The sequence below is a fragment of the Squalius cephalus genome, assembly GCF_949319135.1.
Source record: "Squalius cephalus genome assembly, chromosome: 7".
Lineage (NCBI taxonomy): Eukaryota > Metazoa > Chordata > Actinopteri > Cypriniformes > Leuciscidae > Squalius > Squalius cephalus.
Window position 1 is genome coordinate 29,091,165 of NC_137128.1, and position 217,970 is coordinate 29,309,134.

General features: G+C 36.8%; 4 protein-coding genes across 8 annotated transcripts; 2 read left to right on the top strand and 2 right to left on the bottom strand.

Moving 5' to 3' along the window:
• Positions 1-23,753: 23,753 nt before the first annotated feature.
• cahz (carbonic anhydrase) lies at positions 23,754-29,973 on the bottom strand. The gene is made up of 7 exons (XM_079877788.1): positions 29,282-29,973; positions 28,411-28,608; positions 26,767-26,885; positions 26,419-26,511; positions 26,269-26,331; positions 26,006-26,161; positions 23,754-24,575 (listed from the first exon to the last, which is right to left on the bottom strand). Exons 1-7 carry the CDS (start codon positions 29,313-29,315, stop codon positions 24,456-24,458), a joined length of 783 nt encoding a protein of 260 aa, XP_079733914.1. The 5' UTR covers positions 29,316-29,973; the 3' UTR covers positions 23,754-24,455.
• A 6,032-nt stretch (positions 29,974-36,005) lies between these two features.
• dlgap1a (discs, large homolog-associated protein 1a) lies at positions 36,006-163,720 on the top strand. 5 transcript variants are annotated; one of them, XR_013821842.1, is made up of 13 exons: positions 36,006-36,158; positions 85,170-85,246; positions 113,478-114,542; positions 121,828-122,039; positions 130,448-130,625; positions 131,697-131,934; positions 154,800-155,197; positions 155,330-155,409; positions 159,694-160,112; positions 160,623-160,714; positions 161,991-162,143; positions 162,477-162,617; positions 162,696-162,764. XR_013821842.1 is itself a non-coding variant. In XM_079877049.1 (12 exons), exons 3-12 carry the CDS (start codon positions 113,550-113,552, stop codon positions 162,909-162,911), a joined length of 2,979 nt encoding a protein of 992 aa, XP_079733175.1. In that variant the 5' UTR covers positions 36,006-36,158; positions 85,170-85,246; positions 113,478-113,549; the 3' UTR covers positions 162,912-163,720. The 5 variants fall into 5 exon arrangements, 4 of the variants coding, with proteins under 4 accessions (XP_079733175.1, XP_079733177.1, XP_079733178.1 ...); XM_079877049.1 differs by lacking the exon at positions 162,477-162,617 and having other exon boundaries at positions 162,696-163,720; XM_079877051.1 differs by lacking the exon at positions 162,477-162,617 and having other exon boundaries at positions 113,478-114,473; positions 162,696-163,720.
• A 12,756-nt stretch (positions 163,721-176,476) lies between these two features.
• ptf1a (pancreas associated transcription factor 1a) lies at positions 176,477-177,768 on the top strand. Its single transcript, XM_079877158.1, has 2 exons — positions 176,477-177,153; positions 177,261-177,768. Exons 1-2 carry the CDS (start codon positions 176,559-176,561, stop codon positions 177,461-177,463), a joined length of 798 nt encoding a protein of 265 aa, XP_079733284.1. The 5' UTR covers positions 176,477-176,558; the 3' UTR covers positions 177,464-177,768.
• Positions 177,769-186,005: 8,237 nt separating this feature from the next.
• Positions 186,006-206,190, bottom strand: cUnh10orf67 (chromosome Un C10orf67 homolog). The gene is made up of 16 exons (XM_079877803.1): positions 206,053-206,190; positions 205,800-205,920; positions 205,072-205,215; positions 204,899-204,973; positions 204,674-204,796; positions 202,190-202,328; positions 201,291-201,337; positions 201,118-201,183; positions 196,941-197,003; positions 193,268-193,321; positions 193,111-193,190; positions 192,957-193,022; positions 192,786-192,873; positions 190,339-190,425; positions 190,162-190,261; positions 186,006-186,166 (listed from the first exon to the last, which is right to left on the bottom strand). The coding sequence occupies exons 1-16, from the start codon at positions 206,136-206,138 to the stop codon at positions 186,126-186,128; spliced, it is 1,380 nt and encodes a 459-aa protein (XP_079733929.1). The 5' UTR covers positions 206,139-206,190; the 3' UTR covers positions 186,006-186,125.
• Positions 206,191-217,970: the final 11,780 nt, after the last annotated feature.

Consider the following 217,970-nt stretch of genomic DNA (forward strand, 5'->3'; position numbering starts at 1 on the left):
TTGGAGAAAGAATGTTCAACAGTGGTTTAAGATTCTGCACTATATATGTTTCTTTTTGAGTTCTTTGGAGGAAAAGAAATTCTGAAATGAATGCAATTTACTTATGAAATCTATGAATTCAATTTAATTTCCGATTCTGATTGGTATGATCATTTTATATAAATAATATTTGTTTAAAACTATTTACTTTTGTACAGTGAAAGTATACAAAGCAGATTATTTAAATTTTGTACACAGTTATTTCATTTTGTATTACACATAATGCTTAGAATGTACTAAGAAATTTATGCATTGTATTTATGAATTTCAGTCTATTAATTCAATTTAAAATTTTAATTCTAATTCTTGCTATGCTGAATGTATAAATTGTAATAAAATATTTTCTATTAGAAAAACTAATTTAGAATCTCATTTAGAAATTTTGAATGCAAGTTTTTTTTTTGTTTTTTTTTTTGGGGGGGGGGGGGACTATTTTTGGTTCCCCAAAGTACCTTTCAGTGAACTGTTCTTAAAATCACCTATTTTTCTTCCTATAAAATCATTTGCACTGTAACAAACCTTTTGTAGAATGGAAAGCTTCCATGAATGTTAAAGGTTTTTCACGGAACCAATAATGTTAAAAACCTTCATGTTAAAGAGTTGAATGTTCTCAGACCTTTGGACCCCGCTGTACTGTATGTAATACATGTATGCATGCGATGATAAAGAGCATACAACTGGTTCACCAGTTTATATAATAGCAAACCCTGTATTTACAGTTTTTCCTCAATCAATTTGACACATTTCTCCAAACTCAGTTATAGTAAAAATACTATCAGAACAGTTAACACAGTGATCTGAACACTTTGCAATTGTCCTAAACTCTTTTATTTGTTTTCCAAAAATCACAAACATTTGTGTACCTTTTAGAAAAACAGAGCACAGTGGGCAATATGCATTTAATTAGGTGAAAATAGGAAGTATATTCCTATTTGTATTGGCTGTCAGCTGGTGGCGCTATGACTATCGCTAAATTTTGGCATATATATGTCTTCAGGTAAGGACTTTTTTCAAACGTGTAGTTTGGGGCAGATTGAACATAATATGCTTGAGTTACAACAACTTCCTGTTTCATGGCATTAATAACATGCTTTAGCACTCAGCTAAGTGTTGCTAGCACGTTTTAGCATGTTTCTAACATGTTTAGCACTCAATTGCGTATTTTAGTATGTTGCTAGTGCATTACAGTGTTAAAACACTTCCTGTTGCCATTAGGTGGCACTATTACTATAACTGAATATTGGCATGTAGACGTGTTCATCTGATGAAATACATTATATTGCTGTAAATTACATCAAAGAATAATATGCTAACAGTGAACACTAAGAGAGGTTCTGGAGATTGCTATGTATAACATACGACCTCCACAAGATGGTGGTGTTGGACACGATTATGATGTAAATATATTCATGGGAGACAACATGGGATCAGAAAAGTGAGCTCTTTATTGTGATATTGGCAGTAAAACTTATTCATTCAGGACTAAAGCTGAAAAAAAAAAACTAAACTGAATGAAAGAATAATTCTGTATTTCAATTTTAACTGTCTTTCTCATGCCTCTTAAAGACATTACAGTACATGTTAATTGTACACTTATCAATACTGAACTGACCATTTCTGTTATCATACTTTTAGTTTATAGTGGAATTATGATATTTTGTTATTCATTATAAAGGCTTTGTTAGCCAGACAGACATAGATAATTAATGTGTGTCCTTTCAAGACTTCAAAAGCAAGTTGATAAAAGCATTAAGCCAATGATTTCCAATGGCACACAATGAGTCATTTTTGTTTTATCGTTGTCACTAAGAGCAGTAGAACAGCAGCTGTAATTCGGTAATGCATGCAGATAAATGAAAGAATAATTTTAAATATTTATTGCAAAACATTTTTTCTTTAGTATAATAGTTTAACCACTGGATGCCTGTTGGTACTTCATGTGGTGATAGCATCATGTATTGAGTCATAACTTGATGTCTGTTACCAGAGACTTTTGTCTTGTGAAATTGTATCTTACAAGTTAATCTTTTTGTGTCCAGCGCCTGACCCGTCCCATTTTACACAAATATTATAACTGCAAACAAGATATATTTATCAAGCTCTGTGTCTATGACCTTACTTCTTAGTGACCTTCTTTGAATATGCTGCAAATAAACTATTGCACGGTGCACGCTTTCTTTCTTTGAACACACTATTCAAGCCAACTGATTTGTATTCAGGCAGTGCTGTAAGATGCATAGTTGCCAAGTATAAGGACAGCCTCTTTTACACAAGCCTAAGGCTAACTAGTGTTTTTTTTTCTTCTTCTTCTTCTTTTTTTCTGATTTGTACTGTATTGCCTCACTGATGTTTTTCAAAGAAGTTTACTCCACTCAGCAAAGTTCTAGATTGTTTAAGAGCAGTTCCAAAAGTTTCTGACAGGCTGTTATTCTTCCAACAAATAAGTAACTGTTTGAGCTCATGAGGAACGTATCCTCTTCCCGGAAAAGTTTTGCATACATTATATGCAACTTCTGCTTGGGAGCTGGGATAGAGTAGCCTTCAAAGGTTACTTTCTAATAATCTTTTTATATTTAAACACTTCTGTTGAAAAGTTTGGGGTCAGTATGTTTTAGTTGTTGTTTCTGAAAGACATTACTGTAATAAATATTCAGCAAAGATCCATCCAGTTAATTAAAAATGACAAAAAAAATATATTTATGATGTCACAAATTAAGATTTTTATTTTCAATAATCTTAATTTATTTAAAATAATTTGGTTTTATTAAACCATCTATTCTTACTGACTTTCTACTCTTCTGGAAAAAAAAAACGCATCACGGTTTCTACAAAAATATTAAGCAGCACAATGTTGATAATAATAGGAAATGTTTTGCAGCAAATCAGCATATTAATAATGATTTCTGAAGCATCAGGTGACACTGAAAACTGGAGCAATGATGCTAAAAAAATCAGCTTTGCCATCACAGGAATATTATTAAAAGTTTGAAATGCATTAAAATATAAATAGATTTAAAATGTAATAATATTTCACAATATGACTGTTTCTATTTATGATTAAAAAAAAAAAATATATATATATATATATATATATATATATATATATAATGCAAGCTTGGTGAGCATAATAGACTTCTTGGTTTTTGTTAGCCTATAGTTTTTGGTTTGTTAAGTCTTGATTTTGCCTCATATTTGGTGACATAAGTGGACAGTGAAAGACATTCAGGCCAACTTCATTCAACAACGGTGTGGGTGCCTGGCAAATGATAGTTGCACAACAGACTCGCCTCAGTAGACTGCAAGAAAGGCCAGTGTCAAACAAAGAGGGGGCAGAGAGAGACGAGAGATTGAGGATTGGGGGATGGGTAATGCAGAAGTCACAGACACCAAAGAGAATGACCTTGTGGTCTTCATGTAGACTGCATTAAAAAATACTGCTCCTCATACCCACAAACACTAAGACGACGGAACAACAATTTAGTTACCTAAACTTCAGCTTTTGCATGATCCACTGTATAATTTAGACCAACATTTTCTTGATAAATAGTTTATTCTGACCATATATTTGCCAACATGATGTTATGATGAGATTTAATCTTGAAGTAATGGACTTTCTCTTTTTCTCTCTCAACTTTTGCATTTCCTAGTTCCAGCTTTTTTCTTTTTTTTTTCCTTAATCAGTTATGACCAACTCCCAAGTGTATCACTCCATGCCCTTCTCTCTGTAGATAGTGGATGGGCTTTGAAGGAAACTATCTCTTTTGTATCTCTAAAACACATCTCGCTAAATTGGGGAGGCTCCTCTCTAAAGAGGATGTTACATAATTGCAGTGAACATTTTAGCTAATTTCCTTTGGATGGGTGCTTTTTGATATTTAGTTAAAAAAAGGGATGTTTTATGATGTAGGTGGAACTTGTCCTGAATGTGCTGAAAAAACACAACAACATTATGTTGATTGTTCAAACTACTGTCAAAAAGTGCAGACTGATTCCATATCTGATGTGATGTTTCCTGTGTATCTTTGTGGAACCAAGTTAAATAGTGCAGTCCTCCAATGCAAAATAAGGTCACTGACAGGTTGTTTGAACAATGTTACAGTCAGTGTGTCTATCAGAGCATCTTATTCTAACAGATTATTCCCTAAAGAAAAGGCATGTAAAACGCATAATTGTTTCCAGTACTGACTATTAAGGAATTGTAACTTAAGGCCCGACACTACAAAAACAGTGTTTTTTCATGCATCTGTCAATTTTGAGATTTTGGGATTTTTTGGCTTTTCATAAAGTGTTTTTCCAGACAGAAAACATCCAAAATACACTTTTAACTGTAACTCTTAGAGCACTTTATCTATTTGAGTCTGTAGATTTCAATTACAGTCTCTCAAAATTAGTTTTTCCTCCTAAATTGAGCCAGAAATATCCACTTCCGTAGCAATTACATTCACCAAACTTTACAGTTTTATTCTGATCTATATTCTGAAGGTTTTTACAGAGGGCTTTGTTCATACAGTATATAATTTTCCTGATTTTATACAACATCTTATTCCTAGAAATGGTGAATTCTTTTTTTTTGGGGGGGGGGGGGGGGCTGTTATTTTCTGATTTGTGGAGTGATAAACAGAGGTATCCAAAATCCCCTTCTGTAAAAACTTTTGACTCTAATATATTAAAAAATGAAACAAGAATTTTGAACCTGACTTCATCCAATGTTCAGATTTTTGTTCTAGAAATGTATGCAAATGAATGCATATTTAATAAGATAGCGCCTCATTTGCATATTTAAACATAACATTTCAGAAATCTTGTAATATACAATTTTTTGGAATTATTAATGTAATCAATCAACCTGGTGAAGTATGGTGATATTTATGTATATTTTTACCATTCACATGTCTCGCCTTAATATGCTTTATGCTCTTTCGTGATGTTTTTTCCCGCCTAAGTGCTGCATAATTATATTGTATGTACAAATTACTAATATTTTGTGACATTTATATTTATAGCTATATATTTGTACATAATATGACACCTGATATATAACTTTAAATTCTTACTGATCTCAGTTGTGATCCTGTCACTTTCTAAAAATAAGTTTTTTTGTGTGTGTGTATTTTCTTCAGTATTTTTTTTTTTTTTTACAAGTTTTTTGACAGTTTCCTTTAACCAGTCTGTTTTTTTTTTTTTTTTTTTTTACCTCAGATATCTTAATGTATCCATTGTTTGCAGCAAACATGAAAAGAGATAAGTGATATAATCACAGACATGTAATGTGACTGAGATAAAACAATGCAGCTGAAGCCTATAAATCCCTAAGAAGACCCTCCTTCTTCTTCCATGCAAAATCTCTTTTCAGGCCTTAAAGAAAGTTGTATATTATTTGGTGGTCCAAATCAGTTAACAAAGTCTCTATACAAATGGAGAGTGAAAATGATCTTCAGTATTGAATAGAATCACTGTTCAGGCTCGGCTCTGCTGGTCAAATGAAACCTTGAGAACAGGTGTTTCCAAAAGTTGCAACCAGAGTAAGAAAGTTACTTGAAAATGGTAAGACCATTAAGTGCATTTGTGAGGTATAAGTATCGTAGAGAAAACCATAGAGAATGCACTGTAAGCTATTAAAATGTGTTTAAATGTAAATGCTCAAAAGCTACTTACAAACCAAAACATGGGGTTTATTTCAACTATGTACAGTATAGCAGGGGTCTTTAACAGGGGGTCTGCAATCTCAAATTACTTTCTGAAGTATACGTTAAACAAAAATACAATATTTAGTTAACTTCAACCAAGGCTAAAGCTAAGAAGTAAAAGTTCAGCAAAATGTCCATCCCACATTAAATTGTGTTGGGAAATTTAAATGTACAAGTATATGTACTTTTAACGGGTACTAAGAAGAGAGAACCTATTACTCCTTTGTTAATCAAACTGCATTGGTTACCCATACGATACAGAATTCATTACAAAGTGTTGTTGTATGTTTTTAAGACTCTGCATGGCCTTGCACTAGAGTATGTTACTGGTTTAATCAATCTTTCTCAATCAAGTATTTCTGTGCTCAAATGATCAATTGCTCCTTATGGTTCTGTGACCTTGTTTAAAATGTAAAGGTGATCGGGCATTCTCTGTTGCTGCTCCTAGGCTCTGGAATGACCTTCCTCTGTCTGTTAAATCTTCTCCTACTTTGGGTGTATTTGCTTTAGCATTTGAAAATGATTTGTAAGCAGTGTACAGTATGTCATATGTTTGCATTGTTTTTGTTTTTATTTGATCTTTTTCTGTAAAGCACTTTGGTTCAACTTGTGGTGTTGAAAGTGCTCTATAAATAAAGTTGAGTATATGACACTGTTCATCAGTAATGAACATTTTAAAAGCAACAAACAATATATATGTAAATACATACATGGTGTACTACAGTATACACAATTTAATTAGTAACTCTATCTCTATCCACCAAGAGATTCCTGGCCTGAAAAAGGTTGATGATGCCTACTGGGATTTTAATGAGTTCCTCATTTGCCTTAAAACTCTATGGAGTTTGAAAATGGTCTTTCTTATTTATATAATGATTAAAAGTGATTTGTATTTCAGTATAACACAGAGAAATGCTGGTTCAGCATTTGTGCCCTGAATATTTAATGACATGTTCAGGTGAGTAATGATAAAAACGAGTTTGCTTGGCCAACTAAAAATATTCTCTTCGGGTTTAATTTGGGCATAATTATGTTTGTCTAAGCAGAGCTGTCTCTCAAAGAAATGTCATCTTTGACTTAATTCATAGTTATTGCTTACAGCAACTTAGTGTCCTGATTTCAGAGTGTGCATGCTGTTCAAAGTGTGTGTGTGTGTGTGTGTGTGTGTGTGTGTGTGTGTGTGTGTGTGTGTGTGTGTGTGTGTGTGTGTGTGTGTGTGTGTGTGTGTGTGTGTGTGTGTGTGTGTGTGTGTGTGTGTGTCCAGTGTCCTCTGTTGTTGAAAGTCCCCGTGGCAGATATCCACTTGGATGTGCATTTGTTGCTAGGATACAGCAAACCCCTGTAGTTCACCCCAAGCCTTCATGTAAATATGTACAGGACTTTGAATTACAGTGTGGGGCACTTAAATTCCCCAAATTACATTAAAAAAGATATGTATTACAGAATGAGTCACTTGAGTTAAACATAGTCTGTTGATGTCAGTGTGGAGGAAACTGACGGCTAAAACCCACCTTTAAAAAAATGTTACTGACATATCCTATACCTATCCTCTTAATGTAAGTCTGTGAAGGATCTGAGAAGAATCAACTATGCCTTGCTGTCTGAAATTGCGTCAAGGATCAGCCAAATTTCCACGTGCATCATTAAAACTGATTTCGGACAGACTTCTGAGGCAGCATAACGTTTTAATTATCTACAACAAAATAGAGCGAGCTTTGGAGAAAAGTAAGTGAATATTTAATGACTACAATAGTAATTTTTCACTAGAAATGACATCATAAGTGGAAAACGTTGATCAAAAATGTACATTTACACACAAACTGACTACCAGCCGCAACCTTCAGACGCCATCTTTATTTTTCTAGCTCAACTGTCACAGAATGGAAAGCACAGGATTGTGGGATATCAAAAGCAGCGAAGGATACATGTATCTAAAGAGACAGGAAGTGAAACTAACATTGGATTCGGACGTGCATTGATGCCTTCCGACCTTGGAATGCATCCTCCGAAGGCAGCATTCATCAGTTCTCAGACGTAGCCAATGTCCTACAGTACCTGCCTGTCAACAAATAGGCTGTTTCTCAACATATGTTCTTCAGCGATCTTTCATTGCGTCCTTGCGTTCTCGTACTATGTCATCGTCAACCGTTGAAGTTCACCCTTACACCCTGATTCACTATTCCCATTACTCCAGTAATATAGTCCACATGAAGGAGTTGATGTAAACAAGTAAGGGAATTCTGACTCTGAGTGCACCGGAAGGGCTACCGTTTTTGCATAGTTTGTGCTTGGTGTTTAATAATCATTTGAAAGTTAGTACTTATTTATTATGTCTATGGTTGAGCGTACATCGGTTGTTCACTTGTTATTGCAGTACATTGTGGGATTGAATGCGTGCACTCAATAACGTCCACTATGGTTTCGTACACCATTACAAATGGCTGTCCCCTCAAATAGTGCCCTACTTGAGAGACTTGAGAGAATCGAACCGTTAAAAATCCCAGAAGACGCTGCTGGCGGTCGACGTACGGAAGCCTGTAAGCTTAAAACTTCTCGTTCTCACTTAACCCTCTGGTGCTCTTCATGTGTCTATTTTTTTTTTTTTTTTTCAATGAAATGAATGTACGTTTTTGTTCGAAAAAAATTTTATTTAATATTTTGTATTTTTAGTGGATTTTATGGTTCTAAATTATATTTAGTCTGTATTTATAATCCATTTATTTACTTTTTGAGCACAGACCTGAAAATTTAATTTCCAACTTAAACTGTCGTAAATCTTGAATGCTTTAGAGAACAGACTTAAGTTTGATCTCTTTTCAAAGACGACACTTGGCAGATTATTGCTGAAGTGAAAAAAGTTTTAAAAAGTGAACTTAAAAAAAGTTCAATTTATGTTTACGTTTACAAAAATTTACGTTTGTTATGAAAAATGTGCAAAAATACAATTTTCAATTTTTATTCAAAAAAATGTTGCTATCAAAATCACGTTTTACTCTAGAACTGCAAGAAAATCAAAGCCATAAATCTAAACAAGATGTGTTCCAAATTTGAGCTTGATATCTCAAAAAAAAATTTGCTTTCAGTAAGATTTTGTTTGGCTGCAGTACCAATAGTTTCCACTTGATGAAATTCGTCTCCCATTCATTTCCAATGTGGTCAAGTGTACAAGTGTGACTATTTTTTTCTGGACCATTTAACCTGTTCGAATCATGTCCATGATTTTTTTTTTTTGTTCACATATCAAGTGCCAAAACCTTTACCAAGTTTCGTACCATTCCAATGAAGAAAGAAATGAAAAAAAAAAAAACACACTAACATTTTCCGGTCAAAAATGACCGAATAGCACAAAAGATACGATTAAGGGCGTTTTCACACCAATAGGTCGTTTTGTTCCGACTTCCGAAACAGGGACTAATTTGTTACAATGTTGCAGTTTCTTCTTGGTGCAGTTTGCTTTCACAAGGCAACCTTACAAAGAGTAGCCTACCAAAATGTGTTCATGCAAGTCACATGCGAGTAGCCTACTGTCCTCTTATTGGTCAGAGGTTCCTCTGCGTCATCCATCAAGATAATTGACAAGTTCGCTCCATGAGCTTATTGTGGCTTTATAACTGTCGAGACACACGCAAACACTATACGAATGCATTGCCGCTGTTAAATTATATAAATGATATGCGTATTAATAATAGGCCTACTACTGCAGCAAATTAAAATGTGTGTTCTCTCTGGATCTCCCAGTGGAGAGGTAACAGTGTCAAGACCAAGCGTGCCGCACAAGCCCTGAAAAGTGAAGCCAAAACGTCTTGATTGCCCCCAGGTGACTGGTCCTAGTATAGGTCATAAGCCCCGCCTCCCCGTGTTATTCAACAGGACGTAACTAAACAATTAAATTACACTTCAAATATCTTTTTTCCAAAGGTGGTTTCTTTCATTTCTTTCGTTTTTATCACACTGATGTAAGTTCAAGTGTCTGTTTCTAAAATAAGTTGTTTTTTAGTTAGTTACGTGATGCGGTGGAGTAACGTCATGATTGACAGCTGTGATTGACAGGTTCTCTGAGTGAAGTAGTCACTGAAGCGCCAACGGACATTTTTTTCGGGATCTTCGGAGGACTGAGGAGATTGTATTTACTTTATTTTAACAAGCCTCTTGTCGTACTGCAATCAATTTTTAAAAAAGTGTCCAGAATGCACTCTCCCTGAGTGCATTCAGCGAGAGTGAGGGCGGAGCGTTGATTTCGCGGCTTTACTTCCTGCTCACTAACTGCGCAGGTCTGGTCCCGAGATCACTACTGCGCAGACTCAAGTTCCAAGATGTCAGCGCCATATCGGGACACTGGTGGCTTCAGTTCTCATCAATGGAAGAGAGCGAAGGGGCGTCGTCCATCTTTTTTTACAGTCTATGGTCAAGACACACGCAAACACTATACGGATGTTATAATGCAGCTAGAGCAGGAATCAAGACTTCATTGGGACAGCATTCTCGCACAGAAGAAGCGCAATTAGGCTACACAACATTTTAAGATGATGTGCTTTTTTGGTTTTCCACTGTGATAACTGATGTGAATTATAATAGGCTACCATTTGGTCCGTTGGTCCGTTGGGTCGGATTGCTTTCACACCTCAAACGAACCGCCCCAGAGACTGATACCCCTTTTCCACCAAGGCAGTTTGAGTGCTGGTTCAGAGCCAGAGCCTAGTTTCAAATCAGTTCTTTGATCTGATTACAGTTTCAAATCAGATGTACAGTGACGTAAGATCTGGCTCTGTGGCGGCCCTCTAGTCCAGGGATGGGCAACTTCGGTCCTGGGGGGCCACTGTCCTACAGAGTTTAGCTTCAACCCTAATCAAACACACCTGAACAAGCTAATCAAGGTCTTCAGGATTACTAGAAAATTACAGGCTGGTGATTTTTTCAGGGTTGGAGCTAAACTCTGTAGGACAGTGGCCCTCCAGGACCGAAGTTGCCCATCCCTGCTCTAGCCTGTGGAAAGGCAAACTGGTTCCGGCTCGTCAGTCGAACCAACTCCGAACTGAATAGCTCTGAACTAGCACCCGGTTCATGCTGGTGGAAAAGAGGTATCATGAGTGTGTTTGCAATCGGACCGAGACAATCTCGGAGCGATTGTGTTGGTGCGGATCCGAGCGTGATTGCTGTGCTGATGCCTAAACGAATCGAACCAGGGGAGAAAATGCACCAGGTTTCGAAACAAACGTTCAGGTGTGAAGCACCCTATTCCCGCTGGAAGCTCGAAATGCGTGACAGCAAGTGAAAGTAAATTTGTCCTCTGTTTTGCTTAATTTTAATAAAGTGATAAAGACCTTAAGAAAGCGTCAGTATTTTTTATTGGCATATTAAAAAGAATCTTAAAAGCATATGTAATTGGATAGCCTACTCGTTTTCATAAATACACACGATAAAATCAGAAAGATATAAACTGAAAACAATGTCTATAATAATATGAAAAAAATGTTTAATAGGTTGTGGCATTTGTGATGTTGTATTTATTGTGCTTTGGTCGTTAATCTCTATTTGCTTAGATGGTCAAGCAGCAAGATCGCAGCACATCTCAATTCTTACAAAGTGTTCTGTGTACTCGCGTCCATCCGAGTTCGTAGATTCGAAGATTCGAAATGAATCTGCAGCAGTCGTACAGGTCAGTGCTCTTTACGTTGTTTATGCTCATAATTATTGTAATGTTATGTAATTTGGGAGATGCGATAGTTTAACGCCGTCTCTCGTGACGCCCATTTGTTCCCTGCTGTATGTGTTCATGTGCTCTGAATGGAGGGTGGGATCTTGCTTTTCAAAGCTGATTGCTATTGCTAGCCTGTCCTAAACTTTAACATCTGTTCTCAAACTATGCTCCACTCGCCACACCATGATGGTAAAAAAATAAAATAAAATACAATAACAACATAGCAGACACTCTTTTAGATTAGCAAATTATTCATATTTTCAAAAAACTTTTTTACTTCAAATCAAAGTTTGTAGTGTTGTGATTCACCTAATAGATTATTTGCTTGGTTCGTGTATTATAACTCTTTAACAAAGACTATTTTAAAATCCCTATGGGAAAAAAAATAATAAAAAAATATATATACTTCCGGATGCACCACCGCTAAAGAAGGCTTCGGGCACTGTTGCACTCTATTAGACTTGGAGCTCTTTATAGTCTAAACATGACATGACTGGCCTGCTTGAGTCTTGTCTCCACTGTACAAAACTGTAGTACTCTCCATCATGCAGGCCCGTTACATAAATTGTACTGTAGTTGTGGGGGCAGGGGTAGAGGCACTACACTGACAAGTGGTGGTGATATCCAGGTCACATTCAGACCAGTGGGAATGCTCAGGTTACCTATTATCAAAGGCATCACATGAGAATAAAGCTGTAGACAGTGTTTCTCTGCAATGATAACTTCTTTAAATGCAGCATGTGAAAAATTAATAAGGCCCTAAATCATTCACGTCGGCTTGATAAGTATTGTCAGCGTGTATTGTAACATCTAAACTGCATCATGGGATGCTGTGATTTGTTATTCTCAAGCCATGTGGCAAAAGCTGGAAAAATTATATTCTACCCCAAACTAAAATAAACATAATCTGTTTTGACAGACATGAAAGATAAGCACATGGGTTAAAGATGTTGTGGCAATCAAAAATACTGTGTTGACAGATTAAACAATGACCCCATTATGTCAGACCCTCGGCATTATATCCCACTGTATTTCCAGCTCATGATAAATGATGAACAGGCAGTTGCCATGGCGACCATCTTCAGTCAAGCAGTTTGAGAGCATTAGTAAGATATAGAAATGAAAAGGGGGGAAGGGTGAGGGATGGGGCAGAAAGAGAGGTTTGCTGAGTCTGAAGGACCTCTGTTCAATGTGTGGGTGCTGAAGCTGCAGTATTTCACATAGCCACATCTGACCCAGAGTAGCCTGGGGAACGTGACTAATGAAACACAAACTATCAATCTGTCTTTATTCCGCTGATGAAGGAACACGCATGTATGCTCGTTTTAATTGGGAATCCTTCTGCGGTACTCCTGTTGAGTCTGTAGAGGTGCAGTTGTGAAAGAGGGACTGACCTCTCCAAGCAAGTTTGCCAGACCAAATTCAGCTTTTTCACAATGACATCCACAGGTTAATTTGACTGTCTATTCTATTCTATTCTATTCTATTCTATTCTATTCTATTCTATTCTATTCTATTCTATTCTATTCTATTCTATTCTGTGTTATTGATAATTCTTTATTAAACACTTATTAATAAATAGGCCTATGGCAAAAAGATTGATGAGATTATTAGCACTTCTCTTAAAAAGGAATTTTTTTTTTTTTTGGCACTCTGCAATCGAAGTATTTTTTAAAGGAAAACAATTAGGGGTGTTTTCTGACCGCAGGAGGATCAATAGAACATTTGAGATCAAATCAATGTAAACAAATGCACACTTTAGAATATGTGAACACAAACTGGTCATTGTTTTGTATTTTAATAGACAGAACAATATTGTACAATTCAATTTTTGTATTCGCTTTGGTACTATTTTCAAGTAAGGTGTACATTTTCAAAACTCTTAGTACAAAACTCCAAACTGATCAAAATTGTAACACAACTAGACATTCTTTAAAAATCTGATGCTTATTTTCAGTCTACATAATCATTGTTTCAAAACACAAGATCATTGTGATATGTAATGAGAACATTTGGTTTAATCACCGAAACACAATAGTATATGTTCTTCTTTCAATTTTGTACTTTTAACAATCAGTTAATTCAATAGCAAACAATGCAAAATAAATGTTTTAAATCCACCTTGTTGCTGAATTAATTACAGTAATACAGGCTATATGCCACATTAGAAAATACACTTACATTACCTAACTTATGTAATTGAATCCATATTATTTGTAATATGTGACCCTGGACCACAAAACCAGTCACATGGGCCAATTTTTTTATACATCATCTGAAAGCTGAATAAATAAGCTTTCCATCAGTGTATGGTTTGTTAGGATATGACAATATTTGGCCGAGATACAACTATTTGAAAATCTGAGGGTGCAAAAAAATCGAAACATTGAGAAAATCGCCTTTAAAGTTGTCCATTTATGTTCGCGATTGAGCTACATTCACTCACAAAAATAAATGTTTTATATATTTACAGTAGGAAATTTACAAAATATCCTCATGGAACATGATCTTTACTTTTTTGCCATAAAAGACAAATCAATAATTTTGACCCATGCAATGTATTGTTGGCAATTGCCACAAATATACCCGTGTGACTTGTGACTGGTTTTGTGATCCAGGGTCACATATCTATCCAGTGTGTTATCAAAAGGTGCATGATGAAGTTATGACACAGCTATGTGATTTAGTGCTAGAACAGAATATGCTGCCAATACAGTAAATGTTCTCACTGTACCATATGTCGACCTTTACAGATGAAGGATAAGTTACAGTAATGTAGCAGTATCTACCATGGTAATCTGGTTTCCAATTTACCAAATTTACCAATTGCTTGTGAAAATTGTGACAAAGTAAAAAAAATAAAAATAAAAATGAAAAGAGACACTTTTTTTTAACCATTTTGAAGTGTGAGTGCATGTGTGTTTTGAGTGGGTGTGTGAATGCATTAGTTTCTGTTTGCCTTCACCCGGATCTGGGACTGTGCCTTTTGTGTTGTGGGAATAGCTTGTGTTTTAAAGCTACTGGTTGTTGCCTGGCACCATTAAAGTGTAAGACAAGGCTTTGCCACAGCTGTGTTCATTGTACCTGCAAAATTGCTATTATGATCAAAGGCATGAATGCAACATGAGAAGCCGGAGTCTCAACGGACAGAAGCTTTGCACAGCAAACATAGCTCACACAAACACAAATCCTATCTGTACAGATCCACAAATTGGGCACACTTTTCACACTTTATTTATCATTGTTTCCCACTCAGTTTTAATAACTCTTCATTTAATTGCCACACAAAATATATAAGTATGTGTCAAGGATAAAGCGGTTCAAATTACGTTCTCCATGGTGTGCATGTGTTCTGCTGTTCTCCTGTCATGCTGTTTTCTGTTTGTTTAAACCAGACAGATTTCCTGCTAATTATTTACAGTCAGTTATATTCATTTGTGATGTTTATGATTAAATTAAGGCTACTTTCAGTCTTGCACTGCTAATAATCATCCCTGATGAGGCCACATAACTAACAATTCAACACATTAACACTGACTAACTATATGTGAACAGGCGGTAATTCATGCAGTAATGCAGTTATGTTTAGTTCTGAGGGTATGGGATCTGAAATATGGATATCCTGGTTTTACAATAGAACTTAATATACACCACTATTCAAAAGTTTTGCGGTCGGCAAGATTTTTTAAAATGTTTTTCAAAAAAATGCTCACCGAGGCTATATTTGTTTTATTAAAATGACAGTAATATTGTGAAATACTATTCCAATTTACAATAACTATTTTATATTTTAATTTATTTTATGTCATTTATTCCTGTGATGGCAAAAATGACTTTTCAGCAGACATAACACCAGTTTTCAGTGTCACATGATCCTTAAGAAATCATTCTAAACTACTTATATTTATTATCAATATTGAAAACACTGCTGCTTAATATATTTTGAGGAAACTATGATGATACATTTTCTTTGAATAAAAAGTGCAAAAGGAATAGCATGTATTTGAAATAGAAATATTTTTATAACATTATACGTCATTGCTGTCACTTTTGATCAACTGAATGCAATTGAATGCATAATATGATAATATCTGAAGGATGAAAACATTAATGTGATGCCTCCCTTATGAGACTTCCGAGTATATGTATCTATTAGGGGTGTAACGATACCCTCATGTCACGATTCGATACTTATCACGATATTGATCTCACAATGCGATATTGTTGCAATACTCCAAGACCTATGGTAAAAGGTTAACAAAGAATTTACCATTGATTAAAATGCTGAATTTGGTTTTACATTGTGGATGTAAATGAATAGGCTTGGACTTAATGCAGGTAACCCAATGTACAAGACAATGGTGACACCAGCATAAAAATATTGATGATTCTGAAGCTGAGAATACAGAATTATTCATTTTTAGATGAATATGATTGCACTCTGTCACTGGCTAGATAAAATAATGTAATTATATGTAACATTATATAGTAGTTTAATGTAGTACTGCATCTGACACTAAAACTGTAAACGTGAATTTTTTTTTCTCACACAGAAATGTTAATTTTGGTTGAATTATACACAATACATATTGTCACTATCCACAATTGATGCATTTTTGTATTGCGATATATTGTGACACGATATATTGTTACACCCCTAATATATATTACTTGCTCTTATTGTTCAGTTTATTATTCATTTGTGTGATTGATCAAACATTTTGAAAACCAGAAAGAAGAGGCTTACATCAGAAAGGTCAAAAGCCAAAAATGTCCAGGTGCTGGAGTCTGATTAGAGCGGAGAGTAAACCGCACCCTCTCCCACGTCCCACCCACTCAGTGTGCCAGTTCACGGCCCCTGAGCAGAGACCTTCCACACACTGCATGGACAGAGCATGGGATGACTTTAACAAAGTTCATCTAAATGCCTGAAGTGAGAGTAACATGAAAGTAATGTCAGTGTTTTTAATAAAACAAGATTTATCACAGAATTAAAATTTTCGTAATCTTCAGTTATTTACAGGGGAAATAACTATGTGCTGAAACATTAGCTTCTCTGAAATGATTATGAAAGACACAGGTGGAAAACCATGTGGAGGAGAGCAGGGATCATTGTAATGCTCAATAAATGTAACATCTGTAATAAAGTATGTACCATATAACGTACAAAGTATGTGCACACAAAATTCAGTTCTCTACCTTTTCTCAAAATAACAGACCGTTACAGTAACAGTCAACATGTATTTAACATCTAGGCCTATAAGTAAAAATGTTTTCAGGTTTAATATTTCATCGTTATTAATGGCGCCTGCTCTCTCCCTGCTGTAATACAAAGGAAGCTACGGGCTCAATTGGGAATGACTTCCACATTAGTGGCAGAACCCCTGGAGAGAGAGAGAGAGCAGAATCACTTATGCTATCATGATAAAAAGATCTAGTGTTCTTTCTAATTGCTGCAGCAACACATCACTTTCTCCACATGCATTATGGAGAAACTAATGCCTTCTCTGCATGTGTAAGGTCCTCCACTGAAAGCTCTTCATCTCCAAACTGAGTTTTGATTTCAGTTTTGAGTGCTTTCTTGATGAAGAATTGAATGCGCTTCATTTTGTTTATTGTTCGATATAGTGGATCTACGTCGAATACTGGAATCTCTCTGGAGGGGCGTAAAGTGTGTTTTCGCTGCAAAACCAAAAGTTCAGCAATGTCATTTTGCCTTTGCACCACATTTGAAAGATTCATTTTTTTAAGTCCCACTTTGCTATTTCAACTAGCAGATGGATTTTGATTAGTCGTTTCAGGCTTTTCAGATGTTGCTGTCACACTTTCTGCTCTATATATAGATACTCAGCTCTATATTTCTTCACACCCTGACGAAACTTACCAATTCACAAAATGAACGGAATGCATAGCTGATATAAAAAACTGGATGACTAGTAATTTCCTACTCTGAAAAAACAGAGATTCTAATTATTGGACAAAAAACTTCCTCACGTAATAGCCTAGAATACTGTCTAACACTTGATGGCTGCTCTGTCAAGTCTTTGTCGTCGGTTAGGAACCTGGGTGTGCTCTTTGATACCAATCTTTCATTTGAAAGTCACGTGTCTAGTATCTTTTAAACCACATTTTTCCATCTTAAAAATATATCTAAATTACGCCATATGCTCTCAATGTCAAATGCGGAACAATTAGTTCATGAGTTCATGACCTCAAGGCTAGATTATTGTAATGCTCTACTGGGTGGTTGCCCTGCACGCTTAATAAACAACCTACAGCTGGTTCAAAACGCAGCAGCTCGAGTTCTTACCAGAACCAGGAAGTATGACCATATTAGCCCAGTTCTGTCAACACTGCATTGGCTCCCTATTAAACATAGTATAAATGTTAAAATATTGCTGATTACTTACTAAGCACTAAATGGTTTAGCTCCGCAGTACTTGTGCGAGCTCTTAATGCATTATAGTCCTTCAAGTCTATTGCGATCTCAAAATTGCGGCCAGTTGATAATACCTAGAATATCAAAATCGACTGCTGGCGGTAGATCTTTAGATTCGGTAGATTTAGCTCCAAAACTTTGGAACAGTCTTCCTAACATTGTTCGGGAAGCAGACACACTCTGTCAGCTCAAATCTAGACTAAAAACACATATCTTTGGCCTAGTATACACATAACACATTATAGACTTCTATAATTCAATGTTAGGCTACATAGATTAGGTCATCCGGAACCGGGAACAATTCCCATAAATCCTGATGTACCTGTTACATCATAAGAAGGATGGCGTCTACGTTAATATTAGTCTCTCTGTTTATCCCGAGGTTTACCGCGGTCCGCCGTATCCAGGCCGTATCCAGATCTGATGAAGGACCTGCGCCTGGACAAGACGACAACGCAGTCCTGAAGTGTCAACTAGGCTCTCCCCTGTGAAGGCCTCCTTTCCTTTACCTCTGTACAGATAAAACGTTGTTGTTTTATCTGTACAGAGTCACCACAGGGCTACGCGGACGCGATAAATAATTCTGTATTATACATTTTTAAGGCCAGACAAGTAGTTTATTAAGGGTTGATTTGTAAAAAAGGACTACACGCCTGCGCACATATATTAAAACGCGCATACCTATGGACTGAACATGTAATGCGCATGTGCATGTGTCTGTGTTTGTGCAGAGATAACTGATAATTGTTTGCACCTTGGAACCTATTTCCTGGAGTACGTTCTCGAGCCACCAGGCACTGTTTTGTGCGGATGGGCGGCCGGAGTCGTGTTAGCGGCCCCTAAGTTAATAACTAATGATCTTCGCAACGGAAGTGAATCAATCAGTCAAAACTTTAGCAGGACAATAACTTTATCCTAGAGCTGCTGTAAAGTCAAAACAATCTCTGTTAGGCTACTGTAATTTCCTATTATCACTGTAAAGCTGCTTTGAAACAATTCATATGGTTAAAAGCACTATATAAATGAAGGTGACTTGACTTTACTTTCTTAGTGCAATTTGATGGGGTTTTGAAATTTGAAGCATTCTTTGCAATGGAGTTTTTAGGATAGATCCAAGTTGAACAAATTCAAAAGGTGGTGATGGTCCTGGTGGTGTTTGAGCTGTGTCATCGATGTCTGCTTAGAATTTTCAGCACCATACTTTTCAAGATACCCATTCATCTCTTCCTTAGGTAAGGTCCTTAGGTCATAAGATTGCTGGGAAATGATAGATCGAACTTGTACTGTATACTTGGGCTTGCAGTTATTTCAAAGTCCTCTAAAGACCTTTAATTTAGCATTGTTTGCAGCTAGGTCACTTTCCCAGTTTACTGTTTCCAGTCTCATGTTCAAAGCAGCCTTTTCCATTTCAAGAGCATGTTTTTGTTTTAATGCAGCTTTGTGTGCAAGAAGAGCTGCTTTATCAGCAGCTACTTTTATTTTCATTGAGGACACAGATGATAATAAATATGAGCTGTGATAACTAGGCCTAAAGATTTATGTGACCTTTTGGACACATTTGAAGCACTATCGTTTGGCTTAATAAGTTTTTTGAATCCTTTTGAACATTTTTCCACATCTCCAATTCACTCAAAGTTCTCACTTCATTCATCCGACGTGCACACACCAAGCTTTCTATTACGCATATAACTGAGGGATGCAATGCTTTGTTCAACATTTTCATTTAGGGACATTTCACCAGCCATGCTTGACACAAACACAAGTAAACACAAGTATCCAGTATCCACAATATGCACATGGTTGTTTGACTAAACAGTGCCTTCCTTTCATTTGTAGCCACTTCCATGAGTGAAAGTATATGACACAAATCCAAACCTATTTGTGTAATTTTGTATTCATTGTGACAAAAAATGTGAATACTTGAAGACAAAACTGAGATTTAAAAGCTAGTTGCCATGCATGTCCAAAAAAAAAAAAAAAAACTGCCCATCACTACATCACATCCTGTTTAAGATGGCTGCCTGCAGGAAATGCCAAAATGGATGCAATTCCTCTCATTTCCTCTCCCACAGGGGGAGAACAGAAATATAGTGACATATATTGAAACAAGCAATAGACTATTAATGAAGACATTTATGTAACAATATTAGTAACTTTATGGCTTCTACATGCATTAGCTGCCTATAGCTGATGTCTTTGTAATGCTTTGAATGCTGCATTATAGTCAATAATGATGTATCCTATTCCTCTGGAACCCTGCTATCACGGTGGCCATTGAATCTTCAGAATATCCTGTACATGCCTCCAAAATATAGACAGCAATTGGTATAATACAGATCTTTTGTAGATTATCTGGCTGGTGTTGCATAAGAGTAAAGTTACAGTGACCCACCCTGCTAATCACACTGTTGAGTACTCTTATCTTCTGTCTAACAGCCATGACTATGGGTTTCCTAACCTTGCAGCACAATGATTACATACACACTGCTGTTCCAAAGTTTAGGTCAGTAAGATCTGTTTTTTTTTTTATATATATACTTTTATCAAGCACACATTAAATTGATTAAAAGTCACAAAAAGGTCACAATAAAAAAAAAAAATGCTGTTCTTTTGAATTTAATCTAAGATCTCTGAAAAAAATCTATTACTGTTTTACACAAAAATATTAAGCAGCACAACTGTTTTCAAATTTGATAATGAGAAATGTTTCATGAGCACTAATTCAGCATATTAGAATGATTTCTGAAGGATTGCCATGTAACAGAGGGACACACAACTGGTATGCAGGTAACGGATGTTTATTAAACAGAGAAAGCAGATGGCAGGCAAGATGGCAGACTTAACAGAGTTCTTGGTATTGCAGGTACACAATGATTTGATGAGAAGATGGCATACTGAAGGCAGGTAAACACAGATGATGAGGCGTCAGGTAAATCCATGCACATGTGCCCAGTCCAGAACAAGAGCCTGTGCAGATGCATGTAGCGGTTGCATCAAATTGTGCAAGAGATTCAAGAACACATCATGTAGACGGCACATAAAGGTCTTATACGCATCAAAACACGGTGAGCGATTCATGAAGCAGATACACATTACAACTGATAATATTGGGAGAACAAATAGGTTTTGAGTTGAGATTTGAATTCATCGATAGAGGTAGTTAAGTGTCAGTGGGAATGAGTTACAGCTTTAAACTTCCACTTGAATCTGCATGTTGCAACAGATAGGCCTAATTAAGCAATCCTTGTTAGATCATTTTGTTACTTTTGAGCATATAAAGCTGCATGGTCCTGTGAATTCTGCTGCTTGAGGAGAGCATTTTCTTCCCCTGTATGTCAACACAGTCGTATACTGATCAGCACCTCAGGTACAAAAAATGACTCACAAGTTTCATACTGGCCAAATCAACGTCAGTGATTCTGAACAAATTCCTCAAACCTTATGTTATGACTTTTTTCTACAATGCTTAAGCTGTTACTGCATGTGCATGGGAAGAAAAATGAACCTTTTCTGCTAGTCATTTTCAGGTGGTTTGCTGGTGGAGTTCTCAAATGGTGCTTCAAAAGCCAGGGGAAAAAGAAACTGATCTGTCCTCTGAAATCCACTCTTCAATGGTTTTATTGTTTGGATAAAGAGGCTTTATTCTGGACCACTTATCCATAGTTCTACTAATGGTGCTGTCCATTTCTGCAGAACTATTAAGATAATTAAAAAAAGAGGATCTCACTAATTCAGTCTGTCCCTTTTACTGTTAGTTTGTGTTCTTTCTTTCTTTCTTTCTTTCTTTCTTTCTTTCTTTCTTTCTTTCTTTCTTTCTTTCTTTCTTTCTTTCTTTCTTTCTTTCTTTGTACAGTTTACAGATTTACAATCTGCTTGTTTTTTTGTTTTGTTTTTTGCATGCTGTAGTAATTTTTTATTTTTTATTTTGTTTTATATCTTATTTTAATCTATTTTATCTTGCCTTTTTATGTTTTATTTTATCTTATTGTCATGTCATGCTTTGGGATTTTCATTGGTGTAATGGAAAAAGCAACACAATAACAGGTCTTCTTTAGGGACTGTACTGTACCACTGTGGCACAGGCATTATTTGTGGTGTCATGATGAAGTAATTGTAACACGCTGTGATAAGAGTAACAGCCTTGAACATATCAAGCATTTCACTTTTTGCTTTGCTATATGTCTAATGATGTGCTAGGTGCTAGTATGCAGTTGTGTATGGATTGCTGGATTGTATGTCTTTGAAAAAAATCATTCATCTGTCACCAGCTTAATTTATATGGCATAAAGCAGCTTTAAAATACTTAAGCATGTGGTTGTTACACATATATGATCTGGACTCAAAAGAAAGAGCCTTTATATTTGCTTTTTGTTTCCTTTCTGCTTTTTTTGGTCTTCCCTGCCATTTCATCTCCTGCTTTTCAAACTCCTCTTCCCTTCCTCTATTTGCTCTCTCTATCCTCTGATTTCAATCCTGTGCTTCACCTTATCCTCTGTCTTTATTACTGAAAATCCCAGTGTTTTGCTGTGCTCTCATCTCTAACTCATGCTTAGTGTGTTCATCTACTTTTCATTTTGTTACTGCACTCCTGTTTGTTTTCAAGCCAGGATGTTTTCATGAGAGCAGCCATTGGACAAACTGTACTAAGCTGTAGATGAAAAGCAATTATTAATAAGAAGTAATTTATCACTCAAGTTCATAAGAAGATCTTGTGTTGAGGGTTACTCTGCAAGGCAACTGCAGTGGATTTTACCACCAAATGTTGTCTGCTTTGTACCACTAGATGATGCCAACCCAGATTCAAGACCACCATAAGCATGTGTACCCAGCAAAGCATGAGTTGCGTAAGTAAGGCTGGATACTGACAAAGAGCATTAGCCATGTGTTAATGAGACACTGACTGGCATCCAAAACTGCGCTCATTTGTGGTGATTTGCCAGCTTCCAAGATAAAGGCCTCTCTCAGCCTCTATGACAGTATCTCTGGGTAATGATCTCATTATTTCTCCATCATAACAGAGCACAGAACTGACATGGACCGGAGAGTGCTTGACAGATATTGATCTTGAATGTTCTCATATTACATATTTCCTCTTTTATTGCTGAAATGGTTCGTGAGAATTACTTCAAACCACAGAAGCAGAAATGAACATGAAGAGGTTAATTCTATTTCTGTATTTTAAGCAAAGCAGGTTTTGTTGGTTAAAACTAAAAAGTTTGGTGGTCTGCAGTAAGGCTTCTTTGTTCAGCATCTTCTCTGAATCTGTTACTATTGGGCTTTTGTTGTATGTTGATTTATAAGTATGCTATTGTTCATTGTTTTGTTTTTTTTATGTTTGTTCATACTTGAATGCTAATACTGTGAAATGTATTAGTATAATTACCACACGATTTTTTTTATGTTTTTTTAATATTTTTTAAAGTCCCTTTTTCTCACCAATAATTTAAAATTACTATATTTTCAAATGTAATTTAATCCTCTGATCACAAAGTCTTTCCTCTAGTCTTCAGTGTCACATGATCCCTCAGAAATCATTCATATGCTGATTTGGTGCTCAAGAAACATTTCCTATTATTCTAAATATTGAAAACAGTTGTGCTGCTTAATATATTTTGTGAAGACTGTGTTTTCTTTCTTTCTTTGATGAATAAACAATTCAAAATAAACAATAGTATATGAATTAATAAGTAACATTAAACTATTTAAATGCTGTAAAAATGTATCCATTGTTAAAATATGATACCTAATTTGATTAACTAATGTCAATTGAGTTTGATCTTATTGTATTATATTGTGTTATCAAATCCTCAGTTCTGTATTAAAGCTGATTTCAACATCTGTTTGTATTACTAACATAATTCATTATGCAATGGACAAAAAACAATCACATGAAGTGTACAGTAGTTTAAAATATATTTATTTATTGCTGATAAAATTTCTAATACAATTGTTTGCAAAACTGCTCAATTAACTTTTAATTTTAAGACATTTTTATTATACTACCTACTGCAGAACATCATGTTACATCATTCTTAGAAACAATCTTTAAAAGCAAATCCCTTGGAATTCCTCTTAGTAAATTACTTTAACAACAACAAATTGCATTTAGTGAGTGCTTTTCTGTAGGTAGTTCAGTTTCAACACATCTGGTCATTCACACATTAAACTGAACTATTCACACATTGCCATAAACCCGAACAGAACCATAATGTCTTTCCTATTGAATAACATGGAGTATAGAGCAATGCCGGCAAAGCTAGAAAAAGCGCAAAGTGAAGCAATCAAACCTTAACTGGGATTTAAATTTTTCCCATTTGTCCAGCTTAACATCGGCAGGGAAATGCAGGTAACTAACCACTGTCTAAGCACTTTAAATATTATTCCTCATGATAAGTCATAATAACAAACAGACAGTTTAAGAAGATTAGATCCAGCTTTCTTGTTATCAACACTGCAATGTAAGCAGGGGCCTGGATTGAGAACAAATACTGTGATGTTTCAGTAGCAATTTCACTGGGAATGTTATTGTGAACCAGTCAAAAGCACCATGATCAGAAGGCAAGTGGGAGGGTTGTGGCTTCGATGCTGCAATTTACTTGAAGGACGCACGGACTTTACGTCCCTTGAGAGGTTGAGGGGGTCTGAAGTTGTCAACCATGTTGCAAGGTGACTCTCCTTCCGGTGTGAACAGCAGGCTACGGAATTTAGCCATCTAAAGAACAGAGAGAGAGAGAGAGACCGAGAGAGAGAGAGAGAGAGAGACAGACAGAGAGATACAGTTAGATTGTTTTCTCTTGGATTTTGGTGTTTAGTGTGTTGTTGGCAGTCTTGCAGAGCCTTATTACACCCTATATTTACTATATTTAGCTCCATGCTCATTCACTCATTCAGAGCACTTGTGCAGCCGTTAGTCTATTCTGACTAACCACCGGAGACTAAAATAACCACTGCAGGCTAAAAGCACTGCCTACACCAGGGACAGTAATGAATAGGGCCCTTTTTTTTTTTAAACATTGTCACTGTCGATATGGTCCTGCTGCTGATGCAGAATTTTCAAGACAAGCTTTAAAACTTCTTAATCCTTGTTATACACCACATTTAGCTAAGAAACATTTTGGGAAAAGGAGCATAAAGGCATCGGAAGACGATTAACACACGGCATGTGGTCTGTGATGGTTGAGCAATCTTTTAGTTGTTCGAGCCTAAATGTTATGTAGTAATGTCACCTTAAGGAAGAACAAGTATACACTAATGTTTGGGGTTGGTAAGAATTTTTTATGTTTTTGAAAGAAGTCTTATGCTCACCAAGGCAACGTTTATTTTTTGCATCATTACTCCAGTCTTCAGTGTCACATGATCCTTCAGAAATTATATGCTGATTTGGTACTGAGGTACAAAAAAATCTTACTGACCCCAAACATTTGAATTGTAGTGTATATTTTGAATATATTTAGTTATTCCAAACAAAGTCATTTTTTTTCTTTTTTTCGGCACAGTGTCCAGAATTTGTGTTTTGGTGTATGTAGAATACTTATTTTTCTTTTTTAATTATAATTACACTTCCTCGTCTTGCTATACTGAGTAATATTCATTTGGCGTGATATTCATTTATGTGATATAAAAAGCTTCAGACAGTAACAGGTCAAAGTAAAGATAAGAAATAAAACATATAATAACAATATTTAGACTGCAATGAAGTCCTAATTCCTCTCCAGTACTGAATGTAAGGGTGTAGGCTTCTATCTTAAAGGCACAAGCCTGACTTAAATGTGATATTGGCTGTCAGGCAAGCAATATATTTAAGATAAAGTAATCTTGTAGAAGCAGGAACCTACTGTATGGAGCACTGACCCTCCCAGTTTTAAAGTAGGAGTGAAGTTAAAAGTTGAGACCTTATTTGTGCTATTATACTATGTAAGCAGACAGTATTTGTTTAAGTATTTATTAACTTTTTTTCAACTCAACCAAGTAGCAAAACTTTATTAAACATGTTCCCCTTCCAAATTAACTAAACTTGTGTGGACAAAATTATGATGACTCAAAATATCATAAGGTACTAAAGATAAGGACTAGAAGTAGATGTCCCTGTCTGTAATCGTAAGTGTACAAATAAGAGTGTGAAAGCATAGATGCATAAAGTACCTGAGCAGGACTAACACTAATTGGATCTTTCAGAACAATCCATGTGACACTCTCCAGCAAAGGGGGTGTGGTCAGAGACCCTTCATAAGTCCAGAAATCCAGAGATGAGGGCAGCAAGGTTTTAGGGTCAAAGTTGGCAAATGTAGTCTGTCTGCCCTGGAGAAGAAACAGACATATTGTAAAAGAATAAAAACATCTCAGGACAAGTAAGAGGAGTAAATATACTAATTCATAAAACTAAAAATGACTGCTACTGTTGATACCTTTGATTTGATGTCATCCAGGGCATCTAGAACTTTCTGAAGTCTTGGATTGGCAGCACCAATCTGGTAAACAGAACCACACAATATATCCATCATTTTATATCATTTAACCACTGCAATGCTTGAAATGATTTTGGCTAAAATTCTGACCTTGAGAAAAACTCCAACCACAGCAAGGCCATCAGGCTTACTGGCAGCTTCTCCAAAGTTTGGGTACTTGGTGTTCCAGTGAACGAGATGAAGCTTTAGAAAGGAGGAGACGTGTTATGAAACATCGAAAAAAAAATGACTGAATTAGCTTAAAATCCTGGCTTATTTAAAAGAGGGGATTTACAAATTCATGAGAGAACATCAAGAATATTCACGAGCAGTGAGCTATAATTAGTTTTAAGAGAGACCTTCAAGAATTAGAATGGTCTGTACCACAACACAGAGGAATGAGGGTTGCTTTGGTTGTGATGTATGGTACTGGGAGCAGGAGTATGAAAGCCTCATTACCTCACAGGGGAACTTGGTTCCAGCAATAGTGTGCTCTGAGCCCTTGTCATCACTGCTTCCCCAATGGAAATGGAACTGTTTCAACCTGTAAACCCCTATCACGGGGCCTCCAGCCAGAGCTACATAAAACAATTATTCCAATCATTCAGTTGTTTCTTTAACAACACTATAGAAATCATTAGTCAGAATTTTTTTTGAAAAACTGTATTTCAGATTCAATCTCTTAAGCATTAAATGTAAGATGCATATAGAAATGTTAACAGATATCAATAAGCACATCTTATTTACATGTTACGGCTGATAACAAATAATAAATGTCCGATATAAATTTTTTTTTTTTTTTTTTCAATTGTCGATCAGTGAATTTAGGCATTACAGCTTTATAATGTACATTATGAAAATTGGATATTCATTTTGAGATTCATCATTAGCATTCAGAAATACCGGCCGATAATAAAAAAAAAATATTCTATTTAATATAAAATAATAATAAATAAAAACAAATAAGGAATTTAAATCAGATCATATTGTATATTATGCATCCTTAATGACTGTGACATGTAATCCTTTACTTCCTACTTGGTAGACTGACAGGTTGCCTGTTGGGCAATGTTAATGTGAATGGACTACTTTGGATATTATTTGGGGTGTTCAATATTCAAAAAAAATTAAAAAGAGATGCTCTAACAACAAAAGGTTTGCTATTTAAGAGGAGGTTCAACCAAAAATCAAAAATTCATGCAGTTCAATATTCACCACCTAATATATCAGCAAGCATTTTGTATGCAAGTGTGTTTGTATGCAAATGTGTCTGTAGCACTCTTTAAAAAAAAAAAATTTCCAAGCATATGTGTGCTGTGAGTCCCCTCTTGAAATGGTCATTAAAATTCAGCACATGTTGCTCTCATTGAGCGACCATGGCATATGTGGCTCTATTCTTTCATTCTCTCATAATAGAATGCATTAGCACTTGAGTACACAGAGCTCTAAGTCCCTGCACAAGCAGAGGAAGGTACACATCCACACATCCACATTCGCTGCTCATATAGCAGTTTTACATCATTTGAAGATTTCATGTTCAGGTAGATAAATTGGAGTAAACTGAAAGGAATTTCAATGAGGCAAAGCTCTAGTGTACAAGGACACAATAATAGAAATTCATGAGTCCATAAGTTAACGCAATCCTTACAGTCCGAAATGGAGAGGACTTGAGCACTATAAGTCACCCTGGAGTTGTTAACAAATTAAGTTAGTGATGAATGGATAGAAATAGGGAAGGAGAAGGTGTGGAAGAGGACTTTCACAGTAGCTGAATATTGAGATGTTTAGTATTGCATAAATGATCCAGCTCCTTTCATTTTAGTATTTGATATGCAAAGAAAGTCTTGCAGTATTTTTTATTTTTATTTTTTTTTTGCAGATTTGTTACACTTGTTATGGATTCAAGGACAAAAGATGACTATTTTAAGAAGGAAAAGTGTAGCCAAAATATTGCCCTGACAAAATCCCCAGAATGTTGATAAATATGAAAGTGTGACTATGCCAAGGTAAAATGCAACTAAGTAAACAAAATGAATACATTCTCAGCTGTAATAATTGTTTTAAGAAGTTGAAAATAAGCACAAAAAGCAGTAATAGACTAACTTGAGCTGTTGTCGTCATCAGTGAAATCCACTTGGAATGAATGGCCATTGTTGAGGATGCCCTTAGCGGTGGCGGGGTCATACTTCAATTTGAGACCCTTCAGAGAATGGTCATGTTGTGCTTGGGTGGGTACGATATCAATGGGAGACTGCCTGGGTCCATTTGCAATTGGAAAGCCTTCTGCCCAGCTGTCTGGCCCTAAAATGACAGAGCAAGAGAAAAAGATGAAAAGCCGAGCATGAAGATAAAAAAAGTAGTGCCTATGCACAACAAAAATGTGTTTACATTCCTTGCAAGATTCAAGGTCAGTAAATGTACACTGTAAGAAGTGATACGTGCAGCTGTTACCTTGAGGAGCCTTTTCTAGCTGATTTGACATTAAGAAATTATTTTCGTCTGTGTAACCTAAATTAGGTTGTTTTAGATTGTATCCAGGTTGTTTCAGTCACATTACTGTCTTTTTTCTTTCTTTTTTTTGAAGCTAGTTCATTTAGATTTAAGGTTATCAGGAAAAGAAAAGAAATGTACATGCCACAATTCATCTCATTTTGCTTATTTAGTGTGTGTGTGTGTGTGTGTGTGTGGGTGTGGTGTCATCTGTGGTTTTCTGTGTTTAATAATAATTGAAAAATTTACTCATAGAGATACCTAATGAATCAAAACGTCAAGATAATTATTCTTTGGTCACTTTTTAAAGCTGTTTAGATCGCACCAGTGTAGTAGATGAATGTAAAAAAAAAAAAGACTTCTTGACTAAAGGACTGCTAAATTCTAGGCTATTTGAAATTAATATAATTTAGCAACAATGACATCAATTTAATCCTGATTAATTACTAAAGATTAATAAATTAATTTGGTATCTTGATCTTACCGTCATTTGGTCCATAACCCCATGCGTGAGACATGATTACTTGTGTTCCACTCTTCTACTTGTAAGCCCCGAATTCTAAAGACCAGCAACTGTTCATCCAAACTATGTCAGCCTTTATATAGAGTTCCTCTGTTGGTACTGGTACCTTTATCAACTCAGGGGGCTTGGCCACATGGTCTCCGGGTAGCACAGGAGGAGTCAGTCAGAAGACACTTAAACAAATCAAAAGATTGCACCTCCCGTCCCTTTAATTCGCACGTTGAGCATCGATTCCAAATGGGTCTCCGGGATGCTCGATAGCAAGGAAACAAACGGGATGCGGACATTCCACGCGACTGGTCCCCTCTGTTTTCCTGGCGTTTAAGTTGCATTTGCTCTTCGATGCCTCGAATAGCAAACCTCTTCATTTGTCTCTTTCTTTGACGATTCAGAAACACATCCGTTATCCGGGCAGCGATACATGTTATCTTGACCTTCTTCGTCCTTGTGCGATGCTGTGTGTAGTTACGCAGACTGTAGCAGGATGAACAAGTGGAGGTGCGTTGATGAACTCTGGATCTCAGTAGCTTAATGACTGATTCTGTAGCCGATGTGACTGTTTAAAACGTTATTATGATTCACAAGAAAACCGAAGCAGCCGTTTAATCACCTACAGTACATCGTTTTGGTACCCGTTCAGTGAAGGTCCCGGCGCTCATTTAAAGGAGCCACTGCGCACACAACGATTAGTGGGGTGATGATTATAGGCTACTGAAGCTATGAGGTCTAAATATATGCTCGTTGCTTAAAATGTGTGTACATAATGCCTACATTATTTTCAAGGAGTATATTATTAAGTAGCTTACATAGATACTTTGTCTTACTTAACACTTTTTGATTAGAAAAAACGTAGTCTAGCCTATAAATTATATTGTAGATAATTATATAAAACATATTATTATTTTTTATGTCATTTATGTGTGTTCAATGGGCCTATGTTAAATAACGTGTTTAATAGCAATTTGTAATTGTGAAACGAATGAGCGTTCGTTTGACCTCTTTGCATTATTCAGTTGCTGTCATCTGGTGGCTGAAGTGGAAAATACCAATCGAAGGCTCCGTCTCAGATCATTTCATTTAGGCTACTGACTTTATTTATCAAAATGTGTTTACTTTATTTTAATTCTGTACATAATTAAACGATTTTGAACTGTTTTAGGACAAGGGTATTTTTCATAAATGTCAGGGCGAGGCAAGTTGTCACTGATTTTAATGTTACAAAGTTATGTATTTTATTACCAAATGTGTATGGACAAAACAATGGTTCAGTGTATTTGTACACTATCTTTACTCATGTTTAACTGTTCATATTTAGTTGAAATTATATATATATATATATATATATGGGCAGATTACTGTTTCACCACATAATCATGTAACAAAATGCACTGCTGGGCATGTTGTAACACGATTAGGCATAGGGATAGCCTATTTTAAGAGCTTTGTTTTTGACGTTGTCAAGACTATTCCAACACAAACCTGTAATTATAAATGTTCACTGGAGTAAAAGTGTAAAAAACTAGCCCTGATCTCCCCATACATAGGATGCCTTATGTGCAACTGATCATTTAAACCACTAGGTGTCAGAGCAGAATCATTTTTCACACAGACTGTTCCACTCGTGTTTATTGTAACTGCTCAATTTATGAGGTGTATAATGTAAATTCTCAATATAAAACTCAAAACTCTGATACATCCGTTCATAATTAGACTAATGATTGGGAGAGTTCTGATAAATCAAGAACTAAAATCAGTGTGTTTGAAAAATATAAATAAATAATGGTGTATAGGGTTAGAATTGTTGCATTATTCCAAATAAATTAAGATCCACTAATAAATGTAAGAGTTTCACAAAAACTAATAAAATTCACAAATAAATAAAATGAGTTTTGCAAATAAAATTTGCACATTTACAAATGTGTTTTGTCACAAACTCAACTCTGCCTAGCATTCGTGAATCGCTTCCGTGCATTTGTAGCACACATTTGTGGGTTTTGAAAAATGCAGTGTCAAGATTTTTTTTCATTTTCATTTTGCAAGTAACAACAATTAACATTCATTCCAATAACATAAATCCTACTGACATTTGAAATGAACAATGAGTAGAACAATTGACTTTGTACGAGGGACATAGGCTAGAGTATGGACATTTAAACAGATAATAGGCCTACATCAAATGATTAAATAAATAGAAAAAAAAAGAACTAAAAAGAAAGGGAACAAAATAAATTTGCATTACTTTCGTTTTGACTCAAGCAGGGGGATAGAAAGATCTCATTTAAACATGGTATTTCTGTTCACAGGTGACTTTATAATCTTACATGCAGGGTCAAGATGTGCAGACAAATCCACAAATAAGTGGACTCAACATATAGCTCAATCATCTGTAGCCTATTGGAAATCTGTAGCTCAAACAGGAAATATAGCTTAAAGTGCCCCTATTATGCTACTTTAAAGTTTACTAATTTTGTTTTGGAGGTCTCCTATACAACAGGTTTACAAGAAGGCAACACACCACACATTAACAGATTTTCAACCAGAGTCCCGAGTCCGAATGAACACGGGAAATCTCGCAAAATCTCTCGAGACTTCTGAATAAACACGGCTGACAATAGCCAGGAATAAATTGCTGATAGTGTTTGGAATGCTTTTGGCGGAACGTTGCCACAAATCGACAAGCTGATCCTCCATCTCTGATGTCCATATCCATTTCACTCTGTGCTGTGTGGATGACTGCGGTTGTTATGCTTCAGTCTTCTGTCAGCTCGCTTTCTGATAGGATATTGTTTTGTTCCACCTGACAATCAACAGAGTATGTGCGGTTGTCCTTTTATAATTCAATGTTAGGCTGCATAGATTAGGTCAGCCGGAGCCGGAAACACTTCCCATAAATCCTGATGTACCAACGCTATCTCACGACCAATTCGTACGAATTCGAACGAGTGATAAAAAGTTGGCTAATTCGTACGAATTCGTACGACCCCACTCATACGAATTTGTACGATTTGTCTAAACCCACGTGATGGTTTAGGGGCGGGGTCAGGGGTAGGTCATTCGTATGAATTCATACGAGTTGGGCAATTCGTACAATATGTGATTTAGCAAAAATCGTACTAATTCATACGAGTGAGGTCGTATGAATTCGTACGAATTAGCCACCTCGTAGAATTCGTACGAATTGCCGTGAGATCAGGCTGGATGTACTTGTTACATCATAAGAAGAATGGCGTCTACGTTAATATTAGTCTCGTTTATCCCGAGGTTTACCGCAGTCCGCCGGATCTGTATCCAGATCTGATGAAGGAACTGCGCCTGGACGCGACGACAGCGCAGTCCTGAAATGTCAACTAGGCTCTTCCCTGTGAAGGCCTCCCACCCCTCCCTTTACCTCTCTACAGATAAAGCGTTGTCGGGAAAATTCCGGTTCGTGTGGCTACGTGGAAGCGATAAAAATTCTCTATTATAGCCTACATTTTAAGGCCAGACAAGTAGTAGCCTATGTTGAGGGTTGATTTGTAGGGAAGGACTACACACCTGCGCACATATTCAAGCGCGCATTCTCACAGGTTCGCGTTTTTGAAGTTTGCGCAGAAAGAACTTAAAGTCCGCCTGAACCGGAAGTTGCAAACGACTTTTCTCCAGTGAAAAGGAATATTGAACAGAGGGCAGGGTTTTACTTAGCGCTCCTCCTCTCCATCTCTCACTCATAGCAGACTAACGGTTTGAGGGGAGTGGTTTAGCGTTTCCCAACCCAAGCCGTCAAACCTACATCATCAGCCATTCCAGACCGGAAGTAACTTTTCAGACTTTGATTAAAGATTACGACGGCAAACAATTTTTTTCTGTGTATTAACTTGCACGGATTAATTTTTCACCACAAGACTAGTAATATGCGCTAACAAAGTAAATAGGGTAAATTTTTATTTCAGTTGGACTTTAAGAGTTTTCTGTTAGAACGGTGTCATGTTAGCGGTCCCTAAGTTAATAACTAATGATCGTTGCGACGGAAATGAATCAATCAAACTAACTTTAGCTGGACAATAACTTTATTCTAGAACTGCTATAAAGCCAAAACACTTTACTTTAATTTCCTATTATCAATGTGAAGCTGCTTTGGAACAATCTACATTGTTAAAAGCGCTATATAAATGAAGATGACTTGACTTGACTTGAAAAAATTCATGTGTTTTTAAGAGTGGGTATACTATAGATTTACGTAAATTATAAAATGGAGCAACAATAACTGTTTTTTAAACAAATAATAATAATGTGTGATGCATAATACTATATTCTCAGTCTATAGGATCAAATGATTAATCAATGTGATGGTTGATCATTCTTTCTTTAAGTGGCCCTCAGATGAATGAAGGCCTTGTCATTTGTAACAAAAATATTAAAAGTTTGTGGACATTATAGATTACATCATTACTAGCATGTTAAAGAGTATGTGATATGAGGCAGAGTTTTACCTTCCATGCGAAAAAGGAGAAAGCTCATCAAGCCGCTTGAATGCTACAATATAAATCAGCAATGAAAAGGAAGAAAATAAGCTCCTTTCATGTCATGGATGTAAATTTGCCTCCGCAGGATCAAATGCATGCTGAGTCTAACTAAGAAAAAGAATGTCAGCAGCAAAAGGAGCTTATGAAACCTCTCATTTGGTTCTATTCACTTCCTTGATTGGATGCGAGTGACATGGGCTCTGTGAAAGGGCCAGATCATTTTGACCTTCTACAGACAGGCTGTGCAGCAGGGTTCCCCCCCACCCCCATTTCACAGGCAGAGATTAACCCATCTCAGATACTTTAAGAGGGAACAATGTGATCTAATTGGACAGCTCCTTATAATGAATGCTATTTTGATGCCAAGTATGACATGTCTTGCAGAGATTTTGTATCTTTAGGAAGACAATGTTGGCCTTATTTTTAGTTCATTTCAAACTTTTATGCTTTTAATTAATGCTAGGCTATAACTGAATCATCCACATTTCATTCTTTAGGAATGTTGTTTTGCATTCTGCAAAAGAAAATGTTAATTCAAACTTTAAAACATCTGGGGTCGGTTGCATAAACTTAGCCCCTTATGTTAAGACTTTGGTTGTTTCTCAAATGGAAAGCTGCATCCTACTGAGACTGTCCTTCCTAGTTCAGTCATTCTGAGGCTTGTAGGCTAGTGTCGTCTTTAGCATTAAACACTAGAATGAGATGGTCTAGTAAGTGGGCATGACTACGTCACATATGTCCCCACCCGGTCACGACACGAAAATGCTATTAAAGCTTAATTTTGGAAAAATACTTTGTATAACAAATCTTTATATTAACTGTCTTTTTATTAATGCACGAATGACAGCCGTCTGCGGTCTCCCAGTGGCTTACATTATTGTCAGTTTAGTGTTAGTGATTAATTTACAGCAAAACAAAAGATAACATCTATGCTTTCATGTCCGAAAACATTATTTTTGTCTTACTTTTAATAATAAAGACAAGCTCAGTACCGACTCATTTTCCCTCTGTTTATTTTCATGAATTAGAATGTGTGCAAAGGATTGTGGGTGATTTAAGGCCGCGAAGGATACATCCGATGCATCCTTCAAAACAGACCGAATGAAGGACGCGAAGCGAAGGCTGCCTTTCCAAGGATCCTTCAAATTGAGATTCAGCGATTTTCAGCGACGTTTGATAATGTGGCAGCCGAGATATGCAGCCTTCCGTTTAAGAAACACCCTGTGGACCAACTAGCAGTTAACCAAGGGGTAATCAGTCTCACTTTTGCTATTCAAATTAGACCGATCTACCTTTTTATGTAACTGACTTTAAAAAGTTAGGATGACTTTTTTTTAGCCTATTTAGATGACTAACTTTTAAGACTAGTCAAAGCAGTTTATGCAACTGGTCTGCATGTAGCATAATTGATGGCAATAATACATCTATTTTGAGATACAAAAAAAAAGAAAGAAAAAAAAGATAAACTAAAATACTAAACAAGATAAATGCTAAAATTATCATCTTGCTTCTTGGAATTAAAGTAAGGCGCTGTGACAACGTAATACAATGATGGTTTGTGATGGAGCGTATCCGGCTGGCAAAATCTAAAACCTGGCATGGATCACCAATTCACAAAAGTACCAGAACAAAGCAAGAGTGTATGTTGATGGGTTTATGAGCCAATATGTCTGGGTTTTAACCGCATTGTGCACAGATTAAAATCCAAATGTTATTCTCCAGGCTGGTCTATTTAGGATTTATTAGGCTATTAATCTAACTATGGCGTTTTCATGATGAATAAAACAATAAAAAGCGGGTAGGCTATGATGATGATCGTCATCATCATCATATAGGCGAATACAAATTAGCCTATATAAATTTAAACGTACACATACCTGCAAATTATTTGCTATACATGTCTGTAATTTTTTTAAGCTATTTGTACAGTAGGCTATATTCATTGATGACAGTTTTTTTTTTTTTTTTTTTTTACTTATACAATCTCTCAAATGTTACTTCACACCTTATACAACATATTACATTTCAGATGTTAAGAAAGTAACATCATTTAAAACAATCTCATTCATGATTCAACATGGACTTCCGATCTCTTGGATTTCTCGTAACAGTCGTAAAAGTCCACTGGCCATATTCCACGACGCATTTTGTCGGCGCCCCGGCATCACCGAACAGCACACGTACCTCCGCTGCAGCTACACGGCTCGCTGTCTGTCAGGTGCGGATCAGACCGACTCCAGTCTCAGACCGACCACCTCTCCGTACACTGTCTGAAACGTTTAAGGATTTACTTCACCGCTCTGTGTTTATGAATTGTTACTGATAAAGAGCCTAAGGTAAGGTTTTGTTATTTTGATATGCGGTTTGTGGATTGTTCACAAGATTATTTTCTTGTTGCAAATGGCATTAATTGCATTGACTGAAACACGCCGCGTGTTTTCTGCTGGTCTCCGTGTATTTATCACGCCAGTGAGGTGCCTCTTTACAGACGCTGGAAATTGTGTCTTTTTTGTTGCAACGTTGATGTTTCAAATAGCTATACACTTAATTTTTACCGCCTCTGATGTGCTACAGTCTCTTTTAGTGTAGCCTAACAAAGACCGGTGGCACAGGTAGCTTCATGTATCAACACACAGCACGCGCTAAGAATCAAATTCAGAAACATAAGTCTGTTTTGATCAAGCTAATTTATTTATTGATTTCTTTCTTTCTTTCTATTTTGGCTTAACTTTTATTATGATAACCATGCCTTAGAGCTTCAGTTTGAAGTATATAAGGTTTGAGATATTCATTTATTTATTTTTTTATTTTATTTTTTTACATAGGCTAACAAGGACGAAACAAATAATTCTGAAGGGAAAGTTTGTACAAAAAATGAAATATCTCTCATCGTTTACTCACAACCATGTAGTTTCAAATCTTTATGACTTACTTTCTTCCGTATAACATAAAATATGATATTTTGAGAAATGAATCAGTGTTTTTGTCCATACAATGGAAGTCAGTGGTAGCCAAAACTGTTTGGTTACCAACATTCTCTATACCATCTTCTGCTGAAGAAAAAAAAATCATTCAGGTTTTTGAGGGAGAATAAATGACAATTTCATTTTTGGTTGAATTATCTTTTTACATTTCTGCCTTTTTTTTTCTCTTGGTTTGACTGTCTCTTAAGGTGACGATACACAGGGCAACTTTTTGAGTAATGTTGCTGGGCAAACTTGATGAGCGATTGTTGCTTGGGCACTTTCCCATTGAAAATGGGCAATACATTTCAATCTGGATAATTTAGATCGGTCATGGGCCCTGTGTCTCATCTGGTTGCCCGTTGACGGCAACATTCCCAGCAGCATTGCTTAAAAAGTTGCCCTGTGTATCATCACCTTTATCGGTGATATTTGAAGCATCTGAGGATTCTTCTATTGACCAGTTTAATATTGTTAAACTGAAGATGCCAGGGAGAAAGGAGTAGATAAAAAAATTGAAGAAAACAAAAACAACAACCACCAGTCTCCTAACCATAAACAACATGCTCTGCTTTCACTATTCTAAATAAATCATGTAATAATAAATCAACGAATCATTGTTTTTAAATCTGGCAGATTCATGTGTGAGGAAGGGAGCTTAAATCTCCTCATCATGTCAGTTTGGATCAATAGGTTGTTTATTGAACCACAAAGAAGTCTATACTTGTCAACATCTTACTGTCTGACATAAATGTAATTTAGTTTTGATGTCATGCTTAGGGGAGGACAGAAAGCTGTATCCTGAAAGATATATCCTGAAAGTTTGAGAGAGAGAGAGAGAGAGAGAGAGAGAGACAAACTGCGGAGGTGGGTGCATATGAGATTTATTAGATCTGAGTCAGTCCAGTGTCAAGTGCCCTGGAACAGTGTGATTATATATTTCACCAGCTTTTCTATTAAGCTTGAAGTAGCGTCTGGTTTTCTTTTATTTAAAATGTACCTAGATTTACAGACATATTTAAAATAATACATTTTCCATTCAAAATAGCAATGTGGTCATGAAATTTCAACGTGATCTCACAAGAATACGTACGTAAAGTTTGGTTCTACCACACGTAGCCTACATTTACTTACGTTTTCATACACACTGAAATGTACAATATTGATGTATTGATAGCACTAAAATGTACAATACGTATTGACAGCTCTAATACGTAAATGATTTACGTATGAACTTTACCGACGTACGGTACATATTCCTATTTATGAATATTAAAATCATGGAATTAATGTTTCGATTCTTTTGTATTCAATTGTCATATCAATGACATGATTTCAATTGCATTTATTAAATGCAGTTTACTCATCTACTTAATATGAAATAACTTTTCACTCTGTTCGTGACTTCTGCTGCAAACTCGTTTTTGAGGATTATTACATGATGTTAAACAAGACTACACTTTAAAACCTTTAAATGAATAACATATCTGTAATCATTTAACAATTTTGTAGTATTTAGTTTGTTTGCCGTGAGACACAAAAGGCGTTTTCTCCTATACAGCGACTGACAGTAGAACCTTAAAATACACCAAAACACATTCATAAAAGACATACATTTTATTCGCTCGCTGTAATCCAGATCAGATTCTGCTCTGTAGGCTACAAAACTATTATATACTGCCATGAGAGGACTTGCGACTGCAACACATTTGAACGATTTTTGGTACCACTTTTGACATTCTCACAATAAATAAATGATTGTGATTACACTTGTCTCTGTTATGTTTTTCTTCATCATAGTTTTAAGAAATGATTATGGGTATGGGTCTGTTTAATTCTATATTGTTACTAAAATTGTTGTTTTCCTACACATCTCTGTCCAATACGTTTTATTCTTTTTATGTTCTGTATAAAATGGGTATGATTTGGTTTGGGAGTAGGCTTGAGGGATCTTACATGTATCTATAAAATGGTAAAAGGGAAATTATACAGATATCTTTATGATATAAAGATTTGTAAATATATAACGTTTTATAGCTGTAAAAACGTAATAATGCTACGTTTAAATGTTGCCGATACGTCCATATTGTACGTTTCAGAATCAATCCAAACACATTTTGTGTCTTTGAAAGCTACGTGTTAATACCTACGGATTAACAATGAGACCAGGCTGAAATTTTGCAGTTTACGTGATTATAGATTCCCACCTGGGTGTCTCTGTCACATAGTGATGCTCAGTTCGCCATCCCCGTAGGAAGAGTTGCGTTTGCCGAGCTGTATCACTGCCCAGTCTAGCATCAGTGGGCATGCATGATTATGGCTTTGTTTGGTAATAGTAATGAAATAATCTAATTAGGAAGTGTTCCGTTAAGCTCAATTAAAGGCAATGATCACTTTAAAATAATACGCTTGAAGGGCACCTTGAATCTCTGCCTCACTGTTAAGGCCGTGTTCATTTTAGTAGCCATCAAGTGGTGCAAACAAAATCCATTCTGTGCAGTAAAGTCAAAGACAGTGGTACAGAATGATGTGCGAGATGGAGCAGGACAAGAAGGCCAGCGTGTGAGGAGATGATCATTGTAACTGAATTTGACTTGATTTGATCAGCCGTTTTACGCGAGCCAGTTGAGCTGACACACTTTTGTGCGCTGTTATTTCACATGGTTTAGAAACCCCACTTGTTCTCCCTTCGCAGAATTCGATATCCACTGCTATTCTAAATGCCCTGTGATCTCTGATTGTTATAAATTGTTAATGTTTTAATCTTGTAATGCAGTTCACTTAGGCTTGAAATATTGACTTTTTTATTATTTGAGTGGCTCTATAATGTGCATGTTTAAAAGAAACAATATTTTAAATGATCCCCTGTTAATAGACTTTAATCAAGAGCTACTTTTTTGATGGGGATAAAAATGTATCCCTACCAGCTTGAGAAGATTTATGATCGGATTAATGTCAAATTATTGTAAAATATAAGCTTGTATTTCTTCAAAGGACTGTTCCTCATGATTCAACCGAGGACAGTTTGAGTCCTCTTCACTTCCATTTAGCACACTGCCTTAAAGGGGTGGTTCAGGATTTTCGACATCGGATCTCATTTTCAAGTGAGCCTGGTTGTTATTCATCAGTGGAGACAGTTTTCAAAAAAAATTCATCCAGTCCTTACTTTTGGATAGTTCACCTATGCTAGGCTAGCGCGAGTCAACGGTGCACGTTAGCCTGCCATTAAAAACAGTGTTACCCACTCCACAGTACACCAAAAGCAAATAAATTATAACGCCAGACTATCGATGTAAATGTCTATTGAGAGAATAATGTTAGAAATCAAAGTACTCTTGTATCTCAATTATCTGCAGCAGGTAATACACTTGCGTGATTGTTATGTGGACCGGCTCTCTCGGTTTCCTAGGTAACCAAATATAACTCCGCCGCTGCTGTAGACTGCTTATAAATACAGGGAACAAATTATAACTAATGCAATGTGATGAAAGGGTAGTTTGATTTCTAACATTATTCTCTCAACAGACATTTACATCGATAGTCTGGCGTTATAACTGATTTGCTTTTGGTGTACTGTGGAGTGGGTAAAACTGTTCTTAATGGCAGGCTAACGTGCACCGTTGACTCGCGCTAGCCTAGCATAGGCGAACTATCCAAAAGTAAGGACTGGATGAATTTTTTTGAAAACTGTCTCCACTGATGAATAACAACCAGGCTCACTTGAAAATGAGGTCCGATGTCGAAAATCCTGAACCATCCCTTTAAATAATGCTAATAACACTGGATGTTGTGGAGGAAGGGTGTAAGTATAGGGTGCAGAATTAGCTGCAAGACTGTGGGAGTTTGCATCTTAATGAGGATAGCTGTGTGATTTTCCGAGGTTTGCGGCCCTCTGCACTCTGAAACAGGTGGTATTTATGCTGCGGAGGTGGAAGGATGATTCACTGAAAAATGTTGTGCCTTGTATAGCACTGCTGTTACGTCACTCAAAAAAATGACGTGAATCACTAAAACTCAGTAGACGCACACTGTAAAATGGGGATATGGAAATAGGATGCACTCATATTAAGTTATGGTTGTCTACTAAAATATGGATGATGATTCAATTTTGTTCTACTTTGTCTAAATGAAATCAATCATTTTAAATGCATTTATGTACAGTATGAAAAACCCATATTTATTTTGAGATTTGCTTTTAACAGTAGTAATAAATTGTAGTGTTAGTGCAAATTAGATCATTAAAGTGTAAACATATGGAAAATAGAAAATGAAATATTTGGTTTCAGCTAATATGCAGTACCGTTCAAAAGTTTGATTGGTAAGATATTTTTTTTTATGGTTTATGAAAGATGTCTCTTAATTATTTGATCAAAAATGCAGTAAAACATTAAAATTGTAAAATATTTGTACAATTTTAATTAGTTTCTTTTCTTTTTCAATATATTGTATAATGTAATTTATTCATGTGATGGCAAAGCTGCATTTTCAGCATTATTCCTCCAGTCTTCAGTGTCACATTATCCTTTAGAAATCATTCTAATATGATGATTTGGCGATCAAGAAATAATTTTTTTATTATTATCAATGTTGAAAACGGTTGTGCTGCTTAATATTTTTGTGGAAACTGTGATGCATTTGTTAAAGGATTCTTTGATGAATACAACGATGTGAAAGGCTTTACAGTCACTTTTGATCAATTGCATGCATTCATGCATCCAAATTAATTTATTTAAAAATAATCATGCTTATTTTTTGAACTATAGTGTATCCAATATTGTTGATACTGATCAATATAAATATCTAATATTGGCCAATATTATATACCTATTGTACTGATATATTGTGTACCCCTAATGTGCAGTTTTTACCCAAGGAGTTAAGCTATTTCTTAATTTTGTGCCACAACAGTTGAAAAATAGTAGGTTCATATACAGTATACTTCAGTAAACCGAAAATGACTTGATAAAATTGATGCTGTTGACATAATAGAGTATTTGTCCCAAATCCCCAACAATGAGTTTCACCAACTCCTCTGCACATTCTCACAGTCTAGCACATAAGCCTCCTCTCATTTTCTCAGTGCTGTATTGTTGAACACATACATACACTTGCCATAGGTCTGCCCCCCTGAGTACTGTACTTTCTCTGGGCCTCCAGTCCCAATTCACTAGTAGGTTAATGTAGGGCAGTTGTACCATAGCAGGAGACAAAACAACAAACACTCAGTGTTGTGGATGGGGAAATGAATGGAAAGGTGCTAGCTTGTTTTACTCTGATAGCTTTGCAGCTGTCTTTCACACTCCCCTCAGGCTGGATATTGACTTGGATAATGTGCCCCTTTAAGTGCCCCTAATATGCATTTTCAGATATGACCTTTCATACAGTGTAATAATGTAGCTGTTTGTGAATGTATAAGGTCTGCAAAGTTTTAAAGATTAAAGTGCATGATAAATAAAGTTGTCTCCCAAAAGAAAGAATAGATGCTGAACTGCCGAAACGAGTCGTCAGTGATTCCAGTCCCACTTCATACCATTCATACATAACAATGTAACAAATTTGCATAATGCCCATTGCCCACCTACAGTGAGGAAAATAAGTATTTGAACACCCTGCTATTTTGCAAGTTCTCCCACTTGGAAATCATGGAGGGGTCTGAAATTGTCATCGTAGGTGCATGTCCACTGTGAGAGACATAATCTAAAAAAAAAAAAATCCAGAAATCACAATATATGATTTTTTAACTATTTATTTGTATGATACAGCTGCAAATAAGTATTTGAACACCTGTCTATCAGCTAGAATTCTGACCCTCAAAGACCTGTTAGTCTGCCTTTAAAATGTCCACCTCCACTCCATTTATTATCCTAAATTAGATGCACCTGTTTGAGGTCGTTAGCTGCATAAAGACACCTGTCCACCCCATACAATCAGTAAGAATCCAACTACTAACATGGCCAAGACCAAAGAGCTGTCCAAAGACACTAGAGAAAAAATTGTACACCTCCACAAGGCTGGAAAGGGCTACGGGAAAATTGCCAAGCAGCTTGGTGAAAAAAGGTCCACTATTGGAGCAATCATTAGAAAATGGAAGAAGCTAAACATGACTGTCAATCTCCCTCGGACTGGGGCTCCATGCAAGATCTCACCTCGTGGGGTCTCAATGATCCTAAGAAAGGTGAGAAATCAGCCCAGAACTACACGGGAGGAGCTGGTCAATGACCTGAAAAGAGCTGGGACCACCATTTCCAAGGTTACTGTTGGTAATACACTAAGACGTCATGGTTTGAAATCATGCATGCCACGGAAGGTTCCCCTGCTTAAACCAGCACATGTCAAGGCCCGTCTTAAGTTTGCCAATGACCATTTGGATGATCCAGAGGAGTCATGGGAGAAAGTCATGTGGTCAGATGAGACCAAAATAGAATGGTCATAATTCCACTAAACGTGTTTGGAGGAAGAAGAATGATAAGTACCATCCCAAGAACACCATCCCTACTGTGAAGCATGGGGGTGGTAGCATCATGCTTTGGGGGTGTTTTTCTGCACATGGGACAGGGCGACTGCACTGTATTAAGGAGAGGATGACCGGGGCCATGTATTGCGGGATTTTGGGGAACAACCTCCTTCCCTCTGTTAGAGCATTGAAGATGGGTCGAGGCTGGGTCTTCCAACATGACAATGACCTGAAGCACACAGCCAGGATAACCAAGGAGTGGCTCTGTAAGAAGCATATCAAGGTTCTGGCGTGGCCTAGCCAGTCTCCAGACCTAAACCCAATAGAGAATCTTTGGAGGGAGCTCAAACTCCGTGTTTCTCAGCGACAGCCCAGAAACCTGACTGATCTAGAGAAGATCTGTGTGGAGGAGTGGGCCAAAATCCCTCCTGCAGTGTGTGCAAACCTGGTGAAAAACTACAGGAAATGTTTGACCTCTGTAATTGCAAACAAAGGCTACTGTACCAAATATTAACATTGATTTTCTCAGGTGTTCAAATACTTATTTGCAGCTATATCATACAAATAAATAGTTTAAAAATCATACATTGTGATTTCTGTATTTTTATTTTTTAGATTATGTCTCTCACAGTGGACATGCACCTACGATGACAATTTCAGACCCCTCCATGATTTCTAAGTGGGAGAACTTGCAAAATAGCAGGGTGTTCAAATACTTATTTTCCTCACTGTATATTCTTCATTGGCTGCACGCGAACAACGTCTACTTTGACCCACCCTCAAAAACTGTAGTTGGTTTGTGTTGTACACATGTCGAGTAGATGCTGTTTTCTGCGCTGCAAAAGCAAATTCTCTTTGTAAACACTTCCATAGATGTGTAGAATCAGTGGTTAAAATTACCACAGCGATACAACAGCAGTATAACCTTTTGACGATTGCTTCTCAAATCTCTGTGAGGTCTAAATGGGAATTACAAAACGCTTATCCATTAGAGATGGGATAGTACCCACTTTATTTGGACCAAATTGCTCCTCAGAATCACAGCCGTAAGTATGATTAATTATTGATGGATATATTTTCTCCCGGGTGTTTGAAATTCATAGTTTTGTGTGTTATATTGTGTAGGTCTCCGACTAACCGGCTAACTCACGTTATTATACTGTCGTACTGAAATAGTTTTGTTAATCAGCTGTGGGCCACTATTACCTAAAATTGTGTGCATTAATGCCGATTGTCTGTTGTTCTTACTACTTTGAGTAGGATTTATTTTACACACTTTAATGTTACATCAGTTATTCACGTTAGTGCTCGGCTAACATATGCACCGTTTTTGATACTGTTAATGATACAGTTCTCACGTGTGCACCACAGTCCGCAATAAATTAGAAAAATACACATCAGTTTGTTGATGGACATACACTTTTTACTGCTTATGTAGAGGAATTACTGTTACAACATCTCATAATGACAAACTGAGTAAAAACTTATCCCTGAGAAACGTCCTGCTCAAGTCCTCCTTGTGATGGTCGTTCGGGTGGAATAACTAGTTCTTCCAAGGTTTCATTATTGGACTCGCGCTTGAATTGATATGGTAAATTCGATGCCATCATTACTGTCTTTACAGTGTGTACAATCGCTGAGGATTTATGAAGCTTCTGGAGCGGATATGGTGATGGACATTTCATTTCCAACACGCATTGGTTTCCTAGTTAAAAATTGGACATGAACGCCCTCTCAAGTCGTATTTACCACTGGGAAGTTCGGAGATTAATTTGAATACCCAAGTTCCCAAGAGATGGGCGGGCCAACAACTTTAAACATGGTGGTGGGGAAAATGATTGCTGACGTGACTGGTATACTTTTTTTCACAATCGCTACATCACTGTGTCTTGTTGGTAAAGTAGTACATTTACATGTATGAATACTCATTTGAAGCATATTGTATGTGTTATACACAGCGAAAATAGCCTGTATTGGACTGAAATTCCAGAGTCATCAGCAAGCTGACTATAGATAGCTTGGTGAATGTTAGTATGGTTGTCAGTGAATGGGAAGCGAAATATCGTTTTGGCTTTATAAGATTTTCCCCAATTTATAGGCAAGAATAAACCTGGTGTCCTGCATGGTTCCTTCTTTCCGACATCAAAGCCCTTGAATGCGATTAGCTCGTAATTATGACTTCAGAAGTGGGAAGTAGGAAATTTCTGATAGCACGTGAGGGCAGCATGAATCTTCAGACGTTTTAGAGTCTTTGAAAAACACATTGCATGATGTGCAATGTTATGTGCGATGTATATTATGTGAAAATGATGTGTTTTTGTGTTTTGACTTTGATGTATGTAAACTTCTTGTAGGAGATCAAAAAAATTATATTTAGGAACCTTTAAAATAGTATAATGGGCCACATTAAAAGGGTCGATACAAAAATAATATATACTGTATATACATATATTGGCTGTTTATTTGCACTTATAAAGCACATAATAACAATGCCTTATTCTGCATGACCATATTTTAGAATCTAGATCCCTTAACCCTACCTCATACATAAACATAACCACTAAACTACCTTATTTATTTACTATCAATAAGCATTTAAGTATATAGAACACTTGATCTATTTATGTATATACCTGCATTGGAAATGACCATGTACAAAATCAAAAGGTGATTCACTTTATTTTGATCGCTACCGTTAGACATAAGTGTTTATATCCGAACTATAGACTGTTTGTGAAGCAGTTTCACAGGACAACTGCTCTCTCTGGGCCAGTGGCAGCGTGAACGCAGATTTGAATGTTCCGCTGTGATCGTACTTGTCAAAGGTTTAATAGACATAGCCAAGTTCATTTGAGATCACAATCTTTTAATGATTAATCGTGCAGCTCTAATACACACCAATCTTTCTGTTAATTTTGTGTATTATTTAAGCTGTAAAGCTGTTAAATTATCTCTCTTTTTTTTCAGTAGTTTTAGGGTTTATTGGCCCTATGTTCTTCCATTGTAAATTGCTCATTGTAATCCAGCTTTTTTAAATAGGATAAATGGAAATTAATCTTTGTGAGAAACCAACATTATGCCACAAATGCTGTAGATATAGCTTAACTTGTACTGAACCCAGAATATTCCTTTAGCTAAACTATTATCAGACAAGAAAATCCATCACAGTCATTTGTGACAGGTCAGCCACAATTCAACAGCCGTTTCTGCAACTGGTTCCCTGCCTTTTCTGCAACTGGTTTTCTGCCTGTTGCAGGTTTCCTCCATCACTGCAGACTAGACTGGCATTTGGCCTGCCAGCATAATCATGATGGGGAAAGACACAAGGGCAAGGGCAGGTTAGCATCAACCAAATAGTCTAAGCCTATTACTGTGGTGTTTCAGTAGACAATACAATCCAGAGAATTGTCTATTCTGTGGACTGGAGTGAACTCCTCCTGTTTAATGGATTTGTTACTTTTCAGATCAAGATGCACTGCTAGAAACTGCTAGCATCACCCCCTGTGGAGTTATTCCTGTCAGCGGCGCACATCAAATAACATGGTTCAACTGGAAACATTCTGCTTTACTTTTTAATGTAGAAGTAGGGCTGCACGATATATAATTTTAGCATCGATATCGCGATGTGCGCATCCACAATATTCACATTGCAGGATGTGCAATGTCAAGTATAAGGATAGTAGTTGATCCGTACAGACCAGGATTAATTGCAAAGTTTAACCATCATAGAGTGAAAGTTTACCATTTGCACGCATTTTAGATCCTGCCAGTTTAAACATTCAAGCACTTTTAAACCATTTGAGTACACAAAGATGCGAAATAGAACTTAATTCGGACCTCGCGTGCTGTTATGTGGACAGAGCAGCACAGACAGCATGCGATCACCAAATTCCGTTCTCTTTTCTATGTGTGCGGACACAAAAGCAAAAAACTATGTCAAAATGCCTGTCTCGGTTAGTATCCTCGTAAACACATGTCAGGCCACTCAACCGGAGGTAGCGTTAATCTTTCACTGTCCATCCATTGAGTGAGCGTGTTCGGGTCGGCCAATCTGGTTCCGTCCGTTAAAATGAACTTTTGCAAATAACAATCACGGTCTTGGGCAGTGAGTGACCTTACAGATTAAGATAAAATTGGATTTTCTCCAGTCCTTGTTAAAAAAACAAGCTAATAAAACTTTCTAACTAACGTTAGTGTAGCGGCCAGAGGAATCGTTCTGCCTCCACCTAAGCTCCACCCACAAAAAAAATGTCACCATGTTTACTAACTGAAAAGGGGTCTATTGAAATAAAGGTTGACTTGACTTGAATTTGTTTACTATTTTCACCCCTCTACAAGATCACCCCAATCAATCTAGAATGATACATTTTCTCCAAATAGAGCTATTCAAGTCATCTGGTGAATTTTTTTTATTTTTAGCGCAATTTTCCACCGGACAAAATTGCGCTTGTTAACTCATGATTTCTGTTCTGTCTGTGCGCACCAATCTTGCACTTCTATCTACTCCTCAACCAGACCACCTAGAGACTTCGGGTTTTCGGCATTATGTTAAGGAAGGTCTAATCTCGGGAACGCACAAAAAAAATCCAGGAAAAGATTTACTATCTCTTAGTGTTGTGATCCCATGAGGTGAGAAAATTGCGCTAAAACACTCACCGAGTTTTTATTACTTGTTTTATCGCAATAGCCTATATCACAGAAAAACTAAATATCGAAATGTCAGTTTTTTTCCTCAATTTCATGCAGCCCTATATATGTAGGAGAGAATAATGTTCTCTACGTGGGCAAAAACTGGACCATAAAGACCTTATGTGTGTATTACGGTATTCATCTATATGCACTTTGAATGAGAGCATATGTAAATGTATTCAGATGACTCAGACAAGCCTTATACTTGCATTATATATTTTTATCCCATCTATTCACAGAGATCTAAACGTAGACACCTGTCAGCCTCTAAGAATGTAGTGTTACTGTTTCCAGTGCTCAGCTCTTGTTCCCGACATGCAGTTGCTAATACACTCTAAAAACTGCTGGGTTAAAAAATAACCCAACCTTAACCACACCGCTGGGTCACTATTGGACAGAACACGCGCTGGGTTGGTTTGACCCAAGTGCTGGGTTTTACCATTTAACCCATATTTCTGGGTCATTCATTTGACTCAACCAGTGGGTGAAATTAACCCTCTTGCTGGGTTAAGTCTTACTCATGTGCTGGGTTATCTCTTGTCTCATTGCCTTAATAAAATTAGTAACAAATATTTGTTATATTACGAATGTAAAAAAATTATTATCTCTGTAATACAATAAACCAGAGAGGCCACAGTACAGGTATATGTGATTTCAATCTCATTTAATTTTTTAAAATTTTTATACATTTCTTTAATACTTTTCGTTATTGAATACAAATGTTAATCAATGTCAAAGGTCTGACATGTCCCCCTCATTTAATCCCTGAGGCACAGAATGTGCAGCAATTCACCAGTCATCTCATTTTGTAAATATTCAACCATGTTGGTCCTCACAAGTCAAGTAGAGTCATCTTTAATTATATAGCACTTTTTACAATACAGATTATATCAAAGCAGCTTCACAGTAATACTGTAACATGAAAATAATACAACAAAGTTTGTTTCTAGATGAAAAATTGCGTCATTGTCCACCTTAAGGCAAATCAATAATATTGTTGAATATTAAATGTCCCCAACTAAGCAAGCCAAAAGCCAAGGCAACAGTGGCAAGGAACCAAAACTCCATCAGGAGACAGAATGGAGAAAAAAACCTTGAGAGAAACCAGGCTCAGTCGTTCAGTTCTCTTCTGGCCATCGAGCGAACAGTGTATGATTATGATTCAGGCAGCATTACAGGTCAGAGGTCAGATTGAATAAGAAAATTCAGAATATTTATCCAGTTCCATCTGGTTGGAAGTCGGAGTCATCACACCGGTATGGAGACGAGTTTGTTGAGGATCAGTCGTGTCGATGAGGCCTTCACAGGGCTGATGAGGCTGGCCCTTCAGGGATGCGTCATGGATGGGTCCAGGCGCAGGTCCACCTTCTGATCTGGATATGGCCTGGATCCGGCTGACTTCAGTAAACTTTAGAATGAACAGAAAGACAAAAATTAGCATAGATGCCATTCTTCTTATTAAATAATGAGTACATCAGGTGTTATAGGAAAGTGTCCCCGGTTCCGGCTGACCTATGCAGCCTAATAATCATTTAACTGATTTGAATAATAGAAATGTATAATGTTCTATATGAATGCCAGGTAAAAGATATGCGTTTTAGTTTAGATTTAAACTGACAGAGTGTGTCTGCTTCCCGGACAATCACTTAGAGTGTTGCAATAAAACTGACATGCAAGTTAAGTTTTTTTTGTGGAAGTATCAATTTATTATTGAATATGCAATTAAAATATTGCAAACATTAAATGACCAAATGTGAAAAACAAACAAAATGTGTATTCAGTATTTGCAAACTGAATTATAGTAATAGTAATAAAAGAGTAATTTGGACAAATATTATCAACATTAAGGCATTCAAATAAAACATTACTTTATTAAAAGTAAAATATTACTGTAATGTTGATAGTGTCTAACGTTAAAACTCACAAACCCACAAAGCTGCACAAGTTACACACAATAAAATACTTCGGGTAGGCTATCATGTAAGTTTGCATTTTTTAAGTTTTAAATATTGACGATCATTCGTTCAACTAAACGGGTATAATTTTCTTCTCAAAACTGACGCCTGTCCATTTATTTCTCCTTTCCTCAGTCGCTGTAACGTTATATAAAGATTGCAAGTCATATCCTACATAATAAAAACTAGGCTATATCAAGCTCTTGAAAGCCTTTTTTGGCAGAACGATGCAGAAACGATGGACATTACAGAAAACACACGCAGACTGTGCTGGAACTTACCTCAGTCACTTCTTCTGACGAGTATTTCTAAAACTACGCCAGCAGACTTTTCACTCACAACTCACTAGCTAGCCTACATTAGAGACTCATTTCCCGCTGATTTTACGTGCGAGCCCTGTGAGGAAAGTGCGCGTATGGATTTCATACAAAACGCTTATCTCACTTTTAAATACGCAACGTTCACAATGAATAGGCCTACGATAATTACATGATGAATTTAGAATTTAAACTGCATATTTCAAAAAGGCTGCTGATATAGCTGGTTTAATTTCAACTAAGGATTTAACGTGGCATTTTGTCAAAAAATTCTAACTGGCTAGCTGTGGCTATTTAATGTTTCACAGAAATAAATAGTTACCACTCACACTTCCATATCAACGACTGTATGTTGAACAGTGAAATTAGCTTGCTGCTACCACCACAACTTATTAAAAATATAGGTAAACATTCATATTAACTTACCATAAAACACTGCCTGCTCCGAGTGGCGTGCTCCTCGAGTCAGAAGTGAAGAATCCAGAAAGTTCCACAAAGAATGAAAAAAGTAACCAGTTGCTGGGTCAAAATAACCCAACCAGCGGTTTATTTGTGAATGACCCCCTTACAACTCATTTGACCCAGCATGATCAACCCAATAATGTGTTTACAGTACCCCAAACAGCCCAACTTTTTGACCCAGCACAATCAACCCAACAATTTGTTTACAGAAACAACCCAGCATTTTTTTGAGTGTAGTAGCATTTAGCAAAAGACCAATCATAGAGCTTTGTACACCTGTACTTTCTGCCTTTGAAATGTGGTCCAATCACTAGATGCTTGCTTGATAGTTGCAGTGAGGACTTACAGGTTGAATGAAACAATCTAAGCTAAATGTGTTATAACCACATAACTCATTGTAGAGTGGCACAGCAGTGTGTTGCCTAGAAACAGCTTATCATACAATGTTTCACTGACATGTTTCCAGAATAGGCCATATGTATTCATTGCTAATCTTTTTTTTTTTTTTTTTTTTAAACAGACATAGACTCATTATTTTGGTCTCAATTGCTAATGAAGGTGCTAGCACAGAACTATAGCTGCTTTAATGAGCTCTCCCAAGGAGGACTATGACAGAAGCTTGAAATACTCGGTGGTCTTAAAATCAATGAGCTATTTTAAGGTTGCATGGTAAGTCATGAATAATGTATGTAATAAGTCACGAAGAAAGGTATGAAGTGCAGAATTGGGACACTATAAGTTAAAGTTCGTCGTTTCTGCTTTACCAAATGACGAATATGCTTAAAATGTGAATATTGCTTGAGTAGTGACTGTATCAAAATGGTTTCCCTTCTATTGGTTGGACATGTCAAGTCAAGTCACCTTTAGTGCTTTATACAATACAGATTGATTTCATAATGTGATTTCCCCTTCGTTCATTCAACTAACACGTTCAAAAATGATCTCATTCACTGTCTGTTTAGGCTTGTTAAGTGCAAATCCAGAGAGCCTCTGTACAAATCACCATAATGAACACAGTCTAGTTATCATTAATAACTTATTTAAGCAATAAGCCCCACGAAGCCGTGTTTTATAGTGGATTTAGAACAGCTAAGGGGCGTTGTTAGGCACGACGTGGAGCAGAGTTTTTTTTTGTCTAAAACCCCCTTAGACAAAGAATCACAAACGGCAGTTGCGTAGTAATACTTATGTAATGCGGTCACAGGTGTATGTTTGTTGAGTAATTTACAACGGCTTTGAACGCAGCTCAACCAATCAGAATCAAGGACTGGAACTATCCATTTTATAATTAACATTTAATACACATGCACAATGTGTCAAACAAGAAGGGCATTCCCTTATGGAACAAAAGTGAATATAGCGGTTCTTGTGTTTGCTTGCATTCCTAATGCCTGTTAGTAGTACTGTAACTGTTATTGTCAAAAAATATAACATTTACAATTAATTGTTTAAAATAAGATATAACATTAATTTACAAAATAGTGGGTGAATTTTCATTTCATACTACCTTTTAGCTAGGATAAGTGAAAGTATTTTAACATTAAAATATGCATTTCTGCTTTAAGACATTGAACAGTTCCTTTTCTTCTGCATTATTGTCTGTTCTTCCTAATAAATTGTGTGGAAATTTTTGAATTTGGGAGAAACTTAAAAATCTATTATATCTCCCAACATAGTTTTAATAATCTCTACAACGCTCTACAAGTTATTTTATTAAAACCAATCATCCTTTTATGTGTTGATAATGAATCTAATTTGGATGCCTTATGCAGACATTGCTTTAGGTCATACATATTTTTTCTGGTGAAGCATTTTTTTTCAGCATTCCATTCTCCTGGACTGAGTAGAGTAGTAGAGTGTTATGCCACTCCACTTTGCCTTAGCTCTCAGCTAAGACCATTAAAATATCATAAAAGTGATACAAATGACTTGTGCACAATATTCCAAGCTTTAAGATAGCTTCAGAATTTCACCTTTGGTTAAAATAGTCTTGAATGCTGACATGGCACTAAATAAAACTAAATCTGAATCACATTTTGGTTGAAATGGAAGGCCTAGATTAGATTGATAATGACAGAATTTACTTTGGGGTGAACTATTCCTTTAAAAATCATACTTTTCAGATTTTTATGTATTTTTTTTTTTTTTTAAGAGGTATGGTATCGGCCTTTCTCAGTTGTGTCTCAGATGTTATTTTATTCCGTTCAGACCATTTGTTTCTTCAAGTTCATAGAATTTGCCAGGCTTTAATAAAAAGTCCTGTTGCAGTCTGTGACTTGTTCCTCAATGATAACCTTTTAAGCCTTTACATTTTCTTTTTTTTTTTTTTTTTTTTTCAGTTTTTTTGGTGACTGTTCAATGAACAATGTTCAACTCATGCTGCTAAATATAATGCAGAATACAGCTTAACCACAGCATACTGTTTTTGTTTCTTTTTTGTTTTCGTGGTCAGGATTAGGGCTGGGCAAATAATATCGATTTCTCGATTTTAATCGATTCTCATTTTTACGAAACGATATCGATACTTAAATCCCAAGAATCGATTAGTCATCCTGTTTTCAGTTGATGAATGAATGGAACATTGTTGCGCGCATCCAATCCAATAAATCGCAATCATCTTTGTGCTTTGTTATTATTGATATGAAACAAAGTCTCAGATTTCAAATTACGTCCATTTTCTCACGAAATTCAAAAACATTACCGTTTTGGCGCTGTGGCGTGAGATCGCTCTGGCGCAGCTCAGCTCAAGAGAAGCAGCAGCGCGGAGCGCACATGATCTTCTCTTCCGCCTTAATAATACCAGTTACAGCGCGAAATAAACTTGAATGAGCATCTGAAAATGTGTTAAAAGATGGAGTACAACTTATCGAAGTCCGTATCATGTCACATCGCTCAATCACTGTTTCAACCGTGGAAAGACATTACGTTATACGTTATAAACAATGTCATGTAACGTCACATTTACCTCAGAAAAACCATATATCCAGTGACCATAAACTCGTTAGTCAGCTAGAAAAAATTACTCTAGAGAGGAGCATTTTGTTAAATATATGCACCATATTACATATTCATTATGTTTAATGTTTAATGTTCTTCAATATTTAATGCATGTTTGAATAAATCTGGAAAGTTTTTTATGACAGCCACCATTTAAATTTTTATATAATTTCATATAACTTTATTATTATAAAAATAAATAAAAGTGTATTTTAAGTGTTTGTATACAAATCAGTTAATTTTTACCTTCAATATTATAGTAGGCTAATGAAGCCTAGCCTATAGGCTACAACTGACTCTGTTACAATAATAGTTAAGAGATTTGTTTTCCTTGAGAAAATTTGCAAAGTATTGTACCTGATATCCAAAATAAACGATATTGAACCGAATCGAACAGTAATCGAAATCGAGTCGAATTGCAAGCTTGTGAATCGAATTGTGAAATTTGTGTCAATACCCAGTCCTGGTCAGGATTAAATAGCAGGTCAAGACCATTTGAGAATTGAATTTGTGGATTGATCAGATCCGAGGCAGAGTGGGACACCATTGAGTCCGTGATGAGGCCATGTAGGCACAATGGCAGAGGCTGTAATACCGTTCACTATCAGATTGGGGATATCTGAAGCGGTGTAAATGTGTAGGATTACTATCAGCCTCAGTGGAACTGAGGGACTCTTTTATTTGCAACACTTGTCTGCTGAGATGAAGCAGGCAGGTGGCCTGAGGGAAGGGAGAACCAGGGGCTGAAGAAAATAAATTATAGACCGTTACAAAATATCCTGCTGAGTTTTTCACATTTCTTCCTCACATCTTCCTTCCACTGTCTGTCATTGCTTTGCTTTACACTAGCATGAAGAACTAGTAATTGTATTAGTTTGTTCATTTCTAGAAGGTGTTTTACAACCTGAATGACATCTGATTTGGCGCTCTTTCAAAAGTCCAAGATCGACTGAGGTAGACTGTTTGAAGTGTGTAATAATGTCGAATTAACATTTTGTAGCACACCTACGCCCTCATTTATGCATTTTTCTTTTTAAAATGCAGTTGGGAGAAAAGTTGAGAGCTCTTTGTCCATAATCACTGGAGAAAGGTTGACAGTTTTAATGAGTCACAAGTCCCATTTACAGTCAGCACATACACATGCTATGTTTAGCCATATAGACGGACGAATTGAGTTATTTTCTCTAGAGCTCTAAAACTGTTTATTCATCAGCTCTTTGCACTTCACAACTACTAAAACTTAGTAAAACTTAGAGTATTTGATTCATCTTTTTTATTCAGTTTTGTCAGATAATATCCAGCAGAGTTAGATGATTGGATATCTGATAGGTTTCAATTATTCATTTCATTAGATTTACAGGATCTAAGGACTGTGTTGGGAGGATGTAACAATTAAAAGTAAATCGTTCAGGTAATCAGAAACAGGCCATGCGGCTACGAGACAGTGTTACCCTAGATGTTTTTTTGTTTTTTTTTAGGGTATCTTTTTTGTGACCTAGTGCTTACAGTTAAACAGATAATAATCTAAAAATTTATATAAATGAAAATTTACTGTAAATTATAATATTGTTATGCCTAAATTCACTTCTAGCGCTTGTACTGTAGCATTTAAAATGATTGATTTTAGTTTATAGGGTTTTTTTTTTTAAATTTATTTAGACAGTATAGACTAGAATTTTTTTATTGAATTCATTGAATTTTAATATCAACCATTAAATATTTGGACTTAACATTTAAAATAATTATTTGCTTATCGTTATCTGCCGGAATAATGTAATGTAATATTGGTCCCCTAGTAAACAAGTGATTACCTGGATTTTTTACTCCTGTAAGCAAACAATATACCTTTATATGGGTATTTGTTGCTATTCTACCAAATTTTCCTGTAAGTTTTGGAATAACATTTGATAAGCCTTATTTGACAGTGAAAGCAATGATGTACATGTAGTTGTCACTTGAAAGGTTTCTGAGGTTGTGTATAGACAAGTTAGTGTATCTTTGCCAGCAAAACGTGCTTCTTGACCAGAAAGTGACACTTCCAGCAGAAGAGAGGTGGAGATTTTGGTTATCTTAGCAGATGGCCACAGCAGGGAAAGGGGCTCAATGAGGGGCTCTTACTTTGACAAGACTATTACAGCAGCAGTGTGTCTGAATTTAATCATTTTTGCCATTAATAGTGTTTCCTAAGACTCTCAAAAGGTACACATTCTTGGTATGCCATAGACAATTATTTTTTTATTTTTTTATTTTTTTTTTAGTTTTGACCATTTAGTATTGAGCCTCTCAAATTGTGGGACATTATAGATACCACCAGATATGACTTGTTTATAATGAAATACTATACAGAAAAAAAAGAAAAAAAAAAATATTTGACAACTCCAAAATTAACCCGAAAACGCATACTTGAGTCTGGTCTTCATCGACCATGGACGTCATTCACCACCTTCCCCCTTATTCAATCGCTAACGACCCGAATATGTAATAATGATTGGCAAAACATTTCAGCGGTGCACATAACTGGTGCGCAGGTGTGCATACGTGGTAAAAAAATAAATGATACACACCAGAAAACGTGGAGGGAAGCGCTTTTGAGTACAAATATTTTTGGGGACAGGGACACGTTTACTTACTAGAGTAGGATTTTACTCCATCTCTGGTAAGATGGCAATCATGATGATACATGTTAATTAATTATTAATTAATTATTAGGGGTGCAAGTGCAACGGATCACGGTTGATCTGTGATCCGTACAGACCAGGCCCTACGGTTCGGCACGCATGTGATTCGCGGATTATCTAATGGTTATTAAGTTTAACCATCATAGAGTGAAAGTTTATCATTCGGACGTGTTTTGTCTTGCCAATTTACACATTCAGACGATTTTAAACACAAAGGAAGAGGCGAAAATCACACACTGTTATCTGTGCGCACAGATTCAAACTCCTGAAGTTTCAGACAGCGCTCAAACACCGAATTGATTCATCTTTCGTGTTTACTTGCACTTGAATGGACACATACACACACAAGTATGTCAAAATACCCATCTCTGCAAGTATTCTCTCGGTTATATCATTATATAGTAGGGATGTCAATTTTCACAAATTCCCATGATCGATCGTCGTTTAAGTTAACGATCAATTAATCGATTAATCGTTAGCCTTAATACTGCGATATGTGTCAACTGCAGTGGCATATGGCCAACAGCATGACAGGGTCTGCAAATGCTAATGTTCCTCACCAAATCAATTAGAATGGTTTTAAATGTAAATAAATGGCTAGTAGGATTGTAAAATGTTTCGATGTGATTGATAATTAAATTAATTATTTAATAATCAAATATAACTACTAATACAACGCGTCACCAACGCCGCCTCATATGCGCTAGAATGTGTGACTGTTGTGGATGCGCTCTTCCTGGAATAACTGCACGCGCTGAATGAATCTGCTACCGTTAAACTGGAGCACTTTGCTAGCACGTTATTTATCTAAAAGAAACGCATCCTATATGAGATTAATCAGATAGATTTAAAATAAACATAATATTACAAATTATATCTGCACAAAATGACGCAAATTCATGCACAAGTGAACTTGAACTAAGTTACGTGCCATTCATTCAGAACTACTCATGTTGTGGACGCGCTCTTCCTGGAGCAACGCGACATGGCAACTAAACCCAAATAATTCACAATGTTTTATTACAATATTGTTCTCTTTATAATGTTATGTAATATTACAGTTCCAATCATTATTAGTCGTGCACTGCCGTTTGAGCTGCGCGCGCTGAAGCTGACGCTTTACTACAGAATTCTTAACCAAATGCATCCAATATGAGATAAATCAGATATAGATAGGCATACACAAAATAAACAGTATTACAACTTACATTTGAACAAAACAAAAGGCTGCGAATGCACACGCAAACTTACATGATGATGAAGGTGTAAAATGGTCGCAAACATAACTCCGGCGCGCTCGCTTTACATGTTTCGCGGTTGAGCAGCGCGCCGCGCACGCGCATGAAGACCTGCTTAATCGATGATCGATAAGTTCTATCGATTAAATGTATTATCGACAATTAATCGATCGTCGATTAATCGTTGACATCCAAGTGAACAGTTGAGAAAGTAACCAGATGTGTGACAGTATATTAGGTTTGTGCATTTGGTCTTAAAGTGACTGCAGCCTAATATCCCTGCTGTTGTCTGTGTCATTAATGTTAATAAAATAAAATAAAATCATCATCATCTACCATATTCTAGAGAAAAGAAGATTGTTAGGAGAGCAGTCAGGAGGAAAGTGATGACGACAGCTTGTAGGATAAGTGTGCCGTGTAAAGTGTGAGTACCAAGCAGCATCTTGGTACTCCCACTTTCTTCAAGCAAGTTCTTCACAAAATGTACTGGTGTAGGTTAGAGGACAATGTTCGCTGTGTGTTATGGTTAAGTATTGCTTCTGTCCCCCTTATAACTCAGATATATTGCTCCACCTACTAAAGGCTTGCTTAGGGCTGAGGTTTAAATAGTTAATCATTTTAATTGTTCAGCCTGACAGCCATAAGATTAAATGTAGATTAAAGAGGAATTCCCCTGCAATGCATAGTAGTATAGTATGTTGCACCTGCTTCAGTGCGACATGTAAACAGATGCAAGTATCAGCATGTTTGTTTATTTTTTCTTTGTTTAAATTTGAATCTGGCCTATGTCATTCAAATCAGCTTAGTTGGTTGACTAGCACATACATATTGGTGTCATGTCTGTAACTGGGAAGAGGGCAATTTTTATTTTAAAGTGCTTGTATGCCTTTCAAAATGTTTGTTTTATGGTTTTGAGTTAATGAATTTCTGCTTCATCAGTCTAACTGTATAGAGTTAATGGGACTTGTGTGATAATGAATGGCCACTGCTTTAATCTGTGTTACATTGGTCCCCTTTGTAAGATCTCTCCATGCAATTGCCAAAAACAGCATTTCGTTATGGATATGTACTTCCACATAAAAGAAAATGGGCCTTGCCTTTATTCATTATCATCAAGCTTAATGATTCATTTCAATGTTAAAGACCCCATAATATGAGGTGTGTAGAGATGTCATCTTTAATGTTTGATTATGGCCATCACTCCTGACATGTCTCCACACCAGAATTGATGTGTCAGCTGTTTTTGGTGACAATTATATAATTTTGTGATTTTGAGTTTGGTGAAAGATGTGCATTTTTGGATGCATATCTGCTTGTAGTGGTTTAAGGCACTAATACAATGGCATAAATCAAATTATGTTACATATAGCATCAACTTTATTGTTAGATGTGGTGAATATTTAACCATAGAGAAGGATTAATAGGTTTTCATTATTAAATGGGAAAATTAAGACGCTACAAGGGATTTTTTTGTACCAATCTCAAAATGCAGCTCTGTCTCTATAGCACTCCTACTATCATTAATTTAAAAAAACAACAACAAAAAAAAACAGATGTTGCCATGGTGCCGTATCTATTGGCTTAATCTTGGGATACCAGCTGTGCTTCCCTATCATTATAAATCTCACTCTGTCATTTGAGTGATGAGGGAGACGCAGATTCTCTTATGAACCACAGCGAAATCTCTCATGAAATTATTACCCAGATTCTGTGTGTTCTGAGGCGTGCAGAAAAGCCAGCTTTTGTTCCGCAAGGGCATTCAGAGGGCTGTGCGCCCTCTCGGCAGAGGTTTCTGGCATCCTGAGGGTGGAGAATAATGGAAATAATAAAGACCCCTTTCTTCATTTTAAATGTCAACAGAGTAATTGACTACACGTCCTGACTGCCCATTTCTCCTAGTCCTTGACTCATACCGTAAATGCATGAGTGCTGTTATTGAAATTCGAGATATTCTTTATGTTACACTGAACATGGTAGGCTTCATAAGAAATCAATTGGGCTGCTCTTTCAGTGAAAGTAGAGAGTAGACTTCAAAAAGACCACAAGTAGGGTTGCAAAGGGGCGGAAAATTTCCGTAAAGTTTCCGGTAAATTTCCATGGGAAGTTAAGCTGGGGAATTTTGGAAATATTCCCCAAAAAATATGTAATAAAATGTCTCCAAACATCGGATGTGCACGTGTCATTTTTCTGTAAAATAAGACGAGCTTGTAAGAATACTAATGCAATGCAAGAGCTTGTAAGAATACTAATGCAATGGCATGAACAGATATATAAATAGTAAGGCTAGCTAAACAACTGAAATGATCTTCAAAACATATTGCAGGAGGCAGAGAAAAACAGCCACATGAGGTAGCTAGCATCTGCCTTATGTGGTAAATAAAGTTATGCTAGCTTATTTAGCATCTAACTTATCAGCTTGCTATCTACTAGATGAATACATTTGTATGTGATATTTGCAATTTAAACATTTAATAAATAAATAATATCATATATCAATATGTTTAGTCCACAGGCTCAAATGTGTGCCTTCAATAGTCTTGTGCTTTGGGCTTCTGTACATGTGATGGAGGCATGCACAGTGCCAGTAGGGAGTGTGGTCTCAATAGCCATGCAGTAAGCAGTGTGCTATGTGCATGTGATTGAGGAATGGCATGGATATTCAAGTGTATTTGAATGGCATCTGTTTGTTTTAGTCAAGATTATGCTAAAATATACTTTCCTCAACTATATTTAAGTTCCCTATGAAGAGCCAACCCTCAACTTTGAAAATTCCCAGTTTATTCCCGTTTACTCCCATAAATTCCTGTTAATTCCCTTAAATTCCCATTAATTCCCATGGAAAGTTTCCATCTTTGAAAATTCCCAGAATTTTGCAACCCTAACCACAAGCAGTACTATGTGATACACTGGTTTACAGTGCTTTTGCATTGTTCTCCTCACAGAAAACAAAAATGTGTGACATTCTGAAAAAATTTGTGTTAATATCCAGTTTTGTCAGATATCACTGTTGTGTTGTGGCCTTAGTTAAGTGTGTTTTTAGGGCCCTATCTTACACCCGGCGCAATGCAGCGCCAAGTGATACGCAAGTGTTTTTTGCTAGTTTCAGTCCGACGCAGTTATCATTTTCATGTCCTGCGCCACGTTGTTTAAATAGCAAATGCATTTGTGCCTATTTGTGCACCCATGGGCGTGCTGGTCTGAAAACGAGGTGTGTTCTGGCGCATTGTTGGCGCGTTGCTATTTTGAGGCAACAGAAATAGACTGCTGACCAACTGAAACCTGGTCTAAAGTCAATGGCGCAATATTTTTTTTGTTATTTAATGAGCGCGTTAGTAATTTGCGCCTATAGGCGGGTCCACAATGCGCCTACACTCTGCTTATTAAACGCACATGGACGCACAGCAACACACAAACATGCCAAATATTTAAAATAAAAGGATTACAATATAAAAGATTATTATTGTGTACATAAAGATATGGTGGAATCCGGCCTGTCCCGTAGATGGTCTGCTTGCACACTTTTACCTCGCTCACGAGCAGTTCCGTTTGCGCTCTGGAGACGCAGAATCACTATCAATTTCCGTCATGTAAATAACGAATCTGCCATGGCACGAGCAACTGGCATTTAAAGGGAATGGGAGATGAGACTCTGATTGGTTTAATGCACGTAAATCCCAAAACACACCCAGTACTCATTATGCGAATAGGAACAACCCTTTTAGACCATGCGCCTGGTGCGCCGACCATTTTTCCCGTCGTTAAACTAGCAAAAGTGGAACCCCTTTTAAAATGCTCATATGGTTCCAAGACATTTTTACTTAATTTGTCTATGTGAGTTAGTGACAGTGATAGACCAAAATGACAATGTCTGGATCCTCACCTCCACATTGTGGGAAAAATATGATTGGTTGAAGAATGGCGGCTGCACAGTGGGTCGTGGCAGGCCACTTGGGCAGATCCAGTAGGCTTAAATGTGCACACGCAGATCAAGAGTGGCTGGGGTGGCACAAAAGACAGTGGGAGATGCAGAGAAATGCGATGATGCAAGCGGAATAATCTAGCACTAACTGGGCCACTGCAGACAGAAGCATGGTGGGGTGGGGGAGTCCTCGCATTGGGGACAAGATGTTGTCACACTAGCTCGAAGGAAGAGAGTGGGGGAAAAAAAAGGGAAAATGAGAAGGGGGTGGGAGGAATGGAAGATGCTGTACTCCTACACATGTGCTGAAACTCTACAAACATGCAGTTATTTATTGCATTCAAACAAGATGGACCCTGACTGTCTCTTTGGTGTGTTTTATTCCTCATATTTTGTTCCTTCTGCTGGGTGAGATATGAAGTGTTAAAATGCCATCAGACAGTTCTGTGGATTTTAGGTGGCATCAAAGCCTAGACATTATGAGCAGGCTTATCTTTCTCTGTAAGACCCGTGTTGGCACTTGGACACACTTTAACTAGACACACTACCTAGACACACTTAAACTAGACTTTGATTTGATTAGGTCTCCTCTTTTGGCTAATGAGTAGTGTCTAATTTAATTATATTTCATTACAAATCACACCATCATTCAAAAGTTTGGGTACAGATTTGTTTGTTTTTTCATAATAGAAAAATGTATAATTTTATTCAGCTAGGATACATTAATCAAAGGTGACAGTTACAGACATAATGTTACAAAATAATATTTCTTTTTTTTAAATAAATGCTATTCTTTTGCACTATCTATACATCAAAGAATACAGAAAATTGTGAAAATCACTGTTTCCACAACAATATAAAGCAGCACAACTGTTTTCAACATTGATAAAAAAAAATATGTTTCTTGAGTACAAAATCATTATATTAGAATGATTTCTGAAGCATCATGTGACACTGAAGGCTGGATTAATTGTGCTAAAAATTCAGGTTTGTCATAAAGTGAAATATATAAAATTAGAAAACATGTACACTCACCTAAAGGATTATTAGGAACACCATACTAATACTGTGTTTGACTCTGTGTTTGATAAACACAGTAATACTGTGTTTACTGTGTTGGATCCATGTTCTCATTCTGTTTACGCCAAATGCTGACTCTACCATCTGAATGTCTCAACAGAAATCGAGACTCATCAGACCAAGCAACATTTTTCCAGTCTTCAACTGTCCAATTTTGGTGAGCTCGTGCAAATTGTAGCCTCTTTTTCCTATTTGTAGTGGAGATGAGTGGTACCCGGTGGGGTCTTCTGCTGTTGTAGCCCATCCGCCTCAAGGTTGTGCGTGTTGTGGCTTCACAAATGCTTTGCTGCATACCTCGGTTGTAACGAGTGGTTATTTCAGTCAAAGTTGCTCTTCAGTCAGCTTGAATCAGTCGGCCCATTCTCCTCTGACCTCTAGCATCAACAAGGCATTTTCGCCCACAGGACTGCCGCATACTGGATGTTTTTCCCTTTTCACACCATTCTTTGTAAACCCTAGAAATGGTTGTGCGTGAAAATCCCAGTAACTGAGCAGATTGTAAAATACTCAGACCGGCCTGTCTGGCACCAACAACCATGCCACGCTCAAAATTGCTTAAATCACCTTTCTTTCCCATTCTGACATTCAGTTTGGAGTTCAGGAGATTGTCTTGACCAGGACCACACCCCTAAATGCATTGAAGCAACTGCCATGTGATTGGTTGATTAGATAATTGCATTAATGAGAAATTGAACAGGTGTTCCTAATAGTCCTTTAGGTGAGTGTATATTATCAGTATAAAATTTTAAATGTAAATAAAACAAAAAATTTATAGCATTTTGGCCGACACTGATAAATCGATTATGTCTTGGCTGATAACCAATATGGACAATATTAAAATTCTATACTTAAAAACTAAAATCAGCCAGTATTGTATCATTATTGGCCATTATTGTATTGTTATTGGCCGATTGTATTGTTACCAATGTTGGCTGTTGATCATTAACATACTTTACTCATATATGATGTGCCCATATTAAATTTGATTTTAAATTCCAGAGTTTTATTAATGTGAACCTTTGGGCCCCACTTGATACTTCTTTGCTTTGGATCAAAGATTGTCTTTTGCTGAAACATCTGGCATCTTGATCAGTGTTGTTCTGAATGCAATTTATTCACAGACAGAAATTTTCTTATCAACCATTTAGGATTTCCCAGAACTAATCAGCGTCGTTCCTGGTTCCCACTGTTATTTTGTAGCTCATGACGGCAGGAATCCAGACTAGTAGACTAGAGGAATGAGAGGCATATCAAGCAGGAGATCCCTCAAGTCTCTAATCACAGCACACTCAGGCCTACCGAGGAATGCTGGGTAATTCTATTACCAGTACAGCTGCTGTGCAAACCTTTACATTAACTTTAATGTTTTTCCTTTTTATAGATGGTGGATTTGAACAGTCATGCTATTATTGTAAATGTTAAAGTACTTTTTAATGTTGTGGCTGGTTTAGACAAAGATTAGACCGACTTAATCCCTGTTAAAGGTTAAATAGTACAGCATTTGTTAGATTAAGATCGGCTCCACAAGCTGTTGTTGAAAGAATATCTTGCTGGACAAAGATTTAGATATATTAGAATGGACCAAGCACACATGTCATATTCCTGCATCTTTTATTCATAATCTAGGTCACATTGGGATTAAATACAAGTCTATTCAGGGGTCATCTCTCCCAAGAAGTTTGAAACAATCATTTTCAAGCAATCATGTGAGATTTTTGTTTATCTCTCTATCTCAGAACCACATATGGGCAGAACCCATCGTTTTTTTTAATAATGATCAACTTTAAATCTCAAAGCAGGTGCTTTTTATTGAACTAATATGCACATTAATTGTCTTCAATACGAATAGACACACTTTTACTGACTTGTTTTCCTCTTAGCAAGTGAAGCATATAGCTAACATTTAGATGTGGACCCCATGCGAGCATGTAAGGGTTTTCAGCAGAAGTCACATGACTGTGCAGTGGAATATTAAAGACTGGGTGACATTTGTGGGCTGTGAGCTAAAAGGTCAGACTGAATGCAACTCTTTCCCTCAGTGCTGTGAAATAGTGTGCTTGGAGAGTGGCTGAAAGGATTGGGCCCTGGTGGCCAAAATTCTGTTTTAAACACTTAACTTTGAAATACATCTGCATTTAAATACAAAAAAAACCTGTTTGTATTGAAAGGTGTTTACATGAAGGCTTTTAAATCGGAGCGATCAGTCACATTGAACGGATTATTTGGGTGAATGTAAATATAATAAGTAATAAGCAAAAAAAGTAATGTCTAAGTTACTTTTTTGAAATGGGTATATTGAGGTGTTTGATTGATTGATCTCATCTTTGACAGTACGATCAGGCTACAGTAATAGAGGTTGCCCTTTCATACTGGAGCTCAGGGGACACAACTTTGTCTCAAATATTTTTTGTTCAAATACAGTAAGAGAATAGAGCTGAGATGTGAAATCAGATGTGAGACCTATAGAGTCAGTTTCTCAGGAGAACAGTGTTAAGCAAAAATCTCCCTTTGCGCTTAATTTATCACATCGCTGTCTATGAGAAACACATAATCTCATTTGATTTCATAAATGAAAAAGTAATATTGTGAAATTTTAGTATCAAATAACCGTTTTCTATTTTAATAATGTAATTTATTTCTGTGATGTCAAAGCTGAATTTTCAGCATCATTACTCCAGTCTTCAGTGTCACATGATCCTTCAGAAATCATTCTAATATGCTGATTTGCTGCTCAATAAACATTTCTTATTATCAATGTTGAAAGCAGTTGCTTCATATTTTTGTGGAAACTGATTAAAAAAAAAGGATTCTTTGAATATACAGTTTATTTGAAATAGAATTAATTTGAAATAGAGATGTTACTTTTGTTACATTATAAAAGCCTTGTCAATTTTGATCAATTTAATTTGTCCTTGCTGAATAAAAGTAGTCTAAATACCCCTAAACTTTGAACTGTAGTATGCTGACATTCCCTACTACAATTAAATAAGGCTATTTCAGTTTGGTTCTTGACTGATTGGACAGATCATCCAGGTCTTGACATTTGTGATGGCTGAATTAGACTGGATTTTGTAGAAGTGCAGAATTTTTACTAATCATTTACTCAGCAATTCTTGGTTCATGAGATTTTTCAACACAAATATTGAGACTTTTTTAAGTGTGAATAAGGACTCTGCATCCCCGGGGGTAATTTTGGGAATCACTTGCTTAAGAGGCCTAATTATTGTCTACTCCTCTGGAAGAAAAACGCACAAAAAAAAAAAAAAAGTCTACTATATTCTCTAAGGAATAGGAATAGTCTTTATCTAAAGATGATTCTGTGCTTTAAAGAATACACACATTCAAGCAATGAGAGAGTATGATATTCTTACAAGCAGCTGAGAGGCCAAATGCACCCACTTCAGAATCAAACATACTGTAATGAGAATGTGGATAAATTGGAAAATGGCTCACCTGACAAATGCACAAGGAATATTCAGTACAGTTCTACAGCTTCCATTTGTATCGTTCAAGATCCCAAACATACTGTATTTTAAAAGTTATAGCAAGAACAAGCCACAACAAAAATTAATCTCTTTAATTGGCCATTGGAACTGTGTTGATGCTTTGAACATTCTTTAGAGGCATAGATACACTCATATTTAGATTTTTTTTGGAAAGGGAACGCACCACGAATGAGCTGAAATCCCAGCACAGGCCTTATAGAAGGGCTGCAGTTCCCCGATTTCTGTTTCTTTTATTTTGCAGTCCAGATAAGAGCTGGATGGATTTGGCAAGCAGAATATGCTGACTCTCCTGCATGGCATCACTTAGAAGAATCACGAATTGAAGGTGTCCTTCTTGCTGCTGCACCATTTATTTCCCTGATTTATGAGTAGAAAACAACTGCCAATCTGTTATTACTTGCAAGGTTTGGGCAGATATCAATAAAAAGTGCAATTGTATGCAAATTCTATTTACTGCAACCTTACTCTATTCTTAGAGATAAAATAGATGAAGCCGTTTTATCTCATACCTTCATAGAAAAACTGGATAACTTTGTTTGTTTGTCTATTTTTTATTATTTTTTTATTTATAGTTATTTTTAGATTTTATTCTTTTTCCGTTTATTTATTTTAGGGGTTCAAAGGAATCTCAGGGACGGGGGATCTTATTTTTTAATTGTTTTATTTTATTTATTTTTTGTTAGTGTTGTATGGGATAGGTTGTTCCTGTGTATATGGATGTCATAGCTTATCTCATCCATACATGTATTTTAGATATGCTTCTCCACGTGATTGTGAAAATGTAATAATTATAATTTTCAAAAAAATGACAAAAGCTGATATTACATCTGAATGTGGATTTGCTGATTTTTATTGCAACCACAGAGATTACAACTCTGATGTGGCATCGAATTGCTTTGCAAAAAGCAGGAAGGCATTAACAGGGCAACAAAACAAACCCTGTCAGCTTAGCTCAAGCCAAAAACCTCTGTAGCATTTTCAATTAAAAACTTTAAGCACAGCCTTGCAATGATTCCATTAGCACCGGCTCTGGTGTGGAAGTGCAACGAGTGTGGTCTTGCACGGTTGCATCGGTGCTGTTGCATTAAGAATAGTTACATCACAATGAGGCTACGAGGTATGTGAATCATTCAACGGAAACTAGAATGTTTTGCGTGTCTAAAGAAAACTCTACAGCTTCCTGCTGTTTTTGCATTCATCGTTGTCGTAATGACGGAGTGTAATTACTTGAGATAGAACACTAGATTTGCTTTGCTCCAGGCCCCCACACTTGCACACTGGGCTTGTGTGACTCACTCAGGCGTCCAGAGGTAAGGAAGAAGGTCTTGTGGGGTCAGAGGAAAAGCTCGGCAGGCGTGCTGCTGTGGGATTTAAGAGTGACACAGGCTTTGGGTCATTTGCAGCTCTAAATGAATGACTTCTTGTGTGTGTAATGTGTGTGTGGAGAGAGTGTCTTTTACTTAATTATAACGATGTTTGTGTGTATGTCATTATGCTTTTTATGATTATCTTGTGCCGCTGTCCCTTAAAGCTGACGTATAGCTTATCTGGGCCTTAGAGAGACTAGAGGGTTGAACTAGGGTCACAGGGCTTGTGTGGTCACATGATTCCTAATTAGGGAGAATACAAGCCAATCTGTGATTGGCGAAAGACTGAGACTAAAGACAGAAGTATGATTTGTGGTTCATAGTCTTAACTCAAAATTGTGGGACAAATCTGCCATTGTTTGTTTAATATGACAGTTTTATTCAAGCAATCCAGAACAAAAAAGCGTTCATTCACCGTTTATATTTTACATCATTAACAAAGTGTCCTGATGTCTTTAACAAAGCAACACGTCATAATGCTGTCTCTTACTTGTATGTCTTTGTTTTCTCCTAGCAAGTTGTAAGCGAAACAAGTGGGGCTGCACAATTTGCCAAAAAATCATATTGCTATTATTCTGTCATATATTGTGATTTGAACGGCACTATAAGGCTGATATGTTTTTAACTTATTTGGTAGCGATCACATCATTATCTACATTGCCCAGCTGATTGGTTGCTGTTGCATCAGCGGCCAATGAGCAGCGGCTCATCATTCAAACCATTAACGGTGTGTTGCTGTTAGCAGTATTTAGCGCGCCTTCCAGAAACCCTCTACCTTCCCCAGCACCACCTGTATAGATCCAGCCCGTTCTCATCCCAAGGCGTCATATACTGACGCTTTTGACATTTAGTCTACATCGAACGCACATGGCACCCTTTAGCGTCAATATGAGACGCAGATAGATATGGGCCAGAAGGGCGCCTCCTAGCGGTCTAACCCTTACCCTACCCCAGACCTAAACCTACCCATAACCGAACAAAGCTCTGTGCGTGTCATATTGACGCTAAAGGGTGCCATGTGCGTTCGATGTAGACGAAATGTCAAAAGCGTCAGTATATGACGCCCTAGGATGAGAATGCGTTGATGGATCTGCTACAGGGGTTAAATTGTGTATGTTACATGTCTTACATGTACAGAATGTCTTATATGCTCACAGCAATGTCTGTGAATGTATTCGCAGTAGCAAGTCTCGGTACTTGCTCTGCAGCAGCAGCGTAGCAGATCTATTCCGCCAAGACCAAATACATTGCCATAACCATTACCATGCCAATCTCTATTAACATACCAATCTCCCGAGAGTTGTCATGACATAAATCATTTAAATGCCAATTTTATAAATATATTTATTATAATTCAATAATAAGCTGTCTGAAAGGGATGTCCAGGTACTAACTCGAATTGTATCCAAAAAACATAAAACCATAGCTCTATTAAATGCACATCTCGACTCTCCTGTTTCCACAAAGACTGTTCGTCAGGAGCTCCACATAGTCAATAATATTTATGCTGCCAACAGTGCAAATCTTAGGATGTGAACAATGTGAAACGTATTGTTCTCTGAGTCCACCTTCACTGTCTTTCCCACATCCGTGGGAGTTACGTTTTGGAGAAGCACCAAAGAGGCTTAACACCCGGGCTGTTGCTGCCCAGAGTGAAGCACGGAGGTGGATCAGGATCAGTGATGGTTTGGGCTGCAATATCATGGCATTCCCTACTGTACTTGATGTGCGTGTCACTGCCAAGAACTACCAAACCATTCTGGAGGTCCATGTGCACCTAATCGTTCAAGCATTGTACCCTGAGGGGATGCGGTGTATCAGCATGATAATGCAGTCACCAGATCTAAACATTTTTGAGCCACTTTTGGGGTATTTTGTAGGAGCGAGTCAGAAAATGTTTTCCTCCACCAGCTTCACATAGTGACCTGGGGCCTCATGTATCAATCTTGCGTACGCACAAAAACTTTGCGTACGCCAGCTTTCACGCTCACGGTCGGATGTACTAACAGTGAAATTAACGCGAGAATGTGCGTTCCTCCACGCCAATTTCATGTCTGGCGTACGTACATTTCTCATTGTTTTTGTCCGTTGGCGACTCTTACAGGCAATGAAGTGAAGTTGCAAACATTACACAACGAATTGTTCTACAAGTCTATCGCACCACCACCTGTGGGAAGCATTGCTATTAATTTGCAATGTAGAAAATAATTGACATATATTGTCACACGAGCCTTATGGGAATATTCTATCAATTATGCAATTAAGTAAGAACATATAAAAGCATATGCAAATTGATGCAACCCTTAGTCTATGGCAATGGCAGCTTTGGCCTTATTAGAGGACATTGCTAATGGCAGAATCCGAAGAGAACGAGTTTTTAGGGACCACAATGATTTTCTGATTTAAGGTCATTTACAGTGCGACTTTCAGATCCCACCACATTGATGGCATCAGCCAAACTCTCCCACTCATATTTTTTCCTTTTGTTATTAATTCCGGAGGACAAAGTTCCAAATAAAATATTTTTTCTCGTTTCTACCTCCGATAGTAGCACCTCCAATTCACTTTCTGTAAAGTTTAGTTTCTTGCCGCTTGCTTTAGCCATTTTTCTTACTGCTTTCTTTTGCCAAAGTGGACTCATTACCATATTTAAATAGATTTAATTAAGGGAGGAGACTGGGTGGGGCATTGTGCTCATGCTTGTGCGCTCAATTTTACGTTAATTGGGATGTACAAAGAGAATATGCGTGGGATCCTTCGTACGCAGAGATTCATACATCTGTTTTTTTTTTTGTGCGTGCGCACATTTACAGCTTTGTCCGTACGCAATTTTTTAGTATGAATTCAATGCAAGTCTTTGTACATGAGGCCCCTGGACACTGTTCTGTAGAGGATTGGCTCAAAATCCCTCTGGCCACTGTGAAGGAGTGAAGATGAAAGTATCTGTCATTCCCAAGAAGAACTGATGCTGTATTGGCCACAAAAGGAGGCCCTACACCATACTAATAAATTGTTGTGGTATAAAACCAGGTGCTTCAGTTTCATTGTCCAACCCCTGTATATAAAATAGCCAATTACTTTAAAAAATGAATAAATATAGGCATTTTAATACCTCACCCATTGTGGCATATCGTTTGTCCAAAATCTGGCATAACAGCATATTAAGCCAAAAGTATAGTTCGGTTCTACTTTGCTAGTGTATGCACACAAATTAATGCATTGCCTTTCAAAGTATTCTCCATTTGATAGCATGTGCAAACACATGCACGCTAGCAAAATCCTTATCAAGCAATGTCTGTTCGCTTGGTGCCCATATTTGCAACTATTGGCAGCTATTTTGGACATCCAAGGCCACTTTTATTTAGAAGGCGAGACTTATTCCGCCATATTGAGCATTGCACTTTCTCCCATTCTTAGTAATATGACTGTACCGTATTGTTATCTAAAGCATTTGGCAATAGAAAGACTCATCCTTTTCCAGTGTCTGTGCTAAAAGTTCTCCAAAAGTATTGATAAATAAATCTATAGTTGGAGGATCTTTTAATCCCCTCACACAAGCACTCGTCAACATGGTGTCTATTGTTGTTGCTGTCATCAGTAGTTTGTTGTTGCTCTTGTTCTGTCTCCTCTGTATCCTTTCTGACTGTTAAACAACAGCCCAGACAAGTGTATACGCTGTAAATATCAAATATGTTCTGATTGGCTGTACCACGTCATGCCACTTGCTGTGTGAATAGAAAATTCCGTGTCACTGGAATCGTGTTGCATTGAATTGTTTGGACAGAGTATTTGTTTGATTGTTGTGAAGATTCCACTTGGCCTCCTCCTAAAGTAATAAGTCTTATGCAGAGGTTATTCAGGAAGGTGTGTGCTTCTCTTTGTCTCAGTGCGCCAGCAGTGATGATGTGCTTGAAGGCTGGCGTCAGTGAGGTGCCAGTCTGCACGCCTACTTGGTGGCCAGGCAGAGCACAGTGCCGGGGGTGGTGCGCTCGCTTACTCATCTCTAACTGCTGGAAAACCAATCTCATTCAGCCTCTACATATAGATATTTATGTGTCCACAGTCGTACTTACCCGAGCATAGCATCTGTAATGGAATTATCCATGCATAAATGTGATCGTACCATGGTACAGTATGAATGCCATATTTATATATCATGATATTTAAAAGGTAGCCTTAAGGAGTCCAGTTTTGCCTGATTATCATCGCCCTTTCTGGTAAATGTCAAAAAGCATTTTTCTCCATTGATGGCCATTGAAAATGAACAAAGTATTTTATTTTCAAACAACATACACACACACACACACATATATATATATATATATATATATATATATATATATATATATATATATATATATATATATATATATATATATATAATATGTGTATATATATGTATATATATATGTATATATATATGTATATATATATGTATATATATTAGGGCTGTGCTCAGAATATCGATACAACGATACATCGTCATGAACTCCTGACGATGCGCGTATCGATACAGCAGCTGCCGTATCGATACTGTTGTGCTTATGTAGCCAATTCAGGGCTCGAATTTCAGCGCAGGATTGCGGGTATTGCGCATAATTTTAATCAGTCCTGCAGTTTAGCATGTAGATTGTATGAGTAAATTAATCCACACAGACTATAAAATCAGATCAGTCATTTTAAAACTTTCTGCGAGACGCAATTTCACAAAGAGCGTGAAGGCTTGTTTATACTTTCGCCTGGAGTCTCCGCTGCCTGCGCGCGCACCTCCCCAAACGGACGAGGCGTTTATACTCGACGCGCTCACAAACAGCTCGCGAGTAACAAAAGTTATTTTTCGCGGATTATATCACTTTGATGATGTCAAACATTTCGGTCTTGTTGAGTATCCTCTAAACACAGTCGGTTATGTCTTAAGCATAAAACGCATGATGGGACAGTATAATGAAATCAGGATCCGTGCACTAGCTCTTAAAGGGACAGAAGCCATATGTCTGTCATTAATATTGTTGTCAAAACAACAAAAGATAGTTTTAATTTTTTTATTTCATTTAACTCATTGTTTTTTTAATGACAAAAACTAAATAGTTTTTCAGTGATCACAACTGTTATAACACTGGTTATACAATAAACATATAAACTGTTACTCTGAAATTCAAAATTGATCCATATCGTGATACGTATCGTATCGTGGCTTTAGTATCGTGATGCGTATCGTATCGTGACATTGTTGGTGATACACAGCCCTAATATATATATATATATATATATATATATATATATATAATGTGTATATATATATATATATATATGTATGTGTGTGTGTGTGTATGTTGTTTGAAAATAAAATACTTTGTATATATATAATGTGTGTATATATAATGTGTGTGTGTATATATATATATATATATATATATGTATATATATGTATATATATGTATATAATGTACACTACTGTTCTTTTTTAATAAATCATTGCTTTATTTAGCAAGGATGCAAGCTGATCAAAAATGACAGAAGACATTTATAAGTAATTTTCTGTTTCTATTTCAAATAAATGTGGTTCTTTTTAACTTTCTATTCCATCAAAGAATTCACGGTTTCCACAAAAAAAAAATTAAGCAGCACAATCATTTTCAATATTGGTAAAAAATAATAAATGTTTCTTGAGCACCAAATCAGCATATCAGAATGATTTCTGATAGAGATATAAAAATTTTGTCCGATACTGATACCTGGTAATTCTTTATATTTGAAGCCGGTATATTGCCCGATAAATCTAAATCCAAATTTGTATATAATTTTTGAGAGCCTGATTACAAAAACAAAAGTCCTGTCCCACCATTAAAATCCATGTCCCAAGCACACAGTGTGCATCTGAAGTGTCTCAGCTGAAGGAAATAATCCATTATTTATCAGCTTTAATATATCGGCCAAATTTTCTTATTGGGACGATAACGATAACATTAAAAATTAACACACGACCAATATCGATATGGTGGCCGATGTATATTGTGCATCCCTAATTTCTGAAGGTTCATGTGACACTAAAGACTGGAGTAAATGGCTAAATTACATTTTAAAGTTGTAATACTGAATTTTTAATAAAATAAATACAGCTTTGGTTAGACTTCTTTCAAAAGCATGAAAAAATTTTGCATATCACAAATAATTCATTATGCTTTAGTGACAGATTTACCAATGCTGTTTTTGAAGGCCAATGAAATTATTAAATGCATTTAAAAATCAAAAAGCATGCTATTGTCAAGGAACCACATCCAAAAAGGGTACCGTTTTTTTTTTTTTTTTTTTTTTTTTTTTTTTCTCAGCTAGTTTTAATTTCTATCATTTTCCTTGTCAATGCATAAAGACATAACACAAGAGTCTTTTAGGAAGTTGTTCTCATTCTTTAGCTAAATGAGAAATTGCATGATTCTGGTATGTAAATCTCCTCTGAAATGTAAAACTCATATGGCTTTGGCATTATTTTTTGAGCTGAAGTGTAAAGGCGATTGCAAGCTTTGTCTGACGGCTGAATGACACGGCTCTAGCAGTGCAGTGCTCTCATGAGCCGCTGACTACTCTCCATGAGAGGCCTCCATTTTCATCCTCATGCAGTTTTAGCTGAGAGGCCCATTGATCCTGAAATCACTGAGCACTTCCCTCTGAAGAGGTCGTGGGTTGTCTCTCTTTACACCTGTTGTTGGCGCATACAGACCATTTCACCATTAAAGTGATTGAACTTTCATTATTTAAATAAGCATTTTTTTATGTTATCTGTTATAAATAGAGCAAGCACTATGGGTGGAGTTATTTTATCCTATTGATATTAGTATTTTTATTTTCTCCTCTCTTTTAAGCCTCTTGTTTGTTAGACTATCTCTATATCTTCAGCTCTTTCAGTGTCCAACCTTTCTTCTTCTCATCTTCCTCCTGATCTCTTCTTATTGTCTTCTTCTTTTTACAACTCCACATTTTCTCAGTCATTGAACACCTCTCTTTAGTCTTGTTTTTTTCCAGGGTCTTTGGGTTTTCACACACGAGTCATGACCCATTTAATGCACAGAATGCCATGATTGTGTTTAATAAATTGCATTTCCTGTGCTGTGTGCGTTATTACTAACCCATCATATATCAATATGATTCTATTTGACAGCATGTCATGTGCATTTGATAGTGTAGCTACCTTTAGCTTTATGGTAGTAGTTTGAGTTAACAGTTTTGAAAACCAGAACCGTGGATGAAAGCAATCCTATGTTATATACTCTATAATGTGTCATTTATGTGAAATCAAGAAAAATTTACAATCTGTATACATACATTTAAAGAAGTCTCTTTTGCTCACCAATGCTGCATTTAATTGATCGAAAATACAGTAAAACAGTAATATTGTGACATTATATTACAATTGAAAAGTTATTTTATATTGTAATACATTTTCAAATGTAATTTATTACTCTTGTGACAGCTGAATTTTCAGCATCATTACTCCAATTTTCATTGTCACATGATCCTTCAGAAATATTTGTGTGTGTGTACAAACACAGAATATATCGTGTAATGAAATAGCAATGAATATGTAATGAAACGGTGCTAATGAGCAACAAGAAGGCATATGGATCATTTAAACCGCTAAAGATCCAGCCACCTGACAATTTGACTGACTGAACAAGCTCCTTAGCAAATGATTCAGTTTAAATTATTTCTCTCACACACACACACACACACACACACACACACACACACACACACACACACACACACACACACAAACACACAATGCTGAAGTTAGCTATAACCTGCTGAAAGGTGAAGAACAAAGCACATGCAATACTATCAGTGTTCCTCAGTGATGCATTTCAAATTTGGGTTCACACCAGTGTCATCGTGTCAGTGAAAGCATCCTGTTAGTGCTGTTTGTTTCAAAACCCATTTTTTCAGCTCTTTGAACATTATGCATTATGTATGAAATTCCACATTCAAGTACTATAGCCTATATAAGTACCAGTGCTAATATACAAGCATCTGTGTTGCAAAGTAAGTCACTCAGTAAATAGATGATGAGACAGTAGAGGTATTGATGCTTTTCGTCTTTCATCTGTCACATGATCAGGCTGGGTGTCAGATGAACTTGGCAGTGCTTTTGGATATGAGCTGCTTTACTGTAGACGCCTGAAATGAGGTCCAGATAGCGTGGGTGAGGCCCTACTCAAACACTTATTTACTTAATATGCACAATGAGGTGGATATTGTATCTGCTACTGCTAACTGTTTATAAGGACATTTCACCATGAAACTGCTTTGACTTAAGTATTAGCTGCCCTTTTCAGTAGCACTAGAGTTACATTCATACATGTAATGTATTGTACAGTAAGAAACGTTGAATGCTTGAGCTGTCTGACATCTTAAAGTGTGCACATTTTTAATACTGAAAAATTACAACTAAAACTAAATCTTTCTAAACACTGCTTTGTTTGTTTGAGTTTCCAGACCAGCATGGCTCAGCAACATTGTATCAACCATTGTAAGTTTGGAGTGGGGACTATATGTTTGATGTGACTATATGATTGTGTCAAAGTAATGTCCATATATGGCAGTAATATACAGCTGTAAGATAATACAAGTAATGAATCATTTATTCAGATAAGCAGGCACAATGAACAAGTCTGTTTGACTATTTAATACTTAGTTTGGTGACACCAGGAGCATAGTTCAATAGAAACATAGAATCTATTAATTAATTATATACATAATGCGTTCTGAGCTTTTATAAGCACTAAGTTTCCATACTAACTGAACGGACCAATTATCTGCCCAATATGAGTGAAGCCCAGTTGCTTAAAGGGTTAATTCACCCAAAAATAAAAAATGATCTAATAATTTACTCGCCCTCGAGCCATCATAGGTGTATATGACTTTCTTCTTTCAGCCAAACACAATCGAAGTTATATTAAAAAATGTCCTGGCTCTCCCAAGTTTTATAATGGGAGTGAATAGTAAATGAGATTTTGAAGCCCAAACAAGCGCATCCATCCATCATAAAAGTAATCCATACGGCTTCAGGGGGTTAATAAAGGCCTTCTGAAGTGAAGCGATGTGTTTTTGTAAGAAAAATATCCGTATTTATAACTTTATAAACTAGAATCGCTGGCTTCTGGTGACGGCCGCACGTGAGTCGAGTTACGACCGAAGAGGGACCTCTGACCCGACGCGTGACGTATTGAAGAACGCAGAAGTGATGCAAAGCAAAACAAAAACACCAGTCAAGCATTAGAAGTCTAAAATGAGAATTTTTAAAGAGAAATGGCAGAGGAGCTTGAGTTTGTTGCCCAGCCCTATTTGTTGAACCGAGGCGTCTACTCTCACCTAAGCTTATGTTACTCCTACATCCTGCGTCATAAGCCGGATCTCGACTCTCTTGTGAACGCTCGGATGGACGTTACCACTCTTGTTGTTGTAGACTTTAGAATAGATAATGTGTGTAAACATTTTTTTTCAATCATCCACAAATTTGTTAGCCTGTTTTTTGTTTTTTTTGTTTTTTATACAGAAGAAAAAATTACTTTAGTAGTAGTGCCAGGGAGCCACTAATCAATCAATCCAATTTTATTTGACTATAATATTTGACTCCTCTTGATTCCCTGAGCCCTGGTGTCACCTTCAATCCCTCTTCCCAAATACTGACAGCATGTGTTTTTATCAGTAAAATTTCAAACAAATTAGCCTGTGAGAAAAAGCCCCACAGATCTGTACAGATGATGCATGTTGCTAAAGAGTTCTGATGTCTGTAAAGTGAGGCGCGATAACTCTGCGGTTGAGAATCCCTCTCTCTGTCTCTCTCTGACCTGCTGTATACTCCACCCCTTCCGCTCAAAGACTAATGCAATAAAATGACAAATGAATTAACTTTAAAGATCAGCCATCTTGTTCTATCAGGGTGCCGTTGCTAAGCCTCATTCTACTGCCAGTATAGGGTAGTCGTGTTTCAAGCACATCCATAGGTACTGACTGAGGTACTATATGCAACATATAGAAATGATTACATTTTGTTAATTCAATTGTCAACTATAGAAACATTTACTGAATGGAAACATTTATAAATCTTCCAGGCAGCTTTAATCACAACTGGTTTTAAAACAACAGTTGCTATGTTCACAATTCCCCCTCTGAATTTGAAAATGAGTTTGACTGCTGTGTGAAGAACAGCTATCTGAGCTGCTCTAAAAGTGAACATATTGCATTACCATGGGTTAGTCAGTTGCCAGGTAGCCTGAGGCGGTGCCATATATCAGTGAGACTGGCTGCTCGGGCTCCTGGCCTCTCCAGCGCTCAGCGTTCCCACCACGTTCCTGCTTTGATATTACTTCTCACAGCAGCTCACATCATGATAATGGATGTAGACTCATTCATTATCTCCATCAATCACATGCGCTTACACACAGGAGCTGGGTGTAAGAAGAGCCTCTAGTATGAAGCCTGAGAATAGCGGACAATTGAATTAGGCTAATCTCTATATGTGGCCTGTCAAGATAGTAATTATCCTATATTAGTGAGGCATGAACGGCAAAGGTCATCTTAAGTAGATCTACAGCTGGTGAATATTTGTTTTTTTGTGGTTTAGCAATGAAATACTGAGATATTGAAAAAAGTACAATGTGCTTTTTAGTCAAGGACATTATGAGAGGTTCATGCATGTGAGTGCATTCCACACTGTACTGTATGCTAATAGATTCCTCCATAGTAAATAGTTTGTTTGTGCCTGAGGTGCTGGACAGCATAAGTGATCTGTATGCAAAGTAACATCAGCACTTTATTAAGTATGAAAAGACTGTAAACACTCAATGGCAGCAAAGTAAAGTTCAAACACACATTATGCACCAGGTCAAAATATGTGTAATTACTTTGAGAAACGAAACTCTTCCTTTCAGGGGTGTTTCTGCTAAGGAATTTAATCTAATTTAATTTAATTTCACCACTGTAACACCATCATTTCTGGTGAAGTCCCATTTGAAATAAACTTGAAATGTCTTGACACATCTGTGAACATTAATATATGTATGGTGTGGTTTTAAAGCTCCAATATGTAATATTTTTTCACCACAAGAGGGCGCAGTTTCCAACAATAACAAAGGCGAAGCTTGATGACGCTATGAAGGAGGTGACGATGGGAGATTTTTTAATGCGTTTTTAATGCGTTTTCACCATCTAGCGATGTATCTAAATGGAATTAACACTAGAACGGCCATGGGGGTCATTTTGACCGTTTTGAATTTTATATCTGCAATAACTTTGTTGAAAAAATAAATACAATGCTGCTGGTACCTGACTTTTCCTAAAAGTGTCTGTATTTTCATTTAAAATGTTTTTCATATAAATTACACATAAGGCAAAAAAATAAATGAACATATTTACCTATTTCGGCCATAGACGGTCATATTGACCGCACGGAATTTCGCGGTATTATTATAGGCTAAACCAATATACACAACAATAAAATGTGGTTAAAAATACACTAAACATATTCAACAACAAATCATTTAAATGTAATGATATTCAGAACAGAACAATAATGAAAAAAATAACTATAAACAAGCCAAAATGAAATGCGTTATAAGCGAAAGTGAAAGTAAGCGGCGTTATAGGCTCACGTAACTCTCTAATTAGAATCAAAATGTTTCAACATTTGCGATGTATTTGGATTTTAAACTATTTCTTTATTATAGGCTTTGTACTTCACTCACGATCCAATATCGACGGAAAAAATCATCCTCTTCACATGCGCAAAATGGTACGAATTGTAGGTAGGCTATAGCCTACTATAGGCTACAAACAGAGCAGTGGAATTTTTATATGTTAGGTTGACTATTTCATTATTATATTTTATTGTGGCTATAATGAACAGTCTGCAATGTCAAGATGCAATAGGCTACTGGAATATGGTTGGTGTGTGTGTGTGTGTCGGCGGGTGCGGACGCGGACGCGATCGAACTGTGTAAACAAATATGGGCTACTCCGTCATTTTGTTCAGGACATCTACGGATATTATTTATTTATAAATGTATAATTAAACTTGTTTAAATGTACAGTTTGGTGTTGTTTTGTTTTTTAAAGACATAACACAATAAATGCATTAATCTCTCAATTGGGTATTTATCATTAAAGATATAGAGTTTGGAATATAGTGGTCAAAATGACTGCTTGCGGCAGTTCTAGTAGTTATGGAATTCTGGCACTTCTAGTGTTAATGAATCATGATCACGGATGAGGTCATTTATTCGTTTTTGTATTACCTGTATGTCTGATCGTATTATTTTATGTCATCATAATTAATGAACTGCAAGGAACGTGAAATGTTATGCTATATTATTACAGGCATGTGGTGTAATTCATATCTATTAAAATCATCTTTACTGTAACTATTACGTTACTTGTACAATAATAAAAAAAATTATTTGCTTACCTGTCTATCAATACACTCGAGAGAGCAGAGTCTCTGTCAAGTCCAAGATTGTCGCGCAGCTCTCTCCATCTCGAAAATGGCTGGCCGATATTTATCCGAGTTTTATTCCTCCGTTTGTCACACAGTCTGCTTGTAATCGAATATGGACGCTTTCGTTTTGTTGGCACTTCAATACTCGCCAAAGAGTAATCGTGATCCATAACAGCTATAACCATACAGTCTATGGCTATAACGCTATAACCACCACTTCCTCATTTGACCATGTGATATTCCGGTGTGGTGGAATATCACATGGTCCACACCAGAAAAAAAGGATAGTGCGGAAATTGCGTCACTGAGAGGCGACATTTCTTTTCCGGGACGGACAGTTATTTAAAATCGGAATTTCTCTGAAATAAAAAATCTTTGGAGACTTTTGAGATATTCTAAGTACACAACTGGAGGAAATATATCACACTGTGCAAGTTATTTTCGGAAATTTTATTACAAAATTGTTACATATTGGAGCTTTAAGGACTAATGATCAGACTGTTAAGAATAGTAATTAAAAGTAGTTCAACATCAACTACATCAATTATTATTGTAACTGTAGTATGGTCTTTATTATTTTTGAAGCATTTTAAAAATATGAATATGAAAAATAATAAATATGAAGCAAGTTTGTTACTTTGAGCATGAAGTATATTATAGCTTTATTAGTATTGTTTTTATTGTTAGTGTTTTGTTAGTATTAGTAGTATGTTGCTCCATGTCTTAAAGGAACATGGATGATGATGTTGAGCTGCTTTACACACTCACTATGATGTTCAGCCCTCAAATTATCCACTACCAGTACACAGCGATAGGCAATTGGGAGGTTGTTTAAGGACTTAATTTGTGTACAGTATCTATCACTTTAAGAAAAAGTGTTGTCTCTATAATAACTCTGGATCACCAATGGGATCTATAGAGGGTGCAGGGCAGAAAACCTCCATATATTCAGTTCAGCTGGGAAATCAACACAGCGCTTCCCACTCATTGCGTCTCACACTCAGCCGACAGTTTACCCGTTTGTGTTACGAAGTTTCATCAAAGATAACATCTAATGATCAAAGCCAATGATGCTCGTCTGTGTGAATAATGATGCAGAGGAAACAGCTTGTCTTGAGCTGCGTCCGGAGGCTCAGGAAGAGCCCGCTTAATCATACAAACTCTCATTTTATTGTGTCTGTGTGTGTGTGCTCATGACAAATCCACGGCTCTCTATAATGCTCTGACGACTGTTACTGTGGAGGATCTCATAAAGAGTTCAATATGCAAATGTTAGGGTGAAATCATAATATTGATCTGATATCTTCCTGTGGAGCTCATAAAGGCCGTTGGAGTCTCAGTTAAATGACATGACAGAGTGTTGTCCTTGAAGTGCCGTGAATAATGTTTTGTTTTGATGGCTGGATTGATACTAGTGAAAAACAGGTTTCATTCCAGTTCTTGCAAGGGACATTTGTATTGATATTTCTCAAATATTTTGGTTGGAGATTTTGATCTCAACCCAAAGTGTTACTTTTCTGAAATTAATTAAGATAAACAGATTTTGTTTTGTAGGTAGTTTTAGCTTTTGTGCATTTTTTTTTTCTTCCTGAGTGTTATTAAAAAGAAATGTAAAATTCAATTATTTTCTTTATCAGCGTTTTGTCTTGTTGTCCATTAAAATACCTGAACATCCTTAAAAGAAGATACATGTAATTGGAAAGCAAAATAACTTAATATATTAAGATTTTTAAAATAGAACTCTAATAAAATAACTTGAATAAATATAATGAAATTTAGTGAGGTTTATGATTAAATCATTTTGCTAATAGTTCTTGAATCTAATGGAATATATTCCATTACGAATGCCATCCATAAAAATACACACACAACTTTTTATTTTATTTCCTTAAAGGTCCCATATTGTCAAAACTGAAATTTCCTAGCTGTTTTTTCACGATAACAGATAGTCTAGGGGCTATGCAACTACCATACAAGTTTCAAAACAGTCAATCCACAGACAAATGCACACAGCCTGCATAAAGTAGCTGTGCCTTTTCACGAGCCGTTGTGACTTCCGTAAAAATGTGACATCAGAACTAGTCAGTCACCACCCCGAGCACTGCCCACCGTCCCTCCCTCCTTTTTCCCAACCCCAGACAACATGCGTCCATGCCGTTGCTGAGCAACAACAACACGGAAACATGTAGAGAAAACGCCGTTCAGTCAATGGATGTCAGGAAACGACATAATTGCACAGGCTTCCGAAAACAACTAGCACAGTGTTATATATTTTGTTAAATTGAGTACTTGCGTTATCCCAATTGTTACCAACAATGTTTTAATTCCAGAGAAATTCACAATTTTAACCAGTGTAATGGCCCGTGTCATTACGTCGCCTTTCAGTGGCGTACACCCAGAGCGGCGCGAACACACAAAGTGACGTTATAACATAACTTTTAACACACTCAAATGTATATTAGTATGATTGTTTTGACCAAGTAAAACAGCATTGCGTTACCCCACAATTTTAATTAAAGCTACAATCTGTAATTTTTTCGCCGCCAGAGGTCGCATTTTCAAAACAACAACAAAGACAAAGTTTGACGCTATGAAGGAGAGTGGAACTATAGGAGATGTCGTTTTCACCATCCAGAGATATATAGAATTCACGAATCATATAAATTATATATCAGCTAATAAATTAGTTTTTGTATTACCTGTACGTTTCACCACACTTATGTCATCGTAATGAATTAGCTGCCAGGAATGTGAAATGTAATGCTATATTAGCCTGTTACTGATATGTGACCTTTTTTTGTCAAATGATTTGGTGGGTTGATGCTGCGCGGTTTTACACGTTTAAAACAATCGTACTAAAAGTACATTTGAACAAATCCACAGTATTTGCAAGTAATGGCTAAATATTTTTGTGCAACACATAGGCTACTTAATTTCACTGTATATATGTATATACCATATATATATATGTGATGCGATCTGGGAAAACCCACCACATGGTGAAATTTTACCTATTACAGGTTTTGATATCATATGGAAGCTGGTATCAAGCCCTTTCCAAATCTGTTTTTATTTTTATAATAGCTTGTTGGTAGCAAAAGTTATGTTTGTCTGAAGTCGGCCGATCGCTATGATTTTCTGGAACGGAATTTTGAGAAAAACAGGTTTAATTAACTGTCACCGTCGAGACGCTTCTTGTCCATCTCGCGATTGTTATAAAACTGCGTGACATTGTTTAAACAGGATTGGCGCGAAATGCGCACTATACACATTCACTGTACATGTATGTGGTTTATTTTAAAGGTAAACTATCTTTACTATCTCTAGATAAGAGAAAAGATGTTATAGAATAATAATTTAATGGAAAAAAAAATTTGACAAAAAAACTGACATTCAAACTATTTTGGAATTTACTGAAAACAGCCCAGCGCGACATCCGACGGGTTTTCCCAGATCGCATCACATATGCTTACCTGTCTATTAAAACACATGCGAGAGCAGAGTCTCTGTGGACAGATCAAGTCCAAGTTTATTGCAAAGCTCTCTCCTTCCTGAAAACGCTAAGCCGATATTGATCCTTGTTTTATTTCTCAGTTTTCTCAAAGCCTGCTTGTCTTAGTTGATCTATGTTTACGTTTTTTTTGATTTTCTGTACTCGCCAATCTATAATCGTTAACCATGATGACTGAACGACACAACAGCGGTGTGCGAGATATTGTATCATAGATATGCATACATAGATTCCTCATTACCGGCTTATGTATAGCGGCCCATTGAAACGGCCGCTAATGAGGATACTATGTATTGTACCTATGGTTTCTACAAACTGAAACTGAGGATAGTGCGGATATTACGTCATTGATGGGCGACAATGACCAGGGACGAGCCATTATTAAAAACTGGAATTTCTCTGGATTTTCAAATCCTTGGGAACTTTTGGGATAATGTAAGTACACAACTGCATGTATTATCTCACACTGTGAAATTGGTTTTTGAATATTTCATTACAAAAATCTTACATATTGTACCTTTAATCAAATAAAGTGACCTGTATGAGTAGTAATAATGTTTCATTAGAATGAGATAAAATAATGTGAATTTAAGTGATCAAATGGAACTAAAACAAAGTTCAAGTTCAGGGAAGGAGGAGGCAGGAACTGGCAAACGCTTAATTGTAAGTTTAATTGTAATAGACATAAACAACATAACAAAAGAAGCGGCCAACTACGACATGCAAGTATAATAAAAACTGCAACGTAAAATGTCCCAGGCCTGGTCCTCTCTCGCCCTTCAATGCCGTCATTCCTTCTTGTATACTTCCGGAGCACCTCGAGACCGGTGTGTCGTGCAGGTATCTCTCATTAGCATTCGCTCCACCAGCTTCTTTCCGCTCCCACGGCTCTCGGCCCTACCCTGATTCATACCACAGTAACATTAGTAAACTTTAATATATTAGCTCATCCATGAACATGATTTCTGCCTGAGTCCCATCAGATTGCTTTCCGTCGGCTGTGGAGTTGAAGTCGACAACTCCCATGATTCCACGCTCATCCAGCTGCGCCGTTGTTATTGTTTTAAATAAGCGACCTCTAGTGGGGAAACTTACATACTGTTCCTTTGAAATTTGTTACTGTTAAACAGTTATTTTAATCAATTTGCAACCCATATAATATATTTTAAATCTTTAAAAAGGTTTATATGTTTAAAAAAAGTTTTAAAAAATTCTGCTTCCTGCTTTGGTACAGATCCACAAACTGTAATTTCAAATACTGAATTGTTGCGTGATCGACTTGATCTGTTGAACTACACTGCTCTTAGAAATTCTGAGTGGTCTGAAACGTGTTTCATTTAATAGTTCCCAAGTGTAATTCCAAGAAGCAATGTCTACCTCGCTGTAATGCACTTTATATTTGTTCAGTGTTTGTTTACAAGCCTATCTTTTGTCTGCAAGCCTGCAAAGAGTGTGGCGGGAATCAGTCTTCTGCTTATTCTCTCTCACCCCATGTGTTTGAAGTCTCAAAGCTCCACCATCTTAGCCTTCAGCCCTCTCTTTCTGTCTTCATCTTGGATAATAAACAGACACCTACTGAGAACTATAAAGCCTCTCCCATTTTATTCTTCTCTTGCTCAAATTAGGTAGCAGTACGTATATTTTCTGGCTTTGTGAGCGTCCCTGTTGGTGCACTTGTTAAATTTAATAACCTCAGTTCTATTTCTCTTTATCCCTGTCAGGTTGGTGTGGAGTTTTGTAACAAAAGGATTCCTCTGTGCACTGGAATAAATCAGCCAAAAATGAGGAACTGTTGAGCGTGAGTATGATTTCATGTGTTCCCCAAATATTGTGTTGTATTATGAGCTTTGTGGAAATCCGCCTGGTTTGCTAATGCTGTTTGTTTGGTATCATTCAGATTAACCTAATTCTTGACCTGATTGTAATGCATAATAATAATTTAATTAGATGGACATTGTTTAATATGCGACTCTCCGTTGGTTGGTGTGCGATTGAGGATAACATGTAAGGACACAAAGTTGTCCGTGAGAAGTCACAGACAGATGGTGTAGTACACACACCTACGTTCACTTTCACTCATGTCTTTTCAAGGAAAACACAGTCTGTTTAATAGATTAAGACAGGAGGATTAGGCTTTTACCTGTTTTCTGGTGGATATTCTGCTGCTTTTAAATGTTACACAGTTTTAAATGCATAAAATATTTCAAAACATCCTTAAAACAAAATAAATTTACTTGAGAAGCAGAACTGCATAAAATATTGAGTTGACTTGAAAATTGATCTTTAAATAATGAGGTAAGAAAAATAAATAATTCAAGCATAAATCTAATACAATTTAGATTAAAATGTTTAAAATCTAGGCTATTCTCTGTAAACAGATTAATCTTGGGGTCAATGACATTAACTTTTTCCACGCCATTGACAAAATACACAGCGCTTCCCCACCATTGACAGAATTTTTTTTTTTAGCAATCTGTATTTCCACTGTTATACAGTAGAGCCCGCTATTATGCATCTGCTGAAATAGAACCGCATCTCTGGATCCAAAGATTAGTGAAGAAGCAGCAGAAACAAATGATAGAAGCATTGCTTGTGCACATGTCATCAAATATTAAACGGCATATAAATCAAAACTGCCAAAACATTACAGAATGAAATGTCGACCCAGGAAGAGGTATATGGCTGTGCAAACTTTGTGGGTGATGGACTCAATCTGTTTTATCCATCGTTCTGAGTCTGATCCAGTTGTAGCCTTTCACAAAAACACAATTTTCTCAGTTCTTTCTTTTGATATATTGTATGTTCAGATATTCATACAAAAAAATATTCTAGGGCCCATGAAAGTTTTGTGAAAATGATCAAAAATGCTGGTGGTGGCTGGCAACTAAAAAAAAAAAACCTGGCAATGGCAGGGAAAGAGTTGTTCACAATAAAGAACAAGAAAATTCTTTCAAGTTGCTTTTTACATGGTTGTGAAAATACCATTGAATACCATTTTCAAGAAATAATGACACAAGTTTCAGTTGAAATCATCATCAAATGTTAATAAAAGCAATAACATTCTTACACAGTGAGTACATGCGAGTGTACCCATCTCAAGCATTATTTTAAAAGATGATTCAAGTATATTTTTAAGGTAAAAAGTGTTCTGTTTTGGTAACTCAGATAGCACATTAAAAGAAAATATAATAAACAGTGAAAGAGTTTTACTAAACTAATATTTTCATATTTTCATTTTTTGAATCAGGCTTTCCTTAATTATGATATCAGGATTGTTGTATCATTTTTGACTCTATACCGGCCCAAAATATCAAAATCTATTTTAATACAGAAATAAAAACGTGCATGCCATAAAAGAGATATTTAAGTCAATGTATGCAGTATGCACATTATGAATTTGATTTGTATGTGTATTTCTTTCTTTTTTTAATTAACAGAAGTGGGCCTAATGCCATTGACCCTTTCACAGTTTTGCTTCCTTTAAACTACTTGAGATGTTTATGTTTACTGGAAAATAAGACAAAAATACATATTATGAAAATATAGACACTCCAGATGTTCACGAATAGCTTTAGGCTAGCTGCTAAACAGAGTGCTTTCAGTCACATAGCACGTGCCGTTATAATGAGCATGGAGGAACCATGCGCCACCCTTAGGTTTCTCCTGTGAATCAGCAGGGTGCTTGGATTAACTGTCCAGCGCAGGGCTATGATCTGATACTGCAGCTCCAGAGCTCCACACACAGTGTGCAGGTTCGTTGGATGAGAGTCACGGCTGTTAAGTTATCTGGGAGTAGTCCTCTGTAGAGGACTGATCTGACATGCACTGATAAGAGCTTCTGGAGTGCTGCAGCTCGGCTGCTTTCATTAGGACACAACTGTTTGCTACACAGGAACACACCAGTTAAATGGAGGCAGTGACACAGCTTAATTTAATCACACTCATATGCTGCTCGAATGTTCAATCTACAGCTGCCATAATGCAAGCAAAACAATAATTTCCCTGCATAGTGGGACTGCAGTGTCTGAAAGATGTGATTTGATTTGAAGCACTTATTTAGTTTTCAATGTATCTCTTCTAGTGTTTTTGAAGTCCATGGGAAATATATCTTAAAATATGGAAGAGCATATTTACATTTACATTTATGCATTTGGCAAATTGGCAGACGCTTTTATCCAAAGCGACTTGCATTGCATTTCAAGGTACAGATTTACATTGTTATCAGTTCTTACTAGTAGCATATGAATCATTCTTTCATATTCATATTCAATCATTCAAATAGAATCATTATTTCAGAATTTGTATTTTCAGTACAGTTGTAACAGCATGTACCCTGTGCTGCAAAAAGGACATTGGGAACGAGAGTTGTTAAGCTTACAACCATCTATTGTCTAGATAAACCATATATTTTAATAATAGTATAATCCCACACAGCTTTGATCTGTAATAGCGGGAGCACTTTGGAATATAACCGGCATCTCAAAGGATGCATCATTCAGTCCATGACCATGTCTGAGTAAATTGATTTTAAGAGCAGTACTTGATGACTAGTCTAGAATGACGTCCATTGACTGCGAGGTGACAACCATGAACCGAGAACGATGACGTCATTTGGTTTTTCTTTTTGCCTTTTTATTTAATTAATGATTTTAATTTTACTAGCTGTGTTCTTGATCTTTTCCTTTAGGTCACGACATTATGAGTCAAACATCTGGTTTATACAGCTTAAAGGCTAAGAATATTCTGAAACGTGGGTGGGGCATAATAAAGTTGTAGGCTAATGGTTGTTTTGTTTTTCTTCTGGTCACAATAAGGGCTGGATTTTGTTATTTAGTTCTGTAAAGATTAAAGTCACCATGTACAGATCATTTCTTCTGTAGTGTGACGTACATCCAAGTGAAACAGGGATTATCAAAAAAATCGGTTCCATCGGTTTTTAACTGAATTTGAAAGAACAGATGGGATTAAGCAGACTAAATGACTGGAGATGTCTGGAATAAGTCACTAGGATGTTGTTTCACCAGAGAGTTGACATTTTAATTAAAATGACATGGTCTAGAAAAATGTAATGTATTCATAGATGAATCATTCACAATAAAATAAAACATGCATTTAGAAAATAGATGGGAGTAAAAATCTGTGAAGGGATAATTAAATGTAACATCATTTAAACATTTACATTTGATTAAAATCACTGAAAAGTATTGAAAATATTCAAATCAGGAATGTCAGAATCAGAATGTGGAGTTTGTGCATAGAAATGTCTGTTAAAAAAACAAGACATGTTGAAGGGTGCTCACTAGCATCCATGAGTTTGGTGACAGAGCTGCCTAAGGTTGCCGGGCACTTTCTTAAAAATAGGCCATGTTCTGCCGTTCATGTGTGCTGTTGCCCGGCTTTTGTGAGCGAGAGTGAAACGAGCCTTTTTTGGCACCAGCAAACATGTCACAGCAGAAGGTGAAACACGTGGTGGGAGATGCACTTTCTCAGAATGGTGGCTCTGAGTTGCCCGTGGCGAGAGCTCTGCTCATTAAATTTTCAGTTTAATATCTCCATATTTCCCTTTTTTTTTTCTTCTGTACTGCTCCCCATATAAAATTGCTTTATGATCGCATAAGCTGAAAAAGGGAAAAGAAATTCAGGAATTTGTTTGCCAGTTTTTGTTATTGACAACCTGAATCACAAATGAAGGGTAATGAAAGTGAGACACATTTGTGACCCTTTTAAAACGCCAGCAAAGCACTTAGCGGGATATGATGCTCACACTGAGAAGTACCCTAAAACAGATGACGCATGATAGTAGTCTGATCACATTGACAGATGATTCAATCATTATTGATTCCAACTCCTGATGAAGAAAACCACTGCAACCTCAAATATAGAAATAACATTATCATTGCAGTTCATATTTCATAAGCACATGTGTCTCATGCAAATGCACTAGAAGGCGATGAGCATAATGTAAAGGCTGACATTATGAAGTATTTTTAGTGCGTGTAACTCCAGGATATGCTGTTGATACACTGAATGGTTATTATAGATATATTCATGCTTACATTTCACTTCAGGCAGTAGTTATTCAACATGCTCTCAGCACAGAATAGCAAAAAGCTGCCTCCAGGTAGGCAAATTAATTGTTATCCTAAGATACATCGCTTTGGCCTTTTTCAAAGGCAGCAGTTCCAGAATGCATTGTGTTGAGCAATGAAAGATGGTGAATGTAAGAGAAAATACTGAGAATAGTGATTTAAAATAGTTAAAAACTGTTTTACAATGAAGTTGTGTGTGAGTTTGGGTCAGTAAGGTTTTTTTTTTATGTTTAAAAAAAAATTATTCTGCAAGGATAATTTACTATTATCTTTGTTTGAACAAAATGCAGCCTTGTATTTTAAGTATTTTAACTTACTTTAAAGTATTGAATTATTCCTCTGAAATTGGTTGTTTTGAAATCAATTGTCAATTAAGTCCTTCTTCAGGAGCACTACATGTACTGTATGACGCACAGAGTTGCTGCCTAAATAGTGTGTTCCAAATCAGTCACATATGAAGTTCTATTTCAGTTTGGATTCTGTCATAGACAGCAGCTGTCTATGTAGGCAGTAGGTAGCGAGGCAGCTTACTGTGTTTTGTAACAGACCTGATGAATTCCCTTCCTGCCATACTGATTTTTTTTTTGCTTTAGGATGATTCACTCTCATTGTTATTTGTAATTGCGTGTGTGTTCACTTTGTATTAAACATCTTTGATACTCTCTTATTAAGTATATCCTAGTATATCTTAGCATCCCATTTAAGATGTTGTGCCACACGGCACCAGAAATATCCCCTTAATGAAATATGTTTGAGCTCTCAAAAAAAAAAAACAATGAGAATCGGTTTCGCAGCAGAGGCATCCTTTCCCCACCATTACCTCTGACCTACAAACACGTGTGTGAGTCAAGCTAGTACTTACTAGCGTCACTGATTCAACGCTCACATGTTTTCTGAAACTCTATTTGCCAAGCATGCTCACACAGATTTTTGACATGTATCGGCTACAGAGAAAACCTCTAGATAAGACAGATAAAAATAAAACAACATTTACAGAGACGCAGAGACAAGATAAAGGCACGGGGTGTGTTACACAAGATTTCTTTTTTTTTCTTTTTTATGCTGTTGTTTTAAACTTTCTATTCATCAAAGAATCAAAATGTAACAGTTTCCACAAATATATTAAGCAGCAAAACTGTCAACATTGATAAAAATAGGAAATGTTTCTTGAGCACCAAATTAGCATATTAGAATGATTTCTGAAGGATCATGTGACACTGAAAATTGGAGTAATGATGCTGAAAAGTGAATCGGACAGACTCAATGACAGCTGAGTAGAATAGAATTAGCAGATCCTTGAACTTCCTCAGATGAAACCCTTTTTATTTGTCCATTTGTCAGGTAGCTGGTTAATGTGATTACATCCACCTTGTTTTAACGTAAGAGGAGGCGCGGACATTTTTAATTTCCATTGTCAGCCTCTTTCAGTCATTTTTGCTGTACAAAAGCAGCCCGCTATTGATGTTGCACACTGGTATTTCTCACTATATTATTTTTGATTTATTATCGTAATCATAAACACACTGGTTTGTAGCATAAATAGTTTACTGTTCACTTTGAATCACTTTGTCATTCTTTTACAGTGGCTAATGAAACCGAAGTCTCACACATTTACATGAAATAACTTTCTTCTGCATTGAAAATATAAATAATTACTATTATTCCCACCTTAAAAAGGTTGATATGGAAAACTTTACAGCTCAAATAATAAAAAGAGTTGTGCTGAATTATTCATGTAAGTGCTTTAACAAAATATGAGCTTCACATTTCTTGTGAGATTCACATGTCCAGAACACTGGCCTAGTGTAAAATAAAATACTGTGAAAACATAATGAGGTTATTCCCACTTTTCTATCATTCAGAAGAACCTTCAGTTCAGTCTCCACACAAAATAAAGAGCTCTTCCAAGTGATGACGACTAGAATTCCCAGTTCAGAGGTTTCTAACAGACCTCATTGGCATCAGATTTGAAAGCACTGCTGAAAAACACATTCAAGCGACAAATTTGAAGTTACAAAACAAATTAAAACAGCAGTTCCTCCTCAACGAGAAGAGAGCGGAGTCTTGTTGTAAGTGTGAAAGTACAAATTGAAGAGAGTGTTTCACAACACTGTTACTTGTGGATTAAACGGAGGGTGACATCTTAGCACCCTGTGGAGGAAAGTGCTCCAAACATGGGCTGGTAGAGTTCTGAGCTGGCACAGAGCAGGCCACCCTGTATACTGTATATTGGGGGCGCTGGCCAGGGTGCTGAAGTCGAAGCCTTAGTGTGGGAACTGTCCATGGTAGCATTGACTGTCAGAAATGCAACATAACTTTGTGAACCTGTGTCTCTTTACATGATACATTTGTGTAATATGGTTGTTTTCATAGAGGTAGATGTTGCTGCACAAACTCGAGACAGTTTTCAAACATCATTCACAGTTAAATTAAAACAAGAAATTCATGTACATCTCATTCCGTCAGCTCCAATGCTAGATTTCCCACAGGACTTCATAGTCTTACAGTCTGTTTATGCAAATTGCATGAACTTTTATGCTCCCCCAAGTCATCCAACTCAAGGCAGTGAAAATTAACAGATGACATTTGCATCAGGAAAATGTGAAGAGTGTGCCCGTTTGGTATTTGTTTGCTTGTTTCTCTTTTTGTCCCCCTTTCTTTGTGTGCATGTGTGTGTGTATGTGAGAGATAGAGAAGCACATTAATGAAACCGTCATGCCCTGAAGAAAACATTTCATGGGGAATGCAAGTGGCTCATACCAGATGCATGTGCTTCAGAAATGCTGGCAAGTCATTTTCTCAGTTGAAGACACACTCCATCATATAACCTGTGGTCATCAGTATGTACTGTCCTTGAACTCTAAAGGCCTGTTCACACAAAACACAATAGCTATAAAGATAACTATAACGGTAACTATATTAGCGTCCACACCAGCGGACAATATTGTTCTGTTTATTTTAAGCACGTTACTTTAAATGCTTTAAATGCTCAAGCTCATTATAGCAGGATTAATTCTGATTGGCTGTCAATGTTTTTATCTCATGAGCTGGATAAAATCGTTCTGAAAGTGATTCCAGCTACATTGTTTATCTGTGCCGTTATCGTTATTTCTCTGGCGTGGACTCAGCTATTCTTTGATACTGAGAACGATTTTTAGAACTATATCTTTATTGTTATATTTATAGTTATTGTCCTTGGTGTGAATGGGCCTTAAGACTCTGATTATTTGCAACAAGGATAGGATAATGTGGGGCTCGTGCTCCAGGGCCTATACTTTACTTTACTTTACTTTACTTTACTTTACTTTACTTTACTTTACTTTACTTTACTTTACTTTTATTAAATTTTTTCAGGACAGGATCACCAACCAGGCATGTGAAACACGTTTTGTTTTGTTTTGTTTTGTTTTGTTTTTTAAGACGTAGATCCTAGATAAACCTTTGATGGTAAATTTTCTATTTGATAAAAGTTCATTAAAGATGTTTAAATTACAACAGTCACTTACCTCATATACCCTGCATCTGAAAACATCAGAGGACGACAAACGCTTGCATTAGTTTGAGACAATCACTTCAGTAGAGCTCTTGAATAGCTTTAAAGCCACAGTATGGAATTTTTCTCCACTAGGGGTCGCTAACCTCTTTACAATAACAAAGGCGTAGTTTGATGACGCAACACATGCTAAGAATTATGGATGTTGTCGTCAACGTCAAGCCGACCGATCTAATAATGTTTATGGATGACTGAATACATCGATGCTTTTATCATGACTGTGATATGAAGCAGTTCGAGATTGCTAAGAGACAGCTATCAGCTCCAAACGCGACGCGAGCTCCCGCGGATATAAAAGGAATATGGACATTTCATTCTACCGAACTACACGCAAGTGCAGAATTACAACTCATAGGTCAGTTTATTAGACAAATTAAACTTGTGAGGTAACGCAGTGCTGTTTCACTTGGTCTAACATTACACTATCACACTAAACTGCAGTTGAATGTGTTGAAATGTATGTGTTAGTTTGTCTATATGAGACTAGCAGTAAGCTAGATCAACATTAGAATAACATAAAGATCATATTCTAACATTTTATCATTGTTGAACTATATAACATTGATTAGTTTTATGTAAATGTGCTCACCTGTTTAATAAAGTACATGTAGGAGCGGTCGAAGTCTCGGACGTGGAGCTCTCGTTTATATACTGTCTATGGGAGCGCTAGGCATCTCGAAAACACCGCGCTGATATTGATTCTCGTTTTAGTTCTCCTTTTTTATCCAAAGTCTGCTTGCCATGGTCCATAATGTTTGAACGAAACAACAACAGCGTGCAAATAGACATTGCGAACTCCACAGTTGTCTGCGTCTGTCGCTTTGGTTAATCAGAGGGCTCTGCTCATAGCTCTGGTTACCATGGCAGTACGAGCGGAAACCATAGGCGGAAACCAGGGACAACGCGGATATGACGCCATTGACTGCGACAAACCGGAAATAAAGAAACGTCCCGTGTCTAAAAATTAAATTAAAATTTCTCCTGGTTTGAAAGTTGTTGGAAACAGTCGGGATAATGTAAGTACACAACTAAAAAAAATATATAACATAGATATAGTGATTTTTGCTAATTTTAAAGCAAAAAAGTTACATATTGTGCCTTTAATTTAATTCGACCTCATCTTTTATGTCAGGTAAAAATAAAAACAGTGAAAGTTTAAATATCTTGAAATATAAATCATGCATTGTAAATCGGTGACTAATATTGCGAATCAATTTCTTCACTTGCTTTTGGCGCTTGGTGAATGTTGATTTTGGACCATTTACTTGTGGTTGTGTTTATTTTAACATACTTCCACAGTATTGTAATCGCAGGAAAATGTTTCACATCGAGGGCGTCGTGTGGCATCATGGGTGGGTTTGGTGACATTTGTGCTCCAGGGGCCGATTATCCTTTGATCCAGCCCTGTTTGCCATGATTGACAAAAATGTGAAGAGTAATGATCTTACAGTGATCTATGGGGACACGGACACCTGACTGTCAGTGAGAGGCACCACCTGACTGGGACTGATGTTACACCTGTAGTCTGTCAGGAAGAGACTGTCATCCTGACATCTTGTGCTCTTGCAAATCTGTTTAACAACATGGATTGTAGTGTCTATTTCACAAGCCTAGACTCGAATAACTGAATCAGTCTGGTTTACTAGATCATCAGTGTCTACATTGGCTTGTAAAACCTAATGGAGCACCACAATGCACATATTACTCATAGTTGTGAATCAGTTGACCATGTTTTGCATTTAAAGGAAAATGTGGGGTCAATACAAGTTAATCTTAATCCACAGCATTTGTGAAATAATTTTCATTAACACAACAAATTAAAAAAAACATTTTTTTTTAAAGCAAACATTTAAGTAAATGGGGACAATGAATTTTTAAAGGATTTAAAAGCAGAAACGTTAAGCTTATAATGTTATCAAATTACTATACAGTAAAAACAGTAACATATTTCTAATAAACTGATTTGCTGCTCAAAAAAAAATTTCTTACAATTATAAATGTTAAAAATGGTTGTGCTGCTTGATATTTCTGTGTACTTTTTTTCAGGATTCTTTGAATATAGAAAGTTTGAAAAACAGCATATATTTGAAATTAAAGTTTTTGTAACATTATAAATGTCTAACCTTCACTTTTGATTAACTTTGCATCCAAAAGAACAGTGTTTATTTAAAATAAAATAAAATTATAACAATATAAAAACCTTTACTGACACTTTTTTTATCAATTTAATGTGTCCTTGCTGAATAAAATAATTAGTTTCTTTGAAAAAAAAAAAAAAAATTACTGACCCCACACTTTTGAACAGCAGTGTTTTCGCACTCAAACCATGTTGCCATGCATATTGTTTATATCTTTCTTGTGGCTATACTATTGAGAGTATTTTAACATCTAACATAGAGGTCCTATTCACTTCCATTGTAAGTTTCTCAGTGTAACCCAGATTTTTGCTTCTTTGAATAAAAAACAAGGTCAAGTGAACTTAATGTTTGTGGTAATCAAACATTATCCAACAAACACTGCTGATTAAGCTTAACTTTTACTGACGTCTCCTGATGAGCTGAAGCCGTCAGAAGCAAAAACACTTCCAAACTGCCCACCTCTCCCCATCCTGGGGCCAAGCAGCCCTGCATCCTCAAAGCACTGCCTGAACACCAGCTGAAAGGAGCATTGCAACATAGCGGTGAGGAGTGGATAAAGAAACACTCTCTCATTGCATCCTCTTTGCTTGCATGGTTCTCTCTCTTCTCCATGTCTCTTCTTTCTCGCTTTCTCTGAAAGAGAGCTCTTTCTCTGTCGCTCTTTTTCTCTCTCTCAAGCCCACGCCTGGTGCAGACTCGGTTGAATCATGGGATTGAGTGGGTGGGAATGTGCTTCTTTTCTCCCAAAGACACGCAGACACACATACACACTTGCGCACACAAACTCACACTCTGACGTATCCCAGGCGGACTGGAGGATGCAGCCTGCGGCTCAGCTTTCTGACATTTCTCCTCCCTTATCTCTTCTTTTCCCCTGCATTTCCTCGTTTTCATGTGCTGATGCATAATGGATTTCTGCATACTGCCTGATGTGTGACATAATGAGCCAGTGCTTGCTAACCTTTTGATTCCATTAAAATTGTTACAGATGCTTTTCCACCCCCCACTCTGTGATTTCTCGTCTACAGCAGATTTATGTATAAACATTACTCAACATATGGTATCATCAGTCCGGCCACCATATGTAGTTATGAAGAATCTTGATTCTGATTAGCCAATTGTGGTATTCTGTGCTCAGAAATTTGTGTATAATGACACTAAACTGTCGATTTTCCCGTTGTCCCTGGCAACGGATTTCCTGTGCTGTGCTAGTTTCACTCCACATTCTCTTTCTTCCAACATACTAACATTGGAGCTAACATACCTAACATCTTGGAGATGTTGCCGCAGTTCTTCTGGATTTAGTTTGTCTCAGTTTTTTGGTTTCTTCATATAATCACACAGACAGACTCGATGATGGTGAGATCAGATCTCTGTGTGGATAATACCGTTTTTTGACTCCTTGTGCATACAAAAATCTCACTGGATTATTACAATTGATGGCAAAAGGAATGTTTGGGAATGTAAACTGATACACACAACTGGTGAAAATACTAACGTGCGTAAGAATTTTGCACAGTACTGTATGAATTATGAAAATATTGCAACATTTTAAAGGTTCAGTAGGGTGCAAACATCTGAGAACACTAGTGAAATTGCTTCTATTTAGCATTTTTATAGTATAATTTATTCTAATTATAATTTGTTATTAACAACAATTTGAGTGAAACCTTTAATAGAAAAAGTTGCATTCATTTCAGAATGTTGTCTTTGTATTTGGTACACTACCTAAAATATTTTATATTTTTATATTTATATAATATTTTATTTTGTTATATTAAAATAACATTTTTGGATTTTGATCCTAAAACGTTATTATTATTTACAGGTGTAAATTCAACTTTAAGTTCCAGATGTTCAGTGTGCTGTCAAATTTGTGTACCCTTTAGTACATTTTAGATAAACTACAATTTGTAATATATCTATTGCAAAAATACGCTATTGAGATCTGTTTGCATTTAGTGATGGAAAAACTTTATATGAACTTTCTTTTTCTTGAAATTTGTGATTTCTGTTTGTGAGCATCTTTGAACACCTGTTTCTGTTGACACATCTTTTTTCACTCGATAAAACTCAAACTGGAGTTTTCAGTTGATTGACTGCTGAAATTGATTGGCTAGAGAGAGGGGTCTTTGTGCTCTGTAGTTCCCAGGCTGTAATCATGGCTTGATTGAAAGCAAAAATGGAGTAGTGTCGCGTATGCTGGGCCTAAAGAGAATGCTTAAGCCCTGTGGGACTAGCAGCTAATCAGTGGAGGATAAGTGTTGAGAGATAACATCTGCACTAACTTTAAACAACTCCCATGTGGACCTCACTTCAATTTTGTCAGATAAAAGAGCTTATAGTTAATACAATAAAACACAACCAGGCTAAAGTTATATCTTAATGCTTGTTTTATTGATATACACTTTTCATTTGCCTTGTAATATCAATTCAGAGAACAAAAGTGTATACTATATTATATATATGTATATGTATGTGTGTGATTATGGAAAAAGTGCTCCTGTATGGGTTTTTGTCTTATATTTATATCATATGATAGTTTAGCCATATCACACGAGCAAGAGTTCAGTTTTTTTCCCCAATATCTGCACGATCGAAAATGTGGTTTTGATTTTATACTACAGTTCAATAAATAAGAAATTAATAATGTTACATTTTACACACATTATTGGCAATATTTTCTGTTTTTGCTTAATTTCACCAATGTTCCTATTAGTTGATACCAATTAGTTGATAGTTGATTCCAATTAGTTCCAAAAAAGCCACAGCAATACAATTGTGCGTCTCCAAGCAACATCATTATCGGATGAATCGGCGTTTTGTTTTTTAATGAATCGAGTAAGCAATTGATTCAGCTACCTATTCATAAAGACGGCCACTTGCTTCGTTCCTGAATGATTCAGCCATTTTAATGAATTGGTTGAATTAAGTGACTGAATGACTCACCCATTAAGACAGTGACTTAAGTGATTAGGACAGTTTTAGTTTCATATTTAGAGTACAATTTTATTTTCCTCCTGCAAAGCTACAGTACTTTTCATTGCAATTAATGGCAAAAGGAATGTTTGGAAATGTAAACTGATATTTCCAACTGACACACTACAGAAAAATATATAAATAACTGGCTTAAAAAAAAATGTGTGTGTGTGAAAATACTAACATGTCTAAGACTTTTGCACAGTACTATATATGATATGATAGTTTTTGCATTTCTTGCGCTGTTAGTGCGACCAGAGCTAGTGTTTCTTTGAAATATTCATGAGCTGTCATCCTTTTCTAGATGGTTGGCTATACTATTTACTTGCTCAGCACTATTGCAGTCAAGAATGAGGGGAAAGTGGCTAAAGATGTGTTTCAGTGTGAAATGGAAAGAAGAGAAGAAATGACAAGCATGGACACATGAAAACGCTCAGCTTGACTTCCAGTGTTAAACCTCTGTGATGATAAAAGTGAAAACATTTGAATTTAGTTACCAGTTCTTTCAAAAATCTTGAAAAAGAATTCAAAGCTATAAAAATATACTCAATATTGGGGGGACCAAATATACAGTATGGATGGAAGTGTGTTCATCTCTACAAATGCTTCTTTTAACCATTTTAAAATTACACTATGTTAAGATTGTGGTTGTCATGTCATGCTTGGAAAGCACAGTACTTGTACACCACATGTAGTTTTATAAACTAAACTCGAATACGATTTAGCAATTAAGTGAATTAAATATTCCAATGAACAATCTTTACAAGAAAAGTATCAGCCAAGTGATGTAAGTTTAAACATGTGGTTTTAGATTTTGTTAAAGTAAGATAGAGCCAAGCAAGGAACCATTTCAAAAGGCTTTAAACCATGGGTGTCCATTCCAATCCTCCTGCAGGGCCAGTGTCCTGCGGAGTTTAACTCCAACCCCAATTAAATGCACTTGAATCAGCTAATCAAGGTCTTATAGACATACTAGAAACTTCCACGCAGGTGAGCTAAACTATGCAGGACAGTGGCCTTCCAGGACCGAGTTTGGACAACCCTGATTTAAACTGTCACAACCCTGTTATCAATAGCTCAGTGGGAGCATTGATAGTCAGATAAGTCAACAGATCCTTTGTGTTATCTTAATAGAATGCTCCATTCATTTAGTGCAGTTACAGGCAGTACAGTATGTGACCATCAGAGTAGATTCATTTACAATGATTATCCTGGGTGGCTTCACAATTCAAGTGCTTAGAAAACGCTACAATAAAAGACAGAACCCACCTGAGGAATACCATACCATTTGGGTTTTTGTTCTTATTCAGCTGCATAATCTCCCTTATCACTCCACATAGTTGCTTAGAAATCCAATCCAATAGCATTTTAATTATCCTTATTTAAATGCTTGCTCTATCATTAAAAGGTCATTTAGCAGTTTGAAAACCCAGTGGTGTGCCCTTTCCTTTAGTAAATTCACACTGCTTAGGAGAGGTCATCGCTTGCTACACTAAACAAAAGGTGATGTTATGGAGCCGCATTAAACAATAAAAGCCAAATGAACATGTGACTGTAATTTAGAGAACGTAAACATGTTGCAGAAGAGTCTGTCCCTGACACTGCACCATGTCCGTGATTATTATGTTATATCTCATATTACAAATTTATGCGGTTCTTTAAGTTATATCCTGGCAAATTTGGTCAGTAAGTAAACAATTACATAGTGTCACGGCTGTGGCTGTAGTGAAGCGCACTACGGAGTAAGGAACAAAACAGTATTTATTAAATCCTCAACAGAAAAACACAGGAGATTGTAGGAGTAATATAAACACAACCACATAAACACTCAGGGCTAACACTCACAGCCAAGGAGACTAACTTTAGGACTACGAAAAAACAGGAACAGAGAAAAAAAGAGTGAAAATTAAACTAAGGCTCTGTTTAAACCTGTTATTGAAGGGGATCTATTGTGCAAGATTCGCTTTAACATGGTGTTTGAACATAAAAGTCTGTCGGCAGTGTGTATACGCAACCACCCTATAATGATAAAAATAAAAATACACCCACTCTATTTATCCCCATAAATCATAAGCAGTAGGGGTGGGAATCTTAAGGCACCTCACGATCCGATACGATTCTGAGAGTCACGATCCGATTCCAAAACAATTCTTGATCTTTTTTTATTTATTTATTTAATTAATTAATTTGTTTCTTAAAAAAAACTTTATAAATAACTCAAATTTTATGTTAAGATTTTTAAATAAACTAATATAGCTTCAAAACATAAATACAAGTAGCCTATTAAATAAAAAAGAGGAACAACGAAATATTACAAGCAATTAACAGAGTGCTTTCAGTATTTAAGAGTATCTGAATGTTTCTTTCTTTTCAAGAACTGTGAGTGATTGTTCTCTTTACTGTTGTTTATTATGACGACATCATAAACAGTGGGAGTTCTAATAAGCTGCATTTACACCAATGCACAGATCTCTTTTGAAATATAAGATGTGGTTTGTCCTGTCCGTTTAATCCTTAAGACATAACTGACCGTGATTACATTAATTTTGTGTCATAAAAGCATTTTGAGATGCACATTTAACTACATACACGGAGTGTATGCATGCGTGAGCACTCTTGACAAAGTGCGCATGAGTATTTGAAATTGAAAGCAGCCTTCTGTTAATGAGTTTCATATTTTTAATATATAAGCCCACTACATTCCAAACGACATAAATGATGCCTTTGTAGAGCATCTGTAAGAAAAATACTGGCGGGCAAGACCAACTCACTACAAGCGGAACATCAAGCAAAGCATGCGTTTCCTGTGCAGTGAAGCCTGTGAATTCCTTGTAATTCGTTTCAACCTTTCCGAACTTCATGAAAGATAGTTTTATGGAAGGTTTGAGTGGTGTGCAGTGGCAGACTGGCACCAGAAAGAGGCCCTGGCAATTTTAGCAGAGAGGCCACATTTGTCTTCTCAAGTCATCTGCAACCAACAAAGAAACATAACATTACATTCTCATCAGGTCAATGATCGCGAGAAATTCCACTGACTAAAAACATTCAAAATACCTTATAAATAGAGAGATTACATACATTTAGGCTATTTGTCCTTCACAGGAAAAATAGAAATAAAAAGTCATTATTATTATTTAGTTCATAGGGCTATTATTTTTCAGAGATAGGCCGTGGTGTTTGCCAAACATGTTTGCTTTTTTCCTTGTTTTTTTGTGGCCGCCTGCACCTCCGCTTAATTTATTATTATTTTATTCATATTTACATTTACATTTACATTTATGCATTTGGCAGACGCTTTTATCCAAAGCGACTTACATTGCATTCAAGGTACACATTTTTACATTTTGTCAGTTCATATACTTAGTCTGTTGATTTGCGACGGCCTATTGTTGCAGACACTCCGCTTTATTTATTTATTTATTTATTTAGCCTTTTTATATGGTTGTGATGAGCGCCGAGCGAGCCGCTGGCTGTGCTGCCGGTTGCGGGCGGCCAATCCGCCAAAAGGCGGCCGCATCTCCGCTTTATTTATTTATTTAGCCTTTTTATATGGTTGTGCGCCACAAGTTGTGATGAGCGGCGAGCGAGCCGCTGGTGGTGCTGCCGCTTGCAGCCATTGCGCCAATAGGCGGCCGCTTCCTCGCTTTATTTAGCCTATTTATTTGTTTGTGATGCGGCCACAACAAGTGATGAGACCAGGCGGCCGCAGTGGCATTTGCCCACATTGCCCAATGGCCAGTCCGTCACTGGTGGTGTGTGTGTGAGGATATGAAAGCAAGCAGAATACTGAAGTTTCAGCGTCATCGCACATCTGCGGTTAAAAATTAAGCTCAGAATCGATCCAGGATCGTTGGAGAGAGAATGGATGCATCGATTTTTTTTTTCTCCCACCTCTAAGCAGTGTCTCAGAACAAGTCATATGCAGATTCTAGCAGTGTGACATCACATATGCTTAGGCTCTGCCCACGCCTGCTAATGGACTCTGCCCTATTAGCATAGCCCTTACCTGAGTGAGCTGTACACAGTCCGCCATGGTACACATCTCCTCGCCAGAGCATTTAACAGCAGCATTCAAGTAAGAAATGTACTCTTATCTAAGCTACTAAAGTTGTTCAATCAAGAGTAAATATATTAAACTAAGTTTAACAGTAATCGATTGTCGAGTTCACGCGCGTGATCATAGGTAACTAAACCTATGCGCGTGAACTCGACAATCGATTACTGTGGACTTCGACCGAAAACAGGAAGAAAATACAGGCATGTGCGCTGGCTGAATTAACATCACTTTTATTAATATCTTTCACATCTAAACATGACACATCAAGGATGTTAAGAGGCTAAAAGCAGGTTTAAAACGTGCCCCATTGAAGTCAACAGGGTGCAAATTTTAAAAAGAGGATAACAAGGTGTAGGCAACACCGATTTTTGTCGTTGTTCTTTGTACTGACAGCACTCCAAATTTACAAAAAAATGAGCTCAATGTTAAGATTGACCGGAGTTCTCCTTTAATAAGAATACATTTCTTACTTGAATGCTGCTTTTAAATGCTTATGATTTATGGGGATTTCAAAGGAGTGGGTGGATTTTTACCATTATAGGGTGGTTGTGTACACACTGCCAACGCACATCTATGTTCAAACATCATGTAAAAGTGAATTTTGCATAATAGGTCCCCTTTAAATATGGTAAAACATTGCTGAGATTGAGAACACTATATAGCTGAAGGATCATTCTATGAGACGTGCCTTTTCTAAATGTATAACTTTAAATCATATAAGTAATGTGTTTGTGTTGAAAAATTGCATTGTGCTGTCTAAAGCAAAATTTTATGTTGGCATATAGTTATATGTTGCTTTTATGTTATAAAAGTTGCAGCTTTACAAGTAATGTATTCAGGGGTGACTAAAGAGTCTTGTTAGACAATTTAATAGGGATATTTATACATATGTAAATGAGGGACACTAATTGCATCCAAAGTCTTTATCTGTTTGTTGCTGCTCTATAAATATATGTACTGTATTGTACATTTGTACTTTACATTGGAGCTTTAATATATATATATATATATATATATATATATATATATATATATATATATATATATATATATATATATATATATATATTAAAGCTCCAATGTAAAGTACAAATGTACAATACATTTGTATATATATATAATTTTTTTTTTTTTTCATCATTGCAATTATTATTCTTTATTTTGTTGTGCATATTAGTTGTTTGCTATAGCTCAGAGTACATTGTTGATAATATTTATCAATAGAGTGGATTAAATTGTTCTCAAAGAAATTAGTTACTAAATAAATGACAAATATATGTAGAATTCAAACATGGCTTAAATAACGTGTAAAAAAAACAAAAAAAAAAACTTTTATGTATTAACGTTTAATGCATTCTAGATGTTAGTGCTTTTCTGTGCCATTGTGTAGTAAATGCCATACAGAATACTAAATTAAAAATGTTTTAAAAAGATTTGTTTCCATCCATCCATCCATCCAAGTTCATTGCTCCTAAATAGTTTACAAAAGAGATTTTGTTTTTACTAAGTCCTTTATTATACTCATAATGGCTAATTATACTGGCTAATTCTAACCCTCTCAAAATAATAAAGACATTCACTATAAAAATAAAGATGGCATCTGAAGCCATCAAACCTGTCCCACAGTTTCTTTCCACATCCCCTCTAAACACAACCCCTTGTTTCCCACAGCTAGCACTGTCCTTGTGATGGAATCCTTGCAATGCAATTTTCCGGATAACTTGTTTTAATCCGCTAATGCCAATGTTTTGCAGACATGACATTGAAACCATTCAGCTATAAAAGGAAAGAACTCTTTATTTATAACTCCAACATTTTTACATAATTACCTCTGTAACCTTTTCTACTGCACTTTCATTCAGTGCATGAAAAGATCATCAAATCATTTTGATGTATCATGTACACAATCATTTGCATGTACTGATAATATTTTTATAATAATACTATTTTTGTAATAATATATTATAATATTCATTTTGTGGTTGTGTGTGTGTGTGTGACTATTTCTACTACAGCTGTCTCAGATTTAACAGTACTTTAGAGGTCAATTAATTCAATTCGATTTGATTTTAATATGGAATGTTGTTTTGCTAGAATGTTCATTGGTGTTTTCCCAGATGCCAGTGCCTTATGGAGTCATGCCCAGGCTGTTTTTAAAAGGAGCAGAAATGTTTTGTAGAAGGACTGCAGCAATTTATATTAAAACCATCTGTTACCATGGTGACATTCACCCCTCATCTTTTTAGATATTTCTGGAACGTATTTGTGCACATACACACTGAATCCAGTACTAAACGTAACCACACATTCTATTACCTAACAACTGTATGAAATCTACTGATCTTTTTTAACATGCCTTTATCAGTTTATAAGTCTGAATTGCGAACACAAAAGGTTAAAGCCCTGCGCTAAGGCAATCAACCTTAAAATGTGCTTTAAATGGTGGCATCTAAATTTTGGTTTTAAAATGGGTTTTTATTTCAGTAAATTCAAATAGTTGGTCTAATTTTCTGTCACGGTTTGGGTTCAGGTAGAAATAGGGATGACAGTTCTGTCATGATTTACAACTCTCATGTCATTCCAAACCTATATGACTTTATTTCTTTTGAGGAACACAAGAAATTTTTTATACTGGTCGGTCACTCTTTTTCATGAAATCACAGTGAATGAGGAGACTAGACCTTTTGAGCTCGCAAAAACACCATAAGAGTATCAAGAGTATCTTTCCTTTGTAGAACATCAAATATATTTTGAGAAATTTGAATTCTTCATATAGAGGAAGTCAATGGTCATCAAAACGGTTTGGCTATACCAGAAGCATGGCTTCAGAAGACTTGGGACTATAATGCTAATAAGATTGAAGCTTTGATTTGCTCTCGTTACAAGATTTGCCAGAATATTCTTCAGTATATTACATTTTCGAATAAGCTTCAATGGAGAAGGATTGGTGTAGTTACAGCATCTGCCAGTGGGGCCTAACAATGTTAAACATTGACCCCACAAATGCAGCAGAACTCTTTGAGGATCCATTAAACATGGTTCACAAAATAGCTTGTACGATAAAAAAACCCACAAGTGAATTCATAGTCTACAGAGTCATATCTGGCTATGACACATGACCTTTCCCGTCTTAAGAAATGCAGGCCTATGAAAATCAGATCCTTCTGACAGCTAATGAGCATTACACCACTTCTCTCCTCTCTCTCTCTCTCTCTCTCTCTCTCTCTCTCTCTCTCTCTCTCTCTCTCTCTCCTCTCTCTCTCTCTCTCTCTCTCTCTCTCTCTCTCTCTCTCTCTCTCTCTCTCTCTCTCTCTCTCTCTCTCTCTCTCTCTTCTCTCTCTCTCTCTCTCTCTCTCTCTCTCTGCATCTCTGCTTCTCTGCTTCTCTGCTTCTCTGCTTCTCTGATTCCTGCGTGGGAAGAGAGGAAATCTATTCAAGTTGAGTTTATTTTTGGCTCGCAGGAAGTCTGCAAACAGAGGCTCTTGAGTCACCAAAATACACAATAGGCCTTTGCATCGATTCAGTAGCTCCGCCATCCTCACTACAGCTAAAGCTGTGCCAACTGATTACACAAGTCTTGATACAACTAAAACCCTCTTCTCTTGGCACAATAGCAACAAAAAAAAAAAAAAACTCAGGATAACCAGTCTACCTACAACATGATTTGCTAAGGTTAGCTCCCGTTTCATAGATTATTATGAAAGGGTTTTGTTCTTGCATTATTATTGATCATAACTAATGCGTTTGTTCTCATGGCTAATCCGTTTTCTTTAAACAATGTATAAATGTCAGATAGATAATTGTGTTATGAACAAGTCAAATTTCAGTCTATTATTCTGGTCCTTGGTATGTTATCAATCATGCTGCCTCCAAGGGTATACCACCAGACCGGGATCAATATCGCACTTTATCAGCTCATCATTGGCTGCATGGTCACGTGTGTGTCACTATATTGAGTGTGTATGAGAATGTATGTCCATGTTGATCATAGCTATATTGGTATGTGAGCCTCCATCCGTCTGTAACTGATAAATGAGAAATTGAGGACAGTCAAGGCTCTCGTTTCCTGCTGACAGCACTGTGGGGTTGTGGTTTTTGAAGGCCATAGGCATTCAAGACCGAACAGAGAGAAGGATAGACAGGATAGATGGATAGAGAGGTGGGTGGATGGAGATGAAAGTGGCTGGTAAGGGGCAGACAGGTGTCATGGATCTTTCTGGGGTTTGACTCAGGAATTCAGGAGAGAAGTGGTGATGGACAACATCTCCTGAAGCAGAACAGAGAGACACATTAGCACCATGCTTTCGTTCATCGTTTGACCCATTGTACATTCATGTAGTACTTCATAGGTCTTTTGTATTTCTCCTAGCAAGGTTTTTTTTTTTGTGTCAAGAACACTTATGTTATGAATGTTGGTCTGAATGTTTTATAGTCAAGTCAAGTCAGCGCTTTTAACAATATGAATTGTTTCAAAGCAGCTTTACTGTGATAATAGGATATTAAAGTAACATAGATTGCTTTGGCTTTATAGCAGCTCTAGAATAAAGTTATTGTCCAGCTAAATTTAGTTTTGATTGATTCACTTCCGTCGCTAACACGACACCGTTCTAACAGAAAACCCTTAAGTTCTCTCTGCGCAAACTTCAAAAACGCAAACCTGTGAGAACGCTGATGGCGTGCACATGCGTATTACGTGTTTAGTCTATAGGTATGCTTAGTCTATAGGTATGCGTTCAAATATATATGTGCGGAGGTGTGTAGTCCTTCCTTACAAACCAACCCTCAAAAAACTACTTGTCTGGCCTTAAAATTTATAATACAGAATTTTTATCGCTTCCGTGTAGCCATGTGAACGGAATTATCCCAACAACGTTTTATCTGTTGTACAACTTTTATACAAAGTTGTAATTGTTTCCTCACTGGTGTGGCTCGGAAAGTGTGGGAAAAAGTGTTGGCTCTCCATACGTTTGTGGATGCCCACAACCACAGAATTAAATCAGGGGAAAAACACACTAATTCACCATCATAGTACTCCCATTCTATCACAATCGCTGTCTGTACGAGAGCTCAGGGTCAGCTGTGATTTAAAAGCAACACCGAGATACTTGAAACTGTTTTCTGTAGTATAAGTGCTAAGTGCTTCAGTAATGGATAAATCACATAATGTGCAAATCACATTTTATCCCAAAATCATATGAAAAATGTTATATTTTGCATAATGAAACATCAAGCCTCTTTTTTCTTTTTTCTGTTTACCATAAAAAGTATATGTATATCTATATAATACAGTATATAATACAGTATATATATTTTTATAATTTTTTTAATGTTTTTTCCCATCTGTTCAGCCACTGTGAGGTGACCCTTTTCCCTCAGAGACTAATTACTCATGCTGTGTAACCTCTCTCATTAATACTCACAAAAAAGCCAGATGGACATTTTGCCATGCAAGACTGCAGTAATCAAATATAGTTTTTGTCACCCATAAAAATATGGCCCAACACACTTTCCGGCACGAGTTCCACTCATAATGCTACAGAACACAATGGAATCAGGTTTCCATGTCTCAATAGACTATTGACCGGTATGAGAAAGAGGGACAGAATCACCCCGATTCTAACATCCCTTCAATGGCTACCTATCAGATTTCGGATCGACCTCAAGGCCCTGTTAATAATTATTAACATTTTAAATGGTCTTGCGCCCTCCTATCTGTCAGATCTTATTATTCCGCACCAGCCAGTAAAGAATCTGAGATCGGCAGAAAAATTATTGCTCCAGGTACCGCGGTCCCGACTCAAGCGAAAAGGTGATCGCGCCTTTTCGATAGCCGGTCCTAGGTTATGGAATAACTTGCCGCTTGCCATCCGCTCTGTCCCCACTTTGCCCTCTTTAAAACCGCTTTGAAGAAGCACTTTTATAGCTTGGCGTTTGACTCTGACCCAGGAGAGAACTGAATATTAATTTTATGTTGTTGTGTTTTGTATTCTCTGTGTTTGGTTTTATCGATGGCTTTGTACAGCACTTTGGGTTGCACTTGATGCAGTAGAAATGTGCTTTATAAAAAACTAAACTAAATTAAACTAAACTAAGCTTTCCATAATACATTATTATTGTGATTCACTGAGTTGCGAAACAAAGTGCCATGGCATTCTTTTTTGTTGCAATACACTTACTTGTAAGTATGTCTTATTATTTCTAGTTGCGTTTTCTATTAACAGTTCCAATTATAAGTTCTATGTTGATGCTACGATGTAAACAAAGGGCAAAGCTTAACCTCCACTTGCCTGCTAGCCAACATTATTGTTGATGTAAGTCTGCTCACCTTTGGAAAATTATCCATGGTTTTGTTATTGATTACTGTTTGTATTGCCATGGTTTTCCGACAAATATCATGATTAAATGGTGTATAACATTGTATCTAAAATGTCTAAGTAAAAAAAAAAACCCGCATACCATTCTGAAACATCCTGTGAGTCCATGGTTGAAATCCCTTCTGGACAAATCCTCTTGTTTGTTATTCTTAAGTCTGAATCAGGCTTGAATTGGTTTGAACTTGATGCCATCCTTAAAATTTACACCAGAGCAGAACTCGCTGTTATGGTATGACAAATAAAAAAAATTCACAGGAAAAAAACCTTTGAATATGTCATTTTGGTGATCAATGGTGAGTTTTAAGGGATAAAATCATTGACTACAGGGAGACTTTAAAACGAAATTTATTCCTGTTATGGAAAGCAGTCTTCAGTGTCACATTTGGAATTCAAAAAATGGCAAAATGTTTCTGTGATGAGTAGGTTTAGTGGTAGGGATAGTGTAGAATATACAGTTCATACAGTATAAAATCTATAACGCCTATGAAGAGTCCCCGTAAACCACAACACGTGTGTGTGTGTTGTGTATACACTACATTGCACTGGGGAAAAACAACACTGAGGGACAAAACTGGTGTCATGACACACAGTCTTATGAATGGTATTGTAGGATTCATGAGGAGAAGGTGGGTGGCAGGTGTTAGTCTCCATTAGAAAGCTTTTACAGGGAATCACATCATGGCCAATCCACACTCCACCTGTCACAATGACCTATTTCCCTTGCAAACGGAATACAATTCCAGGACGTGAGCTACAGGAGCTGTTAAGTTTTTCTCATTTGTTGTATTTCCAGAGATGACTGAGGGGAATGGCTTTATTAAGATGTGTGTGTCATTAATATTTCATTTTTATATGTACAGTAGAATGAGGGCACGCATTATGGAATGGTCCACAAAGTGCTTTCCTATTATCTGTGAATGTTTGCGGCAAATATAATACATTAGTTCAATATTTTCAAAGTTGATTTGAAATTGTGGTGATTAATAACTGCCAATTGGAGAGCTGTTTCTCATCAAGCCTAACACATGTATTCACTCGCACTACTCTAGTATCACACTAAAAAATAGTGTTTTACTGAGCACCATGCTTAGTTTAGTTTCATTATCGATATCATGCTCAGAGTCAGAACTGAGTGCTGAATTCAGAGTTTCTGAGATAAAAGCAGATGCTCTTTAAGGTGGCCTTTTGGAAGCTCAAAGACTTATGGGGTAAGAAGAACACTTGGCTTAAAAATGTCACTTTTTTGGCAATCTGCTTGTTTTTTACCATTCAATTTTTTTTATTTTTTTTTTGTGGAATACATTTCTAATGCACACTTAACTTAAAGAAGAACTCCGGTCAATTTTAACATTGAGCTCATTTTTTTGTAAATTTGGAGTGCTGTCAGTACAGAGAACAACGACAAAATTCGGTGTTGCCTTCACCTTGTTATCCTCTTTTTAAAATTTGCACCCTGTTGACTTCAATGGGGCAAGTGTTAAACCTGCTTTTAGCCTCTTAACATCCTTGTTGTGTCATTACAAGTGCCCAGCCATGTGAGTGATTCCTTCAGAGTGAACACGGGTGAATCTGACTGCAGTAGATGTGAAAGATATGAATAAAAGTGATGTTAATTCAGGCAGCGCACATACCTGTATTTACTTCCTGTTTTCGGTCGAAGTCCACAGTAGTCGATTGTCGAGTTCACGCACATATTATCACGCGCGTGAACTCGGCAATCGACTACTTTGGACTTCGACCGAAAACAGGAAGAAAATACAGGTATGTGCGCTGGCTGAATTAACATCACTTTTATTAATATCTTTCACATCTACTGCAGTCAGATTCACCCGTGTTCACTCTGAAGGAATCACTCACATGGCTGGGCACTTGTAATGACACATCAAGGATGTTAAGAGACTAAAAGCAGGTTTAACACTTGCCCCATTGAAGTCAACAGGGTGCAAATTTTAAAAAGAGGATAACAAGGTGAAGGCAACACCGATTTTTGACGTTGTTCTCTGTACTGACAGCACTCCAAATGTACAAAAAAATGAGCTCAATGTTAAAATTGACCGGAGTTCTCCTTTAAATACAACAATATCTATTCACATCCCACACTTCTACTGTAAAAATTTGTGCAATAATTATAGACCGAGATTAAATATTAAAATTGTGGTTAGATATTATAAATAAAATATGAAAAAAAACGTTTTGAATTAAAAATAGATTATTTATTCATATAGAAATGTGTGATAAATATATACTGTATTTTTATTATATGTACTGCATTTTTACCATTGATGATGATATTGTTTCTTGAGCACCAAATCTTGAGTTTCTTGAGTGTTCTGAAGGATCATTTAACTCTGAAGACTGTAGAGTAATGGCTGCTGAAAATTATATAAATTACTTTTTAAGATATATTAAAATAGAATAAATAAATAAAAAAATAAATGAAGAAATAAATAAATAAATATTTAAAATTGTCAAAATATATCACAATATTGCTGCTTTGTTTTTGTCATAGACTATATATATATATCATTTTGTATAAGGTTCTTTTTATATATATTTTCTTGTATCTAGAAAGAGTTGTGTACAGACCATGGACTGTGGATGATGTGGTTGATAGTGTGAATTGGATGGATGACGCTGGAGTAAAGGACATTCACACTGCCAGTGTGAACCTGTTTGAATCAGTGGCTTTGCAATTGTCTGTCTACAGATTTTGTGTAAATGAGCTCCTCTCTTCCTGTGTGTGTGTGTGTGTGTGTGTGTGTGTGTGTGTGTGTGTGTGTGTGTGTGTGTGTGTGTGTGTGTGTGTGTGTGTGTGTGTGTGTGTGTGTGTGTGTGTGTGTGTGTGTGTGTGTGTGTGTGTGTGTGTGTGTGTGTGTGTGTGAGAGAGAGAGAGAGAGAGAGAATATATGAGTGTGTGGCATGTAGTTGTTTGAGATCTGTGAAATTTGCACTCCTAGCTGCAACAGCCCCCTCCCATTAGACTGTCACAAGGCCCAATAATAACCTCTCTAATAACAGGCTTGGTTCTCTCTCACTATCTCTGCTGCTCTTCTGCCTCTCTCTCTCTCTCTCTCTCTCTCTCTCTCTCTCTCTCTCTCTCTCTCTCTCTCTCTCTCTCTCTCTCTCTCTCTCTCTCTCTCTCTCTCTCTCTCTCTCTCTCTCTCTCTCTCTCTCTCTCTCAGAACAAATGTTCTTCTTCATATACAACGTCATGCAATTAGTGTGGCTGAATGAGGATATGCTCACCATCTGCAGTTAGCCACATTTGGCTGGGTGCCTTACAAAAAGCCCAGAGTTTTTAGCAAAATTGGAATGACGAAGTTGTTCACATGAGTGATTCAGCTACATCGCATAGCTGACAAAGGGGTTTATCCCAGCTAATTTGTGTGTACAATAGATAACTGATTGTTTTATCAGGCTTTGATTTTGTGAACTTATAGCAAGCAATTGCAGGGTATGAGCTTTCCAAGAAGAGCCTTGATGAAAGCCAGAGCTCTTACATCTGAAAAGACATCAATATAAAAAAGAAAACGCGATTTTCTCAAATCAGTGGTTCTAAGAGTAATGATCAGGCTTCACGTAACATTGAATTAGTGCTCCAGTAGTCATAGTGCTACCTGCTGTCCCATCAGGCTCACCTCGCACTGATCTTATTGAATCTGACAGAGAACAGCTGAATGTAGTTGTGAGTGGGGAATGGGGATAAAAAAAAAAAAGTATGCTTGGGGTTGTACAGACTCAAGTCGTTTGGTTTGGCGATTAGTCAACACATTGGGTTGACTGTATAAACGATTGAGCTGTTTTGCCTGGTTTTATCAACATTCTCAAAACAAAAATAAAATGTGTGTGTATTATTTTTAATATATATGAAATAAGAAACGGTTCAATCACAGGCAATCACGGGCAACCTCCAAAGGATCTATGCAGTTCCTCTTGAATATGCTGAAAGGCAACTTCATTGTGATTCTCAGTACAACTTTCCTTTTTACATTGTCTGTCTATCATCTAAGTTTTAGCTTTCTTCCCCTCCCTCTGAGAAGGACAGAAAAGTATGTCAAGACTTCTCAGCCTTGAATAATCCTTTCAAGTACTGTCAGACAAAAAGTATTTTGAAAGCCTGACTGTTGCTCGGTAATGTCAGACACAGATGTTCATTGAACTAACAGGGTATTTGATCAGATCAGCTCTGGTTGGTTAGGTTAGGGTACATATTGTTTTATGTAAAGTGATTGTGGTTCTACTTTGCATAAAACAGGAACAAGGCCATTTATTGAACTGTTTTTTGCTGATAGCGGGTTAATGACTAATAAAAGAATCAAAGATAAAGAAAAGGAAAAATCTTTTTTTTTAAAACTTTAGAACATGTCTTGTATTAATATTGGTTTTATGTTTTTAAAAACGTAACACCATTTTCTTACACCTGAATGTTTTCAATGTTTTATTAAGTTAATAAAAGTATTTTTGCACCACATTTTAGAATTTGAATTAACCATGCCTTGTCATAAAAAATGATCTAACATTTTAAAGATTGCTCATTGACCTTGACACATTCATGAGGGTTTGCAGGGGTCTCTATATAATTTCCTGTTTTGTTTTTCTGCGTGGTTCTGCAATTTGGTCTCACTACACATGTATTTCATTTGACAAACAAATGGATTTTATATCTAAACAAATGATATATTATAAATAAATAAATAAAAATTCTAAATAATTTCTGAATAAATTCATAGATCTGGACAAAAAAAAAAAGACCTGTCCTTGACCCACAGAACAAAACACATGAAAAGATTCCCCCATTGTACTCATGGACGTTTATGTCTTTCTATGTATTCCCTGCAGACCATCAGGTCACTTTGGAGCCGTACTGCGTGTGGATGCCTCCAACCCTCGCTGGATGATTCCATCTTTGTGATGAAAGGCTTATCCAGCAGCCGCAGCCACCACCACTTGGTGACCTGTGACACCTCTTTTGACTCCATGGGTCACCACTTGGACCACAAGCCCTACCTCATCAGCCAGATCGACAGCCCCAACCCAGCCGACCATTCTTACTACTCCCAGAGAAGCCCCTACCAGCCTGACTGCGTGGTGCCTTATGGGACCTTCCCCCGCCGACACTACAGCTCTCAGCATGAGCTCAAGGATGAGACTGCTGTGGTTCCTTACACCGGCGGAGGGGTTCCAGCCAACAAGGGCCAACAGCGTCTCCCCATTGCACTGTTGGATCAGTTTGACCGGCAACTCCCAGTGCCTCGGGACGGCTATCACACACTACAGTACAAGCGTGCCGCCGCAGCCTTGGAGCAACGGAGCGACAGCCCTGGCCGAATCCGGCACCTGGTGCACTCCGTTCAGAAGCTCTTCACCAAGTCCCACTCGCTCGAGGGCCCACACCACGGTCATGGCCACGGCAAGGGCAGCATCAACGGAGGCAAGGCCAGCCCCGATGGAGAACCCCCTGCTATCCGGCACCGCAAGCGCAGCAAGAGCCGGGAGCGCTGCAAGTCGGCCGAGCCCAAGAACCGGACGCCACCTTCCGGCTACTGGAGCTCGGATGACTTGGAACGCGAGGCCTGCCTGTTTCACCATGGACCACCAGGCGTCATGACCATGGGCCGTCACCCGGATAAGTCGCAGTCACAGTACTTTCTGGAGGCCTACAACACCATCAATGACCAGGCGCTTAAAAACTCCCGCAGCAACAACGATTTGGGCAAGTGCTCGACGTGCACAAGCATCCCGCTGAGCGTGGACGCCTCACAGCTCGTGAAGAAGAGCTCGTGGTCGTCCTCTCTCACGGTGAGCAGAGCACGTCAAGTCTACCAGAAGGCCTCGGTAAATGTAGATAAGGCTCTAGTGAAAGCAGAGGCTTGTCAGCAGGAGCGCTCATGCCAATTCTTGCAGGTATGCAAAAAGCCTTTCGATTCTCCCCTACACCCACATGCTCGCCTAACCCACCTCCACCTTTCCACCACCCCTCCTCTTCTTCCTCCTCCACCACTGGAGAGAGCCTCCAGTTTTGATTTGAGTTCTGCCGAGAAGTAAGTGCAACCCACTAGCTGCCTTACTTTCTGTTTAGCTGACAAGCATCTGTTTGGATCCATTCAATCTCTTACTGGTATTATTTCCCTCTCTAAACCTGAAAATCACATTTTTTACTAATGTTTTCCAGAAAGTTCTTATTTTATTGGGCTATTTGTGTGTTTGTGTGTATGTGTCTATGTAGGTGGTGGGATAGGATGGATCTGACTGGATGAGCAGTGTTCTTGTGGATCCATATGAGGACAATAGTCTTTATACATCAATTAGATCTGTGGCTTCCCAGCAAGCAATAGCTGTCATTTCACCGTCTAGGTTAAATAAAGACCTGATATAGTCCAGCTATGAGTAACCCACTTCTAGCCAAAATAACCTTGAATTTGCCAAAATAACAACATTTTTGCCAAAAATTATTTGCCTGATGTATGATATTACATCATGTTACCAAAGTCAACAGTGTTTGGTTTCATTTCTTTGACATATTCTCTGCGTAGCCAAATTTTGCCTTGTTTTAGCCTAGACGTCAGGGCTGTGTTTGGATGGCTATTAGACATTTTAAACGCAAAAGTGCTTGCTGGGTGGTTGCATAAACTGTTTAAAGATGTCAGTTACACAAAAAAGTAGATTGGTCTAATTTGCATTATAAAATTAAGATGGATTACCCCTTGACTAACTGCTGGCTGGTCAGACTAGTCCTTAATACACAGTCTTAACATAGTGGCTACAGTATGTTTATGCAACTGGCCACTGGTGAACAATTAGGTCCTAGCGTAGCATACTGCTAGCCGAATAACCTTCTAACTTAGTTTATAACCTGTGCGGCAGACTTTCAGAATTGAAGAATTTGCTCACTTTCCATTCATGAGTGTGAATTTAAATTGACCACATACCATAGGAAGTTGAATTAGAATTTGAATTGGAATGACAAGAAGAATTTACTGAACTGCAATTCAAAGAAATTCAAAACATAATACATTCTGGGAAAGGAAGTGTCTGTCCACCCTGGTCCAAATAAATTAATTTATTAAATATTTACCTGGAATGCAAAAAACCTAAATTTAATTCAGTTAAAATTAAAGTATAGGTATTATGGTTTTGTTTGGTCAGGCATTACAAACGGCTACGCCCTTGGGTCCTCAACAGGCAAGTGAATTGTTCATGACAGTGGTTGATTGGACAAGAATACTACAGAATATCTGTTGTGCTGATACTCTGTATAACAGCACTCTTATGATATTGCTTAAAGGGGTGATGAACTGAGAAAACAAATTTTCCTTGAGCTTTTGACATATAAGAGGTCGTCATACTATAAGAATATCCCGTAAGTTTCAGAACTGAAAACTTCCTTGTTAGTCCAATAAAAGCTTTTACTGACACCAGGCACAGGGAACGACAGGTTTTTCAAAGTGGGAATCTATGACGTCAAAGGGTATAAACACCTCTGCAGAAGATCATCAACGCCTACTTCAACACTGCCTGTTTAGCCCCGCCCACCAACTCACGCATTAAATGAAACTCATTATAATATGCAAAACTGTTATCCAATCATAGCAGTGGGTGTTTACTTCCAAGTGTTCAATGTGGCACACCCATACAAAACGAGCGTTTCAGTAGCTAGGCTCAAAACCAGGGTAGAAAATAGCCTATTACTTATTCATTTTGATGATTTTTAATGTAAAAACCAAGCGAACGTCATAAGTTGACCTCAGACAACAATATAAAAAAAATATTAAAAAAAGCCAGTTCATGACCCCTTTAAATATACTCTAGTTTGTTTGAGAGGAAGCACTTTCAAATTTTGTTTCTGTGTAATTGCTACATCAGTACTTTTGTCTTTACAGGGCATGTGTCTGTTTTTAGAATGATGATTAATATTAGTCTAAATATAAATCAGAAAAAAAAATAACATATAGGTTGGGGTGAGATGGAACTCAGTGTATCTGATATTATTTGAAGTTGTTTCTATTCCTTCTGTATGTATGGCTTCATAGTCCTCAAAGTCTGATTGAACAGACAAATGAGGTAACCCGTTACGCTATACATGCATTAAATGAGCGAACTAGAAAAGATCTTAAGACCACCTGCAGCGGACTGTGAATCAGAGTTTGCACGTGGGCAGCCCATACTAATTCAGAGGCTAAATTGAGCTGGCAGGATGTCACACATGTTCTCTATCATGCTCTGTCAATACAAAGAATAATTGGCATCTTTCTTCAGGGCTAAATCTGGACACCAGTTGCCATAGTAACCGTGAGTGACAGGGCATTGCACTGTGCAGTTCTTGTTCTGAAGTTCTGTGGAAAGATTTTCGTAGACATTCAGCGAGTTTGTCAAGTTAGAATTATGTTGATTTTGTGGACTTCATACAGAAATTTAGGGTTTTATGGTTTTTGAATTTGAGGTTTTGTGTGTGTGTGTGTGTGTGTGTGCGCGCGCGCGTGCGCATTAGCTCCTGAGCTCTTATGTTTGCTTTGTATTGAAGTAAATGAATGCAGGTCTTTTACGGACATAGACATTTAAAGGGACTCGCCCCCAGTATTTACAATAGTTATCAATCAGTGTAGGGTTTTCAATTAACAATTCTTTTAATTTTACATTTCATTATATCATTATATTCAAAGAGCAATACGCGATTTTTATAGAATGGCACCTGTTTCTGTGACATCTCTCCACAGTCAGATTCTTTGGCTTGACAGTCAGAACACTTTGAGGCCTTTTCTGCCTTTCAGTCATTTTGTGCATTCAGGGAAAGCCCATATATGGTAAGCAGGAAGCTGAGATTCAGTTGTTAGCTGTGCGATAGTGCTATCAAAACAGCCCTTGGTTTTGCTCATGTTTGTCAACATTTGATATGATATGCAGCTAGCTGCTCTTCTCAATATAATGGTCTCATCAACGGTATTATTTAGGATGGTGGTTAGCAGGGCTGCATGTTTTGGTGAGGGAAAACAAATTGGGATTTTTCTGATAAAACAAAATTGTGATGGCGATTAAAATGCTCTTTTTAAAGAGCTCAAGGTTTGAGAGCAGTGAACACCAAAAAAAGTGTGATTTATATGTGGGCTGTACAGTAACAATGCGCATGGGTTACTAAAAAATAGGTCTGTGTAATAAATAAATGTACCACAGTACCACGTGTGCGATACAATTTTGCATGTGTGTGATACAGAGCCTCTTGTTTGTGTGAAGTGAAGTGAAGTGAAGTGAGCGCTTGTGTGCTTGTTTGTGTGTGAGGGCTGCACGATTAACCAAAATGAAATCAAAATCGCGATTTGGCATAGTGCGGTTAATAAAAGTTTTAATTAAATAAGTATATGCACAGCGTGTTTCATGGTGAAGCGCCGCAGCACTGTGATCAGAGTGGATCGATCGGTTCACAGTAAATGTTGGTCCATCTCGCAAGCACTGTGAGTTTGAATCACTAATAAAACGTGCATTTGAAAAAGCAAATTTGTGTCAAAACACGTGCCAAACATCTTTCTGAACTTTTCAAAGCTTTTATACAGTCGAGTGTTTGGAATAACTTCCTTTTGTGATCTGACGTGGCTTCATATCACAGAATGAGACAGACATTATTTTATAGTATTTTACGTATAATGATAAAGGCTGTCGATTAGCATTGCATTATAAATAGGGCTGTCAAACGATTAATCATGATTAATCGCATCCAAAATAAAAGTTTGTTTACATAATTTATGTCTGTGTACGGAGTATAATTATTTTCTATATATAAACATGCCTATATATATTTAAGAAAATGTATTATTTATATATAAAATATTTATATATAATATAAATTATATATAATATAAATATATATATACACAGTATATACATGCAAATATTTCTTAAATATATACATGCATGTGTGTGTATTTATATATAGAAAATAATTATACACCGTACACACACATGTATTATGTAAAAACAAACTTTTATTTTGGATGCGATTAATCGCGATTAATCGTTTGACAGCCCTAATTATAAATATACTTTATTCTTATGAAAATACACGAGATGTCTAGAAGAACACAGATAAACCATATATTGTTCCAATCGTATGCTTATTGTCTTCACGTTTCAGACAAATCAGACAAAACATCTCTATCTGCTTTTTATTCTGCTACAGATACCTGAATGTTTTTGTCCATATAAGGGATTTCCTGAAACGATTTTCATAAATGTTATGACTTCTATGAGTCTCACTTGTGGGCGCCCTCCGACTATGAGTATGAATGAAACAAACATTACATATGTGTACTCACTAATGCTCACACCCTATATTGGGTAAAAATAGGAAAAATACTACTTATTTTAAAAATAAAATTTAAGTAAACATATTATATGCGAACCCATACATTTTTCTCCAGTGGATGCATAAGATTTCCTGATAAAAATTAAGAAATTGCTTATTTACTTAATTAATATTTTATAATAAAACTTTAGACCTTTCTAATGATTTATAGGGAAATTAAGCTGTCTTTTCAAGTGCTCAACCAAAGCGGATGTATGTTGCTTGGATTGTGATTGGTTATATTGGGCTATGTAAACAAGAGTTGCCATTTTTTGGCAAACAAAGTTTGTCTGAAAAAGTTTTTTTTTTTTTTTTTTTTTAACTGCACTACTTTTGATTATTTTCAGAGATGATGTTTTATTCTTGTGCCAAAATGTTGGATTCGATGCTGAATCCCTGCCAGAAGATATAAGTCTTTTTTAACTGAGAAAGCCAGGGAAGAGCAGAAGCAGGAGAAGAAGTGATGATAATAAAAGGAGCAGAGTTTATTGAATAATATTAGTTTTTTTATGCGTATGTTTCAATGATCAGACTGTCTAGATGTTACACTACTCAATGCTCTGACTTCGTCTGACCAGTACAATTCCAACAAGTGTTATTATACCAAGGGAAAAACAATGGAAAATATATGGTTGCTTTCTTAAAGTAAAACACACATTTTTTAATTGAAAACTCTTAGATCCTTCAATTGTTGCCTGTGCGACCAAACTTTCAACCTCTGTAGCATCATGTGCAAAAAAAGTTAACATACAGCCCTGTATAAATTAGTATGACCTATACTAATAATATTATTACTATTACTAAATAAAAATATTAAACAAATATTGTTGTATATTGTAATATTTCACTGTAAAATAATATGTAGTATTAACGTATTATTATTAAATACAACACGTTTCCAAACTTGCATCGAGATTGTTGTCTATATATAGACAACAATCTCGATGCAAGTTTGGAAACGTGTTGTATGGAGTGAACCAAGTGCTCTGAGACATTGAAAACAATGGCTTATGAGCTGTTACATGTGTAAAAGAACACAGTGCTGCATTTCACTCTGAAACACGCGGTGCATGAATTTATGTATTGATTATCACACTAATTCATATCACGATTTCAGTGTTATTCTGATTATAATCATGTGGCCCTTGTAGTTCCAGAACAAAAATTTCAGAACAGCTAACATTGCTTATTGCACTTTTAAAAATGTGCTACATCAGGCTAGAATAAGCTGCTAAAGATATAAACTGAAATTCTGTTAATAAAAGGAAATGGAGGCTCTCATGTGGGACACAGTCTTTCATCCCTTGAAATGATCAAGCAAAGCCCAATCTGCTGTGAGGACACTGAGCCCTGTACCCAGGTCTGCTCAACAGGATTTATCCTCATTTTCTACTCATTAGATGTGACTTGACGAAAGGCATGTGTGGGTGTTGGTGGTATCTTTGAAGGAAGTTTTTGTGTTTGTCGGGTCTGTGAGTTTGTGTGTGGGCAAAGAACCGGTGTTAGTGGAGTCATTCTTCCTCTGACTGCCTTTTATACACTTCCTGACGTCAAGGCCAGCCGTTTCCCCAGTAACACAAGCTCTGCGGTGATTCATATAATCACAGTGAAATTCTTTAAAGTGGGATTTTCTCTCGATGCCAGCCGAGTATCTCTTTCCATACCTTAAAACGAACCTCCATGCAGACTGACGCATGCAGCATACCAGCTCAAAACACAGCAGTGCTCTCTGTTAGCATGAGTTTTGTATGGCCTTAGAATGAGTTTGCAGTTATTTGCATTCTGTCACTCTGGCACTGATTTAATAATAATAATAATATCAATAATGAAGGGCCTATTACCAAAGTGCTGAACAGTTGCGTTTATTACAGACTGGCTGGTATTTGCGTAACACTAAGTTCACAATGAGTTCACCCTTGCTTTGAGGACAAGTAATCAAATAAAGCAACTAAAATGAAACCAGATTAGATCCTGCTTCTGTTATACATCTGCTGACGTAGAGTTGCAGTCTTTTTTTACTTGAATCATTAAAAGATCAGTTTAGTTGTCATAATGGAAATTGAGTCTGAGTCACTGTGCATAAAGAGTTTATAATTATTATGAACCAACTTTATACACTTACTTTTGACACTTTGTTTTTAATAGTGCATAAGAATGTCCTCTGGTTTTTGCTCTTTATTTATATCATTTTTTTATTCTCTTTATTTTATCTGTGTATTTAAATAAATAAATCTTGACTTATTTACTTTTTAAATATATTTTATTTATTTATTGTACTTATTAACATCTAATTTGCATTCAACCCCTGGCCCACTTCAGCTCTGACACAATTGGAACACTTCATACTTCATGGTTTAATACAATGCTTTTTTTTTTTTTATCACATAGGACATGCTTTCATATAGTAGAGTCTTAGCATGCGTCACTGTTTTATTACCATTAGATATTTAGCATTTGATTACCCTAAAAAAAAAAACAATTGGTTGAAAATGAATGCCTTTTTCTTTTGTCAGTCAGAGTTGTTCCGCTCTCTTAAAACTGCAGTCCAACTTCTCATACTTTCAGAGAGTCCTATTGATGAGAGTTTGCCCTGGGAGAGCTGCACTGAGACAGATGCTTAACTACCCAGGGAGGCGTCGTTAGTGTAATCATGCAAGCTCACACCGGCAGCCTCATTAATTATCTCTGCCGGCTCAAAGAGAGGAAGAGGCTATCAGAGTGTGTGTGTGTGAGTGTGTGTGCACGCGCATATATCTATAGGTGGTTTGTGGAGTTGAGCACACAGGAGAAAGTTTGGATGGTGACATGCACCTTTTGGCAGAGGTGAATGACACAGTGTCACCTCTGACCCCGCAGGTCCCTCAAGACGAGTGGTCGGGCTTTCCATTGGGGAAGGATGAGGATATCCCATGCAGACGCATGCGCAGCGGCAGCTACGTGAAAGCCATGGCGGATGATGACAGCGGAGACTCGGACGGCAGCCCTAAACCCTCGCCCAAGATGCAGGCACGACGGGCCAGCTACCTCAAAGCCACCCAGCCATCACTGACAGAGATGACTACTCTAAAGTAAGTTCTAAGATTTACATCCACTGGTATTCTATGTATTAGTATTTGTAGTGAAAAAGTTCAGCACTGATCTGGATTATTATCGTTGACTAAAATGAGAACCATAAAAAATGTGTTGAAATAATATAATACGTTCAATATAGTCTTAAACTTTAGTTTCAGCTAGTTGTCAAGGCATCATTTCTCATTTTATTTTATTTTAATAAATTGAAGTACTAAAATAACTAGAACTGAAACTTATTATGTTACGTTACTTATGTTATGTTACTTATTATGAAACATATAATTATGTTAGACCCATTAAAAAAACAAAAGGCACAAAGTATTGATACAAATACTTTTGCTAAAATAATGTTTTTAATAATGTTGAAGTTAATACTTGTTCAAAACAAGCACGTTGGCAAGTTTGCACTGTTTTCGATTTATTTTAATAAATAAAATAAATAAAAATAACAATTTTGTTCAATAACTATACTGTCATTAAAATGTTTAGAAAATACAGAAACAAAATTATTTAAAAAAGTAAAGATTCTGAAAGCATTGAATGAGATACCATAATAATTTAATAAAGTTCTACAATAGTAACAAATAAATATTTGATTACATGATATGATTAATATCGTATTTTTAAATATGATGGTTTCATTCTAAATATATTAATAATAAATATATGATATTTACCATCTGAATCTAACCATGTCATGTCAACAAATGGAAAAGTCAGCCAGCTATTTATTATCCTGTTAATTATTGTGCCTTTAGCCTCAACCGAAGGGGTGCCTTTTACCCCAAATACCATACTTTTAAATATTCTTTTGTTATTAAAAAAATGTTAAAACTAAAAATCATTAACAAGGCCTTTGTCTCAAAATATAGACATTCATTTTATCGATTCTCATTTGCTACATAAATCTACATTTAAAAAAAAATTAAATATTAGATCAGATTAGCGCAGAAAAACTTTTCTTTGCTGTCTGCGATTGCGTCAAGTTTCAGCAAAATTTCCATTTGCATCATCAAAAGCGGATGTTAAGAAAAGTGCTGAGCTGAATTATTATTATTTATTTTTTTAAAGAAAATAAATTCAATTGCGCCTTTTATTTTACATAATTCTCATAAGGATTGTTTAGGTGAGATAAAACATGGTCTACTCTGGACAGTTTTGGAGTGGCCAGTGTTTTTCTATGGATCAAAACACGCAAATGAAAATTGTTGGATTGTTGAATTGATTAGTTGAGTGAATCACTTGCTGAATCCAAAGACATCATCCTGGGGGATGTTTCACTTGAAGGCTGATGCCATAATCTAGTGGTTTGTGGAGATGGGACAAAAAGGTTATTAACAAATACTATTCAACAATAAGCAATAAGTAAAAGATTGATGATATCCTGTGTTGGTTTTTTAACCAATTTGAATCAAAAATTGGTAAGTAAAATTCAGTAAAATGAACCTTCCAGCACCTCCAATAAAATAATGACAGTTTTCATATTATTTGAACTGATTATTGATTTGCCAGTTGATTTATGAATTAATTCCATTGAGTTCTACAATTAAGAGCCCTCATATTTGTGCATTACTTGAACTGCAAGTGAAGTGAAATAAAAGTAAGCATCAAAGTGTTTAATGCTGGCAACAGCTCTAACCATGTTGTTCTGATTTAGGATCCAAAGCTTGGCATCTCTTGAAGACTTACTGTGCTTTAGCCACGCAATAGTCATCCAGATGGCCATTACAGCTTCGAATCCTCTGCCTGTCCAATGGCCATTTCAAAGCATACCAGAGCTGTAGTCAACACCTTAAACACCTGCCAAACATGCAGATCTGTTACCATGTAGCTTTAGAGAGGGATGAGTTTATTAACTGTCTGTTTTATCTACTGTGCTGCACTCATCTCCCTATGGAGAGGTGCAATGGAAACAGTTTTTTTTTCCCTTAATTTGTCTGGAACTTACAGTATATCTCTGTTGTTTCGGTTTCTCATTTATTTCAGCGGTTTTTATGATAAGACGTACATTTTGTCAGCCTTTTGTCTTTTTCCTGTGCTGCTCATGAAAAATTAATTATATTTTTTTCTTAACGGAGTAAAAACGTTCCAAAACAGATGGTGTTTTTTAACTTTTCACTCTTCCAGTGAGCAAAATGTGCTTTAATGCACATGGAATCCAATGAAATTCCATATTTTGGTATTTGTATTGTTCTTTTTTGCAGTAAATTGCTTTGTTAAGAAAGCTTTTGCTAAGAACACAAATGCGATACATACAAAAGCTTTTGCCTTCTAAGTTGGAACATAATTCACCTTCAAATTAATAACAACTGCGATTCAAACTGAAAATCCATTAGGGACGTCAAAGACTCACTGTTGTATAAATGAAATAATATCAAATGACTACCACTTTGGATTTTAGAGATATTAAAGGAGCTGTATGTAAGATTGTGGCCAAAACTGGTACTGCAATCACTTTCAAATTACTGTATAGAGCGGTGTATCCCCTCCCCCTCCCCCTGACTCGAGGTTGCCAGATAGGCTGCAGGATCCAGCAGGAACGTAGGCTGCAGTTTGAATCTGCAGCTGTGGTAACTAGAGCAGAGCTGGCAACCCGGATGCAGAAACACTACTGACTTCGTGATTGGTAGATAGATGGAGGGCGGCGCTTCAGGCCAAAACACAAGATGACAACATCAACATCAGTTGAGGGCTGCAACTTCACTTTTTAAATGACAATATCCTGGCCGTACTACTTTTGTCAGTGATATAAGTATTTGAAATGAACATGATTTCTTAATGTCTAGTGACATATCAGGGCCATTTTATGATTAATTGAAATACATTTCTTACATACAGCTCCTTTAAGTTTAATTTAAAGTTTAAAGTCCCCGTGAACCGGAAGTTGCAAACGACTTTTCTCCAGTGTTATGACGTATTTCCAAGTGAAACGGAATATTGAACAGAGGGCAGGGTTTTACTCTAGCGCTCCTCCTCTCCATCTCGCACTCATAGCAGAATAACGGTTTGAGGGGAGTGGTTAAGCTTTTTCAAACCAAGCCGTCAAACCTACGTCATCAGAAAAAGACTCCATTCCAGACCGGAAGTAACTTTTCAGATTTTGATTAAAGATTACCATGGTAAAAAAAAAAAAAAAAATTTATATTTACTTGCACGGATTAATTGTTCACCACAAGACTAGTAATATGCGCTAACAAAGTAAATAGGGTCAATTTTGATTTCATGGGGACTTTAAGCAAAACATTTTCTTGAAATTGGGCCCTTTGAATATTCTCTGAACGGTTTTCTGTTCTTACTTTGGTTTAGTCCAGCTCTGAGATTAGATTGATTGGGTTGGACTGTTGTACCTACATGCCCTGCTTCCCCATAGGCACCTGACTCCTGTTAATGTAGGTCACCAGGCTTTTCTGTTACTGCTGAGTAATGAGTGGCTAATCAGCCCGGGTACAGCGCTGCGCTAATTACCAACCTGCCGTATGACTTGGGGCACCTAGCACACAGCTTGACGGGCAGGACCGCAGCTGATATCCACACAGACACATTGAAGAGTATGAGATTAGATGGTCAGTCAGACATGCTTCCCTCAGCGGAGAAATCAGTCAGCGTCTCCACACTAACACAACACCATTATTCCTGCCGGCCAGGTGCCGAGTACGGATTTAATTAAGGAAGCACAATATGCCACGCCACTGTAGTGGCAAAGGTACGAGTAATTACTCTAATAAGCCCACAGACTTCCTTAAAAGCCCTTGCATTGTAAAACACTCTCCCATATCTGTCGACTGAGGTCTTGTAAGCAGCAGGACCTCAAACTCATCGCTTATTCTGAGCATTAACTGATCTTTAGTGATATATTTAGCAGCACTAATATGCAATGAATGCGTCATTGTGGTTTTAAAGAGTCCAGCACATTACGGCACATGTGAGTACATCGTGTGTGAGCGGGGGATAGTCTACGTTTAGGGAAGTCATTGTGGGGTTGCCATAGTAACTGGTTTGTGCTGTAATACATTTTAAAAGGTTGGCTCAAATAGTCTGTAGGTGGATTGAGTTCATTAAATCAATTGTTTGTTCTCATTATTAGTCGCGTCTCATTTCGAAGGCTGCATCCCCTGGAGGTCGCATTTGAAGGCTGCATACGTCATCGAGGCGTCATTTAAGAAAATTAACCATTAGATTGCACAGTAAGAAACACATTACAGTATTTTACACCTCATGGGGAATAATAGTCAATTTTATTAGTTACTTTTCTTAAATACGACATCCTTGATGTATGCAGCCTTTAAATGCGACCTCTGGGGGATGCAGCCTTCAAAATGAGACTGCCTCATTAGTGACATAGTTTGTGTCTTTTGACAAATATCCAATTAATTTAATCAATATTTATTTCGTGACTAAATTTACATATTTTTTTCATTTTTAACTCTCACTAAAATGGTATAAAATTTTAGGCAACTAAAAAATAGCATTTTAGTTGAGCGGAAACTTAAAATAATCAAACACACAGTTGGGTTTTAATGTTTTATGGGGACATTCCATAGATATAATGATTTTATACTGGACAAACTGTATATTATTTCCCCTAAACTTACCCATCACAGAAAACAAAAAAGCATCACTTGATTTCGAAGCTGTTTTCCTCATGGGAACCAAAAAATGTCCCCACAAGGACAAGGACTTCAGATATTGCCATCTATGTTGGGACATTTTGTCCCCATAACGTAGGGATTACCAGGACCACACACACACACATAATAATGTTAATTTTAAGATAAGAGGGATCGTTTTTTTTCTTTAAACAGATTTTAAAAAAACAATAGTTATTTTTATTTTTATGACATTTTGCTGATTCTATATGTAAACTTTTGACAACAACTATATATATTAGGGGTGTACCGGTACATGTATTCGTCCCAAACCGTCACGGTACGGACATCGTGGTTCGGTGCATTCAGTCAGACGATAAATACAGTCAGTCACAGGCGATCCACACTCCAATCCAGAAGGGGGTGTGCGTGGTAATGCAATGCTGTTTGCTAACCTCCACAACAGGAAAAAGAGCACAAGAAGAAGAGACAATCTTTGCACCAACCCAAAACAAGGGTGCTTCTTATTTGTGCATCCTCGTTTCCTTTCGTTGGAGAATCCGAGGGAAGGATGCAAAGAAAAGAAAATGAGGACGGAGGAATCAAAGGAAAGCTTATTTGTATATTGGAATATTCTTGATCACTCGAGCGTCACTTCAAAGTGTCTGCACTCAAATGATCTGCCCTTATGTTGTTGAAGTTTGGTTATTAAAGAAATGTATAAATAATAATAATAAAGCAAGATGGCCTTTTGTGAAGGGGGAGGAGAATTTTTCAGGATTCTCTACAAGAAAGTCTTCCGCATAGGATACACCTGTGCATCCTCGCTCATAGCTCCTCTGGAAGCTTCCTCACTCCTCCTTCCTTGCCTCCTCGTGGTGCAATTAGAGAATTGAGATGTCCTTCAAGATGGCTTTCTTTGATTGGTTTCTGGGTCACAGTTTGGAGGACAGAGGAGCGAGGAAACGAGAAAGCACCAATTTGAGTATTGAGTAGCACCCCAAGAGTTCAGATGGCACACAAGAGCTTGCTAGTAGGCTACGCTGAGTTTTGATTCACTTTTGGGATGCGCTCCACTAACTTCACAAAAAGGAAACTGGGATGGCAGAAAGCGCCATCCTGTTTGTTTCCTTTATTTTACAAAAGCACAATGTTTTGTTTTTATTATGAGTTTACACAAATAAAAATAGACCTTTTATTTAAAAAAATATATATACTTATTGTCATGATGCACAATGTTCATCTCACTTTCATCAATGATGTTTTCTTCAGTCATTTTATTTGTGAGATTACCACTGCAGTCTTGTCAATCCTAGATATCAGACTGTGTAATTTATTTGCTTCAAATTCAGATTCATATCTGCTCAAGCTCTACAAAAGTGCTCTGAGATTCCACCCTAAGCCCACTGGAAAGCCCAGACAAGGATTGGAGGATTTTGCAGATTTGTAATACTGTTCTGGCATTATGAGCGCTCATAAATATTTCATCTTGTGGAATTTCCGCAATCCCGCATTTTGATGGTTTTATCTGTTTATTGACGAAGAAAAGCTTCAAATGCCAATGTTACATCTGCATGTGCAAAGGAGGTTTGTTTGCTTTAGCGTTCTGTCGCAATCCTTCTAACCAAATAAAGCCCTGATTATATGCCAGGGGACAGTGCTTTGACCTTTAACTTTGTTTATGATTAATAAAAACAAGCGAGTACTTGATGTCTATATTTATAGAGCTTGTTCTTTACATTAAGTAGGCCATTGCTTATTTTATAGTTCAGAACATTGAATAACTCGCATGTACATTAATCACCAGATACAATTCCGTATCTTTGTGAAGCATGAAAATAGACAGTCTTGGATGCCTCGGGGAGCTGCCACTGCAGCAGAAAGAACGTGAGGCACAGCGCTGCATTGTGAATGGCTGACGTAATTAACAACCGCACAGCGACCAATCCGTTGAGATGACCGCAACAGTGAGGCGGAAACTTATCGGCTTATTCCGCAACGATGACATCATGCATAACCAGTTCCCCAAAGCCAGGTTCACCGTGGGAGAAGCGCACCACCCCCCCATCCCCCCCCCCCCCCTTAACACTTCTTGTGAAGTTTAGACATTCTGTTCTCCAGTAGTGTTGGGAGATGCCCTGGGGCGTTTTGGAACGCACCGCTTTGTGAGGAGTTGTTGTGTTCACTTATTATGTATGTGTGAAGCCATGTAGATGGAGGGTGGGAAAACTACGCCAATGTCGGAGCTTCCACTAATTCCCATACTGCTGATGCGGATGCAGTCTGCCTGTCAGCAAAGTGTCAGCGCGAGTCTCTGGTATGTGTGTGCTGGTCTGCGTGGGTGGCCTTAAGTGAGTTTAGCTGTTTCTCTCCTTGCCCGTGTGCTGCACTCGCCCCACCTGATCTGAATGAACCATCCCTTTATCTATTTAAAGAGCCACATCCATAATGTATGCCCCTGTTCACTGGACACATGCAGAAATCCAGCATGAGCGTTTGATTTTCTCACGGTTTCCCCACGTTCCCCTGACGAACAGATTTTAATAAGGAGCATGTCATCTAAATGCTCGACTCAGTGCTCGACTCGTGATGTTAAAGAACATGCTACACATTTGATGGAATGAAATTTCTAAAGAAGAATGACCTGAGCCACGTCTGTCTCTTGTTACTTTAAAGTGTTTTTTTTGCCAAATATTTCTTATCTTTATTGTCATTCAACCAAGTGTTTACATGGAGAAATTAAATTGTGTGCCGCCAACAGACCCATGTGCTTTTTTTGAGCTGTTTTCATAATACAGCACATTTCGTTACTTAGTTATCTAATTATTTATCTAATGTTTCTTTTGATATAACACGTATAACTAGTTAGACATAAATGGGATTCAGACATTTTATGCCATAGATGTAGTCCAATAATTGATCCTAACTATAAATTTAATTAATATTTAAAAAATCTTAATTTATTAATAAATATTATTTAAATATTAAATAAAAAATACTAGAACAAACAAAACAGTGGTGAAAATTATTTATTCATTTATTTGTGTATAATACTTTATATAATAATGTATATATTATTATTATTAGGGGTGTAACAATATATCATATCAATATATCGCAATACAAAAATGCAACAATATGTATCGTGGATAGTGACAATATGTATTGTGTATGTGTATAGATTGTGTATCTTTAAAATTGATTTAGTGTCAGTACTACATTAAAGTGCTATATATATAATGTTGAATATAATGTATAATAATGCAATGGGAGAATATTTGTGTGTCCTGATAATGCTTAATGTCTTTTGTTACCAGTAAAAAGTGGCCTACATTATTTTAAATATATATCTAGTCAGTGACAGAGTGCAAGCATATTCGTCTAAAATAATTCTGTATTTTAAACTTCAGAATCATGAATATTTTTATTCTGGTGTCACCATTTATCCTGTGCATTGGGTTACCAGCACCAAGTCCAAGCTTATTCGTTTACACCCACAATGTAATACCAAATTTTGCATTTTAATCAACAGTACATTTTTTTTGTTAACCTTTTACCATATATCTTGGAGTACCGCAGTAATATTGTATTATGAGTTCAGTATCGTGATATGTATTGAAACGTGACATGAGGGTATTTATTTACACCCCTAATTATTATATATAATGTATAATATAAAAAAATCTATGTATAATATAAAATAATGTATAATATTAAATACAGATATTTTTATTTAAAATTATATACTTAATAGTGTGGTTAAAACACTGTCAGTATAAAAAAATAAACATCTTAAACATGTTTTCGTCCATTCACAGGATCTCTTCAGAGCACTCTCCAAAGCTGCAGATCCGGAGTCACAGCTACTTGCGGGCGGTGAGTGAAGTTTCCATCAATAGGAGCCTGGACACCCTGGACCCCAAAGCTCTGCTAGCCTCTCCCCAATACCGCTCACGCAACGAGAGCTACATGAGGGCTATGAGCACCATCAGCCAGGTTTGTGCTCACCCCCAAACACACCGTCATAGCGGGGTGCAGGGGGAGGAAGGTCAAAATCCACCCCGCTTAGTCCAACAAGTCCAATTAAAATCCATGAAACCGACATCTGATTCATCCATCGATGAGATGAATTTGAGCCATCATCATAACAGTGTTCAATCACAGATATATGTGTCTAACCAACTAACATGCTCCATGTTACATAGAAGTTGGATGGCATTCATCAGGCAGTTACTCATCCATCTTAGGCACACTTAGTCCCCAAGCACTGCTTTGTCATGCTAATTACAAAATGGCAAAGATGACATCACTGCCGTTTGGCGCCAGCATTGACTGCTCTCTGATAGAAGATGGAAAAGACTAAATTAACATGGAATGTTTTGAAATATTAACATTAAAAATCCTTTAGACCTTCCCATAAAGACTTTGTGGATGGCACATGACTGTTAACTTGACAGTTAGTAAATAAGAATGTGGCCCATATAGCTCTCATGGGTGATTGGGACAGAGTTTTGAGCTTTCTGCAATGTCCAAAACAAACACCCTTTCTACAATCCTCTTTCCACAACTGTACCTTATCACATCTCCATTAACCCCCACTCTTGTCCACACTTGGTTTCTCTTAGGATCAAAACTAATGAACATGTTGATCCTAGTACTGTCTCACCATATTCCATCCTGTCAGTAAACCCCACTTGAGGATTTCCTCCATGCCTGTTGTGGCGTACACCTTCATTCACCCTGTAAAGTTGTCTTTCAAGCCTCACTATGTTTTTTTTTTGTTTTGTTTTTTTGACTCTTCCTCTTCTTGCCACTGCCTTGTGTGTTTCTCACCTGCTCCTAATGACTTCTCTGTAGTTTCTGGCTCTGTTTTCCCCTTTCTTTTGATTTTGCACCCCTATATAACCCCGTGGTAAGTGGGACTTGGAGCTCATTTTATGGATGATTCCCGCTCTTTTCTCTGAGCACTGCCTTCTCTGTTTCTCCAGACTGATCTTTTCTAATTTTCATTTCTTGTCTTTTCTCTCTGTCTGTATCTCTCCTCTTTTCTCCTCTGCATGCCTGCAGGTGAGTGAGGTGGAAGTTAACGGGCAGATCGAGGCAGTGTGTGAGAGTGTGTTCAGTGAAATGGAGTCGCAGGCCATGGACGCCCTGGACCTGCCCATGCCCGGGTGCTTCCGCATGAGGAGTCACAGTTACGTGCGTGCCATCGACCAGGGCTGCTCGCAGGACGACGAGGGACCTTTGCTCCCGGCCTCCCCCCCGAGGACCACTACTACTGTCAGAACCATCCAGAGCAGCACAGGTCAGCGTGCAAGTGCATACTCCGCCTGTCTGTCCATCTATCAATCATACTTAATACATGTTCAATAACTCTTTTTATCATCAAACATGTTCCACAGTTTAGCAAAATTAGACTACATTTTATGACAATAACTGATTTAGCTGATTTGACCGATAAGTCTGGGCTCTTAGGGAAGAAAAAAAGTGTTTTGCTAGACAGAAAGCGACACATTCATCATTTTACCTTCGATTACCATGTTTTCATAATCGCTGGAAACCAAAATCGATGGAACCAAAATTTGATTAATCGCACAGCCCTAGTATTTTGTACTTTTGTTCTCTGTCGTTATGTCTGTCTGTCTTTCTTTCTATCATCTATCTCTCTTTGTCTGTCTGCCAGTCATTCTGCCATCCATCTTTGTCTGTTTATCTGTATTTCATTTTGTCTGTCTATTGTTCAGTCTACCATTGGTAGAATGGTATCTATTGAAAATAGATGGGTAGCATCTATCTCTCTGTCTGTGTATCTGTCTGTCATGTTTCTGTCTATTGATATGTTTGTCATTTGTTTTATCTGTCTATTGTACTGTCCATCTGTCTGTTGTTCTGCCATTTTATTGGTTTGTCTGTTGTTCTATCTGTGTATCTTTGTCTGTCGTTATCTGTCTGTTTTTCTGTCTGTCATTTTATCCATCAATCTCTGTCTATTCATCTGTCTTTGTGTCTGTCTATCTGTAGTTCTGTCTGTCTGTTATTCTGTCTGTTGTTCTATCTTTGTATGTCATTCTATCCATATGTCATTCTATCCATCCGTCTTTTTATCTACCGATCTATCTATCTTTAAATTAGCAGCTCGCTTTATCAGTAAATAAAACTCTCTTTCATGTATCAAGGAGGCTGTCAGCGGAAGAATCAATATTCATTTGTTATTTTCTCTGTGGGTCACAACATGGTTATCCTCAGATGCCCTGAAAGGATGTGTCTGATTTGCTTTTTATTATCACCGTGAGGCAATAACAGCAGTAATGGGGAAAATGATGATTAATTGAATTTGAATGATTTAATCTGATGTAGAGAGAGAGTAAATCATTGCATGTGCTATGAAAGTAGGCTATCATGTTATTGTACAACATATAAAAATAGAAAAATGAGGATCTTTATTATTTATACACAAATGTATAACTGCTCAGCATTCAAGCTGAGATTTGTAAATATTTTACAAATAAGAGTCTCACAAATGATTGTGAGTTTTCAAGTGACCAACAGCAATCCAAATGTCAGTCCTGATGTGTGAACTCAGTGTGACCTGTGTCTGCTTTTGCTCTGGGGTTTTCTTTAATCTGAAACCCCAGTGATCACTAATCCACCTCCAGCATCCGAACCCAGTTTGATTTCATCACAGTTGACATCTTCATAAAAAAGTGCCCACAGTCTCTCAAAAATGCAAGGCTTTTTTTTTTGGTTTTGTTTTTACTATTAAACTAAACCTAGCGGTGAAGCCTGTCTGTTTTTAATAATATTTTGCCCTAGTTTTAAAACCATATTTTCACATTCAGTCATGTTGTTGGTCGCTATAATGCGTTTCTGACGTTGGATGGCCTAATGTTATTGGTGTGCGGTGTAACTGCAAATGTATTGCCAGTACAAATAAGATGCTAGTCTATTTTGACAAGGAATAAGTTTTATTTCTGCAGGGGGAACCATTTGGATATAGCTGAACTGCATAATAAATCATATCCTGAACAAGATGAATCTAACTCACTCAGAATGCAGACAATTTCTAGCACTGTTTTCCACACTTTTTTATTATATCGATGCACATTATGTGGATAGAAATAATCATATGTGACATGCTTTATCATTTTCAGCCAAAAGTCTTGATTGAGATTTTAAGCAAAAAAATGCTTTGTGAGTGTCTTGTTTCATGTTTGATTAAGCATCGTCTTGCTAAGCTTAGATTACTTAATTTTAGCAGAAGGTTGCAACATAAAAAAATTTGAAAAATCAATATGAAAATGAATGACGCAGATCAGGTACAGAACACTGAAATGTGAAATGAGCATTAATGTCTCACTGACACCCTCTGAAACTCGACTTCATTATCTCACAAAAAACTAAAGCTCCAATGAGAGTCACTGGACACCAGTTGTAGGTTCCTGTCAGTATGAACTGGGTTTAAGTTTGACAGTGTCTCCGGGAATTTTCACTCTGGCAATTTGTTTGGAAAAGCCCAAGTATGTCATACTTGTCAGTAAAAACATTAAATGAGAGATTATCCACAATGCTGCAAATTTTGACATGTTGAATTTTAATAAATCAGGAAGTTCGGAGAACTGTTTGATGTCGTAATCCCTCACTGGAAGTTGCATTCAATTTATATGGTGTGGTTTCGACAGTGCTGCACTCTCTCTTTGCACTAGTAATGCAGATTTGAGTGCTGTGTTCTCCACTTGTGTTCTCCAAATGCCTGGGGCTAGTCAGAGAGCCAACATATGGCCACTAGCCTCAGTGCATCTATGGAGAGAAGACAGCTGGCTGAGGAGGAGGAAAGTAAGGAATTGTGAAAAGTTTCTTGAAATCTTATGGGATAACCTATTAGGGTCTCACGTTACTGCTCACATCACCTGTGGGCCGGTTTAATCGAGTGTAAATTTAGGGCTTTGAACGGCATCTTTGAGTCACAGATTCAGTTACTGCCATTGGATCAAAACACCGGGGAATATAGACTGTCAGAATGCAGACAATGCTGATAGTGTTAATGGGTCTGTTGTTAGCATATATATATAAACGATGTATAAAATATAAATTATTGCCATTACTTTTGGCATCCCTAATTTAAAGCAAGGTAAGCAAACAATGACAAATGCCTGGTTTTATATATTGTGGATTCGTGATAGAAAAATCCGCTTGTGTCACTCTTAAGCCAACTGCTGAAAGATGCGTGATGTCTATAATTAGAGATAGTGTGTTGCTCTATATGGGATGCACCTGCCAGCCAGAGGCAGATGTAGTTTGGTAGGGCTGTGCAATTGATAGCTGCCATTTGTTTAAACTTCACATACTGACAAAGCTCAGCAGGGAGCAGGAGCCTGATGTGTTGCCTTGGCTTGGGTGACTCTGGCAAGAGATGTGGCAGACATGACCTGACCTTCTATCTGTGCCTGACATTGATTTAAGAGTGAGAATTGCTGTGCATTTGAGTGGTGTTTGTTAGGGTAGGGACACACCAAACCGCCAAAGAACTTAAACTGATGAATGCCGACTGTGTTGTCGCCTTGCGTTGCAGGAAAAAAGCTGCACTTGAACACACCGAGAGAACTGCAGCCGACTGTCAACTAGCATGCGTTCTGCGCCTGCGTGTAAATGAGACAGCTGTCTATTTCTGTCTATTTATAACTGTGGAAACTGTGGAATCATCACATCATTAGTTAATGGGATAGTTCTCCAAAACTAAATGTGTGTCATCATTACGGTGAGTTAAATGTCATTCCAAAACTGTATGTCTTTTTTGGAAGGTATTTTGAAGAATGTTTCGACAGTTTTTGTCCATGTAATGAAAGCCAATGGGGTCCAAAACTACATTGGACCCCACTGACTTTCATTGTATGAACAACAGAAACACTGAGACATTTTTTTAAAATATGTTCTTCTTTGTTCCACAATAGAAATTCATGCAGGTTTGGAAAGATATGAGGGTAAGTGAATGATCCTGTACCGCTGGACAGTAGATACAGCACTGTGTCCATTCATCCCTGTCCAGTGCTGGCCCTTCCAGATGTCCTCGCCACGGAGACCCGGCCAGACGAATTATGAGATGGCTAATTGAGGGAGCTGTCAGGGTTGACATTGAGAGGGCACCTACCTTCCCTTCATCCCCTTCAGAACACCACTGTGTGTTCAGATGAACAGAGCGGCACCATCTGCCTGGTACGCAGCAGGCCCTTATCACACACTGCAACACTGCCTTTGGGGTAGTGCGCAAAGTCTTTGAAGTGGAGTGTAGCGAAGTTTAGGGTTTTTTTACACTTTATTGTTTATGTTCAAAATATTCCACTGAAGCTGTTATTCGTGTTTATTTTATCATAATGACATGCAGCTTTTGATAAATTGTTAATGGCTTGGTTTTCCTCTGTGTTTACTCTTAGTATAACTAATTGAAAAACCATTAGCGTGCAATACTTCATCCTCACCACAGGACAACATAATTTATCTTGTTCTCAGAAACACGCTCACATTAGTGATGGGAAGTCCGGTTCTTTTCCGCAAACCGGTTCTTTCGGACAGTTATCGTTTCAATGAACCGGTTAAAAAAAAACGGTTCATCAGTTATTCTACCTCCTCACGTAATGATGTCAATTCTATCATCCCGGCGGATAAAAATACATTCAAAAGGTATTTGTAATCATAACGTCAGTTAAATAATAGTAATCGTCGTCATAATCATCTTGGATATGTTTCTTACATTTACGCTTTGCAAATGAACCCTGTACAGGCGATGTGCAAACGCGGATGTTTTACATGTCTAAACAATAGCCTATAAAGTGAATAAACTGGTCTTCATCAATTTTATTTTATTTGTTATTAAATAAACTTACCTCTCGTCGAATTCGGCCCTTCATTTAAGTCCTCGGTTCACTTGTACTCATGTATCAGCACAGCATGCACTTGGCCGAAAAAAAAATCGGATTAGAGACGGTGCTATCACGCATGCTCAGTATCTCCAGCTCATCGTTTCTCCGTATCGAACGTGTCCGAAAGAAACAGTTCTCGGTTCTGTACTGGTGATCAGAGAACTGCTGTAGCGTGCGCTGAGCTGAGAACTGCTGAAACCTGAATATAGTCGACAAAACTCGATGCAAAAGTCGATGCATGTCTCCAGTATGTTTTATACGTTATGTTTTGATCAACACATTGTAAACATTTACAACTTTGCACCCTTTAAACTTTGGCAAGAGTTCTGTATCATCAAATATCAACTTAGAAATGAAATTAGCTGTTCCTGAAAATAATGTTTTAGTATAATAATAATTGTTTAGTTTTACAATCCATTCATTGTGTTTCCAGTCTTTAAAATAATAGTGAAAAGACAGTAATTATGAATGTTTCCAACATGTTTTATTTTGTTACACTTATTGATGTTCAACAAAATACTTAAGAAACATGCATTTCGTCCCTCTGAAAAAATTGCACGCATGGTCAGCTCATCAGCTCATCGGTTCCACCAACAAGAACCGGGTGCTGGTTCAGAGCCAGAGCTGGTTCAGAGTTGGTTCGACTGACGAGCTTACTAAGAACCGGTTTGCCTTTCCACCGGCTAGAGAGCCACAACAGAGCCAGATCTTACGTCACTGTATACGTCTCATGTTGCCCAGCAACCGCTAGTGCGGTAGCGCCAAACACAAACACGCCAGGCTTGTTCGAGATGCATCGGCTTCTCGCAGATCGATCGCCGCATGACATCAAAGCACTGCGATAGCGATCTAAAAGCACAAGGAGTCGTATGCTCTCCAAACACTCCCGCAGCTCCGATCGCTCCGATGCATCTCGAACAAGCCATCAACAATAACGGACGTTGCAATACTATGGATGCTCATGGGTTTGCAAAAATACATCGGAATCCAACGCGTTCGTGCAGATCACCGTAACTTACATAGACGGATATTATAATCGAGCTGCTATTAGCTCGACTAGCTGCTATTTAAAAATGGCGGTCACAAGTTTCCATTCGTCTTGTTGGTCACGGTAACCCCGCCCCCAGCCCCTGACGCAAGCGGTTCTTTCTTGGCTCCGTTCTAGACCCTGCAATGATTTGGTGCTACTTAAGAACCAGTTTTACTGGTTCGGAGCTGGTGCTTTGGCGGTGGAAAAACAAAGAACCGATTTGAAACTAGGCTCTGGCTCCGAACCAGCACCAGCTCTGCCTTGGTGGAAAAGGGGTAAGTATGTCGAACGTGTCCGAAAGAAACCGTTATCGGTTCTGTACTGGTGATCCGAGAACCGCTGTACCTGTACGTTCGGTAGTACGCGCATGCTCAGTATCAGCTGCTCGTGCTCATCACTACTCTCAGCACAACATGTCTCAGTTCAGTGAACTGTTGGATTTACTGGAGTAAAATATACTCCGGGATATTGGTTTATTTTGAGTCAGAGGGACTGTCAGGCATGTCCTAAAGTGAGTGGTTGTGGATCAGCGCTGACGTAAGACACAAACTGTTTAGAACGATTCAGTCCTGTTTAGTGTAGGGCAGGCTACTGGTTCGACCGGTTCACTAAAAAGAACCGGTTCAAAAGAACGATTCGTTCACGAACCGGACATCACTAGCTCACACGTTAAACGAGTCATGAATGAACGTGATGGGCAATTTCTTCCATTAATGTCATCCATTTCCCAGCATTACTTTAATAAAAATGCATTACACTCTCGTGCATGAATGGGCAGCCTTTAATTCCTCTGTCGGGACACAGATTCAGTTAGATGATATAAACTCTTCGCTTTGTATCAGGTTAAAACAATAAACCTTGGAGCTTGTGTGTGTTTAGACAATAGTGTTTGCTTCTTTTCAGCATTCTCAAATCTTAACGCAAGCCTGAGCTGTACACCACGAGCGGAGGATTCCGACCCTCAACTGGCAGAGATTGAGCGAGAGAGATGGTGAAGTAAAAGGTAGGAAGTTTAGAGAAGCAGCCAGGGGTTAGATGCTGTTGCAACTTCAAGCATTTGTTTGCACAATGTTGTGCCGTTTTGCAAGGCTGACTGCACAGAGCACTCCAATGACGCTTTAGCTGTGACGTCCCTCAGGCTGCAACTGCAAAATCCTCCCACTGTCTCTAAACTGTGTTCCTGGCCTGGCATCAGCTATCATTTAGACTCATAGTCAAAGGATGGAGGCTATTTTAGAGCTGTCCTTAGTCTGTGTACGCAAGGAAAATACCACAGCTGCCATCGCTGGGACTGATGATCAATGTTCCCCTTAAGCTACATGAGTGTGCAGCCTCGCAGGTCTAGTGTAGACAGAAAAAGAAATTCAAATATGCCTTAAAGGTGAAAATCACGTTTTTAATGTTTTTTTATATGTCTGTTAGGTGTTTTTAATATTAAGACAAACCATGTGCAAATTCATAAGTCGACCCCATTACCGAGTATTTTCTCTTTAAAACTGCAGTGATCTAAAGACAGTCTCAAAAAACGCGGTTAGAAATCGCTAGTGTTTCTTACGTCACAAACTGCTTTGTGTACCAATCATGTCTACGTGTGGGGGTGGGCTTTTGCATATCATTAACTGCTGTGAAGCAAGGGAGTCTCAAGAGAAGCCAGGTTATCCCAGTATATTTTTCTGTTGATGTGAAAAATCGGGTACATTTAACAATATAGTGGGTGAATTATGTATATGTTGTATATTACAATGTTATGATGAACTATATGCCTCTCTCCACTGACGTTCTAAGTTGTTCAAAGCGTTTGTAAGGATGCTGATTTTATAAGGCAACTGTCTGACTCTTAGATGGCGAACGGGAACATGGTTTGTGTAGCATTAGCAACACATTATTAGTTGTTTGATAACGTAGTCAAGCAAAAGGCTATACATAATTTTACCGTTGTAAAGAGCGATACCATTGTGCAGCGTTTATTATAGTAAAGTTGACCAACCAAGTGGGTCTCTGAGCTTGTGTGAGGGGAGGTGGGGCTAATTTGCATATTTATGGTTCCATGTATACTAAATGAAGCAAGGGTGTAGAGTTACATTCAAGCTATTTATAGGCATGAAGAATTTGTTTTCATAGGAAAAAGCATTTAAATAATGTTGTTATAAGGGATACTATTATTATCTAAAGGGGGACTTTAAATCAGAGCTAAATGTATGGGCAGTGTTTCATCTGTAGTCCATCCACATGTTCATTGATTTTTAGAATGGATCTGAAGCTGTGGGGAAAACTTTGTTGCGGAAATATGCAGCGATAGGTATCACAAGATAAGTTCTGAATACTGGAACAGTTCAGTTCATAGCAGCACCAAACAAGTGTTTGCAAAAGTTATCTATTAATATTTATTTATTGATTTTAGAATAAATTATTAATTTCTATTAAATTTGACTTTACATTTCACAATTACAACTTTAAATTTAGAAATTTTTTCTCCTATTTGTGACTTTATATTTCAGTTTAATTTAATCTCAAAATGACTGTCTTACAATTGTGAAATTATTTCTCATAATTGTAACTTTTGACTATTTTCCACTGACACTTTATTTCTTATTATTTTATCCATTTTTTTTTTTTTAAATTGGATATGAAAACACAGGCCATGTATTATTTTGTTTAATTTTTTATTATGATTATTTTTTAATTATTTAATATTTATTCCCCGCCAGTGTTTTTTAAAAAGTTGCCATCCACCGCCAGCGTTTTTGATCATTTTCACAACATTTTCATGGCCCCCAGAATATTTAGTTGTATGAATATCTGAATATGCAATCTATCAAAAGAAAGAAGAGACTCTCTGCTTTTAAACTGCAAAAACCTGTTTTATTCTAGATAAATGCATTATTTTTCTGATCAACACTTGTTGATGTAGGTAAGTTTAAAAAAAATATTTTGAGCAAAAAGCTGAGAAAAAAGCGTTTTTGTCAAAGACTACATCCAGATCGTATTCAGAACAGAAACGTAGATGGAGTAACTTGAAGTCCATCAATACCCCCAAAGCTTGCAGAGTCCTATTACTCGTCCTGGGTCGACATTTCAATCTCTACAAAGCATGTTTAAAATGACCCTGTTTGGGGTAATACTATGTTTATAATTATTATTCTGATACTGTTAACCTGATTATATTATTTTAGCCTATATTTACATTCATGTTTTTGCCAAAATGTGATAAATAGTTGATCTTTTCCATATTACATAGCTAAGAAAATGAAGGAGCGAATTTCTGAATTGGGCATTTTGTTTAATGGAATTTCTTTGTAAAGACACAGTGGACACTGCAGTATTCAGGTTGATGGGCTGTTTCTGTTCAGGTGCCAAAATGTTTGTCCAATTTTTCTCAGCAAGAACAATCAGAGGAAATCAGAGGAAGCCTTGCTGATGATACAGTATGCCTGTTATTCCTAAACTCCCCTTTCTCTGTTAGTGTTGAGCATGGAATCCAGCAAAGTGTGTGAGGGGTGAAGTGTGATTGTACATGACGTGCATGTAATACTGGTGCGGGCTGAGCTCGAGGCTGAGATATGGATGGGATAATACTGCTGCTGGAGAAGAAGGCCTGTCACAGTCACTCTTAGTTGATGCCTGACTCATATATATACACACACAAACACACACATACACACACACACACACACACTTAAACACTTTCACAAGTGCAGCAGGCGGAAGCGAGCATTTATCAGTGGAAGCTGTGATGACGCTCTGCCACATTATTCCACATTTCCAGACTGGAGAGTCGCTTCTTGGATGGCTTTGTCAGCTTCTTGTTATCTGCCTTGGTTGAGGAAATTATTCTCCATTCTTTTCCTTCATTCTTTTGTCATTACTTAGGAGATACTTTATTTTATTGCTGACAAAGTGATTGAGTGAGGATTTAGAATACAAAGACACAGGAGTGGACAGTGTCTAATCAGGCTTCACCTGAGTTTATTTTGATTTGTGACCCTGGATCACAAAACCAGTCATAAGTCGCACGGGTATATTTGTGGCAATAGCCAACAATACATTGTATGGGTCAAAATTATCGATTTTTCTTTTATGCCAAAAATCATTAGGATATTAAGTAAAGATCATGTTCCATGAAGATATTTAGTAAATTTCCTACCGTAAATATAAAAAAACATTTATTTTTGTGAGTGAATGCAGCACAATCGCGAACATAAATGGACAACTTTAAAAGCCATTTTCTCAATGTTTCGATTTTTTTTTGCACCCTCAGATTCCAGATTTTCAAATAGTTGTATCTCGACCAAATATTGTCCTTCCTAACACACCATACATCAATGGAAAGCTTATTTATTCAGCTTTGAGATAATGTTCTCAATTTCAAAAAATTGACCCATGTGACTGGTTTTGTCATCCAGGGTCACATTTGACATGCTCAATCATGCGGTTTCTTGTGTAGCAGTAGCCTTGCTTACCAGATTATGTCTAGTATAAGCAACTTTAATCACATATTCTGAGTAAAACTGTTTTTTAACTCTTCATTGTGAAGTGAGTGCTATACAAATTCATGTGAACTGAATTTAAGGTGTTTATCTTCATGTTTATACATTTATACAAGTTTATACAACATTAATAGTGGGTAAACAAAAAAAATTGTTTTAACCGTTTATTTAAATTATATATTCCATATAATATTTAAATTATGATTTCATATTTAAGAATGGAATATGTACTATATGATATAATATATTAAATTAGTGGTTGTGAGTGTTTTTCCCTTTTCTCTAGCTTGCTTCTTAATCTATTTGATTTTGTTGTTGTGAAAGTATTTGAGTAAATGTAATTAGTTACTGCAAGGTGCAATAAGTGATTCTCTACAGAAACAATGCTAGTTGAAAGTTTCCTAATATTCTACAATCACTATGTTAAGAGGTCTAAATGTGTTTTTTTTTAAATATATACATTAAAAAATCCTGTCTCTGTTGAAGGCGTAGGACCATACAATGTTCGTTCAATCATTTAATTCGGTCCGAATGAAATGATACCATGTGTTCCCTGTCAGTCAACGTGTGTTTACATACCACTGCACAGCCTGTTCACACAGACATCATACGTCATCAGCGCGTTTCACATACGCTGTGCAGACAGAGTTTCCTTCTTAACTGACAAGTATCTACATTTCAGGTTTGACAGTACAGTTCTATGTACCACTGACTTTGCCCTATGTAGGTAATTCAGTGAGATTTGACTGTGTTGCCGCTATGTCCTAAATGTGCATATGAATATAGCTGAAATACAGTGCATTCTTTCCTTTATGTCAACGGGTCAACTTCTGAACTGGAGTCATTTCACAATCACATACTTATGTATGCAAGCAAGCGCTCCTGTTGTGCTGTCCCCTCATTGTGCTGTAAAGTTTTCTCACGGTGAATAACACGATGTAATCCAATAACGTTGTCTTGCTTCTCAAAGGTCTTCACGGCATCCCGTCAAAATAAAAGTTCGGTTTAACTTGACAGAAAATTACTGTTGAACAGTAGAATTTAGATACGTCTCAATATAATAATAATACTAACACTAATATAAATAAATTATCATCAAAACTTGATTTTTTGTAAGGAATAATCACCATTTTTCTTCCATGTTTTAATTTGAACAGTAAAGCTCATTTTGCAGCACATTGTTTGACAAAAAGCTTAATTTCATATGATTAAAATAAATTAAATGAATGTTTTATGTCTTCATTTGATTACCAGAAAAAACAAAATTTGTGTGAAAAAAAAAGTAATAATACTAATATTGTATAAGTTTAATGATTGTATAAATCTCATGATTTCAATTAATTGACATGCTTTTTGATTACTAAAAATGTTACACCACGTATCCGTAACACGCCCGCTCTGTGACACTAGTAGTTTCGGGGGGGTCTACCTCCTGCCCTGAAAAAAATCCTAGGGGAAACTCTGGTGTATCACGTTATCAACTGCTAAATTCAAATCTGCGTTCACGCTTTGGCTGGCGCTGAGCCAGAGAAAGCATTCAGTGTTTTCAGCCATATACTGTTAATTTTGTGTTTCTGACAATTAAATACAGATAAGTACTAGCAAAAAAACAGCAGTATACAAAGTGCATGACCGCCCTGCCCATAAATGCTGTTTTTTATGCTCTATCTTCTAATGGCAGCTTCAGTGATGCAATGACTTTATTATCAATAAGCGATTGGCTCTTTTATTTCGAAGGCATGACTTTTTCGCCATATTGTGCGTTGCACTTTCTCCCATTCATTAGTAGTATGAGTGTGCCATATTATATCTAAAGTCTTTGCTCTTACTCACTCAAACAAGGCTACTTTATGCGATTTATGAGTGCATTAGCAGGTAGTTGCTGAATCGCAGGTGTTTTATGTATATGAGATGAGAACATGGCTTTACTTGACATTTTATTTATCTGTTATTTTGAAGAGACCATTTTTGTAGGATATTGGTTTACTTATGCCCTTTTTGAGCACTTGAGCTTAGTTGAGACTTCAGTGTGTCTGTTGTGTCAGCCTTGATTTATTGTGGTAATATTGAGGTGTTCAGTTTTATTTAGATTTTTTATTTTTTATTTTTTAATGAATGTGATTGCTCTCCTGACAAATCAATAGTTTCTTGTTTTTGTTTCACTGACATGTCTTTTAGGTGTCGAGGACTAGTACGAGGAAAATACTTAAGTCCTGTTACAGATACTCTAAGATTTTTACTTTTATTAAGAGTCATTTTCTGCATATTTTTTTCTGTCATTGAATGTCATGCTACACTCAAAATTACATCATGTTTTGGACGTACGAGTTCCTTTTCATGTGCACTGACACTGACACTATATATTATATACAAAAAAAGCACATCAAATTCAATAAAAGTATATGCACTATATTTCAAGTCTTCTAAGGCCTTGGAATATAGCTTTGACCAAAATTATGTATGGTGTGACATCAGTGACCAACATGCCTAACAACATACATCTCCATTATTCATTGTGCGTATATTCTGCAGCTTTTAGCTGTTAGTTTAGTCTGCACACAGTGTTTATCATAGGATTGCCATCAGTGTATAATGGCTTTGTGCAATAGAAGTCAACTCACTTAAAAGATTTATGCATTGTGTTCTACCTTTTACCCCCAGACTGTGATAATCTGCAGATCATCGCCATAACCCTAAAACTCTCTTGTGTCCAGCTGGAGATATTTGCTGCAGTCATTACATAAAAACTCTGTCACTGTTACTCTATGTATGTCATTTTACTATGCTATACACAAGGCAAAAAAAAAAGCCTCCAGAATTGTGTGAGAGTGGTTATCGGACAAAGTTTCACCCTGGGACCCATAGTTTGGCTAGCACTTGACCTTTCTTCTCATATGGCTGCCTGTGTACTTTTTTAGCCAGACGGCTTGTGTTAATTGCCTCTCATGGGGCAAAACGACAGCAAGCGCTCTCTTTTCCCTCTTGAGCTCTCTCTTTTTCCTCTCAGGTCTCATCTGGGAAGAATTAGACCGCATTAAACACTTTGGCAGCTTTAGATATCGGAATGAAACCCAGAGATTCCTGTCCAGGCCGGATTGCTTCTTTTTGTGGTCTTAAATATCAGTCAGGATTATGCTGATTAGCCAAGCATATACGACTCTGTCCTTGAAAAAGATCCAACATTAGGGGATGTTAAGGGCACTCAATACGCATGTGGATACTTGCGATTATGGATGTAGAGTATAATTCATTATGATGTTTCTGTATGGCTGAAAGACCATTCGCCTGAGGAAATGGAGGTGGGTTAATTCTGTCAGTTTGTCATCTGAAACAACCCTGTCAGGGTGTTTAAGAACATGAACGTGCAGGGAGCGTCCTGTCATTGTAGGAGAGACGAGTCGGCGGGCTCGAATTGATTTTTCTGCTGTCGTATCATTCACCTTGTCCTCTGAGCTCAGGGTCAGAGAGTGGCCGACACAATACAAATGCTTTCAGTGACAGGAGGTCAAGGTTTAAACGCTTTAACACACATTTTATTACCTTTCGCACACAGTGATATGCACTAGTTTACATAACCAAATCTCCACATAAGAGAGAACTATGTGAGATATTTTAATGAGAGTAGCAATAACAGTAATCCTACTGAGGCTGAATTTTGCTAGCATAATGTTAACATGATGTATCTCATATTTAGTAAGCAAATCATATTATATCATGTGCATAGTAAGTCGCCATGTAGCCTACTTATTCGTGAAGCTAAAAGCATTACACATTTTTCTGCAGGTATGCATTTACTCCAACTAACAGCAGTAATTAAGTAAAACTGTTGAAATATGTTGAAATAATAATCTGTTGGTTTCATTAGGGTTTTATTACTGTTAATTATCAAATATTTGTGTGTGTTCCAACACCATCACATAAAGTGTTTTATCAGAAGCATCTGTTCCTCTTCCTTTAGAAGAGTTACAGTAAATCCAGAGTTGATTGGCTCTCACGTTTTGAAGGTTTTCCTAACAGGCTCTATATGATGTCTGTGATACATAACCTTGTGAGGAATGAAGTCTGTAAGCGCTCAGGCTGGCAGGCCAGAGGAGAGACAGTGACTTGAGCAGTGCCTGTTTGTGTGGGTGTGTTTACACTGCGCATCAGCAGGAGTGCTAGCTCAGCCCATCTCTTCTCTTTACATTTACATTTACATTTTAGTCATTTAGCTGACACTCTCCGTTAGTATAGATGAGGAATGGAGGAATTAGTAAGGGAAATATAGGACATTGGGGCAGGTTTCCTGTGTCTTCCTCAAGTGGGCACTTGGTGGCTCTGGTTGGATTGGTATCTGACATATTGTATGTCCCTGCAATCTCATAATAAAATGTTATTTTAAACATGTTTTTTTACTGATCATTTATTTAATTACAATGCCTCTGGTTGGTTCATTGCTACCAGTGGAAAATTAAGAGGATGTTGCTGTCTATGTGATACTGCAGTGATATGGGCAATAATTTATTCCTGAAAATGACAGAGAAACTACTGAATTAAAAATACAAAGTGATGTTAAAATCAAGGGGTCAAAGGTTTGACTTGCATTGGCCCATTAGCCCCTGCTGGAAAATGCCGTGACTACACCATTATGCTGCTGAAAAGCATTTTGTCTATTAATGACTATTCAAAAATGATTTTGCCAGCAACATATAAGTGCAAATATTTCATAAAATTATATACACTACCAAAAGTTTTACTTTTTTATTCAGGTGGGCTGCATTACATTGATCAAAAGTGACATTTAAAAGCATTTATGAAAGGTCAACAAATGATTTCTATTTCAAATAAATCATTTTTTAACCTTCTATTCGTCAAAGAATCCTAAAAACAATGTATCTCTCTTTCCACAAAGATATTAAATATGAGTGCATCCTTGGTGAGCGTAAGAGACTTCTCTCAAAAACATAAAAAAATCGAACTGACCCAAACATTTGAAACGTAATGCGTTTCATAAGATCTGTTTATAGGTTAATGGCAAAACAAAAACAAACTAGATGTAGACATTTCTCCCTATCTTTTGCTTTTTACGCCACAGCTCAAGCACTAGCAGGATAGTCACTAGCAAGGGGCTTGGGGCTGAGTTATGATGTCATGTTCTTGTGGCTTCAGAGTTGCATGTAATTTATGACAATAATGTGTGCTTATGAGCGAAGGTAGCATTGAGCAGTTTGCATACCTCTGATGGACACTTTTTCCAAGTGGTAAACACTGCAGAGTCAAATGACGTTTAGCTCCACCTCTCTAGATGTCTAATGAGGAGGAGCTACTGTAGACATAAACTCCACCCATTTGTTCTGCAGAGAGCAGCCTCTCCCTTTTTCTGGCTTTGAGATGTTTTCTGCTTTCTCCAGGTATTATAGGTGACCAATTAGGATCATCATCCGTGCTGCTACTGTAACCTCCCGCCAGTTTCATAACCCCGGTTTCATGCTAAATGCTATTCTGTACACTAATTATGTGAGGAACACTATGACCGTTCTTACAGTGCATCAACAGTCTGTCTTTCCCAGTTATTGTAGTGTCATCAGTTTGGACGCTTAATTGTCAAACACTCCTGTGAACATCTGTTTTGGTATAACAACAAACGCCAAAGATAATGACAGAATCAGCTGCAGTCTCGCTGGTAATTATACAAAAACAATCTCGGTTTACAACAGTGCAGCTTTACTGATCCCCTGTATCACTACAAACCCAGGTGGACCATGAAAAGAGAGTTGATTAGAGAGGGAGGGGGTGAAATTAGAAGAGAGGGTGACAGAAATCTCTAGAGCTGGAGCAGCATCTGATCTCCAGGCTGTTATCTCAGCAACACACACTGCAGCTCGAGAGCAGAAGTTTGTCCTGATCTTACTAGCTTGACTTCTTGAGTTGAAACGAACCATTTGTTTTGGCTGCAGAGTCGTGTGTGAACCTCTGCGCGGATGGAGGGAGAGCGTATGTATGTGAATAAATGAAGACGCGCGAGACCGAGATTAAGTCGGTTGAATTAATTGTGTGTACATGCACTCTTTGATACTGTTGTTTGCGGAGGTGAATTCTGCTATTCAAACATATGCGTGTAAAAAGAAGCAAACAAGAACGGGCACCTTAGCAGAGAAAATGTGATAGATTGTTACTACACAACACCGTTTTATCTTTAGATTTAAAAGGTAATTCAAGAGGGGAATTTATGAAAGTCAATTTCTGCATCATAAAAAAAAAAAATTACTGTTGTGAATCTTGAGACAAAACAATGGCACTGACATATTTTGAGATATGTAAGTGCAAGTTACTTTCAGTTAAAACGGCTCAAACATGCCTTGTCTGAAACCCATTAAATATTTTTCATATGTGGCAGAAATTAGCTTCATATGAACTTGTCTGAATTCCTGTGAGTGTTAAGAGCTGGTTTCATAGCCTGTGTTTTTTTTTAGCATGACTGGTATCATAAACATGAATAATGCACAAAAGATATTGATGCTTTTATATTGTATCTTGACTGTTTTTTTTAACCCTCATGTCTCACATCACTAAGACCCCATTTCAGGTCATTTAATAGCTTGAAAAATATTTAAAGGTGCCCTAGAATGTGAAATTGAATTTATCTTGGCATAGTTAAATAACAAGAGTTCAGTACATGGACATGACATACAGTGAGTCTCAAACACCATAGTTTTCTCTTTCTTATTTAAATCTCGTTTTTGAAAAACACCCCTGAAAAACAGGCGAATCTCCACATAACGCCGACTGTGACGCAACAGTCGGGATCATTAATATGTACGCCTCTAAAAATTTGCATATGCCAGCCCATATTCAAGGCCAGGCGGGACTGCGCAGCCGAATCATCAGAAGTTCTGCAGGTGAAGAAACAAGCAGGAGGAGGATCATAGGGAAAATGGCAGATCTATCTATAATCTATCTATCTATCTATCTATAATCGGATACCGCTACAGTTTAATTCGAAGTTGTTAGTTGCTCTGCCCATTTCACCACGGACTGTTTTTCTAACCTGGAACAATATCAAGCAGCCAGGCATCTCTCGGCGTCTCAAACGGACGAAGGGGGCAATTTCAACTAACGTTATATTCCCGCAAGCAGTAAGTAGTGATTTTATTAACGATAATTTACACTGTGATATCTAGATCCAGCGCGATATTGTTTTTTCCTCGAGAGACATCGTGGCTTGCAAACGAGCGAACGAAGCATGGCAGTTGCTCAGTGTTTGGATACGTACAAATGAACATAAAAAAAAGTATTTTTTAGCTCCTTCATCCGAGCCTCTGGAGAACCAGTGGGTTATGTGAATTTCTGATGTGTAATTGTTCAAGTTCAGACAGATAATCTTTCTCTCAAAGTCGTTCAACACTGTTTATGCATCAGTAAATCGCGTTGCAGTGATAAGATCTTCATTCACGCGATCAACAGGCTGTCATCTGCTCAATGCTCATCACTGCAAACTTTTAAGTGATGGGAATAGATCTAAATACTTAAACATCTCATGATTCGATAATCCCGATAGCTGTAATAGTAAAAACGTATAAAAGCTGTAATAGTAAAAGTTTTCCTGATAGGTCTACATGTAATGCCAGATATTTCATATGCAAGCATGTCAGCCAATCACAGCAGAGGGCAACAACACTGAAGTCTCACAGCAGACACGCCCCCTCAAACAGAGTGTTCAAATCAGGTGATGAAATCAGGCTAGGAAATATGCCTTTTATTTCTAAATTATAACAAATTTTGATCTTAAAAACATACTAACATTATAAGGGCACCCCAGGAAACATAAAATAATAAAATAATCCATTCTACGGCACCTTTAACATTGAGATTAAGTGTCATCACGTTGATACTTCATTCCTTTCTCTTTTTAATGAGAATTCATTATAAACAATAACATGATAAAAAGGTCTATAAAAAATTTGACTTATGTTTGGGGTCAGGTACAAAACATGAATAAATGCATGAACATGAAGGAAGCTTTAGCTTTTAAGGAGTTGGGCTTGTGTGTGCGTATGTATGGAAGAAAAATAATGTCAAATGTTTTTGAAATAAAAAGCCTGTTGAATTGCACTACTTGAAAAAAAATAGGCCTTACATTAACCATGCTTGCATTTTAATGCATTGTATTTTTAAGGCTTGCATTTTTATGGGCTGAAATTCAACATGGTTGAAAATTTAAGCTGTTAATATTTCAATTAAAAACATTTCAAACACATTTTCATTATTAAAAATTCAATAATCCATATTCACCTTTCATATTTCACTTCCAAAATATTCAAACTGTTTAAAAATACAACCTATAATATTCAACAGGCATTTTTCGGTCCATTTTATTTCGCTTCCACAAATTCAGTGGTTCAAATTCGACAGAAAATTCAACATTTGACCATTTGACATCCAAGAACTGCAGGAAAAGCAGTAGATTGCCGAGCATACTCTCCATCTGCTGTTAGTCAACCTCACCAGCAGGTGGTGCAAAAGTGCGTGTTGTTGACGAAGACCAGCAACATTTAGAGCAAGCCATTCATTCATAAAACTCATTTACAAAAATGTAAGTGTATTTGTGATTTATTATGAAGGCGGTTTTATGTTAAATTCAGTGTCTTCACGGTTACTTTTCCTGTGTAGCCTACATGCATCTTTCCCTACCGTGAACAAGATTATAATGTTATTCCTCGATGCGGATATACAGATACAATGTTACATTTTTTAGGTTGATATATATTTCTCTTGGTTGTTTAGTTGCCTTAACTTTATATTGTGGTGATGTGCTGCATATGCAGGCTATTAGGGTTTCCCTCAATACTTAAGGATTCCCCTGCTGGACATACAAAACGCTTAACGTAGCTAATATAACTAATACAGTGATATTAAAAACCAAACGCAAGTCCAGCTCCAGATGGACTCAGCATAACGCGCAAAGTTTAATGCTGAGCGTTTCCCAGTGATAGACTGGCATAAAGTTGGCTTGACGTTGGACATTTGCACATTTAGAGACCGTCTCTAAAGTGTATACGACATTGGTATACACGTTTCTAACTTCAATAGCATTTGAATAGAACGACTTAGTCATAAAACCAACTGTAAAGTGTTTATTTAGTGTCAGGCATACTGCGCACCCTTTGGATTTTTGATTCAAATAAATTAAAGTTTGCTATTGAAGTTAGAAACGTGTATAATGTTGTATGCAACTTTGGAGACGGTCCCTAAATGTGCGAATGTCCAATGTCAAGCCAATTTTACATTTATTAGGCTACATTTAGTCATTTAGCAGACGCTTTTATCCAAAGCGATTTACAGTTAAACTAACAATAGGAGGACAACAATATGCAAGTGCTATGACTCTTCCCAGTTTAAACTAATGCAATACACGTAGGCATAGCCTACTATACTATACTATATATTTTTTAGAGAGAGAGAGAAAAGAAAAGAAAGTGTTAGTATTAATTGATCAAGTGTTGATTGATTTTGTGCCAGTATATCACGAAACGCTCAGCATGAAACTTTGCGCGTTAAGTTCATATTCTGAGTCCATCTGCTTGCCTAGCCTGTAGTAGCCTACAGCCTACATCCCCAATAAGGTGCGAGTTTGGTCTTTTATATCACTGTATTAGTCCATAAAGCTACGTTAAGCGTTTTATCCCGAGACGGAAGGGGAATCCTTGAGTATGAGGTATTGAGGGAAACCGATTATAATCCTGTTCATGGTAGAGAAAGCTGATGACATGTAGGCTACACAGGGAAAGTAACAATGAAGTTATTGAATGAAACATAAACACACCTTTTGTGTCTTTATCATCTTTTCCGCATATACACTGACACAGATAATCATTTTCATTTTATGAATGAATGGCTTGCTCTTCTAACTGTTGCTGGTCTTCGTCAACAACACGCGCTTTTGCACCACCTGCTGGTGAGATCGACTAACAGCAGATGGAGAGTATGCTCAGCAATCTACTGCTTTTCCTGCAGTTCCTGGATGTCAATGTTGAATTTACTGTCGAATTTGAACCACTGAATTTGTGGAAGCGAATTTGCAAAGCGAAATAAAATGGACCGAAAAATGCCTGTTGAATATTATAGGTTGTATTTTTAAACAGTTTGAATATTTTGGAAGTGAAATATGAAAGGTGAATATGGATTATTGAATTTTTAATAATGAAAATGTCTTTGAAATGTTTTTAATTGAAATATTCACAGATTAAATATTCAACCATGTTGAATTTCAGCCCATAAAAATGCAAGCCCTAAAAATACAATGCATTAAAATGCAAGCATGGTTAATGTAAGGCCTATTTTTTTTTTCAAGTAGTGCAATTCAACAGGCTTTTTATTTCAAAACATTTGACATTATTTTTCTTCCATACGTATGTTTTAGTTGATACCCTTTTTGGGTTATCTTGTTTATGTTGTATGGTATTTTATGTATTTGTATGTTGAGTGTACAGCACTTTGGTCTGCACGGGCAGTTGTAAAGTGCTTTATTAATATGAATGAATGAATGAACATGCTAAAAATCTTTTTTTTTTTTCTTTTCACCAAACAGAAACAACAGAGGCCACCTCTGACAGACAAATTTCATTTATTATTATTATTTATCTAAATTAACATTATTATATAATTTATTTATTATAAATTATTATTAATTTTACATGTACGTTTTATATTTAGGACATGAAAACAGAAGAAGAAAGAAAAAAAAGTCCCTCTCAAAACAAACTGATGGTTAATACAATGGCAAAATATGACAAATCAACGCTATGCTTTTTGACAAAAAAGAGAAGTCACTGAATGGGAAGAGAAAAACCAAAGAGTAGGAGAAAGAGGAGGTGAAATCAGACAAGACATTAACAGCTGGTCTCTGTCTCACACTAGCCTGCCCCCTTGTGGTTATTTTGAAGAAAACAAAATAAGAAAAAGATATGCCTTGCTCACAAGGACTCTCTCACTGTTTATCTCACAACACACACCTCCATCAGCAGCTTCATGCAGCCATTGTTTAGGGATTTCATGTTTAGCCTGGGTTGTGTGGGGTGTTTCTCTCTTTGAAGTGAAGTGCTGGAGGAAATGAGTCAGTGTTCAGCACTGTGTCAATGTCTACAGATGGCACACTGATATAATAGGATACTTCCATAAGTATGTTAATAAGTGAATATTTAATCATACTCTATCAGAAGCTTTTTAAGGATTATAAATAAAATTAAAATGAATGCAATGAGTATTTTACCATGATGGCCCCTGCTGGTCATATAATATTGTGAAAAGATATAAACGTGCATATTTTACACCAATATGTTAATAATTAACTAATATTATATAAATGTATTATTTTAAATTGCTTGTTTTAGGGATATAATTGTCTTATATTGAAATTTTCTATTCTAGTTGTTTTATGCCTATACTGTCATAAGTCATTACTGTATTTGTATTTATCTGTGAGACTATTGTCAGAATAAGTCAGAATATTGCATGTCTACCAGTAAAGTGCACATGGCAGAGGTCTGTCCCAGAACTCAGCGATGATCAATTAGCTCACACTGCTATACATTGGAAACATCCAGAATTTGAATCTGTTGCTGGATCGCAGACCCGTATCTATGTGGCAGCTGAGCTTGACCTGAAATGGTTTACTAGACAAATCTTATGCAAATCCATGGTTTGTGAAAGCACTTTTTTACTGCCAGATTCAAGGTTCTGGCAAAGGCAAAAGATTAGCTCACAGAGTCATGTTGGAAGCGTGGTCTGTTCTGAGTCTTATCTCTTATTGCCCATGACTCCAGCAAAACATTCCTGGCCTCTTTAATGTGCTTAGCTGTGTGTGTTGGAGAAAACTTAAAAACCACCAGCATAACAGTGGGCGGCATTGACTTTTCATTCAAGTAACGGCAAGTTACTGCAAGATATGCATTCACAATATGTAAGATATTTACACGGAGATCCACGACACTGGTTTTACATTCAGAAGATTTGCTTTCGTCACATTAGCAATCAGGATTCCCTGGTTTAGACAAGATTATCTTGCTGTTCCTACTTTGAATTACTCATGCACACACTTACAATACAGTTCAAAAGAATCGGGTCAGATTTTTGTTTTTTTAAAGAAATCCATTCTTTATTCATTAGCAATGCATTAAATTGATCGAAAGTGACCGTAAATAATTTACATTAACACTATTTCAATTTATTTTTTTTTTTTTACTTTCTATTCATCAAAGAATCCTATAAAAGTATCACTGTTTCCACAGATATATTAAACACCACAACTGTTTTCAACATTAATAATAAGAAATGTGCACCAAATCAGCATATTATAATGATTTCTCAAGGATCATGTGACAGTGAAGTCTGGAGTAATGATGCTGAAAATTCAGTTTTGCCATCACAAGATTACACTTTTAAATGTATTCAAATATAAATCCGTTATTTTAAATTATAATAATATTTCACATTATTACTGTTTTACTGTATTACATGAACTTACCAACCCCAAACTTTTGGACAGTAGTGAATTTTTTGGAGACAGCCATGGTGAATTGGTAGTATGTATCCTGACTCTTAATATAAAACCCTGTTTTTTCCTGCAAGTGCTTCAAAATGCCTTATAGCTGTTTCCATCCTTAACCCAACCATTTACATCCTTTTTTTTAAGTTTATATTGCATCTGTTTTTCTAAGTTGTAAAACATCTGCAAAATGAATGTGTAATTTTCTGTCTACAGTATCATCATGTATCACCACCTACAAGAAGACTCCTCCACCGGTACCTCCCCGCACCTCCACCAAGCCCTTCATCTCCATCACGGCCCAGAGCAGCACGGAGTCTGCGCAGGACGCTTACATGGACGGTCCCGGTACGCGGGGTGAGCCCGTCCTCCACTCCGGCCTGAGCAATTCCACCGAGAGCATTGACAGCATGAAAGCGCTGACGGCCGCCATTGAGGCGGCCAACGCTCAGATCCACGGCCCTGTCAGTCAGCACGTCAGCAACAGCACTATCACCATCAGCACCACCCCTTCCTCTCCGCTGCCCATGCCTGTTCCTGTTCCCATACCAGTCCTGGAAGACATCCGCAGGGATGTGCTCAGGAAGAGCAGGTGCCTCTCCATTGGCATCCAGGTGAGTGAGAACATTTTCATCATTGTTTTCATAGTTTGATTTGTCCTGTTGGCTATTAGAACATCATTTTAGTAGATGATTCTTCAAATGAGTGTGGAGGTGGCTGGTTTACTATGTAATGCGTTTAAACAGGTGGATGGGCCTGAGGACCAGGAACTAGAGGACCAGTCCAAGTTCCAGTCAGTGGGGATTCAGGTTGAAGAAGAGCATGGGTAAGTCTATGGCCGCATTTACACTGCAGGTCTAGATGCCCAATTCTGATTTGTTGGCTATATCTGATCTTCTTTTAAAAGTGACCCATATCTGATATCTGCATTTACACTACACGCTTGGCAAAACAACATTTACCTCCCAACTCCAAGGTTTCTGGCTGACCTTGATGGAGTTATGGATGATGAACCTAGCTGAATGTAGAAGTTGTGGTGTAGTGTTGGGTTGGCCGGGACCACAAGCAACTCTGTCTTCACAAGGTTTAGTTGAAGGTGGTGGTCCTTCATCCAGCCAGAAATGTCTGTCAGGCAGGCTGAGATGCGAACAGCTACGTGAGGCTGGAATGAGAGGTAGAGTTGTGTGTCATCAGCGTAGCAGTGATAGGAAAAGCCATGTTTCTGAATCATAGATCCTTGTGACGTCATGTAGATGGAGACGAGAAGTGGTCCAAGCACTGAGCCCTGAGGCACCCCAGTAGCTAGATGTTGGGTCTTAGACACCTCACCCCTCCACGACACCCTAATGTTGGGCTGTATCATTGTAGTTATGGGTAATAAAGCATAAAATTGTTCCACTCACCTTTGCATTATCACCTGGTCTTTGTGTCCTCTAGTGCTCCATTTCCTCTAAGATAATTTGCTGGTTCTAAAATATGTATTTTATCAAATCGCTTCAATCTAAAGATTAGTGGAGTGGTGAATATTGTTGCATTCTGAAAAGAATTGTTTATCCCCTTCAGCTGTTATACCGCACACTGCATATGGTGAGAGAGTGCATTAAAATGAAGGATTAAGAAACTCTGTATTAGGGAGACACTTTCACTTTATTAAACGTATTGAGCAGGGACAGGATTATCCCAGAGCGCTAAAGCTGGCACACCGTGGCTCTTCTCAAAACTGCCTAGCTAGACTGTATTTTTAGGCACCATAGACGTGCTCCTGAATGATGTCAGAAATTGTAAACAACCGATTATTCTGCATCCTAAAAGACCTAATTTTTGCCTAAATTTGAAGTGCCACTACACGTTTCTTTTGATAAGGCAGTACCACAATTCATTGTGACAAGCTCAGCAAAACAATTTCATTAGGTGGAACAAAGCTAAAGGAGAGTGTAAATGTTTGTCATTACTGAAAAGTGTTGACAGGAAACCAGCTTTAAAAGATGCATTTCATCCAATTTTCATGTTTGCTACATCCTTTTATTAAATTATCACTAGCTGTGTGCTTTGTATCAGTGTCTTTTGTAAATCACTTGAGTGGTGTTATTTGTCTCCTAAATAAATAGCTGTTAATGATGTTTGTGCCTGCAAACAGCATCTCAAACCAGTTACTAATGTGGTACAAATGGTATCTACATAAACAGTAGCTCATGTTTTGAGACGGAGCTGATGTGTCAATGAAATGTAAGGCCATAAAGAAGACAATTAAAAAATATTTTAAAAGGAAAGGAAAATGCACATCAAGTTTTAAGAAACATGTTCTTTGTATTCATGTTAGTTTCATATGGTTTAAAAAAAGAAAAAACTTAATCCATTAATCATTATTGTTTTGATCATTTCCATTTGTTATTTTTAAAAATGTAAGCTAAAAAGTATGTTTTTTTTTGTTTTTTTTTTGTTTTTTTACAAAAACAAATATCATGAATTAATATTTATTAAATATCATTAGGTTTTTGGGGAGTCACACCAAGTGGAATTTTACATCTGAGAGACATGTTGACCTTGACATATAGTCACGAGGGTCTGCAGGGGTCATTTCACATTATTTATAGTTTTTTTCTGCATGTTGGTTGCACCACATGACTTCAAATCTTAATAAACAGTGTAGTTTTTCTTAAAATATTTTTTCTAAGAAACTTTTGTGCCAATAAAATCAATATAATAAAAGATGATGCCAAACTACTTAGTTTTATTTTCAAGAATTTTATCTTCATTATGATACTTGGACACAGGGACGTGCACAGACATTTTGAGGGGCAGGGGCTCAAGTGAAATAAAGGGCACTTCTCATAATTAGGTTTTTTTTTTTTTTTTTTTTTTTTAACAAAAAAGTATATATATATTAACGCAACTCTAACTTTTTAAATAAATTTTTTAAAAAGGAAGTCAATTAATTTTATCTTCCTCAAACTCACGCAATTGTTTCATTTTCAAAAGATGTCTACAAAATAATCAGTTCACACAGAAACCATGGTCTCCTTCACTAGGTTTATAGAGCAGCAAAGGAAACCATTCCACAATGTGCATGTTTTGAAAACATTTTCTATGCTACTAGTTTCAAGTATATATTTAGAATAACCTAAATAACTGCATCAAGCAGAGGGGCGTGTTTTACTAATAATTTGTTTATTTTTGCACAAGGCACTACATCATTTTAATTATTTTGGTGTTATCAGAATACATAACACTTTAAAATCAACACAAATATTCACTCTAAACTGAAGAGGGCTGTTGCTGCTATTTTGTTAACTTTACTGAAAAAAATCACTGCAAAAATGATTGACAAAATACAAAAATACAGCAATTTAATAAAATTATTACAAAAAAAAAAGGTCTTCTACTTCAAAATAAAATCTGTTACTTCCATTCCCTGGTTGTCTCTCCTTCCTCCCTTACAGCGGGCAACCTTCTGAAGGTCCATGTCCCTGTAGATGTTTATGCATGTACACACACATACACAATAACTGATGGTGACTGACATGGACTTAGTTTCACATTTGAGGGAGGACTGTATCATCATCATCAAATAAAACATTCAAAATCCACATTTAGATGGAGTTTGTTTTAAACCTACTACACTCTAAAAAATATTCTGTGGCTTAGTAAATATTACAGAAATATTTAACTTTATTAACTTAATAAAATCTCTGAAAATCTTACTTGATTGTTTGAATTAAACTTACCAAAATAATTGAGTAAAAATTCAATAAAAGCCAATGTCATGTATGTGGTTGTATGGAATATTATTTTATAAAGGTTTAGAGGAAATAAAAAAAAGTTAAATTACTCATAAATAAAAAGTTTATAAATATTGTTATTTTTAATGTTTAATGTTAACTTATTTCTACTCAGTTTTATGTATTAATGTACCAGATGCAGTTACTCAGATTTACTAAATTTTTTAGAGTGTATCCTCCATCTGTTTGCATCTGTAGATTTCTTCTAAATTCACCAATTTAGATTTCTAAATTTCAGGGGGAAAGACTCTTGATGCAAGTCATTAACTGGGGACGTTCTGTATGCAAATTAGGCGTCAACTAGTTAAAGGGATTGTTCACTTTGAAATTAAATTTTGGTATGTTTTAGCTTACCTCAAGGGCATCCAAGATGTAGGTGTCTTTTTTTCCGCAGTAGTTTCAATATTGATATTTTTAGGTCAAACCGTTCTTGTCTGTCAGTCATTTAATGCAGGTTTATGGTCACGTCTCAAAGAGCATGCACAGAGTCCAAATTAAAACAATTCCCCATCGTCCAAATTAAACAATTCCCCATCGTAAGTACACATTGATGGCCTAAGACACGAAACGAGCGGTTTGTGTGAGAAAACGAATAGTATTTATATCGCTTTTAGCTCTTATAACACTGCCACGTCCAAGTGATCTGACATCTGAGGGCGCGCGCGCATCCTGGTGTGTGACATGTACGCAGACTGGTGCATAGATATATACACTAGATGTCGCCCTTAAAGACATTCGTTCCAATGACCTGCCGTAGACAAGGCGACATCTAGTGTATATATCTATGCACCAGTCTGCGTACACGTCACACACCAGGATGCGCTCGCGCCCTCAGATCACTTGGACGGACCTGATATTTAGATATACTATTCTTCAATAAATATATTTGTTTGACAGGGAAGCTGTGCGCAAAAAGGAATATATATTATTTTTCAAAAATAGAAAAAAAGCACCCCAGAAAAAAGGGCACTTTCTCTCAAGGAATAAAAAGGGCAGGTGCTCAAGCCCCCTTTGATGTCTATGTGTGCACGTGCCTGCTTGGACAGTTGTATCACCCTGACATTTTTTACATGCCCCCCTAACAATTACCAAAACGAATATTAGAGAAATTAAATTCATTTTCATCATAGAAGTGTGTGTAGTAGTTACTGTATGTACCGGTATGAATTTCTTTCTTTCTTTCTTTCTTTCTTTCTTTCTTTCTTTCTTTCTTTCTTTCTTTCTTTCTTTCTTTCTTTCTTTCTTTCTTTCTTTCTTTCTTTCTTTCTTTCTTTCTTTCTTTCTTTCTTCCCTTCCCTCTTTCCTTCTTTCTTTCTTTGCCTGTGCCTCAGTCACCGGCGGTTCACCCGCTCTAACAGTGTGACGGCAGCAGTGCAGGCTGATCTGGACACTCCGGACTACACACCGGCTGACTCCCCTGTCACAGAGTTCCCCTCTTCGGGCTGCTTGTCACGGCAGTACTCGCGTGATGCCGCCACCTCCACCGTCAGCATCCAGGGCTCAGGGAATCACTACCATGCCTGCACCTCAGACGACTATGATGATGTTGGGTTTGATCCCTCCATCCTGCCTCCACCTGACCCCTGGATTGATAGCGTAACAGAAGATTCCCTGGAAATCGTAGGCCGCTCGGTGTGCCAGCGTGACGGCCGCTGGTTCCTCAAGCTGCTGCTAGCGGAGACGGAGCGCATGGAGGGCTGGTGCAGGCAGATGGAGCAGGATGAGAAAGAAAACAAGCTACCTGATGACAGTGAGTAATGGAGTCTCATATAAATCTCTTCTAGTAGGTCTCATCTTTAAAGAAAGTAAAATATAATTTTAAACATTATTCTGGTTAGTTTTGTGTGCTCTGTGCATTGTTTCGGTGCTCAGTGGGCATGTTTGCACTAATTATAATGCCATTGACTTTTAATTTGAATACAGCTAAATTAAAATGTCTTGCAGGTGATTAAAGACGCCGTTTTTTTTTTTTTTTTGAAACACCACATGCAAAAATGCAACAACTGTTTATTGAGATCACCCTTTCTGCACTGAAGTCGTCTGCCCCCTGCTGAACATTCTGGTCCTCACACTGTTTGCCTGAAATCAGGCATTGTTTTAAGAAATTGAACCTGAAACTTTAGTCTCTCCTAATTATAATCATAATAGAGCTCTTTTCTTTCAAGCCTGTCAAGTTTCAGAATATGCAGAATCCTTTGTTTCTAGTGTTGTTATGTATGTATTTGATGCTCACCTGTTCGTGTGTGTGCATGTCGTTCAGTTCTGGGGAAGATCCGCAGTGCAGTGGGAAGTGCACAGCTGCTTATGTCCCAGAAGTTTCAGCAGTTCAGGGAGCTGTGTGAGGAAAATCTGGTGAGTACTAATAGTAATGATAATAAACATTTATTAGGCAACTTACAATACCTTTCAAAAGTTTGGGGTCAGGTTTTTTTTTTCTGAGAAAAGAAATTAATACTTTTATTCAGCAAGGACACATTAAATGGATTATAAGTGACTGTAAAGATATTTATAATGTTACAGCGGATTTCTATTTTTTATAAATGTTGTTCTTTTGACCTTTCTGTTCATCAAAGAATCCTGAATAAAATGTATCATGGTTTCCACAAAAACATATTAAGCAGCACAACTGTTTTCAACATTGATAGAAATGTTTCTTGTGCACCAAATCAGCGTATTAGAATGATTTCTGAAGGATTATGTAACACTAATGGCTACTTAAAATTCAAAGGAATATATAAAAATTTTAAATATGTGACCCTGGACCACAAAACCAGTCATATGGGCCATTTTTTTAAAATTGAGATTTATACATCATCTGAAAGCTGAATAAATAAGCTTTCAAGTAACGCCTTTAAAGTTGTCAATTTATGTTCACGATTGTGCTGCATTCACTCACAAAAATAAATGTTTTATATATTTACGGTTAAAAAAAAACAAAAAAAAGTCACACGGGTCAATTTTTTTAAATTGAGATTTATACATTATCTCAAAGCTGAATAAATAAGTGTTCCATTGATGTATGGTTTGTTAGGATATGACAATATTTGGCTGAGATACAACTATTTGAAAATCTGGAATCTGAGGGTGCAAAAAAATCGAAACATTGAGAAAATCACCTTTAAAGATGTCCATTTATGTTCGCGATTGTGCTGCATTCACTCACAAAAATAAATGTTTTTTATATTTACGGTAGGAAATTTACAATTATCTTCATGGAACATGATCTTTACTTAATATCCTAATGATTTTTGGCATAAAAGAAAATCAATAATTTTGACCCATACAATGTATTGTTGGCTATTGCCTCAAATATACCCGTGCGACTTGTGACTGGTTTTGTGATCCAGGGTCACATATATTAAATAGAAAACAGCTGTTTTAATTTTTACTAATATTTCTCAATATTACAATTACTGTATTTTTGATCAAATAAATGCAGCTTTATTAAACCTTAGAGACTTCTTTCAAAACATTTAAAAATCTTACCAACCCCAGCTTTGGCTCTTAAGAAAGGAATGGAACCGTGGATACCTTTGGCACCTTTTGCGATGAGCACACCAGCTCCAAAGAAAACTAATAGTCATATATCATTTTCCCTCCTCCACTTCTGTAACTCTTGGCTCAACAGAACCCAAATGCTCACCCGCGGCCAGTGGCTCAAGATCTAGCAGGGTTCTGGGACATGCTTCAACTTTCCATTGAGAATATCAGCCTAAAGTTCGATGAGCTTCACCAGCTCAAAGCCAACAACTGGAGACCCCTCGACCCCCCCGAGAGAAAGGTACAACAAACTTGCAGAATCAGTACAGAGTCACTGACATATGAATGCAGACGTGCCAGATGCCCGATCGAAGGGCAACATTGCGTTTTTTTCATTCATGTGCATGATCTGTTGCTTCTGTAGTGTGGTATTATGCATTCAGGGGTGGGCGCTGGCAATAACAAACCTCCAAAATCCACAATATTATTGTGAACGATTATAAAGTGTTGCTCTTGCCTCCCTGTGCCTCATGTCGGTCTGTTGGTCTAATGTGACTGTGAATGTTTCTCTCACTCACTCTTAATTTCCTGACATCCTCTTCATGTTTGTTTTGTTTGTTTGTTTGTTTGACAGTGAGCTGTTTTCAGAAGTCATTCCATCTGGCACGCACCATGGGGGCAGCGGCCCCCAACCTCTCACCCCCGCCGGGCCGTTCTCTTACCGCACGCAGTCGGCCGCGGAGCCGCGGCTGGCCTTAGCACTGTCTGTGTGCAGGTGTGCCATATTGCTGTCTCCGCTCGTCTTTCTCCGCCCGCCGCGGCGGCTAACTGACTGTTTGTCATCCCTGTTCAGGAGAGACGGCTGCCTCCCCCAGTGCCAAAGAAACCCCCGAAAGGCCACCCTCCCCTGGCCAGAGACCGCTCGCTGGAGAGCACCGAGAAGCAGCGTCAGGAGGCGCGCAAGCGCTTGATGGCGGCCAAGCGAGCCGCTTCTGTGCGGCAGAACTCGGCCACAGAGAGCGCAGACAGCATCGAGATCTATATACCTGAGGCCCAGACCAGACTATGAAACTGCTAAACATGAAAACGCACTCACACATGAATTCTGCCATGAGCACAACACGTCACACAGATCTATATTTGCCTAATGCTAAGACCACTGTATATTAGGAGAGACATACACCAGCACCATGATAGCACAGTAGTTGTAATTTGACCTTTCATTATTTAAAAAATGGGATCCAACATAGATGCATCATATTTCTATGACACCCAAGACTTTAGTCAGGACTTATTAAAGGCTTATTTAATTTTATGAAAATGAAAGCGAAGCTGTAGGTTGTATTGTTGATCTAATTTTCACATCCCATGGTTTCCTGTTGTTTTTGTCCGCTTTTGTCCGGAAACTTTCTGAAAAACAGTACAACCAATGAAACATCCTGAACATGCAGTGGTGGAAATGGTTGAGATTCACTGAAGGGACCTTGTTTCCAGTCAAAATGTTCCTTAAATCAAGTTTCATTTTTTCTTTGACAAGCAACACTGCATAAAATATTAATACTTGTTTTCATAGATTGTATCTTGAATTTACACTATCATTCAAATGTTTGGGATCAGTAAGATTTGTTTGTTGCTAAAAGAAGTCTCTTATGCTCACCAAGGCTTAATGTATTTAATAAATATATAGTAATATTGTGAAATACTATTACAATTTAAAATAACTTTTCTATTTTAATATATTCTGAATTTCAGCATCATAATTCCAGTCTTCAGTGTCACATGATCCTCCAGAAATCAGTCTTAATATGCTGATTTGGTGCTCAAGAACCATTTCTTATTATTATCAGTGTTGAAAACAGTTGTGCTGCTTAATATTTTTGTGGGAACAGTAATACATTTTTTTCCAGGATTCTTTGATGATCAACATTTATTTAAAATAGAAATATATTACAACATTACAAATTTATTTACTTTTGAATAATGTAATGTATCCTTGCTGAATAAAAGTATTATTTTCTTTCATAAAAAGAGCATCTTAGTGACCCCAAACTTGTTTGTCTAACAACACAGATCGTTTACACTCATTTTAAACGTGTTCATATTTAAAAGAAAAAGTGAAAATAAATCTACCATGCAGATGCATTCTCTGAAATTATTTTATGTCTTATACAGTGTTGCTTCTCAATGTATCTTGTTTCAAGAATTTCTAAATATTTTAACTGGAAAGTATGGTAAAAATACTCATTAAGAATGATTTTTTTGTTGTTGTTGTTGCAGTGCTTAATTATATACTACTAAATATAACTATTGACCCTTTTTTTAGATTACAGCACCATTTCACATCATATCATCATCAATAGCTTAACTGTTCCTTTACAGCCTCGCTTTCATTCACGTCACATTAAATATGTCTACCCTGAATTAGATCCTTTGCACACACACCATTTGGAGCTCAGCCACTTATATATAATATTTTTTTGTTTTTATGCATGTGTGGTTACATACAGTTTGTTTGCAATCACATATACACACAGACATGTTTCCACATGCATAGCGACCTCTCTCAGAGCCATCAGCTGACCTTCGCTCTCCATGTAGATAAACGTGTGCATATACGCACATATATGCTTTATCATTTAACAGCTCTACACAGATTTATGACGAATAATAAACATAAGCGTATTCACTCTGAGTGGAATGGGCTGGGGGTTTGTAATATAATCTGCCTGTACCTTTTCCCTTGAGGATTGAAGGAATTTTATAGCAGGTTTAATGTTTTACTTCTCCGCAGTCTTTCCCATCTGTCTCCCTCTTTCACACACTGTCTTAATCTGATGATCTGAAGAGATGTGATCATAGTGAATTATGTTCCTAGCCATGTGAAGTAGGTAAACCCTCCCTCTCTCTCTCTGTTCATCTAGAAATACTGTATCCTGTTGTCTTCTAGCATTTCTGTTTTTCTCAAAAGAGCAGAACGTTTTGCAATTTTTTTCACTTCCACCCCTGCCCTTTCTCTTTCTTTGTTTCACTTTTATTTTTTATTTTTTATTTTTTTTGTAGTTCAATTGGGAAATTATTACCACATTACAGGGTATTTTAAGCTAAAAGCAATACTCATACAAAATTCTAATGTTTCTACATTATTTTGATGTAGAGATTCTGTAAACTGATTCATTGCTAATTAACAATTGCCTTCACTATTCTGTAGCCATTTCTGTTTCTTGTCATTCTGATGATTGCTATTGTGAACGCTTGGCCACTCTTAAACAGTTCTTCTTATTTTAAAACCTCTTTAGTCATATGTGGGACATTTAGGCACATTATTATATTCTTTAGTGTATAAAATACTAATAAACCTACTAATCATTTTTCTAACATAGATTTGGGGCCTTCTGTGGATTTTTATGTAGACAAGTACAGGTACATCAATGAGACGACTGCAAAAAATGACACTAGAAAGGGAGTTCTAATAAAATGCAAGCTTTTCATCATCGTTCACAAGATTATGTCTTTCCAGTAGCAATTACAGTGACTTAATTTAATGTGTGTTTTAATACTGTGTTGGGGCACAGGGGGAAGTTTTTGTAAGCTTTGTGCTCAAAAGGGTTGTGACTCTGAGAGGACCGTGTGACTGCCTGATCGGCCATGTCGGGTGAGCTAAGCTAGCGTTAAACTCTCAGGAAAAGACAGAGATGAAGCGATTGCAGCAAATTCAGGGTCTCCAGTGGTGATGTTTTACGCGTGTATCTGTGAGCGTGTTTGCGTGTTAAATGCACACAGGTGTGAGTCTGTTTTAAAGAATGTATGTATATGTATGGTAAATAGGTGTGTGTGTGAGAGCCTGTGTGTGTGTGTGTGTGTGCGCGAGTCTATAAAAGTGCTTCCTAATTTTATTGGTTAACACAATCTTTGAATTTTTCTGTTGGTTGAAGTCAAGTAGCCTCATGAACTCATGTACAATATCAAAGCCCCTTGTTCTTATTTTAGTCTATATGATGAGGATGTTCCTGTAAGCATGCAGACACAATTTGAGTCCTATAGATATAGATATATAGATATATATGATTTATACTATTATTTGTTTATTTATGTACTTATTTATTTGTCTTATCTAATTAGGATTCATTTTATACGGTTTTGATTCTGTTTAGTGTTCTGTCATGCCACTCTCATATTGTGAATATGTTGTACTGTATGTATAAACATTATATGTGCATACATACGATGAACAAAGAATAAATTCTTGAAACTTTATGTCTTGACATGTATTACAAAAAGTAGAATTAGAATACAAATTTTTTTTGGGCTGCAATATTATGATGGGAAGGTGAACTAAACTTTTAGATGAGTTGGCTGGGCCTAGGTTTGCAATGAATGAATTTAAAATAGTTCATTTGGCTTTTGCAGTAACAAAAATAATAAAACTTCAGTACTTATGTTTATATTGTATTTATTTTTAGCGTGACTGACTGTAATGTCGTTTTTAAGGCAATTACCTAGTTCGAACAAAAGGAGACGCTGTAAAGAGAAATAACACTCGTTCGCTATCACCAAATAAATATAGGAACTAGGCCAATGACAAGGATTTCAGTAGGCCTACTACATGAGCAATGGAATATTGCAAGCCGTTTTAACTTTTATTCATTTCCAGGATATGAATTTTTGATATCAAGAATTACATTTTTGATATCAATTAAATTTTTGATATCAACAATTTACTTGTTGATATCAACAATTGAATTGTTGATATCAACAATTCAATTGTTGATATCAAATATTTAATTGTTGATATCAAAAATGTAATTGTTGATATCTGTAATTATATTTTCACTAGTGAAATGTCACCATAGGCTGCCATTCAAAATCAATTGTTGATATCAAGAATTTATGTCTTACTAGTAGAAATATAATTTTTGATATCAATAATTACTTTGTTACACTGTAAAATGTAATTAGTTGACCTTACTTAAAAAAAAGTATGCAAACTAGATTAGTGAGTTTGAGTGTGCAGTACTAAATCAAGTAGTACCACTAGCACGGTTTTTTATGTTCATGTAACTTAATAGCCATGCTTAGTGTTAACTTAGTTTTTTCATTTTGTGTGGATTGCTTGATATAAATTTAACCCCACTTAGAATTACTAAATACCTTCAACTTAACACTTTTAGTTCTGCTCACTCATGTTTCAAGTTCACTTAAATTAAAGAAACCAATTTCTGAGTTAGGTTTACTTTATTAATTATAGCAGCACTGTCATTGTACAGCATAATATTTAGAATTTCTTAAAAGTTTCCATTATACACATTTTTTTTTCCCCATTTATTTATTTATTTTATTTAGTTTTTAGACACATTGACATCAAGAATCAGCCTGTGAATCTCAACAATGGTGACAATTATAAAGCATGTTGCAGTGCATTCTGGGTGCAACCAATCAAAACTCATTCATGGCTCCCATCATGCATTGTTGCATGAATAAATAATGAGCTTATGATCAGGGGTGATCTGTTTGACACCATTGCTGAGATTCATACGCTAATTCTTGATGTCTGTGTGCCTACATAAAAAAAATTAAAAAAAAGTTTTTTTTATTATTTATTTAATTATTTGGATTTCATTGAAATGGCTAAAAATATTACGCTGTACTAGGACAGTGCTGCTATAATTAATAAAGTAAACCTAACTCAGAAATTGGGCTCTATATGAGTTCAGTGAATCAGGTCAAATGATTGTGAAATAACAATTATGTTAAAACACAACCATCACCATCAGATCACCTTTTCTATTTGTTCATCTGGCTGTTATACTGTAACTCAGGTACAGCAAGCAAACAAAATCTAAAATTAATGATATAAGGGTCAAGAGCCCAATTAAAACAAACACTGATCACCACAATGGTGGCTTAAAGGAGAACTCCGGTCAATTTTAACATTGAGCTCATTTTTTTGTACATTTGGAGTGCTGTCAATACAGAGAACAACGACAAAAATCGGTGTTGCCTACACCGAGTTATCCTCTTTTTAAAATTTGCACCCTGTTGACTTCAATGGGGCAAGTTTTAAACCTGCTTTTAGCCTCTTAACATCCTTGATGTGTCATTACAAGTGCACAGGTCATGTGAGTGATTCCTTCAGAGTGAACACGGGTGAGTCTGACTGCAGTAGATGTGAAAGATATGGATAAAAATGACGTTATTTAGCCAGCGCTCATACCTGTATTTACATCCTGTTTTCGGTCAAAATCCATAGTAACCGATTGTCGAGTTCACGCGCATTGGTTTAGTACCTATGATCATGCGCGTGAACTCGACAATCGATGCAAATTTAAAAAAGAGGATAACTCGGTGTAGGCAACACCGATTTTTGTCGTTGTTCTCTGTATTGACAGCACTCCAAATGTACAAAAAAATGATGTTTTTGAAGCTTTGATTGTGTTTACAGTGTGCAATATAACATGTGTTCATCTTTCGCGTGTAAAAAAACACAGTATTTTTCACACAATTTACTTATCTGTGTACCGCCGTTTTCACTGTCCTAAAAACGGGCTGATGACTTCCTTGTTCTATGAAGTCCCTCCTTCAGAAATACGTAACGAGTTCTGATTGTGCCAGCGGTTCCTGTGTTGTGATTCGACAGCAGCTTAGCGCACGTTGCCCGGAAAGGTCACGCCTCTTACCATAATGTGGAGATGCATGCGTTCAGTGTTATTGTAAACATGTCTCTAAGTACATGTCTTCCCTGGGAAGGCCAAACAAAGGTGATTTGACTCCGGGATGAAAATAACAGCGTCTCGATGACATGGCGACAAACACACTATACAAACGCAACTCTTCCTCTTCTCCGTGGGGGCACAACAAGACCACGCCCCCTTTTTTGTGTATTCCTGTGGGCGGAGGTTAGTCAAAAAACTGTTCTAGTGACGTCATTAAAGCAGGAAGTAGAGGGATGTAGTCCAAACCGTCCGTTCGCTGTAGGCTTTGAAAGGGGACTTCTGTTAAATAAAATATCTCGCTTGGCATTGAACTTTGAGCTTTATAATTTTACAGGTATTATTTATGCTCTAACAGCAACATTACACACTAACTAAAGTTTGAAAAATGGGATCACGAAGAACAGGACCTTTAAAATTACGGTTTTCTCCTTCAGCCAATAGTAGCTATTCAAGGGCGGGTCTTGGCGTGGCCATATATCGCCGTCTAGCGTAGAGAGGACTGATCTGCGCATGCCCACAGGTCATAAACTTACTTTTTCTAAATGAATCCAGCTCAAGTATAGAGCTGGTAACCTCAAAGTACAAGTAACTTACTAAAAGCGAGTGTTAATAGCAGGTTGAAAAAAATGATTAAGGTCAATTTACTATTTTTAATTAAATACCATGTTTGCATTTACAGTGTACTAGTAAAAATGCGAATTACTGATATCAATAATTCAATTGTCACTAGATGAAATGTCTATTCTTGACATCAACAATTGAATTGCTACTAGTAAAATTTTTCATTTTTGATATCTGAAAATGTATTTCTGATATCAATATTATTTCAGATATCTAAAATGGCATTCTTACTAGTAACAATCACATTCATGATATCAGAAATTAACATTGTCACTAGTGAAAACTGAATTATTGATATCAAAAATGAACATGGTTACAATTCAATTGTTGATATCAAGAATAGACATTTCAACTAGTGACAGTTTAATTCTTGATATCAAAAATAAAGGTTTTTACTAGTAAGAATTGTATTTCTGATATGTGAAATTGGAATTTCAACAAGTAAGAAATCAATTCTTGATATCAACAATGGATTTTGAATGGCAGCCTATGGTGACATTTCACTAGTGAAAATACAATTACAGATATCAAGAATTAAATTGTTTAAAATTAATTCAATTTTAATTTATTAAATTAAATTGTTGATATCAAGAATTAGCATTTTAACTAGTGAAATTTTAATTGTGGATATCAAGAATTAGCATTGTTACTAGTGGAAATGTAATTTCTGATATCAAAAATTGCCATTGTTATAGTAGAAATCTAATTCCTGATATCAGTAACTATCGTTTTAACTAGTAAAAATGTAATTGTTGATATCAAGAATTAGTATCCTGGAAATGAATAAAAGTTAAAACGGCTTGCCATAATTAATGCATGAGGTGGAGGATATCTTTACAGGTAAGCAAGTTTCGGTCAGCAACTTTACTATAGCTTTTGAGGTGCAAAATGTTGATGGCTGCATGGAGGAAGGGGAATGTGGGAATCCTGTTTGTGTATGGGATCAGGTGATCAGGAACGTTTCCCCATCCGCTTTTTGCAATGTGACCCTACTAGATGATCATGCATGGAATCTTTAGTTTTCCCTCATCGTAATGTCCCGTCCTGACATTTGTGTTTATTTCGATATTATTGAATGTAAAATAATTTACGGAAACAGAGACAATGCCCTCTTCCAACACTAGGCGTCACTGAGGATCCAGCAACAAAGCACTTGTTGCTCTCATGCACCTTGTAGCCTACCATCCCGTACATAAAACGCATTCTTCAGTTAGGAATGCATACTAACTATGCTATGTTAATGGGTAAGTAAGATATATGTGTAAATACTTTAATATATATTTTTTATTTACTAAAGTATAGTTAAACAGAATCGACCCCGTTAGTCTAAAGTAAAGATTCTTAGAATTGCTGACTGATTCCCAAAAGCATCATTATAGAATATCTTGATCCAATTGTGCCAGTCATGCAGTCACCTGCAAGAAAACCGCAAAAACAGTGTGATATCTGTGTGATAAACTGTGTCATCAATATGTTAGTTATTGCCATGATTAGACGCATGGATACGGCCTTAATGAATAACTGCAAAGCCAGCCTATATGTCTGTCCCTACCATTTTTTTCAAGTTGCCTATTCTTAACGTTAGACCAAAAAAAAAAAAAAGTTACAATTAAATTCCATGATTCTAGAAGGCAACATTTGTTGAACTGACAGCGACATAACAAGTAGAAACAAAGTAAAATAAATGTTCATAACCTTAAAGCTATAGCACATTCTTAATGGCTTAAATCGCTATAACTATAGGTCCTAATTAGCCTATATACGTTTTTGCAAAAAATAAATGTGGCTCTCTTAAATGCAGTAAATTGTTTATGGACACACGTACGTCTCAGTTCATTATGTTCAGAAATCTATTAGTACATCGTAAACGACATTTTTTCCAATTGAAATGGTAAAAAACGTAGGCCTATACGTTAATAGATTTGGATGGTATTAATGTATTTACACCATAGGGATTTTAAGATTAATTTGAGGATAAAAAGCAATTGCTTCAATTCGCATTGTACAGCGAAATAAATAGGCTTATCAATTTTGAAAATTGAGCGGGAATCCTTGCTATATCTTTGATGATGTCAAAGGCCGTACGTCCAATGAAATGTATTTATTTTGTGCATCATTCAACTATAAAGGCGTTTTTCTTCACTTTTCTACGATGAAACAGTTATGGTATTGTGTTGGTTCTCGGTAGCCACTTGCTAAAATCTGGCGAAACTTGGCAACGTGATGTGATAGGCCAAATTTGACAGGAAATAAATTCATTTTAATAATTGCCTAATTCATGCGTATTTTTCTTATATTAGTTCTAATGTTTCATTAAAAAAGTCATGCATTTCATATTTTGGTCCAACACAATCTCATGAAAGTGCGTGTCTATAGCACGAATGATATTTCTCGTATCATTTATACACCAAAAAGAGTTTTCGCGTTCAAATGATACGCACTGTAAACCCCTTGGGTAGGATTAGGGGTGAGGAGTGCGTGCATATTACACGCCATAAAGTGCGTATCATATGCACGCGAAAACTTCGTATCATATGTACGCAAAAACTCATTTTGGCGTATAAATGATACGAGAAATGTCATTCGTGCTATAGATACGCACTTTCATAAGATTTCGCACTCTTTGTGTGTATGGTAGACGAGGCTATAGAGTTATTGCGGAATTTGTAGCCTACCTAGTTCAGCACCTTTGGACGTGACAGCTCCCGAAAAGATGCATCAATACGGTCTGCTTAATAATGACTGTTGGGCTCGTTTGCTTTCTGGTTTGTGAAACTGTTGTTGAGGACTTTATTTATTTCAGGACTTTTTTTTTACTGTTAATCAAGTTTGTCGTAGTAAGGTTGTCGTGATGTAAGATTATTTGTTGTTCTCTATTTTGCACAATGAATGATGAAGAGAAATAGGACTAATGCACTGGGCCATAGCCTCAAGAGGACCACCCTGCACCCCCGCGCTCCCCTTTTCCTATAAGGTTTATTTGCTGGACGCTACTCAAACACCTCACTAATCTGAAACAGCCTAAGGGCTGCCATATTTTCAGATTAACGCAGGAAAAATCAATTAGTCTAGGATGTAGTGAATCAATAATCTTCTTAATCTCCGCGAGGATAAACGTAATAATAACAAGGCTATAGTAGCCTATTACACTTTTATAGGTGCTGTTTACGCTTTTGAGAGGATTATGATTACGCTTCTAACTATTCCCCAGTTCCAGATCCATGAAATTGATGCTGTTAATCTAGGATAAAATATGAGTCGTCATTAAATGGGTTTAATAGAAGTGAACTAACTATAGCTACCTATATTCGATGAAGTAGCCTATATCTTTCATTCAGAGGATACATTGAGATTTTGCTGATATTTGAATGAAACCATTGCCTGTCTTAAATATGAGGGGACAATGCGTCCCCGTGTGATGTGACACTTAAGAAAGAGCGCTTTATTTGTCCATCGCTGTGAATGCAGGAATCTCTCCACACCCCACCACTACCGTTCTAATTTGTCTGGCAAGCTGGAGGACGAGCGCTCATTGCGCTGTTGCTGCTCCTGTTGCTCTGGCGCATGTGGCTGGATTCCCAGGGATCCCCAGTGTTCTGCAGCTTGCGTTCCTAACATCTATGACCCTTCAAAGAGGCCGTGAAAACGCAAGGCTCCTGTAGTCAATAGTTGTCTACCAGTCAACCTTTTTGAATACTAGGTCAATAAATGTAAAGTGTAGAAACAATAAAAGCCACTTGACAGGCGCGTCGACAAAGTGTGGTGCCTTTTATCGTTTTACATTACCCAACACGCGAGGACCAGCGCCAATCACATTGTGTGGCTTTTGTTTCAACAATTGTTGGCTATTTGTTGCTGAAAATAGTTTTTTTTTTTTTTCTTCTTCTTCAATGGCCCAAGAAAGTGTCTTTCAGGGAAGCAAAGTCAAAAATCAAGTCCTCTAAAATATCGGCGATTCAAGGCTTGGAACACCTTTCAACCTTACCTTGTTAAGTAGTCCAATTATTGTAATTGATTGATTCATTTAATCTGTCTTTATATTTAATCCTTTCTCTAATCCTGTTTGACACAAAAGATTAAACGGATTAGTAGCCATTTCCACTGAAATAAATTGAAAATCTGTTAACTTTTTCCTCTCGCTAATCCAAAATGTTTCAACACTGTAAAACACTGTAACACTGTTAAAAAAAAAATTAAAAAAAAAGGGTTTAGGAAACCTTGGATGTTTAAGTCATTACATCTTAAATTACATTAAACTGACTTAAAAATTTGTTGAATCTTGAATAATTTATATAAAAAAAAAATTTTGATGAGTTAAAACAATGTAAAACATGTTGTCATAACTTGTCATATAGGCCTATGTTTTACAGTGTATCATTAATAATAATAATAATAATAAATATTATAATTATTATTATCCATAGTTTTTAAGATTTGTAACGCGTCGGTTCTTGCTGCTTGCAGTCTTTACTTGCCTCATGAAATGTAATGCACCATGACATGAAATAAGACGCCTGATTTATAACGCTCATCGTTGTAATATCTGTTCAAAAATCCATGTGTTGCTATTCCCAGGCCAGCCCAAGGTCTGCAGCCGCGGTCGCTGAGATATGTGACATTGCTTAATTGATAGCGCAAAGGTGACGGTCACGGTCCGGTCTGTGCTTAATGGCTGAATGACTCGCCTTGCTGAACAACCGGTGCGCGTTCAGGTGCCACTTGTGCCGCTCCACAGGTGCACCATTCCAAATCATGGAGAGTTTAAATGCACTTGATCGTGAACTTTGTGCTCTTGAGTAAATAGTCGTTCAGTGACTTTTCTTATGTTACATAACCTGGTGAAAAACAAAATCATTACTCATATTGAAATTGAACTGAATATAGACATTTTTGGGGGAGAAACACGTTCTGATGTGTTTGCTCCTCGTCCACTTTTAAACTTTCAAGCAAGAAATTAATAACGGTCCTCTTTCAAAAAAAAAGTCATTTATCAATACCTTTTTTAATATTCTAAATACGCGTTTTAGCATACAAGCTGTACGGCTGCTCTGTTCATTGACTGCCGGCAGTGGGTCTCTTTGAGTGCAGAGCGCGCAAGTGGTGTGATTCCCACGGATTGTCCTTCGCGTTGCAGCTTGCAGCGGGGTGCAACAACCATACACTCACCAGACCCCTTTTCCCTTTAACTAACAAAGTGACCCCCTCCATCTTTATTTGAACAGCAGAGAATAAGGGTTGTTTATAGGCTCCAACCAGTTAGCATCTCAGGTACCAGCATAATTTGTTGTGAGGTGTCTTACAAACCTCCTCATTGGCGACCACTGAGAGGCACACTGCTCTTAATGCCAGTACCAGCCCTCTACATAATAAAACCATACCCGCTGCTTGTCGTTTCTCCGCTGGTATATTTACTCTTGTTTATTCAAGGACTTAATGATGTCTCGTGGTAAAAGAAAACCACCCACTTTATTTATATGACAACTCTTTTTTTTCCCCTAAAACTCTATGGGAATTTGGCGTTCAAAAGTGTGGTGGTCCCAACTAATTGAACTGCAGTATTTATTTAAATGTACTTTAATTAAATAATTATAATAATTGCTGCTATTTTTACAGATATTTAATAATTTCATAATTATAACATTATTTTAAAGCAGGATTTATACAGAATACGTTAGAATCTCTTTTTTTACGGTGGTGTTTTTAAATTAAACCAATTTAATAAATCATAATTTTTCAAGGCGTGTGTGTACACTGTAAAAAAAAATCCCGTTGTTTTTACGGGAAAAAACTGGCAGCTGTGCTGTGGTTACCAGAACAATACTGTAAAAAACACATCAAACCGTAAACATACGGAGTTAAATGTAACATTTTAAACATGTGAATTCAACATTCAGTGATATTTACATCACTGCTATTTATTTATAATGTTTATGGACACAATATTTAAAATTCTTCAATGAAAACTGCTTTTTGGTTTGTGGAACTACCTGTATAAATAACACCAAATATCTTTCAATGAATTTTCACATTGAATATCTGTGTTATAGCTTTTTAGAAAATTGAGAGACAATGGTTTAATTTCTCATTCTGCATAAATTCTCATTTTCCAAACGGCGCTCCACTTAATGTACAATCTTCATTCAGTCAGTGAGTCTCGTTTTTATGTTTGTTTTGCCTTTCAATATTTTTCCGTCTGTTGAAGAAGATGCGCGCAGTGTGACTATAGGTGGTTCGTACTGAAAGCTGAAAACGCCTTCGCTTTACCACTGGAGCTCTCGCCTTATTCTTGTGATTGTTTCTTGAACAGGCGAGTGCCCACTGCTTTGACACAAACGTGCGGCCAGACATCCTACAACCCGTGATTGATGAGAGACCTATTCTTTACCCTTTCTGCCTCTTAAATGACAGCTCCTTTCACTGACATCACTCATACACAAATGTTTGTGCTGTATTGTATGGACCTCGTGGACAACCAATGGGGGCTTTAACATAGCTGCATGTCTTGATAATTAAGAGGCCGATGGAAGGGGCTTCGTGCACGCGAATGGTGAGCGCTTGAATTGTTACCTGCTTTAAGAGGAGCCTCAAGGTGACGGGGTCAACAGTAGGCATATCTACCTCCCTGACCCCTTCATTACATGTGATGACCGGGTGCACTTTATGCACTCACAGTTAATGGAAGAAAGACAAACGGGCAGACAAAACTAACATTTAAGTGTCAATAATAAAGAAGGCGCACCATGTCCCTTAACTGCTGTCTGTTTGTTTAACATACGAAGAACCGAGACATTACCAAATGCCACACAATAACTGTAAAATTGTTAGGAAATTAGGCTACTATAGGCTCATTTGAAATATTCGTGCATTGCAGTTATATATAGCCTTTATTATTTTGTATCATAAAGTAGTGTGCTGAAAAATCACACATTTGTCATTTAGGTGGATTGAAGTCTATGTAAACGATATACAATTATTTAAAACCAAAAATACAAGGAAAATGTTTGACCTCATTCTGGTCATTTATTGAGGTTTGACTGGGACACTGACGGAGAGATTATTTCTGATACAGTTGTCAATATAGGCAGGCGCTTTGTTGACAATTTAGGAGCATGTCCTGTCTCGGTGTTTTGGGCTCAGGGGGCGTGTACTGAGGGGGGTGGCCTGTTAACATGCCTTATCCTAAGGTGAGCTGCATCGGCTGCGGACGCTGGGGATGCTTTGCGCTGATTGGCTGGCGTTTACGGTCAATGGCACGCGACTATGGATGTAGTTATAAGAGTCCTCGCGTGCCGCCTTTCAAACCGAACCAACTCTTGAGCATCAAGAGGAAAGCTCGAAAAGTCGGCGATTGTTGTTACTGGGCAACACCAACACAGCACAAAAAAATGGACACTGTGTTGGATCCATTCACAGGCTTAGACTCCTTCTCCTCCCCTTATTTCGACGACGATGACTTCTTCACGGACCACTCGTCGAGAGATCACTTGGACACAGACGACTTTTTGGACGAGGACGTTAATTTCCTCACCAGTCAAATCCAAGAATATTATAAGGACAGTCGGATAGCGCAGGACGGAGACTACTGTGACGTTGGCAACTTCTCCTTTTCCTCGTCGTCTTCGACTTTCTCGTACGGATGCGCTGACAGCACCTCGGAGCTGTCCCCTCACAGAGACGGGCTGTTACTGAAGAGGCGGAGGCGCTTGAGATCCGAAGCGGAGATGCAACAGTTGCGTCAAGCTGCTAATGTCCGGGAGCGACGGAGGATGCAGTCCATTAACGATGCGTTCGAGGGACTGCGATCTCACATCCCTACCCTACCATACGAGAAGAGACTTTCAAAAGTTGACACTTTACGTCTGGCAATCGGCTACATAAACTTCCTTGCAGAACTTGTGCAGTCCGACATGCCGATCCGGAACCCACACAGTGATACTTTAAACCAGCCTAAAAAAGTCATAATTTGCCACAGAGGAACAAGTATGTGTATTATTTTATTATTATTATTATTAATTATTATTACTATTATTTGTATTAATGTTGTTGTTATCATCATTATTTAAACAACTCTTATCTTTTTTTTCTAGGATCCCCATCTCCAAATGACCCAGACTACGGGTTGCCTCCTCTCGCCGGACACTCTCTTTCATGGACTGATGAGAAGCAGTTAAAAGACCAGAACATCATTAGAACAGCGAAGGTCTGGACACCAGAGGACCCACGAAAGTTGCACTTGAAATCATCCATAAACAACATCGAGAATGAACCCCCCTTTAACTGTATTTCCTAAGGCAGTGCCGTTATTATCCTGTATACACATTGTGTAATTGAATTGTATGGATATATCCATTTATTTAGTTTATTTGTAATATATTATTGTGACTATCCGTTTTTCAGCTTTTTAGTCTGAATTGAACATAAGGCCACTGGCAATCATTTTGTGTTGTATTTAATTGCTTTAATTCTGCTGTAATATATTTTTCTAACTTAATACTGATTTTATGTCAAACAAAACATATTTTTATACAAACGAAACACGAAAAATATTTGCCTATATTTATATTGATATGACTCAATAAATTTGTCTGATATCCCACGCGCATTTGTTTGAATCATTCAATGTCCCAATATCCCTATATATAAACAATTCCTACCATTAAATGGACCCCCAAAATATATAGTGTTTTTTTGCTCAAGGCTTAACATCAGTTTAAAATATCAAAATGAAATAATTTAGACAAACATGCATCCTTTGGCGTACTATATAATTCTATTTTTACAATATGATAATGTCAACAGAGTAGGCATATATGATGATATATCTTGTAGACAGGTCATCTGTTATTCTGCAACAATGAAGAGGCCAGAGTAAAATCGTGCGATTAACTGTAACTAAAACGTGGTTTCTGAATAGATACTTTAACGTGAGGTGTGAAGCCTTGGATATGGTGTGCAACAACAGCTGAAAGATGTCACTATTTATCATTATGGAAATCTGACGGACCCTCGCTGTGACGCTGACAGTTTGGGTGAAAAATAAATAAATAACTAAACAGGAGAGGAACGAGTATGTTTTAAAGTGTGGGTCCAAATTGCTAAAAGAGGCATGACGTTTCCTTTGCCTTGGGCAGTTGGCCTGGGTACACTGCAGGTGCTCAGAGGCAAAATTTTCCCGTGGTATCCACTCGTGTTCTATGTACCCAGTTGTCTCTACGTCAGCTCTCGCAGTTATTAAGAGGTAGCCCAAACACATGTCCAATGTAAACTCATGAAGAGCTCTTGGAGGCTAATATCTTGGATGGACTGACTGGAATCACAGGTATTTATTTAATACTATCATTTAAAATCTCATTTGTTTACATTATAATGTCTGTTCTTGTTTGTTCTATATGTCATTTCATTAATACACGGCGTGCGCAGAGTATGCTATCATACAATAAGTGGAAGCATAATTACATTTTTGCTGTCGTTAACTAATGCTTTGCGGTTACTAATGCATTTACTTCCCTATTTAGTTATGTAAGTTTATTGAAGATGGAGATGACTATTTAATTAGTGTCAACAATAATCCTCAAATTCTATTGGGAACTTTCCTAATGAATTAAATTAAATCTAAACTGATGGACATAATCCAACCTTTCCATGTGTTAGCGCCTCATTAAACGCGTTGATTTCTGCTATCCAGGGCGCAGGACTAAAACCATGTAATCCCATTATGCTCATTAGAAAGTCAAATGTTAGCAAGTCAGACTTAACTAAGATAAAGGACCCCAAACGTCTTATGGCAATTTTATGGCGAACTATTTGCCCGTGGTAAAATTTCAATTTGATTAAGGGAAGACAGAGACCAAAAAAATGCGGCTATCATTGTATTTTGTCATCCTATACTAGTGAAAGGAGTTGTTCTAAACAGGCATAGTACAAAACCCTTAAAGCATCTTTTAGAAGAGCGCCGATGGAGCGGAACAAAAAGGCTGAAGCACTGGATCTTTTCAGGTTTCTATTTGGTTACTTTGGGGTTTTGGCTTGGCAAAGCTTAAAAGGCGACCGTTTATTGCTTGTAAGGTTTATACCCGTTATTATGTGTTCCAACGTCCCACAGGCTCTATTGCAAAGTCTGCGATTGTGGATGCCGGTGGGTAGCAGGGCGATTTCATGTAGGCTTTGCGCAGTTTGGTCAGTCGTGTAGATTTGCTTAATTATATACAGACAACTGACTAAAAATGTGAACAAAAAACACTCTTTTGCACTCTTTTTTCCTTTCTTTTCCTGTGTGCGTTAAAGCAGACAGATTTTGCGCAGTGAAATTTTAGAAAAATAGGCTAAATGTACAATCGCCGTCATCAGTTATGAGCCCCATATAGTCCACACCTATTATTATTAAAGAAAGTGAAACGATTACGCACGGTTTATAACTATCAGTGTCAACAATCTTAAGATGCGCACTAAGCTGGGAACAACGCCTATCAAGATTCTCATAAGCTTTAAATCTGCTCATATTCGGATTATCGCCTGCAAAAAATATGGAGGATAAGACTGAAAATCTTCGAGTCCAGCCCATTTTCATTAGTGCATGGCAACAGTGGCATCGGGGTGCCAGCTGCCAGCTTGAACAAACACCAGTTGATTCCCCGATACCCAAACTCTTTAAAGCCTACTAAATCCCACATGTCCAAGTCGCATCTGGGGGGGTACAGCGTAATCCTCAATACAACAAATATATCACTAATTATTTGTCCAGAAATATTACCTCGGGATGGTACAGGCTAACAGGTGCTTGAGAAAGCCAGGCTCATCATGCACCCCGGGAAAGGGGGACTTTTTTCTCTCTCTCTCTCTCTCTTTTTTTTTTTTTTTCTCAAAGTACAGGCTGTCCAGGCGCCCCTGGTTTTACACGGTGCTGAGTCTGCAGATAATTGCCATGATATCTTTATTGCTAGGACTGTGTTCTGAGCTTTAATATATCCGTCCCTGTCGAGTTTCTCTTCGATGCACCTGGTATTTCAAACTTGTTCTTTTTGTGCGCCTGGGTCCTGGACAGCAGCTGCTTAAAACAAGCAAAGAGGGAGGCCCGTCTCCGTCTACAACGTCTCCAAGACGTGTTGGCATGGTTTTCTTGTCTTTAATGTACCATTAGCCTTTGTCTTGACACAATATGGGAACAGTAAAGCATGACGTGTGTTATAATAAAACACATTTTCAATGATCCACCCGGATTTAGGGCGCCAACACGAGCCAGCCAACAGCATTGTTTTGTCCTCCAAGTCCACAGGCAATAGACGCATTGCGCTGACTTGATCAAGCCATTAAATTTATGTCCACCAATTTTTCACGTGCAGAAAAAAGGACCGGAGCGCAGCCTCCCAAGGACATTGATTGCCTCGCCATCACCTGGCGTTCCGTTTAGAGGGAAGGGTAATACGAGGTGCTTCGTAAAGTGACTCCGTTAACATAAGGCCCTCACCATCCTGCTCCATTGTTTTGTCTTGTTAATAACTCATTACCCGGATTTAACAAATCCTCCATTGCATATGTTTGGTGTCTCCATATTTTGACCCGTACGATTAAGCAGATGTTACGATTGAAAACTGAAAAGTCCAAGGCTACTCATGTCTGAAAGGAGAAGAGCGGTCTCCGCGCGGGACTAACAAAGAGCCTTGGAGATCTTCAGAGAGACATTTACGACCAATAAACAGACTTCAACCTGCTCTATTTCAGCCATTGTGTCGTTTTTGAATAATTAAGGTTAATAAGAATAGGTTTGTATAATTTGAATGCCAGGACCACAGGTGCGGGGTGACATGATGAATGATGTGCCTGATTTTTGCCAAGCTTGAGAGCCCTTCTCTTGGACCTTCAAGCTGATAGAAAATATTGTCATTTCTTTAATTCACAGCATTACTTTCATTCAGAACAAAGCCGGGTGATGAAAAGCTTATGTTGTAATGAAACACTACGTGGTGGCTGCAGTGCCTCAGAAAAGAAAGAGCGAGTCAATGCCCGGGCGCGCTTTGGTTTGTGCGCACGTAGTCTGCTCCATCTAAATCAAATAAAGGGAACCTTTCCAACTTTTAAAAGACCACGTTTTACCTTTATTATGGCCTTTACGGCTGTGTCCATTAAGCATATGGTGCGAAAGCAGCAGCCTTTGTACTGACGAAACCCTCGACACAGCAACCGGTGTCTATTGCGAATCATTTAACTTCTTAGGAGCCAAACAGGATCCGGGGAAACAAGTGCACAAAAGCGCGCACGCGTGCAGGATTTTTAAAGAAAAAAATATTGGTCAATTGAGCATAAAAGGAGAGAATGACCCCCATAGGCAGCTCCTCGTTTTCTTTTGTAACAAAAGACGCCAGTTACCTCCAGAAAAAATACTGTTATGCCATGACATTGGTCCATGGAAAATAAAACATCACCAAGGCAAGCTGGGTTTTTGCGCACGGGATGCCCTCCTAACAAGAGCAAAGTGGGAAGCTGGCAGAGTTTTGCTCGTCTGAATGTGGCCTCCCTCTCTTCACCCCAAAGCTTGAATTAAGGAAAAAGACTTTCAGCACAAGACTTTCCTCCATATTTTAAGTTACTTTTATCTATGAGCCTTTCTGCATGCATTTAATGTGCATATTTAGAATTTTGTTTTTGAATATGTTGTTATGAAAGTGCATTGCTTTTTCCTCAATAAATAATAATAGGTCACTAAAATATGTGAAATCCTATTTTATTAGTGCAATTATTATGCAGGCTAAATTATGTTTTTATCTATCTTGTGATCAGCGTTATAAAGCACATCTGTTCAAAGTTAAGATTTAAACCCAACCTGAAAGTTAAAAACACATTATATAACCTCAGTCATGACATCTCTTAAAATTAATGATTATAAGATGATCATGATGATGATTACCGCCATTTGTAATTATTAGTTTAGTAAATGATGACATCATGGTTAATCGACCGATTACAGCAATTAATCGAAATGTATTGGTTTTTCCAAGTCACGGTCAAAGCAAACTTCAAGACAATCTGGATTTTAAAAAAAGTTAAATCGTTACTTTAGAAGCCATAGCTGACCGTACAAAACTTGCATTGTGCGTAAAATATAAAAATAGTTGTGGTAAACTATAGGCAAAGAAGAAGAAAAAAAAAATCTTTGAACTTTAAACTCATAACACAGGGTTCACGATTAGCCACAATAGTATCTCTGGTGCTTTAGAATAACAATTCAGATTGGTCGCCCTACACCAGGGACAGCTGGCTTTGCTTGGCCGTGGAACCCCATACCACCCTTGGTGGACCATACACAACGACACTGACCTTACCGCGGGGGAAGCCAAAATGTGCCTTTGACTGAATTAGCCTCAAAGACGTCTTGCTATGATCTTTGTTCGCCACAGAATTGACTGAATATTGTTCTTAATATGAGAGGCATTGTATCCAGCTTTTGCGTGCCCCATATGAAATATTACTGCTCCTTTATTCAAACTCTCGTATTTCAAGGCAGGCATGTAGTTACCGTATGCGGTTTTGTGTCAGTGCTAAGATATCCAGACCCTGCCTGTCAATTCATTCAAATGCCTGGATCCCATATTTTTATTAATGCATTTTGCTTTGTTTGAACCCATGGCAAGGGAATGCACATATTCTGAAAGTTCTTCAAGGAATGAGGGCTTAGAAAACCCAGAACAACATGCATATGTTAATATGCCTATCGCAAGGCATGCAACGTGGCTTTCAAGAGGGCTTTAATAGAGAGTTTTAGTTTATGAATTCCCATAAATAATTTTAGGCCGACGTGCAAATTATGTAATTTCTTTTTGTTAGAAATTTTCGTGGCGTAATTTTCCAGTAGTGTTTCCAACAAGGTTAGTCAGTGTGCTGCTAAATAGACGCTCATAAACAGTCCCGTTATCATAGCATAGCAACAGCACGCCGATCGCCGTATTGCCAATTTATTGTAGATTTATATTTCACAAATATAATAATTAAAAAAAACTTTGCTTATAAGGTATTTAAGACTCCCCAACTTTCTGACTTCCTTTAAGTGGTTCAATGTAGCCCCATTAATCGCACTCTGGCTGGCATATGCAATTTTTTTTCCATGATGTGACAAAAATGAGAGAGAGAAAAAGAAAAGACGATTTTTAAAACATAGCCTACTTTTGATATTTTTTTTCTTTCCTCATTTCCAAACCGCAGCCTTCTGCATATGAGAAGGGAACAGTTTCGCGTTGATAATTGATCCACTTTTTTATTCAGACTTCTACCTTCCGCAAAGAGACAGAAAAGTCGGCTAAAATGTGATAAATTACAAATATGCAAATTTCATTCACTGGCATTTGTAAGTGTGTCTATCTGAAAGTGAATAAGGCCTTGCAGTCAGTCTGCGCGCACTCGGGGAGCTCGGGACCCCAGGGCGCGGATCAAAGCGCCCCATTCTTTTTCATCCCCGGTATTCTCCCACAAACGATTTCGATACAATATGTTTCCATGATGCACGTCATGTGCCTGGGACGCAGAACTCGCTGCATCTTAGCTCAATGCGTCGACCGCCCTTTGTTCGACAGGATGGACTTGAGAGGGTTTTTCCCCTAGTTGCCAGGTTTCTAAAGTGTAAAAGCATGCATCATTTTTCACCAGGTCTCGTTGTAATATTCACAAAAGGGAATCTATGAAAACAGACCTTTCAGTTGTTCGCTGGCATGAACCTCACTGCTGTCCAACTGATTTCTCCTATTATAAGCATTTCTCAGCGGGGAGGTATTTGCAACACAAATGCAGAGTAACACACACACACACATACACAAAATAGTATATTTAGAGTAAAGATGTCCAGCTTTATGACATTAATAAACGATTTCTCTGCAACTAAAAAAAAAAACATATGAGAATATATTAAGTGGGGACTATACTATTATTATAAAAGTGTATTATTTTTATGTTTTATTCATTTTAATTGATCAAATAATTTAACTTTTTTTCAACCCCATTACCTTAAAAAAGCTTCGATTATCTGTTCTTCAATTATCTTAGAGCTTTGAATGAACTTATAGCTGTGGCAGAGAAGCAAAAGCGTAAAACAGCAGCTCAGTTCGACTTGTCCATAAGTTTAGAGTGATTGGCTGAAATGGCCTTGGGCCAGAGCTGGGAAAGCTTCCAGGCCAGACTCCCATTAACCCTCTATGGTGAAACTCTGCTGGAATCCAACACACCAGCCATCACCATTTATCTACCAACTAATGAAACTAATTAATTTCTGGAGTTCAGCTAAAATTCCACTTTGTTGTTTTACAACCCGAGCCTGAAACCCTGTGAAAGTAGCAAACAACTTTAGTGCGATACCCCCTCCTGGGATTGTTTTAGCTAATGATATATATCTGACATCTTATAGTAGTTTCTATGGTAACTAGGCCGCAAGCAGTTTGGACCATGCTGGTCTGTTCAGTAGCACAGCAGTATGGAAAGTTGTTTTGTGACTCTGGCAATGGACCAGTTAGTGGAAGATTACAAGGAATTAGGCCATAATCACATAATCCCTGAGAAAAGGGTCACGGCACAGTGATCAGGCTGATCAAGTCATAACCCTATAACCATCCGTTGTACATGACAGATAGTTAAAGGAGACATTGGTAATTGATTCTAAGCTTGTCCCTGAGGGTCAGTGGGGTCTGGTGAGACCAGAGTTTGGAGAACAGCTCTGCAGGGGTTTGCCACAGAAGGGACACCGTTTATACAGAACACTACAGCTACCAGCCAAACCACTCTGTCCTAGAGATTTAGAAGGTCAATGGTACTACATTTCATTCTATAGGTGATAGAAAAATGATTTTTTTTAAGCATGCGCAACACAACTAAACGTAAAAGTTGTGGCCATTTCTATGATCATTTATTCTGTACAGTGTGCAGAAGTGAAATAAAGACAGAGCGAAAGCGCTGGGGGCAGAGCAAAACTAAAGACTGAAATGGGTTCGAGAGCCAAGATCTTATTGTTCGGCTTCACAGCCATTGAGATCGCCTCCAAAGCTGTGCATTCCGCTGGTTTTGTGCTGTATGCGGCATGCGGAAAGCGAAAGCCCATTCTTGGAGCGCTCTTTACTGTGGCAGAAGAATGCATACAGTTACTCATGTCTGCACCTCTCCAACAGCATTCAGGCTTAAGAGCTGCAGTAGACTGAGTCCATTCACAGCACAGTCAATTACAGTCAGTTAAAGTCATGATAGCCTTTGTTTTCTCTTAATGGGAGCTCTGTGTGGCTTCACTATGGGGGAAATCGAATGAATTTACTTAAAGAGATTTGAAGTTTTCTCTTTGCCTTGCTTGAAAACATGCCAAAAAAGTTCAAACGCACTGTGGAGTGCCGTGATATCTTCACTGTCAAAATGAATCGACTTTTGTTCAAATGTATGGAGTAGGAATCATTGTGCAAATGCTTTATTATGTAGAGCAGCTGATACAGATCGATATCCTAAAATATAACTATAGACTGTGAATTCTATTTGAACTTTATAGGTCTTTCCTTCTTCAGATCAAAACCGATTCAAATGAATGATTTCTGATTCATAAAGAAAAAAGTTGTTCTATAATGTGACTATCATACATAGTTTTGAAATGACACAAACATGCAGAGCACAGACTAAAGGCCCGTTCACACCAAGGAAGATAACGATAAAGATCGTTCTAAATATAAAAGAATAGAAGAGTCCGCACCACAACTATTACGATAGTGGCACAGAGAAACTATTTCGTTGAAATCACTTTCAGAACGAATTTTTCCAGCAATCAGAATCCATCCTTCAAGAGCTCAAGCATTTAAAACACTAGTCGACATAACTGCAGCGATACCGACCGCTGGTGTGCACACATTTAGTTATCGTTCTTGGTGCCATTTCTATTTCAAATGTAGTGTGCTTTAATCTATAGTGTGGTTGCCTGTTTAGAAGAAAGAACAAACTCCAGTTTATACTTCATCTTCCTCGTCTGCAAGGATCACCAGGGAATCTGCAATTAAAGAAAACACTTAATTTAGAAAAAAAAGGAAATCTTATGCATTAAATCAACAGTGCCCATTAAAATAATCTAAAATACACCAAACAAGTTTGGCTTTCATAAAATAATGCAAAATTTTAAATTACAAGGTATTAGGTATTGCATAGTATTACCAGCCATATAGCTGAACAAGTAAATTATAGATTTTATTGATATTAGAGCACCTATAAATTGTGATGCAGGAACTGTGGTTTTTACCATCCCAAGTCATTTTTTGTACCAATCAAGTGAATGCGAGTTCTGCCCATGGGAGGGGCAACATGACATTTCCCTGGCCGATTCAAAACAGGTCACGGACCCTCCATAGACACCAAGGCGGTGGGAGGGAGAACTTAACCACACCGTGTAACCGAATCAAACCAGTGGTTACCCCTTTTCAGCCCACTGGAATAGCCATAACAATACCATTCACATTGCAGTAGAGAAGACATGCTCCTTTGAGACTGACTGAGAGGCTTTTTATCAACTGCAGGGCTTTGTAGCCTTTTAGAGAAAAAAAAAAGAAAAAAAAAGACAAACAAAAAGCTCATTTTGAAAGTTGTTTGTTTTACTTAAGACATTTTATTTATTTATTTTATTTTTTTTGGGAGGGTGTGGGTCTAAATATGAGGTAAAAAGAGTCTTAATAATTGCTGATGACAGAATACATAGTTTTAAGTGCAGAAAAAGTCAAGCTCAGGACTGCCCTAGTGCTGACCTATGCCTTTCAGGTTGCTTGAACACATCAGAATTGCCATTGTTGAGGTTGATTAATTGAGTCTGATAAGTTACCATGAATGAAGATTGTTATAGAGTTTAATGTGGTGGGCCTGGGTTTGTAAATGCTGCTTTCAAATAGTTCTGCAGAAAAGCATATGGGCCAGACGTATTCATGAACAAAAAAGGAAGAAAAATTTATTATGGTTGTGTCCAAGCAGTCTTGTCCCCCTTCTTTTGATCATTTGCCGAATGACTTTGAATCCATGCACTTGCCATGTTAAAAAGGGAACATTTAAATATTTTAGAAAAAAGCGAGATTTTAACTTGCTGCATAAATTTTACTCTCTTTGATAGTGTTCACAATGTTGTTCAAAAGTTTAATACTTAGCCTACTATATTATGTTTTATTATTATTATTGTGACATTTTCCTTAATCAAACAAATTGGCATTTAAATCAGATTAATTTTAGAAGACAATATTCATTATTAAAAAATTAGGCTCAGCTAACAAGAACACTCAGACAGACAGGCAGACAGCCTTGGCTTAGATGTCCAAATACAAGCTTGTAAAAGTGCAGGCTTGAAATTATTCACACCACCTTAGATTGGTGACACACTGAATAAACACAATCTGCTGTGTGACAACAATGTTTGCCAACTCTTTCCAAGTGTCAAGACCCTCAGTAGCCGGTGCCTTATCTCCAGTGTCTCAATTATTGGGTGTCAGTGGTGATGTATGGACCAGATTCCCATTATTTAGACATGGGCTGGCTAGCAGTTGTAGAGGTCACTGGCCAGGCCCTCTGGACAGAGGACCAGTGACCCCCTTCATGCTGACCCACTATAAACCTATAAACTACTGCAGTGGCCTGTAAACATCTCTATCCAGAGCCCAGGCTGCAAGTACAATATACTTTTCACAAGTACTTAAGCAAATATACAGAGGGTTAGATATGAAGCGGATGCTTATATCCTTCTTATATATATATATATATATACACATATACATATACATATATATATATATATATATATATATATATATATATATATATATATATATATATATATATATATATATATATATATATATATATATATATATATACACATTTGTTTTATTCTTATTTCTAATATATACACACCCTCTTATGCTCACCAAGGATGCATTTATTTGATCAAAAATACATAAAAAAATAGTCATATTATGAAAGCTTAATTTTCAGAAACAACACTCTTTCAGTGTCACATGATCCTTCAGAAATCATTCTAATGTGCTGATTTGGTGCTCAGGAAGCATTTATTATTATTCAATGCAGAAAACGGTTATTTTTGTGGAAACATTGATACTTTTTTAGGATTCTTTGATGAATAGAAAGTTCAAAAGAACTGCATGCTTTTGAAATAAAAGTCTACATGTTTAATGTCTTTACAGTCTCTTTTTATTTTTGTTTAATGCAACCTTGCTAAAAAAAAAAAAAAATCAATTACTTTCAAAGAAATCGTACCGGCCCTAAACTTTTGACTGGTAGTGTGTACATGTAATTGAAATAATTATATTATATCCATTAAATCAACAAACATTTGCAATTAAAAGAAGAACTAATGCAGAACCAATGACACATTTATTGTCTACTAGTGCAAAAAATGCCCGTGCAAAATCAGTTTTTGTGTGTGTTTTTAGTAATTGTTGGTTTGGTGTGTGCTCATTGTTACAATTACACAGCAAAAGTTCAGTGACATTTTTATTTGTGCATGGTAAAAAGCACACAGTGAACTCCGAGAAAACGCTATGCTTGAGCAAACAGTTTGTGAATAGGCAACTACAAATGATGCCCGTGAAAGAGACTGTGAACGCATTGAATAGGATATGTTTAGTTGGTGAATAGCATAGGCTACTATTACACAGTAGCGATAGCGTTAAGCGCACCAGAATGAAATATAATATTCAGAAGTAAACAGCATAGCTGACTTACAGATTCAGTTAACATCCACAAATGAATAAGCACCTCGATTCAGGGAGCAGTGCAAAGTGCCCGTGCAAAATCAGTTTTTGTGAGCTGATCGCCGTCAAAAAAGTTCAGGAGATATTTCTTGCGATGGCAATATGATCAAAAATAACTTTATATTGATTCAATGGATTAATTGCATTTTGAAAAAAAAAGAAGTCATGAATTTATTGCATTTTTGGGAAAAAATAATCAGTTTTTATAATAAATCTTAAAAAATTCAAATCCAGATTTTGATTTTCAATGTTGTTATAACCTAAAGATGCTATGTGAAAGTTTGAAACAGAAAATAGTGGTTTTCACACATTTAGTGGTTATCTCACATTCGAGAGATATGCGAATAACACACAGACAGACAGACGGACGTTTCTGTAATTTATAGATAGATGGATTTATCACGTTCGGGAACCAAACTATAATATTCAGAAGTAAACAGTGTAGCTGACTGAGTGTTTATGTCAGAATGTTTATTTTTAAACCACAACCTTCTTGGGGCTTCTTTGACCGATACAACTCTCTAATGTCAGAATGTTTATTTTTAAACCACAACCTTTTAAAAATGATATATTTAACGATATCTTTTGCATTTCTCATCCAAACAATGTCAAACTTGGCACTGCACTTACTCGTGCCCGTGGCGAGACACCTGTCGAGTTTGAAATCAATCGGACTAACGGTTCGAGAGATATGCGAGGAACAGACACACACACAGACAGACAGACAGACGTTTCTGTAATTTATAGATAGATGACTACTGGCCTGTTGAAATCCACCGACAGCACAGCGCTGTAATTTGGGCAGATTGATTAGTTAGCTTCTGTGCATCAGATATTTGTGTCTGAGAGCTTCCATATTGACAGAAGGAATTAAGTCTTTTAGGTTATCTAGCCAAGTCACGCCTGCTAAGCTCATTAACCTCGATCCCAATCATCAGAAAGTCAATAATAGGCAAAAGAGAGATTAAAAAGTAGCTGAGGCAAGACAACTCTCTCCATCATTTCTCATTCCTTCTCCTCATGTGTCAGTGCTAATATGATAATAGTGCACAAGGCAGCTTTTCAAAGTGATGTGACATATTTGGAAATCAATATCTTTGAACAATGTATAAACATCTTTTTTGATGTGGTCAATTAGGTGTTAATTAGGTGTTAATGCTATACGACAACTGTAATCAAGTTCAATTAGATCTTTTAGTTACTTGTCTATGTTGTTATCTCTTTCAGGTTGACGTGCACTAACCTAATCCAGGGAGAGCATCTGCACCTCTCTCACTCTGTAGACTTATGTCCACGACCCTGTCCCTTTTCAGCTGGCCTCCAGCATCTATAGGCCTACGTGGCTTAGAGCAGAGGGACATTTAAGCTACAAAGTCCATCACAACAAAACCAGAAGAGTTTCAGTTGGAAGGTTCCTTACCAAAGGAGCCACTTTGCTGTTTATGTACAACCTTTTAACAGTATCATCTGCTGGACTCTTCTGCTGTGGTGAGCAAGGAGCATCCATCTACAAGAAAAAAGACATTTGAAATATCTCACATTTACTCATATGTATATATGTTGGTTTCATTTTATTAATGCGGACATCTCATAGATGCAGTTGTTTTTATACAGGGTCATGATATTTGCTAAACTCCAAACTATTTGCTAATGTGGACTACGTGATGAAAACTTCATGAAAGCCTTTCAAGCAATGAGGAACCATTTCTCATAAGTCAGTTTTCAACATATTTCCCATATTACTAAGGACATTTTTTAAAGATTTGATCTTCACAAGTATAACCCAACCTGTACACACACTCTAAAAGCGGAAATATCTAGAACTACATTGTTTTAATGTAGTTAATCATAAATACTACAGACAATTTAACAGAAAACATTTTCTAACACCCAAACAGAAAACATTTTTACAATAAAAAAATACATATATTTACTTTATTTATAATATAAATTTATGTCAGATTTAGCTCACTTCTGTGGACAAATTTTAAGTAGTAACACACACGTAAGCTTTTGATCCAAAGTTTAGGGTCAGTATTAAAATTATTAATTGTGATTAATCACACAAATTTTGTGAAATTAAGCATATACCATTTATGTTTAACACATTAATTTACGTAAACACGTCATCGATTCTCACAAAAATATAGGTCTTTTTTTTTCCAAAGTAAATTTAGTCTTTCCAAAAAAAGGACACTTGGAGACTCCAAAAGGATACCAAATAATATATGGAGTCCATATAATTCAATGCGTGAATTATTCTCTCTGCCATCTCTGATGGAAGGGCTGTTTAAATGACACTGTTTTCAACTAAAAGTTGAAAACTTTTAATTGCCGTTCATTTTTCACAACAACGGCGCATTGGCGACCTGGAAGCGTCTTTTGAAATCTGTTTTCAAAGTACAAGTTTGTGTAAATGATACCATTATCGTCTCCATCTAAACAACAAAAATGAAAATTTGTGAAAACAATGACGTCATGCGCATGCGTGTTACGTGTTAAGTCTATAGACGCATACTGTTTCTTTACAAAGTGACATTGCTAACTACTGGCCTGACATGCATAGCACAGCCATTTTTGTCGTTTTCGCGGATCTTTGTGAACGGGATCGTTTTGACAAGTCGTCTGTACGCGGAAAAATCGAAGTATTTTTTTTTTTTTTTTTTTTTTACCGTTTTAATTACATTGTTGTCATGTAAACACCCTCAAAATGATCTGATCACAAACAGAGAAGCGAAATCGGCTTAAAGGGTTAGAAAAGAGATTTCCGCCTAACATTGTAGATACTCAGTGTGATAAACTCCCGAATTTTAAGGGTAAGTTTAGCTACATGATAACGATGTACTAAAAATGGAAACGTTTTTACTTTGCCTTTCTCACAAACAACATTGTCAAAACAATCCCCGTTTACATGGATCCGCAAAAACGATTAAAAATGCTGTATTATGCATGTCAGGCCAGTAGTTGTCACTTTGTAAAGAAAAACTATGCGTCTATATTGACTGAACACGTCAACGTTACGTATTTTAGAAAAGTTATTTTGAACTTTTTACTGATCCTGAAAAAATCCTGAAAAAAAAAGCCATCACAGTTTTCACAAAAAAAAAGCAGCACAACTGTTTTCAACAAGGATAATGAAATGTTACTTGTCTTGAGCACTGAATCAGCATGATGTGACATTAAAGACTGGAGTACTGCCTGCTGAAAATACAGCGTTACCATCACAAGACTAAAGTACTTTTTAAAACTAATTATTAAATTGTAATAATTTTTTACAATATTACTGTTTTTACTGTAATTTTGATCAAATAAATGGAGCCTTGGAGAGCATAAGAGACTTCTTTCAAAAACATTAAAAAGTCTTGCTAACACTAAACTTTTGAATGGTATTGTACAGTATATACAACAAAAATAACATATATAATGGCAAACATTAAGTATGTCTCTATTATCAGCTGTTTTCAGCTGTTTTCATGTGCATTTTTTGTTTAATAAATGACATCTGACACAGGCAGGCCACAACGAGGTGAGCCGAGTTACATTTGTTCGCCTGCTAAATGGGATGTGGGGTGCAGAGCAAAACAAAAACAAAACTTATGCATATTCATCAGCCTTCACCAATTGAGGCCAGAGATGAGGGGCTTAATGGGTGTGCACCTGTTAAAGTCTGTTCTGGGTTAACCTCTACTGTATATGTGCTCTGTGTGTGTGTGTGTGCGGGACAGGCCACAGGTGCAGATTTCATTAAGGGTTACATGATTAAAGCTCCTTCCCTCTTTCAGAGTGGTAAGATCAGCTTTGATCAAGCAAAAGAGCATATTGTTTCAAAGTGGACAAAACTGTATCGCTCTCAGAGAAGCTACTGACCGCAAAACTGACTGAGGCGTTGTGCAGAATGGCTTCCTGTCGCTGCAAAGTCTGCCGTAAAAACATCTCGTCCTTGATGGCATGGAAACTTAAGAGAGAGAATTAATCAGTGTAGCAGAGCTCATGGAGCCTAATGAAACAAAACTGGAGTCACAAAACTTTAGGGTGTACCTCTGTCTTAAAATCTCAAACTTATTTTCCCACACCTGATTGGACATGCACAACTGCTTATTGAGCCTGATAACATTTAAAAACAATAAGAACAACAGAAGCAGTGGAAGGAACAAGTACTGTAAGATTGATCTCTTTCAAAGTTTTATTATACCTTTCAATCTCCTTTTTCAGCACTGCTTCAGTCTTTCTGTGTTCTTTCATTTTTTGAACCAGCTCTGTATCCCCAAGAAGCTGAAAGAAAAGAAAAATGCTCAGTTTTAGAGAAGTTTATGGATGCGTGTATGCTACTTCAACAAAGAGAAGGGTACCTCCATGGTTGTAAGTTCTGCTGGCTTCTGCTTCTCAATTTCAGTGGCAGCTTTCTGACAACAGGAGAATCACAAACATATACTAAAATTGCAATGATGCATTTATGTACAGTAATTGTAAGTCAATAAAGGAGTACAAATAAAATGTTACTTTTGTGTCTTTGCATTACATCTTGGATTGTTCACCAAAAAATGAAAATTCTGTCAAAATTTACTCACCCTTACAGTATGTAATTCCAAACCTGTATTCAATTCAGTTCATTTGTTTAGCGCTTTTTACAATACATATTGTTTCACAGCAGCTTCACAAAAATGCATGTTCCAATATTCTGTTCTTACTTTACTTTCTTTCTTCTATGATTTTGAGAAATGTCTCAAAATGTCTCAGCGTGTTTTGCTCATACAATGAAAGTCAGTGGGGTCCAATGTTGTTTGAACTCCAACGTTCTTAAAAACATCTCCTTTTGTGTTTGTCACATTAAATAAAGTTTATAGCAGGCTTAGAGCAACATAATGGTGAGTGAATGATGACAAAATTAAAAAATTTGGGTGAACTGTCCACTGAATCTAGCAACACGTTTCATGTGCCTGTCCACCTCAGCTCAGAAGAAAGGAAATGGCTTTGAAGTTTTATCTGTTTTCTGATAGAGATTTAAATGGAGGGCCATATTCGGTGTGTCATTATATCAGTCCATCGCTCACAAAGGGTCATTTTAACACCAAATGTCCACTTTGTTTGGCATGTCCAATCAAGGCTTGACACAGCTTTGTGGAATGTCATGTTGGCTGATTGAGTGCATACGTTCAGAGCAGTGTGAAGGTCAGGTCACCTGAGGTCAGCTCGGACATCCACTTTTCCACCCGTGTTCCCCCAAAAAGGCCTAACAGAACGTGGGAGTCCCTTTTTAAGTTTCTCTTAGTAAGAGTGGGTGCAGAGTGTGTTGTTAGTCTAACCCAACACAGAAAGGATGTCAGTCCACCCTTTTTCTTTCATCCTAACCAAAGAAAAAAAGAGAATGGGAAAAAGAAAGTTTCCTTGCCAGATTGTTCAAAGACCCATTGTGTGCAAAAAGGAGTAGGTGTTGATTTGTGACAATACAACGGAGAGTTGTGTAAGGCCTCATGAAGTACTCTATATTGAGAATGAACACTAATGAAGGCCTGTTACACTTCAGTCTGTTTCCTTACTAGTTTGATGAATGCAGCTGCACATATATAGTTTAGACATAAAATAATGAATAATTGACCATTCAACCGAAGAATAACCTTTTGAACATTTCCGATACATTCTATGTACACTACCATTCAAAAGTTTGGGGTCAGTAAGATTTTTTAAAAGTTTTTTATGCTCACCAAGGCTGCATTTATTTGAACAAAAATACAGTTAAAACAGTAATAATGAGAAATATGACATATATATATATATATAATTAAATGTTTCTTTTTATTTTAATATATTTTAAGATGTAATGTATTCCTGTGAAGGCAAAGCTGAATTTTCAGCATGATTACTCTTCAGTGTCACACGATCCTTCAAAAATCATTTCAATATGATGATTTGGTGCTCAAGAAACATTTCTTATAATTATCAAGGCCCGAAAACAGTTGTGTTGCTTAAATTTTTGTGGAAACAGTGACATAACAGTGACACATTTTTTTCAGTATTCTGATGCATAGAAAGTTCAAAAGAACAGCATTTATTTTAAACAGAAATCTTTGGTGACATTATAAATGTCTTTAATATAATTGAATGCATCATTGTTAGTAAAATGTATGAAAAAAGTATGAAAGTATTAATTAATAAAAAATAAAAAAAACTTACTGACCCTAAACTTTTGTTTGTAGTGTGTATTTTGGAATAATTTAAAAATAATAATTTTGAGGGGAAAAAAAACCCATTATCAATTAAAATGACATGATTTTGAAAAATAGTGCTTCTAATCATTCAAACACAGACCACATGTTTAAAGAACATCTGTTGGTGAAGGCTGTTTTCCTAGATAAATAAATCAAACTGTTTGAGCCTTGTATCTACGTTTGAGTCACTGTCTATACAGGGTCAGGCACGTGCCAGTTAAATTTGAAGCTAAAAAAAGATGAGTTCCACACATTTCCATAATAACTAGCCACAGTGGCCAAGCTCATTGTAAGGGTGTTTTATGAAGTGGACTTTAAACCGGGCTTATTGTCCACTTTGATTCAGCTGTACCCCATCACCCACTCCAGCCTGTCACCATGTTGTGTCAGCTGCATGCCACATTCCACCCTCTCCTAGGCACTGAGGCCAGGGATTCACACTGGCCACCTCCTCGGCCGCCTCTATGCGGTCAGCATGTTGACAGAGTCATCGTCCTGATTCCCCCCTCCCCCCTTAACAAGCCATGAACAAGCAAATAAAATAAAAAACAGGATGTCCAAGAAGCCGTGATGCTATGGCCATTTTTATAAAGGATCTGCTACAATAATAGTTTATATTGTGTTTATTTAAAGGTAAGTATGATAAGCACTGGAAATAGCATTATATAAAAATATCAATCAAAAAATTTAAACAAATAATAATTATAATAATTATTAAATTATATTATAATAATAATTAATTCATATACATAAATTGTAAAATATGTTTAATGTAGAATAGAATAGAATAGAATAGAATAGAATAGAATAGAATAGAATAGAATAGAATAGAATAGAATAGTCAGCAATGAGTGTCTATGACAATTTATACACTATATTTGGGGTCGGTAAGATGTTTTAATACTTTTGAAAGAAGGTTATTATGCTCTTAAGCTCACCATGGCTGCATGATTTTATAAAATACAGTAAAACAGTAATATTGTAAAATATTTTTACAACTTTATAATTATATACAGTATATATATTTTTTTTTTTTTTTTTTTTTTTTTTTATTATTATTCTTGTGATGGCAGAGCTGAACTTTCAGCATCATTACTCTTCAGTCTTCAGTGTCTCGTGATCCTTCAGAAATCATTCTAATATGCTGATTTGCTGCTCAAGAAACATATCTTATTATCAGCACTGACAGTTGTGCTGCTAATCATTTTCGTTGAAATTTTTTTTTTCAGGATTCTTTGATGAATAGAATGTTCAAAAGAACAGCATTTATTTGAAATTAAAATCGTTTGTAACATTAGAAATGTCTTTACTGTCACTTTTGATCAATTGAATGTGTCCTTTCTGAATTAAAGTATTAAAAGAAATGTAAAAATCTTAATGACCTCAAGCGTTTGAACGACAGTGTAGGTGAGCATTAATAGCTTGAATTAAGAATGTACTTAACTTAGCAAGGTTGTAATTCGCATCTGTGATAGAAAAGGCATTTTAGATGTGCATTTCGATGAAAAAAGACAAAGATCTGCACTTGACAGAGGGAGAGAGAGCTGTCATCCATCACTCAGGGCTGTTAATGAATGCGTTTCACTGTTGGTATGGGTTGAATTTTAACCATAGAATCATGGCTAAAATCGATATTACTTAGACACTGCGTGTGCACCTTATCCTCCGTCTTTACTTTAGGACACTGATGTCTGGGGTAATGGAGGGACCGTCCTTTGGTCAAGAGTTCAAGACCTCCAAACATCCTGAGACTGATAGGACTTGAGTCAAGTCCGTGCCATATCTGAGCATGTGTTCAGCTGCGTCTCATACTCACCTCCAAGCGTGAGGCTTCAATGCATGCAATTTCTTTCTTCATCTCCTCTTTTAACTGTTTCATCTGCAAAAAAAAATTTAAATGTTATCTCACAAACTGAAACAAGAGCAGACAGTGAGAGACTTCATGTTGCTTGCTTACTCGCAACCATCCCAAAGGTTCTGGGATTTTAGGAGCATTTACACCCAGGTTAAAACTTCAGAAGTGGTCAGCAAATGGTACTGATGACAAGGGCAGTTGTGTGGTTGATGGGCCATTCATTTGGGTGTCTTTTCAAAGAGGTGAAGCTTACACCCAGCTGAGCTTCACACTCCACTCTGGCCTGGGCTTCAGCCTCTCATTATAGGTCTTTTCTGCAACCCTTTGGCTATGGAAACAAATTTTCTGCTCCATTGATCAAAGTCACCACAATAAAATAGGGCTGGGCAAAAAAATAGATTTTTCGATTAATTGTTTTTTAAAATGTGGTCGATACAAAATCGGTTCTCAAAGGCCACGAATCGAGATTTTATGTTTGTTTTATCTTAAACATAAAATAACCTGATCCTGTTTGATCAAGGCATGCGAGTTCTGACTTGTCCAATTTTCAGCATCAATTTTTCATCTTGCATTAAAAATCCTGTCTATTCATTGTATGCATTTGAAAAATAGAGTTTGGGTTCTGTTTTAATGTACCCAAGTGTACCTAAAATAAAAAGAGTTTAATATACAGGTTTGTGGCTCTTAATTTCTTTTTATTAATTAACCACTTGTAAACTTATGTGCACTATTCTTTTTTATAAATATAGGATTTGTATTAAATCTATATTCATTGAGTCGAATCGAGAATCGAATCGGGAATCGAAATCGAAATCGACTTTAGAATCGCAATCGAAAATTGAATCGAGAATCTAAATCAAATCGAATTGAGAGCTTGCAAATCGAAATCGAATTGGAACATCTGAATCGATACCCAGCTACAATAAAATGGTGAAAAAAACGTAGTTTTTTCAAAATGTCATTTTTTTTTTGTACTTTACATTTTTATGCATAGCCACCATGCTAGACCTTAACATTGAGTTTGTCAGTCAAAGCACAAAGGGGCGGCTCAACAAAGGATGCAAGACTGAAAAGAGGCCAATCTGAACAGCTACACTAAATATGGATAATCCTTTTCTCCTGGTGGCTCAAACAACATTAAGGAGGTCTTCATTAGTGGATTTAACCAGGGTTTCTACATAGAGTGTGTTTGGCCACCACCTGCTCCATTAGCCTCTTTCCTGGTCCTACCAGGTTTTGTGTCCACTCACTATTATGTGAAGAGCCGGAAGAACATTATTGATCTGAAACTAATATGCCTCTCTATTATAAAGCACTTTAAAACAGAAAAAAGGGATAGAAAATATTGTTTTTTAAAAACTGTATCATACAGTACTTGTATATTAAATGATACAAATGTGCATAATAATATATTCAATACAAATTTAAAAATATGAATGCCCTTTTATGAAGTCTTGATTTTGTTTTAGGGGTGTTTTTTAATATATTTTCAAGCTCGATGCTACATTATTACAGCTCCCATTTCCCCAGTCTGTCTGGAACGCGTCGTTTTCGAGGAAGCCCCTCTTTCCGAAATACGAAATGTCCTGTGATTGGTTGACCCAGTGTGTTGTGATTGGCAATCACAAGTTCGGGGAATGTCCCGCCCCTTTATTACCGCGAGCTCTGCTCAGATGTAAACATTAAAGATGGCGTCAATTCGAACCCGATTCAGACTCTGAATCACTGTTAACGAACAAGAGGATCGTGCAGAACGGATTTCATGTACGGACTTTGAAATCACGGATTTTACAGGACGTTTCAGAGTGGTATGTTTTTGTTTGTTTCTGATAAATTATAGATATGACGTTGTCCACCATTTTATCATATTTTGTCGGAAAACTATGGTAAACAGTTTATCGATCATAAAATCTTGGATAATTTTCCTAAGGGGCGGTGAACAGTCTTACAAAATCAAGAGCTTACAAAAGCTACAGTAAACAAACACTACATCAATACTGTAATATTAGCCTAGTTATTGTATTGTTTCTGCATTGTAACGTTACTCTGTATGTCTGTTGTTCTCCGTAAAATGTGCAGCGCAAAGAAACGTTGAGGTTACAGTTTCAGGAGCAGTTTTTCAAAATAAATTTTAACCACACTAAGTTTGTCAGCCTTTTTGGGGGTGGAAAAAACAGGACAACACTCTTCATCTTCTCTAAAGCAGCCCAACATGGCCTCACCCCCTTTGTTGCATGTTCCCGGGACAGGATATATGTAAATGTTAGGGTTTGTGATGTCACCAACCCGGGAAGAAGCTCATTGTAATACCTACCAGCCATATGTTGTGGTCCTTAAAAAGCAATTTCTATAAAAGGAAATATCTCCCTTTGCATTGAACTTTGAGCATAGTAACATTGCAGATGTTGTTTATCTTCAGACAGCAACATTATACACAAACTTAAAGAAGTAAAATCATAACAAGGACCCCTTTAAAATTAAAAATGTCTTATTTTAAAAAAAGTCTTCATTGCAGAACTTTAGTTTATTTATTTGATGTATTTCAACAATTAATTTCATTTTCAGTAGTGAGCTATGTAAGTACGGAGCCCCTAAAGGGATATGAAATGGGAGGAAAAATAGTCAAAGCTTTTGCGTTCTCTCGCAAAAAGTTTTGCATTCCGAGAAACTTTGCATTCGCATATTTTTATTCCTTCACCATGTCCCTTTAGGGGTTCCGTAATGTACTGTATGTAATATACTGTATATAATAATAAAAAATGTAAATAAATAAATAATCTAACAAGTGACAAACATCTTTATGCATACTGCATGCATACTCTTCTTTACTCTGCTGAAGAGCTGTGCTAATATGAGCATTTGATTGCAGGGTAAATTATGCCAGCTTTGACAGGACCCTTGCTGCTTGTCTCCCAGCAACCCTGCAAGGCCAGAGGGAGACTTTTAACCTCCGAGATTCTGTGTGGCCGGATTCAATGGCTGAGTACCATAGAGTCTTTCACACTCTTTTTACGTTGTCCTCTGTGTTCATATTTTAATTCCAGCCATTGTGTGGCAAACGTGGTGCATATTGTTCCTCGCAATCAACTGAAAAATCAAATGCTGTGTAAAATTATACTTGCTAACCACATTTTTTCTGTAAAACTGTCTGTATTTTAAGTATGTAAATGAACAATTTAGCATTCTGAAATAATTTTAAATGAATTAATATTGTATTCAAAGGTTTTGGTGGTAAAATAAAGCAATAGGCTGGCATTTGAGCTAAGGACTTATGAATACAAGGCAGCAGTCCAACTTAGAGCGTATTCAAAATGCACAACAAAGCACTTGGACCACATGGTTTCTTACTGTAGTGCAATAATATAAACTCTGGCATGGCCCCAATCTTAACACCACGCAGTGCTACTTCACACACACTTCATCTTTACTACACAAAAGATAAAACACTAAATAAACAATACTATATCAATACATGTTAAAAACGCTGCCCCACGTCCATTCGCCAAATGTTTTACCAATATCAACATGCTACAATGTCAGCTTGATGCTAGATATCCTCAGCTGTGCTTGATCACATATCATAAAATAATTTAGTTCTCCCTCATGCACCAGTTGCTGCATAGTATTTAATTCATGGTAATTTGCTCCGCTGGCATGCTTCTCTCTGCTCATAGAGCTAACACAAGAGTAAAACATGCAAAATTATGAGGGACAACATTGTCTGGGCTGCAAACCTGACATATGCTGCCCTATTTATCTTAGATGTCACACAGTAACCATTTCTGGAACAGGAAAAACAATATGTAGGCTATGTAATGGAAGTGAAAGGGGTCAATTATTTGAAGATTTAAAAGCAGAAATGTGAAGCTTACAATTTATAAAGCACTTACATTAATTCTTCTGCTAAAACGTATTTAATAAGTTGTAAATTTGCATATAACTTTACACACAAAAGGTTAGCAAATTATTTTTTTACACTAAAATCATGTGAACTTACTTCCATTGTATTATTATATTAGTGTAGTGTCTCACCAGAACATAACATAGCATATGCCACAAATGCTGCATTGAGTTCTAACTATTGAATCCAGAATTTTCCTTCAACAAATGAAAAAAAAAAAAAAAAAAAAAAACTCACCTTTTCTCTGACACTTTCTCTCTCAAAGTTTAACTGCATTTTCAGTTGTCCTTGTTCATCTGTCAACTGAAATAAATGAAAATGAAAGTGTTATAAATAAAACTAATGCAATAAATGTATTTTACACTTAAAGTTAAAGTGTGTTTTTAACTTCTTTGTGTACTATATAATACCATTTGAAGGGCCTTTTTGCTGTCGTCCGCCTCTGATTTCAACTGTGCTAAATTCAGAAGTAAGAGAGAACATTTGTTTTTTAAAAAAGGACAATATCTAGAAGAGAAACAAAGGCTGATGTCAGGAGCACAACGACATGACATCCACTTGTCTTTGTTCATCTTTTGCATCTTGGGTCAGTGGACTGAAGCCCAGTCCTGGCCTGCATGACCTGTTCTGGCTCAGGGTCCTGACAAGCTTCTGACCTGGTGCAATGCTGTTGACACGTCCACTCACATGCACTGACCAAACACAAACCACTAAGTTCAAGGGCCAAGTGTGTGTTAATGCCAAAGTGCTTTTATTTCCTTAGAGACTTAAGACCTGGACAGATCTTATCTTTAGTCACAGCCAATGCAAAACATTTTAGCAGATGGTTCTTCACATTCTGAATGGAGATACATAAAAGGATTTGTTTTAGTTTATGTTCCAATAAAATGGATGATGGATTTTTTTTTTGTAGCATTTGAAAAATAGGTGTTCATGCGTAATCAGAAAAAAACTGTGGCATAAAATATTCAGACGGTTACCAAAGTTACATAAGCAATGAATGAATATCAAACACTATGAGAGATAAAGGCCTGACCCTTGAGAATACACCTGTCTTGTGTTTGCTTTCTCCTCACAGACTCCCACAGAGTGTGAGATGATAGCTATGGTCTGACAAGTGTCCTCAAACATTGCGTTTTGAGTGCTAACTACATCACACGCCAGGACAGATAAGGGAAAGAGTCTATATTTCCCAAACAAGCATTTGTGACAAATGTTTGTTTTTGTCCCAAAACCCACTGGAAAAAAAATGATACATACTTTTTTGTGTGTGTGGTTCAGCAAAAACCGAGCTAAAACATGACATTACCCAGACTCTGCTCTTTGGATTCCAGGACTCTGTGAATTTCTTCCAGCTCGACGTGCAACAAGTCAATGTTATCTTTTAGCTTTTCATTCTCTGACTTCAGTCTGCTTTTTTCTAGGTCCTCCGCTCCCTCGGTGCCGATCTGAAAAATGACACAAGTCCTTTTTAACTTTCCCTTTACAGCGCCAAACAAAAGCCACGCCGCTCAAGCTGCGTGGCAAATATGAGTGCCATTCAGTCACAAAGCAATCGTACAACTTTCTGCCTCCTACCATTTCCCCCTGAATAATAAAAAGCGAGAAACAAAAACCAAACACACTTAGAAGAAGGCAATCTCTTTTTTTTTCTCCTTTTCTCTCTTTCGGCCTTTTCTTCTTGCCCGGAAGAAAGACGGCAGTACATTACATACAAAGCCCATAATTCATGGGGACATTTTTATTGACAGGAATAATACATATCATACTGTTTGTGTGCCCCTGTCATTCAGGTCAATTTATTCTGGAAGTCAAGGAAGGCAGCTGGGGCCTATCCACCCACAGTCTGGGCTCTGCTTTCTAACAAGCTCGGCAGAGCCAGGGTTTGAGGGGGGCGATTGGAGGATGGCTGAGCAGCCCCAGGGGGTTCGCAGAGAGCACAGTTTCCCGGGGGGGCTTGTTGCCTTTGTGCTGTCCCTCAGTAGCAGCGCTGCCTGTGTCACCAGGATCACATCACATGTCAGCGCTCTGAAGTTTGCAGACTGGGAGCCGCATGGAGCCCATCAGGTTCCTGTGATATCCACGCAGTTGGCCCTCTACTTTGTACCGCAGCAACCATTCATGCCCCGAACATTAACAGGGCTTTTGCATGCCTGTCACACTTAAGATTGTGCAGGCGTTCAAAGGCTTTCAAAGGATTTTCTTCTTTCACTTTCTTCACTCTGTCTCTCTCACTCTCATTCATAAGGAATTGCGATCATAGAGAGTTTTGGATTCCAATAAGTTTATTTTTACGTTTGATGATTTAACTTTTTTGATAATCTCAACATACAAGTCATGGTGCCATTTTAGTCACACAGAATTAACGAAACTGTTCCGATTGATGAAATCTTGCATATGGTTTCTTTAAACAGATTTAATCCCAGAATAAAGAGCCATGTGTTATGAATGTGACTCCCCAAGTGTGACGGTCAGATGATGATGTACATGTCATGGACCAGAGGATTACTCTATCAATAATAGGAATGGACATTGATGCATCCAGCATGACATAAATATTACTCCATGCAGGGTGGTCACTTCAGCTTTCATTGTCATCATCTGCTGTTGACTGTGAGGAAGTGGCGGAGATAGTAAACTTATGGATTCATTCATACTTACTAAATTTCATTTTTCATCATCAAAGAGGAAAAAAAAATGTACTCCAAGGAACATCTTTCGGCCCTGTCTGAACAGTCCAACCTTTAACTCTGGCTCCACCATCTGCTGCAGTAACAGAACTACAGGTGATTAGCCATGCATCTCTCCTGTGGGCGTGAGAGTTCTCATTAGCACAATGAACAAAGCTCAACTCCGCCGGGCTGCACTCATTTGTTACACTTTGAGTGGCAGGTTTTGTATGGCCGTTCTCCCAGCCATCTGCCTACACAAGCAGCCGTTTTGGTTGGACAGAACTCAAACACTAAGGGTGAGAGATAACTCTCTCAGGCGGAGTGAGAGGGGCATCCTATTAAAAAGGCTAATAATAGACACCTCACTTATTGGCACCTGATAGCTCATTCATGTTGCATGTAAACCCCTTTTGCAAGGGCATAAAGGTAAGTAATTGATTTCACTTTGTGGAACGCAAGAACCTGCTTATTAGTGTATGGCAATGGGGCCAGGCCACTCCCAAGTACACTTCAGGCCATAATAGAGCAGGCCACTAAACAATAATTACCATCCTGCTGGTCAATATCAACACACGCTGGATGACATTTAAGCAATCAAGAATCATATTGACATCATTAATGATAAATGCACTACTGGCTAAGTAATGCTTCAGAACAAAAGCTACCCTCAAAAAAATGTTATATATATATATATATATAGAGAATATCTTGTTATCAATTTCAACATTGACAATAATAAGAAACATTTCTTGAGCGCCAAATCAGCATATTATAACGATTTCTGATAGATCATGTGACCCTGAAAAATTAAGCTTTGCCATCACATGAATGAATTACATTTTAAAATGTATTTGAATAGAAAACAGCTGTTTTTGATGGCAAATTGGCAATCATATTTCACAATATTAGTGTTTTTGCTGCATTTCAGCCTTTGTCAGCATTAGAAACTTATTTAAAAAAACTTTTTTTAAATCTTACTGACCCCAACCTTTTGAAAATTAGTATCCATTCTGGTCCTTCTCCATTACTTTGTGCTGATACAATATTTACACACATACAGGCCTATAGTTCAAAAAATGAAACACTATTGTGTTTTTTGTGATGAATGGCATTGTCTGTACCTCATATTTCTTCAGCTGTTCACTTATACACTCAATCTTCAGGTTCTTCTCCTGAAGCTCATTAAGAAGGTCCTTTACTCTTCCATCAGTAACATCACAAACCAGATCGGTGTCTTCCTTATTCTTTAAGAAATGCGATTGTGAGATTGTGAATTTTGTAACAATCAATAATATCAAATTAAAAACAAAATATTTGTTGATGTTCCAAACTCATTAAAAGCTTACCTTATAGCTGGCTTTGATCACCTGCATAGCATCAGAGAGCTGCTGCTGATAGCTTCTCCGGAGAACAGATAATTTCTTAAAATAAACCAGACACCAAATTGAAGTCAAGTTCAATGCAGTAGTAATGATCATTACAGAAGAAACACATTTATTGATGAAACTTGAATACAGACCTCTTTGTAGCAGTTTTCTTGATTTTTGATTTTCTCATTCATTCTTGAATAAAGGGCATCCGATTCTTCCTGCAGTTTGGTCTCATACTGAAAACCTATCATTTTCAGTTTCTTTTCAGTGCCTTCTTTAAACAAGTGCATTTCCTGAGATAAAATCAAATATTTTAATAAGACAGAATATATTGCTTTAGGTAGGAAATAAAAAAAAAATCAAACTCCCAACTACAAATACTAATTTATTATTGAGGTGCCATCACAATATTGTAGAGGACATCTTTACCATAGTTCACTGTGAGTGATGGAACTAGAACACATTTAGTATAGCGTTTATGGCTGCAAGCCTGCTAATCAATATGTTTAACTCTGCAGGCTAGAGGATTCCTTGTGAAGCTACTGTTCTTCACCACAAAGCCACCATATGCCCTCTCAGCAGGTGACCTGGACAGCCCACAGTGAGGCCACTCAGAGCTAAAGTTAGAAGAATCTTGAACTAATAAGATGAAAAGCCAGCAGCATGAATGAACTCACTGAGTGTATCTAGCGGAATGCACTGACACAGTATCAGCTTTCGGTGGGTCTTTTTTGAGGCAAGAAGACAAACTTGCATTTTTAGAGATGGCTGCAGATTGATAGCTGACAGATTGCTTCCTATTAAGTGTTATGAATGAACAGACCCAGCTTTAGATAATAAGGGACTGACTATTCATCTAAAGGTAGCAGATACACACCTTCATAAGATCTGCAGTGTCGGCAGCAAGAATCTTTATATTTGGCAGCTCTGATTCGTCAGTTTGGACACAGGCATCTTGTCCAAAAAAACCTGCCCTCAACTGATTGGACAGAGAATACCTGAAGAGGGAGAAAAGATCGTGGGGTGGAATCGGCATAACGTTAGTTCACCGGCAAAACTTAGCTGAAGTTGATCCGATGCCTTCAGCAACTTTACAGCTTGTTTGCAAGAGAGCAGAAAAAAACTCTTACCTACGTATTTCGTCAATCTCTTTTGAAATCAGCGCCTCCTCGGCTTCATTCGCAATGCTGTTTATTCTCTTTTCGATAACGTCCATGACTCCAAACTACAGGGCATAAAATGCAATCGCACAATATTTTTGCTACAGATTTCTGGTGCGCAAAACGGTTGCCGTAGCAACAGAAACTTAACAAGAAACCAACGACTCAGATCACACTGCAACATGAGCCGGCACTGAATAAAAAACAAAAGGTAATTTCGACTTTTTATCTCACAATTCTGACTATTTTCCCTCAGAATTGGACTTTATATCTCCCAATTGCTAGTTTGTATCTCACAGTTCTGAGTCCACATTGCGAGATGAGAAAAAAAGTCGCAATCTTTTAAACTGTTATATTCCGTGGCGGAAACAAGCTTCCATAATATGATACAGTCGTTGCACATGATAAATATATTATCGTTTTAAATAATAGAACGGTATATATATTATATTATACGTTCGCTTTTATAGCTATTAAAATGTTATAAATAATTTAATTATTTAAACTGGCCTGTATGTTCTTAATATGTAGGCCTATTAATTTGACAGAATTTTCCGTATTTTTTTTATTTTTTATTATTATTATTATTATTTTTTTTTTATACAGGTGTTTTGTATTTGAATTTTAAACTTTATTGCGTTGTGTTTTAGGGTTGACGGAAATGTCCGTAAAATTGCTGGATAATGTCCGGGTAATAAGCTACCAGTACATATTTATTTGTATAGTGTAGGCTATGACACTTGAGCAGTATAAAAAAGCTTGACAACCATGCTCAAGTGTCATGTAAAATGATTAAGTTATTGTCTCAGAGTTGCACAGTAGTTTAAAACAGTTCACAGTAAAAAATAATAATAATTAAAAATAATAATAATAATAATAATCGAGCCAAGGGCTTGAGCCATAAGCATTAAATTGTTTTAATCCTGCAGGGACTAAATATGATTTAAATGGGACTGAACCACTGATCTATATAGAATGAGATTATATAGATCAGTGGACTGAACCTGCTCTGCTTAGCAGAACAAATATTGACAAATGAAATTCCAAGTGCAATTCTGAAGCCCTTGATGAGCTCTAAATGGCTATCCTAATTCACCATGACACCAGACGACTCTGTGTTTATTAAGCATTTCTAGTCAATTCATAGCCAATCTCAGACTGAAGACAGACAATAGACTTTGCATGTGTTTACCTCCTTAATATATTTTAAGGAGGCTGTTGTGCACTTTCATGTCTCCAATCATAAAGCCCACTCTTCATTTTCAGACAAGGAAAAGTCCATTAAAATAGATTAGTCTGCCGTAGTCTGTCTAGATGGCATAATCTCTTTGAGTCTGCTTAATCCCTGATACTGAAATATACTCCCCTGCATGGTGTAAACCCTACCCTCAGTGAAGCAGTCACAACAGCAGACTCTAGGTATGTCCCCTCCCCCTCAGAGACAGCGTTGCTTCTACTGTAAGAGTCTGCCCTGAGGCAAGCCAATATGGCCCTTTAATTAATCAGTGTAGTCCTCTCAGTGGCTAATAGTGGATATTTTTGGCTCTATTTTCACTGCATGGAGATTTCTCATCTTCATTTTGTATGCAGTCCAAAGCGGTTTGTTATTTCATGCGGTTCTTGTAATGAAGATCAATAACGTATGCATCATTGAGTATCAGTCAGGCGTAAAGTGAGAGCAACTGTCTTGGACATGATTCTTTACCACACCTAAAATAAATGTTTTCAGTGTATTTTTTTTGTCTGATTGTCATTTTCAGCTCACACAACATGGGTATGATTTTGTATTGAAATGCTTGTTTACACAACTTTAAACTATATTGATCATAATGTGCTATGTAAAAACAATGAAATCTGCAAAGCTATACAATATCATATTTATTTGTTCAGAGGGTCTCAGTCAAGTGTGATAAAGTGTAAATTCTAATTTACTTAAAATTTATTTAAAAAATAAATGTTGTTTCTCCATTTTGAGGGCAATTTATTGAAAACAAACAAATACTGTTTTATTTGTAATAAGTAGCAAATATTAAATTTTGTTCTAACATGAAATATACAATTTCACAACAAAATTCCACATTTAAAAATTAAAATGCAACATATATTTACAATAGTATTTTTTACTTTAAACCACTCATATCTTTTAGCGGCTATTAAGAAACTGCTCTGAGTAGTTCTGCGTCATAATGATGAGGCAGGCATAACTTTACAGAAAATGGAGGGTATTTTTTAAAGCCAAGTCAAGCAACAAATTCCCTAAGACATGGCCCACCAGCTGACAATGAAAATCAGTCTTAATTCATTTATTCTGAACCAGCACTCTGCAGAAGCCTTGGGGCCCCAGTACGAGCCAGAGGAGAGCTATGCTGAAAGGGGTGTTGTCACATGGACTCCATTCATGGGGACCATTCTGAGGAAGAATCAAATCTAATAGAATGACTGGGGAAATGGGTGCTCTCGGAAGGGACAACAAGATCATTATATTGCCTATTGACACTAATGTATGCAAATTATGAAAATGCTTCACAGATGTATTTATATATTGCACATTTATAGATGTCAACATGACACTCAGCAACATAAATGGATAAATGTTCCAGGCTCTCGTTAGTGTGCACGCAGGGGTTCAGTTTCATAGTTTCATTGGGCTTCTATGGATTTGCCATGCCAACAAATGAAATGAATGTCATTGCAAACAGTTCATTCTAAGATGATTTCAGCTCATTATCAAGTCAGGAATCAGATTTGACATTACTATTCTGGTTGATTCTACTCTAAAAGCAGGCACAATCACAAGGTTGCTTTTTGCTGCCCTCCACTGGTTAAAACGTCTGAACCTGCAAAGGAGTTATTCTTGCAAATAAAAGAAAGACAAATAAACAATAAAACAGTATTTTTGAATATAGCATACATTTATTTTTTACATTTATTAAAAAAAAAAAATAATACAACTTAAATGTTGGCTATTTCAGACACCTACAACTTTATAAAGAAAATAAAAATTGAAATTATTTTTTTAGCTTAATACATCATTCTGACTCTTCATTTACATACTTCCTAATTAAATTGTTATCAATATGGGCACAGAAGTAGTCACAGTAATCCCCATATTTACTAAACTGTAGAAAATAGGTCAGTGGGCAGTCAGGTTTTTTTTTTTTTTTTTTTTTTTTTTTTGCCCCAGCAGTCAGAAATAGGCAGGCTGCCAATTAATCATTTGTCATATTAAGAAATTTTCTCTAATTATTGAATTTGTTTAAACAGCAAAAAGAACATGAACATTGAAAAGAACAAAACTGTAAAACAAATGGAATGGAATAAATGAAGTGGAAAAAATTAATTGATTTTAAAAAGTGTTTTTCTATTATTGTTTAAAGATGTTTTATTTTTATTTTATTTTTTGGAGGGTAATCTAATAAATTAGCACATACTCTGTGATTGACCTAATGCACAGCATGCAGACAGTGGAAAAGGAACACTCAACACAGACTTGAATGAACCCCATGGGATCTAATCAAGGCCAGATTGTTGAGGAAACCAAAACGAGACATGGCAGTCCCTAGAGAACACATCACTGGGAGGGGGAAACCGTGATATTAACAAATGGCCTCTGGTGACATAAGCTAAAGCTTCCCTTCTGAATAAACAGAGAAAATAATTAGTTAGAGTTGGCAGCATATGACAGAGGTTCAAAATGGCATATGGCATAAGTTTGATTATTGCTGATGGTTTAGTCTTACCCTGTAGAAAGTGAGAACAACTAGGCTGACACAGAAATTGACTGAATAGCAAATATCGCTTATTCGCTATCAATTTTAAATAAATGTATTGATTCATTTTGAAAAATGGAGCGATTCTTTTTCGAAAATGTAGCGATTCATTTTAGCAAAAGTAGCTATTTTTTTTGAAAAAGTAGCAATTATTTTAAGGAAAAGTAGATATTAGTGATGGATTAGTTTTGAATAAACGTATTGATTCATGTCGGATGGATGACATTAGTTTTGAATATACGTATAGATTTATTTTAAGAAAAGTAGCAATTCTTTTTAGGAAAAGTAGCGATTCTTTTTGAAAAAGTAGCGATTCTTTTTTGAAAAAATAGCGATTCCTTTTGAAAAAGTAGTAATTCTTTTTTGAAAAAGTAGCGATTCAATTTGAAAAAGTAGCGCTTCTTTTTTTTAAGTAGCTATTAGTGATGGATATAGATATTAGTTTTGAACAAACGTATTGATTCATGTCACAATTCTTTTTGAAAAAATAGCGATTCATTTTGAAAAACTAGTGATTAATTTTTTGAAAAAGTAGCTATTAGTGATGGATGTAGATATTAGTTTTGAATATACGTATTGATTCATGTCGCGATTCTTTTTGAAAAAATAGCGATTCCTTTTCAAAAAGTAGTGATTCTTTTTTGAAAAAGTAGCGATTCAATTTGAAAAAGTAGCGCTTCTTTTTTTTAAGTAGCTATTAGTGATGGATATAGATATTAGTTTTGAACAAACATATTGATTCATGTCGCGATTCTTTTTGAAAAAGTAGCGATTCATTTTGAAAAACTAGTGATTCATTTTTTGAAAAAGTAGCTATTAGTGATGGATGTAGATATTAGTTTTGAATATACGTATTGATTCATGTCGCGATTCTTTTTGAAAAAATAGCGATTCCTTTTGAAAAAGTAGTGATTCTTTTTTGAAAAAGTAGCGATTCAATTTGAAAAAGTAGCGCTTCTTTTTTTTAAGTAGCTATTAGTGATGGATACAGATATTAGTTTTGAACAAACGTATTGATTCATGTTGCGATTCTTTTTGAAAAAGTAGCGATTCATTTTGAAAAACTAGTGATTCATTTTTTGAAAAAGTAGCTATTAGTGATGGATGTAGATATTAGTTTTGAATATACGTATTGATTCATGTCGCGATTCTTTTTGAAAAAGTAGCCATTAATTTTGAAAAACTAGCAATTCTTTTTTTGAAAAAGTAGCTATTCATTTTGAAAAAGTAGCAATTATTTTTGAAAAAGTAGCAATTTTTTTTGCAAATGTGGTGATTGTATTGATTGATTGTATGTAATGATGTATTTTGAATAAATGTAAAATGCATTATGAATAAATAGCGATTCTTTTTGAAAATGTAGCGATTTTTTTGAAAAAGTAGCGATTCATTTTGAAAATGTAGCGATTCAATTTGAAAAAGTAGCGCTTCTTTTTTTTAAGTAGCTATTAGTGATGGATATAGATATTAGTTTTGAACAAACGTATTGATTCATGTCGCGATTCTTTTTGAAAAAGTAGCGATTCATTTTGAAAAACTAGTGATTCTTTTTTTGAAAAAGTAGCTATTCATTTTGAAAAAGTAGCAATTATTTTTGAAAAAGTAGCAATTATTTTTGCAAATGTGGTGATTGTATTGATTGATTGTATGTAATGATGTATTTTGAATAAATGTAAAATGCATTATGAATAAATAGCATTCTTTTTGAAAATGTAGCGATTTTTTTGAAAAAGTAGCGATTCATTTTGAAAATGTAGCGATTCAATTTGAAAAAGTAGCGCTTCTTTTTTTTAAGTAGCTATTAGTGATGGATATAGATATTAGTTTTGAACAAACGTATTGATTCATGTCGCGATTCTTTTTGAAAAAGTAGCGATTCATTTTGAAAAACTAGTGATTCATTTTTTGAAAAAGTAGCTATTAGTGATGGATGTAGATATTAGTTTTGAATATACGTATTGATTCATGTCGCGATTCTTTTTGAAAAAATAGCGATTCCTTTTGAAAAAGTAGTGATTCTTTTTTGAAAAAGTAGCGATTCAATTTGAAAAAGTAGCGCTTCTTTTTTTTAAGTAGCTATTAGTGATGGATATAGATATTAGTTTTGAACAAACGTATTGATTCATGTTGCGATTCTTTTTGAAAAAGTAGCGATTCATTTTGAAAAACTAGTGATTCATTTTTTGAAAAAGTAGCTATTAGTGATGGATGTAGATATTAGTTTTGAATATACGTATTGATTCATGTCGCGATTCTTTTTGAAAAAGTAGCCATTAATTTTGAAAAACTAGCAATTCTTTTTTTGAAAAAGTAGCTATTCATTTTGAAAAAGTAGCAATTATTTTTGAAAAAGTAGCAATTATTTTTGCAAATGTGGTGATTGTATTGATTGATTGTATGTAATGATGTATTTTGAATAAATGTAAAATGCATTATGAATAAATAGCGATTCTTTTTGAAAATGAAGCGATTTTTTTGAAAAAGTAGCGATTCATTTTGAAAATGTAGAGATTCATTTTGAAAATGTAGCGATTCTTTTTTAGAAAAAATAGCGAGTCTTTTTGAAAAAGTGGTGCTTTTATTGATTGATTGTATGTACTGATTTATTCTGAATAAATGTAAAACTGCATTATGAATAAATGTAGCGATTCTTTTTGAAAATGTATCGATTCATTTTCAAAATGTAGCCTGGAGTCTTTTTGAAAAAGTAGCAAGTCTTTTCGAAAAAGCGGTGATTATTAATTCATTGTATGTATTGATGTATTTTGAATAATGTAAAAATGCTTTATGGATAAATAGCGATTCTTTTTGAAAATGTATAGATTTTTTTTGAAAAAGTAACGATTCATTTTGAAAATATAGTGATTCGTTTTGAAAAAGTAGCAATTATTTTTGAAAATGTGGTGATTGTATTGTTTGATTGTATGTAATGGTGTATTTTGAATAAATGTAAAAATGCATTATGAATAAATAGCAATTATTTTTGAAAATGTAGCGATTCATTTTGAAAATGTAGCGATTCATTTTGAAAATGTAGCGATTCATTTTGAAAAATATCGATTCATTTTGAAAATGTAGCGAGTCTTTTTGAAAAAGTATCGATTCATTTTGAAAATGTAGCGATTCTTTTTGAAAAAGTAGCAATTCTTTTTGAAAATGTGATTGTATTGATTGATTGTATGTATTGATGTATTTTGAATAAATGTAAAATGCATTTTGAATAAATGTAAAATGCATTTTGAATAAATGTAAAATGCATTTTGTATAAATAGCGATTCTTTTTGAAATGTAGTGATTTTTTTGAAAAAGTAGCGATTCTTTTTTAGAAAAAGTAGCGATTCATTTTGAAAATGTAGCAAGTATTTTTGAAAAAGTATTGATTCATTTTCAAAAATGTATCGATTCATTTTGAAAAAGTAGCAATTCTTTTTGAAAATGTGGTGATTCTTTTTTTTAATGTTGCGAATCTTTTTGAAAATGTAGCGATTCTTTTTTTAAAATGTAGCGATTCTTTTTGAAAAAGTATCCATTCATTTTGAAAATGTAGCGATTCTTTTTGGAAAAGTAGCGATTATTTTTTGAAAATGTAGCGATTCTTTTTGAAAATGTAGCGATTCTTTTTTTTAAATGCAGCAATTCTTTTTGAAAACATATCGATTCATTTAGACAACAAGTGTTTGTCATTATTTCCCTCATTTGCTTTGTATTTAAGTTGCAGTTTTTTCAGTGTTCATTTTTCATTTCACATTTGGATTTGGTATCTGGGTGTTATTAAAGACTTTTAACCTGATCTTCCTCTTCATCGTCTGTTTGCTGCAACCCAGCGTGACATATGTCCATATTAGTATACCGACTGGATTTTTATCTGAAATAAACCAATTACATCACCATACCACAAAACATCACAGATTAATACTAATACTAATACCACCACAAATTATGTCACAGGATGATGCCATCAATGAACTGGCTTTTGTTAAAAGGGTATTTAAACGGTCTGGAAAGGGGCCAGGCTAATTAGCATGGTCCAGTCAGCCCCTGTTGGTAAATGTCATAATTACAACATTGGGCAAAAGTGCCTGTGTATTATTATGATGGGGGGGAAAAAGTTTAAACAAAATATGAACCAGAAAAAAACTAATTCTAGATGTATGCCTACCAGTGACTGTTTTTAGAGGGCTCTGAAATTGTGCAACTGTCATTGATCAAACTGTGCCAAGAACCTGCTCAAAGAGCTGATATCTGCTAAAACTAATGGCTTTTATACAAAAGCTAATATTAAAGGGATAGTTCACTTTAAAATGAAAATTCTGTCATCCTTTACTCACCCTCAAGTTGTTTCAAACCTGTATGAATTTCTTTCTCCTGCTGAACACAAAGGAAGATATTTTGAAAAATGTCAGTAACCAACCAGTTAACTGGAACCATTGACTTCCATAGTAGAAAAAAAAAATACTATGGAAGTCAATGGTTCCAGTTAACTGGTTGGTTACTGACATTCTTCAAAATATCTTTCTTTGTGTTCAGCAGAAGAAAGAAATTCATACCGGTTTGAAACAACTTGAGAGTGAGTAAATGATGATAGAATTTCCATTTTAAAGTGAACTATCCCTTTAATATTATTAGTATTATGCAATGCTTGAGTGATGACACTGACACAAGCATTTTCACATGGAAGCTTTACTTACTTGTTCACTATCCAGATGACACACTGAGTTGTTCTGCGCATGTACAATACAATGGGGAACCAGTCCCGTACTGGTTCCCCGTTGTATTGTACATGCGCAGAACAACTCAGTGTGTCATCTGGATAGTGAACAAGTGTCGTAAGGACAAAACATGCAACTTTTAGAATGCAATATACAACATACTTCTCCCCTTTTACTTTATGTCAACCTTAACAAATAAATGCTTTTGACATCATACATATGGTTGTCTTCAGTTTAGGAATATTATTTTTTTATAAACACTTTATAAAACTGTTCTAACACTAGGGAAAGAGGGTAGACTGCCTCATTTCCCTGGCTGAACCCTGGGGATTATTCTGCCCCAACATCGTGGGTTAGCCTCTAAACTAGAGGTCTAATCTCTGTGGTGGTTTTCGCCCTCTAGTCAGATAACGATGAAGAACAGGCACAGGTGGTGTTTCTACTAGAGCATCTGTAACAGTCACTGGAGGAGGAGATGTATTCTCAGAGGGAACGCTTACCCAAGGTTCATGACTGCAACCTCAGGCCATTTGCTGTGAGCGCCCACAATCACCAGAAACATGTGGTTCTCCGGTGGTCCTGCGAAGTTTATATGTATTCTTTGCCATGGCACCTCTGGAAAATCCCATGGATGTAAGGGAGATGTCTGTGGCATGTTCCTTACATTCTGGCACTCTGAACAACCCTTTGCTTCCTCTTCAATCTCTGAATCTAAGCCAGGCCACCAGAAGTAGCTGTGTGTCATCTCTTTCATCCTCACTATTCCCGAATGACCAGTGCAAAGTTCTTTCAGCAAAAGGCTCCTCAGGGGTTTTGTGTCTGGCAGAGGCAGCCTGGACAGTCCATCTGCATTGCAATGCTGCTCAGACCTCTTATATTTGATGTCGTATTGGTGAGTCGACAGCAACAGAGCCCAACGCTGCATGCGATTCGCTGCCAGAGAGGGAATGCCAGTTTGGGGACTAAAGATAGAGGTAAGTGAATCTAAGCCACTTCCAGTAGACTTGCATAGTCTACTGGAAGTGGTCTGTGGTCTGTGAGCAGGGTAAATATGCGCCCAAACAGGTACTGGTGAAATTTCTTTACACCAAATACGATTGCTAAAGCTTCTCGCTCAATTTGAGCGTAATTACTCTCTGCTGAGTTCAGAGTCCTTGACGCAAAGGCGATTGGCCTTTCTTCACCGCATGGCATTACATGTGAAAGTACCACATCGATACCATACGGTGAAGCATCATATGCCAACTGTATCGGTAGTGCAGGATTGTAATGTGTGTGGACCTCCGATTGTGTTAATATGCATTTCACATCCCTGAATGCCTTCTCACATTTGTCAGACCATTTCCATTGTTTGGACTTGTTTAACAGTTCATGTAGTGGACGAAGTCTACTGGAAAGGTTTGGCATGAACTTTGCATAGTATGTTAACAATCCTAGGAATGATCACAGATGGCTTACATTATTTGGAGATGGCGCATCCACGATAGCTTTTACCTTTGATGGTGCTTTGTGAAGACCAGCGCTGTCAATTACGTGTTCTAGATACTCGATGGTGGGCTAGAAGAAGTCACATTTGTCTTTCTTCACCTCAAGGCCTTACTCTTTTAGTCTTTATAGTGTTGCATTCAGGTTCCCGAGATGATCCTCATCATCTTTTCCTGTGATTAACAGATCATCGAGACAACACTGTACTCCATTCAGTCCACTCAGAATCTGGTCCATGGCACGCTGAAACAACGCTGGAGCCGAAGTTATGCCGAAAGGAAGCCTCTGATATCTGTACAGGCCCTTGTGTGTCACGATGGTCAGCAGCTCTTGGGAAACAGGATCGACCTGCATTTGGAGGTAAGCTTGACATATGTCTTGCTGAATTTCTGGCCGCCTTCTAATCCAGCAAAAAGTTCTTCAATTAGCGGCAAAGGGTATTGTTCTACAGTTAAAACAGGGTTGACAGTAACCTTGAAATCGCCACAAATTCTGACTGATGCATTCTTCTTCAGTACAGGAACAATTGGCGTGGCCCACTCGCTAACACTCTCTTTCTTCAGTACGCCAGTTTCTTCCAGACGGTCTAGTTCAGTTTCTCCCTTAGGCTTTATCGCGTAAGGAACGGGGCAAGCTTTTAAGCACTCAATACAATCAGACTTAATGGCCAGCTTTACAGTGATGTCTTTCATGTTTCCCAATTCATCTCCAAACATCTCAGGATGTGTTGTAGGCTGGTAGACTCATGGTAGCCCATCAGAGCTGTGTGACTACTGCATTTCACAATATACAGTGGTAAGTTTACCTTCTGTTTGTTTAGCTCTACAGTCACATCCACGATTCCCGAAAGAGGTACAAGCTCACCTATGTATGTTTTCAAGGTCAGCTTCGCTTCCTTGAGCCAGAGTTATGGCCACTTCTCTTGGTAAGTTGACTCCACCATGAGCGATACAGCGACTCCTGTGTCCACTTGCATGGGAACAGCCTTTCCATCTAGCAGTGGCGTCACCCAGTAGCCATCAGAATTTGAAGACAAAGACATTACATGTGAGTATTCATTTTCATCAGATTCATCATCTTGTTGTTTCCCTGTATATTCCACCTGATTTATGTTTTTCTTTTTGAATTTTCTGACATAGCTTTTCTTAAACTCCACAGGTTCAGCTGGATTTACTTTCTCATTTTGCTCTTTGTTTTGGCATACACATTCAATATGCCCTTTTTTCCACAGTTTCTGCAGTCTTTGTCTTTGAACCTTGTCATCCTTTGTCTTTGAACCTTGTTTGAACCTTGTCATCATTCCTGTGCCAGATGACCACTCTTTCCACAGCGGTGACATGCTTTCTTACCATCATGTTTCATTCTTTCACTGTACACTTTGTGGACTTGACTGGATGTGCTTAACTTTGTGCATCTTTTGCAGCCATTTCCATGGATACACCGATTTCCAGCGCTTGCTCTAGAGTTAGATTACTTTCGCATAGGAGTGGCTTTTGAATGGTCTCACTACGGAATCCACACACAAATCTGTCTCTTATAGTGTCACTCATTGTTGTGCCGAACTCACAGTGTTCTGATAGACGCTTCAGTACAGCAACAAATTATGCGATCGATTCTCCCTCTAGCTGATTGCGTTTATGAAAGCGGAATCTTTCATCGATGATGAGCGATTTTGGTGCATAATGTTCCTGGAGCATTGCTACAATGTCCTTGAATGAGCTATCACCAGGCTTATTAGGCTGGACCAGGCTACGCAGTAAATTATATGTCTTACTGCCCATTACACTGAGAAAAGTTGGTACTAGAACCTAATCTTTTATCCCATTAACTTTGAAAAAATAATCAAACCGCTCTGTATATGACAGTTTCATCATAGCCTATGGTCCAATTTACCCCACTAGACCCACCATTTTGGTCTATTTGT

Coding starts and splice junctions, on each gene's coding strand:
- ptf1a (XM_079877158.1), top strand. CDS start 176,559: ATGGACACTGTGTTGGATCCATTCACAGGCTTAGACTCCTTCTCCTCC. Junction 177,154..177,260: donor AATTTGCCACAGAGGAACAA/GTATGTGTATTA, acceptor TTTTTTTTCTAG/GATCCCCATCTCCAAATGAC.
- dlgap1a (XM_079877049.1), top strand. CDS start 113,550: ATGAAAGGCTTATCCAGCAGCCGCAGCCACCACCACTTGGTGACCTGT. Junction 114,543..121,827: donor GCTCATGCCAATTCTTGCAG/GTATGCAAAAAG, acceptor CTGACCCCGCAG/GTCCCTCAAGACGAGTGGTC. Junction 130,626..131,696: donor CTATGAGCACCATCAGCCAG/GTTTGTGCTCAC, acceptor GCATGCCTGCAG/GTGAGTGAGGTGGAAGTTAA.
- cahz (XM_079877788.1), bottom strand. CDS start 29,315: ATGTCTCACGCATGGGGTTATGGACCAAATGACG. Junction 26,512..26,766: donor GAACCAAGTTCCCCTGTGAG/GTAATGAGGCTT, acceptor TCCTTTCTAAAG/CTTCATCTCGTTCACTGGAA. Junction 26,332..26,418: donor TGGTTGGAGTTTTTCTCAAG/GTCAGAATTTTA, acceptor TCTGTTTACCAG/ATTGGTGCTGCCAATCCAAG.
- cUnh10orf67 (XM_079877803.1), bottom strand. CDS start 206,138: ATGGACGTTATCGAAAAGAGAATAAACAGCATTGCGAATGAAGCCGAG. Junction 204,974..205,071: donor AAGAAAACTGCTACAAAGAG/GTCTGTATTCAA, acceptor GTTTATTTTAAG/AAATTATCTGTTCTCCGGAG. Junction 201,338..202,189: donor ATCCAAAGAGCAGAGTCTGG/GTAATGTCATGT, acceptor TTCTGAATTTAG/CACAGTTGAAATCAGAGGCG.